At 43.0% G+C, this 227,048-nt stretch overlaps 3 protein-coding genes across 3 annotated transcripts; 1 reads left to right on the top strand and 2 right to left on the bottom strand.

Moving 5' to 3' along the window:
- Positions 1–65,855: 65,855 nt before the first annotated feature.
- On the bottom strand, positions 65,856–218,101 carry tgfbr3 (transforming growth factor, beta receptor III). Its single transcript, XM_080724877.1, has 17 exons — positions 218,033–218,101; positions 209,386–209,521; positions 178,998–179,185; positions 151,590–151,727; positions 129,608–129,800; positions 124,028–124,190; positions 121,398–121,545; positions 114,777–114,966; positions 112,085–112,389; positions 110,474–110,629; positions 97,223–97,369; positions 92,186–92,380; positions 83,801–84,094; positions 81,004–81,133; positions 73,468–73,521; positions 73,194–73,301; positions 65,856–66,363 (listed from the first exon to the last, which is right to left on the bottom strand). Exons 2-17 carry the CDS (start codon positions 209,444–209,446, stop codon positions 66,236–66,238), a joined length of 2,598 nt encoding a protein of 865 aa, XP_080581003.1. The 5' UTR covers positions 209,447–209,521; positions 218,033–218,101; the 3' UTR covers positions 65,856–66,235.
- LOC308284278 (uncharacterized protein) lies at positions 97,736–99,752 on the top strand. Its single transcript, XM_080724856.1, has 2 exons — positions 97,736–98,408; positions 98,931–99,752. Exons 1-2 carry the CDS (start codon positions 97,773–97,775, stop codon positions 99,744–99,746), a joined length of 1,452 nt encoding a protein of 483 aa, XP_080580982.1. The 5' UTR covers positions 97,736–97,772; the 3' UTR covers positions 99,747–99,752.
- Positions 101,828–104,578, bottom strand: LOC308284289 (putative nuclease HARBI1). The gene is made up of 2 exons (XM_080724867.1): positions 103,889–104,578; positions 101,828–102,868 (listed from the first exon to the last, which is right to left on the bottom strand). Exons 1-2 carry the CDS (start codon positions 104,217–104,219, stop codon positions 101,937–101,939), a joined length of 1,263 nt encoding a protein of 420 aa, XP_080580993.1. The 5' UTR covers positions 104,220–104,578; the 3' UTR covers positions 101,828–101,936.
- Positions 218,102–227,048: the final 8,947 nt, after the last annotated feature.

Raw genomic sequence — 227,048 nt, 5'->3', positions numbered from 1 at the left:
TGTCAAATGAGAGTTAGCGGGAGAATCGCTGTGTGCTGTTGTGCAAGACAACACGTTGTATGGAGGGCCCTTTTTCTGTTTCTGATTTAATTTTGTTTTGTCTTTCATCACTTGAGGTAACACTCTCATTGCACCTCTTCTTTAGGTTCATGTAGAAAAAAACTGTAAGGTGATAATGACATGAAACCATATGATTGTGTACTGTCCCGACAAACAACAAACCTTTCCACTTTATATTTAACAAGCAGCTGGGTCTGACTCACCCATAGGGGTGGGCGATATGGAAAAATACAATATCACGATATTTTCCCAAGCTGTATCACGATACACGATTTTATCACAATTCTTTTTCACGTTGGTTTTGATGGTTATTTTTCCAAGTTACTTGACAAAAACTAGACTGTCTGGGTTCCTTTTGGGAGGTCTAAATTGAACTTTACAAGTATGTAACTCTGACAGTATACAAATGAAACCAAATGGACCCGCATACGGGTCCATTTGGTTTCATTTGTATACTGTCAGAGTTAAGTGGAGACCTTGACATTTTAAAGTTTGAGAACTACTGATTTAGGTTTCAGGTTTAAATTGAATTCTGCAATGAATCTCTGTATTAACGATTCAACAGGATTTTTTTACAAGGCTCCCTCAATTGTATCACGATACATACGATATCTCTGAAAAGGCATATCGTGGAGACATTGTATCGTCTCCACGATAAATATCACCATATCGCCCACCCCTACTCACCCATTTCATTATATGAAACTTTTTTCTTGACATAACAGTATAAAACAGTTCCTGGGCACACAGTGGCGGAGCTTGCCTTTCCAGCATACACTGTGGTCACTTGTGTGAATGCATGAGTGACATCGCCTGCCGAAGCTACATTTGTATCTTGTCGTGCTGAATGTGTGCAACGTGTGTTATGTAACGCACAAGGTAATGATTTTCTGGTTTGTAGACCATGTCAGTGGTCGTGGTTGTTGGTCTCCTCCATCTCAGCTCACTATGAAAACTAATGCCCATGACACTTGACAGCCAAGTGGGGTCAACCACACACACTTATTCTATTATTGGTTGAGGCCCTGTCAAAGTTCACCGAAGTTGGACTGCTTTGGTGGAATCCGGAAGAGGTTTTATTAGCCCCTTCGTTCACATACAGTGGAAATGAATGGGAGGCAAATATTTAATCAACACATGCCTTTTAGGGGCCCTTGCAAGCTAGTGAAATTATACAGTATACCCACCCATCATATAAATAATATTATACAGTATTAGACTGGTGCCCTTTCGGTTCCAGCCTACTTGGGTACTATGCAATTCAGGAACGACGCAATGCAATTACTTGATGTAGTCGTTGTGCATGACATGTTGGAGTCTCAGGCTTAACTCATATTTCCTCATACACATTTTGTCACTAACATTCGCGCCAAAGGGTCGGATTATCCATTGAGGGACGCCTGTGCCCAAATAATAAACACATAGGCACAGCGGCACAGATGTGGCGTGAAGCTCAGCCAATCATTTAAGCCGACGGGTTGGGTTGGTCAATCAGGGATGTTGGCACCCATACCCATCCCATCGGGGCGACGCAAAATATTCTATGATTCTTCAAAGGTCAGTTAAAAACTGGCAGTCAATGTGTTAAAAGGGTGGCATTTGTTCTTCAACTGCGAATGTGCGTGCAAAGTTTTACCACAATCAGTTCATGATTAGCAGCATTTTGTTCAAAAAGGGTCACATGTCAATCTTTAGCCAACCGGGATTGGAATATGACAAATCAAACAGATCTGTCTTGATCACATGACTACAATGTAGTCATGTGGTCTATATTATAGATAACTAGCCCTTACCCGTTCAAAGATATGAGCTCTGAAATGATGTGCAGTGTGTGGGTTATGGGGTGTGCACTGTGCACACAGTATATGAGGGATGGAAAGTAACTTTAACTGGTGCTTACATGATAATATGTAGGAGCGTCAATGTAAGAAATACCCGTTTCGTTTAATGGCTACAGAGATACTGTGTACCGATCTGCATGATTTTTGGACAACATCTGTAACAGGGCCAGTCACCCCCCCCCCCCCTCCCCCGCCCCCCCGTGCGCGCGCACGCGCGCACACACACACACACACACACACACACACACACACACACACACACACACACACACACGCACACACACACACACACAGATGGTTAAACATGTTGCCTCATGCTAGATGCAGAATAGATAAGCCTCATGCTAGATGCAGAATAGATAGTAGATACACCATAAAAATGCTAATATACAGCAAACGATTTGTGAAAGTGACAAACGGGCTTCACAGTTATGTTAGGTGTGTTCATATGCTAATGGTGATGCGATTTCAGATCAATTGCTCCAACCACTGAGGAGAAACGCTGTTTCAGACAGACAGATTTTTGGAAAAATGCTAATATACAGCAAACGATTTGTGAAAGTGACAATCGGGCTTCACAGTTATGTTAGGTGTGTTCATATGCTAATGGTGATGCGATTTCAGATCAATTGCTCCAGCCACTGAGGAGAAACGCTGTTTCAGACAGACAGATTTTTGGAAAATTATATGTTTGATGTTAATGTGTAATGTTAAATCTGAAAGAGTGATATCAAAAAATGTGTTTTACATAAGTTGGGGACTGGTGGTGCTATAAAAGGCAGATCAACGGTTTTTCCTTGGCCTCTAGGAAGTGTGCATACAAAGTTTCACGCAGATCGGTGCGGTTATACTGTAGGTAAAAACACAAATCGAACTGTTATAGCACCACCATGAGGCTGATTTGAAAAATGTCGAGTGGCATTTCTTTCTCTGCCAAGTGGGAATGTGCATGCAAGATTTCACGGAGTGTGTCGTTCATGATTTGAGGCATTTTGTTCAAAACAGAGCACTCCTGCAAACTTTGAAAGTCAATCTTAGCAAATAAGGATGGAATATGACAAATCTGAAATACCTGTTTCGTTTAATGACTATAGAGACACTGTGTACCGATTTGTGTGATGTTTGGACAAAATCTGTAGGAGTACAGTCAAAATATTTCTTTAGCTAAAGAAAACGGCCTCCTGGTGGTACTATAACAGGCCGATCTGAAAGATTCGGGGCAGAGGTTCTGCTCGGGCATCCAGGGAGTGTGTGTGCACAGTTTCGCTGCGAACGGCGCCGGAGATTAGCTGTTCCCAGACGGATCGACACACAGACAGACAGACGGACGGACGGACGGACGGACGGATGATGCAAAACATAGTCTTGGCACTCTAAAAACTATTATGCAATAGGAAAATAGAGATAATACATTCTGTGTTTAGTTGAAATTTCATTTTGGGATTTTTATCTCCATAGTAATATCATGGAGGCAGAGGCCAGTACTTTCATGGAGATAAACAGGCTGTTTTTCTATCAGCTCTTTATGGTAAATAATGTTATCAGCATGGTGAGAGGAGAGGGTCATGAGCTTGTGATCGCGGAGAGTGCAGAGTGTTAAGTCTGCGCACTGCCTGCATAATGCACTGCCTCTAAAACATTTTAAAGAACACATTATTGATGGAAAATAGTGGCAAATTGTTCATAACAATAAAAGAAAATACAGTGTGTTATTATTTTTAAAATACTATTGGGGATTTTGTTTGTTGTTCATTGGTGCCTGGCACCCTCAAGTTCAACACCCAATGACGCTCACACAACTGTCTTTAACTTTGAATTTAGAGATCCTTAGGATTGACTGGAAGATAACACAACATCCACACTGCATGGTTGTTAGCAAAACATATTGTAATATATTTTTGAGCGGTGCTCCTGGAAGGAGCTAAGCTCCAACATCTGGCTTTGTCCGGTTTCCAAAAAGTCTCCTGTCCCCCAAAAATGTCCGTGCCCCAAAAAGCGTGAAGCATGGCTTACATCTGGCCTAGCTAGATATGGCCTAGATCTTGGCACAAACAGCTCAAAATGAACTCATAAATAGCACCACTCACTTCACACCGGGTGATATTTTTTTAAATTGTGTGTGATCTAAGTTAATCCACCCACCTTAAGGACAGAGTGATTGATACACTGGTGGATCCTAATACTCTGTTTCACCATAGACATAAAAACAAAGTTCTAGGTGTACTTATAAAGCACGTTGTTAGATATTGCACACATACAGATCGCTGCGCTGTAAAATATGGGAGGGGATGAGCAGAGTGAGGGTGGTGCCAAGGTCAGTTTTTTCAACCAATCTGTGGGTTTCTCAGAGAGCGGAGCTTAAACCGAAAGAAATATTTTTCTGGGTATGAAATCACCTACAAGAGAGTAATTGGGCATTGTTATGTTTACAGGTATTGAGGTAAAAACCATGGTTCAAAAGAGCAGCGTAACAATAACACAGACAGGCTGAAGTCAACCGTCTACTTTACACTGAATCTTAGTGCAAAGGTCAGGCATTATATAAGAACGAGGGCTTGTTGCTGTGGGCTTAGAAGGCTGCCTAATGTCTAAGCTAATTCCGTCTTCCTACTGGACTGTCGACCCAGGCTGGCAGCACAGTGGAGGGAGGCTGCTGGAGACCAACAGGGACCAGTCAGCCAGACAGACCACTTCAACTGCTGGAGTCTGTCTATATGGATCAGCAGCCATCTATATACAGTACGCTCTCCCACACAACCCTCACCTTCACTGAAGAAATGTCGGAACAGGGCAGAGGAGGTTGGGGGGGTGCGGCCCCTCAAGTACTGCACTACACACAACTTCCTGGCTAATGGGATCTATTGATTTATTTGGCACAATGTGAGTTTATGAAGCTGCCTCTCTAGTGTGAGAGTATCAAAGCGTGGCTCAAAACAAACATGGTGAGATGCAGTTTGACACTTCAGTAATCCCAAGGTGAGTGTGGTCTCTCACCGCCACGATAAGGAAACGGTGATGTTTAGGTGTCCCTTCTTGCAGTGTTTTAAAACCAGATTAAATACATTGTATAAAAGTATAAATTAGCCATTCGCAAAGTATAAATTAGCCAGTATACCACACAAGGCCAGACAACCCAAAGTAGCAGACAGAGTTTCCTGAACAGTGGGTCGGGACCAATTTTTATGGGTCGTGAGATAATATAATTTTTTCCTAGTTTCCTACATTTAAAAAATATATATACCGTATATATTATTTGAAAAGATTCTTTTCATTTTAAACACATTCTTTTAAATAGAAACCCCCATCCATTGTATGGGGACCTGTCCATGGTCCTGAATATGTTTGTTCTTACCAGATAATCAGTAAAAATTGCCGATCTGCAAGCTCACAACGCGACGTGAAGCGTCGTACCATGCAGTTATCGATGTGACCTCCCCGTCTATCTCACTGCATGAACAACGAACAGCGTAAGAACATTTTAGAAGCAAGGCCAACGGTTTCAGAAAGCACTCAAGATTTTCTCCAGCTTGCACAGGAGAAAATAAAGAGGGTTTCACACAGTGTCTTTGGATGGATTACATCGTCTTTTATCCCCCTGAATTCTTGTCAACCAAAGGTCATTTCCATAATAATGGCCTCCATTCTCCCTAATGGGATTTTGGGCTGTGATTATGTATGCCAGTGTCTTGAGCAGACACTATCAGCCCTGTCATCCTGAATTGTGCAAATATAATTACACAAAGCCTTTGATAACTAAACAATGTAATTTACCGCTAGAATAACAAGATATGCTGGATTTATTTGACTCAAATGATATAATAAAGGGACTTCCATGAATCCCTTTTGCAAATCCGGCAGCGGAAATTGCCAGAGCAAAGTTTAATCACAAATTGCTGCAAAAGTATAATTTGCAACAATAACTAGGCCTACATTGTATTATTAAGTGATCAAACAATATAATGTCTTGTTTGCAAATATTTGGGGAAATAGCTTTCTTGAATTGCCTGGTCAACACGTATGCCTGATTTAAAGCTTGGTTACGCGTGGTGTCACGCATTGAAAATCTACAAGCTCACAGCACTTTTCACCTTGACAGTTGTAGATCTGCTGACACTGGCGTGCAACTAAGTATAAATGAGGCCTTAAAGGGACAGTTCACCCCCAAAAATACTTTTTTTCTATTGATTACTCACCCCACGGAGACTTGAATTCAGGGATTTTAGTTTTAGTTTGTTATTGTCGCATCCCTAAGCCAATAATTTGATGACCATCATGATGCAAGTCTCCTCAAATTATTGGATTAGGAATGCGGCAAAAACTATTGGGGGTGAACTATGCCTTGAAGTATACTGTAATTAAGAGTTGGCAAAATCACTAGGCTTGGGTTAAACTGGTCAAAGTTGAGCCAAAGTCTCCGAGTCAGACTGGATTTCACTTGACAATGCAACGCATCCTGTCCAAACCATTTGGCCAAGACTCTTCGCCAGCTAGGGGTTAAAATGTGAAAACACACTTTGTTCCCAACCCAACCCTCCCACCACTACAAACTACTCCTCTTCTACATGGGGGAATAAATGAAATGGCTGTGATGGTGGATTTACTGATGGGGGGGAAAAAGTGAGAACATTGGGAGTGATAAAAGGGGACAGGGAGCAAGTGACAGTCGGGTTAAGAAAGAAAGAAGTCATGTTCAGTAGCAGGTAGCAACATCAAACAGCGAGTTCACAGGAAAACCCATGCAACCTTGTCTTGGTGGGGGATTGTCTGTTGTGCGGAGTAGATTATCTGTTCGAGCTTGCTGACACGGCCTCATTTGCTGCCCGTAGAGTTAGAGGGGGGATTAAACGATATAAACTTTGAAGCTTTAAAACAATACCTTTCAAAATTAAACGGATTAAGGGAGGGACGTCTGATGGGGATTTCCCAAGGCTTTGTTAGTTTTAAACTACTCCTTTTTCTTCTTCTTTTTTCAAGAAGGGAAAGATAAGAAGAAAAAAACAGTGAAGAGAGAGAGAGATTTCTCAGGCATGTGACCATTTTAATGAGGCTGCTCTCACATTGAGGAGGGCAGTGGGCACAGGAGGGCTGCAGAGCAGATGGCTCTCATCAGCATCATATCTGCTCTGTTTAGATACACGCGTTCTCGTCTACCCAAAAGGAAAACAAGCCAAACCGTCGCCAGAAGCATCTATCCACTTGCCTAGCCGTGCCGGGCCTGTTGAAATGGCACATTTCCATGTATTTGCCCCCCCTCATAACAATATGCATGAGTTGAGCAATTGATATACATAACCTCTAATCTGTTACAAGTATGCAGAGAAGATGCAGCTCTGGCGGTGCCAGGGTATTTTTATTTATGGGTAGTTAGGGTGTTGACTTTTATTAAATGTTATTATTACCATACAGCTTGTATATATATACAGCGTAAGCGAGATGGGAGATGCCGCTATGATTAGGCATGCCTGGATGAATACCTAATAGTTGCGATGGAACGGTAAAAAATGTAATAAAACGTATCGAACTTTGTTGCTGCCGTGTTTGCTGCAGACATGTGACCAATCAGATGAAAGGGCGTGGGTGACAAGCTCCTCTCCAAATTGAGAACCGGGTTCTACGGAGCTAAGAAGACATCAATGAGCTTTGGAGAGGTGGCATAGCGTCGCAGAGCTGATCGCGATGTAAATCTCTCATTACCTTTCTTTAAAAGATAATACGAGGCTCAGTCACAGTCAGAGACGCGAGGTAACAAGGCCCTCACACTCACTATAACCATGATGTAGGCGACCAAAGACCAACTGATTCCTCAATAGTCCCACGCGTGGGTTCCTATTATTAGAGCAGGGTAGACTTGAGTAAACTGGAGCCGGGTTTTCTGTGTCATTCGAGGCCTTTGGCTGAGTTTTTGGAGAGCTGCAGCTGACCAACACTAGCAGCGTTGTGACTTCACAGAGTCAAGGATTCGTCACTATAGTTGATATGCAGGGCAAGGTGATCCTGTTGTAAGTGAATACCGGTATGTTACTGTACAAGCTGTCTGAATTGAAGCAGGCTGATAAAAACAATGTGGAAGCTGACAAAACCCCATTTATCTAAGCATGGATTATCAGAACAACTGGACAGCTTGAGTATGGTAGCCTTGACAGCAAAGGGAATCCCTCTTGTCATTTTCCCAAGGTCCAAACACACACACGCACACACATGCATGCACTCGCACACAATACACACGGCCATGGATGCACACGCGCGCGCACACACTGGGGAGAAAGTGTAGGAGAAAGACTTGTAAGATGATTATTCAGTGCTGCTTGTCAATCGCACCTCTTCAACCTGGATCAATGACTTGTCTTGCACCAGAGCCCTGTAACCAACGCCAGTCATTAATGTGAAGTCCCAGTCTATCAGCTCCAGCCCCCAAATAAATCAAAGGGTCGGCCACAGAAGAAAAGGGGCTAATATTTCCTCAATAACCCCAGAGTAGACTCCATGGAGGGATGCAAATTGCCTCCCAGGAGACCCCGGGGGATGTGAAGGAGAGACGTGCTGGGAGGCAACGGGAAGCTAATGAGTATAATGGTAAATGTATACAAGGAGAAGGAGAAAGCCCTCTCCTATTCATACCAATTAATACAATCTTATCAATGGAGGTGTAGCGGGGAGAGTGTGCTGTCTAACCCTTGCCACTGATCACAGGGCCAGGGGCGTCACACCAAATTCTGGGCCCTGGGTACAAGGATTCACTGCGGGCCCCCCATGAATGTTAACTATTGAAAAATAGCAGATATACAAGCTCACAGCGCGGCACCGAGTGCCGCGCTGCGAGCTTGTATATCTGCTATTTTTGAAAAATCGTGAAAATGTGCCGCGCTGCGAGCTTGTATATCTGCTATTTTTGAAAAATCGTGAAAATGTGTGCAAGCCAAGTAACCTATGTCAAGGACCCCCAAGATGATATGTATTTGGCCACGGACCCCGATCTCAAAATATTTAGTTCCAGGGACACCCAGAAGCAAAATTTTAGTTGGAAATGTTCGCTTAAAAAATACATATATTCAAAAATTTTCACACATTTTCACAACTTTTCAAAAATAGCAGATCTACAAGCTCGCAGCGCGGCACTCGGTGCCGCGCTGTGAGCTTGTATATCTGCTATTTTTCAATAGACAAAGTTATAAGGGCCCCTCCACCTTGGGCCCCAGTAACTCAGTCCCACTTTCCTACCCCTTGTGACGCCCCTGCACAGGGCCCTCCTCCCTCCCCATTTGCACCTTGTGAGTGCCTGTATTATTCAACGCAGGCTGGGCTGTGGTCATTAGCCCTGTGGGAGGCTGGGCCGGGCCTGAGGGAGTTAAGGAGATTTTTAAAAACCACTCGCTGCCCCACATCAAAACAAATCGGCCCAAATGAAAGCGTAAAGGGATCCCCCGTTGTTCTAAAACCTTGTTTTTTTCTTTTCTCGGGGTGCTGCTGATGTAACGGTGCAACTACACATAGAACCTACAATCAAGTACTCCACTAATCTTCTGTTCATGATTTATTCAAGTTGTCAATCGCATTTCATCTAAAAGATAAAAGGATTACTGGGTATTATCATGCTGTGATACAATATCATAACACAAAGCAAAGTTGTACTCGCATTATATATGCATATAATGTTTGGTCAATTATTCCATTAACTCTCCTACTGCCAGATTATTTATTTATTTATTGGGTCTGGTGCCATCAAAAAGCGGCTTACCTTTGCGACGTTATAGTAGATAGACAGACATTTATTTATTTTTTTATTTTTTTATTATGCAATAGTGCACTTTGGTCTGCCAGGCAGCAGAGGGCGGCGTCATGCGAGAATGAATGTGAATTTGCCTGTTATGTGTTGCCGTACATTCAGACCAGTCACTGGCCACAGAGCCTTACAGCCAGAGGAAATCAACAAGGAAGTGAATTGGTCTCCGTTGATGTTAACGCATAATGGATTTTTTACACCATCACCGCGGAAAATGTGTTTACAGTACACGGCGGCGCGACCCCTCATCAGCTTCAACAAGGTAAACGAACGAACGAACGAACGCGAACGAGCGCCGTATTGGCGCAGAGGTCTCTTGAGAATTGGGGCGAACAGGAACGTCCAAAGCAGTATAAGAGTTAATACGTTTATGTAAATAGATAGTACAGAATAATTGTGTTTTAAAAGATTGGAACGTAATTAGTTATTTGATCTATTTGTTCTTTCACATGTTTTATATCATTAGCAGATGTGATTGTTTTTTGTTTAGTTTTTCCCCCATGTTGGATTTTTCTAAGCGCCGCTGGTTCAAAGGGAGCAGTAATGTACAACAAACACATCATTTCAAGGCCTCGGAAACCTTGGACCATTCTGGGAAAACCAGTCCCAAATCTGAACAAACACACACATGCACGCACGCACACACACACACACACACACACACACACACACACACACACACACACACGCACACACGCACACACGCACACACGCACACACGCACACACACACACTCAACTTGAGGGAGATGTTTTGTTTTCTTGGAATTCTTCTCTACCTTCATTTTCCAGTTCCTTGATTCACCAACAGATGGCGCCTGCAGCCACCATGGAAACACCTGTCAACAAGTACAAGATACATTTCATGACGTAAGTAGCCATGACAGACAGGCATCCATCATAAATCCATATCATCACTTGCAATCGGAGATAGAGAGAGAGCTATTTTCTTTTGTTTAAGTTTTAATATTTTCGACTGTGGAAGTGGAAGACTACAGAAAACTACAGGAAAACAGAACAGCACAGTAGTATAATCACTTGAACCCTGGGGTATACCAGTCCCCTTCCTTTTTGACCCACTACACTAAATATCTAAAACATATCTAAGATAACCGAAGCTCACAAGTTGTGAGTTTGTAAATCCGCTGATTTTGCAAATGTTTGCCGCCAGCATATTAGGGACGCTAGGGTTCATGTTGTTAAGGAAGCGTTCAAACAGCCTCAAAGGCCAGACAACTGCTTCGGAGGCATTATAATGTGAAAGAATGGCCCTGATCTATCATTCTGAAGGTCATTCATCAGAGAGGAGAAATATGCCTGACTGGAGGCCGACTGGAGGTGGATCTGCCTCCCAGAGAGAGCTGAAATGAAGGTTAACTCTCAAATACCGGGAACGCGCCCGAGTCGCGTTAGATTTTAACCACTTTAACCATTATTTTATGCTTTAACTTTAGAAAAATAGCAGATATACAAGCTCACAGCGCGGCACCGAGTGCCGCGCTGCGAGCTTGTAGATCTGCTATTTTTGAAAAATCGTGAAAATGTGTGCAAGTCTATGAATATCTTTGACCCGATCTTTGACCCGACTTCTAAATCCTTCCTCTAAATCAGTGGTTCTCAAACTTTTTCATGTCAAGGACCCCCAAAATTACAGGTATTTAGCCACGGACCCCCATCTCAAAATATGTTGTTCCAGGGACCCCCCAGAAGCAAATATTTGATTTACAAATGTTCGCTTTTAAATAGATATATTCAAAGACTTGCAAAGAAAAATCATGATTTTTAAAAAATAGCAGATCTACAAGCTCGCAGCGCGGCACTCGGTGCCGCGCTGTGAGCTTGTATATCTGCTATTTTTCAGTAGTTAAAGCAGTCAATAATCGTAGGCCTAAATGGGTTAATCACTATGTAACTTCCTATGTGTGTAATCCCGTACTCCAGTCGTCGTTCAGCACATCTCTAAAAGCTCAACATCAGCATAATTGCAGCTAACCTGTGCCCCGTGTGCTCAAACCTCTAAAATATCACATCCAGCTCTGAGAATAAATGGATGGTTTAATGAGGGAAGTGCTGACCACAACCTCAAACAGGCATCATGGAAAGGTTTAGCTGTCTCAGAGCTATTATGCGGCAGAGCCTCACACTAATCCAAGCCCTTCAAGACTGGCGGCGGTTTGAACTTGAGGAGTGTTTTGGCCAAACACCACAGTATGTGAAAATAAATAAACACAGTTCTGACGTTCAAAATAAAGCAAGATCTGTGTGGAATCTAGAGTGACAAACCTCTGGTTTTACCCTGTAAATCAATAAGAGACACCGGATGGAGATCTAACAGATTACCTTTCAGCGAAAGAATAAATTGCGAATAACATTCTCGAATCAATCTACATGTATATCAGTATTATAATTTTTTTGCTCCTGCAAAAGTATTGTTTTAGCTCTGGTTGAGATCAAACTGAATTGAACTAGAAAACAAGCTTTGAACTGCAAGAAGACTAAATAATAATAATTTAAATCATAATTGATTTTGATAGCAAAATGTGCATGAAACTGATGATAGTGCAATATGTATCAATAGACAAATCACAGGTCATGTCATGCTATTTGAAATATATGTATGGTAGTTTGCTTTGTGATGTTTTGATGATACGGTATGAAGAGATTTCTATCATGCTCTGAGCAGGGGATTGAAAACACCAACAATGCACACTAAACGGTTTAAAAGCATGTCTCACCAGTCTTCCATTTGCAGTATTACTATCATTATCATCATCATTACCTGCTATTACCATGTGTGTTAACATCGGTCACAGTAGGCTTTAAACAGATCCTTTGAGTGAAGAATTAACAGTATCAGTGATCATATTCTGCCCCTTAGTGGAGGAAGCGGTCTATAGCCAGGCTAAAGGGGGATAACAGCCAGGCTTGATCAGTAGTGATTGAACAGTAGGCTGGCCATCCCAGCCTTCTGCAGCATGTAGCTTAGCACTTGAATCCAGCCTTTGATGGGCAACAGCAATCTCACCTTGCTGGCCCCTGTTGAAGACTTTAGTACCTGAATGCCTGGCTCTCCCTTAAATCAAATTCCTTCTCAGGATTTCAGAGGAATTTGCTCCCAAGGCTCGCTTAAAGGGAATGCCGCTTGATACCGGCGTCTTGGTCAGACACAGAAAAGAAAGAAAAAAGATAGGCCTACAGCTTAATGCAGAGCTCTGTCACAGAGGAAGGCAACTAATGGTTGAATAGCTTGTGTTTAGCCTGGAGATGCTCAGCAGGTGGCTAGCTAGTAGCTACCACCAATGTTTGGAAACAACACACACAAATGGTCATTGATCTTTCGAGGTTGTAGAGTTATGGGCGGCAGACTCTAATGGGAATTGTGCTGCTGTCCCTATTTTGGCCATGACATTATAGGCAAATATTTAAAAAAGAATTAGCTCACAACTAGATGCAATGAGAAGCGCTGTGAGTTTTAAGTCTAATACATTAAGCACTATATACTTTGTCATACGATGAATAGCAAAAATGGCCTAAGCCAGCATACTGTACAAGCGACATTTTCCACAAAAACTAACAAAGAATATGACTGTGAATGCGACCTTGTGTCAGGTATCCTGCTTCGCACACGCACACACAAAATATATATAATCAGGGTTTCGACATCAAGCTTGTCACTCCCTACGACCCAGCAAGCGTGGGAGTATAGTGGCACTGACACATGTAACTGACATCTGAGATTTAATTTGACTGGTAATCACACCCAGCTACAGTACCAGAGTGCTTCACACCTTGGAGCTACAGTTTCAGGTGTTAAAACAGTATAGACATACAGCTGTGCCTCCAAATCATAACACCTCTTCAGAGACGCTCGGCATTTGTGATTTATGCCCTGGCTGCTGCTACTATGACTGCAATGTTAATATTACAGTACAGTGCACGTAAACTCCCTCCTTTTAAATTATGACACGATCCTTCAACTTCAGCTTAAATAATGAACAAGTCAAATACAGTACTATACTGCATCCCAATAATAATAATGAAATGCAACGTATCACTGTTGTGTAAACAGCAAAATCCTGTGTTAATTAATGCTCAGGATATTTTCTGTGAAGCACTGATGGAAACTATATTCCTAATGACAATATACTGTATAGTAGCCTATGTCAGTATGAGTTTAATTTGACATCTATAGAATGATTGGTTTCAAAGGCACAGCCTAAATAAGTTAGCGTGTCAAAACAAGTTGATGTTGATGCTGGAACAACGTTACCTCACTACATGTAACTTTGAAACCTTTTCTGTAATGATGTTTAAATAGCATGAATGCCCTTTGTATCTTGTGTTGTTAATAATGTCAAAATGTGGTTGTTATCATTACAGTATGACGATTCTTATCACTTTGCAACCAGCCAAGAGTAAAGAAGGAATATCATCAGCAAAAGGCATCACATTGCGGATTGTAGAAACACACCTGCACGCACACGCACGCACGCACGCACGCACGCACGCACGCACACACGCACACACACACACACACACACATAAATAAATGCAGTTTGCCATGGTATTTGGGGGTTATGACTTAGTGATCAAACAACGCAAAGTAGGTACATCTAACCTCTCTAGTTCTCTCGCTCTTTTTGGTGATGTCCTTGCAACTAAAAAGCTTTTTTTTGTGAAATAGCTCTCCTCACTGTATTGGCATTTACTCTCTATAGACAAACAGCATAGTTGAAGTTCATGAACAGTTAATCTTTACAACAGGAATCCATATAAAGTTCCAACCCTTTTCTGACTGTCATGGTCAACAACTATTGCAAAAGTATAACTTAGAAACACATTCAGATCAAACCAGTTCATGTATACCAGTTCAGAATGGCAATATAAGCAATATCAAAACAGATTATTTAAGGTAGTCATCGTTAGGATAGGTTATGAGCTCAAAGGATAAAGGAATATGCGTGAACAGGTAGAGTGAAACAGATTGGACAACGGTTTAAACAGCCACCCCGTCAATGCCTTTCTGTGGAAAGCTGCTGCCCTTATTTCTGGGCCACTGATATATTCCTGCAGGCCTCAATGTTCTTGGTGGATCCACCTGATTACTAAAATATCTCATCTCTGCAGCTGTTCCTCAGCTGAGTTGCTAATTCAGGCCAATGTACTCCCATTTAAGTAGTCCCTGGCTCCCTGACGCCTTCATTTATAGCTGTGTAAGCAGCCAGCCCGGCCGCTGGAGAACACATGACTGTTTGCTATGCTGAGCATTCAGGGACTACAGGCATCTTGGTTAAAATATTTGACCTTGCCAAGTGACACATAATCAATTTGTTGATAACGTGCCTCAACCACCTCATTTATTTAGTCTCTCTCGCTCTCTCGTGCACGCACACTCACACACTCATACACACACACACACACACACACACACTCTCTCTCTCTCGTGCACGCGCGCGCACACACACACACACACACACACACACACACACGCACACGCACACGCACACTGATGCTGCAGAAGCTACATTCGGCTACAGCTGTAAAGACTTCTTCCCACAGCTTATCGTGATGCGAGTTGATCCTTTGATATATGCACTTATACGTCATAAAGCAGTGCAGTAAATTATGCACACCGATACTTTAATTTTTACAAGGACCCTAGTCACACATGGCCGCAACGAACAACCATAGTAAAACTATTTGACAACAGACACGAGGCAAGCATGAAGGGGTCACTTTCCAACAGTGACTTATCAATGTTCCATTTCCAATGTTTTGGTAATGTCCTCAGTTGATTATATATCCAAAGTCTATGGCGTAGGGTCAATGTAAAAGACAGAATAAGGCCAAACAGCCTACCTCACCTAGAAGAGGTGACACTGGAATGGAGACAGGTGCTTTATGCTGACATAGTTTAAGCTCATTCATCTCCCAGTGTCAATGATAAACACAAACAGCACCTCGTGTAGTGGACTGTTTCGGAAATGTATTGCCGTTTAGTTTCATTTTTCATTTCAGGCATTTTAGCTGACACTCTTATTCAGAACGATTATACAAAGCAAAATCTGGAGTGCCATCTTAACTCTGGACTGGTACTCTTAATAGGGTCTATTTTTACACTCTCTCTCATTCAAACTGACACTCCAGATTGTCCTGTGTACTGTGTGAACAGGTAGATGTTCTGGGTCTTACCAAAGGACATCTCAACATACTGGGGGTCTCAAAGCTTGAGCATGGATCCCACTTGAGTGTAAATCCCTAACTTCCATTAAAAATGGTCTGAAAAGTCACTTACAGGCGGCTGCTACTCGAAACTTGTAATAGACAAAGCCTATACTTACCTCCCCTTTTCCACTGTAAATATCTTTTATTTCCTTTCTTTTTTCTTTTATCTGTTTTACTGTTTTTTCTGTTTTAAAGTCTTTCTTGGATCTCCTTTTAGTTAACCTTGCACCCTATGCCTTGTACCAGTGAACTGTATTTTCATGAAACTGTACCTTTTCCTATGCAAACTTCTAATATAAAGTCTTCAATCAATTAATCAATCAATCAATCAAACTGTGCGTATTAAATAATGACTGAAGTGCTGACTACACTTAGACTACCTCTACCTCCTGCCATTCAACAAACATGCTGCTCTGCAAGCTATACGGTGACCAATCTTGTCTTGATAAAAGATCAGTTTGTAATTTAACTCTGTAATTTGTGCCGGTCACACTGCATGAACTGTCATATTTAACACAAAAGAAATGACTGACATTTCAAACTAATATTTTTCTTCACCTGCCTCACATACAGTCTGTACGTGAAGCAGACCCAGCAAGAAAAGCTTACGTACAGTATGTCTTTATGTTTTCTTCTTGATTCTCTCAATTATTTAATAATTTTACAAATGTGAAAGCTATTTAAAGGGCTGTTAATTAAGGCTGTCCCTGTCTAAGTAGTTACTTTCCAGGGTACCATGTGGTCATATGTTGTAAGCATTGACATGATTGGCTACTTACTAGTTATTGTTACTAGTTACTAGTTAACTAGTTAACTTTGAGAACCGGCACATCTTGTCAGTACGTACGTATCTCTGCAATGCCTCAATCCTGTTGACAATTGTGACATCCCGTGACGTCACGTGACATCACCTCAAAGATCACCTAGATCCCCATATATGGAGCTGACCTCTACATCTGATTCCCAGATGATGCCCTGTTAGGGCAATCACACTAATACTGTTGACACGCACAACGCATGTCTGGGGATTCACAGCACACGGTTGGTTCTACAGACAGGGATCTCCATATAAAGGGATTGTATGTATGATGTGCGTCATAGGACTTTCACATAACGAGTAACCGAGTAAGCATGTCTTGGGTCTCACAGCACACGGTTGGTTCTACAGACAGGGATCTCCATATAAAGGGATTGTATGTATGATGTGCGTCATAGGACTTTCACATAACGAGTAACCGAGTAAGCATGTCTTGGGTCTCACAGCACACGGTTGGTTCTACAGACATCAGGGATCTCCATATAAAGGGATTGTATGTATGATGTGCGTCATAGGACTTTCACATAACTAGTAACCGAGTAAGCATGTCTTGGGTCTCACAGCACACGGTTGGTTCTACAGACATCAGGGATCTCCATATAAAGGGATTGTATGTATGATGTGCGTCATAGGACTTTCACATAACGAGTAACCGAGTAAGCATGTCTTGGGTCTCACAGCACACGGTTGGTTCTACAGACAGGGATCTCCATATAAAGGAATTGTATGTATGATGTGCGTCATAGGACTTTCACATAAGGAGTAACCGAGTAAGCATGTCTTGGGTCTCACAGCACACGGTTGGTTCTACAGACATCAGGGATCTCCATATAAAGGGATTGTATGTATGATGTGCGTCATAGGACTTTCACATAACTAGTAACCGAGTAAGCATGTCTTGGGTCTCACAGCACACGGTTGGTTCTACAGACAGGGATCTCCATATAAAGGAATTGTATGTATGATGTGCGTCATAGGACTTTCACATAAGGAGTAACCGAGTAAGCATGTCTTGGGTCTCACAGCACACGGTTGGTTCTACAGACAGTAAGCATGTCTTGGGTCTCACAGCACACGGTTGGTTCTACAGACAGTAAGCATGTCTTGGGTCTCACAGCACACGGTTGGTTCTACAGACAGTAAGCATGTCTTGGGTCTCACAGCACACGGTTGGTTCTACAGACAGTAAGCATGTCTTGGGTCTCACAGCACACGGTTGGTTCTACAGACAGTAAGCATGTCTTGGGTCTCACAGCACACGGTTGGTTCTACAGACAGTAAGCATGTCTTGGGTCTCACAGCACACGGTTGGTTCTACAGACAGTAAGCATGTCTTAGGTCTCACAGCACACGGTTGGTTCTACAGACAGTAAGCATGTCTTAGGTCTCACAGCACACGGTTGGTTCTACAGACAGTAAGCATGTCTTAGGTCTCACAGCACACGGTTGGTTCTACAGACAGTAAGCATGTCTTAGGTCTCACAGCACACGGTTGGTTCTACAGACAGTAAGCATGTCTTGGGTCTCACAGCACACGGTTGTTTCTACAGACTCCAACTTTTGCACACAGATTTGATAGTGTTGTATGTTCTTAACTGCTTCCGCTGCCGTTACTGTACTTCCACAATGTGTTGTATGAAACAAAATGTTTTTTGTAGAACCGCCGATCCAACCAATATGCCCGTATCTCCAAATACATGGATCTCTATATGGGTATCAGGGATCTCCATATATGGGTAACTGGTCCGATATCAAACATATAATTTTCCAAATGTCTGTCTGTCTGTCTGTCTGAGTGTCTGTCTGTCTGAGTGAGTGTCTGTCACAGCGTTTCTCCTCAGTGGCTGGATCACCATTAGCATATGAACACACCTAACATAACTGTGAAGCCTGTTTGTCACTTTCACAAATCATATGCTGTATATTAGCATTTTTATTGTGTATCTATATCTATTCTGCATCTAGCTTGAGGCATATCTATTCTGCATCTAGCATGAGGCAACATGTTTAACCAGCTCTGTGTGTGTGTGTGTGTGTGTGTGTGTGTGTGTGTGTGTGTGTGTGTGTGTGTGTGTGTGTGTGTGTGTGTGTGTGTGTGCAGGCGGGTGGGCGGGCGGGCAGGGGGGGGGGGGGGGGTCGGTTATTTCTTACATTGATGCTCCTACATATTATCATGCAAGCACCAGTTAAAGTTACTTTCCATCCCTCATATACTGTGTGCACAGTGCACATCCCATAACCCACACACTGCACATCATTTCGGAGCTCATATCTTTGAACGGGTAAGGGCTAGTATATATTAATAATGAATTCCGTCCTGTGCGACCTCGCCCTCTGTGCGACCTCGCCCTGGTGGTCTACTATCAAGACAATATTTTGTTATAAGTGAAGAAAACATGGTCTAACCACCACCAATCACCAGTCACCACTAAGCACTTTTTATCACAAATTATAAGCTCTTTTTTTATACTGTCATAATAACCAAGTAAGTCAGTGGGCCCTCCAACTGCATTAAAAAATGTGGCCCTGGCCCCTTAAGCAATGTTGTGCTCAGTCTCTCTTAGAGCACTCTTATAAACATGTCTCATCTGGTGCTTTTGATAAAGTACACACAGGAAAGCAACAACACATGTACACACCACACACTTTGTGTAGCCTATGCCCTTTTTGTCAACCTTCCCTCTGTATCAATTATCAAAGCTGGTGGTCAAATTGTCATTGAATGTTTCAAAATTGGACTGACTTTAACTTAAATCTAAACTGTTAAATGAATGAACGAATAAATAAATTAGTAAATGTTGTTATAGCCTATATTTGTTTTACTTGCAAAAGTATAGGGAAGCAGGAAGCTTCTGGATAGTAAAGTTAGCCTACTGTATCGTTGAACACTGTGCCATTTTAATATGAATGGAGTTCTTGAAACTCCTTATCCATCATTCATGGTGGTCTGGTGTAAATTACACTTTTATTAAACAGCAACCACAACATGTGAATCCCCTTCTCTTATATAGGGTAGCCAGTTTCCTCAAAAATATTGTAGGCTAATAAGCATAAACCATCCTGCCCCCTCTTCGCCCCTTCCCCTCCCAATCACCCCACTCGTGTCTGTCTGGTGTAATAATAGTTGTATTACATGGGTTATCTCTGCCACAGTGCCACTGGGAGTTAGATAAACTGCATATCGGCATGCAACAATCTGCGAGGGGGAAACAAACCGCAGCTTCTGTGTGCAAAAATATGAATATAGCCTAACCAACTGCGGAAACACCCGGAATACAACAACTTTACAAAAACGTTTATGCATGCTCAGGTGAAACGCAGCGGAAGGATCGACAGCTGCAAAAAAAGGTTATATGCTATGCACCATTAGCGACAGATTAGTAGACTATATCTATATGGTCAAAGCAATAGGTGTAACAGAGGATTAAGATTAACGCATCCTTATGACTGTGTCGCCCTCCAAAATAAAAGCCGATCTACAAGCTCACAGCGCGTCTCATCGCGTCGCGCTGTGAGCTTGTAGATCGGCTTTTTTCGGCGAGCGACACAGTCGTACGACTGCCGTGTTAAAGACGAGCAAAGGTCTACTGCTACCGGCACTCACATCCCACCTGGCGACACACCGACCGTAACACTGCGCATAATGTAGGTATAATAACAGCAGCCATCGACAACCTACCTTTCGAAAGCCGTCACGTCATTTGCCACTGCGTGACAAGTTTGTCAGTGCACTTGAAATTGTTTTCTGATCGTCCACCGGTCCATTAGGTTGTCGCCATTTTGCTTAAAATTATTACGCAGGTTAAACTATGATCCAGGGGAAAGAGGGATGTTCACACCACAGTTGAGGTGGTGAAAAGTGTGCACGTCAGCTTTAATAGCACACCGACCGACCCTGCATGCTTATATCAATGTTAGTTTATAGGCTGCACAGTTTCTGCAGGGGATCAGAGGTGTGAATACCAAAATAGACCTGTATAGTATAAAAAAAAACATCCATTCATTTGTGACAATGTCATAAACGTCAAATGTCCCCTACAGAAAATATGGATGATCCCGTTTATTGCTATCATTTATTTAGAGAGGTTGAAGGTTTTTTCTTCCTTGGATCAGGAGGAAACTTATGTCTGCAGTAGGGTAGAGGTGATGCTCTTGTGAACACGCACGCGCGCGCGTACACACACACACACACACACACACACACACACACACACACACACACACACACACACACACACACACACGCGGCCTTAAGGTGATAAGATTATGTTCATTATCATCATTATGATTCATGGCATGTTGCAATTATTACATGGTCTACATGGTCTTAAAATGGGTATATGATTGTGCTGGTGAAGCCTAGCTGAACACAAAATGATTAAAATGTGCCCAATGGGCCTGTACGTATAAACTGAATTTCAAAACTGACCTGTATAAAAGTTTTAGTGGTGAAAATATGATACTATATTGTATTTTTTATGCTTCATTGCTCTCATACAAGTAAAGCAGTGAGCTTTAACCCTCATTGAAATTGTATAAAGAAGATAACACATTGAAGATGTATTATTGATGCTTGAGCTGTTGAGCATGATTATAATGCCCAGCAATACCCTGAACCTCATTTGTTTTTATGAGATGTTTCCACAGGAAAAAAAACTGCTCAAGATTTCTAACCTCACTCGTGTTGGGGGCGCCCGCTGGCCTGGTGGTCAAGGCGCGTACCACATACTAGGTTATGATGGCTGCTGGCGTCACCGGTTCGATTCCCGATCCGGACGACCTTTGCCACGTCATTCCCCATCTCTCTCCCAATTTCCTGTCAGTCTACTGTCCTATCAATTAAAGGCATAAAAGGCCCAAAAACAAATCTTAAAAAAAAAAAAAAAACACACTCGTGTTTATTGACAAGTTGGTCCTAAGATGGAAACAGCATCAGCAATGGCCGATTTTATGTGATCATTGAACTCTGATCTATGTATCGACTGATCTATTCAAACAGTATGTTCAACTTTACTTCTTATGTTGTGGCTAATGCTAATATTTGTCTTTTTATTTATGTCTCCCAGATTTATTTCGTTGATTCATTCTGCTGCAGAGTTGACCATTCTTAATTCCACAATGCGACTCTAGTATCATTGGGCAGCATCTACAGTAGGATATCTGGCTTTTGATATGCTTATGAACAGGGGCGTCACAAGGGGTAATTAATTATGTTATACTTAAGCTATTGAAAAATAGCAGATATACAAGCTCACAGCGCGGCACCGAGTGCCGCGCTGCGAGCTTGTAGATCTGCTATTTTTGAAAAGTCGTGAAAATGTGTGCAAATCTTTGAATATATGTATTTTTTAAGCGAACATTTGTAACTCACATTTTGCTTCTGGGGGGGTCCCTGGAACTCAATATTGATGAGATGGGGTTCCGGACCGTGGCCAAATACATACCATTTTGGGGGTCCTTCACATGAAAAGGTTTGAGCTCCACTGACATAGAAACATAGGTTTTTCACACAAAAAAACTCAGAAGGATTTGAAATATTCAAAGACTTTCATGATTTTTCAAAAAATAGCAGATCTACAAGCTCGCAGCGCGGCACTCGGTGCCGCGCTGTGAGCTTGTATATCTGCTATTTTTCAATAGTTAAAGCACAGGGGCCCCCCGCAGTGAATCCTTGTACCCGGGGCCCAGAATTTGGTGCGACGCCCCTGCTTATGAACATAGGCCTATTCCAGGGTGTCCCAAAGTGGGTGTCGTCTGCCGTGGCACCCTAGGGTGCCGTGGTGATGCCAGTCCAGGGGTGCCTCAGAATAATTAGATAACATTTTGGATTAATCAATATCACTTCACTATGCACTGCTGTGCTTGGTGAGTTCGTTATTCTTCCATCTACAGCTAACTCTCTTCACCAAAAATAGCAGATCTACAAGCTCACAATGCGTCACGACTTGTAGATCGGCTAATTTTGGTGAACCTCCTCTCAGGATAGGGATGCTGGTGTTCAAGTGGTTATAATAATAATAATCTTTATTGTCCCGAAAGGGAAATTTGTCTTCACAGTCTGTTCAAACAAGAAACAACACATAGCCAAAAAGACAACACAACATATTACATAGACAAGTCATCAGTACCCCACTGTACACAGAAAAGACCCTCTTAGCGACGGGGCGATTGTTTAGCAGATTGTTAAGTGCAGCAATGGCTGAGGGGACAAAACTTTGTGCCACGCCAAGGTTCTGTATTTTTGCCCAGATGGCATTAGGTCAAAGTGGCGATTGCAGAGGATGTTCAGTGTCACTTGTTATTGAGAGTGCTAAGCGTGTAATGGCCTTATCGTTCATATCAGTTAGTATAGTATAAGTTAAGTATAAAGTTATTTTCAGTAATTTCTGACGGAAACAGATATTTCTCCGTTACATAGCCTAGGCCCTAACGTATCTCAGGTGTGAAAGATGTGCATACGTTGCATAATATGATGTAAGATTCTAAAAATGAACAGTAATGAACAGTGTAATTCAGGGGTGCCGTGGAGGAAAAGGTTATTTACAGGGGTGCCCTGAGTCAAAAAGGTTTGAAAAGCCTTGGCCTATTCAATAGAGCAGGGGTCTTCAACAGGGGGTCCGGGACCCCTTGGGGGTCCTCAGAGTTACTACAGGGGGTCCTCCAAATCTTTGTGTGATAGCTTTTTTTCTCCTTTTCTATATTAACCACTTGAAACCTAGCGTCCATATTCTGAGAACTTTAGCCAAAAATAGCCGATCTACAAACTTGTAGCTTGTAGATCGGCTATTTTCGGCAAAGAGGTTTCGTGTAGAAGAAAAAAGAGCAGACCAAGTACAGAGTGATAGGTCAAGTTTATTAAGTATTGACGGTTCAAGACAAGTGGTTAAATATCTGAAAACACATTGACATGAATCCAAAACACACTGATGACTGTGCTGTCAAACGATGAAACTATATGGTATCTATGGGTTGTGGGGGTCCCTGCTTCATCTCTCTCTCGACTAAGGGGTCCTTGGCCTGGAAACGTTGAAGACCCCTGCAATAGAGGATGGCTTCAGAGTATACAGTAGTTAAAATGTGGCTAAGAGGTTCTTCTCATGGCCATTTTCAGTATACACTGTTTAAAAAGACATGAATCAACATGAAACATGCTCTACTCATGGTTAGATAATCATCATGTGCTACACACACAATGTTGTATAGCACTGTATTTTCCAAACCACTTATTATTCCAAAAAGACACAACTGAATTTAAATGATTTTATGAGAAACACATGTACAGTATGGTGTCCAGGGTGCAAGCAGAGCAATGGGTTTTACATTCCAAATCTTATGAAACATTAATTAGATGAAAACAAATAAGCAACAAAAAAATCTTTCAGTGTACATTGCTCCAGTGACTGCTATTATCAACAAGAAACAGGCTGCAGACAACCAAAATCTCTGCAAATCTAGTCTTTTGAATATTTATAGAATGGGCAAAACATGATTTATTTATTATCGATAAATTATTAAATGTGTGGAATGCAGATCATTAATGATTAATGGTCATGTATTGAGAAACCTTAAGACATAAATATTTGTGCATAAATATTTATTGACTCCGTGCCACTTTAGATCAACTTTGGGGCTCTTGTCCTTGTTCAAAAGTGATATGTTACTATCAAAACCATTTTCCAGTCGGTTATTTGTGCTTCCCTAACTATGATCTGTGCTTGTCATTGTGCTACACAGACACTGAGATGGGGGGGAAAGCACAAAGCATTTCCCAAAGAGTGTCTTCTTGTCTTTCTGTTTGAGATATAGGGATTGACACAAGCCCTCTGTTTTCAGAGCATGAAGTAATTCTTTTAATGGCCTGCCAGCCGTGCATTCCAAAGTTTGATTTCGCCCTGCAAAATGAGAGCACAAAAATCGCTAACAATTTATTATGCTGTTTGTGTGCCTCACTCCACTATAGTTATCATCTGCAATTTATTTCCTACCTTGGGGTACTATGAGCCATTTTTCTCCATTTTTCAGTGGCTGACTTTTTTTTTTTTCTTGATCCTGCCTGTGCTGCTGACTAAACTCCTGCCTGCAGCCATGGTGTTGGAACATCAGAAGAAAACGACATCATTATACTGAACCTAGTTAACAAAGCCAGACGGGGAACCCGTTTAACCCATTTAGAACGGGGTACACATTTTGTGTTCCATTATTTTATGCTTTAACCAGTGAAAAATAGCAGATATACAAGCTCACAGCGCGGCACCGAGTGCCGCGCTGCGAGCTTGTAGATCTGCTATTTTTGAAAAATCGTGAAAATTAGAATTTTGACCCGATTCTATAAGTGTCTTTTGAATCCTTCTAAGATTTTTGGAAAAAACCCTATGTTTCTATGTCAGCAATCTGGCCAGCCATCGTCAAAGAAAAGGTCCTTTTCACTTCAACTGGAGCTCAGTTAGTCTGTTCTTGAGAGACTACTATGTCAGTGGTTCTCTAACTTTTTCATGTCAAGGACCCCCAAACTGATATTTATTTGGCCCACGGACCCCCATCTCAAAATATTTAGTTCCAGGGACCACCCAGAAGCAAAATTTGAGTTACAAACGTTCACTTTGAAAATACATATATTCAAAGATTTGCACACATTTTCACGACTTTTTCAAAAAATAGCAGATCTACAAGCTCGCAGCGCGGCACTCGGTGCCGCGCTGTGAGCTTGTATATCTGCTATTTTTCACCGGTTAAAGCGTTCAATAATTCTAGGCCTAAATGGGTTTTAAATGATAGGGGGCACAAGACACCAAGACAGAGTATATAAGACTACAGAGATCACCAACACACCGGAGGAGGCTGAACTGTAACATGTTGTGGTAGGGCGACGCCGTGTTTTGGAGCCTCTTCACCAGCAGTGCTGGGGCATTAATGGACAAATGAAAGCTGTTTTCCGACCTCAGCCTTGGCTTGAATTCAAGGTCACCACCTGACAGGTGCTCCTCTAGTCCAAAATGTGGAAAGAGGGTGGTCAATAGAACCCAAACTATCAGAGCCTATACTTCATCCCTTTATACTTTATACCTTCTTTATTAAAACAGACCCTCATATATACAGCGTTTACAGCAATTAACAATATTTGTATCATTCTGTAAGGCTAGGTAATTCTCAGACGATTAACCAATAATGTACAAAAGCCAATAAGACAATGATAAGACCAAGAGGAATAAAATGACCAAATATAACAAGAATGAGGTAGTTGAAAATTAGCTAAACAGTTAATCAGTTGTGATGCCAGAGGGTCAATCAGCATTCGTCCTTAGATCCGAGATTTGGATTATAGGACAAGTCTTTAAAATAATCAGAAATGTTAAAAAGAATACAAAACTTTCAGATAATCTGTATTAGTGTCACAATTCTGGGGCAAACAATCAGCAAAAAAAACACTGATCTCTCTCAATTGGGAGCTTGCAGGCTGGCTATTTGTTGGTGTTGAGGGAATAAAAGAGTCTGCGTAGTGCATAGTATACAGACCCCTGGGGGACTCTGGTCAGCTATGTAGGGTTTAAGTGGTTAATGGTCGATGTGGTCAAGTAAAGAATTTGACCCATATTTGAGATGTCCCTCACCCCCTCTAGTCCTGCAGTGGGACAAATGACCACAAGGTGGCACAGGGAACCCTGGCCAGCAGTACCCCTTTCAAGTTGAAATGAGACTCATTAAGCACCATTACATCAATGCTCACAAATTGTATTTTGATATGCAAAACGATTTTTAAATGCATATTATATGCTGTTTTAATCCTTAATATCAGTAAATATGGCATATTAGAGGCTTTAATATTCTTAGTAGATTAATAGGCACATCGTGGCCTGTGTGCCTACGCAGGGGTTCAGCGTTATCAAATATTAATTTTTCTAAACTTGCTCTTTTAAGAAGACTTCTTTGATGTTGATGTAATTTTTCGTAGCCTAAGCAGATCTCTCAGAGTGGTATCTGCTGGAAAGCAGTGGGTGCATGATTCATTGATGAGCCATGTGGTGGTGGATGGAGAATCACTTTCTAATGCTTCTGCAAGTTCTTCAACAGCTCTCAGTTATGGAGGAGACTTGGTTCACAGAACTTCACACTGCACCTATTCTGGTTCAAAGATCACAGTAGAACAAAAAGGATGTACACATTATGTTCACCTAAACGAGGTTATGCAGTAGCCTACATCAACTGAAAAAATAAAATAAAAACATCATCAACAATTACTCAGGATAAGAAGGCGTTTTGTTTCAGAAACAAAAGACAAAAGCTTTTTTTTTTTTTTTTTTTACAATTTTTTTTTAGTATAATTTGTTTACAGTTGAAAGTAACTGTCACTCAAAAAGTTCACGGGGGAGAAATTGAGAAAGAACACTGCTTTGATAGCAGCCATAACCGTATACCTTTGACGTATGTCGGGGAGAAGAATTAGACAGGCAATTATGGCAAAAACTAAAAAGTTTAAGGTTATCACACCAATTAAATTATTCATCTCTGACAACGTTGGCCCTTGGAGTTTGGTAATTGATCTCCCTGTAAACAAGTTAAAGCAAGCGAGATTGAAATAAATTGCAAAGACAGTGTCATCTTTGAGTGTTCAAGTGCGTTCTCTTTCATGTTGCCTAACTTGGGGTTGGGTGGGGGGGGGGGGGGGGTGCTGAATGTTGCTAATCAAGAAATGGAAGACCTTGGGCGACTAGCACACAGGCTGATTAGTTTTGTACACTGGAGAGGAGCGGAGCTTTGGAGTCCACTGCCATATTTGTTTTCTCTCTTCACTACATATCTGTGGAAGAGAAATAAACAGAATACTTTAACCCATTTAGGCCTAAAATTTGTGAATGCTTTAACTATTAAAAAATAGCAGATCTACAAGCTCACAGCGCGGCACCGAGTGCCGCGCTGCGAGCTTGTAGTTCTGCTATTTTTTGAAAAAGTTGTGAAAATGTGTGCAAATCTTTGAATATTATTGTATTTTCAAAGCGAACGTTTGTAACTCAAATTTTGCTTCTGGGTGGTCCCTGGAACTAAATATTTTGAGATGGGGGTCCGTGGCCAAATAAATATCAGTTTAGGGGTCCTTGACATGAAAAGGTTAGAGAACCACTGACATAGTAGTCTCTCAAGAACAGAGTAACTGAGCTCCAGTTAAGTGAAAAGGACCTTTTCTTTGACGATGGCTGGCCAGATTGCTGACATAGAAACATAGGTTTTTCAAAAAAACCTTTGAAGGTTTCAAAAGACACTTACAGAATCGGGTCAAAATTCAAATTTTCAAAAAATAGCAGATCTACAGGCACTCGGTGCCGCGCTGTGAGCTTGTATAGGCCTATCTGCTATTTTTTTATATTTAAAGCATAAATATTGCGTTATATTGTGTTCAGGCCTAAATACTTTAAACTTCACCAATGCGTTTGTTCTCTTCAAAGGAGAAAGCGATCTTATGATTCTGTGTTTCAGACCCTCTGTCAGATGCTGTATTCTATATTCTCATTATTTCAATAAGCCCATTTTGCCTCCTGTGAATGGTCTATAAAGAGAATTGTGGATGACCCTGACTCTGTTTTTAATTTAATGATTTTGCACATCAAGATGCTGGTGGGTAGCGGCGAGGCTATTGTGGGACCCTCAGTCTGTCTTATTATTAAGACCAATGCCCTTTGGACATGTTAACGTCTGGGAGTCAGTAACTGCACAAAGTCATATTTCTCTTTAGTTCTTAAGTTCTATAGGGCAGCTTCGGTTATTCTTGCAAAGTTTTTCACTAATGGATAATTGATTGACAGTCTGGGTGCTTTTTGTGGCCACATTGTTGTAACTGTTGCACTTATGCGCTCTTACCGCTTTCAGTCTATTGAGAAACAATTGGTTATGAGTGCGAGGGCCCACAGCCATGGGCTGAATCACGCAATGGGACTGTTTTAATGATTCCCCTGTCAGGAAAGTTAGACACACATATTGAACCGAGTCTCCCTCCACTCTGATCTCACACTGCCAACTGCACAGTTATGCTGGGGGTACTTTTGTTTACTGTTATCTCTTTTTCTTTTAAGGTCTCAGTTGGGACGATATACTGGGAACCAATTGGCCAGCCCTTATCAGTTTCAATGTCACAGAGTAATAGACAGTGGTGTAAAGTAACTAACTACATTTACTTAAGAACTGTACGTAGGCACAATCTTGAGGTATTTGTACTTTACTTGAGTATTTCCAATTTCCAATACTTTGACTTCTACTCCACTAGGCCTACATCTCGGATCCAAATATTGTACTTTTATTCCACTAGAATTATTTGGAGACTTTATAGTTACTAGTTACTTTGTAGATCTGGATTATTATTACAAAACATACATTACCCACTTCAGCCCTATATTAATTTTTGCCATTTTTAAATAGCCCATCTACAAGCTAATGCGTCTCGGTGCGATTTACACAAATTACACATTTGAAAACTTGAAATGGGACATTCTGCATAATGAGTATAGCCTAGTTTCTACTTTTGGTATAGTCTACTTTAAGTAGGCCTACATCTTGATGCCAATACTTTTGTATTTGTACATTTTGAATTCTGGACTTTTACTTGTAACAGAGTATTTCTACATTGCAACATTGATACTTACTACTACTTAGGTAAAACATTTGAATACGTTTTCCACCACTAGTATAGCTAAATTTGTGCTGAAAGCTTTATGTAGGAGTTTTGTCCTGGCAACCTGTCCCAAAATAAGGTTCAAATCCTTTTAGATAATATCTAGCATCTTACAGTAGTCTAGTCCTGCAACAACCTGACCATGTACATAATAAATAGGCTACACCAATAATAGCCTATTATTCATGCTAAAAATACCCTCCCATAGGCCTTGGCCTATACTGTTCTTCTTCCAGCATTCCACATTGACACTTTACACTTGACTTTGACTTATTAGTTGCAAGTACACGAAATTGCACACAGTGAATACCGGTAAATCAGATTCGGACTGTGACTCACGTGTTTTGCGTCAGTGTAAGATAATGTTATTTTCTTTCTTTTGCTCTGTGCCCAGCCCCCTGGCCCCCTCAGCATCTCCAACACTTTGGCGTGGTTGATGGAGACGGTGAGCCAAGCAGCTTTCCTGTACAAGCAGCTGCTATAGTAAAATGTGCTAAAATACTCTAGGACTGCACTATATCAGCGTGGAATGCAGACTTTGGCTGATGGACGTAGTCTGTACTTCCCCCGCACACTCACACCAGTCATGTCTGACTGTGTTTGAGCAGTTCATTCAAGTTCACGTGCGTCATGATGCTCACTACGCTGCACCATTTGCCTCCTGAGCTTGGAGAGCGAGAGAGAGAGAGAGAGAGAGAGAGAGAGAGAGAGAGAGAGAGAGAGAGAGAGAGAGAGAGTGAGAGAGAGAGAGAGAGAGAGAGAGAGAGAGAGAGAGAGAGATAGAGATAGAGATAGAGATAGAGATAGAGATAGAGAGAGAGAGAGAGAGAGAGCTTACTCCACTGTAATCTGTATCCTTCTGAGATCAAAGGATGCCCTAGGAAACAGGAAATAAGCATCTTTATCCAAGTTTCGTCTAGTCCCGACCTTTAGAGAAGGAAAAGTTTGCCTTTGACTGGGGGTTTAAGGTCTTTATGGTTATTATGATATAAATGGACTGGCAGCCAACAAGAACACAGTTATTAATGAACTGAATTTTTAGGCTAGTGATGATGTGATTCACTGGGCTGGCCAAGAAATATTTAAGGTGATAATTATCATATAATTTACCTATTAATCACAGTAATCCTCAATCATATTCCATCATATTCAAGTGAAGTCACTCCAAATTTAGAGCATTGGTTGATTTGGTTCCCAAACCCAAAAGAGAGACTATAGACGTTTGCCCGGGACCCAAACTTGTGAAAACAGCAGATCTACAAGCTCACAACGCGACGCTTCGCGCCACGTTGTGAGCTTGTAGATCGGCTATTTTCACTATACTTCTTTGTTTCATGGCATTTCTTAGCTTTTTCTTTGATTTCTTCATGAATTTACTGAAAAAAAATCTTTAATTTTGTTTTTAATTAACTCTTTTACTGCCACAGAATTGAACAAAAAGCTCCATCCACTGCCAGAATTGTCGCTCATCTTTGAAGGCTACTGAGAAATTTGGTTTCGACTATAAAGACAACAATTATATGGCAACGTAGAATAGAATGTCTACTTTGCAACAGAAAAAGATTTCGAGCTTTTATCTTGTTCTGTTCATTAGCTAGAAGCTGCAGAATGTGGCCTAAAAACAGCTCTTTGAGAACATAAAGCTGAGAAAAATGCATTTTTGTGAAGAATACATTTTCAGGCAGAAATCTCTCTTTAGCCTTTTATTGTTGGCTTCAGTAACATCACACCTATGATCAGTGGTTGTTTACAAACAAATTCAAAAAAATAAAAACAAGAAAAAGTGTCCTTTTTACACACTTTTAGTGTGTAAGAGAAGTAAGAGCAGTAGTAAGAGCAGTGCAGAACATTGACACAGTGACATGAGCTTCAGCCTGAATCCTGCTTCAGCTTTCAGGGTTCTCTTTATCTCACTGTGACACTACATGTCTACAGAGTGTATATGTGTGTGTGCGTGCGTGCGTGCGTGCGTGCGTGCGTGTGTGTCATTCAGCCTGCACAGGGCCTGGGGCTCCATTCTGTTTCACTCCAGCCAGGCTCCTCCGGAAGGGCTCCACCGGGTCTGCTGAACTCGTACACGAGCCCATGGTCGATCTGTAAATTATACAAATACATAATTACTATAAAATACATGAAAAATAGTACACCTTCAAGCTCACAACGCGTCACAGCAGAATGCGTGACGCCCTCTCTCTCACACACACACACACACACACACACACACACACACACACACACACATCCTTGTGTGACTCGTTACACGAGCCCATGGTCGATCTGTAAATTATACAAATACATAATTACTATAAAATACATGAAAAATAGTACACCTTCAAGCTCACAACGCGTCACAGCAGAATGCGTGGAGGTTGGGGGCCTACTATTTTCATCAAAAGGCCGTTTTAGAAATGTCAACCCCTGCCTCTCTAACATTCTATGCACTTCTGCTTACCACACAAATATATATATATATATATATATATATATAGTAATTATGTAAAAACAGCATTCATGGTCTGGAGAGGGCACTTTTTACAGATGGATAAAAGGGCAGGGGCTCAAGCCCCCTTTGATGTCTATGTGAGCATGTGCATGGTGCTAAGTCTGATTTACAGAAAAAAGTTTGTTTTTTCTTTACCTATCCTTGTCCTTGGACGACCACGATGTGGAAATGAAGAAGTAGGCTCATCATCATCGTCGACTCATCATCTAAAATCATAGCCAGGAAAATATCAAATAGTTTATATCTAAACAAATCAATTTACAATTTTGACATTTAGCAAATGACTTACAATAAGTTCATATATAACATAAAATGCAGTTATAGTAAATAGTTACCATGCATTTACTGTCACAGTGAAATTCCCTTTATACCCTGTATACCTATATAAAATGTCACAATGCAACATAGCTCTGTTTACACAAAGCTGTACTCCCTCCAACTATGTTCCCCATTTTCAACAGTTTTTATTTGTAACACTTGCTTTGGCAATGTAAACGTATGTTTTCTCATGCCAATAAAGCTCCTTTGAATTGAACTGAAAAGCTACATCATCAGCTACTGATGATGATGATGATGATGACGATAAAAAGAAACCTCTCCCTCTCTCTCACACACACACGCATCGTACGCACGCACACACAAACTAAGCCAATAAATCCTAAATTCCCATCAAATAATCTTAGTAGGCTGTGCAGTGCACGTACACTACACGCGGTACGTGCACGCGCGTGATAGGAACTCCACGTGTGTCCTGAGTAGCGACAAAAACAAACAAAGCACGTGGATCCTAACTGCTTGGATCAAGTTACTGATCCGGTCCGGATACGGAAACATTTCTTGCATGTATGTGTACGTGTAAATAGCCGGATGCAGTAGGCGGGCTCTAGACCGGATCCCAATGTCGGAGTGGCAACACGTCGCAATGGAAAACCGTTACCCACTGACCATCCCCCCATCCCAGGCTTCCAGTTCCACACGGATGCTCTGTTATCACACAGTATACAACTATATACAGTATACAACTATACAATACATACATGCACTGGATTGGAAGTCTTACTTTGGACAGTAGAATCGCGGCCTCTGTTCTCCGAGGGGTCTCTACGCGGAAGCCATTCTTCATTGGCCAAATCGCCCAGTTTGTCCGTCTTTTCGCGGCGGTACATGGGTCTCTGCTGCTGCGGCGATGTGAGCCCCCGGGCGGGGGGATCCATCCTACACGGGGGTGGTCGAGCTCCGTCGGGATCGGTTTCCACAATATCACGAGGCTCTTGATCCATTTTTGGACCCCGGTTCTTCGCGACTGGCACCATCTTAGTCTGGGATCGCTTCCAATTTCGGGCTTTTGATCCGGTCGGGAGCGGATGACGTCCTACGTTCTTCAATCTTTTTATCTTCAATAACAATGGCTACAGTGATCTTTTTCTCTTCTTCATCATCATTATCATCATCATCATCGTCATCATCACGACCACCACCACCATGGGCGCTGGTCCTGGGTCACCAACACGGGTAGGTTGTGTAATCCTAATTCTAACAAAGTTTATTTCTATCGGTCAGGGGGGGTTGGGTCGCACTTCGGCGGAATGATACCAGCAAGTTGAGGCTGAGTTGGCCTAATACATCTCAATATTCTAGTACTGCTAAATACTACTACCTACTACAATTACTATACTACTAATACTATAAAACTGATTTCCGACAAAATGATCGCTTTTACCAACGTTTCTCTCTCTCTTTCTCTACTAACAGCCCGATGCATAAAACAATATAGTCCCTCAATGCTGCTAGCAGCTAGCAGTGGCGTCAGTTCAGAACAAGCTAAGGTATGGCAACATGACTGGTGTCTGGTGAAGACACCAGTCATGTTGCCATACCTTAGCAACAGGCACGATGAAAAGTACATTTTTATTATTTCCCCCTGTCAAGGTATGGCAGCTGCATACCCCTGCCATACCCAATTGACGCCCCTGGCAGCTAGTCGCTCTGGGCAGGCGGAGCCAGGACAGTCTGTTTACTTTTTTTTTTATGAAAGGTTTCCGGCTGTCCTCAAAATGACACAGACGACCAATTATGCATTCAAAAGTTGCGCAAGGACGACTTTTATCATAATCCATAAAAAACATCAAACGAACGAACGGGCGTATTGGCACAGACGTCCCTGGAGGATTGGGGCGAACAGGAACGTTCAAAGCAGTATAAGAGTTAATGATAAAAAAAATAAATGCTTTTTTGGACATTGGCCGGGACCGTTAGTCCAGCCCCCAGCCCCTTGGGTTTCTGACAATGTGGCCCCCTGAACAATTTAGTTGAATACCCCTGATATACATTTTCTCAAATAGTTGATTTATATATTTCTTTCAGTTGACTTGAGCTGATTTCTGCACAGTATTTCTAAAAGGGTGAAAGATTACATTTCCAAGCGATTGCCATCTGAAGTCATTCATCTGATCTATTATAATCAAATTGTTTCAAAGGAAATACAGATTTCTGAGGCATGTATTTCAGCAAATAACATACTTTACATGGGTGTCATTCTGGCGAATCCAATAATGTTTTGTTTCCACAAGAGGGCGCTGCAGATGAACAAATCTGGCATTCAGTCCTCACTGAGCAGTGTCCAACCCAGTCCAAGTATTTGTCTGGATGTGGTTAAATGAGTCATGAATACAGGGGAACTCTGTAGTCTTAATAGTAATTTGTGAAATCATGTTTTATTGCTTTTGCTGATGTGAAGTAATTTATAATATATGCTGCAATTTCATCTCTCTTTGGACGTGCATTTGTGTGTGTGTGTGTGTGTGTGTGTGTGTGTGTGTGTGTGTGTGTGTGTGTGTGTGTGTGTGTGTGTGTGTGTGTGTGTGTGTGTGTGTGTGTGTGTGTGTGTGTGTGTGTGTGTGTGTGTGTGTGTGTGAGATGGAATATGGGTGCTATGGAATGAAGCTCTAGGTCGATCATAAGAGAAACAAAGCGGTATCCATGGAGGTATGTGTTATTATCTCCTCTCACCTTCACTGACAGTGCTGCAAATGAGCTCACAGCTACGGGTGCCACTGACACACCCCATGACCCCCCCCCCCCCCCCACACACACACACACACACCCTCTCACTTCACACTTCTACCTATGTCTCCCTCTCTCTGTACCCTTTTATCTCTTATACACAGCAAAATCCTGAGTATTGATTTTACTCTCGGGTCCCACAAGGTTGAATTTTTACTAGAGCCCCCGATCAATGCCAGATTTTTGGGGTCTGACGCTGATCCCTATTTTGAAGAGTCCTCCTAGACCAACGATTACCAATGTATTTTAGTCTATTTATCCACTGCTATGTTTGTGTCATGACATGCCCAAAATAGGGGCGCCAGGTTGAAAGTAGTCAAACATCAGGACACATTGCCGCAGCTGGGTAGGTCGCAGATTAGTATGTGAACGGTCACAGCTTGTCCGTATGTATCTCTGTCATGCCTGACACCGTGGTTCTATGGGTTTGTCTGATATCATGCTCTGTCACTGTGATGTCAGAGGAACCACTCTTAACAGAATGGGTTTGCCGCTCTGACATGCACGCTCTGGCTTTACTGTGATGTCACACTAACAGAATCCCTTTCATGCCCATATATGGAGTTCCCTGATGTCATCAATATTAAGCCCATATCAACAGGACTTCATATGGGAATGCCCATATATGGAGGCCATATCGGCCACATACCGCACAAACAGAATCCATATATGGCCAAGACAGATGGCCAAGACAGCTGGCCAAGACAGCCCATATCTATGTGGCTGGTTCTACAGACAGGGATCTCCATGTATGGGCATAAAAGGGTATGATGTTAGATATCATAGACGTCATAGGACTTTCACATAACGAATAACTGAGTAAGCATGTTTGGGCTCTCACAGCATATCTCCATATACAGTACATGGATCTCCATATATGGGTACCAGGGGTCTCCATATAAGGGTAACTGGTCCGATATACATCACTGGCAGGTGGCCAAGAATTGGCGCGGCAAGGTCACATGTCGCCCGCCCTGAGGCGTCTTACTAGTATGTGTGTGTATATATATATATATATATATATATATATATATATATATATATATATATAGTAAATGATATAGCCTATTAGTTATTGCCGATACTGATGATGTATAGTAAAAACTAGACCAGGTCAACCTGGTTGTGCCAGACCCCCTGTCTGTCATCATCATTTATGACATCATGCCTTTTGTAGGCATGTCATCATCATGTCATCATCATATATACCCTTTATATAGAAAAGGGACAGACCGACATTTGCTTATGTAGGCCTACCCATTTCATGGGTCTGGCAAATATCATATTATATAACTTTTTTTTACTACATCATAATGGTTAATATAACAGCCAAACCAATCTGTGGGCAGGGCTCTTTCTTTCACAGTGTTTTCTGTATAGGCCTATACAAACGCAGAAAGTCTGAAACGCACTTGGAATTGGGGTTTGTGGTGGTTGTAGTGGACAGGCCAGGGGTTCACTTCTATAAGGTTTTTCTGACCAACATCTCGTCTCAGTTACATGTTACTCATCACCTCATAGGGGTGGGGTGGGGGGGAGGGTTCGGTCCTCCTCTGGGACATTAACCCAACTACCCCCCCCCCCCCCCCCCCTCATCCCATTGAGCTTTGGCTCTGAGGCTGAGCTTTCGCCCCTCCCTATACCCAGGGGCGTCACAAGGGGGGGGGGGGGGGGGGGGGGGGAGTGGGACTGAGTTACTAGGGCCCAAGGTGGAGGGGCCTTAATTATTTTACACTTTAGCTATTGAAAAATAGCAGATATACAAGCTCACAGCGCAGCACTCGGTGCCACGCTGGGAGCTTGTATATCTGCTATTTTTGAAAAGTTGTGAGAATGGGTGCAAATCTTGTGTTTTTTTTTAAGCGAACATTTGTAACTCAAATTTTGCTTCTGGGGTTCCCTGGAACTAAATATTTTGAGATCGGGGTCCGTGGTCAGATACATGTAATTTTGGGGGTCCTTCACATGAAAACCACTGCCACTGACAGAAACAGAAGAATAGAAGGATATAGAAGGATTTGAAATATTCAAAGACTTTTCACACATTTTCAAAAATAGCAGATCTTCAAGCTCGCAGCACGGCACCGAATGCCACGCTGTGAGATAGTATCTGATATTTTTCAATAGTTAAAGTACCCAGGGCCCAGAATTGTGCGACACCCCTGCCTATACCCACAGATATTAAACACAGTGAGCTCAGCCTAATGTTGCGCAACCCCCGGCGTTGACGCCCGTCCAACAAAAACCTCTTTTGCCTGTGCAGTGTGTGACCGCGGCCCTCCGCCGTGCCAACGTACACATCTCCGGCTGCAGCAGAAACTCTACCGTGCCATCTGAAATCCTGATGAGTAAAGGCCGAGCCAGAGTGAGCTCTGGCCCGTGCTGCACAGTTCCCTTTTTGTTAGAGAGAGACTGTGTATGATCAATGGTACAGAGCTAATGCTTGCATGCTGACTTGGTAGTATCAGCAAATGAGCCTCTGCATCATTTTACAAAGCTGCTGAGTTCGATTGAGGTCTCAACAAGCTTTGTCAGTCCTATTCCTGGTCTGGTACTAGCCAGCACCAATGACAACAGCTTTTCAAGACCCTTTGCATAAGTGTCAATATTTTCCAACAAATCACTTGAAAATGTGCAATTTCGAACTATCAACTATCTATATCCATACATTTGTTTTAGGGATAATAGTTGCTCCAGGCTGATGCATTATAGGCTAACCACTAAACAAGAATCATAGGAACACTGAGAAATGCCTAAATGGAATAAGTCAATATGGGTTGTATATTGTTGTTTCAGTATAGGTTCTCAAACATTTTCATGTCAAGGGCCCCCAAATTGATATGTAGGCTATTAGGCTGCGCACCCCCGAGAAGATTACTGTTATTTTAGAATAAATTGAAGAATTCTAATAACAATATTGACCTACTTGCTCACAGGAAAAATTCGGTTTCCCTCAGCTCAACACAGCTAATACTGTAGCTCATCATCAATGTGTCCATGGCAAAGACTTGTCCTTGTCTGTGGCACATTTTTTAATGTCTGTTTTACACACCATTATATTTGTCTTATTTTGATCATAAGACCCAATTACTGAATGTCAAGTCTTTTGTCAAGAGATCTAGTACATTGGGAGTCCACTAGTGGTTCTCACTCTTTGTATTTTCAAGAATCCCCATAATTCTGAGAGTGTAGAAATGGAACCAAATGGACACGATGGGTCCATTTGGTTCCATGTGTATACTCTCAGAAACGTTACAGACCTGTTATGGTCATTCAGGGTTAGTTCATTGTGTTGGTAAAACTGTCTGGTAAAACTTTGACAAAAATGTCCACCACAATGTCCAACATGGCGATGACCCCTGGTTCGGTGTCTTGCTCAAAAGACACTGAACCACCCTACCCTCAGTAAAACTATGCCTGCCAGGGAGCCAATCAGACACAGGTAAGGCGGGTCTATCCCATAACTGGCAAGCAGATCGGTGCTGCTCACTCTCAGACCATTTCCCATGGATATTCCACCATTAATGACCATTATACAATTATAATTATAAAAATTAAATAAATTAATCGGCCAAACTACTTCGTACGACCCAACGTGCCACATCAGAAAAAGAAAAACGACACACATATTATTTGTAGCTGCCCCTTGGATTGTGAAAGCTGGATAGAGGGAATGCGTGTGACATCATCATCATACCCGGAAGTTATGCCGGAACGCTTACTGAGTGGCAAAAAACGACTTTCTGGCCTTGACAGCCCATACATCCAAACAGAAGGCCTGTCTGATTGCATTAAGCTATACGTTAAAACGACAATAAACTCACATTGCCACTGATTTTGTCACTCGATTTGCCATTCACTTCAGGTGTTTTTTATTTTGTCTTCTCACATAGATGATTCAAGCAAACACATATAGTCCAGTAAAAATAAAGCTGAGGTTGGAAAAAATTGTGTTATTTAGTTTTTCAACTGATTCTGACAGGAAATTAGGTCTACTAGCCAGGATAAAAAATCTACCATAATCTGCTCACTGCAAATACCCACAGTGGCCAAATCAAGTTGGGCTCCCATCGACTTGCTATACAGGAGGAAAATAGCAAAATACCCAGAAAAGAATCTGCTTTAAGTAGGATGTGAGGGGTCTAACTAGGGGTTTGTCATGATGCTGAATCCATTGCAAGCATTTGTTTTGCACAAAAAACATTCATTGGCCCCAGAAAACGCCCACAAAACTGATGAAAAGTGATGACTCATCACTTTTCATCACTAAACCATCATTTTCTGGGGCCATTTTTAGCCCAAGGAATGTTTTTTGTGCAAAACAAATGCTTGCAATGGATTCAGCATCATGACAAACCCCTAGTTAGACCCCTCACATCCTACTTAAAGCAGATTTTTTTCTGGGTATTTTCCTCCTGTATAGAAAGTCGATGGGAGCCCAACTTGATTTGGCCACTGTGGGTATTTGCAGTGAGCAGATTATGGTAGATTTTTTATCCTGGCTAGTAGACCTAATTTCCTGTCAGAATCAGTTGAGAAACTAAATAACACAATTTTTTCCAACCTGAGTGGATTTTTTTCCTAGAATTACTAGACTAATAGGCAACTGGCAGGCACTGTGGACAACAAACCATTTCAATAAAGCTGCATCAACATTACTTTCAAACTGCTTCTAATATAACATTGAACCAATGAGTATAAATGTACAGACTTTTCATACCTTTGCCATGTTGCCTTCAAACACATGCTGTGCTACCACCTGTCATGTCTCCCTTTAGCTTTGCATTGTTGTGTCCTGACTCCTGAGTGAAGCTAGCGGTGGTCAGTTATACAGAACAGGAAGTTCTCAAATAAAACAGGAAATACCAAAATGAAGTAAACCAAATATCAAAATAAAGTAAACCAAATAATCAAAGAAAATCCAAGAACAAAATAACTTCAAATTAAAGCAGGTTAAAAGAGGTTAAAAGAAACAAGTGTCACCAACACTTACATTATTAGACTTGACTTACGTAATTGAATGTTTCCTAGCTTCCACACACTGAGAACACAGCGCTGTGCACGTGCACGTCTCCGCAGCGCACACCCTCTGGCCTCTGCCAAGGAGTTTCTCACAGGGGATTTGATTGATTGATTGAAGGCTTTATTAGAAGTTTGCATAGGAAAATGTACAGATTCATGACGGTACAGTTCACTGGTACAAGGTCTACTAAAAGGAGATCCATGAAAAGACTAAGCTTATTTCAACAGGAAACCATTTAAGTATCTCATATAACATTGAATGACAGACAAATAGAACACAGTACTATGCAGTAGATATGTAAAGAAAAAGGGGAAAAAAAAGAAAAGAAAACAGTAAATCTAAACAAACAGCCTCTTCTACAGGCCAATACTTTACTTTACTTTATTTATTTATTTATTTGGACAGGACAGTACCAGTTAATGGACACATTGACATTGACATGTTGCATAATAAATACAAGCATACAACAATCTCAGTGTAAACCAGCCGGAGCTAGCTTAGAGCTAAATTTCATGCGTTGTCCTCACATAAAACAAGAAACAAAACAAGACTAACAATAACAAGAACAGAACAGTACAGGGCGAACAAAACACAACAAGAACAAGGTGCTTGGCGCAACAGAGTGCCTAGTGCGACAAAGTGCTTAGTGCCAGAAGTAAGCTAAAAATCACACCTTGTGAACTGAGTGGTGGTCAAATAAAAATAGTCGTGTGTGTCTACAGTGTGTGTGTGTGTGTGTGTGTGTGTGTGTGTGTGTGTGTGTGTGTGTGTGTGTGTGTGTGTGTGTGTGAGAGAGAGAGAGTGTTGAGTCTGCCTGCTCAATAGCGCCCCTCCTTTAACGTGTGTGGTCAGGAGAGGTATGACAGGCGACAGACATACATACAGACACGGCATTGTGAAACCTGATTACAGGAGTGGCGGTGAGACCACCACTCAAAAACCATATAGGAGAAACTAGCCTGGCAGAGTAATTCGTACCGGCAATGGACCCTATTCACGCCCCGCCCACTCAGCAAAACTTCTCAGCAACTTCCTGGTGCTGACGTCGAGCTTTGAAGGGGAAACTAACACAGAAATCGCTGGACTTAAAGCCAACAAATCATTATTTCGAACGGTAAAGTAAATTATAATGCTTTGTGCCTTTTACTATATTGTGTTCTTGATCGCGCTAGCCGTATTTTATACTTTACTATTCGGAAATTGCATTAAATTTGTGAGTTCTGTGTTAACTCTATAGATGCCTTAATGGTCCACGTCACATTGATATAAACCAGTATGCGCACGCCGGTCGGCACCAAATGAACCCCACCGTTCATAGGATGCAATGGATGGCACTCGTGTTTAAAAATGCATTCCATCAAACTTTCAGATGCCGTTTTTCTCCCAGTGTGGAGGAAGAATGCTTAGGATTTTTACTGTAAATTCTCACTCTTGAAATATATAATCCTTAGTTTCTGTTGATTGTGAACAATAATAGCGATTCAAAACAGTTGTCCTTCAAACCCCACCTCTATTCACCGTCATCAGAACAGAGGGAGCGCTCCTCATGATCACCCACCCGATCCACTGGATCACCAGAGCGTCTACTGCTCGCCCAGCTGCAGTCCATGAAGCCTAATTATGCTCCGTCCTGCGACGGTGTCACGCGCAGAGCCGCAGACCTCCAAGCTCAGAAGGGTTGCATTGGTGACGCGATGTGAGTTTGTATATCAGCTACTCTTGACGCGGAATACCGTTGCGCAATGAAGTATATATGTCTCGATAAGGGCGCACCCATGGGAGCACCTCACTAGGACACAAGAGGAGGTTGAATAACCAGTGCTCCCCAAAACAACAGGTTTGGGGATCTGTTGGGAATTGATTACATGATACAGTCAGCTGTGCATTCAGTCTCAATGTTTGTAAACAAATAATTGGTCTATAGGCTTTTAGCAGGGTTTACCCTTCAAAACGTCACTTCAGCACCAGGAAGTTGCTGAGTGGGCGGGGCGTGAATAGGGCTAATTCATTTCGTTGTGCGATGGTGGTGTCGCGCGTCGAAAACAGCCGACTGATGAGCTTGTAATGTAAGGTCTGCTATTTTCGCCGCTCGACACCGGCATGTGATGCAGCATAAATCGGGCTTTTCCTCTATGTACACAACGTCGTTTCATATCCGTCGCAGACCGTCTGGAACTCTGGATCACCCTGACCATATAAGCTTTTCTTTTTCTCTTTTCTCCTTTACTTTCTCTCTTTGCCATAGGCCTATTATTAATAGCAGGACTCTGCTGTGCAGCATCTGTGACTGTCTCCTTATTTCCCCGTCATATATTTCTCTCCCTTTCCGTCTCCTCCTTCTCCTCGGCTCACTGGGCTTACACCCAGGGGCGTCACACCAAATTCTGGGCCCCGGGTACAAGGATTCACTGCGGGGCCCCTGTGCTTTAACTATTGAAAAATAGCAGATATACAAGCTCACAGCGCGGCGCTTGTAGATCTGCTATTTTTTAAAAATCATGAAAGTCTTTGAATATTTCAAATCCTTCTGAGTTTTTTTTTTTTTTTTAAAAACCTATGTTTCTATGTCAGTGGAGCTCAAACCTTTTCATGTGAAGGACCCCCAAAATGGTATGTACAGTATTTGGCCACGGAACCCCATCTCAAAATATTGAGTTCCAGGGACCCCCCCAGAAGCAAAATGTGAGTTACAAATGTTCGCTTAAAAAATACATATATATTCAAAGATTTGCACACATTTTCACGACTTTTCAAAAATAGCAGATCTACAAGCTCGCAGCGCGGCACTCGGTGCCACGCTGTGAGCTTGTATATCTGCTATTTTTCAATAGCTTAAGTATAACATAATTAAGGCCCCTCCACCACCTTGGGCCCTAGTAACTCAGTCCCACTTTCCTACCCCTTGTGACGCCCCTGCTTACACCAGGCGGCCTTCTCTCAGTCCTCAGGAGGTCACACATGTTTTAGTTGCACTGTGGTGGAGAGAGCAGGTGGATCTGCAGCCAGCAGCAGTAGCAGGTAGGCTACAATAATGGAGATCCCAGAACCTCAGCAGGTCTGGAAAATGGCACGTACTGGAACCATTTCACTAGATAGAATAGAATGTGTCCTGCATTTCACATTCCAGACCTGAACTTACTGTAAATCACATTCACATTTAGTGAGGACGTAAACAGCTATAAAGTTGGCTACTCTACTGTATATGCCCTTATTTAATTTACAACAACTCATGGAACTCTTTAAGTGATTTACACTCTTAATAGATCATTTCCTGTTTGTTGGAGTAAAGGTGGAGTAGGCTATAGGCTACCGATGGTTTTCTTATGGGAAACATAAGACCGTTGATGTAATTTCCTTCACTTAACACCCTTTAATTCACACGTATCCAAAGGTCAAGTTGTAGCCTTACTTGTGCTTTCTCCAAACATCTGAACAACATGCATTAGCCTACAGTATTTGACTGCATGTGTGCATTGGAGGGCCACGCAACTGACGCGAGTCAGTAACGATGCAAGTTAGGATGCATGCATGCCACACAAGATTATGTGATACCCGTTGTCAGAGTATCCATTGTACCCATCTGTCTGTCTGTCTGTCTGTCAGAGGTAACAGTTCCAGCAGCAGAAAATCCCAGACTTCCCTTTCCCTGGCCACATTAGCTACTTCTTACCGGCGGATCCTGAGGCGTTCCAAAGCCAGCATTGAGATATAATCCCCCCATCTGGGCCTTGGTCTGCCATGTGGTCTCTTTCAAGCTGAGCATGTGCCGAAAAACTGCCCAAGCCTAGTTCCACAGGTTACAATAAGGGGTTTCTCTCTGGGCAATGGCATTGCTTGCTGGCTACTACAGTACATCACACCAGGTTTGATAACGCACGCTACCCTGTGTGAAAGAAGAAAAAAAACATCACACAAATTCATAACAGGCTGGGAAAATGGTCTCTCAGAGAATTAACTGCCTAATTGTCAGTTGTGGCTAATCTAAATGGCCCCAAATCTGCTTTATAAAAGCGAGGCGAAGCTTTGTGTGCGCACAGCAGTTTTGATGACAACAGTGCCTGAATTTTAATGACAGCCCACGTGATTGCGTTATTACCCCTGGGAATGAGGATTTGGTGTAGCACCATCTGCCACACTGGCTCTACTGGTGCCATTAACCATGTGTTTTGCAGTGCAGAGGGTCCCTCTCCACTGCAGTTTTCACACAAGAGGCTGCATTAGCAGATATACAAGCTTACAGCGCGGCACCGAGTGCCGCGCTGCGAGCTTGTAGATCTGCTATTTTTGAAAAGTTGTGAAAATGTGTGAAAATCTTTGAATATATGTATTTTTTAAGCGAACATGTCTAACTCAAGTTTTGCTTCTGGGGGTCCCTGGAACTAAATATTTTGAGATCGGGGTCCGTGGCCAAATACATATCATCTTGGGGGTCCTTGACATAGGTTTCTTGCACACATTTTCACGATTTTTCAAAAATAGCAGATATACAAGCTCATAGAGCGGCACTCGGTGCCACGCTGTGAGCTTGTATATCTGCTATTTTTCAATAGTTAACATTCATGGGGGCCCCGCAGTGAATCCTTGTACCCAGGGCCCAGAATTTGGTGTGACGCCCCTGATCACACGCTCAAATCAGTGGTGTCAGGGCTATAGGGCCAGGGCTCATTTTTTGGTTCAGACCCTTGGGTGATATATGGCAGTTTGCCAGAGTGCTGTGCCAACCCCTGTTACCAGTCAAAGAAGAATTTAGCATTAGATCTCAACTTAAACATAATAGATTAAATCTCCTTTTCTTTTCTTTTTTTCAAACCACAGGTCGCCCTGCGCAGATAAAATCTTTCCACTGTTTTACGTTTTCTAAGCTCCCCACCATCCAGGTATGCACATCACACAGAGAGCTGGCTCCAAGAGAATTATCTACAAAAATCACTGCTCATTCAGCAACTTGTGTGTTTTTCGAGGTCTTTTGGGTGGGTTATTTTGACTGAGCAGTTTGCTGTTCATTATCTTAAAGAGATTACTGGAATGCAGCATGCACACAACCATACCATACAATGCCTTCATTAAGTATCATACAGCTTTATTGAGGCAAATAAGTTCGCCACAAAATACATCTTACACATGGCCCACTCGCTGGCCTGCCTTGGGTCGGGAGTGCAAAACTTTATATTGGAATTAAAGCTGCAATCTATAAGATTTATGTCCTTTCTGGGATTCAAACCCAGGTGTCCTACAACAGAGTCTACATTTCTGCCCAGGCACATGTACACATAGATCAAAGGGGGCTTGAGCCCCTGCCCTTTTAAATGTCTGTAAAAAGTTCCCTCTCCAGACCATGAATGCAGTTTTTACTATGGTGAAAGAGATGCAAATGCCCTCTTTCCATGCCAAGGCAGCAGTCAAGAGAATTGCCTTGTCCAAACTCTCCTGAACTTGAATGCAGCATCGTATGTTGAAAGAATTGCCTTCACTGTGTATAAATCCTTGCTGTACACCCACATCTCCAGTATTGACTTGATTATGCTCAGTTCAGTGTGGTATCAAGCACCGAAAATAGCCGACCTATTTTCGCTTTTTTCACCAAAAGGCCCTTTTAGAAATTTCAGCCCCTGCCCCCTGCCTGTCTAACATTCTCTGCATGTGCCTGTTTCTGCCAGTGACCTACAATAAGATGTAACACACAGGCAATACCACTTGTCAACCAGCAACCACTTGTGTCCCTAGACTCCCTACAGTACCTGATCACAGAAGGGTAGAAGGGTGCAGATGTACAGATTGGTCAAAATAACATTTTATTCACACAAAAGTTCAGGATTGCGGCATTAATGTTTGTAGTGTGTACATATACACATTTTGTCGGCACCAGAGCTCTTTGCAACAAAACCTCCTCACCGTAACGTAACATTCTCTTTCAGAGCCTGAAAACAACGTTTGAACGTGTGATGTAAGCAGCCTAAGCCCTTTCATAATCAAAAGAGAAGACGGTGGTCCTCTGGTGAAAGGGAAGGCGGTCGCAGGGAGTCTGAACATGGGGGATGCGGGGACTGGGGAGGGAGCCTTGTTGAATGTTTGATACCGCCCATGAAAGAGAGTTTGCACTGCAACGGAGGGTAACTGACCACCAACGCCTTGGACTGGGCAGCGAGGGCTGCAGATGAAGCGAAAGGGTGGGGTGGACTGGCATCCTGAAGGGCATTGTGGCCGATCTCACAGGACCCCTGCTGCCCCTTCCTCTGGGAGTGGGAGAGCCGAGGCGCTTTCCACTCAAAGTGTGCTGTCCAGCATGTCCCTGGTGACAGGGATCACAGCACAACTGGAGCCATAGTTCTCTGTTTGCTTCTCCCCTTTCTGCCTCAAAGGGCTGCTTTGAATCCAACAGTGAATATTTTATGTTAGTGGTGTGAAGGCTGTACAGCATCACTGAATGCAGGCCATGCCTTCAAATTCACTGAGCGTTTTGGCTTGTAACTTCATCTGCCAATTTGGTGGTTGGTTTGTTGCTGAGAAATCTCTCATGCAGTACAACATATTATTATATACACAATTACAACTCAAATACACAGATTTGGGGTACAGCTGTTAAGAATTACAACTAATTCCAGATTTTGTTGCTCAATTTAACGGTTTCCATATGGATTTATCATGGCATAGGCCCTATGCCAGTTCATGTTTAACAATACATATAGAATTACCCTATGCCATATTGTAATTCCATCTGTAGTTTTGAACATGAACTTGCCCCCAAGCTAGAAAACAAAGAATCAAATGATATTCTGTACAGCAATACCAAGATGGAGAAGTGTCATTGACCAATGACTTGACGCAACCTGTGGTGCGTGTTAGAGAAGCAATGTTTATTTAAGCTTTAAAGGACCATACTAGCTTTTTTGGGTTGCTTCTTGACATGTGGGTCCTTACTTTGATTAGGATTCCATTCCACTTCAACTCCAATATCAAAAATAAAATTTTCATTTTGGTGTTTCCACTTCGATTTTTTAATTGTGCCATGATTTACATTTGCATGGGTCTGGGTCGAGTAGCGTGAGCATGGGGGAAAGGCAGCCAGTAGCCTATGGCAGTTTAAAGAAGCTATAGTCAACTTTTTCTTGAAAAACAGCTAAAAGCTAAAATAAAAATAATGTTTCAAAAATATTTTATTAAAGATTAAGCTTTCATATATGTGTTTCTATTCAAAAATGACCACAAAAAGCGTAAAATAATCATTTTGGCCAGTGTCAAACCGACTTTGTTTATATCCCTTATGAATCCATATAAAAGAATAGAAGAGGGATATAAACAAAGTCAGAACTTTAAACTGAGCTATCATTTCACTCAATATTAAATTGTTAATGTATAATTTTTTAACCACGTTCTTTGTAATCCTTCCAAACTCTTTTGCTCATTGAAACTGTCAACGTAATCAACTTTGTATCTTTTTAGCATACAACTGGAGCACTGTCTGGGGACGGGTGCAGCTGTGGAAGGCATTAGCAGATCAAACCGATCACTTGTCTATTCTGGAAGCACAAGCTGCTACCCTGCAAGGTCATAATGCAGCAGCACTCAGCATCACATCCCCGTCTGATTTATACATGCCAGGGGCGTCACACCAAATTCTGGGCCCTGGGTACAAGGATTCACTGCGGCCGGGCCCCCCATGAATGTTAACTGTTGAAAAATAGCAGATATACAAGCTCACAGCGCGGCACCGAGTGCCGCGCTGCAAGCTTGTAGATCTGCTATTTTTGAAAAATTGTGAAAAATGTGTGCAAGAAACCTATGTTTCTATGTCAGTGATACTCAAACTTTTTTTTCATGTGAAGGACCCCCAAAATGATATGAATTTGGCCACGGACCCCCATCTCAAAATATTTTGTTCCAGGGAGGGACCACCCCCCGGAAGCAAAATTTGAGTTACAAATGTTCGCTTAAAAAATATACATATTCAAAGATTTGCACACATTTTCACATTTTCATTAGCTAAAGTTACTAGGGCCCCTCCACCACCTTGGGCCCCAGTAACTCAGTCCCACTTTCCTACCCCTTGAGACGCCCCTGATACCAGCGCAGAGGTGTTAGTGGGCCAATAAATTCTCCCCTTATTGGAAATGCTGAACAAATGCAACACATGTGTTTGCTTAATAAATCGAATACCTCGTGTAATACGACGATGCGCAACATCTGTCGGGGGCGACTCTCGGGGGCATGGAAAAACGCGTGGCATTTTCACGGATTTCTATCCTCTAATCCCATTATAATGTGACATTTCCCTCTCCAGGGAAATGTTTGGTTTTTAGATTTCGTTTTTTTACTTCGTGAAATGTGACGGGGCACGTTAATGCTGAAATCCGTAACTTTCATAATCAATTTTCAAATAATTTTGGGGGGTCCCCAGATGATTAACTTAATGTGCAACACTGTTTTCTCACTCAACAGTAAACAAACCAACATAACGTTCAAGTGTATAGAGGGTATCTACACATTTCTAAAGAGACAATTTAAGGACTTTTTAATACCTCTAAAATGACAAATTAAACATTGGCCAAATTGTCAAATATCAGAGGCTGAAATTGTGGAAATAGCCGATCTACATGCTCATGTAGATCTGCTAGTTTCACAATAGAACCGTGTTATACAAAATGTAATGCCGCAGCTCTTGGTGCTCGTCAGGGTGGGGGGGGGTCCCCAGTTAAAATATGATTATTTTGGGGGTCACGGACTGAAAAGGTTGAGAAGTTGAGAACCACTGCTATACCCAACCAACAGGATCAAAATGACTCAATAGAAAAGTAGAAATACCATCCACACCACAGGTTGTGTTAAATATATTGCATTAACATGCTCTACCATACAGAGTGGTTAAAATAACGGATTGTAGCTTCAACTCTAAATGTGACGATCATGTCACACTTATTACAGAGGCCACTTTTCATGTTGTGAAAGTCTCCGCAGCTGGTCTGTGCTAGAGGACAAAACCCCAGAAATGTTGACCAAAAAAAGAAAAGTGAAAACCCAAGACAGTGACAGTTACATAAACACAAGTCCCTTCGAATAAATTGTTTGGGGTCCTAACCCTGAGTGTTTTTACTCCATTGACCATATAGGGAGTCTACTCTGTTAGAGACTCTAACAGCAGAGTGCAGCTCGAGCAGCGAGGCCTAGTGGGAGGACTGTTTAGACCAGAGTAATCAGGCCAACGAGACTTTTATAATCATCAGACAGTCTTTTTTTTTCTAAGACGTTAGCATGCCTGATGCCCCTGCACTTCCATGACAGTTTCCAGAATAACAGGAGCAGATGTCTCAGAGCTAAAAGGTGCTCCATCTCCAGGCTCTGCCGAGCCCCTGACGCTGTAGTAACCTGGGGGCCCCCTCATCGCCAGGGCTGTTTATGTAATCCTACCGTGGTCGTCTGCAGGACATTATTGATCTTCAGCAGAGCCTAAAAGAGCGAGTCGAAAAGCCCCCGCTGTCAGACTGTATAAACCGGTGGATTCCTAACGAGGCTTGCTTCGAGTCGCGCAATCTCGCAGCAGGAATCGTCGTACCCATGTCAAAAGACACACAAAATGGGGCCGGTGATGGGTAGAAAACCCAAAGAGGGAGAGACAGGGTGGAAGAGGCAGAGAGAGAGAGAGAGAGAGAGGGGCAGTGGTGGAAAAAGTACTAAAATGTTTTCCTTAAAGGGGTACTGTCACCTAAAGGGGTACTGTCACTTTAAAAAGTCATTTTAAAATATTAGTTAATATTTTTATGATGTCATTGTGGGAATGCGCAATTATAAGCCAATCAAATTAATTGAGTGTACTGAGACTACTTACTCTACTGGTCAGCTGTTGTTGGGGGGCGAGGGGCAGATTACACTGTGACATGAGTTTCAGACTATTTCAGACCGTTTTTGGAGAGACCATGTGACCTACTGTATCATACTATTATAATTTCGGGGCGTGTCAGCGGACCTTTAAGTAAAAGTATCAATACTAGGGTGCCCGCTGGCCTACTGGTACCTACTGGTAGCATGGATGCCTGCCAGTGTCGCCAGTTCGATTCCCGATCCGATTCCCGATCCGGACGACCTTTGCCGCATGTCACTCCCCGTCTCTCCCCCCATTTCCTGTCAATCTACTGTCCTATCAATAAAGGCATAAAAGCCCAAAAACAAATCTTAAAAAAAAAGTATCAATACTAATATAGAAATTCTCTGTTACAGTTAAAGTTAAGTTAAAGTCCAGAATTCTAAATGTACTTGAGTAAAAGTACAAAAATAGTGGCATCAAAATGTACTTAAAGTACTAAAAGTAGAAAGCACTCGTTATGCAGAATGTCCCATTTCAAGTTTTACACATACCTCAAAATTGTACAGTACTGTGCTTAAGTAAATGTACTTTTGTTACGTTACTTTTTTTACACACCTCTGGAGAACCAGATAGAGAGAGAGAGAGAGAGAGAGAGAGAGAGAGAGAGAGAGAGAGGGGGGGAGGAAAGAGGAGAGGGGGAGGAAGGAGAATGAGACACAAACAGTGGCCAGGTCTGACCTAACCATGACTGGGCTATGCATGGAGGAAGAGTCTGTTATGAAGATTGAGAGAGAGAGAGGAGCAGAGGACTCCTCGGGGAGGTTTTATGGTAGCGTGTCTGTGGAATTCTACTGGATGCAGCCAACTAGATCCACTTAAAGGGATACCTGGACAGTCTACGTTTGTTATTTCTCAACACCAGGCCAGGTATTATTAGGAGGGGGGAAAAAAGGCTCCACATTTTGTCCTGAAGGTATGGTAAAACAGCTAATAGCGTTACCAATCTCCCTTGACAAGCAACAGGGCTGCCAAAATAGCAACTGGTGGTTAACAAAAAGTACAAAGGACAACTGTTAGAATAATATTTCCCCATATTGGTGGTATCATTATAGTGATGTCATTTTGGGTGCCCCTGGATTGCCCCATTTATCCCCTCTCGCTGCCCAGGCCCACCACCATTGTATTGAATCCGGCCCTGCTGCGTCAATGCACGCGTCATGACGTCACTTGGTCACATGAGCGCAGACAGGATGTTGTTGTGTAACTTTCTGTATGGACCTGTGTTGATCATAACTGTTCATTGCCGATCAAAATTTTGACATTTTGCCGCACCCCGCCACAGTTTTAGCCATAAAAACAAACATCAGAGATAAAGGGCGTTAAAGATGGGGAAATGCATTGGAGTATATGGAGAAAAACGGCCACGCAATGCTCTCAGCGTCGACTCGAAGCGACTAGTGGCTAATGGGCTACATCCATGCGTAGCCCCAACCTAACGGTGAGATTTAAAGTTAATACTGTAAATACAGTAAACACGTCAACGCGTTGTGGGCCTCCAGAGACATCAAAGAGATTGGCGTGTAGACACCTCGTGGGCATCCCATGAGTTAAGATTAAACCTAAAGCCAAAAATAGGCGATTTACCAGCTCACAACTGTTAAAAATAAATCATTTGAATAATAATAATACAAGCTCATAACTAAAACAGGCCTAACTCCAACTCCAACCCCTCAACTTAACCTCTAATCCTAACACTTAACTCGAACCTAAACCCTTTCCTAATTGTAAGCCTAACCATAAAACAACCATTTGTCTTGTGAGAACCAGACACGCACGCACGCACGCGCACACACACACACACACACACACACACACACACACACACACACACACACACACACACACACACACACACACACACACACACACACACACACACGCAGGCAGGCACGGATGCACACAAACACACAAGTTCAAATTTAAAATGTAGAGGCATCTTTTGAATCCTATTTCTCATTAGACTGAGACAAATCTCTTAAGTCTTAAGTCATGTCATCAACATGGATCTAACCCATTTGTCCCATTTCCCATATTCACTCCTGATTGGCTAAGATTGCCTTCTAAAGTTTGTGTATGTGACGTGACGGTCGATTATCTCCCGATTAGGGAGTCTTACTGGTATACAGGTATTTGCATTATCTACTTGTGCACATTGGTTCATGAAAAACAATATAAAACTAGACATACTGTTCCTACAAAACAGTGTGGGCTCGCTCGTGACTATATTCTGCAGTGTGCTTACTGTCACGTGAAGCTCAACCAATACTCCAGCTAACACCAGTCCCAGATGTTTTTCCGCACCTCAATTGCACCTCAATTGCACCTCATTGGCTAAGGGCCCTGCCTTTGTACTGTCGTGGCGGTGGCGGTACTTGATAAATAAATAATGAAGATAACATTGTGTCTCGACTTTCAGGCGAGCCGACAACTAGAAATCCTGTTCCTACGAAACATTGTGGGCTCGCTCGTAACGACTATATTCTGCGGTGCAGTGCTAACTGTCATGTGAAGCTCAACCAATAGCCTACTCCAGCTAACACCACTCCCAGATGTTTTTCCGCCAATTTCCAATTGCACCTCATTGGCTAAGTGCCCTGCCTTTATACTGTCGGGCGGAACTTGATAGATAAATAAATAAATAATGAAGATAACATAGTGTTCTCGACTTTCAGGCGAGCCCACAACAACAATAATGCACTCACAGCAAGACCATAACAAGACAACTAAACCAGAATCATTCCAGTGTTATTTTGTGGCACTGGCCACAAAGCCAGAATAACATCAATCCACACGACTTGTACGTGCACGCGGTCCACATGCACAACAATGTGCATCGGAGCATTCCGTTTTCTACTCATAAAAATGCTCTCACCACCACTACAGGCTCTGGTCTCCCAGTCTGAAAGTGATTTCCATTTCCATGCCCTATTTTCACATTGTGTTTAACTAGAGGTCTGATCCATTCACCTTTCAGCACTGCCCGGGGCCACCAGCATCATTTTAAGCATTCTAAGCACACCCTGCACATCTGTTTTCTGGATGACAGCTTTCACTGATCAGCTGGGGCTTCCACTGGACCAATCGGAGGAGAGGTGCATTACGTTCTGTGATTATTGTGTTGAGGGCAGACATCTGGTTGTATTTAGGGCCTGGTACCGCGGACCCCGGTTATTTGGTTTGGTTTGCTGGTGCAGATTTTGAGCTCTTGAGGCCTTGCAGGGCAGAGCTGGATCCTGGATGGAAAAACAAATCGTAATGAAGTCTGGCCTTCCCATACAGCAGGGAACTTCTGGCAGGAGCTGACAGCAAGGAGAGTTGTGTTTACTACCCTCTGCCATACCACAGGAACATCACATTGACTTCCCTAGCAACTTAACCAGTCAGATTAAATCAGTTCAATGATCTATGGTTGATTAGGAGAGGCAGCTCACCTAAGGGGTTTCTTTTTTATATTTATTATCGTCACATTATGGATGTGATTTCTGTTTTGATGTAAGCCTATTTGGGCGTTTTTTTTTTTTTTTTTTTTTTCGAAGTCCAAGGTCATAATTATATTTCCACTCAGGGGCGTTGGGGTGGCTCAAGGATAAGGTTCCTGCCCGCTATACCGCAAAGACCGAGGTTTGATTTCTCCGCGGTGCTTCCAGCTTGGCGGGGCGCTCCAACGAACACAGTTGGCTGCGTTTGCGGGGTGCGAAGCCAATGATCTCTGACGCTGCGCTAGCAACTCCTACAGGTTGGTCGGGGAGCTTGTTAAATAGGGAGCGGAACTGGGAGGCATAGCGTGTTCCTTTACATGTGTTGGGCACTCCTGGTGAAATTCGGAGGAGACGTGGTTGTCTCAGACAAAATAAAGTTCCCCTCTCTTGGATAAATAGCATACTAGCATACAGTGAAAGTTTTAAGATGTAAAAATGTACCCATATGGGTCTCAGCTGTGTATTGCTTTAATAAATGTAATGCTTCTTCTGTGGCTTTGTGGTAGAGATGCGTCTGTTCAAACCCTTCATTTTCTAACACTCAGCTGTTCTACTGCCGGTCGCAATAAAGAAAAAAATCACACCCGTGTGAACTGAGCGGTGGAGTCTGTGCGTGTGTGTGTGTGTGTGTGTGTGTGTGTGTGTGTGTGTGTGTGTGTGTGTGTGTGTGTGTGCGTGCGTGCGTGTGTGTGAGTGTGAGTGTGCCTTGCCTGTTCTGGCCTGGCCTGAACAACAGCGCCCCTCCCTTAACATGTGTGGTCAGAAAAGGTACTACACCACAGGCTTGATGCTACATACAGACCCACCCACCCACATACATACATACATACATACATACATACATACATACATACAAACAAACATACATATCTACACACACGGCCACGCTATGGAGACGGTGTGACCACCGCTCAAAAATATGAAGGGGAGTGGACTGTCGAGGCTCCTTTAAAAGGAGACAGAAAGATGAAGTGTGTGCTCAACAGCTGGCTTTCTGTCCAGTGAGCATTCAAGAAGACAATGTAAAGTCTTGTGTATTGTCCACATCATGAATGTCATCTGCTTAAAAGATATTATGCTTGTTTTGGTGCAAAGCCAAATGAGCATGGCAAAGTTCAGTCTATTGAAAATAAACAGCAGTTGGCTCGCTCTCCTGCCCGCCCATAATCTGTTCCTGCTTTTACTTTACTCAGAATGGTTAAGCCGTCATTGCAGCTCAAATCCATTGCCGGCATCAGCATTTTCCACACATTTAGCCGCCTCTGTGAACAAATCTATGTAATGAATCTAATAATGATTTTCGAAGCAGGACCGCGGCCCTAATTGAACTCTGGCTTCTCTTGAGGAAGTTCAGTGGTTAAAGTTGTGCTCTGCCACATTCATCTTGGCGCCAGAAATCCTCTGTTTGATAAGCAGATTTATAAACAGCTCCCTCAGATAAGGCAACTTATAAATCAAACCATAATACAGAGACGTAGTTGGCGGCAGGAGAGAATAAATGTTATTATTTACTTACCAATCAAATGTGTGTGTGTGTGTGTGTGTGTGTGTGTGTGTGTGTGTGTGTGTGTGTGTGTGTGTGTGTGTGTGTGTGTGTGTGTGTGTGTGTGTGTGTGTGAGTGTGTGTAAAATGCATGTGTTTTTGTCTGAGTACTGTATAACAGACATGCCTACACTGTGAATGACTATGATGTATTATGGTGACAGAAAGAGAGAGAGAGAGAGAGAGAGAGAGAGAGAGAGAGAGAGAGGAGAGAGAGGAGAGAGAGAGCTAAGAGAGAGAGAGAGAGAGAGAGAGAGAGAGAGAGAGACGAACTGGCCATTAGTTGTGGAATAGGCTTGTGGTGGTTGAGCTTTGTCATTGTCAGCAGTGGCTATAGATTTTTCTTCTCTTATTGGAAACTCTAGCGTTTTTAAGTATGAGGGTCTCAAATCTCTGAAATAATACACAGTCAGAACCCAAGCGCCACAATCAAAACAAAGTTTGCAATTCAGCAAAAACGAAGCTGGTTTTATGGATTCTGGCCAGGATGAAGTGAACCTTTTTTTCACCCCTTTTTTGGCGTAATAGCCAGGTGGTACAGTATATGAGGCTAAACCTATGCTTATACTCAGTATGCTAACCAGACAAGAAGTTGTATCTAGCTTGATGTGTTCATTTCGCTGAAGCACAAGCTTGAGAAACATCTCAAGAAAGGGAGTGTGTGGCTGATGTGCTTTTTAAACAAGTATATGACGTTAGCCCTAACAGACTAACTGACTTAATGTGTTTGGATTGAATCATCTCCCATTTCCCCAGTTAAAATCCTTACAATCACATTTAAATGATTATAGTGTTTTAATGACCTTTAAGACATTTCATTGCAAAACAGTCATCCCTTTGATGAAACCAAGGGGGAGTTTAATTATTTGACTGACAGGTTACCACTTCCTTTAGTACATTTACTTAATTAAGTACTGTACAATTTTTAGGTAATTGAGTATTTCCAATTTCCAGTACTTTTACTTCTACTCTACTACATCTACTGTAGATCTGACCACATGTCTGACGCTTAGATGAGCTATATTCCCAATATTTAAAGATATTTAAAGTATAACATTGGGCTTAAGTGGTTAATGACTGACTTGGACAAGATGTCGGAGAGCCTGTGCAACATATCGTGGGTAGGGAAGGGACGATATGAAAATGTCATATATCACGATTATTGTGACAAAATAAATCGCGATTTACGATCACGATAATCAAAACCCATTATCCTGGGGTGGAATATTTGCCAAAAGATAGCCGATCTACAAGCTCACAACGCGTTGTGTTGCGACGCGTTGTGAGCTTGTAGATCTGCTATCTTTTGGCAAAGACATTTGATAGAGAGTGAAAAAAAGACTGTATCAAGTACGTATATATTATAAGTACCTTTTACCAATCATAGGGGGTTTAAGTGGTACCAGATATGCAGCTCGGCAAATAAAAGCTGAATTGTTCCCAGTGCATGACAGAGGACGATATCACGACGATAAATGTAATCTCTGCGATACGATTATAGTGAGTGTTTTTTATCACCATAAACGATAATATTGCGTATCGTCCCATCCCTAATCGTGGAAGGCTCACGCACTTATTGTGAAATGCTATGTGTAAACAAGTGGTGTGCACTGTGCAGCTGCTCTCTTAACAGGATCCAGGATTTAAGTTTAACCTTGAAGGCGCAACCCCCAAACCCAGGATCAGATACCGAACGAAGTATCTAATAAAGTTGTTCTTCTTTTCTATGACCCTTGTCTGAAGATTTTGTGACCCGGTTATGGGTACTGTCCAGCTGGCTGAGAACCCCTGGTGGAAACTGTTACATGCTGTATATGTCTAAAACAGCACGCCAGAATCTGAAACAGCTTCTTCAAAGGCGAGTGTGTTTGGGTCCAACCCATGGTAGGATCATGTGCTGTTAGGACCAGATTGCCCTGGTGAGGGGTGAGGGGGTGTGGGGGGGGGGGGGGGGGGGGGGGGTAAGAGGGCATGAAATAGGAAGAGGGGCACTGAGGGATTGATTGATTGATTGGAGACTTTATTAGAAGTTTGCATAGGAAAAAAGGTACATTTTCATGACAGTACAGTTCACTGGTACAAGCCAAGGTCAAATAAAAATTCACCCAAGAAAGCCAATCGCTTGTTTCAGTTGAGATCCTTTTCCCCCCCTTTTCTTTTTTTTTTAAATCTTTATCACACGATTTTGTAACCCATTTAGCTGTACACCCGGGCTCTGCTCTCCCTTTGCCAACCTGGGAAGGGCCCCGAACTGAGCTCATGCTTCCTTCAGTGCACGAGGAGTGAGCAGGCCGCTTCTTATCACCTGACGGGGGGAGCTTCCCCGGTTGGACGTTGCGCGTGGAAGGAACACGTTATTCCAACCAGTTCCATTCCCTTCCATCAGGCATCAGGCTGGCCAGGGGGAGGCAGTATAGAGACCATGATTACTGCATGTTTTTGTGAGGGTATCTAACCTAGGAGACACGGGGAGAACATGCAAACTCCACACTGGAAGTCCCTTTCACCAACTCCACCTAGGGTGTGGGCGCTGATGACGCGGAGGAGAGAACACAGCAGGACCTTCTACCTGTGAGGCGACAGCGCTACCGATCAGTAAAAGATCTCTCAATTGAGATCCTTTTTTTAAAAACTCATATAGGCTAACATTGAATGACAGACAGATAGAACACAATAATATGGCTGATTAGGTGTACAGCCACTTCAACTGCCCTTATCCCCTTGTGTAAACCAACAAGAAGTTTCAAACATCTCACTTAATTAGCTTAATTGCATTAAAGAATAGTGTTTAGGATAGCCGAGGTCTGTTCCAAATGAGACAAGCTGTCCCGGTACTGTCAGTGTTGTCTTGTCAGCCAAGACAACCTGAGGCTTTTTCCCCCCTGTTCTCTTGTTGAGACGTTGTTCATTTCTTGTCCTGCAGTAATGTCTGGGACACAGGCAATCTGTGGCTGGATGGATTATCTTCACATAACAAAAAAAAACAAAAAGAAAACAAAGCAATTTTGTCCCCGACTGCCAGGAAAGTGAACTGGCGATGAAACCAGATCGCATCAAACAATCTACAATGATCTCACCGTACGGCCGTCGACCTGAGGAGGCGTTTTGACTGAAGGCCCACAGAGGTGTACAAGCATTCAATAAATGAGTCATCTTTTGGACAAGAGCCTCGCACTCTCGCAGTGTGAAAGACTGATCTGTACTGATCTGGCTGGAGCGCAGTGCGGCTGAGGCAGATGCACGCGTGACATCATAGAGGCCAGATACATGCCACTGCCCTTCAGGGGTCAGAGGCAGGGACGTGCTGGCCATTGGGAAAAGCGGGACAATTCCCGAACGGCCGGTTCATTCCCGGCCGGTCCAGGCCGGCCATTAGGAAAAAAATACAAATAAAATGTCGGCCTTTGTTCCATGTTGGGGGCTGGGCGGCCAACAAAGTAAATCGTCACTGTCGGGCAGAAACCTCGTATCTCCAAGTTTCAAATTTATACATTTTTTTCGCAAAGCAAAGCCCTGCTTCATCATACAAGGCCGTTGCACAAAAGTAGTGAAAACAGCAGATCTACAAGCACACAACGCCTCGCGGTGCGAGGCGTTGTGTGCTTGTAGATCGGCTGTTTTCACTAGTTTAAATCATTTTTTTAAATGATAAATACAAAACAAACGGTGTTGGACATACCGGTACAAGGTTTCCACCCGACAACGACAAAATATAACTTATGTAATTGGCCCACTGGCTTGTCACTTGTCATGATCTGAAATGGCAAATCTTTGAGTAGCAGCAGCGCTATAGAGAGAGATCTCTCTCTATAGCGTGCAATGAGGGCCTCTACAACTCTTTTTCCCGGGCTGAATCAGGGGCCCAGCACGTCCCTGGTCAGAGGGACTTGGGCCGTGGCGGACAAGCTGACCCGAAAACGTGAGTTGGCGTGATGAGAGTGCACCCCTCCGTTTGGCCCTTGGTACCCGGCCTGGCGGCCTGTCTCTCACACTGCATGACATCATGCTGCGCGTGTTGTTGACCTTATAGGTGACTCCCGGGACTGGGAGCTCTAATCAAAAACAAAGATGGAACAACTCCCAACAGGGGAGGGAGAAGTTAGGAATGTGTAGTACACTCACTCACACTCTTATACACACCCACACACACTTACACCCATACACACACATCTAAGTGTGCTGCCCAGGAGTGTATGTGATTGCACACGTCTAGGCAGCCTCCCCAGCATCCCCTGCCAGAGGTGCACATGGTCTGCATCATGTAATGACCTCACCAATGAAAGGAGTCATGACTTCATTACAGCAGGGCCAGACTTAACACATCATTATTACAGCTCATTGTTCTAAAACAAACCCCACTCCGAAAATATCTGCACGGCCCACGGTATGATTCATCATCATCAACCATGTCATGGCATATCACCGTTGCTTCTTGCCAGATAGCCTCGTATTTCACCCTCTCAACGTGATGGAGACGAACCGTAATAGAACTTGACACAAACAAAACAAGCCTAGATCAAAACCCTGTATAAGTCTGGATCACAATGCAAATAAGTTAATATCTTTAACTTCAAAGTATTTGTTGCAGTGTATGACCTGTTATGTACAGTATGTGTGTGTGTGTGTGTGTGTGTGTGTGTGTGTGTGTGTGTGTGTGCATGCGTGCGTGCGTGCGTGCGTGTGATTGCCTAGTTTGCTGTTAGGCCAACCGAGACTGGACTACATCCCATAGTCTGCAGTAATGATTGCTCTGTGATTTGGTTGTTCCTTGTTATGCCAATCGACCAACAATAGTCAGACAGACAGACAGACAGACAGTCAGACAGTTTACGTGTACAATGTCATGTGATCTATGGGTCCCGTCCACCAAAAGGAAAGCACACACAGGCCAACAAGAATCTTAATTATGAGAATTTATTGGACATAAAAGATATACAAATGTCATGCGTATTTACAGCATTATGAAAAGTTTCACAAAATCAAATGAATCAGTCAATGGCCGACACATTTACATCGCCCAGTGGGCATGTCATAGAAAAGGTCTAAGTCTTCATTGTCTAATTGGAGTTTATAAAATGAAATGCAAACACGCATTAATGCAACCATTAAAAAAAATAAAAACATAAACTGTAGGGGTTCAGCTCATGTCACCGCGTTCTAATTCATAATGATCCGAACTGGCATAGAAACTAACATAAACCTCTCTCTATTTCAAACATTCATACATATAAACATAAGTCCCCAGATGTGAGCACGCACACACGCATACACACGCATACACACGCACACACACACACACACACACACACACACACACACACACACACACACACACACACACACACACACACACACACACACACACACACACACACACACACACACACACACACACACACACACACACACACACACACAGTACACATTCACAGAAAAATGAGGTAGTCAAAATGGTAACAAAACAAATAAAAGTACAATCAATGACTGTGACGGTTCTTTTACTGGGCACATGGATTTGAGCTCTAAATACAGCTGTTTTCAGTTCACGCCAACCTCCTATATGCACTATAATGACAGGGGCCCCCCAAAAGGATCAACAGGATCAGTAACTATACTGTACTATACTGTACAATCCTGAGAGTCAGTTTACCTCAGAGAGTGAAACAAATGTAAGCCAAATTTGGTTACATCTGTTGGATTTACAAATTGATTAACAACACTGGAGATTTTACTGTTCCCTTTGCATGAAACTGCATCATTACACCATGCAAGCAACAAATCCTAATGATAGCTTAAAATGCTTATTGACCGGTACGGTTGTGATTTATGTATTTAAAAGGAAATCCTACAACTCATCTAAGACGCCTTTCAACATATGCACACCAATTATCGTGAAATGCATTTGACGGTTTCAAATAAACGAGTATCCCTCAAATGTTCTCATACGAAGGGATCGAAGCCATGAAGTAACGCGGAGCTCAGCCCCGTACACAGCATGACTGGATAAAGGGGTCCGGGGGATGTAGATTATTTTACCACAGTCGATAAGAGAAGCCACTAAACTATAGGAATGTCAAGAAAAACCCCTAACCCACACAGTAACCACTGATTATAAGTTACGGCATCCTTCCATACTGCAAGATACTGAATGTTCCACGAAGCCGTTTTCCATCATCAATGTTTGCTCTACTGTACATGTTGTTATTATGAGAAAATGCACAATAATGCAACTTGAACCTTTTCCCAGGATTACCGTATACATGTGGGTCTGGTTAAACAAAAAAAAAATGAAAAAATGGGGTGGGGGTCGGGGGTTGAATTCAATCAACCAGAGAAGAACGTGGGGTATCACCCATAGTACAGGGCTACATTAGAACACAGCACAAAATGAGATTTATAATATTACATCAACAACAGACCTTTGCAGAAAAATAAAACTAAACAGGTTGTGTGTAGACCATTCTTCATTGTTCACGAGTACTTACATACATAGCTTATTATTTAGACAAACTTGGTGAATATTAAAAAAGAAAGACTGTGTTGTTTTCTCCCTTTAGATAATTATTAAAACATTATTTGTGTTAACCATACAAGCCTCAAGTCAATTATACTGAAGAGTCATTGTGGTGTAATCAATGACAGCAATGGTTTGGTGTCTCAGATTCTTACATGATACACCGTGATGGATCATGGTTTCTGAATTAAATTTGCCAATTAATATTGCAACATTATGACACGGTACAGCTCCTCTTACTGTAGCTTATCATTCATAATGTTAAATATTAATTCAAGATCATGGAATCAAAAGTATTAATTTAGCATTGCTACAGTATACCATCCAATTCCGTATTTCACTTCATAGTGTATGAGAATATTTTAGTAAGCACATTGTCTAAACAAGGTTGAAGTCCAATGCAACAACTTCATGCATGCATGCAGACTGCTGAATTGCGTAACATAATAAAACATGAAATGGCAAATAATATCAAATAAAAACCTTATTCATTGTTTCCCATTTACATTAGAAAAGCAACATAAACTAGTATTTGTTTTGTTGTAAAGCATTTACATACGACACGCTCATGTTTCATTACACATTAATTAATGATCAGACAACATTTATGACAGCTTAAATAAAGGTTTCACTAACTTTCAAAACAATGACACCCATACAGGTGTTTTCAGTTAGACTGGATGGTTACACCGCTTCTCTGGACTGTTAAGCCTCGAACAGAGTCGGTCCGCGGTGGAGTGCGGTGTAGTCTTTTTGAGCGTTAACGTTGTAGTTTTATGACTCAAAAAGACTACACCGCACTACACCGCGGTGGATAGCCTTCCACCACGGACCCGACTCTGATCGAGGCTTTATCCTTCTTATTAGCCCATAGGTGTTTTTGACATCCTAACATTATCAGCGTAGGTACGGTAGCTCTACCCAACTTATGGACGGGTACACGTTAAAGTGTATTACAGTACATGTACACTATGTAGTACAGTCATTTTTGAAAAAAATACATATTTTTTCTGAATTCTTTCTATGAAAAGCCAAAGGTGTAAGCTATCAAATAGTTTGGGAATTTTGTTTCTAGCTGAGTTGTCCAGTAAAACAGTTGGTAATTTTCAAATTGGACTTAGGCCTAAATGGGTTAAACCTGACTAGAGAAGTAATCAGCAAACACCTGTATTAGGGTTCAGGCCATTAAAGGAAAAGTGGAAGGCAGAATACTTTTTTTATTATTTAACTGGAGCATATCTGATTATTCTCCTGGAGAATATCTGATATTCTAAATGGAAGGGCTCCACCATCCTCCATTTAGAATAGCAGGTATTCTGCATGGATGAGAGTAATGAAACCATTGCTTACTTGTCATTGATGAATGTGTCATGAAATGATTCATGAGCATTTCATTTTTCTTTTTTAATAATGACATGTTACTCATGAGCACATCCAAAATTCACAGTACTTACGCAAATAGACAATACATTTCTCTTGGTAAATATATTCCAAAATATAATTTTATACACAAATATAGATTTATAATCTGTTCCCTCTCCATGAAACTTCTATACAGGTTTACATAAAATAAAATAAAAACTTTGAGATAATATACATTCTTTTTTTTTTTCCTGTTTCACTCCTGACCATGGCTACAAAGCAAAATTGGTACAAAAAGAAAATGGACCCCAATCACTCCCTTCTCTCCATTACCAAATAAACCCAAAAGGGCCCCAATTTGTGTCCCACTAATCTCCTAAGAATACTTACTCATTCAAGGAAGGCACAATGATAAACATTCATGTTATTCTGTGACGGTGGGGTTATCCAAATGACCTATGAAGCATTGGCAAAGTGGATGAAAAATATATTTTCCATGACAATGGGTAGGCTACAGCTTATTCATTTAAGACAGCACACTGTTGGCGCCCAACAGACAATTAAAACTGAATATCACACTACACATCTGTCAAGCTTTGGAATGGCTTTACAATGCAATAAATGTTCCATAATGTTGCACACACCTGTACAAATTAGAACACTCTACTTTTTGATATGGACTGGAATCAGAATATAACTGGCAGGATTAGTGGCATAGGACCCAGAAAAGCAAATGTATGATTTAACAGCTAATTCATACCGTAGTTCACTCTCTAAGGTTATTATTGCTATTCAGGCATTGTTTGTTCTTGATTAAAACTCTGGCACATGTGTTGTGTTGCCAAGTCGGTATGCACGAAACTACTGCATATGCATGAGTCCTGTCCAAAAGTTTAAAAAAATAAAAAATAAAAGAAATATGAATATGAAAGGAAACTTTGCACATACTCTGACTTATAACATTTTACATTATTTACAGTATTCACAAAAAATATATATATGTATATCTTTACAGCTGTTCATCTTATAAAAAGGGAAGCTATATGCAAGTTGAGACTTAGACCTTAGCTTAGACCTGATAAATGCATTACTATACCTACATGTATGTACAGGAGCTACAGCATTCACTGGCATAATGTATTCTTGACCAGCTTTAGAAATGTGTTATCGAGGGAAGAATAATCGCCAAATTGTATTGTATCTGTATAATGTAGCTCAGTCATCGTCAGCTTTTTCACATTTTTCTTTCACATTTTGTTTGGCATTTACTTGCTATCTTTACATTCAACATTATCTACTGCTATGCGTCCCTCGTCCCTTCAAACGGGTTCAAAACACAGTTGAAGACTTCCCTCCCTTACTGCGCTGTTCTCCGACTGCTAATAGTGGTTGTGTTAAGCTTTATTTTTACTCCATTCCGTGACAGTGTCACCACCATCACTCTATGGAGTAGAGCCTGACTGATACTGTATATCAGCTTGCCCGATATATTGGCCATTATTTGACTTTTTTGATGACATCTGTGTCAGCAATTATACAACCAATGTGTCACAATTTTAACCATTTTGAAGCTGGTGTCCCTATTTTGAGCATCGTCATTAAAGGTATACGTTTTTCATACATTTAAAAATATTTAGCAGATCTACAAGCTCACAACTCGTTTCAGTGTGACAGGTTGTGAGCTTGTCGATGGGCTATTACTTACTTTTTTGGAATAGGGCTTAAAGGAGTAGTTCACCCCCAAAATGACTTTTTTTCTATTGATTAGTCACGCCATGGAGACTAGAGTTCAAAAATGTGACAAAAATGCGATAACAATAAATTTACCCCCATTCGTTCCGGATGGGGACCCGTTTCGAAATGGGTCCCCATCCGGAATAAATGGGGGTAAATTTACTCTAATGAAATATTTGTCTTAGGAATGTGACAAAAACCAAAAAAATATTATTGAACTCTACTCTCCATGGCATGAGTAATCAATAGAAAAAAAGTCATTTTGGGGGTGAACTACTCCTTTAAGAGGTTAAATAAAATAAAATGACCTTTTTTCTTTTTTTTACAAAATGTCAGTCAATAGTGTACATCAGTAATTGGTGGGTCTAGGACACTCCAAAATCGGTATCGGCTTCAGACCCAGAAATGCGGCATGGGGTCGGGCTCTACGGCGAAGTATAAACTAGGCTTTAATCCTCCGGTGCTCTGGGATCATGTATCACATAATGTAGTCGTGTGCAGGGGCGTCACACCAAATTCTGGGCCCTGGGTACAAGGATTCACTGTGGGCCCCCCATGAATGTTAACCATTGAAAAATAGCAGATATACAAGCTCACAGCGCGGCACCGAGTGCCGCGCTGCGAGCTTGTAGATCTGCTATTTTTGAAAAAAATGTGAAAATGTGTGCAAGAAACCTATGTTTCTATGTCAGTGGTGCTCAAACCTTTTCATTTCAAGGACGCCCAAGATGATAGGTATTTGGCCACGGACCCCCATCTCCAAATATTTCTTTCCATGGACCCCCCAGAAGCAAAATTTGAGTTACAAATGTCCGCTTAAAAAATACATATATTCCATTTACACACATTTTCACTACTCTTTCAAAAATAGCAGATCTACAAGCTCGCAGCGCGGCACTCGGTGTATATCTGCTATTTTTCAATAGCTAAAGTTACTAGGGCCCCTCCACCTTGGGCCCTGGTAACTCAGTCCCACTTTCCTCCCCCTTGTGACGCCCCTGGTCGTGTGTGTTATGAGCAGTGCTTGTAAGCACGGCATCGGACAGCCAACCCCAGCTCATTTGTGAATACTGACATTCTTGCAGCGAAACAGTTTTTTTTCCCTTGCTATTGGCGTACACTTGCTTTTCATTTACAGCCCAGACCAAACCATTTAAGGTAAAAAAAAAAAACTTTTCTCTTGTGGACGAAGGACGGAAGAAAAGAAAGAAAAAAAAAAAAAAGAAGCAGCATTTGGATTAGAAATGAAAAGAACAGGAAAGAAAGAACTGCCCGGTAATAAACTCACATTTGTTTTTTTATAGTTTTAGTTGCTGCCTGCCCGGGTGTGGTGGTTGCCACTCATGGACCTCACATCTGTTTCGTCGAGCCGTCAACCGAGTGATACCAGCACAGCACTTTTATAACGTCCAAAACAAACTGGTGAGGTGGCACAAAGGGAATTTACTCGCAGACTAACGCCTAATCTATGCTCCGTCGGACAATGGTGTCGCGCGCCACAAATCGCAGACTCCTAAGGCTCACAATGCGTCGCGCCCCTTGAGAGCTTGGAAATCGGGCTACTTCCGACACGCGACACCATTGTACGACAAATCATAAATCAGGTTTAAAGGTGATTTGACTTTTTTTTTTGTTCTTCTTCCATGTTGTGGCAAAAGCATCCCCCCAGAACAATCCCTTTCATCCAAGGAAACGAGTATCAACAAACTGGTCCCTGTGACCCATGCGGCCTCTCCTGTGCCCCGGCAGGGGTTAGCGTCCCGCTGCGCTGCCCTGGGCTACGCCGTGCTGCTGCTGGAACAGGGAGTGCTCTGTGTGCTGCCGATGCTGTGGGCCGCGCTGCTGTTCTCCGAGGCCGGCGGCGGGGGCTTCTGGACCTGCTGCTGCTGTCTGCCTGCGGCATCACCTGGGCATCAGGACAGGGCGGAAAGAGGAAGGTAGACACAAATAGATTATACAATACAGCAGAAGTGGGAAGGAAGCAACTTCTTTTTTTTTTCGCTCTTAGGGATGGGACGATAAGCGATTATTATTATCGTTTATCGTGATAAAAAGCACTCACGATAATCGTATCGTGGAGATTTAATTTATCGTGATATCATCCTCCGTCATGCACTGGGATCAATTTAGCTTTTATTTGCCCGAGCTGCATAACCGGTACCACTTAAACCCTCTATTGGTAAAAGGTACTTATAATATACAGTACGTACTTGATACAGTCTTTTTTTCACTCTATCAAATGTCTTTGCCAAGAAAGAAATAGCCGATCTATGTAGATCTGCTATTTTTTGGCAAATGTTCCGCCCCAGGATAGTGGATTTAGATTATCGCGATAATATCGTAAATCGTGATTTCTTTTGTCACAATAATCGTGATATGACATTTTCATATCGTCCCATCCCTACTCGCTCTCTCCCCTCTGGATCACTGTAGCCTAGTGCAGTGGTTCTCAACCTTTTCAGGCCGCGACCCCCAAAATAAACATATTTGAACCGGGGACCCCTCACCCTGCACAAGCACTTGGCATTGTAGGAGTTTTGGCATTACATTTAGTTTGACTCGATGTATTCATTGTGAAAATAGCCGATCTACATATCGTTGTGTATTATTTCTTGATAATGACCGCTCCACTCTATAACAGACCGCTGTCTAATCAAAGAATAGCAGAATAACTGTTGACGCATAATCAACAGTCCCATCTTTTTTTTCTCTATCTTTTACTCCATCATACAATGGTTGTTTTGCTCCTATGATTTCTTTAGAGGGCATAAAACAGTCACTTCAAAGCCAAAGAGCAAGTGATTAAATTCTCTCTGACAGCATATATTTTATATTATCATTATACAGTTTTGTGTGTCTGGATGTAATTACCCTTATATAGGGGAATAAACACAAGACTTGGCCCCCTGGCCACTGACTTGTTTATTGTTCTATGTTTAAATTTTGCATTCCAGTTTGTGGATTCCTACTGTAGGGTCCAAATCTGAAGGTTAGGAGGCAAATAAAAAGAAATGCGCCCATTTATTTGGAAAAAGTTTTCTGACTGAGGATGCTTGAAAAAAAGCCAAGCCTGTGTTTAATTCATGCATTTGGCACAGTGATTGTGGTACTAAATGTCAGTGCGTCCATTGCTTGTTTGCTAGTTGTGTCCCTATTAGTGGGAGATAGCTTACAGAAAACTATGGAGGGAGATCTTTCTCTGTCAACCACCAGTGATTGAGTTCAGGGACATGCTGGGTCCCTGATTCAGCCTGGGAAAAAGAGTTGGAGAGGCCCTCATTGTGCGCTATAGAGAGATTTGTGACAAAGTGACAAGACAGTGGGCCAATTACATGAGTTATATTTCGTTGTTGTCGGGTGGAAACCTTGTATGTCCAAAACCGTTTGTTTTGTATTTACCATTTTAAAAATGATTTAAACTAGTGCAAACAGTCGATCTACAAGCACACAACGCCTCGCACCGCGAGGCGTTGTGTGCTTGTAGATCTGCTGTTTTCACTACTTTTGTGCGACGGCCTTGTATGATGAAGCAGGGCTTTGCTTTGCGAAAAAAATGTACAAATTTGAAACTTGGAGATACAAGGTTTCTGCCCGACAGTGACGATTTACTTTGTTGGCCGCCCAGCCCCCAAAATGGAACGAAGGCCGACATTTTATTTGTATTTTTTTTCCCCTAATGGCCGGCCTGGACCGGCCGGGAATGAACCAGCCGTTCGGGAATTGTCCCGCTTTTCCCAATGGCCAGCACGTCCCTGATTGAGTTACAGCAACTTTATTGAAGTTATGCCTAATTCTTGCTCATCACAGATCCAACATGCTGTGAGATTAAACAATAGATCGTCAATGTTTGGTGTGTGGCACTGTGATATTGCAAAGTATAAATGGGGATTTAGTTTGTGCTAAGTTAGTGGGGTGCCTGTAGCCTAAATTATGTGCACCCGTGTGCTTGAGTCTCTGTGCACTGTATGAACACATGCAAGCACACAGTTGGATCCACAGGCTTTTCTTGCATCGTGCGCCCTCTTCCAGGCCCCATAGCTCTCTCTCTGTTCATGTTTACCAGAGCAACGCTGCCAAAGAGGCTCTGGCTAAAGAAAAAAAAGAACCCAGTCCATCTATGCTCAGAATTCTGGGCTTTCGAAAAACAACAGGACTCGGTCTCACTTTGCCTCTGTGTCAATTCCCTATTTGTGAAAATAATAATAATAATGATAATAATGCATTTTATTTATAACGCACTTTACATTCAAAAAGAATCTCAAAGTGCTACAGTACAGGGTTAAAATCAAGGCAAAAAACAGCAAAAGGCAGACAATCAAATTCAAATACGGGTCAGGACTAAAACTAAAACAACAACACAGGGCAAGGACAATAAAAGGACAAGGCCCAGAAAAGATTAAGAGAACGCTTTCTGAAAAAGGTAGGTTTTTAGTCCGTTTTTAAAAAACGTCAGTGGACTGTGGTGCTCTCAAATGTTCGGGGAGGGCGTTCCACAGACTTGGGGCTGTAAAACTGAAGGCCCGCGGTCTCCCATGGTGCGGAGGTTGGTGAAAACACAAATACACCACGTCTCTGGACAAAGTTATTATTGTCTCGCTAGATGGGGGAGATTATTGTCCCACCACAGTATTATATTCTGTCTGGAAATTCACATCCACGGGCTACGATGAGTTTGTGTCACCTCGGGTGTCCTTAACGTCTGAGAAAGTGACCATTGGATCGCAGCACCTCGTGCAGAGCTGCATCCATCCACATTCCAAAGCATTACCAAATCCACAAAAGTAATAGTTATGGACGACTGGATATGTACCAAAAACACCTCTGGCAACACGTCCATTCCTTTAATCGATTTATTTTAGATTTTTCTTGGTGTTTTAGCTTCGAACTAAAAAAAATAAACAATTCCAGTGTATGTGTGTAGCGGTGGTACCAGAACGGTGGTATGTGTGGGCTATACTGAGCCAAGATAACAAAAACCTCTGTGTTTTCAGAAGTTATTGGATCTTTCAGTTTACCTTGTAAGGAGTTAATGTAGCGCGGATCCTAAAAGTCCAACACAAACACCGAGTATAGCCCCAATGTGTGTTTCAATAACAACAGGAAAAAACCTGGCCTTTTTAAAGGAGTTCAGAGGGCAAGAACATCCAACATTGTCCTCAGGCCCCTGTGGGGATAAATGTAGCTCTGTTTTGGTTTCAACACTCCTCGCACTAGTTAAAAATACACGTTGGGCTCAGGGGTGTCACACCAAATTCTGGGCCCTGGGTACAAGGATTCACTGTGGGCCCCCCGTGAATGGGAACGCATTATTAGATATACAAGCTCACAGCGCGGCACCGAGTGCCGCGCTGCGAGCTTGTAGATCTGCTATTTTTGAAAAGTCGTGAAAATTTGTATTTTGTATTTTTGACACGATTCTATAAATGTCTTCTAAATCCTTCTAAGGTTTCTTTTTTGTTTTTTGCGGTGCTCAAACCTTTTCATGTGAAGGACCCCCAAAATTATATGTATTTGGCCACAGACCCCCATCTCAAAATATTTAGTTCCAGGGACCCCCCAGAAGCAAAATTTCAGTTTAGTTTTACGCTTAAAAAATACATGTATTCAAAGATTTGCACACATTTTCACATCTTTTCAAAACCCCCCCCCCCCCCCCCAGTGTGACGCCCCTGCTGGGCTGGTATTTTCGGTGGTTGTTTTCCAGAATTGATATTCCTGGGGTTAATGTGGAGCACCATATAAGGCAATTCCAGTCAAAGCAGCAGAAACAAGCTCTTGATACATCAGCTCTGGTGGTCAAAACAACATGATCAGCATCAATATATGTCTCAAATATCGCTACCCCATGCCGGAGAGGGCTGGGGCTACTACCTCCATCCCTAGATTCCCTACACCTGTTTCCCTACAGAGGTTCAACTTTTGACCTTAAAAAAGAAAAGAAGAAAAAAAAAAAGAAAAGGGGGAAAAGGCCAGTCAAAAGCTAGGCTTGAGTTTCTTTATTGGTCTCTCTAGGAAACTCATAAAAATCAAATAAAGTGGCTTTCTAAAGAGGTGCCAACGCAAACATTGTGATAAAGATAAGGCGACTCACATCTGTCAGTAGATCTCTCCTTTGCTCGCCTTTGGAGAAAGGAAAACTTTCAATGGACAAATTAGGCAAAATCCAACTGACTTTAACTGAATGTGGCATAGCTTTCTTTTAAGGTTTCACTTCCATCCCTAATGATTGCTGCTCATGCAGACCAACGACAGCACTGAGATCACAAGGCAGGACTATTCTGTTGTTATCACACATCTCTGAGCTCCTCACCTACAGCAAGGGTAGCTCTGAGGGACTCTGATCAATGAGGTATACTGTATACAAGTGGTCCTCAACCTTTTCGGGCCGGGACCCCCAAAATAATCATATTTGAACCGGGGACCCCCATCCTGACGAGCACTAAGAGTTGAGGCATTAGATTTTTTATGTCACGGTTCTATTGTGAAAATAGCAGATCTACATGCTCACGTTGCGAGGCATTGTGAGCATGTAGATCGTCTATTTTCACAATTTCTGCCTCTAATGATTGACAATTTGGCCAATGTTTAATTTGTCATTTTAGAGGTATTAAAAGTCCTTAAATTGTCACTTTAGAAATGTGCAGATACCCTCTATATACTTAAACTTTATGTTGGTCTTGTTTACTGTTGAGGGAGAAAACAATGTTGCACATTAAGTTAATCATCTGGGGACCCCCCCAAAATAATTTGTATACAGTAGGGTTCAAGTGGTTGTTGTCTGCTCCTCACATAGAGCGAGTGGTAACAGTGGTAACACTTAATCACTTAAAGGGGAAGACCACCCATTTTCAATATTGAACTATGTCATTAATATACCTTAGAGGAGTTGTGTGGAAATAGAAAAAAAAAGTTCCCCCCCTTCTGTGTTGCCTAGAACTGGAGCATTGATTTGGGGGTTCGTATTGTAAAGTACAACTTGATGACATCACACCGTTGTACTTTACAATAGAAACCCCAAAATCAATCCTCCAGTTCTAGGCAACACAGAAGGGGGGGAACTTTTTTTCTATTTCCACACAACTCCTCTAAGTTATATTAATGACATAGTTCAATATTGGAAAAAAGGGAATATCCGCACTCTCTGGAGTAGTTTCTTGTAGATTTATTAAATCATTAATTCACAGCATCTCACCGAATAGACGGACCGGTTTCGGCCGTGTGGCCTTCCTCAGCGTCTCAAAACAGTTCAATATTGAAAATGGGTGGTCTTCCCCTTTAAAGCCTGCAGTATAATACTTACCTAGTTGAACAGAGTATATGCCACTACACCAGCGGCCTCTACTAGGCCCCCTCCTCTGTTTTTACTCTAAACTAAATATCTTTGCTGAAAATAGCTTTTTCGATTTGCTATTTTTGCGGAATGCTGGGCCCCAGAATAGGGACGCCAGGGTTCACGTGGTTAAACACATAGACACCATTGTTTAACCCATTCAGAACGGGTACACATTTTGTGTATCATTATTTTATGCTTTAACTATTGAAAAATAGCAGATATACACTGCGAGCTTGTAGATCTGCTATTTTTGAAAAATCATGAAAATTAGAATTTTGACCCGATTCTATAAGTGTCTTTTGAATCCTTCTAAGAATTTTTTGAAAAACCTGTGTTTCTATGTCAGCAATCTGGCCAGCCATCGTCAAAGAAAAGGTCCTTTTCAGTTAACTGGAGCTCAGTTAGTCTGTTCTTGAGAGACTACTATGTCAGTGGTTCTCAAACCTTTTCATGTCAAGGACCCCCAAAATGATATTTATTTGGTCACGGACCCGCATCTCAAAATATTTAGTTCCAGGGACCACCCAGAAGCAACATTTGTGTTACAAACGTTCGCTTTGAAAATACATATATTCAAAGATTTGCACACATTTTCACGACTTTTTTTCAAAAATAGCAGATCTACAAGCTCGCAGCGCGGCACTCGGTGCCGCGCTGTGAGCTTGGATATCTGCTATTTTTCACTGGTTAAAGCAGTCAATAAGTCTAGGCCTAAATGGGTTAAACCTCTCTGAATCTCTTCTGTGGAACTTCCTGGCCCAGCTTGTGAGAGATGATGTCTACAGAGAAGGAGATGTCAGAGCAAACGGAGAGGTGGGTCAAAGGCACGGCAGATCAGCGGGGTTGGGGGAACAGGGCAGCTCTGTGCGCTGCTCTGCACACAGTGGGCTGCCCGGGACCCCACTTCCTCCCTGGGGGTCAGCCGGGGTCGGGAGCGCGGGGACGCTGGGGAAGGTCTTGGCATCTCATGGACAGATTGTGTGTCTCTTCCTGTGAGCGCCCCACTAAAAAAACCCAACAGAGGAGGAGGAGGGGGGAGGGGAATTCCAAGCGACCTATCTGGCCATTGTTGTTGAGAATGTCCCCCCCCCCCCCCGATTGCCCTGCGGCCCCCCGAAAACCTCTCAAAGGCAGGAAAGAGAAGAGGTGACTCTCGGTGACGAGGCCAGGATATATTTACAGTAGAGAAGTCAATTATGTTATTGTTAAGCAGCCTGTCAGTGAGTGGAGGGATGTTTGGCATCGGCGATGGTGGGGTGGTGGTGGGTAGGCTTGGGGGTTTTTCTGGCACAGAGACGCGGACATTCCTAGACTTCTTATCTTTTCATTAGCGTGGCGTGGGGCTGATGATGAGGGCCACTGGGTGGGCAGGTGAAGGCACCGCAGGGCGCAGAGCGACCTACCTGTGTGTGAGTAGATGAACCACAGGGCTCCGGTCAACAGGGCCCCGATCACGAAGGCGGCGAAGGCGATTCCCACCACCGTCGGAGTGTCCAGGACGTATAGGATGGCTGCGGGACAGAGGCACACACCGTTCATACTTGGTGGAAAAGTTGAACATGAAATGTAGCAAAACAGAAATACAATAAATTGCTCAAAAGTTAATTTAAAGAGTGTTCATTAAAAAAAAAGAGTGTTTAATGAGTAGTATGAAATCACGATGATCCTTTAACTTACTTTCACTGGGAGGATTATTGGGCAGGTTTCTGGGCGTTGTGCGTGTAGTCGGAGCTGCAAAATAAACGAAACAGTTCCATTTTTACATGTGTTGACAATTCAACGACACGCAGCGTATTGCATGAACTTTAACATGTTTAATACAACACGGCAGATATTCAAGAGTGAACCCTGACAACCCCCAGTCAAAGAGGATAAGCCAGGTTGCCGATATTGCACTGTGTTGATAAGCAATTCTCTATGGAATGTGATACAGAAACCTGAACCAGCATAAAGAGCAACTCCTGTGTGAGCCCACAGTGGCCTCCTCCAGGATGAACCCATTGACTCCATCAAGGCACTGCCCTGCCCATTTATCTGAAGCCTCCTGGACGGCTTTCAAAAGTGAAATTAGCCCCAATTATGTCTCAGCAAACAATACAAAGGCGCTTGTGTGGGGGGCGAACTCAAGAGCAAGCCTGGTACAGGTCCAAGATCCCCGGCACAATGGCTGCTATTCTCGGAAGGAACACCTTTTGGATTTTCATTCTGCGTGGCAGATGATGACAGCTATAGGCCATCACAACAGCAGAGGTTTATTTCAGAAGGGTATGTGACTGGATGACATTCTCCCTGCAATGCCCAAACCCCTCAAGTGTTATCTGTCTCGCTTTAGATTGTGATGTTGAGAAAGCAAAGGGACAGGCCCTTAACGCTTCCGGGCACCGAGTACCACAGTTCTGATCCGAGGAGGGATGGATAATGCACCCAGCCGTGTTCCGAAAAGCACTGGAAATTCGATTTTATTAGGTTTGACTTAATGTTTTAATTTTCTTTTTCACATTTTAAATTGATAGTTTGCTTTGTTTATTATGTACTGGGAAAGTTCTATAATGCAAGGGCTTGAAACAATTCATTGTACATAAAATACCCTGGATCATTCTATAGGTACATATAAGCTTTGTCTTTGACAACGCCTAAAGAGCTGTTTTGATTCAGCATGAAAAAACGTGTCTCTGCCGGAGGCTAGGTCTAATGTAGTCAAATGAAATGGAATATTGAACAATAATGGAAACTCGAGAGTTATAAATATATTTGAATGAATCACAGTCTGACCGTGGCATCTCGCTCATGACCTTTTATCCACTTCTCTGCCAAAATGGCGCGAGAGCCTCAGGTCAACAAAATGCTTTATGCAAGACAAGTACTCCGTTCAGCTGTTCATGATTTGAACCGAGCCAAGCACTGCTATAGGAGTATAGTCTGAACTCCAGACCTATGTTCTCAGCTGTAAGCGCTTTCCAGAGTTGGAACAGTTGTGATATCTGCAAGGAACGTCATTTGTTTATCCAAGCAGCGATGGAAGAACACTCCGTTGTAATGCTGTGTTTCTGTTCAACTCTGACCCTCTCCTCATGGTGTGCAGAAACCACTGACGGAGCCTCTGGGAGACCCTTGACATCGGGGGTCTGCACTCGTACAACATGCCGCAGTTGATGTGGTTGCACAACATCCAGGCTGACAGTTCAAAGTGTTTGGTAATGACCGCAAACAGCTCCGTTCCCTACGGCTGCATCAAAGGAAAGGTACAGTATGCTTATCATACAGTTTGTGCAGCAGTCGTGCCTTGTCACACAGTATTCTTAACATCGTTCAATATGCCACTGTCCTTTCAGCACTGACATTTGACACTGCATTTCTGGCATGTAGCTGACATACAGGGGACGTGTTACAACCTGGTGGTTTTCTTCCTTGTAGCTGTAGCTGGCTGAAGTTTGTACTTGTCCATTTTAAAGCAACAGGAGTTTATAAGGGCCAGATCCCCAGTAGCCTATTGCCGATTCGAAATAATCAATCCTTTGGCTTCACCTCATTGTTTTGTGTGTTTACGCTGCTAGCGTTTTGTTCATGTGGACATGTTGCTGCATAGACCGCAGAACTTGCACTACAGACATTACGCTTTGGGTGCTCGGGTGACACAGAGGTAAAAGTTCCACCACTACGAAGACTAGGGATTCAAACTCTCCATGTTGCCTATGGCTTGGCCAGGCACGCCAAGGATTTCTTTCCCCTCCCATATCCGAGGGTGGGAAGCCAGGAGAGGGGGGGGGGTCTCTGTCACTGCACTAGCGAGTCCTATACTGCAGGGGTTTTCAAAGTGGGTGACGGGGCACCCTGGGGTGCCGTCACGTGACGGCAGTCCAGGGGTGCCGCGAGATAATTTGATAATATTTGGAATTTATTTGGACACTTGAAAAAATATTTAGTATCATTTTAAACTTGAAGTACAAAGTTATTTTCAGTCAGTTCTAAGCAAAATGGCTATTGTCGCAACGTTTTCCTCGCAACATAATCACTAAAATATCGTCACTGTCGGGCAGAAACCTTGTATTTCCAAGTTACAGGACCGTCGCACAAAAACTAGTGAAAACAGCAGATCTACAAGCACACAACGCCGAGGCGTTTAGTACATATTTTAGATGATAAATACAAAACCAACGGTTTCCACCTGACAACGACGATACGCTATAAATATAAGGAGCTGGGAGTGGAAATTATAATGTAGGGGTGCCTCGGATTTAAAAACAATATTTATGGGGTGCCCTGAGACAAAAAGGTTTGGGAACCTCTGCTATACTGCATGCTGGTCAATGTGCCTGTTCAGTTGGGGGGCTGAGCTGGGAAGAACAGTATGTTCCTCCTCCACATGCGTTAGATCCTCCTGGTGAAAGCCCTCAATGTCAGGCTGAAAGAGGCAACATGTATCAAAGGGGAGGAGGGGACACAGGCTCATCTGCACCCTCCCCAACAAACCAACCTGTAGAGGTCAGCAGTGACAAGGGTCCAAGGGGAAGTGAAAGTTGTCAGAACTAAATTGGGAGAAGACAGGGGGGGTATTAAACCCATTTAGGCCTAGAATTATTGAATGCTTTAACCAGTGAAAAATAGCAGATATACAAGCTCACAGCGAGCTTGTAGATCTGCTATTTTTGAAAAAGTTGTGAAAATGTTGTGTGCAAATCTTTGAATATATGTATTTTCAAAGCGAACGTTTGTAACTCAAATTTTGCTCCTGGGGGGTCCCTGGAACTAAATATTTTGAGAAAGGGGTTTGTGGCCAAATAAATATCATTTTGGGGGTCCTTCACATGAAAAGGTTTGAGAACCACTGACATAGCAGTCTCTCAAGAACAGACTAACTGAGCTCCATTTAAGTGAAAAGGTCCTTTTCTTTGACGATGGCTGTCCAGATTGCTGACATAGAAACATAGATTTTTCAAAAAGAAACATAGAAGGATTCAAAAGACACTTATAGAATCGGGTCAAAATTCTAATTTTCACGATTTATAAAAAAAATAGCAGATCTACAAGCTCGCAGCGCGGCACTCGGTGCCGCGCTGTGAGCTTGTATATCTGCTATTTTTCAATAGTTAAAGCATAAAATAATAATACACAATAATGTGTACCCGTTCTAAATGGGTTAAAAAAATATGTTTCATATTTCCATATTTTATCCTATCCAGTGAGTACAGCTGTGTCATGTGTCAAATCAAATTCTCCGCAAAATCCCGGGTGTCAATTTAACTTGAGTCAAACTGACAGTGAAAGTGAAATCGGTGCAGTGCATCCCTTCACATATCTGTATAAATCTGTTGTTTTTCGACTCAAACCTTGTTTACGACCTCAATAAAACATTTCTTGTTTACTGAAAGGAAACAAATCCTGGCACTGGAGTAACGATCCGGTGCACCCTGATGATACGACTGGACCTTTCCTTGTAGTTCAGAGTTCTGCGAGTCAAAAAAAAAAAGAAAAAGTGGGAGGACATTTATTGATGTTTGTGAGGCAGTAAATCTACGTTTGATGGCGAGGCTTTGAGGCTGTTATGTTTTTCCATGCACCAAGTTGGCCACAAGTGGCCCCCTTCTTTGATTTGTAGATCAAGCTGAACTCGTTGGGACGCCGTCCAGCGGAGCGGAGCTGTGGCCCTTGAAAAGGCAGCTTGTTTTCTTTGGCATGGGCAGCACGCACACACATGCGCGCGCGCGCACACATACACACACACACACACACACACACACTCTCTCTCCATTTGCCGGTGCCAGGTTCGGACTGGCTCAGCTCACTGTAGTTTTGGCACGCCTGAAAAAACTCACTCGGGCAATTACCGCACATTTCAGCGTCTCCGACCCGAGGCTGTTGGCCCTCGTATTATTCGTGATGGCTCAGGTGGTTAGAGTTCTAGGAAATACACTGTATATATCCCTCAGTGAATTTTGTCTACACATCTACGGCGAAAGCCAGCAAGTCGTGAGGTCTTCTGTCCGCCCCGCCTATAATTAACCGTAGCAAAAACCCACCCACTCCTACTTGGCCCCGGTTTCGGTTCGTTTGTAGAACAATCGCAGCCCAGTGATTAACCCATTTAGAACGGGTACACATTTTGTGTATCATTATTTTATGCTTTAACTATTGAAAAATAGCAGATATACAAGCTCACAGCGCGGCACCGAGTGCCGCGCTGCGAGCTTGTAGATCTGCTATTTTTGAATAATCGTGACAATTTGAATTTTGACCCGATCCTATAAGTGTCTTTTGAATCCTTCTAAGACCTTTTGAAAAACCCTATGTTTCTATGTCAGCAATCTGGCCAGCCATCGTCAAAGAAAAGGTCCTTTTCACTTAACTGGAGCTCAGTTAGTCTGTTCTTGAGAGACTACTATGTCAGTGGTGCTCAAACCTTTTCATGTGAAGGATCCCCAAAATGATATGTATTTGTCCACGGACCCCCATTTCAAAATATCTAGTTCCAGGGACCACCCAGAAGCAAAATTTGAGTTACAAACGTTCGCTTTGAGAATACATATATTCAAAGATTTGCACACATTTTCACGACTTTTTTAAAAATAGCAGATCTACAAGCTCGCAGCGAGGCACTCGGTGCCGCGCTGTGAGCTTGTATATCTGCTATTTTTCAATAGTTAAAGCAGTCAATAATCCTAGGCCTAAATGGGTTAAGAAACGGCGTGATTTACGTCCAACTTGCGAGCGGATAAAGCTGAGTCAGACGGACCACAGTGGTGTTTTTTCTTGACAGGGTAAACGCAGAGCCGCTCCGAGGGGATGCTGACTCGAAAACCCCTGGCAGCTGAACCGCCTAAAAAAAGGGGGTTCTCATGATATCACCCTACTACGCCTTTAGTTTGGTTGGTAATTAGCAAAACGTGGTGGCGGTTGATTCACCCTGGGCCTCCCTCAGCGCCGGCCCCGCCCTTGCTCCGCTGGCGCTCCGTCCCTGCCCTCCGAACCCACGGAGACTCCGCGATAGGCAGGGTGAGCGTTGTGAGCGACCTAATGGAGCAATGAGGGGCCTCGGCACGCTGGCTGCGCTCCCAAAGCCAAGGAGACCACTCCTCCTCCTCCTCCTCCTCTCACTAGCGGGAAGAGGAGGCCACAGTCAAGGTTCTAAGTGAAAACAACTGGAGCTCCAGTTGCTGGGGTGGGCGACTCCCCCTTCTTTCCATCGCTCCGTCAGCGCTGTAGCAGAACTACCCTTTACTCCAGTAAACCACATGATCACACACGCACGCACGCACGCACACGCACACACACACACACACACACACACACACACACACACACACACACACACACACACACACACGCATGCATACACAACACACCAATGCAAAAGCATACCGTAGCGTACAAACTCACTCACAAAGGCAGCCAAATGTGAATATATTGCATCCACATACAGTGTGTTTGCTTGAACGCGCACGCACGCACGCACGCACGCACGCACGCACGCACACATACACACACACAGCTAATGATGTCCAGATGTGGGGATGTGATGTGTGATGCTCTGTGGCTGTGGAATGGTGGGCTGTAATCTCCAAGCGCTACAATGAGGTTTCTCTGGGTCCTTATTCTGCCACCAGGACCAGACCAGCTCCTCACTTAATCAGCTTCCCTGACACACTTTAAACGCACCCCGCACACGGAAACGAGAGCTGAAGTCCATGACGCGCAGTTCCGATAAACAGGGAAACCGCAGATGTGACTCTTGCCCTGAGGTTGTGCAACAATATTGATGACTGCGCTAGTCCAGACTGAGCCAAATGGCATGGGGTGTCGCACCAAATTCTGGGCCCTGGGTACTTTAACTATTGAAAAATAGCAGATATACAAGCTCACAGCTTGTAGGTCTGCTATTTTTGAAAAATCTTGAAAATCTATCTAATCTATTTCAAATCCTTCTAAGGTTTAAAAAAAAAAAAAAACATGGTTGTCAGTGGTGCTCAAACCTTTTCATGAGAAGGACCCCCAAAATGATATGTATTTGGCCACAGACCCCCATCTCAAAATATTTAGTTCCAGGGACCCCACAGAAGTGAAAATTAGATTTACAAATGTCAGCTTAAAAAATACATATATTCAAAGATTTGCACACATTTTCAGGACTTTTCAAAAATAGCAGATCTACAAGCTCGCAGCGCGGCACTCTGTGCCGCGCTGTGAGCTTGTATATCTGCTATTTTTCAATAGCTAAAGTATAAAATCCACCTTGGGCCCTAGTAACTCAGTCCCACTTTCCCCCCCCTTGTGACACCCCTGCAAATGGCAGAAACAGATTGACTCTTAAACAGGCCGTGTAGAACTTTGCTAGAACCTTGGGTTGTATGGCTAGACTGGGCATAATCTAAGTCCACATAATTGTCAATCTTTTTTATCTTTTCCCTCTGTTCTAGCATAAACGATAAACCAGGAGTAGCAATTCCATTCACTTTTAGCAAATAAACAAATGCAAACACATTTTTAGACATGTGTATAAGACATACAACATTTTTGTTGTGCTCAAGAACTTCTATCAAGGGTTAATACAGCCATTTCGATTACCCAGAATCACATACCATATATTACATAATATTATATATAAAATGTTGTTACATATATTATCAGGTCGCAGTTACTATCAAAACCTCCACCGCCTGTCTGTCCGTCAGTCAGTCAGTCTGTCACATCATGTCACACTTTTGCCCTACTCATATCTCCGCCATCGTTGCCCCTATCCATGTGAAATTTTCCACACACACTCCTTGCCAGCCAAACCACAACCTCTACCCCTCTTTTCTCAAATGCCCCTCTTCTAGCGCCACCATGAGGCCGGTTCTTGCAAACACATTTACAGGCACAGCTGCGACAATTTGTGCCCTAAAATCACGCAAATCGGTACACGGTATGTCTACACTCATGTCTTCAACATGGATCTGTCCCATATAGCGCCACCTTCAGGCCGATTTTTTTTCGAACACATTTTTGTACACTGCTCCTACACATTTTGCCCCAAAATCACGCTGCAACCTGACGGTCGCTTATCTCCCGATTAGGGAGTCTTACTGGTAATATTTGACTGTGTATCATATTATACTGTTAGGCTATACCAAAGTTCAAAGAAGAATGAATTCATTAAATAAAAAGGAACTGTGACATTGTATCGCCACTAAACCTAAACATAAAAGAACATTAGTAATCTTATGTAATGTTGCTAACCTGGTGGTTCCTTTTGCTCCTCCCCGTCAGGCACTACAACCAGAGGCTTGGTGGACGTCTTGGTGTTCATCATCATGGCCAGGACGGTGTCCAGGTTGACCGAGTCACACGCCTCGTTGGACTGGATGCACTGTGCCGGGTATGAGAGCAACAGAACAATAAGTACAACTCTTTTACTGGATGCACTGTGCAGGGTATGAGAGCAACAAAACAATCAGTACAACTCTTTTACTGGATGCACTGTGCGGGGTATAAGAGCAACAAAACAATCAGTACAACTATTTTACTGGATGCACTGTGCAGGGTATAAGAGCAACAAAACAATCAGTACAACTCTTTTACTGGATGCACTGTGCGGGGTATAAGAGCAACAAAACAATCAGTACAACTATTTTACTGGATGCACTGTGCCGGGTATAAGAGCAATAAAACAATCAGTACAACTCTTTTACTGGATGCACTGTGCCGGGTATAAGAGCAACAAAACAATCAGTACAACTCTTTTACTGGATGCACTGTGCAGAGTATGAGAGCAACAAAACAATCAGTACAACTCTTTTACTGGATGCACTGTGCAGGGTATAAGAGCAATAAAACAATCAGTACAACTCTTTTACTGGATGCACTGTGCAGGGTATAAGAGCAATAAAACAATCAGTACAACTCTTTTACTGGATGCACTGTGCCGGGTATAAGAGCAATAAAACAATCAGTACAACTCTTTTACTGGATGCACTGTGCCGGGTATAAGAGCAACAAAACAATCAGTACAACTCTTTTACTGGATGCACTGTGCAGAGTATGAGAGCAACAAAACAATCAGTACAACTCTTTTACTGGATGCACTGTGCCGGGTATAAGAGCAACAAAACAATCAGTACAACTCTTTTACTGGATGCACTGTGCAGAGTATGAGAGCAACAAAACAATCAGTACAACTCTTTTACTGGATGCACTGTGCGGGGTATAAGAGCAACAGAACAATCAGTACAACTCTTTTACTGGATGCACTGTGCGGGGTATAAGAGCAACAGAACAATCAGTACAACTCTTTTACTGGATGCACTGTGCAGAGTATGAGAGCAACAGAACAATCAGTATCAACTCTTTTACTGGATGCACTGTGAGGGTATGAGAGCAACAGAACAATCAGTATCAACTCTTTTACTGGATGCACTGTGAGGGTATACGAGCAACAGAACAATCAGTATCAACTCTTTTACTGGATGCACTGTGAGGGTATACGAGCAACAGAACAATCAGTACAACTCTTTTACTGGATGCACTGTGCAGGGTATGAGAGCAACAGAACAATCAGTATCAACTCTTTTACTGGATGCACTGTGAGGGTATGAGAGCAATAAAACAATCAGTACAACTCTTTTACTGGATGCACTGTGCAGGGTATGAGAGCAACAGAACAATCAGTACAACTCTTTTACTGGATGCACTGTGCAGGGTATAAGAGCAACAGAACAATCCGTACAACTCTTTTACTGGATGCACTGTGCAGGGTATGAGAGCAATAAAACAATCAGTACAACTCTTTTACTGGATGCACTGTGCAGGGTATAAGAGCAGCAAAACAATCATCACTGTCAGTTTTCACTGTTTTTGTGCGACAGTCTGGTGTGATGAAGCAGGGCTTTACTTTACGAAAAAACGTACAAATGTGAAACTGAGAAATGAAATGAAAAAACGCACAGGGCCAAAAAGCCCTGTGACCTCGCACGACCTGAGGGAAGGAGTCGTCTTTCATCCCCATGACCACAGGTATAATTGTGAGGAAGTCATACACACTCCAAACTCATAAACCCCATCCTGACCTTGATCATAATCAGAATGTAAATATTAGCCACACGGCCACGAGTCAGCCCAAGGCCCCTGTCACTACCCTGACAGGATTCTTTTTTTTTCTCTTCCCTTTTCCCAAAATGCCCTTGGGAGCCGAAATGGGTCAAATGAGCAAAGGGGCGGCGGCGGGGGAGGGGGATTTGCTTTGCAAGAGGTTTGCGAAAAGTACAGTAAATTAGTGGAGACAGATCGCGGACACAGTAACAGGAAAGTGGCACTTAAGATGGATGCTTATTTTGTTCTAACAGGTGGCTACTTGGCAAAGCTTAACGTCGATTTATGTTTCCTGCCTAGCCATGGGTAGAGACCTGAAACTGAATGGTTCAGGTCAGCCAGAGCCAGCGCTGCAAACTGAAAAACACAGCGTCCTGAGTGCTTGGTCTTTTCAAACAAACGCAGTTACAGCACGGAGCATATACTCAACACACAGTTCAGCTTTACATAAAAGTACTATCTATCTATCTATCTATCTATCTATCTATCTATCTATCTATCTATCTATCTAATCCAGTGTTTCTCAACCTTTTTTCTACATGGGCACACTTTTCATGTCCCAAGGATCCATGGGCACACCAACATAATATGGGGGTGTAAATATCGTCACTGTCGGGAAGAAACCTTATATCTCCAAGTTTCAAATTTGTAAGTTTCCTCGCAAAGTAAAGCCCTGCTTCATCATACAAGGCTGTCGCACAAAAGTAGTGAAAACAGCAGATCTACAAGCACACAACGCCTCGCACCAGATCGGCTGTTTTCACTAGTTTAAATCATTTTTTAAATGATAAATACTGGCTTTCAAGCAGTTTCAAGGAGCACACTTTGATCCTTCTCAGGGGCACACCAAAGGTCCCAGGCAGGCACAGTGGTTGGGAAACACTGATCTAATCATTCCACACACCAGCAGACAACAAATCTGTATATGTATTTGAACAGGTTTGCGTACCACTGGCAGCGCTCGGTTGGACTGCTGTCTCTTGGAGCACAGAGACATCTCGCAGTGCAGGAAGAGGAGGGATTCGTTGAACTTTGAGTCGAAGTTGAAGCTGAACCTCTTCCTATCCGTCTGCGTGTGGAGGATATGAAAGTCTCTCTGAGGGTAGTACTTGACAGAGTCGTCCCGGGGGCAGATGTTCTCGATGAGGGTGTAGTCCGAGGCCGTGTTGGGGTCGGAATTGGGGGAGATGAAGCAGGACTGGATCACAAAGCCCAGCTCTGCGTCTGCTTTAGTGGCTAAGATCTGAGAGACCATGCAGCAAATCAGAGGGAGAAAAAAAAAACATTTAGTCTTCAAATACACGAGTAACAGCTGTGATTTTTCTTGGTAAGCTTTTCTTTGTAAGCAGTTAGAAAGATGACTTATGACTGGAGTCATTTCTGGTTGATAAAGGTGGGGGTAGCTATGACTTTCAGCTGTGTTGAAGCTAAGGGGAGCAATTTATCAAGAACTTGCACTATTTTGATTGGCTATAAGTACTGTACACTGTGTACTGTTACTAAATTATGATCTGAGAAAATACTAACCAATACTAATTGCCTCACTATAAAGATACATTTAAGTTTAACTTATTTACTGTCAGACGCAAATTATGCAATATGACGTTTTTTTTCTTCCAAAGCCCACAAGATGGTAATCCCTATTTACAGCAAGCCTTTAGGCAACATTTGTTAAACAAAAAATCACACTCGTGTGAACTGAGCGGTGGTGTGTGTGTGTGTGTGTGTGTGTGTGTGTGTGTGTGTGTGTGTGTGTGTGTGTGTGTGTGCCCCCTGTGTGTGTGTGTGTGTGTGTGTGTGTGTGTGTGTGTGTGTGGCCCCTGTGTGTGTTTGTGTGTGAGTGTGCCTGGCCTATGCCTGGCCTATCCTGAACAACAGCGCCCCTCCCTTAACATGTGTGGTCAGAAAAGGTTACTGCAGGGCCAGGCTACATACCCGGAGACAGACAGACATACAGACAGACAAACAGACAAACAGACAGACAGACAGACCCACACACACGGCCACGTATAGGAGCGTTGTGACCACCGCTCAAAAATAGCTGATCTACACGCCCATAGTGGTTGTGGATCTATGATTTTAGCCATTTGTTGTACGACAAAAATATATAAGGGGTTAAGGTAATGGGAGAGTATGTGGCTGCTAATGTACAAGATTAGCCTACAATTGGGGTTGGTAGAAAAAACATACAGATCATTTTTCAACTTGTCTAACTTTGTTTTATGGTTCAGACGCCTGCAGGTTAAAACAAACACAATCAGGGGGCTCATTCATTATCTCAGCTGCACAAGCAGTGCATATTGTCATGGTCGGGTGAAAACCTTGTATGTCCCAAACCGTTTGTTTTGCATTTATCATTTTAAAAATGATTTAAACTAGTGAAAACAGCCGATCTACAAGCACACAACGCCTCGCGGTGTGCTTGTAGATCTGCTGTTTTCACTACTTTTGTCCGACGGCCTTGTATGATGAAGCAGGGCTTTACTTTGCGAAAGAACGTACACATTTGAAACTTGGAGCTACAAGGTTTCCACCCGACAACGACGAGGAAGGTGTTGTGATTTAGTGATTGGTATTCATTTCATGTGATTTACGATGTATGTGTGAAAACAAATTGCTTCTTTTGAGATCATTAACCACATGAGCCCCTTGCCTCTACTATTGTGGGCCTGTCAAATAGGCGAACATGAATGAAAACAGACGATCTGCAAGCTTGTAAATCGTCTATTTTCTGCAAAGAGTTTTGGTGAAGAGGGGAAAGGGTGTGGGTCAAGTACTGTATAGATCCCTGGGGACCCAGGTCAATAATCATATGGGGTTTAAGTGGTTAAAGGTGATACACCATGCATTTAAAAAGTATTTATGTCATATTGTTTATGTCCCAAAAACGTTTTTCAAAAGGTTTGAGGCTAAATTACCACTCCTGAATAGAGAGCCTCTATCATTTTTGAATGGCTCTCAAAGTGAAATTTCATGGTGTATCACCTTTAAAGATTTCAACATACCTAGTACCTACCTAACTATCAAACTGTCTGTTGAGGGGAATACACCAAAGTGAAAAACACCATGATGACGACACTCAATCAGTCAAAAGTACAATGACATCCAACATTCACAAATCATCAAGCTGTACTGTAATTCAGTTCCAGTTCCACCAGAAACCTGACGTTTTCTGCCCACATACATCACAAGGCATTTCCCTGAGTTTGTGTTATTCTTCCCCCCCCCCCCCCTTTTTTGTGTGCTTTTTTCCCCTTCTAAATGTAGCCAATAGGTTTTTTTCCCTACAAACTTTGGCATTATGCCAATTCCCATGTCCCCCCTACACTTATGTGTTACTATTACTGCTGCTGTTGATCCCCACTGGCTCACCTGACAGTGAGGTGCCCCCACCGGGAGGACATAGTGTGGGTACTGGAGAAACACACTGCTCCTCACAGTTCAGCAGGGGCGTCACAAGGGGTAGGAAAGTGGGACTTTTAGAGGGGCCCTAATAACTTTATCTATTAAAAAATAGCAGATATACAAGCTCACAGCGCGGCACCGAGTGCCGAGCTGCAAGCTTGTAGATCTGCTATTTTTGAAAAGTTGTGAAAATGTGTGAAATTCTTTGAATATACCGGTATGTATTTTTTAAGCGAACATTTCTAACTCAAATTTTGCTTCTGGGGGTCCCTGGAACGAAATATTTTGAGATCGGGGTCCGTGGCCAAATACATATCATCTTGGGGGTCCTTGACATAGGTTTCTTGCACACATTTTCCTGATTTTTCAAAAATAGCAGATATACAAGCTCGCAGCGCGGCACTCGGTGCCGCGCTGTGAGCTTGTATATCTGCTATTTTTGAATAGTTAACATTTATGGGGGGCCCGCAGTGAATCCTTGTACCCAGGGCCCAGAATTTGGTGTGACGCCCCTGCAGTTCAGTACTGCGACCGCGGTTTTCCAGGTAAACCTAAGCGCAACGGAGGGGTCGCGGGAGTGTGGGGAACACACCACTGACTATTGCCGATGATGGAAAGGTTATATAGCTTCATGTATTGAGAGGCACTCTTGCCGATTTCGTAAGAGACTCGTCGCCAATTGCAAGATATTCAAAAGTTATTTGGGGCCATGATTATGATAACCCTACTTCTTCCCACTACTAGACTAATAAGGATGTATATTGTCTGTGTTATTGTTTACAACCACAATTATTCACGTGTGGCAAGATCGCGGTTCTAGTTTTACAAGTAGGTTAGCGTAGGCTTAGAAGCCTTTTCAGAAGTTAATTGAATGTTTTCCATTTAATGATTTCCTTTATCGTTATCTTGCGCTAATGCACACAACTATTTTTTAGGTTTTAAGGTCTTATTTTAGTTGTTTCTCATAAGCTTGCGACCCTCCTTGCCCATCGGCCCCCTCCGTTGCGCTTAGGTTCACCGGGAAAACCGTGGTCGCTTCGATACCCCCCCTCACAGTTTCCGGCCCCAGCCCATAGGTAGGGTGTCACGATATGACATTTTACATGACGATTAATTGTCACTCAAATAATTGCGATTAACGATTTAATTGTGTTTTTGACGTTGATAATTACATTTCTGTTCGGCTTTTAGGCTTTCAAGTTGCATAAATATGCAATATGCATAACCTAAATATGCAAAAAAATTACTGACATATTTGACAACTTTCTACTTAAAATATAACATTAGTAGTGGAAATAGCCGATCTACAAGCTCACAACGCGTCGCGATGCGACGCGTTGTGAGCTTGTAGATCTGCTATTTCCACTATTTCTGAAAATGTTTGTAAATGTATGAACATTTTTCAACATTCACGATTATGACGATTATGACAAAATATGTGCGATTATATGAAATAATTGCGATTAGACGATTATGTAATAATTGTGACAGCCCCACCCATAGGAACGCTTGGTTCAGTGACAAAGACTGCTCTCCGCCGTGGCTTCCCTCCCGTGAACATGGCCGATCAGCTGTGATGCGTAACTCCAGCTTTTCAGAAGCTGGCATACCTATTTCCTGTTCCAGTTCATTTTTCTCAAATATTCATTTGATTGGTCCACCTTCTGAAAACCTGGGGTTTGAGTTGATATTTTATTCCACAAAACCAGAGATAACTCTCACTAACATACGTGTGTTTTCTGACAATGGCATGCCTGATTTGTTAACGTTAACTCACCCATTCACACACACATTCAGCTCCAAACAGCCCAGAACAAACTAATTAGGGTTGTGCTTGGTCTACCACCTCAGACCCACCTTACCGTTCATCACCACGAAAGCGTGGGGTGGCTCAAAGTAGCTGACAGAGTACAGCATCTTGCAATGGGCCTGGTGTACAAGATTCACTACACCTCCAAGATACCGGTACCCATGTACCTGACAAACTACTTCTTAAAGGTCAAGGATGTTCACGATCACAACACCAGAGGCAGCTCCACTAATCATCATCAACGTAGATTTAACACTAAACAAGGCTCTAACTCGTTCTCCTGCTATACCATCAACATGTGGAACGCCCTTCCACAAGCCTTAAAGGAGAGCAAATCCCTAGCCTCCTTCAAAATTGGCATGAAAAGTCACCTTCAGACAGCTGCTACCCGTGACTTGTAAATAGACTAAGCCCCCATGCTCCCCCCCTTTTCTTTTTCTTTTTAATTTCTGCCTTTGTATTTGATATTATGCTTTTGAAACTGATATTATCCTAGATAAAGTACTATGTTCTATCCGTCTGTCTTTCAATGTTATATGAGATACTTAAAGTGTGGTTCCTGTGGAAATAAGCCTCAGCTTTCTAGGATCTCCTTTTAGTTGACCTTGTACCATTGATTTGTACTGTCATGAAACTGTACTTTTTTCTATTGCAAACTTCTAATAAATTCTTCAATCAATCAATCAAAAACCCCAATGGCTGAAGAAACCCTGCAAGGCACCAACCTGCTCACCAGGAGCACTGAGGGGTTCAGGGTCTTGCTCAAGGACATTTCGACCTGAGACACTGCCGCCCCCGGTAGAACAACATTGACATATTTGGCACGACGTACAGTTAAACATCCGAGGCACACTGCACTGCATGCATCAAAGGCCAGCTATAAGCTAACACATCGTAGATTGTGAGCACAAAAGCACAACAGCAACATCCAGCAGCACACCTTGTGGCCCTGGCCTCAATAGGCAGCTCTCAGCCTGGTGTGAGAGGTCTAAAGGTGGCAGGGAAAGGTTAGGCCAGAAGCCTCATACACAGAAAGCTCTTTGTAACGTGCTGGCTCTATGTCCACACTGTCAGTGAAGCATCTCCTTCTCATAGCATCATAAATCATCACTTCAAAGGGCCTCTTCGTATGGGTCTTTACCGTCGATACCAGAAAACCTCCATAATTATTGTTTCACAAGAGACGTTCCACCAGGCTAGACAGTCAGAATACCAAGACACACTGAAGGGGGGCTGCACAGTAAAATGAGCGTGAGCGTAAATGGAAGTCTGACAGTGTCAAAATGGATGCGTTCTGGTCCATTTTGTACAATGGATGTGAGGGGTGAACGTGAGTGCAAGCTCTCTATCCTAAACCAGACCAAATACAAATTGACCTCATGGACGCCACACTAGGAGATCAAAGAAAGTTAAGAGTTGAAATCTCAGACAAAGAGTACACAGTCAGGGTTTTTTCCTTGTTGTTTTTTGATAATAACTTTTGTCCCATGACAGTGTTGATCATCCAAAGGAAAGAGACCAAAGCACGTACGCACAGACAATGGACTTGCAGGACCACATGATCCTATTTAATTTGTGGAATACACCGGATGGTAAAGTGTTCTTAACTCATTTGTAGCCAATCCCGAGAATACTCGTGAAAAATACTCGAGTATCATATGGTGCCGATCCCGAGTATACTCGTGAAAAGTACTCTATTACTGTAACGGCGGTTCTCCTACCCTGTAGCTGCGCGGAAGGTCCTGGCACAATCGCCCTCGCCGATTCATCATCATCACGGATCCACGTGCACAAAATAGTAATCCCATAACATGGAGGCAGACGGGGAATCTCATCTTTAATGTCCATTATCTCCAAACAACACTTTCAAAGGGGAGGATGGCAGTAGATTCTCGCTAATAAAACACATGTTGAAAAGCAACGATCCGCCATTACACAACGGCATGTTGACGACGAGCGATTCCGGTGAATGACGTGATGACGTCAAACCGGAAGTGTTTACGCAATCGACTTCTGGCCTTCAAAATAAGAGACTGGCCGCTTATGGAGAAAGCGAGAGGCACGCTGGACATTTTAATCCGTTAATTTCAGGAGCACAAAATGAGTTAACACTTCCGATGCCAATTACGTCCAGGAAGGTGTGTTAGATGGTTACCATGGTAACCATGTAAATAGGTACTGCGGCAGTGGCTGGAGAGCGGAAAAAACCTCATATCCCATGATGCAACTCGGCCCGCCATCATCAGGAAGCTTGTAATATATCCATAGGCTCCCATTCGTTGCTGCTGCAAAGAAACTGCTTTATCTCGGAATCTATTTCCAATAACGCTTCGATCGCAGAGAAACACTTTTTTCACGGCGACACTGGGCCGCGACGCTCGGCCGCGGTTAGAATTCTTTATTTCCGTATGAAAGTAAACTCTACATCCGGATTTAGTGAATTTCCACAACATGGACACGATTGTGGCTTTCAGGGGCTCTTCAAAATAAAGCGCAAGTGAATGGCAGCATTCTGTAGCCAAATCATTACAAAAATACTGGCATCCCAAGTGTTAACACATTTAGGCCTAGGATTATTGACTGCTTTAACCATGTGCCGCGCTGCGAGCTTGTAGATCTGCTATTTTTGAAAAATCATGATTTTTCTTTGCAAGTCTTTGAATATATCTATTTAAAAGCAAACATTTGTAACTCAGGGTTACAAATGCTTCTGGGGGGTCCCTGGAACAACATATTTTGAGATGAGGGTCCGTGGCTAAATACCTGTAATTTTGGGGGTCCTTGAAATGAAAAAGTTTGAGAACCACTGATTTAGAGGAAGGATTTAGAAGTCGGGTCAAAGATCGGGTCAAAGATATTCAAAGACTTGCACTCGTTTTCACGACTTTTCAAAAATAGCAGATCTACAAGCTCGCAGCGCGGCACTCGGTGCCGCGCTGTGAGCTTGTTGCGACCGTTAGGGAGCAGTTTACTACCAAAACCTCCACCGGCCGTCCGTCCGTCCGTCCGTCACACGTCACACGTCACACCTTTGTTTGTGTATGGTGTGATGTCATATATCTTCAGTATGACATCACACCACATGTGTACACAAACCTTTGTGTACGTTGCTGTGGCAACAGTCTGTTGTTGCTGGTCTGTTAGTGTACGTTAGCAACCACCTTAGCAACCATGGTTTTACCCTAGCAACCAACTGTTTACCCTAGCAACCAACTGTTTACCATAGCAACCATGTTTTTTTACCCTAGCAACCAACTGGGCATAAAAGGGATTCTGTTAGGGATCTCCATATATGGGCATAAAAGGGATTCTGTTAGGGATCTCCATATATGGGCATGAAAGGGATTCTGTTAGGGATCTCCATATATGGGCATAAAAGGGATTCTGTTAGGGATCTCCATATATGGGCATAAAAGGGATTCTGTTAGCTGTTAGTGATCTCCATATATGGGCATAAAAGGGATGCTGTTAGGGATCTCCATATATGGGCATGAAAGGGATTCTGTTAGGGATCTCCATATATGGGCATGAAAGGGATTCTGTTAGGGATCTCCATATATGGACATAAAAGGGATTGTATCCCAGATGATGCCCTGTTAGGAGATCCACACTAACAGAATCCATATATGGTCCTACCGACAGCTGCTATAAGCCAACCCTGGCGATAAGGTCTGAGTCGAAGAAATGCTTCTTTCCTGGCAAGAATTGCCCCTTTATACTGTAGGGCTCGTTTGTGTATTGTATGACATCACGCCACATCATCGGCTGAGGACTGTGTGATGTCATCATATCTCCATATATGGAGACATAAGTTGCTCATGCCCAAATATGGGCTGGTGAGGTCAGACTTAGTGTGATGCGTAGGTTATCTCCATATATGGAGATTCAACTTCAATGAGTAACCATGGCAAACTGTCAACTGCCCGTATGTCTTGATAATTGGTAAAACAAACTTTTGGCCTATTTGTGGAGATAAGCGACCAACGATTAGGGAGTCTTACTGGTATATCTGCTATTTTTCTAAAGTTAAGGCATAAAATAACGGTTAAAGTGGTTAAAATCTAACGCGACTCGGGCGCGTTCCAGGTATTTGAGTGTTAATGACATCACACAGCGTACCTCGACAAACACTGGTTTATTTTCCGACACGGTGTGGAAGGCCTGAGGCGCCGGGTATCGGAAGAGGTTGGTGTGGTACAGCTCCATGCTGAACGTCACGTTGTCGCCCGGCTCCTTGGCTCCTCCAGGTCCTCCCGGCACAATCTTAGGAAGGAATTCGGGGGGATCTTGGTCCTTTTGGTACGTGCAGTTGAACTGGAACCAAGCACACAAACCAATGCAAACATCAAGTTACATAACGTCGTTGTCGGGTGGAAACCTCATATCTCCAAGTTTCAAATTTGTATGTTTTCACAAAGTAAAGCCCTGCTTCATATCATACAAGGCCGTCGCACAAAAGTAGTGAAAACAGCAGATCTACAAGCACACAACGCCTCGCGGTGCGAGGCGTTGTGTGCTTGTAGATCGGCTGTTTTCACTAGTTTAAATCATTTTTAAAATGATTGATGCAAAACGAATGGTTTTGGACATAAAAGGTTTTCATCCGACAACAACGATAAGGTGTAAGACTGAGTGAGAGTCTTACATCACATAAGACTGAGTGAGAGTCTTACATCACATAAGACTGAGTGAGAGTCTTACATCACATAAGACTGAGTGAGAGTCTTACATCACATAAGACTGAGTGAGATGGCTCAGAAAGCATCATAAGCCCCTTTTCGACTGCAGCTTTAGCACCACACCACACCACACTACACTACACCACACCGCACCACATAAAAATATCTACATTTTCCATTACACAAATCGGTAAGAAACAAATTGACCCTATTAACTGTGATTATAATAATACAATATAAATTTGGATTACAACTATCCTAAATTATAATACACTATAATGGATTATAACTGTGATTATAACACACTATAAAGTATTAATGACGTATTACTATGATAATTATAATACACTATAATAGATTATAATAGTGGTTATAACACAATAGAATCTATTATCATGTATTACAACTATATCCTGGTGGTCTAAATGATTGGATTGGATACTTTGTAGTACCACGTTTAGTACCACTTTCACACCACTCTACCCAGGTCCTTGTAGTGGAAAACCTGGCACAAGTGGGCGGTGTGGTGTGATGTGGAGTGGTGTGGTGTTGGGCCAGTGGAAAAGGGGCTATAGAGAGCATTACAAGCTGCTGTGTGATAAAATCTGGAGAATACGATAAAAGTGGTGGGGGAGGGTGTTCTGTACAGTATATATGTGTGTGTGTATGTGTGGTGGGTGGGGGGGGGGGGGCGGGAGAGAAACGGTAGAAAATGGGGAGACACAGAACGTGGAAAACATTAAAGGCCGGGTCAAGTTCAGTTAGAGAGACAGACATCACTGCAGGAGAGCGCAGGCATAGATATATATAAAGGCTAGATAGCTCACGCCCGCTGTTGGCCAATGGGGACTGACGACGCTACAGGTCGGCCATCTTGGGACAGGACCGATCGCCCAGTTTAACATTAATTTCTATAGTGTATGTACTATTTAAATGACCAGAGCTTGCTCAATTTTCAACCTATTTTGAAACGGATTGGTTTGTTATAAACCTAAGAAACGTAGCTACGTTACTGTATACTTAGAATAATTATAACCATGGATTTCCATATGAAATAACATTAAGTATATAGGTAAAGTAAAGCAATTAGCTATACACACTATTTATATTGTAAATATAACATGTAATAGTTCCATTATTAGTAATATTTATATTATTTAATACATTATGTATTAAATGTATCAATGTATTTATTTAATATAAAAAACTGTCTCATTTGGCTTATATTTATTTCATATAAAATAGTCTTTTGATTGATTGAAGAATTTATTAGAAGTTTGCAATAGAAAAAAGTACAGTTTCATGACAGTACAAATCACTGGTACAAGGTCAACTAAAAGGAGATCCTAGAAAGCCGAGGCTTATTTCCACAGGAACCACACTTTAAGTATCTCATATAACATTGAAAGACAGACGGATAGAACATAGTACTTTATCTAGGATCATATCAGTTTCAAAACTCATGTTGCCATTCTGTAAAATATGAGATTAGAGATGGGGCTTCAAGGTTATTTTATTAAGGACATAACAAAAACAAATAAACCTCTTTTTTAACTAAAATAATACATTTTATTTCAGCACTGCAACTGCAAGTCATTTCCCAATCAGTAACATGACCAATCCTCCCCTCCCTCTGAAATCAGACCACTAACAGCTAGACGAGTACATACATAATATATACCAACTATAGTCATAACAGCAATAATCATGATATATAATAATCTTTTTTTTTTTGCTAAACCCCATGCTGCACAGGTAGCTTTTGGTGGCCCTTGATATTGAAGTAGGATACATGCAGTACACCTGTTTGAAGGTTCAATGGACCAATATTGTACTGAACAGCTCAACAATGATCAATGAGGTTGGGGGTTAGACTGGAACTGTTGGGGGCTGTTGAGAGGCTGTTGAGAGGGCGGTGGCGTGGCAGTGTAGAGAGACAGACAGGATTTACCATCATCAAGTATACCTGTAGCATTAACTGAATAGCAAAATCACAGTGGGTTCCTTTTCTCAGATGGCATTCAGTGCACTACTCATGGGCTCATACGTTCTTGCTTGGAGTCAACTTTAAATGTAAAGCCTAAAAAGGAGGTAAACCAGACTCAAATACATTCATTGGGGGAAAAATTACCCATTATTTAACATCTGCATTACTTACAAGAAGACTACACAATTATAGAATGTAGAAGAATGTTTTATTTGATCATTGTTTGCCTGTTATCTCTCCTATGGTACCAGATCAATACAGCATGGAATTGTGGATGAAATGTTTCCATATATATATATATATATATATATATATATATATATATATATATATATATATATATATATATACATACATACATACATACATACATACATACATATATATATATATACATACATACATACATACATACATACATACATACATATATATATATATATACAGTATAAACCACTGAGGAACATTGGCTCGAAGCCAAAATTAGGCTTCCGTATGTGCACACAGAGTTTGAGCGAATGGCCTTTAAAAAGGACCGTTTTGGGTAGTAATTTTAGCAATATGGTGCAGCCTCAGCTTAAAAAACAGGGACATAACTAACTTCATCAGTGTATGGTGGTGACTGTCAATGCCTGAGCAAAAACACATCCTCTGAACCTATCCTCCTATCCTATGGGCTGTTTTCATCTGGATTCTGCAGATGCCTGGCGAACGACCCACTCTGCTGCCTTCACCGTGCCTTCAGAACAAATGGTATCACCAGACCTCAATTGCTTTTCAGGGTCAGCAGGTGGTAGCTCTTGTCCTTACAGGCAGATTCAGCATCGGTCACAAGGCTGGCCCGGCAGACATCACAGGACAGCTTCTTCAAAGAGCGTCGCACAACAAATCCTGAAATTAGCAGTAGGCCGATTATTATAATATTATTAATATTATTATTACTACAATAAATTTACCCCCATTGATTCCGGAAGGGGACCCAAATGCATTCGTCCCCATCCGGAATCAATGGAGGTAAATTTACTATAATCATTTTTTTGTGAAGAATGTGACAAACACAAAAAGAAATTATTGAACTCAAGTCTCCATGGTGTGAATAATCTATATAAAAAAGTCGTTTTGGGGGTGAACTACTCCTTTAAGGGTAAGGATGTATGTAGGCCTATGTACACACTATGTATGTATGTATGCATTAGCCTATGCAAACTTTGAGAATAAGACAACCACAATAAAAGAGTTAAAAAGTGTGTAAACAGGTAGAAATATTTCTAAAAGCCAGGGTCAACAACACTCTTGCAATGTTATTATCTCACAGCCCTGTTCCTGTGAAGCAGAACTTGTATTGTACATAATGATTATCCTAATTATAATATAATATTGTCATATTTGTGGCAGGTGATCCCACAGGTTCCATTTGGATAGGCCTACTCCTTTCATTGGAGCAGCCATAGGCATTAGGCAGCAAAACAATCAGGCATCTTCACAACAGACTTAAGTTCACATACAGTAGCCTAGGCCTATTTCTGTAAACAGAAAGCCAGCAATTCCCTGTATCAATGTATCTAAATGTAAGATATTTTTAACAAACCACACCGCTTGGAAATCATGTAATTCTGCCTCTCCCACCATTGTAACTTTGCTGTCAACTTTGTAATAAGATATAGGTCTAGCTCACACTCACAGCCTCTTTCTTGTCTCTTAGCCTGCAGCTAAAAAATACAACAATATCCACACAAAGAAATGTAATTTAGACAAAAGATTAGTTGTCATGAAATCGTTATTGGTCTCAGGAAAACCTGATAATATTTGAAAATCTCGATTGTTGTTGTCTTGATGAACTTGTGCAAGCAGCCATGTCACTTAACTATGCTGCATGCTCTTTTTTCGAAATGAAAAGCTTCAATTTCAACATGTCAACCAGCCTGAGCTCATAGCCACGCTAATAATGTTTGTAATAATCCAAACCGTTAGTAAATCGGTCAAGATTTCAGAGAGTAAAGAGTATTTAAGTGTGCAGATCACTCACCTTACAGGCACAATACAACGGCAGGACGCGGGGGATGGTCCTGTCCTAAGATGGCCGCCAGTGAACGACGCCGCCGACTCCGCCTTGCGCCATCTAGCCTTCTTATATATATCTATGAGCGCAGGGGCCAGATGAGTCTTTTACTAGCACCAAGGGACTCTGGGAAATGGAGTTTCATGACATGATTTATGCGAAGGCGGAGACGATCGGTGGTCTTGACTTCTCAACTCTATACGGTCTTGGAAAGCCTCCGCTCTCACTGCAGAGAAATAGCAGGGGCGTCACACCAAATTCTGGGCCCTGGGTACAAGGATTCACTGCGGGCCCCCCATGAATGTTAGCTATTGAAAAATAGCAGATATACAAGCTTGTAGATCTGCTATTTTTGGAAAAATCGTGAAAATGTGCGCAAATGTGCGAAAATGTACGCCCCTGAGAAAACAGAGCCAGAAGAGACGACTCACCACGATGGAGGACAGGTGCTCCGTGGGCTCCACGAAGGCCTTTTCCAGCTCCTCCGTGTCCCTGGGGAAGACCACGTCTCCAGATTCCAGGTCCTCGTAGTCTGGCCCTCCACTCCCGTCCTTGGGCTCAGTGTGGCTGATCAGGATCTGTGGGGGGGGGGACCATGATTCAAAACATATCGGCTGCGTTCATAAGAGACGAGAGATTTAGGCCCCGGCTATACGGAGCTGGATGGTTGATATCCAGATAGATTGTTGATATCCAGATAGAAAACTATCTAGGTCCACACGGAGCTGGATATCTAGGTCTAAAATATGAGTCCCCAGACCTCCACTAGAGGGAGGCATGGAGGGAGGTCTATAATTATAGGCTCCAACAAGCATGCCAGGCCAGTAGGTGGCGCCGTGGTGGTAAGGGATAAGTAATACCCAGAGTGCTCTACCATAGAAGAATAGGCTCAGCATCTCAGCATGCGCAGTACTAAGCCGGAAGCCCGGCAGTGAATCAAAAACAAAAACAAACAGCTACTGAAAACACGTGAGTGAAGTCATGGAGAGCAAGAAGAAAAAAGATAAAAGTGAAAAAAGTGATAAAATTTTTATATGGACCGACGATGAGGTTGAGTTGCTGCTTAATATCGCCGTACAATACAAGGCCATGAGAGCACAAGAGAGTGTTGACTGGGATTCGTGTTACACAAAATATAACGACATCACAGAAGAGTTTCGGGAACAGTATCCTGATCCAGAGGAAGCTAAAAAGGTTGGGAAAGACTTTCCTCATTCACAGGACATGTTGACCAAGTCAATAATGGCGATCAAGTCAATAATATCGACCAAGCTCAAGAACATCAGATCAAAGTACCGCGAAGCCGTTGACAACGGGCGCCGAAGTGGACACGGTAGAGTGGTGATGCTGTACTACGAGCTCTGTGCGCTGCTTTGGGGTGGCTCTCCAGCTACATGTTCAATATCTTCTGGCATCGAGTCTTCAGACATTGACGTGGACCAGACCGACGGATCATCTGCCAGCGAGGGTCCTCCTGATACAGGACACGTTACGGATGGCACGTCTATTGATGGAGATGGGTCTACTGCTGGCACGTCTAGTGATGGAAATGGGTCTGCTGCAGACACTCCAGGAGTGTCTGCCTCGACCGTGAAGGACCGAAGGAACCTACTTCAAGTATGTTTGTGGTCCTAATACCGAATTACTATAATGATTTACTCTACTTTACTATTGTATGTAAAGTATATCTGATTAGAACATGCTGAAACATTTCGACAATACGGTCTAATATTTCTACAATTGCTAAAAGAAAAAAAAAAGTATATCCAGTCATTTTGGCGCATAAACAAGAATTTGAAGGTTAAAGTTAAGTCTGATAATGATGTACTGTGAATGTTCACATCATGTATACTTTACATTACTTAAGATCATTTTTAAAATATATATTTTTTAACATTTTGGACAAAATAGGCAATTTCGCATCAAGGTGCCCAGATGTCACTAGTGCCCACCTATCCTTTATTGGTTGATTAAAACATATATATTCTAAAATATGGAATACAATATGCTATTGCATTTTGCTCTTTGTTGGTTGTTTTTACAGACATAGGATATACAGTTATAGACTATTACAGTTCTATCTGCTTGTTTTGAAATTTATTTTCCATGTAACTAAAGTATTTTATTCTTCTATTCAAGGACAAACTTAAGGGCTACAGATACGACAAACTCAAGAGAAGGGTTCCATTGGAGAACGCTGCCCAAGAAGACCTAGAGGTGAAGAGGAGCATGCTGAAACTCATGGAAAAAGCAGAAACACAAAACACAGAGAATCTCAACAAAATAACCTCCAACATTGCACAGCTCACATCCGCAATCACTGGTGGAATTCATCTTTTGACCCAAATGATGCCCCTGCCTACTCAGCATCCATATTACGCACAACCTCAAAGTGGCACTTACATGCACATGCATAACCCTTACCCTCCATACCTACATAACCCATCACACATCTCACCTCCACAGCCAAATAACACACCACAACATCCCGATCCGTTCATTTTCACCCCACCATCCCATAACCCATCACGATCACACAACATGTCACCTCCACAGCCAAACACACCACAACATCCTGATCCGTTCATTTTCAACACACCATCACGATCACACAGCGTGTCACCTCCTCAGTCAAACACACCACAACATCCTGATCCGTTCATTTTCAACACACCATCACGATCACACAGCGTGTCACCTCCTCAGTCAAACACACCACAACATCCTGATCCGTTCATTTTCAACACACCATCACGATCACACAGCGTGTCACCTCCTCAGTCAAACACACCACAACATCCTGATCCGTTCATTTCCAACACACCATCCCCTAACCCATCACGATCACACAGCGTGTCACCTCCTCAGCCAAATAGCACCCAACATCCTACTCCGTTTTCCTACAGGCAGGCTCTGTTCCAAGATGACCAGAATGACCAATTTGAAAATTTGTAAAAATAACAGTTTCCGTTACATTTCAGTTTTTTGTTGCAGCCTAATGTTTTTGTTAAGCCTTCATTTTAGGCCATTTGTTATTTTAGATAATATTGCTCTGGAGGCATACTTTGTAATGGTTTTGGCATATTTGTTGCACATAATACCACATTGATTGTATAGTGTATACATATCCTATGTGGATGTTTACAGTTCTTTGGAATAAAACTTCAGTTGCACTTGCGTTTAGTTGCACTTGCGTTGAACAAAGACTGCATTGAATATAGTGTTAAAGTAAAATGTACTGTTTACATAGCCTATCCCATGTGGATGGAGAGTGAGACTGTTATAAGTCATTTTGCACTAAATGCCTGTTTAGTTTTGTTGCATTGCTATTACCACAACAGTTGACAGTCTGTACACACGAATAAAAAAAGGGTTTTCAATGCCAAATTTACTTTATTTTGTTTCAATCACAAATAAGTTGCCTTGGAAAAACTGTTCAGAGAAGTTACAAGGAAAAATGTATATTATAGTGTAGCATTACAATACTTTCACATCTGTGTGAAAACATCAGAAAAGAAAAAACGGACATGTATCATAACATTCAGCACAACACTTGTAATGTACAGTAGGAGCTGAGGCATTCCATTTTGTTTGATTCGGCTCGCAACCCCCAAAATAATCATATTTTAACCAGGGACCCCCCCACCGTGATGAACACTAAGAGTTGAGGCATTACATATTTTATACCACCGTTTCTATTGTGAAAATAGCAGATCTGCATGCTCACAACGTCTCGTGTTGCGAGGCGTTGTGAGCATGTAGATCGGCTATTTTCACAACTTCTGCCTCTAATTTTAGACAATTTTAATTTGTCATTTTAGAGGGATTAAAAAGTCCTTAAATTGTTACTTAAGAAATGTGCAGATACCCTCTATACACTTAAATTTTATGTTGGTTTGTTTACTGTTGAGTGAGAAAACATTCTTGCAATGCACACATTAGTGTGCATTAAGTAGTAATAGTAAAAGTAGTAATATTAAGTAGTAAGTAGTAATAGTAAGTAGTAATAATAAGTAAGTAGTAATAGTAAAAAATAGTAGGACCTCACACCCTGATAAACACTTGTAAAGTACAGTAGGAGCTGAGGCATTCCATTTTGTTTGATTCGGCTCCTCAGAAGAAGGCGTTGTGAGCATGTAGATCGGCTATTTTCACAACTTCTGCCTCTAATTTTAGACAATTTTAATTTGTCATTTTAGAGGGATTAAAAAGTCCTTAAATTGTTACTTAAGAAATGTGCAGATACCCTCTATACACTTAAATTTTATGTTGGTTTGTTTACTGTTGAGTGAGAAAACATTCTTGCAATGCACACATTAGTGTGCATTAAGTAGTAATAGTAAAAGTAGTAATATTAAGTAGTAAGTAGTAATAGTAAGTAGTAATAATAAGTAAGTAGTAATAGTAAAAAATAGTAGGACCTCACACCCTGATAAACACTTGTAAAGTACAGTAGGAGCTGAGGCATTCCATTTTGTTTGATTCGGCTCCTCAGAAGAAGGCGTTGTGAGCATGTAGATCGGCTATTTTCACAACTTCTGCCTCTAATTTTAGACAATTTTAATTTGTCATTTTAGAGGGATTAAAAAGTCCTTAAATTGTTACTTAAGAAATGTGCAGATACCCTCTATACACTTAAATTTTATGTTGGTTTGTTTACTGTTGAGTGAGAAAACATTCTTGCAATGCACACATTAGTGTGCATTAAGTAGTAATAGTAAAAGTAGTAATATTAAGTAGTAAGTAGTAGTAAGTAGTAATAGTAAGTAGTAATAATAAGTAAGTAGTAATAGTAAAAAATAGTGGGACCTCACACCCTGATAAACACTTGTAAAGTACAGTAGGAGCTGAGGCATTCCTTTTTGTTTGATTCGGCTCCTCAGAAGAAGTAGTAAAGAAGTAGTAATAGTAAAAAATAAAATAAAAAAAAAGGCTGTTCCTACAGCCTTCAGTGGTTCTCAAACCTTTTCATGTAAAGGACCCCCAAAATTATTATAATTTGGCCATAATCCATCTGAAATAAGTTTGTTGCCAGGGGCCAGTTGCCATCCCAGAAGAGATGTGTTGTGCTTACAAAGTAAATAATAACATTTATATTGAAAAAATGAAATGAAAAAAAATAAAAATAAAAAAAAAATAAAGGTTTTAAGGATCAAGGTATTTTGTCAAGACCCTCCTGACCCTCTTTCCCTCAGCCTCATTGCAGTCTGTTCTGTACTGGTTGTTCTGCATGGGAGGCTGGAATGCACTGTCAGATTCGCGAGCTAACGTCACACTGTGGTCATCAATGGTCTCCTTGCAGACCTCACAATAGTTATGGAGAACAAAACAAGCATAGATGACGTAAGGGAGGTCATTCAGGTTGATGTCCAGTTTCTTCTGAAGCGCTCCAAACCTGGCCTTCAATCGCCCAAAAGCACATTCAATGACCATTCGTCCGCTGCAAAGACACATGCCAAAGTACTGTTGTTGAGGGTTGCACCCACCGCTGGCATATTCCTTCATGAGGAAAGGCATTAATGGGTAGGCCGGGTCCCCAAGTAGGAATATAGGGATGGGGTCTTCCTCCTCCACAATCCTCTTTTTCAGGGCAGGGATGCGACCAGTCTTGAAATAATAATTTAATTTTGAATTCGCAAACACACGAGCATCGTGAACGCTCCCAGGCCATTTGACAACCACATCCATAAACTGGAAATTATAATTACACGTGCCTTGTACGTTGAGGGTGTATCTCCCTTTTCTGTTGATATATTCCACAGAGTTTTCCATGGGCTGTCTGATCTCGATGTGTGTGCCATCAACTGCTCCCAAGCACTGTGGTATACCATGGGCATGTTGAAACTGGCTAACAAGTTCTTCAGCTTCAGGTTCTGTGAAGGGCAGCCTGATGTACTGGGGGCCTAGATGGACAGTTATGGCTGTACAGACCTCCCTCACGATGTTGGAGACGCACTGTTTCGACAAGCCAAAGGAGTTTGCCGTCTTCCGCTGCCTCCCTTGGTCACTCAGGTAGTACAAGGTACAGGCCACCTTCTTCAACACGTCCACTGGAGCTCTCATCACCGTTGTTTCCCCTTCAAATCAAAATCAAATCACATTTATTTATAAAACACATTTTAAAAACAAACAAAGTGCTATACAGCAGGGGTCATCAATATTTCCATACACACGTGTGCATGTATGACACTATGGCATATTAGGAATCCCATGCATCACCTTTTCTTGTTTATTTTTATTCTATTTTGCTAGTTGCTAGTTTTTTGCACTATTAGGTTGTGTTAGTTTTTTAGTATTGACTGTTATGGTCACTTTGATTTGGGCACTGTATTATTTTGATAGTTTATGCTTTAAGACACTATGTATATACTATATATATTATTCGTTCCCTTTCCTGTTGTACCTTGCTCTTACTGTACTTACTGTACTCTGTTCTTGTTGTTTTCTTTTTCATACTTCTCTGTAACTTTGTAAATAACATTATACTGCTGTGCTGCCTCTGAGCAACACATTTTCCCCCTTGGGATAATAAAGGTATCTATCTATAACTAGTGGTTCTCAAATGTTTTATTTGCAAAGACCCCCATAACTCTTGAGAGTGTACAAATAGGTTCCATTTGTACCCCCATAACTCTATGGAACCAAACGGACCCTCCAAATGGATTTGGTTCCATTTGTACCCCCATAACTTTATCCATAGTTATGGGGGTACAAATGGAACCAAATAGACCCCTAGTTATGGGGGTACAAATACCCATTTGTACACGCAAGAGTTATGGGGGTCCATTTGGTTTCATTTGTACCCCCATAACTCTGAGAGTCACTCTGAGACAGTTATGGGGGTATAAATGGAACAAAATTTACCCTTTTTGGTTGCATTTGTACACTCTCAGAGTGATATATACCTGTTATGGTCATTCAGTACTAGCTATTTATGAGTTTCATTTGTCCGTGGCAAATATGGCATTGAGACAACAAATATCCACTGCAAGCTAGCATGGGGAAGACCCATATACAGACTTTATCAGCTAAAGAAATACAAACAATAGTGAAAACATACAGAGACATAGGCCTACTGTGTGTAAGGCATAGCCTACCTTCGATGTAAGGACGGAGACACTCTGCCAAAGCAACGAGTGATGGTTTCGACATGCGGAAGTTTTCCTTCCACTCCTCCTCAACCACTAACCCTGCCACGAAATTGTCCCACCAGAGGCTGGTTCGACCAGGTCTGACCCAAAACTGCCGCCGCTTGCGGGCTTTGAACCGCGGACGCTGTGGACCGGTGTTCAGCAATATGGTGCGCATCATACGCCTTCTCGTCCCATTGAAGTGGTGGAGTTGGTGCAGCAGTGCCATGTTAATTTGGAGCACTCCCAAAAGTCCCAGAAGGGAAAGGAAAAAAGTAAAAAGCTTGGAAGGCGTCATGTTTGTTGTGATGATGATGATGATGAGTCGGCGGCGACTCTGCGTTGTTGTGACGTTCTGCCTGATGATGGTTGGAAATAAGCCAAGTGCTTTTCTAGGATCTCCTTAGTTGACCTTGTACCAGTGAACTGTACCGTCATGAAACTGTACCTTTTTCCTATGCAAACTTCTAATAAACTCTTCAAAACGCGAGGTTATTTGTTTTGAAGTTGTTGCTGCTGTTGTTGGCGCATGCTCACTGACAAGAGCTTCTTTTTTGAGGACGGTTGGCACCCATCTTTTTGGTGCATTGCTGCCATCTTCTGTTCTGGAAGAACACTACAGCGAATGCCAAAAGAATCAATGGGCATGCGCGAAGATTACGGTGATGTCATTGTCTTCAGAACTATCCGCCTATCTTGACTACACGGATCCAGTGAAGCGGATAGTTTTCAGTGTCTCCACTTATTTATCCGGATTGAAAACTATCCAGATTCACTGCCAAACTATCCAGCTTCGTGTGGCTACATGCCCCAACAGCACAAAAAAGTGTCTAGATATCAACAATCCAGCAACAATCCAGCTCCGTGTAGCCGGGGCCTTAGTGACAGAGGTTTTTGAGCTGATGTTTTTTTTTTCTCCTTCTGCTGCAGTTCTGGAAGTTCCTGTGGAACTATACTAAATGGTAGAGGAAGTTGTGATTGGAATGATTGGAAGTTGTGTGCATAAACCTGCACAACACATTTGACCACATTCGGTCTGATGGGGGCGCTACAATTAAAAGCATCCATTTACCGAGCCAAGAAGCACAAAAGCATGTCTGACTAGGTTTTCACTCAGTGTTAACGCACTGAGTGCTACCAAAAAAAATGTATGAAAAATGTATACGATCATTTTCCATCTCAAAACCTCAGAGTGGACATTCCCATTTTTGTCTCTCCTCTATGCGTTCAGCTGATAGAACTGATTGGAATACCTAATTGTTGGCGCAAATAATTTTCTTTAAATCTTTTGTAACATCAATACCTGTACATTCAGTACCCTGAAAGTTGCATTCAAATTGACCACCACTACAAATGCAAAAGTAAGAAAGAAAAGTGGGTGTGGCATAATATTTAATCGGGCGATAAATTAAACGTTGGTTGCCCAATTATTACAAAACTCACAGAATATGTTTCATAACACTGCTGAACCATGTGTGGAAAAAAAAATATTTTGAAATCGCCCAATCAGTTCCAAACGCTTCTGGACATAAATCAGACAGTTTGTCCAAAGATCACCTACAGTAACTAGGTGAATACTGGATATGTTGAAATCTCTATCTGATGACAGGGTTAGTCCCCAACATGATTTGAAATCAAAAAGTAGGGGGTGACAGCGTTGCTGAAAAAAGGGTGCGGCCTGGCAGATTTCTCTGTAAATGAAGCAGCGTCTGTCAAAAAAACATACCGGTAGTTAGTATAGTTAGTAAAGATAAGCATTAGCCAGCACTTATCTTTAGTACAGCACAGAATCTGTCAGTGGTTTACAGGGACGTGCTGGGCCCCTGATTCAGCCCGGGAAAAAGAGTTGGAGAAGCCCTCATTGCGCGCTATAGAGAGAGAGATCTCTTTATAGCGATGCTGCTACTCAAAGATTTGCCATTTCAGATCATGACAAGTGACAAGCCAGTGGGCCAATTACATGAGTTATATTTCGTCGTTGTCGGGTGGAAACCTTGTATGTCCAAAACCGTTTGTTTTGTATTTATCATTTTAAAAATGATTTGTGCAAGGCGTTGTGTGCTTATAGATCTGCTGTTTTCACTACTTTTGTGCAACGGCCTTGTATGATGAAGCAGGGCTTTGCTTTGCGAAAAAATGTACAAATTTGAAACTTGGAGATACAAGGTTTCTGCCCGACAGTGACGATTTACTTTGTTGGTCGCCTAGCCCCCAAAATGGAACGAAGGCCGACATTTTTTTTAATTTTTTTTCCTAATGGCCGACCTGGACCGGCCGGGAATGAACTGGCCGTTCGGGAGTTGTCCCGCTTTTCCCAATGGCCAGCACGTCCCTGGTGGTTTACCCCTCGTAGCTTTGAACTTCTAACTGTCGATGCTGTCTTGAGCCCCCAAAGTCGCCGCTTTGCAGCTACATCCTTTTTTGGTTTTGTTTTGGTCCACAGTCCCCATTGTGAGTGGTATTGCTCAACTCAGGGTGTTCAGGATTCATAGAATCCAGATATGTGAATCTATGAGGGAATGCCAAACCATTCTGCAACAGGAGGTCTGGAATTACATTTTGGGGATGTCCTTTGATTTTGACAAACACGAAACATGTTCGACATCTCTCCACGGAAAAGAAATATGTTCTGAGTTTCATTCAATTAACATAGAGGCTGAAACACAGCCAAAAGGCCATGCACATCCGAGGCCGAATAGGCTGGGTGCTGGACTAATTGCGACCGAAGGTCGCAGTTTACCATGAGAAATGTCACAGCTCGTCTCTGTGTGTGTACACATTTTTACAGTCTATGGGTTGGTTCCCTTGACACATCTCTGTGACATCACAGGTGATATCACAGGTGACATCACCTATGTAAAAGTCCATATATGGGTATTCCCCAGAATCCCTTTTATGCCCATATATGAAGATCCCTGATGTCATCGATATATACTGTATCACTGGCCAGATGGCCAAGACATGGCCCATATCTGTGTGGCTGGTTCAGATAGGGATCAATATTAGGCCATATCTAACAGGACTGCCCATATATGGAGGAGGACAGCCCATATCTGTGCAGCTGGTTCAGACAGGGATCTCCATGTATGGGCATAAATGGGATGTACAGTACATGGATCTCCATGTATGTATAACTGATCCGATATACATCACTGGCCAGATGGCCAAGCATTGGCGCGACCTCGCCCTTTAGGGTGAGGTTGCATGTCGCCCTGAGGTGTCTTACCAGTAAATAGTATACGAATAAGAAACGAGTCCTCACGCCGATTTGCTGCTCACAATGAGTATGTTTTACTTGGTTTCAACGTTTCAAGCCACACGGCTCTTCCTCAGACCTTTCTCATTCAATTCTGCAGTGCTTCCAGAGCAGGGGCGTCAATTGGGTATGGCAGGGGTATGCAGCTGCCATACCCTGGGCCAGAGCCCTGCACGGGTCCAATTTTGACAACCCGCGCCCGCCCGTCCCGTCATTAATCAGATCCGTGGACCGCCCGCTACCCGTCATTATTAAAAAATCAAAACCAGACCCGCCCCGCCCGTCAAAAAATGGACCCGTCGCCCGCCCCGTTACCCGTGATTACATGCATTAAAGTAAATAGCCTACAGCCGTGCATGCGTTCTTTCAATGGCATCGCACTCCATTTTCACTCCAAAGTTGATCCCCCTGCAAGCCGTCGGAAAATGCTGTTATTAAGCCTATTATTAATAGGTCTATTATTATTTGGATAAAGTAGAACAACCTTTAAAACCAATCATACTAATTTAAAATTGTATCATGATCTGACACTGTCGCAACAGCTTGTTGCTGCTGCTGCTTTCTGCCTCCGCTGCTTTGTGCAGTTGTATTTGTCATACGACGGTGTCGCGCATTGAAAATATCAGAGCTACAAGCTCACAACATGTCGGAACTTGCAGCTTTGTGAGCTTGCATGTCTGCTATGCTCGACACGCACCGTCATACGGCGAAGCACATATCCATCTTTTCACAGCTGAAGGGAACGCCACTCGCTGTCTGTCTGTCTTGGTTCTCTCATGATAAACAGCCCGAGGTAATCTAAACCAAACCGGACCCATGATGTGACGATAATAAAGGAACTCCTAATAGTCGTGGAATCACGTGGATATTATACAATCATGGACCTTTCAACTACATCGCGCGCTAGGCAAGCAGATCACTCGCGGCCACTTTATTAAGTTGTGTGTCGGTGACTCGGTGTTCTCCTCACTGTGAGTGTGTGCGCTCCAGCCGGCTGCCGCCGCTCCATGTGTGTGACTTCACTTGACGTTTAGGTGGAAACAGTGCTGTATGCATGCATGCCATGGTTCTGTCGTCCTGCTGCTCACTGCATGTGTGCGCTCTTGTGACGTTGTTTTAGGCAGAAACAGTTGTCTGATTTTCACAGTAAAATGTCACCCGCCCGTGTTTAGTCGCGCACCGCCCGTCCCCGTACCCGCAAATTTATAGTTGAATATATTCCGCCCGTACCCGCCCGTCAAACACAGGTACCCGTTGGGTACCCACGGATACCCCGCCCGTTGCAGGGCTCTGCCCTGGGCCCAGGGGAGAAAATAAAAGTTACTTTTAAATATAAATCCATGAATGTCTCTTTGTTAAATTACAGTAAAATAAAGTGCAAATTTTAACAAAATGGTCACTTTAACAAGGTATTATAATTATATTCTCCACACCTGTATTCTCCCCATATTGACAAAATGGTATATTCCCAGGTTCCGCAGGTCAGCTGCACAGGTGCAATGCATTATTGTTAATTGTGGCACGTTTACTAACATATCAAGTTTAGCTGCACTTGAACAACCATTCCAGGCTGCCATATCCAGCCCAAGAAACCTTAGAAACCTGTGTAAAAATCTGTCAAAACTAGTTTTTTTCAGACATTGTGAAAATATAGCCGATCTACATGCTCACAACGCCTCGCGCTGCGAGGCGTTGTGAGCATGTAGATCTGCTATTTTCACAATAGAACCGTGTTATGCAAAATGTAATGCCTCTTTTCCATGAGGACTCCCATCTTTGCCATACCCTAGCTTTTGCTGAACTGACGCCACTGTTCCAGAGCCAGATTAGAGGGTGTATTTTTCTGAAAATGTGGGTTTAATGAGGTGAGAGCACAGCCACGGCGACGTTGATTAAGTTCCGCCTGTGGTCCTGATGTTAGCTGACCCGCAAATGGTACCCCTACTTAATTAAAATCACAGGACGGGACAAACAGCGGCCAAAAGGGGGACGATAGCCTTTTGACAAGCGCTGACCTAGAAAATGAAACGCAAGTTGTTTTCACCAGAGGTCCTAGGGGTTATCACTGCATCCAAGTGCTCACACAAAAGACAGCCTTGGACTCGCGCCCAGGGTTTTTACACTGTGTGGGACCCAGAAAGTGTTGTTCTCACTTCCCCTCGCAAAGAAATATTTCAAAATGTCCCGGAGGAAGCGATTTATCTCTGCTTGTTAAGAGGAAACGAGATGCAGGCTTTCCCTATTAATGATCATCATTCTGGGGATGTGAGATGCGATGTGTGTCCAGTCCACCACGACCTTTTAACATGATAGCCATTCATTTAATAAGATGAGGGGGGGAAATAAATGATCTCTGTTTACATTGTAAATACTTATAGCACACACAGCAAAATACAGCTGCAATTGTTTTAAGTTGTAAAGTGTTATTGTCATGGCTAGGGTTGGGTATCGTCTGCGATACTTTTAATGGTATCGATTGCATGACGTCGATACTATCGGGTATCGGTTCACGTAAAAACGAACGATACCTTGTTTCGATACTCTGGACCCCTGGCCGGTCGCATCTGTAACAGTTGGGCTACTGAGAGTTTAATGACTGCTTTAGTAGGCTACACTTGTTACTTGTCTATACTCTCCGCTACGCCACACTGTGTGATCATCATCATCACCTCTGCTCTACAAAATAAAAAGTATCGAAAATGGTATCGAAAAGGGTATCGTATCGATTCCCAAGTATCGAAAAAGGTATCGTATCGATTCAAAGGTGAACGATACCCATCCCTAGTCATGGCCATGGGTGGTCACAGGTATAGAGGGTATGCACATGACATCATCCTCATAGCCGGAAGTTATGCAGGAACACCAACTGAGTGGCAAAAAAACTACTTTCTGGCGTTGACAGTCCAAACATCCAAACAGAAAAGGCCTATCTGATTGCATTAAACCAGTGGTTCTCAAAGTGGATTCCAGGGACACTGTGGGTTCCTTTATGGGGGTCTAAATTGACCCAAACAAGTCTGTAACTCTAACAGCATACAAAGGGAACCAAATGGACCCTAATGGGTCCATTTGGTTCCATTTGTATACTGTCAGAGTTAATGAGAGACCTTGAAATGTAAAGGTTTGAGAAACACTGCATTAAACAATGTTAAAACAACGTCAAATTCACTTTTCCAATCACTTTTCCAATCGATCTGCCACTCGATTCACCATTCACTTTATGCATTTGCATACCCTCTATTGTGATCATGATTACAGAGGCTTGATCAAGGTGTCATTGCCAGTTATGTACTCACCGAGTTGATGTAAAGGACCTTGGAGCTGGTCTGCATGGGGTAGACAGTGGTCTGGCAGCCGCTTAGAGGGGTCTCCAACGTATAGTGTGTGGAATTAACTGTCGCTTTGCATTCTGGGTCTTGGAGAGTGAGGTTGGCATGGGCAAACCCATTGGCCTGGTGACATATGAAACAACATAAGAATTGGACATGGATGAATATGAATTTATTGACCAGTCTCCAGAGTTGTAAAGAATAAATGTTACATTGCAACATTTTATCCATTCAATCTCATGTTCCCAGGAATAAATAAACCGCACAAGGTGGCCTGGCTGCAACGCTAGCTACTCCTCATTACACTCTAAGGGAGTTTTCCACACACTGTGATGTGGGCCGTGTTTTCTCTCTGTTCAGGCGCCCAGCATTGGGCAGTGGGCACCACCAACACCCACTTCAATGCCAACCAAGTCTTTAAAAGGGAGACTGGCACGGAAAAATACAGCCACTCAACAATGGGAGTATTTCTCCCGTTTTTTTTTTTTTTTGTTGGACTTCATTTTAAAAGGCTCCGTTATCGCCCTCATCAAACCTAGCTAATTGTTTATGAGCTCGTGAAAACTTCACTGACGGCTTTCATGTTTCTAACTGGGGGCAGGCGTGTCCTCCGCTCACCTCCAGCTTGGCCTGTCACAATTATTACATAATCGTCTAATTCAGTGGTTCTCAAATTTGAAGGTCTCCCTTTAACTTTGACAGTGTACAAATGGAACCAAATTATTTGGTTCCATTTGTACACAGTTACAGACTTGTAAGGGTCAATTTAGACCCCCATAACGGAACCTAGAGAGTCCCTGAAATCCACTTTGAGAACCACTGGTCTAATTGCAATTATTTCAGATAACCCAATTATTTCCGATAATCGCAATTATTTTGCATAATCGTCATAATCGTTTCCAAGTTGAACAATGTGGAAAAATAGCAGAAATAGCAGATCTACAAGCTTAAGCTTGTAGATCAGCTATTTCCACTATTTGGTGATCTATTATTTGTATAATATTTTAATAATATATAATATCAATGTATTAAATATGTCAGTAATCTGCCCTGTGCAGTTTGTGATCATGGAGCCTAAACGGCAAACAGAAATTACGTTTGTATTCACATGTTCCAGTCTTCGATGCCCAAAAAACTATTATTTGAGTGATAATAATTGTTACAGGGTTCCCACACATCTTTACCAATTAATTTCCAAAACTTTTCCAAAACTTTCCCAGAATATTTAACCCGATTTCCAGGACTATATAACAATAATTCAGCTCAATAACGAGTGAAAATAGCCGATCTACATGCTCACAACGCCTATGTAGATCTGCTATTTTCACAATTTCTGCCTCTAATATTTGACAATTTGGCCAATGTTTAATTTGTCATTTCAGAGTTATTAACAAAATCAATAACCAAAGACAATGCATAGCTATTTTTTTCCAGGACCTTCCAGGACCCTTGATCAGTTCCAAAACTTTTCCAGTACTGGAAAAATATTTTTTCAAATTTCAAAATATTTCCAGGAATGTCATGACAGTGGGAACCCTGTTGTTATGAATAATGTCATAACGGCGACAGCCCCCCTACCTCCAGGCTCTCTCTGTCGATGCTGACCACCATCCTGGTCTCCTCGCACTGGACGGCCAGGCCCACGCTCAGCACGCCCTGCTGCTCCTCGGGCTCCGCGCCCTCCCAGGGCCGGTAGTCGTCCAGGGAGGGCAGCGACAGGTAGGGCAGGCCCTGGGCCACGTGGGGGGGGAAGGGGAAGGGCAGGCTGGAGCGCGGAGGAGGGGGAGCGGCGGAGTCCCGCGCACCACCTGGGAGGAGGGGGCCGGAGTTGCGCAGGATGGAGAGTTCTGGGGGGAACATGCTCTCCAGGGGATCCACCACATCTGGAAGTCACACACAGAGAGCACGGTTAACACCTCACCAGGCCCCCGTGCTTTAAAACCCATTCAGAACGGGGTACACATTATAGTGTATCATTATTTTACGCTTTAGCTATTGAAAAATAGCAGATACACAAGCTGGCAGCGCGCGCTGCGAGCTTGTAGATCTGCTATTTTTGAAAAATCGTGACAATTAGAATTTTGACCCGTGTCTTTTGAATCCCTCTAAGATTTTTTGAAAAATCTATGTTTCTATGTCAGCAATCTGGCCAGCCATCGTCAAAGAAAAGGTCCTTTTCACTTCAACTGGAGCTCAGTTAGTCTGTTCTTGAGAGACTACTATGTCTGTGGTTCTCAAACCTTTTTCACGTGAAGGACCCACAAAATGATATTTATTTGGCCACGGACCCCCATCTCAAAATATCTAGTTCCAGGGACCACCCCCCAGAAGCAAAATTTGAGTTACAAACGTTCACTTTTGAAAATACATATATTCAAAGATTTGCACACATTTTTTCACGACTTTTTTTCAAAAATAGCAGATCTACAAGCTCGCAGCTTGTATATCTGCTATTTTTCACTGGTTAAAGCATTCAATATTTCTGGGCCTAAATGGGATAACAGGCTCAGTAACGGCACTGGGCTGCGGGCCGTAAAATAAACCTTAGCTGTTTCACGCTGCCCTGTTTGGCAAGACCGTGAAATGTCTAATTACTTTTAGTCGCTGATGGTCATTTATTATGGCAGCTACTATAACTGCTGTGTTTATTTCTTGTGTGCCAGTTTCCTCCAGCTGTAGGGCATAAAAACAACTCAGGACATGTCAAGGTCAAGGACCTCTAAATGAATATGTATTTGGCTGTGGTGGACCCCCTTATGAAAAGGTTTTGTACCAGGGACCCCCCCCCCCCCCCCCATAATAGATGATTTCTGTTGTTAAGGTTTTTCAAAGTTATTCAAATTTTTTAATTTTTTTTAAGATGTTTCTAAAACAACAGTTCTACAAGCTCACAACATGTTGCATTGCAGCGTTTTGTGTGCATGTACTGTTGAACGGCCTTAGCATAAAAATAGGGCTAAAGTAGTTCAATTGATTTTGATGCTACAGTATATCTATAATGCACAAACGCATCTCTGCGTATCTGCATATCGTTGTTGTCGGGCGAAAACCTTGTATGTCCAAAACCGTTCGTTTTGCATTTATCATTAAAAAATTATTCAAAATAGTGAAAACAGCCGATCTACAAGCACACAACGTTGTGTGCTTGTAGATCTGCTGTTTTCACTACTTTTGTGCGACGGCCTTGTATGATGAAGCAGGGCTTTACTTTGCAAAATAACGTACAAACGTGAAACTTGGAGATACGAGGTTTCCACCCGACAACAACGATATCATTAACTGTTTTAGCTGAGCAGGTTGCTGTGTTTGAGAATGGGCAGAGCACACTAGGGCATTCACGAATAGTGATTTTTAGTATTCTAATTATTCAACCTCAAAGTATTCCAATAGTCGAATATTCGAGAGGCGAACATTGTGAAAACAGCCGATCTACATGCTCACAACGCCTCGCGTTGCGAGGCGTTGTGAGCATGTAGATCTGCTATTTTCACAATATTTATCTGCGGAACAGAGTCACATTAAACGTAATGCCTACAATTCCAAGTGCTTGTCAGGGTGGGGGTCCCCAGTTCAAATATGTTTATTTTGGGGTTCACGGCCTAAAAAGGTTTGAGAAGCCCTGGTATAGAGCATTAACAAATTCATCCACCAGGGGCATTGACAACTCATTCTTATGACTAACTATCTTCCCAAGCTCTATCTTATATATACATTCCTTTAAGAGCCACGCCCACACTCCACACAACGGACATGAAGCCTCCACACAACGGACATGAAGCCTCCACACAACGGACATGTTTGAAGCCTGATTCGCCCCCCGTCGCCACTGGGGGGCACTGTTCACTAATATATGAGACAGCAATGTGCTCTCTGGGCAGCCTGTGATGCTGATAAAAAATTATAAAAAATGAATTCATGTAATCAGCTTTCTGCACACCTTCTTCAAGATGGCTGCCAAAATGGCCGCCATCCACATGCTGTAATTGTTTGTGTGTGTTAATCTAAAAATGCATTTTTGAAAACATTTTAATCTGACTTAAAACCTAAACCCTTATGTTGATCAAATATAGAGCAGTCCTGCCTGAGCGCCCGGAGGGCGCGAATTTCTAGTAAACTATATATTTTTTTTTTAAAAAGAAGAAAAAAGCGAATATTCTACTTCGGTGAACAACGTCGAATAGTGACTTTGATATTCGAATAGTCGAATATTCGAATATTTGGTGAATGCCCTAGAGCACACAGGCCGTTCTAAAAGGCTAGCAGGGCTCACCTGGTTCCCTCAGTCGGAGGCTGAAGTGGTTGGCGACGGGGGTGCCGGTGTAGGAGGTGACGGGGCCGAAGCCGTGGTCTTCAGCCCACTTGATCAGGGCCTGTGACCCCGAGGGCAGCGGCTGCTTGGAGGACTTAGATACTTCCATCAGCTTCTCCGTGCTGGGGCTGAGGCTTATGGTATCAGAGGTCTAAGACAAACAAACAACACGGTAAACCCAGGTTCTTTGAACATGTGAATGAACCCTCACATAAACTATGTGAGCTCTCTTTGCCAAAAGTTCTCAATGAACCTCATTTTCCAGTGAAATCCCGAGTCTTCGTTTAACCCTTAGTGGGTTTTTTGGGTGCATCTCTCCACTCCGACATGTCTCCTTTCCGACATGTCTCCATTCCGAAACTAACCCTATCTCTAACCCTAACCCTAAACCGAACCCCCATGGGAGTGTCGCCACTCCGACAATAAGAAGTCAATTTCGGAGTGGCAACATGTCGGAATGGAGAGAGCCTCCCGGGTTTTTTAAGAGGGCAAATTTTTGTTGGAAGTCTTATAGGTGTGACATATGTCAATTTATCTTTCAAAGATCGTTTGATTCTTTCTAAGCTTTGCGGGGTATAATAGAACAACTTGGAATCGCTCCAAACGCAACAAATCATAGGACTCTGTGGGTCTAATCTGGCACAGTCGTTGTTTATCATAACAAAAGGGAGAGTGTACTGTACGTCTGTGGCTTGATGTTATTTCATCTGTTTTGAAATGATGATTTGCCTGGCAGCGGATAAAAAACGCTGCGGCCTACAGTTTGTCTAACGATACCCAGATTAGCACAGAAATATGAAAAGAAGAAAGAAAATGGTGTGAAGAGGCCAGAATTTGTACATTTTTCATCTACCGACACTCTAATGATAAAGTTAATATCAAAAGTCTGGCAACTGCCCATATGAACAATGTATGTACACTAGGGCATTCACGAATAGTGATTTTTAGTATTCGAATTATTCTATCTCAAAGTATTCGAATAGTCGAATATTCGACAGGACTGGCCAAACTGTCAAATATTAAGTAAGCAAGAGGCGAACATTGTGAAACTAGCCGATCTACATGCTCACAACTGCTATTTTCACAATATTTATCCGCAGAACCGAGCCCATTAAATGTAATACCTACAATTCCAAGTGCTTGTCAGGGTGGGGGTCCCCAGTTCAAATATGTTTATTTTGGGGGTCACGGCCTAAAAAGGTCTGAAAACCCCTGGTATAGAGCATTAACAAATTCATCCACCAGGGGCATTGACAACTCATTCTTATGACTTCCTATCTCGCCAAGCTTTATAAACTATATATTTTTTAAAGAGAAAACAATAATATTCGAATATTCGAATATTTGGTGAATGCCCTAATGCACAAAGTAGTTATTTTTTTAGTTCAACCACATTGGCCATGCAATACATTTCTGCTGAGGTTTCATTTCATTGTGTCTTGTTATATATTGTCTTGCCCCCAAAAAACACAGCTGTCAGCATCCAAGAACCTGCCATGATGACCGCAAGCCACAATGAAAGTGGGTTCATGTTTTCCATGTTCATGATTTTCTTTTTTTTACAGGCGGATGTAGAAAATGCAGGGATAGTGTTTTCTGCTGGTGTTTCAGTCCGAGTGTATCAAAGGGTGCGTTCGGAAATGCGCACCGGGTGTGTGCTCAGTGTAGTGAGTGCCTAAACCTAACCCTAATCCTAACCCTAACCTCAGTAAAACTATGCCTAACCCTAACCCTAACCCTAACCCCAGTAAAACTATGCCTAAAACTAACCCTAACCCCTAACCCTAACCAGAACCGGTGTGCATTTCCGAACACACCCTTTGATACACACAGACTGAAACACCAGCAGAAAACCTGGGGGGTTCTTGTAAGTCAGTGTTGATTTCGTCGACTAGAACTCTGACCAAAAATCTTTGTCGACTGCGTTTTTTTCACTGACGAAAACTAAATAAAAACTAAGCTGTGATGACTAAAACTAAGACTAACAAATATATTGACAATTTCGTCAACAAAATAAAAACTAGACTAAAACGTTAGGGAGGGACTAGTGGAGAGGAGAGTCATTTTATGTTTGGTTGCTCTCAGGTGTTGCGTGCTGAAAATAGCCGATCTACAAGCTCACAAGCTTGTAGATCTGCTATTTTCACCACACAACCAAGTGTAAAATCGGTCATTACGATGCCATCAAGGCCTGCCAAAATACATTTCAGTTGACTAAATCAACTGTAGATTTAGTCGCCTAAAATCTTATATTAGTTGACTAAAATTAGACTAAAACTAAAACTTTTCAGGTGACTAAATTATGACTACAACTAAATGACATTTTATTCAAAAGACTATGATTAAAACTAAATCAAAATTTGCTGTCAAAAACAACATTGTTGTAAGTACACGGAGTGTGAGTACGAGGCAAAGAGCGTGTCAATGCCTGATCGATGGCATGACTGCAAATGTGACACATTTCTTCAGAATTCCTCATGAATTCCCCCCCATTCCTCCTCTCTGCCAGTAATCTAATCCCTTCTCACAGTCATTTCCCACAGCATCTCCCTGGAACCCCCCCCCCCCCCCCCCCCATCTTCCTACAGTAGCAAGACTTTGACTTTATGAGGCTATCATATCACATACATAGTTCACATTCTCCTTAATGCTGACACTGTATTTTCCCACCAATATTAGCATGCTTAGAACAGGGGTTCCCAAACTTTTTTGTCTCAGGGCACCACATAAATATTTTTTTAAATCCGAGGCACCCCTACATTATAATTTTCACTCCCAGCACCTTATATCCATAGCATATCGTCGTTGTCGGGTGGAAACCTTGTATGTCAACCGTTCGTTTTGTATTTATCATCTATAAAATGTACTATCTATACTATAATTTTGCGAATGTCTGTCTGTCTGTCTGTCTCAGCGTTTCTCCTCAGTGGCTGGAGCAATTGATCTGAAATCGCATCACAATTAGCATATGAACACACCTGACATAACTGTGAAGCCCGTTTGTCACTTTCACAAATCGTATGCTGTATATTTGCATTTTTATGGTGTATCTACTATCTATTCTGCATCTAGCTTGAGGCTAATCTATTCTGCATCTAGCATGAGGCAACATGTTTAACCTGCTCTCTCTCTGTGTGTGTGTGTGTGTGTGTGTGTGTGTGTGTGTGTGTGTGTGTGTGTGTGTGTGTGTGTGTGTGTGTGTGTGTGTGTGTGTGCAGGCAGGCGGGTGTGTGCGCAGGCGGGTGGGCGGGTGGGCGGGCGGGCTGGGGGAGGGGGGGGGAGCCATTAAACGAAACGGGTATTTCTTACATTGATGCTCCTACATATTATCATGCAAGCACCAGTTAAAGTTACTTTCCATCCCTCATATACTGTATGCACAGTGCACATCCCATAACCCACACACTGCACATCATTTTGGAGCTCATATCTTTGAACGGGTAAGGGCTAGTACTAGTGAAAACAGCAGATCTACAAGCACACATGTGTGCTTGTAGATCGGCTGTTTTCACTAGTTTTGTGCGACAGAGGTTTCTGCCTGACAGTGATGATATTTTTGTGATTATGTTGCGAGGAAAACGTTGAGATAATAGCCATTTTGGTTAGAACTGACTGAAAATAACTTTGTACTTCAAGTTTAAAATGATGCTAAATATTTTTTCAAGTGTCCAAATAAATTCCAAATATTATCAAATGATCTCGCGGCCCTGTCACCCACTTTGAAAACCCCTGGCTTAGAAGAAAGAAAGAAAGAAAGAAAGAAAGAAAGACAGACAGACAGACAGACAGACAGACAGACAGACAGAAAGACAGACAGAAAGAAAGAAATGCTCACAGTTCATCATGTTGGACATAAAACTATAAAAGTAACGAACCATAGAATTACATTATCGTTATTTCATTACAGCATTTCATTTATGGAGCTACGCTCGGCCATTGATTGAATGGAACGCCCATCTACTGTAGAGGCATGTTCATTCCTTTGCACTGTTCAGTACTGTATGTTCCATATAGGCCTGCGTGGCTCCGTGCCACGTTGGTACAGCCTGCTTGATTTAAAGCAGTGACAGGGCAGCTGTATAAACAGACTGCGCCTGGCAGAAGTGCAGCGTCATGGCTGGCAGCCACCAGGCAGGAGTATCAGTGTTACACTCTTCGTACAGAACCCAGAGACCTTAGCGCACCTCAACGGAGGTCAGCAAAGGACCCGTGGAGCCGTGCTGTGTATTCATAATAACAGGCGATGGATGTGCCAGGCCGCCTCGCAGTAAAAAGCCGCATGTCACCGGACTCATGCTAAGGGGTCATTGGGGTTGGGGGTAATGTCAAATATTGGCGAGTCAGATATTGGTTTCTTTCAGTGTTCTTTCCTTCTTTTTCCCCCCCTTTTTTTAATGCACACATTCTTCTACACTACAGTCAGCCAGCAGTTAACCCATTTAGGCCTAGAATTATTGGATGTTTTAACTATTGAAAAATAGCAGATATGCAAGCTCACACGAAAAATCGTGAAAATGTGTGCACATTTTTCAATATATATTTTTCAAAAGAGACTTTTGTAACTCAAATCTCTGCTTCTGGGGGGTCCCTGGAACAACATATTTTGAGATGGGAGTCTGCGCCCAAATTAATGTAATTTTGGGGGTCCTTGACATGAAAAGGTTTTAGTACCACTGATTTAGAGGAAGGATTTAGAAGTCGGGACAAAGATCGGGTCAAAGATATTCAAAGACTTGGACACGTTTTCACAATTTTTCAAAAATAGCAGATCTACAAGCTCGCAGCGCGGCACTCGGTGCCACGCTGTGAGCTTGTATATCTGCTATTTTTCAACAGTTAAAGAATAAAATAATGGTTAAAGTGGTTCAAATCTAACGCGACTCGGGCGCGTTCCCGGTATTTGAGTGTTAACATACCAACACTGGAGCAAATGTGGTCATTGGACATGTGCCAGTTATCCCCCAACTACCTAACACACAAAACCAAAAATACGCGGAGTAGGCCTCCCGCATTTTGGCCGCCTCGCTTTCTGCAGCATGTTAGGTGCGAAATAAACATGCAGGCAGCGATTGTTTTCCGTCCAGTTATGGGCGTACCGTACAGGGCTCTGGGTGATGATTATATTGCGGTCCTCGGCGGATGAGTGTGTTGTATACCGCGACGAGGGCCAAAGCACTCATGTCTGGTTGAAACCTTAGAAAGATGATGCCTGCAGCGAGCTGTGCTCATAACTCACGCAATGATTGATGGCAAACAGGTCGGGCGGCGTGCACAATACAAATACTGTAGTGGGGATCGGCCTGACGAAAATGCCTCCACCCAGGGGCGTCACAAGGGGTAGGAAAGTGGGACTGAGTTACTAGGGCCCAAGGTGGTGGAGGGGCCTTAATTATTTTATACTTTAGCTATTGAAAAATAGCAGATATACAAGCTCACAGCGCGGCCGCGCTGCGAGCTTGTAGATCTGCTATTTTTGAAAAGTCGTGAAAATGTGTGCAAATCTTTGAATATATGTATTTGTTAAGCGAACATTTGTAACTAAAATCTTGCTTCTGGGGGGGGGGGTCCCTGGAACTCAATATTTTGAGATGGGGTTCCGTGGCCAAATACATACCATTTTGGGGGTCCTTCACATGAAAAGGTTTGAGCTCCACTGACATATAGAAACATAGGTTTTTCAAAAAAACCTCAGAAGGATTTGAAATATTCATAGATTTTCATGATTTTTCAAAAAAAAAAAAATTCAATAGTTAAAGCACAGGGGCCCCGCAGTGAATCCTTGTACCCGGGGCCCAGAATTTGGTGTGACGCCCCTGCCCTGCCTCCACCCTCGCCCCCGCGGATCATTCGATACGTCGACAATCTCTCTGGAGCCGTCGGGATGAGATTTCACGGCTCATCCCTGCAGCGGGTACCAGGTGCCAATTCTACACGCCTTCCTATTGTGACAAGTTTATTGGTCAGCGGTGCACGGCGGTGATATTTCTGTCTGTCTGTCCTGCTGGTACGGGCATGTACCTACCGCTCGTACATGTCAGCCGGTGTGTGTGAAGTGGCACAAATGACATCTCCGCAGAGCACGTGTGTTACAAATAAAACATGCAAACAAAAAACAGACACACGTAGGGCTGTCACGATTATGACATTTTACATGACGATTAATTGTCACTCAAATAATTGGCGATTAACGATTTCATTGTGTTTTTGTCGTTGATGATTACATTTCTGTTTGGCTTTTAGGCTTTGAAGTTGTACATGGTAGATATGACACATAATCAAAATATACAAAGAAATTACTGACATATTTGACAACTTACTACTTAAAAAATAACTTTGATAGTGGAAATAGCCGATCTACAAGCTCACAACGCGTCGCGATGCGACGCGTTGTGAGCTTGTAGATCTGCTATTTCCACTACTTTTTTGACTTTTTTTTTTAATATATGAAAATTTTTCAACATGGAAACGATTATGACGATTATGAAAAATAATCACGATTATGTCAAATAATTGCGATTAGACGATTATGTAATAATTGTGACAGCCCCAGACACACGTACATGCGATTCGGGGGGGACTCACCACCACGTCCAGTTTGCCGATGACGCTGTGGGCCTTGATGACCCAGTTGACGGACTTGTCGCATTTGAGGAGCAGCACGACGTTGCGGTGCAGCGGGATGTGGGCCTCCATGGGCTTTATGTCCACGATCACGTCCACCTGGAAGGCGCTGCTCGGACACAACGCCAGGGAGAGGAGAGGGCGTGAGCTTTGATGGACCGCTTGGACAAAGAACGTTTGGACGGCCTGAGGCGCTCGGTATTAGGGCATTCACCGAATGTTCGAATATTCGAATATCGAAGTCACTATTCGACGTTGTTCACCGAAGTCGAATATTCGCTTTTTTTTTTTTTTGTCAATGCCCCTGGTGGATGAATTTGTTAATGCTCTATACCAGGGGTTCTCCAACCTTTTTAGGCCGTGACACCCAAAATAAACATATTTGAACTGGGGACTCCCATCCTGACAAGCACTTGGAATTGTAGGTATTACATTTAATGTGACTCGGTTCCACAGATAAATATTGTGAAAATAGCAGATCTACATGCTCACAACGCCTCGCGACGCGAGGCGTTGTGAGCATGTAGATCGGCTATTTTCACAATGTACGCCTCTTGCTTACTTAATATTTGACAGTTTGGACAGTCCTGTCGAATATTCGACTATTCGAATACTTTGAGGTCGAATAATTCGAATACTAAAAATCACTATTCGTGAATGCCCTACTGAGTATTAACATGTCTACTGTGTCTGGCCAACTGATTAAGAAAACTGGACGCCATCCCAGAGAGTAAAAAGAAAAGAAAAAAAGTGACATGTGCAGTACAGACCTCAGCATTAGGGCGAAATACATCATGGCTGCTACATCCTCTGATTTGTGGAATCTTTGCTAATATACAACTGTAATCGCTCCTCTGGGGGAGTGAGAGAAGATTATCTGGCAGCCCTGAGATACTGACTTAGGGTCTGAGATACTGCTCTCAAAAGAACTAGCATTAAGTCAATAATAAACCCCCCTTACATGCGTATCCAAAACAAACTCTCAGAAGAGATCAACAAGAGCATCTCGACCTCATCACAGTGTGAAACGTGTGTATCAAAACAACATCCCGCTTCCAGCAGTGGAAGCTTGTGATTGGCTGAACCGGAGGTAGGGAGCGATCCGTTGTGTTCGCCTGGACCGCGCGGAGGTTGCCGAGAGCTCACTCGTGTATAGGTTATAGGTAATATAATAGGCCTACATGCGATGTTTCATAACATATAACGCAATAAATAATCATAACACATTATAAACATTCTATATTTATAAGGTCAAGTATTCTACTTAATAATTGGCACTTACAAGAACCATTATCATAGTTATAAAATAGACCTACATTTACAGTAGTTTAGGCATTTTGGTTTGATAAGGTTGTGGGCAGAACAATTTGTCCTTGTTATTTGACTATTTTTACTTTAATTATAATTAAAGACACTTCATAGAGAATTAGTGATTATAATAAATAGCATATGTAACGATTGTTGTTACAGCTAGATCAGATTGTGTTCATAATATAACGCCGGCGCGCCTCCGTCATCTCCACCGAAAACAAGCGCTCCGCCCTTGTTCCATTGTAGGAAACCGGGATGTTGTTTTGACACACGCGTGTGAAACACACGATTGAAGTCCACTTCTCTTATTGGAAGTGGTGTAAAGTAACTAAGTACATTTACTTAAGTACTGTAGTTAAGTACAGTTTTGAGGTATTTGTACTTTACTTGAGTATTTCCAATTTCCAATACTTTTTCTTCTACTCCACTACATCTTGGATCCAAATATTGTACTTTTACTCCACTACAATTATTTGAAAACTTTAGTTACTAGTTACTTTGCAGACATAAATCATTATATTATTAAACAACATACATTAATGCACTTTAGCCCTATTCTATACCGTGGCTATTTGAAAATAGCCGATCTACAAGCTCACAACGCGTCGCGATGCGACGCGTTGTGAGCTTGTAGATCTGCTATTTTCAAACATTTTGTACTTTTACTTATAGTACTTTAAGTACATTTTGATGCCAATACTTTCATACTTTTACTCAAGTACATTTTGAATTCCGGACTTTTACTTGTAACGGAGTACATCTACAGTACAGTATTGATACTTTTACTTAAAGAGGTGGTGCCATAGTTTTGTACTTTTTCTGTTTTTCATGTGTCTAGGAGGTTGAAAGTACTTCATTAGACCCCCTGGTGTGGTTTTTATAAGCAATTATGTATTCTCTTGGTATTTGTTTGTTTTCTCTTGGAGGCTGCCACCTTGTGGTCAAAAGTGTCAGTTAAAAAACATACATACTAAGTATGTCACAGTATCAACTCCTCCCCTATTTACCATTCACCCAACACTGTGGGGAGTGGCTAACTTCAGCTGGGTCACCACCCACCATGACATCCATGCATACTTAATGAACTGGGGGTGTGGCCACATGAAAACCCAATTTTAACTCTTGCTTTATACTTTTTTGGAAAAAAATCTTCCTCCTAGTATAATCATAATACCTGATAATCATGTTTTAGAGGGGGGAAAAATCATGGCACAACCTCTTTAAGTACAAAATGTGAGTACCACCACTGCTTATTGGTTCAGTTTGTCTGGCGCTCTCACCTGCTGGAGTTTGGTGCTTGCAGCTCAATGATGTGGACCTCTTGGTCCTGATCTGGGCCTGACAGGACGCACCCCTTGGACGGCTGGGCCTCCACGTAGCCACCCAGGTAGTTCAGGGACAGGAACTTGTTGTCAATCTTGCAAGTGTCAGAGAAGACTGGATCTAAAAAATTTAAAAATTTAAACGTGGAGATGAAAATTTAGTTTTAGTTTTAGTCATAGTCTTTTGAATAAAATTGCATTTAGTTTTAGTCATAATTTAGTCACCTGAAAAGTTTTAGTTATAGTCTAATTTTAGTCGACTAAATATATGATTTTAGGTGACTACATCTACAGTTGTATTTTGGCAGGCCATGATGGCATCGTAAATGACTGATTTTACACTTGATTGCGTGCTGAAAATAGCCGATCTACAAGCTCACAACACGTCGACGCGTTGTGAGCTTGTAGATCTGCTATTTTCAGCACGCAACACCTGAGAGCACCCAAACATAAAATTACTCTCTTCAGCACTAGTGACTAGTCCCTCCCTAACGTTTTAGTCTAGTTTTTATTTTGTTGACGAAATTGTCAATATATTTAGTCTTAGTTTTAGTCATCACCCGACAGCTTAGTTTTTATTTAGTTTTCGTCAGTGAAAAAAAAACGCAGTCGACAAACATTTTTCGTCATAGTTTTAGTCAACAAAATCAACACTGTGATGGACACAGTGCATAACTGCATATTAGGACTTGCTGGTAAAAAATCATGTGTAGCTGCCATTCATTTATATTCCGCCTCACACAAGACGGTAAAACATTCAGATCCGTTTTATACGGGGAAACTAACGTCATTATTTTGTCGGAACACTTTTGGACAACAACATCCATAAACATGTCTCGTCAATCCTTCCAGTACGTCCCCACCCCCCCAAACTCTTAAAAAAATGCTGCCCGGTTGGTGTATTTGTGCAAATATCCCAGAACCTGCCAGTGTAGTTTGTCTGCTCCTCCAGAACATGAAAAACTAAGCGCCCTTTTTCTCCTCTACTCTTTGAGCAAACACAAGACAGATGCTTCCTTATTTGGCAAACAAGACTCTTGGACACAGAGCCGTTTGGGAGAGTATAAACTAAAAAGTTGGCACCTTCCCCTCCGGAACCATCATGGCACTTTAAAGAGGCCGGGAGAGAGGCTGAGCATGGGCCTGGTTAGGAAGCAGAGAGCGGAAATCTGTCTGTCCTTAAGAAACACCGATCGGCGAGGAAGGAGGAGAAGGGTACTGGAAATCTGCAGCGCTCCTCGTCCTCGCTCCTCGCTACGAGGTAAACATGGCACGCTGGTCCTCTGCCAAACCACGGGGCCTTAATAACAGAGTCCCAAACGCTCAGAGGCAAAGCAAAACCACACGCTCTCCATGGCGACGAGGAGACGTCCGACCGCTAATATACCTGGCGGTGGTGTGTGTGTGTGTGTGTGTGTGTGTGTGTGCGTGTGTGTGTGTGTGTGTGTGTGTGTGTGTGTGTGTGTGTGTGTGTGTGTGTGTGTGTGTGTGTGTGTGTGTGTGTGTGTGTGTGTGCGGAGCGACCATTTGGCCACATGCATGCTCCTGCATTCGCAGGGTTTCCGAGCGGTGAAAGACGCTCGTTAAGGACGAGGTGTCCCGTCGGCGTGCTGGCGCGTTATGAGGTGGGGCGTGCGGCCTGCTCACTTTATGAAGGAGCACTAGTAGGGAGGGAGGCATGGTGCGTCCCGGGCTAACATATGTGAGTATCAATCATAGCACTCCCTGGAGAACCCTCCCCCCGGTGCTTCTTCCTCCTTCACTTCAAACGCCCTCCCTCCCTCCCTCCCTCCCTCCCGCCTCCCCACCGCTTATAGCAGAGTTTGGAGAGGATCCGTCTGTCTGGTTCGGCTCACCTCTGACAGTTTGTTTCCACTAGCTGCAGTTATCAAGGAACAGTTCACATTTGCTAAACGCATTTATGCCTTCCACGGGCGGCATGCCTCAAAGTGTTTATTATTTTTTTCCTTTTCCTTTTTCTACGTTCATTATTCAGTAGGGTGTAATGCCAGTCTTGTGGCAAACCGCGGATAAGAGTTAGTTTAGAAGTTGAACTGTTTAGACGCTATATATACGTTGCTGACCGGTGTAACCCAGGGTTCTTGGCCTACTGCTCCTCTTTTCCCCCTACTCTAAATCTCTTCGCTGAAGATAGACGATCTACAAGCTCACAACGTGTCGCATTGCAATGCGCTGCAAGCGTATAAATCTGCTATTTTTGTGGAATGGTTGCCGGTAGTGTTCATGTGGTTAATATGGCCCTTAATAGGACCATATCAGCCTTTTAAAAATATGGGTATTTCTTATTTGTATAAGATCTCATTCCCCAAAACCTTTTATTAAATAGTTTTCTTTTTCTTCAGATCTTGTGATATATCACCCTAATCATAAATGTTGTATCAGAGATGCCTTTTGATGCAGTGTAGTAAGTATTATGTCATTTTGAGTTGTTAGAGATATAAAAACCGTATCAATGTAAGAATGACAAAGGCTGGGATTGCCTTTATGCCTCTTAAGTTTTAGGGGGTTAGACAACATTATGAAAAAATATGTGTGTCCAGTTTCCTGGTGATTTGTGTACTAATACATATCTGTAACAACAAATTACTTTTTTTTTGTGTTATTAGTGAGGGCAACCAGACTATAGTAGTTGTCTGACTTTATTCCTTCCATCTTTCCATCTTTCCAGATAAACTTTATTTTGCCGCGCTACTCCTCCCACACGCACTTGGGCCATACGTCAAATCGACTGGAGAAATTAATGTATTCTCTTGGTATTTGTTTGTTTTCTCTTGGAGACTGCCACCTTGTGGTCAAAAGTGTCAGTTAAAAAACACAGATACTAAGTATGTCATAGTATCAACTAGGGATGGGCCGAAAGCAAAATTCTTGGCCGAAACCGAATACCGAATACTGGAAACATTCCACCGAATACCGAATACCGAATAGCCGAATAATACATGTATATAATTTATTTTGTATAATAAATGTTTGTACCATTGCTGTACCTTTGTTGTAAAGCTACCTGATTATGGCAAACCCTAACTTAAATAATAATCACCATATGGTTCCATAAAACATTTATTTCTCACTTTTGAATGCACACATAACAAAATAAAATATTTTCTCTTTGCAATGTTAGCATAAAACAAAGTCAAAATAGTGCAACTATTTCTGTAGTATCCTACAGAGATAAAAGTGCATCAGAACAAGGTGCTTAAAACTGCAGAATGATCTAGGCCTACAACAAAATATTATTGTAAACACAAGGGCTGTAACAGCCAGGCCTTCAACAACAAATGCACATACTGTATGTTGCAAAATGATCTAGGGCCCAGGGGTCCTCAAATACAAATCTTGAAGGTCCAGAAATATTTTTTTGAAACAGGTCCAGGTCCGAAAAAAAGGCGAAGGCGAAATAAGGCGGATACATTTATACAGTATGTACTGTATGTATGTATGTTTATTATAATCATTAGAATTGTTTATTTTAATTATTATTATTATTATTTGGAACTTTGGAAATCTCAGTTGGAACTGTTACCCCTGCTACCTGATGCTGGATAAGCGGTTGAAGATGGATGGATGGATGAATGGATAATTATTTATGCATGTAGAGTAGGCTACATTATTGTGTAGCAATAAAACACTGGCTTATAGTTTAATTATTGGAAACTAAAGAGCATAAATGCAATATTAGGCTTGTCGTTCAGAATGGAAAATAAAGTGGAACTTAGCGTGAGGGGGAGAGGATTACTTGACATTCAGTTAGTTGACACACGTACTGCACAAGCCAGACTGACTGTGCTGATTGACTATGTCAAATGACCAGTCAAATCAGGGTCAACGAGTCATAGTTATTAACCTAACACAGCCTAGGATAGCTGGCAATAATATGCGACGACACATCACATTGTTAAAGACGCATGATCACGCATCGCGAGTTTCACGACCATTTCTCGTCTAATGCAAGCAGTTGGAGCCTTAATTACATCGTGGATATTAATGTGTTGCTGTTGTCCTCTCCAATTGAACAGCCAAAGGTAGAAGATCTCTAAGTTATTAATCCAGTGGGAGCAATGGTTTCCAAGAGGTTTTAGCAACTTTTTTAAGGCAGCGAGCGGCATGAGTGTGTGGAGAGGAGAGGAGAGGGGGGGGAGCAGCATGGAGAGCAGACTGCGTCGGAGACTCTCGGAGGGAAGGAAAACCTTTGATCTGCAAGCCCACAGCACGTTGCACCCGCGACGCTTTGTGGGCTTGCAAATTGGCGTAGGGGTGTGTCTTGTGAGCCTGTGTATGTGTTTGAGCGAATGAGCACAATCAGCACATACACACCCACGCACACACAAACACACATCACACACAGTCAGTCCGATCGTCAGATACAACTGTGCGGAGATTTCTCAGAAATGTGCCGCGGTCCGGACATGGACTGCGGTCCGCCTATTGAGGACCCCTGACCCTGTCCTTCACACTATTCGGTGCTCAACTATTCGGTTTTAAAAGCTATCCAGCCGAAAACCGAAAATGCATTTTTAGCCATTTTCGGCCGAAAGTTTTCGGTGCCGAATATTCGGCCTCATCCCTAGTATCAACTCCTCCCCTATTTACCATTCACCCAACACTGTGGGGTGTGGCTATATCAGCTGGGTCACCACCCACCATGCCATCCATGCATACTTAATGAACTGGGGGTGTGGCCACATAAAAACACAATTCTAACTGTTTCTGTATACTTTTTTGGAAAAAATCTTCCTCCTAGTATAATCATAATACCTGATAATCATGTTTTATAGGGGTCAAAGGACGCTCACAATTTGCAGTTCATTTTCAACTTGGGCTCACTTTCAAAGACAAACAAAACATAACAAGTCAGGATCTGATTCCACATTTAGTGGAACTAATACACTGCTGAAGCCATCATGGGACACTGAGATTGAATTACCACAGGTAGTTTCAAAATTAGGGTTTAGTGAAAAGAAAACGTGTCGAGAGAGAAACTCTCTCAGGCACGTGCACACAATGACATCAAAGGGGGCTTGAGCCCCTCCCTGCCCCTTTACCCATCAGTAAAAAGTGCCCTTGCCAGACCATGAAAAACTATCGAAAATAGCTGACCTCCAAGGAGGTCTGCTATTTTCAATATTTTCACCAAGAAGCCCTTTTTAGAAATGTCAGCCCCTGCCTCTCTAATATTCTCTGCACGTCCCTGACTATCAGACAAATAAACTTGAAAGGAAACGTGCGTTTTTTTGGACAAGAAACATTTCAGAGGGCGGTATAAACCTCTGGACAGGCAGCGAATGAGAAGCGAGAAATTCAACCTCGATATCGAAAAAGCTACCAGGTAAAAAAAAGGAGTCGGTGCCGCGCTGTGAGCTTGTATATCTGCTATTTTCAATAGCTAAAGTTACTAGGGCCCCTCCACCTTGGGCCCCGGTAACTCAGTCCCACTTTCCTACCCCTTGTGACGCCCCTGTCTCCGGCCCGGAGTTACGGTATACGTTTGGGAATTCTGGCCCAGACAGAAGAACACACCTTCTCCCACTTTGATGTAGATGTCTTGCGTTGTCCTGAGTTCAGAGAAGGAGGTGACCGCGCTGTACTTCCTCTGGGCCCAGTTGAGGAGGTGCTCGTTGCCGTGGGGGAGCGCCGGCGCCTCCTTGTGGACCTGGCAGGTGAGGGAGAAGTTGTTCCCCGGCTGAAAGTGCACCTCCGAGCCCTCGGATACCTTTGAGGAAAAGAGACAAACGCAACGTTGTGTTAAAAGGAAAGAAGTTTTCAAGAGAGTCTGTGTCTGTGGTGGTGTGGTGACGTAGCACAGTTGTGTAGAACGTGCTGTGAATGCTGGGAGATATACCGGTACACTATATGGCATTAGAAGGATATATCTTACATACAGTATACAGATCTAAAAGATGTAATATTGTGTAAAAAAGCATTGCAGATGCTATATACCGGTAGCATCCCAAAATGGACTGCATAAACTTCAAGCAACTCTGACTTCAGAACGTTGACATTTCTGTATTATAAATCTGTGTCTTCAGTGGTCTTGTGTAATATTGTAATATTTTGAAATATGCACTTTTGATATTCATGAGCTGTATACCATAAAAAAAATCAAACCTCGGTTCGAAGTGAAGCAGTGAACTTTTATTCTATGTGTTCTAGAGTTATGAACTCTGTGATCTATACATCTATACAGTTATGGACTCTGTGATCTATTCATTCTTTATATATTCTGAATTCTACATTCTTTATATATTCTGAATGAATATATAAAGAATGGAGGGCCGAATTATCATGTGAAGCTTGACCAATCCTCAAAGTATCCATTCATCAGACCGGGAGGGACACCGCACACATATTCTGGACGTACAGCCGACGTCAGCAAGGGGGAGAAGACAACAGCCAGCCCCATGGCCTCCCCTAAGTAACAAGACATCTTGTGAAATACAATGTTGTCAACCAATCATCAAGGACGATGATACACGAAAGAAAGAAAGAAAGGACAAATAAAACCTGTTCATTCTGAACTGAAATGGCCATATATGGACATGGGACACACACATTTTGCTTTTTGAAAAAGCCTATTCATTCTGTACTGATATTCTGGACGTACGGGACAGAAAAAAACCTGTTCATTCTGGATAGACTGGAGTGACCATATATAGACATGAGGTGACATACATTTTGTTTTTGAAAAAGCCTGTTCATTCTGGACTGAGATGACCATATTATGAACATGAAACACACATTTTGTTTTTGAAAAAACCTGTTCATTCTGGACTGAAATGACCATATATGGGCGTGGGACACACAAAGCCACTCATTGGAAGCGGTTTTCACCGCTTCAAAAATCTAAAATGTAACAAAAAAAGGTTTGGAATAATTCACTGCATGTGCAATATGTATCTAGAATACAGTATATGAAAGTTTCAAGAAATATATGAAAGTTTCAGGAAAATGTACTTTTACACAATATTCCATTTTTATATTTTAGATGGATCTGTATATGTGAGTATTATCAGTATATCATTTAGGTAAGAAGGAGCATTTTCCTTCAATGGCAGATCACTTATCACTGTTTAATAGAACGCAGCAGTGCGCACAGTGCACCCAACAGGTACAATCTGAATTAAAATCTTCAGAAACTCAAGGAGATACTCCGTAGTAAGACTATCACTGTAGCGTTTAGCTTTTTAGCTCCGAGTTGCCCTGTCAGAGTGAATTACTGGGGTGAGAAATGGGAGAGACACTGAGTGAGCAGCGGAGGGTCGACTTCACAGTAAAAACACAGACGATTTATGGTATTTCTCTATTTGACTTATAGTACGACTTTTCAAGACTTCCCACTTTACAATGACTTCTTTGTGGATAAAGATATGCTGCACGTAAAAACCCAAGTCCGTATTGATACGCTCTTCCACATTTTACGGGGGAAGAGAAATCTGAGACGCTTAAAAAAAAAACTAAACAAAGGCCAACCTCCAGGCAGGCTGAATAAAGCAGCAGACCTTTCCAAAATTAAACCCACCATCTAAACGTTGCCAAAAGACATCCTTTACACCACACCCACACCCCAACCGTTATTTCAAGGCTTCTGCAAATACACTGTGTTATTTTCACACATGTTCCTCTGTCACAATAAGGTGTCTGGTTTCTATTGTTTACGCGGCGTGGTACAATATGTGATTGTGCGTCATCACCGATGTGCCTTTTTTTCTTTTTAGTTTTCTTTTTTTTTAATGGCCACCAAGACAAAAACAAGAAACAAAAACTGACGGACAAACTGGCACGTGAACACACACGCACGCACGCACGCACGCACGCACACACGCACACACACACACACACACACACACACACACACACACACACACTTGTACTTTTACTCCACTACATTTATTTGAAAGCTTTAGTTACTAGTATATACATTCTAATATTATAAAACATACATAAGCCACTTTAGCCTTATTTTATATACCATGGCTATTTGAAAATAGCCGATCTAAGATTTTTGGTACTTTAAGTACATTTTGATGCCGATACTTTTGTACTTTTACTCAAGTACATTTTGAATTCCAGACTTTTACTTGTAACGGAGTGTTTCTACATTGCAGTATTGATACTTTTACTTAAGTAAAATACGTGAGTACTTTTTCCACCACTGCGCACACGCACGCACGCACGCACGCACACATGCACACACGCACACACGCACACACGCACACACACACACACACACAAACACAGTGAGTAACACGTGCAGCGTATGCACACGCTCATTCAATACACATGCGTGCTGTTGTACGCTGAGCCCTTGGTATCCACGGAGGCAGCTCGTGTTGAGTGGATCCAGACTCTCAGCGTCTGCCAGAAGACAATAACTTGCACATATTGGATCTTGTGCTTTTATAGCCTTGCTGTCAGGCAGAAACCTCGTATCTCCATTATTATTTCAACTCTTTATGTATTTTTGTGTACTTTGTCATACTACTGTGAGGTGTCACATAAAAGTAGCAAAAAATAGCCGATCTACAAGCTCACAACACGTCGCGATAAACATTCACGATAAGCATTAATGAGATCTTTTGACGAAACAATAACTACATAGGGTTCCATACTATAGCAGGCACGTGCACACATAGACATCAAAGGGGGCTTGAGCCCCTGCCCCTTTATCCGTCTGTAAAAAGTGCCCTCTCTAAACCAAGATTAAGTCCCGAAAATAGCCTGACGCGTTGTGAGCTTGGAGGTCTGCTATTTTACAATATTCTCACCAAGAGGCCCTTTTAGAAATGTCAGCCCCTGCCTCTCTCTCTAACATTCTCTGCACGTCCCTGTCCCATAGGGATCCATAGGGATTTCCGTTTCCTGAAAGCTCACACAGTTTTGGACATACAAGTTTTCCACCCAAAAGCAGTTTGAATGCTTTAACCAGTGAAAAAAAGCAGATATACAAGCTCACAGCGCGGCACCGAGTGCCGCGCTGCGAGCTTGTAGATCTGCTATTTTTGAAAAAGTCGTGAAAATTTGTGCAAATCTTTGACTATATGTATTTTCAAAGCGAACATTTTTCAGTTTCCTGAAAACTCACAGTTTTGGACATACGAGTTTTCCCACCCAACAGCAGTTTGTGCTGCTCCATAGTAACAGGGTCAGTGAATGCCAGCCAGCGTGATATTATTACTGGGCACCGTCTTACGGTCTTTCACCATAGCAACGCCATCAAAGCACAACATCCAGCCGTGAAATGTAGTGACGGTTAGAAAACAAACAAAACACGAATAACACGATTTAAAAAATATATATCGTCGTTGTCGGGTGAAAACCTTGTATGTCCAAAACCGTTCGTTTTGCATTTATCATTTTAAAAATGATTTAAACTAGTGAAAACAGCCGATCTACAAGCACACAACGCCTCGCACCGCGAGGCGTTGTGTGCTTGTAGATCTGCTCTTTTCACTACTTTTGTGCGACGGCCTTGTGTGATGAAGCAGGGCTTTACTTTGCGAAAGAACGGACACATTTGAAACTTGGGAGATACGAGGTTTCCACCCGACAACGGCGATATAGAAAAACAGTGAGGGATAAGGTCTTCGGGCCTATTTACCTCAATCAACCAGCTCACAATGCAACGCGATGCGACATAATATCACATTTCTTGAGAACTTTGAAAAATCTTCCGATATTTTGGGACATTTCGGGATATTTTCTTCACATTCTCGCCCATAATAATAACACGCACCATACAGGGATGCCATGGGTTGAAAGTGGTTAAAACGTGTGGAAAGGCAATGAATGAATGAAGTGCTGATTTGTCTTTTGGCCGGGGGCGTACAGGGCGACAGAGAGCGGGGACCACCCCTTTGGCTCTTAATGGAGCTCAACCCATATGCTTCATTTCAGAGAGATAAACATTCACATGTGCTGCTAAAACCTCTGCCGTACGACTAAATGAGTGCACGTCGTCCGCGGTCTAGACAGTCCACCTCATTATACCGCCGTGTTTGTTTTGCTCATTCCCAAGGTGTCCTCTCTGGGCCATGCGTGACGGCTCGGCCGCAACGGGCGCTGGCAGGCCCAATTAAAACATTAACGCCTTAAGAACGGGAACGCATTGTTTTACGCGATGGTTTGTGCTTTAACTATTATCGAAAAGAGCAGATCTACAAGCTCGCGGCGCGGCACCGAGTGGTGCGCTGCGAGCTTGGAGATCTGCTATTCTTGGAAAAATCGTGAAAATTCTTTGTGAAAGTCTTTTAATATTTTGACCCTGGTCCAAGATCCTAGGATTCTATAAGTGTCTTCTAAATCCTTCAAATGTTTTTTTTTGTTTTGTATATACGTCAGTGGTGCTCACACTTTTTCATGTCAAGGACCCCCAAAATGATACGTATTTGGCCACGGACCCCCATATCAAAATATTCCGTTCCAGGGACCTCCAGAAGCAAAATTTGAGTTACAAATCTTCGCTTTAAAAAATAAATACATTCAAAGATTTGCACACATTTTCACTACTTTTCAAGAATAGCAGGTATTCAAGCTCACAGCACAGCCCTCTGTGCCGCGCTGTGTGCTTGTAAATCAGCTATTATTCAATAGTTAAAGTAGCATAAAATAATTCCTGGTCTAAAATGGGTTAAAATCCTAACATTCAACTGGCAGGGAGGGCTGCACCCCATGCATAAAAGGTGAAGCCCCCGAACGGTCTTATTCATTCAGCGATGACACTGTTTGCCAAGAAGCTGTCCCCAAGTTGTGATGGCGCGATAATAAAAGTGGATCCCTATGGGGTGTTTAGATTTCTTTCTTTTTTTTTATTATTATTATTTCAGATCACTGCCTGCTCTGTGTACAACATCTGTCTGACCTCTGGATGCTGTGCGCGCCGGCGCCGTTCCTGGCATTGTCACCAGAGGCAGTAAATTGCGAGGCCTGCAGAGAGGCCCGCCGCTCTATCGAAGAACTCGGGTCCAGATCGGTTTTATTTTTAGCGAGGTTCACTATACGGCGAGGAGGGAAGAGCATTGTGGATGCACACGTGTGGGATTATTTTATGCTTTAGCTATTGAAAGATAGCTGATATACAACCTAGCTGATATAGCAGATCTACAAGCCAAGAGCTTGTAGATCTGCAATTTTTTTGCAAATCGTTTAATATATCTTTTTTAAAGTGAACATTTGTACAGTAACACAAATATTTGCTTCTGGGGGGTCCCTGATACATAATATTTCAAGATGGGGGTCGGCAGCCAAATACATATAATTCTAGGGGTCCTCGACATGAAAAAGTTTGAGAACAACTCACGTAGAAACATGCGTTTTTCAGAACCTTAAAAGGATTTAGAAGACACTGGTAAAAATATTCAAAGACTTGCACAAATGTTCAAGATTTTTCTAAAATAGCAGACCTACAAGCTCGCAGCGCGGCACTCAGTGCCAGGCGTCCTGGTGGTGCCATAATAGGCCAATGTAAAAAGGGTGGCATGTGTTCTTCACCAATCTTAGACCTTTCATGGCGCCACCATGAGGCATTTTGTAGTGTAAGGTGCACTACAAGTGTAAGGTGCTTGCACAATTTCATTACAATTGCACACGGTGTTTGATTTGAGGCATTTTGTTTGAAACGGATCAATCCTGCAAAGTTTGGAGGCCAATCTTAGCCAATCAGGATGGAATATTTAATATGGGACAGATCTGTCTTGATCATATGACTGTAGAGATACTGTGTACTGATTTGTGTTCATTTTGGGTAAAATCTGAAGGAGTAATATCCAAAAATGTGTCTTACATAAGTCTGCATCCTGGTGGCGCTATAAAAGGCTGATGTGAAAAATGCAAGAAAGGGTTTTTCCTTGGCCTATAGGGAGTGTGCTTACAAAGTTTGAAACTGATCGGTGGAGTTGTAGGTAAAACCACGAATCGGCCCGTTATAGCGCCACCATGAGGCTGATTTCAAAAAGTTGGCCTTATGGGAACGTGTGTGTGCGATTTCATGATAATTGCACTCTGCGTTTGTGATTTGAGGCATTTTGTCCAAAATGGACCAATCTTACAAACTTTGAAAGCCAATCTCAGCCAATCAGGATGGAATATGGACAATCAGACAGATCCGTGTTGATCACATGACTGTAGAGATACTGTCTACCGATTTACGTGATTTTTGGACAAAATCTGTAGGAGTAGTGTACAGAAATGTGTTTTGCAAACATCGGCCTCATGGTGGCGCTAGAACAGGGCCATTTGAAAAATGTGGGGCAGAGGTTCTAAATTGCCATCCAGGGAGTGTTCGTGCTCATTTTAGCAGCGACCGGGTGAACGGCACCGGAGATTAGGTGGTAACAAACTCGGAGGACGGACGGACGGACGGACGGACGGACGGACGGACGCACGCACGGACAGACGGATGCACGGACGGACAGGGGCGAAAACATACTCTCCCCCTGCCTTCGGATGGTGGAGACAATAATAATGCGTAAAAAGTCCTAATGGGTCAAAATAATGGAGAAGAGGTGTTACAGTAGATAGGTGGCACGCGTGTTGGCGCGCCTCGCCGTGTTGGCGCACCTCGCCGTGTTGGCGCGCCTCGCCGTGGCGAGCGCAGGGCAGTGCGGTGGAGCCCCCCCCCCCCCCCCCCCCGGAGGAGCAGCCCAGGGAAAGGGGCCGGGGTTTCTTTCACTATAGCCTTGCCAAGTTCAGCAGAGTTTATCAATTTAATTGCGGGAATACGACTGTAATTAGTCTCAAGGAATTAGAGGGGGAAAGCCTGAAAGCCAAATTAGCTCCAGGCCTTCCAGAGCTCTGGAAACCTCAGGAATTTAAAACGGGGAAGCAAGGGACCCACTCTCCACGCGCACGCACACGCACGCATTCACGCGCGCACACTCTCTTTCTCTCTCTCTCTCTCTCTCTCTCTCTCTCTGCATGTTGATAGAGGGGAAGGGATGTGAAATTCTCAAATAAACAAAGAGTTATTTGTGTCATATAGTCTTTGGGTAATAGCTATCCGCAGTGATAAATAGCCAATAGCTTCAGAATTTTGCAGGAAAACATAAGCAGCCAATAAAGACTTTGTAGAGCCTTGCTTTTAAGTAATAGCATTTCAAAGCCAGCATTGGCCGTATAAGCAGCAAAGGGTCTCATTGCTGATCTTCCAGTAGTGGGGTTTAACCATTTAAACCCTTGCATCCCTATTCTGGGCATTTCATAAGAGGATAAAAATGGTTGAATACATACTGTACTCAGATGTACTGTACAAGCTCACAATGCAAGGCACTTTAAGTTTGTAGTTTATTTTCGACAAAGCCATTTGGTGTACAGGGAAATAATGACAGGGCCAAGTATAGACCCCTGGGGGACCACGGTCAATGGTATATAAAGCAGGGGTCTTCAATGTTTTCAGGCCAAGGACCCCTTAGTTGAGAGAGAGATGAAGCAGGGACCCCCACAACCTTTTCATACATTCCATATACTGTAGTTTCATCGTTTGACAGCACAATCATCAGTGTATTTTGGATTTATGTCAATTTGTGTTTTCAGATATTTAACTACTTGAGCCATCATTACCTAATAAACTTGACCTTTTACTCTTAGTCTGCTCTTTTTCCCCTCTACACCAAACGTCTTTGCCGAAAATAGCCGATCTACAAGCTCACAAGGCCTCGCAGCGCGAGGCGTTGTGAGCTTGTAGATCTGCTAGTTTTGGCTACAGTTCTCAGAATATGGACACTAGGGTTCAAGTTGTTAATATAAAAAGGATATGACGATTTGGAGGACCCCCTGTTGTAACTTGGAGGACCCCCTAGGTGTTGAAGACCCCTGATATAAAGTATAAAGTAGTATATAGGGTTTAAGTGGTTAGTGGTTAATGGTATATAAAGTATAAAGTAGTATATAGGGTTTAAGTGGTTAAATGAAGCCTTATCAAGAGCGGTTCAAAGTCTCTGTCCAATACACGGTTTTAACTTTCCAACTGTAGCCGTCCGAACTCCGAACACCCCTAGCCGGTCCCTCAACAAACAGAAATCTGACACCAAGTTGGACGTTCTGAAGGGCCCTATCTGTCCGGCTCCATAAATCAAGTGTTGTTTATCGGTGTCCTGGTATCAGGCAGCTCTGGACAGACAGATTATCCCTGGGCTGGTTTCATAATAATGCTCTCTTGCCCCACCAGCGCTAGCTTGGATCGGAGGCTTCCTGTCTGTGTGCAGGGGCGTCACACCAAATTCTGGGCCCTGGGTACAAGGATTCACTGCGGGCCCCCCATGAATGTTAACTATTGAAAAATAGCAGATATACAAGCTCACAGCGCGGCACCGAGTGCCGCGCTGCGAGCTTGTAGATCTGCTATTTTATGTGTGCAAGAACCTTATGTTTCTATGTCAGTGGTGCTCAAACGTTTTCATGTGAAGGACCCCCAAGATGATATGTATTTGGCCACAGCTAGACCCCCATCTCAAACTATTTAGTTCCAGGGACCCCTCCCCGGAAGCAAAATTTGAGTTACAAATGTTCGCAGCCGCAGCACGGCACTCGGTGCCGAGCTGTGAGCTTGTATATCTGCTATTTTTCAATAGCTAAAGTTACTATAGGGCCCCTCCACCTTGGGCCCTGGTAACTCAGTCCCACTTTCCTACCCCTTGTGACGCCCCTGTCTGTGTGGACCGAGGTCCACGTAGAGGTGAGAGGAATGGCGCTCGGCCAAGCAAAGCACTAACCTCATCACACCAAAAACACAACACCTCTGCAGCTTAGCGGCTCATCAGGTTACCTGTCAAATAACAAGTCTGAGTATTCTTCTTCAGTGCAGATTGCGGGATTTTGAACATTGGAGCTGTTAATCTGGCTGGTTTGGGTCAAGTTGTGAATCGCATCGACATTCAAATGAAAGGAACTTGAAATACGTCCAAATTTGCATGCTAGCGTTTGCGTAACTTTTTTCCACTTAAAGGAGGGAGATCAGACCCCCAATTCACCCTTTGTCAGGGTTCTGATTGGTCCCTGACTGACCAACCAGCAGGCTCTATCTGCCTTGTCCCGCCCTAGTTCCGCCTTTTTTGTGTTGAATTTGCTAAAACATCATTTTTGGAGAAATAAAAACATTTAAAAACATGCCCAGTCACTATACTGCACCTGAGAGGCTCCTTTTTTACTGAAACCAAGTTTAAAATGAGAATTGAACACACAGAATAACAATAAGAAGCAACTGAATTAAAATGGTAGTGGATGTAGAGAAAGGACTTTTGTCCCACCAAGACACAGCAACCAATGGGTGCGAAGATGGGCGGGACAACGGGCAGGACTTGACAAAGGGTGAATTACTGTAGCAACAGCAATGTTCCATTAGGATTCAAAATCATGCACCCATGTTGAATAAATTCATCCACTGAGGTTTATCTCTTGATCAAAAACACAATCGTCTGCATTTTGTTTGACGCGCCATTTGCTGATCTGCAGATGCCGCCGGTTATCTCTGTTCTATGTGTTCGTTGAAGGTTTACTGTACACAGCGCGGTCCAAAAGAGATAATTTCCTGGTCTTTCAGCCAAATGCGCGTTGTGCAATACGAGCCGCGTGGAAAACAGACAGCGTGCCAAATGTCTTCCATCAATTATCGCGAAGCTGCAATCCTCCAATGCCTTCTTCTCACTAACTAGCAACACTCAGGGGCCTGGGAAATCACCAAGGCTGTTTGGAAACGAGGAGGTGTTACAAACAGAGCGCAGAGAGAGAGAGAGAGAGAGAGAGAGAGAGAGAGAGAGAGAGAGAGCTAGGGCCTCCTAGATAAGAAAAATGAGCACACGTCGATACATCTCTGGTGATATGAACGTGATAAATGCTTTTGTGGCTGATTTGATCCCTTTCCTTGGATGAGAGGTAATCGGGCGGCTGCTGCCTGCGTGGCTGCAGACGTGCGGGTTGTGTTCCTGTTGAACTGTGGCAGGATCTGTTGTGGAGAAAACAATCCCATCTGTCCCAGCGCCACTCTGGAGCGTTCCCTTCGCCCGCTCCCGTCTCCAACTAAAAAACCAACGCCGGCTACCCATGGTTTCAATTAACCCATTTAGGCCTAGCATTATTGAATGCTTTAACTATTGAAAAATAGCAGATATACAAGCTCACAGCGCGGCACCGAGTGCCGCGCTGCGAGCTTGTAGATCTGCTATTTTTGAGAAATCAAGATTTTCTTTTGCAAGTCTTTGAATATATATATTTTAAAAGCGAACATTTGTAACTCAAATATTTGCTTCTGGGTGGTCCCTGGAACAACATATTTTGAGCTGAGAGTCTGTGGCCAAATACTTTTAATTTTGGGGGTCCTTGACATGGAAAAGTTTGAGAACCACTGATTAACAGGAAGGATTTAGAAGTCGGGTCAAAGATCGGGTCAAAGATATTCAAAGACTTACACACATTTTCAAGATTTTTCAAAAATAGCAGATCTACAAGCTTGCAGCACGGCACCCGGTGCCGCGCTGTGAGCTTGTATATCTGCTATTTTTGAGCGGTGGTAGACCGCTCCATAGCATGGCCGTGTGTGTATCCGTGTATCCGTGTATCCGTGTATGTATGTGTGTATGTAGCCTGAACTACCACTCAGTGACCAGAGAGGGTGCTCTTGAGTCTAGTCTGAGCATCAACTGCAATATTCTCTCTCTCTCTCTCTCACACACACACACACACGCACACACACACACACGCACGCACGCACACACACACACACACACACACACACACACACACACAACCACCGCTCAGTTCACACGGGTGTGATTTTTCAATAGTTAAAGCATAAAATAATGGTTAAAGTGGTTAAAATCTAACGTGACTCGGGCACGTTCCCGGTATTTGAGAGTTAACAATCACAGCGAGGTGGTCGCGGCACGCTGTGTGTTTCTGTGCATGAGTGCGTGTGAGCGTGCGTGTGTGTGTGAGTGCATGCGTGCGTGCCCTCGTGTGTGTGTGTGTGTGCGTGTGTGTGTGTGTGGGGGTATGCATATTTGTGGGAATAACTGGGATCAGAGGGGGGCCACAAATCACCACCACAAATCTTTAACTAATAATAAAAGGAAAAAGAAAGACTTGGCCAACAATGAAAAGGGGCAACAGATGGCAGCGAATATCTGCAATGTTACTTCATCAAAAGTCATGTAATGTCAGTAATGTGTTCCAGATCGATCTCTCTAAACAAAATGTGTAAGATGTGTGTAAGATCACACGCCATGACTATGATTCTGCGTAAAGCCCACAGCTTTGAGACGCACGGATCACTTTCAATTTCAACTGTCTCTTTGGGAGAAATATTCAATTCGGGTTCGTTTCCATTTCCATTGTCCATCCTCCCCAGGGAGGTGCAGATCGAGGCAGGGGCTGAAATTTCTAAAAGGGCAATTTTGGTGAAAACATCGAAAATAGCAGACCTCCAAGCTCAATGCGCTGCGACGCATTGTGATGCCACACTGAACTAAGCATAATCAAGTCAATACTGGAGATTTCTAGCCTAGTTCCAGACCCTGAATCGCTAGCCACACCCCTTTAATTTTTTTGTTTCGGCGATTCAGGTCTAGAATCGCTCTCATTGAAGAGGCCTGCCTCGGTTGAAAATCCGATCGGCGAATCAGCGTCGTGAATCAGCGTCTTGTGATCAGCGTGGGTGGGGGTTTTCCAGAACTCATGTGTGTTTCCAAGTACACCAGCGCCGCCGCCGTACCGTACAGCGCATCGCGGTAAAATGCGGTAAATTGCGGTAAAATGCGATTGTATCGATCTCGCTATGAAACACCAGTAGCAGGCATGTCATGTTGTGTTTGATTACTTGTTCGTAGTGCTCCTATTCTGACTGTTTCTTTGGTTAGCAAGTAGCAGTAGCAAGCAACAGGCTAGCCACTAGCCAGCCAGGCACACATAACAACACTATGTCATGTGTTGGTCGGTGAACCAATCGCTGAAGACTGCCTCTTTTTGGCAACGCCCATCCATGCAATCGCCCTGGGGGGAAGCGAGTTCAGACTGAATAATGAAGTGAAACGAAATGTCAATTCAGGCTGAGTGTCAGGCTAGGAGATTTCTACACAAAGAATGCAATTCTTTCAACATAAGCTGCAGCGTTCCGAGTTCAGGAGAGTTTGGACAAGGCAATTCTCTTGAATGCTGCCTTCAGGTATGGCATATGGAAAGAGGGCATTTGCATCTCTTTCACCATAGTAAAAACTGCATTCATGGTCTGGACTCTGGAGAGGGCAGTTTTTACACAGGCAGATAAAAGGGCAGGGGCTCAAGCCCCCTTTGATGTCTATGTGTGCACATGCCTGATCCACTTTGCCATTGCCGGGTCCAGTGTTAGTTCCATGCCTAACCTGATTGACAGGGCAGCGCGACAGAAAGTGTGTTTTACAACAAGACGTCTGGATTCTGGCATTTTAAAAAGGCAAGTAGAAGTAGAGGGGTCCGGTGGCCAACAGCAACACAGCACTCCCAGGCTTTTCCAGCCCCCCCCCCCCCCCCCCCCCCCCCACGGCCCCCACCATCCATCTGTGTCCACGGAGAGCCCTGTTGTGTTGGGACGCGGAAACTAGGACTGGCAGGCTACAATTAGCCTCAGGAAACAGCCAGAGTGAGGGAGGTCTGGTTCTGTTCTGGAGCATTTAGAACCTATACTATACTCAGGGGTGTCGCATGAAATTCTGGGCCCCATGGGTACAAGGATTCACTGCGGGGGCCCCCATGAATGTTCTTCATCATTGGGGGAGGGGGTTTAACCCATTTGGACTGGGAACGCATTATTACGTGTTTTTTTTTAGTTTTGAGTTACAAATGTTCGCTTAAAAAATACATATATTCAAAGATTTGCACACATTTTCACCACTTTTCAAAAACAGCAGATCTACAAGCTCGCAGTGCGGCACTCGGTGCCGCGCTGTGAGCTTGTATATCTGCTTCAATAGCTAAAGTATAAAATAATTAAGGCCCCTCCACCTTGGGCCCTAGTAACTCAGTCCCACTTCCCCCTCCCCCCTTGTGACGCCCCTGAACCCACTAACCATTCCTATTGACTCAGGCACTCACTATTCTGTCTCGGCTCTTACCTGCACCGAGCCCAAGCCCGCGGGACTCGGTGCCGCCCCGTCACTTAATCGCTGCCATTCCGGCACGCGGGTCCTCTTCATGTGTTACCGCTTAAGTATTCTCGGTCGTTTTTTGGGGACTGCCTGGCTGTCACACTCCGGTTGTCACCGCAGCCCCTTTAAAGTGGAGCGAAGACAGACAGAAGGAAAGGAAGGCTGACACTGACGGGGCCCATCTTGTCTCCCAGAAGGGAGAGAGAGTTTTAGTGGCGCGGCAGCAGCACGTCGAGGAGGTTTAACCCCCGCGGAGAAAACCTGAGACGCGGGGGCAGCTCCAGGGGGATTCACCCAGGGTTATGACTCTCTGCAGTCGAGCCTTTTAACTTTAATTTGACTTTTGAAAAGTTAAATGAACACTCTAGGTTGCAGCGCTGCGCGGTGGATAGGATGTCTTTCTATACGTTAGCGGAGAGGGCTCAGGGCCTGTCACTCAGAAAGCCAAACACTTACCCCCCTCCCCTCCCCCCCCCCCACCAGGAGGGACCGCCATGTGGATTAGCTTTATCTCTCCCTGCTTAAACAAAGAGCAGTGTCAGAGGGAGACGAATGGCTCGCCAGCAAATGAAACACATTGCACAGAATCTGAAAATACTCCCAAGAAATCGCCAGAAAACACGAACACATCTTTTAAAAAAGAGAACACGTATACATCATTATTCCGCAAAAAGCCTGCGAGATTACGGCCGAAGCACCAAGTGAAGTTGTCACGTAGGAGGAAGGGAGGTTCCCTGGCCTCCTCCTCCTCCTCGGCTCTGGGAAAGGTGGCAGAGGGTCCCGTGTCATATCCCATGTCTAACGTCATTAGACACACAGCAACAGTTCGGGGCCGGGGGGGCTAGCAGGCCTTCACGGGTGTCAGCTGTGTTCTGTCTGCCACCACTGACAAGGAGAGACATTTACTATGATGCTGACCCGCTGGTCCCCTCAGAGAGAGAGAGAGAGAGAGAGAGAGAGAGAGAGAGAGAGAGAGGCCCGCTGTGCTATAGCTCCACACTGCTACAGCTTTAAAGAACACTATAGCGGGCTGTGTGCACATTTGTCTGCATGAAATATAGCCTATAGCCCTTTGCCCCTGACAGGAGAACATTTCCATTTAGTTCAGGAAATAACGCAATTAAAATGGGTGTTTTTTTTTTGGTTGTTTTTTTTTGGGTGCAGTTTAGGCCTTGCAGGAGTAATCGTCTGAGATGGATTGGGGACAAGCTGAAAGCTGGGATTCCACTTCCATTGCTATAATTGTTTCTCGCCGCTCAAGGCAACCAAGAGAGTATGTGACCATTTCATCATATGACAGCTTCTACCACTTTTTGTGGTCACATGTTCAGATACTGGATTCTGATTTGCTTAAAACAGTGGTAAATCAGTCAACAACCTTGAGTTGGCTCATGGACCACGCCCACTGTTGTGTTGCAGTTGTAACATTTCCAAGATCACTGTGTTTTCTTTCATTTATATGGTAGAAGTGGTAAAAAAGCAATTTACCATTCGAGGGTTGTGGGTTGTTGGCTTCGCCTCGTGCCACAACCCTGAAACAGTGGTAAACAACCCACTCCCTCTCATGGTAAATGGCTTACACAGTCTACTCTACAATTACAACATGTTTTTATTGTTTGGATCCGCCAAACAATATTGTTGACCGTTATTGTAGTATAACCTTTATACTGTAGGTACACGCACAAGAAAATCATTAATACCTTATTTAGTGCCTCTTATTTGAAGGCTTGAATTGCACAGAGCGCCAGCATTTTGTCTCATAGGCAGCCGCTATTATTTTGAAGGGCAGGAAGTTAATTGCGCTCATTTTTGGTCACTTTCCTTTTTTTTTTTACTTTGACCTGGATCTAGTCCCGGAGAAGTGTGTTGACATGAGGGTGTCATGGCAGCCACCATACGATTGCAGATTTAGCTCGAAACATACCAGCCTTGCAGGGATCAAAATGTATTTTTTTGACTAAATGAAGACTAAAGATTGCAAGATCAATGGATTTCTATGGAGCAGCTTCACTTCGCGTGCACGCCAACGTGTGTTGTAAACAAATCACAGACTTTACCGACTCACAATGGATAGCTGGGACCGCAAGGTAAGGCTAATCATCAACTTTACTGTATTTAGCTCAAAGTGCTTTTAAGATAAATACATTTTAAGACTACGGTTAATCTTCAAACTCTGTGCCCCTCTCACCAAAAGGTTTTCCAGAGCCAAGGGAAAAAAAGCAAACCTAGTAAACCTGACCTTTGCTGACCTTTTCGACATTGCCACGCTACTCCACCCCCTCCCTTCCCATTTTAGTTTTGTTGGTGATGCGAGGAGGAGGATACGCCCTGGTGGATTTGCACAGCTGCCCGGGCAACCAGCAGGTTTTGGGTGTGCAGCCAGTAATGACCCTCTACAAAAGTCTACAACCAGTGAAAAATAGCAGATATACAAGCTCACAGCGCGGCACCGAGTGCCGCGCTGCGAGCTTGTAGATCTGCTATTTTTGAAAAAGTCGTGAAAATGTGTGCAAATCTTTGAATACATGTATTTTCAAAGCGTACGTTTGTAACTCCAATTTTGCTTCTGGGTGGTCTCTGGAACTAAATATTTTGAGATGGGGGTCCGTGGCCAAATAAAGATCATTTTGGGGGTCCTTCACATGAAAAGGTTTGATGTGTTTAAGCTAGATGCAGAATAGACCCAGTCTGTGGCCTTAAGCTAGATGCAGAATAGACCCAGTCTGTGGCCTTAAGCTAGATGCAGAATAGACCCAGTCTGTGACCTTAAGCTAGATGCAGAATAGACCCAGTCTGTGGCCTTAAGCTAGATGCAGAATAGACCCAGTCTGTGGCCTTAAGCTAGATGCAGAATAGACCCAGTCTGTGGCCTTAAGCTAGATGCAGAATAGACCCAGTCTGTGACCTTAAGCTAGATGCAGAATAGACCCAGTCTGTGGCCTTAAGCTAGATGCAGAATAGACCCAGTCTGTGACCATAAGCTAGATGCAGAATAGACCCAGTCTGTGACCTTAAGCTAGATGCAGAATAGACCCAGTCTGTGACCTTAAGCTAGATGCAGAATAGACCCAGTCTGTGGCCTTAAGCTAGATGCAGAATAGACCCAGTCTGTGGCCTTAAGCTAGATGCAGAATAGACCCAGTCTGTGGCCTTAAGCTAGATGCAGAATAGACCCAGTCTGTGGCCTTAAGCTAGATGCAGAATAGACCCAGTCTGTGGCCTTAAGCTAGATGCAGAATAGACCCAGTCTGTGGCCTTAAGCTAGATGCAGAATAGACCCAGTCTGTGGCCTTAAGCTAGATGCAGAATAGACCCAGTCTGTGACCTTAAGCTAGATGCAGAATAGACCCAGTCTGTGACCTTAAGCTAGATGCAGAATAGACCCAGTCTGTGGCCTTAAGCTAGATGCAGAATAGACCCAGTCTGTGGGTCATAGAAACACAGAAACACCCTCATAGAAACACAGTTTTTTTTTTTATCTTAGAAGGATTCAAAAGACACTTATAGAATCGGGTCAAAATTCTAATTTTCACGATTTTTCCAAAAATAGCAGATCTACAAGCTTGCAGCGCGGCACCTAAAGCATATAATAATAATGTGTACCCGTTCTAAATGGGTTAAGTACAATTGAGGTATTTTTACTTTACCTGAGTGTTTCCAATTCTCTGTACTTTTACCTCTACTCCACTACAGCTCAGGGGCAAATATTGTACTTTTACTCTACACAAAGCTGCTGAAAGAGGAATGAGCCCTCCACAGGGGTGTCTACCGCACCAAATTCGGGGCCCTTTGGGTACAAGGATTCACTGCGGGGGCCCCCATGAATGTTCTTCATAGGGGGAGGGGGTTTAACCCCATTTAGACTGCATGGGAACACATTATTATTACGCATTATTTTGTGCTTTAACTGTTGTTGAAAAATTGTGAAGTCTTTCCTTCTAAGGTTTTTTTTGAAAAACCTATGTTTCTATGTCAGTGGTGCTCAAATTTTTTCATGTCAAGGACCCCCAAAATGATATTTATTTGGCCACGGACCCCCATCTCAAAATATTTAGTCCCAGGGACCCCCTAGAAGCAAAAAACAAATACATATAATTATTCAAAGATTTTCACGACTTTTCAAAAATAGCAGATCTACAAGCTCGCAGCGCGGCTGCGAGCTTGTATATCTGCTATTTTTCAATAGCTAAAGTATAAAATAGTTGAGGCCCCCTCCACCTTGGGCCCTAGTAACTCAGTCCCACTCCCCCCCCCCCCCCCCCCCCCCCCCCCTTGTGACGCCCCTGTCCCTCCATGATGAGGACGGTCACATTTCAGGCTGACCCTCAGACAGACACCAAGGCCAGCAGACTACGAGTGATATGAACGTCTCCCACCTGTAGTAAACGTCACACGGTGGAACCCGCAGAGAGGGCTGAGTTCCACATTAGGCTCTTATTGTGTTTCAAGTGACCTGTGGTTCTTCTACAGTAGCAGGCACGCGCACACATAGACATCAAAGGGGGCTCGAGCCCCTGCCCTTTTATCTGTCTGTAAAAACTGAAAATGTTTACTATGGTGAAAGAAATGCAAATGCCCTCTTTCCATGCCATACCTGAAGGCAGCGTTCAATAGAATTGCCTTGTCAAAACTCTCCTGAACTTGAATGCAGCATCTTATGTTGAAAGAATTGCCCTCTCTCTGTGTAGAAATCCATGCCATTACGCCACATCTCCAGTATTGACTTGGTTATGCTTCGTTCAGTGTGGTTTCACACACCGAAAATAGCCGACCTCCAACCTCACAACGCGTCGCAGTGAGCTTGGAGGTCTGCTATTTTCGGTGCTTCCACCAAAAGGCCCTTTTAGGAAATTCCAGCCCCTGCCTCTCTAGCATTCTCTGCAGGTCCCTGTACGGTAGTACAGTGGGGTTTATGTGTAATTGTCCGTGCATGCGGGGACCTTCATGGGCCCAGGATGAGCTTTATGTGTGTGAGAGAGAGGCATAGATTTCGGTATATGCGTTCATCTCTGCGTCTCGCTGGCTTTCATGGTAGGATGTTTTGCGATGTGAGGAGTAAACACTGATGGAAGTAATTTAAACCTCATCCCACACATGCTGCATTCTTGCAGAATGCCACGGCGTTAACATACATTTTCAAATTGATTCCTCCTGCTAACCCCCCCCCAGATACGTGAAGGTCCAGAGAGAATACAAGGCAAGATAAAAAAAGTTTAGAGCTAAAAAGTCTCTCATACCAGCATGGTTTAGGTTAAGCCATGGCGGAGAGGCCTAGTGTCTCATTTTCCTGTGATTCCCTCCTGGGATACACATGGCTTAGACGTACGAGTACTGAAGTGGTCCATTTTCAATTTTTCATTAAGTTTCACAGCAAGGCGGTCCCCATACTAAATACGGCTGGCTCTCCAGGGGGCCCCGGCTCTCACAACTCCCAGAAAAGCCTTCACCAAAAGCTGCCTCCGTCCCGTGGTCACAACAAGAGTCTGGGAAAGCTACAGAGTAATATCCCGAGAGTTAATTTAACTCTTAAAAGTGTAAAGGGGAGCACACACTGGACGCGGGCGGCTCCGCAGCGTTGCGTCGCGCTACCGACGCACGTGAAGTGCCGCGCAGTAACCCCAACTGGATGCGGCGCGCTGCCACACAGCACATCCATTTCCCCTGGTGGGGAGAACCATGGGAGAACATGTTCACCGCACGGCAACGCTGGAAAAATAGAACAGCGGCGTATCGGCGCGGCAGACGAGGCGGCAGACCCGCGGCTGCGCGCGCCCCACGCCGCCGGTGTGAGTTAGTTCATTGAAAATAACGGGGCCGTATTTTTTGACGCGCCGCTTCCGCGCCGCCTCTGCGCCGCCTCCGCGTCCAGTGTGTGTTCCTCTTAAGAAATTGACCTGTATTCGGGCAGGGAGGAGGTTGACCTTGTTCGGATTATAGTCAGAGCACTAAGTCTAACCTTAAAGAGGTGGTGCCATAGTTGTGTACTTTTTCTGTTTTGTATGTGTCTATGGAGGTAAAATGACTCTAATAGACCCCCAGGTGTGGTTATAATGTGCCGATTTGTCTTCCCTGTGTATTTGTGGTTTCTTCCTGAAAGCTGAAAGCCTCTGAGTCAAAAGGTCGAAAAACACAGATTAAATGACATCATAAACTCAGACCCTCCCCTTTTAACATTCACCCAACACTGTGGGAGTGGTTAACCTCAGCTGGGTCACCACCCACCTGGCAACCAGGCATACTTAATTAACTGGTGGGTGTGGCCACATAAAAAAACAAATTTTAACACTTTCTGTACACTTTTTTTGAAAAAAAATCTTCCTCCTAGTATAATCATAATACCTAATCATCATGTTTTAGGGGGGAAAAAATCACGGCACTGCATCTTTAAATCTGCAACTGTAACACTGAATAGTTCTCCAGTCTGAAATGTACAGGTGAAATGGTGAAGCTTCACTAGAACCTTGGATAAGAGAGGTTCTATCTTTTATATATATAAATAATATCTCAGAGTTGACTAACGTTGAGGATTTTGTAGATTGGGGGCCCCAGAGATAACAATCATATCAAATGGGGGCCATTAATTGTCCTAATGCGTGTCAAACAGGGGGGTTGTTTAAAATAAAATTAAAAAACGTTGGGATTCATTGTCTGCTATAAGCTACTGTACCTCGCCTCAATCCCCTCCTCCTTCCCCTCCCTTTCTGTGAGTTTTTTCCCCCCTTTCCGTGACAGGAGGAAACGCCCTGGCAGATTTGCACAGCTGCCCGGCCGTCAACATGATTGTTTAGAAGATGCAGGGAGGCTGGCGGGAAACGGCCCGGCACCGTATAACAGAGGCACTGCACACAGGGGCGTCACACCAAATTCTGGGCCCGGGGTACAAGGATTCACTGCGGGCCCCCCATGAATGTTAACTATTGAAAAATAGCAGATATAAGCTCACAGCCCGGCACCGAGTGCCGCGCTGCGAGCTTGTAGATCTGCTATTTTTGAAAAATCGTGAAAATGTGTGCCAAGAAACCCATGTTTCCATGTCAGTGATGCTCAAACTTTTTCATGTGAAGGACCCCCCCCCCCATCTCAAAATATTTAGTTCCAGGGACCCCCCCAGAAGCAAAATTTGAGTTATTTTCACGACTTTTCAAAAATAGCAGATCTACAAGCTCGCAGCGCGGCACTCGGTGCCGCGCTGTGAGCTTGTATATCTGCTATTTTTCAATAGCTAAAGTTACTATAGGGCCCCTCCACCTTGGGCCCTGGTAACTCAGTCCCACTTTCCTACCCCTTGTGACGCCTCTGACTGCACAACAATAAGGTTGTTAATAAGGAGAGCGCTGCCAACAAAGCTGATCTCATTACACGCTTGATCTTCTTGGATAGATACATTTCACACACAACACACATACAGTACACACACACTTCTTTCTTTTTGAGCGGTGGTAAACCGCTCCATAGAGTGGCTGTGCGTGTGTCTGTAGCCACTTTTCCTCAGAGTTTTGCCATAGCAAATGTGCGTGTAGCCATATTACATCACCAATTACATCCTAGACCTATATCCTAGTCTTTTTCCTCAGCGTTTTTGCCATAGCAATGTGTGTGTGTGTGTGTGTGTGTGTGTGTAGCCTGTATTACATCACCAATTACCAATTGAAGACGTTATGCAACACGACCACCGCTCACTTCACATTGGGTGTGATTTTTTTTCTTTTAAACCCTAGCCCTAAAAATCTAAAATGGCTGAACAACAAGCACACAACTGGTCGCACTGCGACGCACTTTGCGCTTGTAGATCAGCTATTTTCGGTGACCAGCTAACTCCAACCCTGACCCTTAAACCAAACCTCTAAAATGCTTAATCCTAACCCTAATCCCAATTTGAATCTTTTACTAATTGTAAGCAAATCTTTTTTAAACCCATTAAAAATCATACTATCAGGTATCAAATCACACGTCACATATTTCTAGGAAATTACCTAAACATCTTGCAACAATGTTTAAATCTGGTTCAACAGTCAGCATGAGAGAGTGACGTGTTTGTTTACAGTTTATAGTTTACTGCTAAAGGAAGGAGAAAGCTTAACATCTGCTGAGTATTAAAAGTCCGCATCCACAGCTAAACACGGATGCACGTTAGGCACTAGAATAAAGAAATTAACGTCTCGCCACAATGCACATGGGCAACTGCGGTCGTTGTGTACAGACAGTGCGCATGCGGTCCTGATCAAACTCTTTTGGAGCGTGGAAAGGCTTCCTCCGCAAATTAACGGCCCCATAAAATACCTTCCTCGGGAGAAGTAGGCCACTTAAATGGAGATATGGTTTGGGCTGTGGAAGGAGTAAATCCGCTACGTGAGAGCGAAAGATTTGGACGGTCTTAGGGACCGCTGGGGACTCACATGAAAGGTGTGTTTGATGCCCAGGGCAAGCTTCTCCGTCTTGATCTCCCAGATCAGCGGCTGAGGGGAGTTGAGCACGAAGGCCAGGGGTTTCTGGTGGAGCAGGAGCGACTGGATGGGCTTCAGATGGAGCTCCACCTACCAAGGAGAACATACAGTACATTACACACACATGAACAATAAGCACACGTACAGTATACCGTAGTACAGTACCGTCCTGGTGCCAGGAATATCATAGTTAATCACTTAAAGGTGATACACCATGCATTTAAAAAGTATTTATGTCATATTGTTTATGTCCCAAAAACGTTTTTCAAAAGGTTTGAGGCTAAATTACCACTCCTTTTTCTTTCTTCAAAAACGGCCGATGATGACATCACAATCGGCAGCAAATCTGGATAGCCTGTTTTGAGAACCCGTGGGATACTTTTAACCTTCGCCTTCTCAAAACCAGAAAAAGACACAACGGTCAGAAATGGGACTTTGTGAGGATAGAAGGTGCTAGTGGGACCCCAAAAAAAGGTTTTAAAATAGGAAAAGTGAAATTTCATGGTGTATCACCTTTAAACCAGTGTTTCTCAAGCTTTCAAATTTCAAGGTCTCCCCTTAACTCTGACAGTGTAAATGGAACCAAATGAACCCGTTAGGGTTCATTTGGTTCCATTTGTACACTGTCAGAGTTACAGACTTGTGTGGGTCCCTAAAGGAACCCACAGAGTCCCTGGAATCCTCTTTGAGAAACACTGACTTAAACCTCAATACTTTGTACAAGGAATTGCAAAGATAGCTGATGTACAAGCACACAAAGCGTCGCATCATGGCGCCTTGTGAGCTATTGAATTATTATTTATGTTTTTGTTGTTTTTTTCTTTTTGAGAGTGAGAGTGTTTGAACATTTTTTTAATGTTTTTTGAACTTTTATGTAGTTTTCACCTGTAACGACATACCCCAAAATAGTGATGCCAAGCTTAATGTGATTAAACGCTATCAGCAAATCCAAGGCACAAAGACCGGCGCGAAGCCACAGAGAGTGCCCACACTAATAACCATCGAGCAAAGCACATGAAATCATCCCTCCTACCCCCCACCCTCCCGCTGCCTCATAGCGAGAATATCAAAGCTTCAATTTGCTTTGTGTTCTCTCTCAATACTCTCAAAACATTAGGGGATACACGGTTAGTGCTCAAGCGTAATTAGGGCAATCTCATGTTACAGAATGTAGTTCTTTATCAGGCTTTTTTGTTGTTTATGCATTCACTTTGCTGATAAACTCACAAAGACAGCACGCTGTGTTTCTCCCTAAAAGGCAACTTTGCGTGGCTCTGATATGACATTTCAGCAGTATCTGAACTCACGCACACTGGGGTCTTTGTTAGCTAAGAGAACAAAGTATAAAGTGGCCGGGGTCTTTCTGTTACAAACCCCCGCAGCGTGCAGCTCTCTCTGACTGTCATTAAAATTGATTTTCACAGTCCATTAGTGACATGGGGAAAACAAACCAACTCTTTGGGGACTGCATTGCAGTCGTTCTAAGCTTTTCTCCAGGGCTGACCCTGTCTGGACCTACAATACCATGGCAGATCAAATCTGGCTGGGTAATTTAAGGTTAGAGAAAGACGACGCATATCTCAAGCTATGTTGAGATTCAGCACGCCATCGTCGACTTAACACATACAGTACACGTAACATTACATTTCGAATTATAGCTATCAATTATTTGGCTTAAAGGACAACTTTGTTTTTTGGAGCGGTGAAAGCGCTCCCAATAGACAGGTATGTCCGTGGGTGGCTATGTCTCTGGGTGGCTATGTCTGTAGCCTGGCAATACCTTGAGTGGCCACACAAGTTAAAGGAGGGGCGCTGTTGTGCAGGCACACATACACACACACACACACACACACACACACACACACACACACACACACACACACATGCAGCAACACTCAACCCCCCCCCCCCCCCACACACACACACACACACACGCACGCACGCACGCACACACACACACACACACACACACACACGCGCACGCAGCAACACTCACCCCCCCCCCACACACACAACATCATGACACCCCCCCCCCCACCCACACTCACGCAGCAACACTCACCCCCCCCCCCCCCACACACACACAACAGCATGACACACACACACCCCCCCACCCACACTCACTACACAAACGCACACACACACACACACGCGCACGCGCACGCACCAACACTAACCCCCCCCCCCCCCACACACACACACACACACACACACAACAGCATGACACATTAAAAAGCTAGCAACATCACTGCATTATAGATCTAGGACAGAATTCATAGATTTAGAACACATAGAATCAAAAACATAGACCTGGAACTGCTCAAATTCACCGCTCCACTTCGAACCAAGGTTTGATTATTTTTACAACAAGGGTTCATATTTTAGATTGTAATTAGAGAAACGAAAAAGTGTGTGTTAAAATGTTTTCATTTGCTTCGTTCTACTGTTTTATCGCGTTTACCGTGCTAAAATGGGGCATGCGTACGCATGGGGGCATGCGTACAAGTGGCTAAATATGTCTTTTTAGACACAATAAGCCAGCAGTCTCTTTACTGCTATTTACAGTAACACTTCTAGCCCCCATAAGTCACATCCAACCATGAAAGGTTGCGTTGTATCTTGGGAATGGGCTTAATCTGTGTAAAATGACATATTTAGCCACTTGTACGCATGCCCCCAACCACTGAAATAAGAATCTCTAAAACAATAGAAAGAAGTAAATGAAATCAATTTGACACTCATCTTTTATATTCTTTAATTACAATCTAAAATATGAACCCTTGTTGTAAAAAACTAAAGTTGTCCTTTAAAGGAGTAGTTCACCCCCAAAATGACTTTTTTTCTATTGATTAGTCACGCAATAGAGACTAGAGTTCAATAATATTTTTAGTTTTTTGTCGCATTCCTAAGACAAAAATGTGATAACAATAAATGTACCCTCATTCGTTCTGGATGGTGACCCGTTTCGAAACGGGTCGCCATCCAGGAATCAATGGGGGTAAATTTACTCGAATCAAATTTTTGTCTTAGGAATGTGGCAAAAACCAAAATATATTATTGAACTCTACTCTCCATGGCATGAGTAATCAATAGGAAAAAAAAGTCATTTTGGGGGTGAACTACTCCTTTAATTGTGTAATAATCAGGGAGGGACAAGTATGAATGTGTGCCAGTAATGTTTCTTCTGTCTATCGAATAAATCAATACAACCAAGTGAACTTTAAAACTATTATGTAAACATTTCTAACATGACTATCTACAAATAATACTCTTATCATAATAATATAATACGATTTTCTTTGTATTGCTGGATAGCACGTTCAGGTAACTTATATCGTTTACCATCATTTTGTACAAATTTCACCACCATTTTATAATACGAGTTAATTACATGAAATTAAAAAATAATCATTAGTTGCAACTCCACATTAGACATAACTTTAATTTCTACTCTCATTTTTTTTCAAAGGCTTACCTAGGGATGATTACTGGCATTACGGGTACCAACAGTAAGCATAAAGTGGTGATACACCATGAAAATTCACTTTTCCTATTTTAAAACCTTTTTTTGGGGTCCCACTAGCACCTTCTATCCTCACAAAGTCCCATTTCAGACCGTTGTGTCTTTCTCTGGTTTTGGGAAGGTGGAGGTTAAAAGCATCCCACGGGTTCTCAAAACAGGCTGTCCAGATTTGCTGCCGTTTGTGACGTCATAAACGGCCGTTTTTGAAGAAATATATATATATATTCTTTTTTTCAAAAAAAACTTTTTTTTTCAAAAATATTTTTTTTCTTTAAAAAAAAAACATTTTTTTTTTCAAAAAGATTTTTTTGGGGGGATGGCGCAGTTCAGGCCAAAGGTGGTACTGCAGCTGAAAATGCTCTGAGAGCCATTCAAAAATGAGAGGCTCTCTATTCAGGAGTGGTAATTTAGCCTCAAACCTTTTGAAAAACGTTTTTGGGACATAAACAATATGACATAAATACTTTTTAAATGCATGGTGTATCACCTTTAAACATGACTACGTTTTGATGGATACTGATGAAAGGTACTGTACATGGGTCTGGTTCTTTGATCTTTACCCTTCCACCCCTCCGTTCTCTCTGCCTGTATTCCCAGGCTAATCATATATTAGGGCCTTTCCTGTGTATCAGTACAGTAAGTGGTAAATTCTTGTAAATCTCTAACTCAAAACACAAGGGCCCCTGTCATAGTCACGCTACCGCTAGTCAAGTACCGTAAGAGCCCCTAACTCAATCAGTCATGGAGTGTGAATTATCTTTCTCTACTGTACGATACACACAAGTTAGCGCGTTATATTACATTTGCTGATCAAATAAATTAGCTGTTATCACATTCACAAACATCTCAATTATGATATATGAGAAAGCAGATACAGTGGCAAAATTGCAGTCCTGCGTGCTGAAAAGTTAAATAATATCGCTTAATAAGTAAGAGCCGTGAAAGATTGCAGAGAAAACTTTGTAGAAATACATTTTGGTCAGGGACCCCGGACAGGACATTATCAAGATGCTGATCCTTATCTTAAAATAAAGAAACCCGTCACTGTTTTCTGAGTATACTGCTGTAAAAAGATCTCCTCTAATGTTCTAAATCAGTCGCTATTAACCACGGTTGTAAACAGAGGTATTCAGACGGGAACAAATGTAAACTATTTACTATTACTGTAACAGCTGGTTGGTTATGGGTACTGAACCAGACTAAATACTACTGGGAATACATTTGTTCTGCTTTCAACCCTCCCACATTTCTTTCATCTACAACTTTGTTTTTCATATCGTCGTTGTCGGGTGGAAACCTTGTATGTCCAAAACCGTTTGTTTTGTATTTATCATTTTAAAAATGATTTAAACTAGTGAAAACAGCCGATCTACAAGCACACAACGCCTCGGGGGTGCGAGGCGTCACTCCTTTGGTGCGACGGCCTTGTATGATGAAGCAGGGCTTTGCTTTGCGAAAAAATTAACAAAGTTGAAACTTGGAGATACAAGGTTTCTGCCCGGCAGTGACGATATATATATACGCTCGGCTGAGCAAGATATCTCTCTCTTCGCTCTCTCTCTCACTCTCACTCTCACTCTCTCTCTCTCTCTCTCACTCTCTCTCACTCTCTCACTCTCTGTCTCTGTCTCTGTCTCTGTCTCTGTCTCTCTCACACTCTCACTCTCACTCTCACTCTCAGTCTCAGTCTCAGTCTCTCTCTCTCCTCTCTCTCTCTCTCTCTCTCTCTCTCTCTCTCTCTCTCTCTCTCTCTCTCTCTCTCTCTCTCTCTCTCTCTCTCTTCTCTCTCTCTGTCTATCTCTCTCTCTCTCTCTCTCTCTCCCTCTCTCTCTCTCTCCCCCTCTGTACACATAATGATTCACCATGCCAACAACGGCAGACTGTTGAATCCACCACACTCGCCACCACCACAGTGCCGTGCTCTGCCCAGGAGAGTGACATATTTATCTACTGTCTGTGACACGCTATTGGCACTCGAAAGACTCGCCCTCTCACACTCTCAATGAGGACCTGAGAACCAGAGAGGGACATACTGTAGACCCAGAGAATGAGCATATACAGTATATACATACGTCAAAGCCTAATAAGTGAAGTCTCCCACAGATCTGTAGCCCCGTAGAGAAAAACAAACTCGAATGAGAGTATTTAGCAATTGCTGTCCATAAAAATGTTGCAGTAATCCTGCAAAGAAAAGAAAAAATCAAACCTCGGTTCGAAGTGAAGCGGTGAACTTTTATTCTATGTATTCTAGAGTTATGAACATACAGGACAGATAAAACCTGTTCATTCTGAACTGAAATGGGCCATATATGGACATGGGACACACATTTTGCTTTTTGAAAAAGCCTATTCATTCTGGACTGATATGCTAGACGTACGGGAGAGAAAAAACCTGTTCATGTCTGGACTGGAGTGACCATATATGGTCATGAGGTGACATACATTTTGTTTTTGAAAAAGCCTGTTCATTCTGGACTGAGATGACCATATATGGACATGAAACACACATTTTGTTTTTGAAAAAACCTGTTCATTCTGGACTGAAATGACCATATATGGGCGTGGGACACACAAAGCCACTCATTGGAAGCGGTTTTCACCGCTTCAAAAAAAGACCCTGGGAGAGAAGCAAATGGAAGAAATGACTGAACACTTATCTATGAGGCAAACTGGCCTGGCTCTCCATACACATAGACAGTAGGGATGGGATGATATGAACATTTCACCATTATTGTGACAAAGAAATACGCGATTTACGATATTATCGCGATAATCAAAATCCATTATCCTGGGGCGGAACATTTGCCAAAAAAATAGCAGATCTACTAGCTCACAACGCGTCGTGTTGCAACGCATTGTGAGCTTGTAGATCAGCAATTTTTTGGTATGTATATTATAAGTACCTTTTACCAATTGTAGAGGGTTTAAGTGGTACCGGATATGCAGCTCGGCAAATAATAGGTGAATTGATCCCAGTGCATGATGGAGGACGATATCACGATAAATTAAATCTTCACGATACGATTATCGTGAGAGTTTTTTATCACGATAAATGATAATATCGCTTATCGTCCCATCCCTAATAGACAGATCAAGCAGTCTCACTGCTCTCTCTCTCTCTCTCTCTCTCTTTTGTCACCCTGTCCTCTTTTCCCTCCACCTCCCTCCTCTACTCTGGCCTCTTTCTCAAACACGTTTCGTTTTTTTTCTTGTTTGGTTCTTCGCGCTGGCCTTCGCGCTGGCCTCCCCCCGCGGTTCAGACACTGGAAAAAGCGGTGCTGCGTCGGTCGGTCCTCTGAGGATAACAACAACCCAGATATAATCATACCTGGTAATGGGTGGCCTGGCTCTGAGCTGAGGCCCTGGCTTTGTCAAGAACGTAGAGGGAGGCAGTAACAGATGGAGAGAGAGAGAGAGAGAGAGAGAAAGCAAGAGAGTTGTAAAAGTAACGGAATTTCAGAACCAGACAGAAACTATTCCAAGAGACGTGAGTCACCTGATGGCTCCGGTTGTAAACAGACTTTGTGCAGAGACAGAATGCAACGACGCTGAAAGTGAATAAAAACCACATTAGGTTGATTAATGCTTCGGTAAGTAAATGATGAGAGAACCGATCTATCGGGTGTGTTTGTCACTAGCCGGTCTCAGGACACACTCACTCCCGCGAGGCTGGCAAGTAACTACACATGCCATCATGGGTTTGGGCAGGGCGTTGCCATGGTGACACCGCAGCGGGGCGGAGGAGTGGTGTCTATGGTAACAGAACATGACCACACGGCCTGGGGTGTTTAAACAAAAAAAAAAAAACGAACTAACATCAGGGCCCCACCGTAACGCCGCGGGATCAAAGCGTCCCGTTTCACACGGATCAGGTGGCGTGGAGCGGACCCCTGGTTGCAGCCACCTAAGTTCGGGGGGTCCCGCAGAGAGGGGAAGCCGAGCTTGATTGATTATCCGGAGGCTGGTACAGCGATTTAGGCATGAGAGAAGGGGTGTCCATTACAGTTACGGGCCACATTTTTGCCCAGTGGCCAGAGATGGAGGAGTTGTGGAGGCTTGTCTGCACCTATCACGTTACGGAAATAAAAACCCACACAGGGGACGACAGCTGGAGTATAGGCCTCTCTGAAAGCACAGCGTTACTTATCCACGTAAACAATGGGAAAGATGTATGATGAAGTAGAGCTTCGACGTATATACAACCAAACAACAAATGAATACCACATGGATGTGTAAGCCTTTTTTTCGTTTTCATTCGACAGGTTCCCAGTATAACAACAGATACCGTGCCCAGATATGGACATATAGATAGTGTTTGGCGGGGCAGACAGCAATTATGCCGGATGATCCCAAAGCATTTGGCCCGTGTCAAGCATCTGAACGCAATTTCATGACCTTTTTGGGGCCATGATAAATTACATATGGCCTCAAGTGGGCTTCAGAAACACAGGCCCGTCAGCACTGTAAAGTGATACCTTCATAACCGCACGGTGCCTGGGCCAATACGGCGTCCAGCAATAACTGGTCAGTGTTCCTCTCCGCAGTCTGAGCTTATCGTTGTTGTCGGGTGAAAACCTTGTATGTCCAAAACCGTTCGTTTTGCATTTGTCGTTTTAAAAATGATTTAAACTAGTGAAAACAGCCGATCTACAAGCACGCAACGCCTCGCGGTGCCAAAATTCGCAGACCTACAAGCTCACAACGAGGCACATCGCGACACGCTGCGAGTTTGTAGATCTGATCAATTTTCGGAAAGAGACACCATCCTACGACAAAGTCCAAATCAGGCTTGAGGGACTAGGTCTTGCAGGAAAAGGGAGTTTCCTTTATTGACAGAACTGATTAAGTGCCTGACTGTCCTTGGTGGCTCCGAGAAAATGCAAAACATCCTTTAATTAGTCACGAAGCGGGACTAATCTAGGAATACATTCTCTCTCCCAGCAAAACACAACACTAATCAACAGAGATTAGGGAGGACACGTCACTTTTCCATAACATGTAACAGTATACTGCAAATTCCTGATTGTTAATTCAACTTGCGGGTCCATTTTTTTGTACAGTCTCCGAGTTACATAACAGCAACACTCCAAACACTGTAACAGTGCAAAGTTAAGAGGAGTGGCAAAGACCTGAAGAGTCAAAGCTGGTCGAGGAGAGAAGCACATGCATGCCTGGACTAATCGTACCTCTCAGAACTCCAAGACTATCTGTTTTATAAGATAACGTGTGCGCGCGCGACGCGCGTGCGTGTGCGTGTGCGTGTGTGTGTGTGTGAGTGTGTGTGTGTGTGTGTGTGTGTGCGCTTGTCTGTCGATCTGCATCTTGGTTGTTTCTGGATCAGTGCTCGTAGGGAGGGCTGTGTGTGGAGGTAGACAGGAAGCCAGAGCGGCGGGGGAGAGCAATGGTGACATAGAACCTGTTGACTGCTCTTTATCTGCATCAACCCCCCGCTGATCTGGATGAGATGGGAACGCTACCTGGAGCCAGGGGTGTCACACCACATTCTGGGCCCTGGGTATCAGGATTCACTGTGGGCCCGGCCCCATGAATGGGAACGCATTATGCATTATTCTGTGCTTTAACCATTGAAAAATAGCGGATATACAAGCTCACAGCGCCGCGCTTGTAGCTGTGAGCTTGTAGCTGTGAGCTTGTTGCTGCGAGCTTGTAGATCTGCTATTTTTTGAAAAGTCGTGAAAATGTGTGCAGGTCTTTGAATATTTTTGACACGATTCTATAAATGTCTTCCAAATCCTTCTAAGGTTTAAAAAAATAAATAAATATATGTTTCTATGTCAGTGGTGCTCAAACCTTTTCATGTCAAGGACCCCCAAAATGAATGTATTTGGCCACGGACCCCCATCTCAAAATATTTAGTTCCAGGGACCCCCAGAAGCACATTTTCACATCTTTTCAAAAACAGCAGATCTACAAGCTCCACCTTGGGCCCTAGTAACTCAGTCCCACTTTCCCCCCCCAGTTTGACGCCCCTGCCTGGAGCCCCCCCCCCCCCCCCCCCCAAACTGCGATGGTAATCAGTCTGCCGACCCCGGCACTCCCGAAACGGCCCCGAAAGAACGTCAAGAGGAGGCAGACGAGGAGGCCTCGGGAGAGATAGCGATCTCGCTCCGATAGAGCAGAATGGCTCAGCAATGCGGCGCAGCATCAGGGAGGCTGCAGCGGCAGTCGCAGATCCCGCTGGCGATAGGCTTAAGTGGCTGGAGTCCTCTTTGCATCTCCCCGGCGTTATCACAGAGATGTTTTCATGCCGGCGTTGTGATGAGAACCCTTTAGGGGGAAAGCTATGACGTTCTGCACACATCAATGCCACATGATGAATAAGGCGCTAAGTAACCTTGAATGACATGGTGTCAGTCGTCGACTCGTCGAAGAAGTGGTTGACATTTGGTGACAATGTAAGGGAAGGGCATAGAAAGGGTTGAAAGTGCTACAGCCTGTCTTTTGTGTTCCATGTGTGACTCGTAATCAGGGTGTGTGTGTGTGTGTGTGTGTGTGCGTGCGTGCGTGCGTGCGTGCGTGCGTGCGTGCGTGCGTGCGTGCGTGCGTGCGTAGCTCTCACCAGCTGTTTGTGCCCGGTGAGCGGTACAGTCCACTCACTCTCACAGGAACAGCTATCTAAGAATTCCAGCTGATAAAACAATCATCTGCTCAGCCTCACACTGATTCAGCGCCAAGGGCCCGCGTTTGATGTTTGCCTTTGGTAAAACTGATTAGAGAGAGAGAGAGAGAGAGATGGCCTATTGGAAGCCCTGATGAGCGCACAGAGATCAGCCCACCACTATCGCCACTGTTACAAAACAACCGTTGTTATTTTAGCCCTGCTAGTGGTGGGTCTCTAAGGGAGCAATGTCCGTCCGTCCGTCCGTCCGTCCGTCCGTCCGTCCGTCCGTCCGTCCGTCCGTCCGTCCGTCCGTCCGTCCGTCCCTCAGTGCACAACTTTTCCTCAAACTACGAATATTTTTCTTCACCTCCTGTTCCTTATTCAGTACTACTAGCCCTTACCCGTTCAAAAATATGAGCTCCAAAATGATGTGCAGTGTGTGGGTTATGGGATGTGCACTGTGCATACAGTATATGAGGGATGGAAAGTAACTTTAACTGGTGCTTGCATGATAATATGTAGGAGCATCAATGTAAGAAATACCCGTTTCGTTTAATGGCGACGCCATTAAACGATGCGCCATTAAACGATGCGATTTCAGATCAATTGCTCCAGCCACTGAGGAGAAACGCTGTTTCAGACAGACAGACAGACAGACAGACACTCACTCACTCACTCACTCACTCACTCACTCACTCAGACATTCGCAAAATTATAGTATAGATTGTAAATGGGGTCAACCTCTTTCCCAGGTGGTTCGCCCAGGCGGACATGGTTTTGAGGTTATTACTTGCACCAGCAGAGCGTACAAGTACTGCGTTCGGCTGCGTATGTATGTCTGCCCGTGTTTAAGCCCGTAGCCCAATCAGGGACCAGCATTTCTGGCAACGTCATCATTAATTAACAGCCAATGAGGAACCAGCATTCCTGGTAATGCCAGTTGTAAGCGCACCTCATGGCGCGCTCTGCTGGCGCACAAGTATGCCATACTTGGCTTTGACTTTGATTAGTTGATTGGCAAACATTTGTACTAAGGCTTCAAAGGCAAGCAGATCAGATCCAGTGTTTGCTTGAGAGGCATGCAGGAGAGAGCAGTTTGATAGTTTAGTTTAGTTTAGTTTTCCTCTGGCATAGAATCATCATTTGTTTTATCATCAGTTGTCCTCTTCCAGCCAACATTGTGTTCATCCATGAACACAAAGGGCTAAGCCAAGGGGCAAAGGGCCTCTCTGGGCTGAGTGGACTAGGATAACCAGCAACATAGTATGCACTTATGTGTGGTCCATAGACAGCAGCAGCATAGGAAACATGACACGTCACGATTATTGTGACCTAAAAAAAGGATAGCGATTTACGATATTATCGCGATAATCAAAATATCCCCAACATGCATTATCCTGGGGCGGAACGTTTGCCAAATAATAGCAGATCTACACGTTCACAACGCATCGCAACACGCCACGTTTTGAGCTTGTAGATCGCCCATTTTTGGCAATGAGATTTGGTAGGGAGTGAAACAAATCAAGTACGTTATTGGCAGGTCCGTTTTACCACTAATAGAGGATTCACGTGGTATACCAGATATTAGGGATGGATGGGTATGGGTATTTTAATGGTATCGATCGCATGATGCCGATACTATCGAGTATCGGTTCACGTAAAAACGAACGATACCTCGTTTCGATACTCTTGAACGCACCCCTGGCCGGTTGGGCTACTGAGAGTTTAATGACTGCTTTAGTAGGCTACACTCGTTACTGTGGAAAATAGACGACAATAGCTATGTTTATTATTATGATGATTATCCTATGTCTATACTCTCTGCTCTTGACATGAAAATGTCTGAATAACTGGCTTAATAACCTATTTTGGTGTGTAAAATAGCCCATAGAAAAAGGCAAATAATAATTATAATAATAATAAATAAAAAGTATCGAAAATGGTATCGAAAAGGGTATCGTATCGATTCCCAGGTATCGAAAAAGGTATCGTATCGATTCAAAGGTGAACGATACCCATCCCTACCAGATATGCAGCTCGGCAAATAAAAAGTGAATTGAACCCAGTGCATGACGGAGGACAACTTCACAATGAATAAATCTCCACGATACGATTATCGTGATAAACGACGATAGTGATTATCGTCCCATCCCTACCATAACGTCCCTCTCTTTCCATGCACAAAGATGTGGTGGCAACATGTTAGAGAGGTATCAGAAGGCCAGACTTTGACAGGTCACGGAAGGAGCACATGGAAACATGCTGAAAAACTCGATACCCTCGTGTACCTCCAGAACAGGGTAGCACAACTGTGCACTTCAGATGAGGTCATTGTTTTGGTGGAGCATAAACGGCAAAGAAACACCAACACCTCAAGGTCAAGACTGCAAACTGTGGGGAAAAAAAGGGTGTTTTTGCCATGAAAACCCACAGGGGGCTTAGAGAGGCTGGGATGACAAACGAGCAGTGAGCGTAGTCTGTGAAATGATGTTGACTGTGGGCCCCTGAGTTGTCTACGCCAGTGGTTCTCAACCTTTTTTAGGTCACGACCCCCAAAATAATCATATTTGAACTGGGGACCCCCCAGAGTTGAGGCATTACATTTTGTATAACACGGTTCTATTGTGAAAATAGCAGATCTACATGCTTGCTCACAACGCCATAAAAGTTAAAATTAGTGCTGTCCAACGATTAAATATTTTAATCGCGATTAATCGCAAGATATACCTAGTTAATCGTGCGATTAATCGCACATAAGTCATACGTTTTTATCTGTTCACAATGTACCTTAGAGGGATATTTCTCAAGTCTTGTATACCCCTATTAACATGGGAGTGGAAAATGGCTTTATGCAAAATTATGTTAATCCTTTATTGGAAATCAATTAAAACCCCAAATAAATCATAATGGTACTGCATTAAACAGGTGGCAACAGATGGTATTAATAAAATAATTAAAATTCAATAAATTGTCACTTTAGAAATGTGCAGATCATTAAGCTGATCATTTGGGGACCTCCCAAAAATAATTGCTGTAATAATAATAATGTTGAAAACCACTGTCCTAAACCACGGTTAGGCCAAATGGCTAAAATAAATAAATATGCGATTAATTGCGATTAAAATAATTAATCGCGATTAACATAACGGTGAGTTAACTGCGATTAAATTAGTTAACTTGGACAGCCCTAGTTAAAATATATATTTTTTTGTGTTTGTCGCTTTCCTAAGACAATAATGTTACTATAGTAAATTTTCCCCCATTGATTCCGGATGGAGACCAAAATGCATTTGGAATCAATGGGGTACATTTATTGTAATCTAATTATTGCCTAAGGAATGCGACAAATACAAAAATATATTATTGAACTGAAGTTCTCTATGGCGTTAGTAAGCAATAGAAAAAAAGTCATTTTAGGGGTGAACTACTCATAAAAGAGTGTAAAAATAATTAGGCAACGTTCTGAGTTAAACATTGTCTTAACCACTTATGCTCTATGCACTTCTTTGCACAACAAATATCGAAAATAACATTTGCTGTCTGCTATTTAGGGAGACCTATTTAGGTAGATCTGACAAAATAGGGGTTCATATTTGAATCATTCAATTGTGATATTATCAAACTTAAATAGTTTGATAATATCAAGTCAAACTCTGCTTATCTGAAACCTGGGCTGGGGCAGAACGGCTGCTTTGTCAGCCCCATTCCAGAGGCTCGTGGACTCGCTACTCAGACATGCATGGGAAGGAGGACAAGCGTCCTGTTACATTTGATCTCTGTACTTTGAGCTGATGTACTCGCCACCGCTTGGTTGAGAGGGACGACTGTGAACAATGCTGTCTGCTTCAGATCCGAGGCGTCTGAAGTGTGTATTTTATGGACTGCGACACGGGCTAAGGGACAGTGGCACAGTCAGTGTTTTTGTCTATACGGGTGGTGTTGAGTGAGAAAGCAGGAGTAGGACGTAAAAATCAAAATTCTTCAGCCGTGAAGAAAACAGATAGTATTTCCATTAGGGCGGTGGAGGCAGACCGGGCCCTGGCTTTGATACAGCTGCAGTGTGCAGCTTTTATGTACAGTAGGAGGCCAGGATTCAAACTCAGGTCTCCTGTATAAGAGACCACTGCTCAACCACTGCAGATGTGTTAGTTATACAACAGGATTGCATTAATATAGACCAGGGGTCTTCAACAGGAGGTCCGGGACCCCCAAGGGGTCCTCAGAGTTACTACAGGGGGTCCTCCAAATCTTTGTGATAGAAACTTTTCTTTTCTCTCCTTTTTTATATTAAGCACTTGAACCCTAGCAGCATCCATATTCGGAGAACTTATGCCAAAAATAGCAGATCTACAAACTCACGTCTCACGTTGCGAGGTGCTGTGAACTTGTAGATCGGCTATTTTCAGCAAAAAGCTTTGGTGTAGAGGGGGAAAAGAGCAGACTAAGTACAGAGTTAAATGTATTTTTTTTTATTTTTTTTTATTTACGGTTCAAGTGGTTAAATATCTGAAAACACAAATCGACATGATTCCAAAATACACTGATTGTGCAAAAGATGAAACTAAAAAGCTTGAGAACCAGTGTGCTGTGTGTACTACTACCCCGCATGGATGTTTCCAACTTTTACTGAACGTCAACCATACTTTTACCATTATGTGTAGAAGAGCAAATATATATCATCATAAAAAATGATTTGCTATCATTAGCCCAGAGCAAGAGCTGCAAATGTGAGCCTATGACCATTAAGGCACTCTGCACAGTCACCACGAGGTGTCCTGTTGCACTTAATTAATCAACTTAGTCATGGACGTGGTTGGCTCGGCGCCAGGGTGCGCATTGTGCGGCGAGCGCAGCTGTGCATTTCTTTCTGTTATTGAAAGGATAACACTTCAGGCCCTCTGGTTGGGACGCACGCTAGTACGTAACGAGTTCACTCGGAGCAGACAGGAAACGATTCATTTCTTTCACTCCTTTGCTAGGAGATGTGGAGGAGCTGTGAGCATTTCACTGAGACTTTCACACGCGCATGTGGAAGGGCAGGGGCGTCACATAGGGGGGGAGAGAGCTGGGACTGAGTTACTAGGGCCCAAGGTGGAATGGGGGGGGCCTTCATTATTTCATACTTTAGCTATCAGTACCGCGCTGTAAGCTTGTATATCTGCTATTTTTGAAAAGTCGTGAAAATGTGTGCAAATCTTTGAATACATGTACTTTTTAAGCAAACATTTGTAACTCCAACAAAAAAAATTTCAAGGAAGTACTGCTAGATTCCAACAGTGTAGAAAGCAGACTTACAGAGAAAGCAACTCCAAGGCACTCCATCAATGGTGAAAAAATTGGAATTGGAATCTAGCAGTACTTCCTTGAAATATGTTTTGTTCATATATTCCTACCTGTATCACCAAAGAGCACCTGTCTCTGAGAGCCTATACTGATCCCTGCAGCACTTCTTTTTTTCTCTTTTTACATTTGTAACTCCAATTTTGCTTCTGGGGGGTCCCTGGAACTAAACATTTTGAGATGGGGGTCCGTGGCCAAATACATATCATTTTGGGCGTCCTTCACATGAAGATATTTGAGCACCACTGACATAGAAACATAGTAAAAAAAAAAAGGAAAAAAAAAAAAAACAGGCTCCGCGCACATTTTCACGATTTTTCGTAGATCTGCTTTTTGTAGCAGATCTACAAGCTGTGAGCTTGTAGATCTGCTATTTTTTCAATAGTTAAAACACAAAATGTGAGTGAATCCTTGTACCCAGGGCCCAGAATGTGGTGTGACGCCCCTGTGGAAGGGATGTGGAACAGAGGCAGCTGCAGGATGTGTGCGAGCACGTGTGTGTCTGCACACATATGCCTACACAGGCTGGAATCGTCCCTGTGTGAATTCACCGTACGTCTGCATGCGTGCAACGTGCACATGTAGATTTATTCCCCCTTCGCCTATAGCCAACACTCCCATCTCATCCCCCACTATGCACTTATCTGTTTGGGAAGATTCACCGCTTGCACACTGCACAGTTGAGGACAGCAAACGCCGTGTTCTCCACCGGCCCCCTCAACCAAAGGGCCCGATTTATATCGTCGTCGTCGGGCGGAAACCTTGTATGTACAAGACCGTTCGTTTTGTATTTATCATTTTAAAAATGAACTAAACTAGTGAAAATAGCAGATCTACAAGCACACAACGCCTCGCGCCGCGAGGCGTTGTGTGCTTGTAGATCTGCTGTTTTCACTACTTTTGTGCGACAGCCTCGTATGATGAAGCAGGGCTTTACTTGGTGAAAAAACGTACAAACTTGAAACTTGGAGATGCGAGGTTTCTGGCCGACAGCGACGATATGTTGTTGTATGATGGCGTCACAGGTCGGAAACACAGCAAATATGCAAGCTCACAACGAGTCGCGATGCCCCCACGTTGTGAACTTGTTGATCTTCTATTTTCACCATCGTACGACTACGTCGAGTATAAATTAATCAAAACAGCCGGCAGTCTGAGTTCAGCCCGGCCACGGCAAAGCCACAGGCCCCTCTTGTAATGTGGACCCAACCATTTAACTCTCAAATACCTGGAACGCGCCCGAGTCGCGTTAGATTTTAACCACTTTAACCGTTATTTTATGCTTTAACTGTTGAAAAATAGCAGATATACAAGCTCACAGCGCGGCACCGAGTGCCGCGCTGCGAGCTTGTAGATCTGTGTAAAAATGTGTGAAAGTCTTTGAATATCTTTGACCCGATCTTTGACCCGACTTCTAAATCCTTCCTCTAAATCATGCTGTTCTCAAACTTTTTCATTGTCAAGGACCCCCAAAATTACAGGTATTTGGCCACGGACCCCCATCTCAAAATATGTTGTCCCAGGGACCACCCAGAAGCAAATATTTGAGTTACAAATGTTCGCTTTTAAGTAGATATATTCAAAGACTTGCAAAAAAAAATCATGATTTTTCAAAAATAGCAGATCTACAAGCTCGCAGCGCGGCACTCGGTGCCACGCTGTGAGCTTGTATATCTGCTATTTTTCAATAGTTAAAGCATAAAATAATAATACACAAAATGTGTACCCGTTCTGAATGGGTTAAACAACCCAAACACACAGTCTGTTCTGTGGCCCAGACGAGCAGCCCCACTCCCCCCCCCCCCCCACCCGCCCCTACCGGGGAAAGGTTGAGGACGACTCAAAAAAAAAAAACACGGACATAATCACCGACTGACCATCCAACCTCTCTGCTGACTTAGAAAACAAGCGTCGGGAGGCACATTCCAAAGAAAACAGAGGAAAAGGGCATGCAGATTACTGGGAGTGAGATGAATTTGCACTGCCTCTGGAGCTGTGTTGACTGAAACGGGTTAAAACCTCCCCAATTAGCGAATTAAGTTGCCCCTCAGATTTTGTCACAATACAGGCGAAGCGAACGTTATTTTTAACTTTGTGATTTATCGAGAGGGAACGTTTAGGAAACATGGATTTGGCAATGCACCGAGCGGCAAGGCTTGAAGAATGAAGACAGATCTTCAGGAAGAGGAACCCTTAAAAGACGCACGTACGTCCGCTTTGGACATCCTGACACCAGCTATGCTGTTAACCCTGAGAGAGTCAAAACGGGTCCAGAGTTAAACCGAAACTGCGCAAAGATGGCCTCATGGACTCCAAAGAATGGAGTCTTAAGTGGTCCGAATACAAATTAGGAATAACTTATTTGTCGTCGTTGTCAGGTGAAAACCTTGTATGTCCAAAACCGTTAGTTTTGCATTTGATCAGTTTAAATATGATTTAAACTAGTGAAAACAGCCGATCTACAAGCACACAACGCCTCGCACCGCGAGGCGTTGTGTGCTTGTAGATCTGCTGTTTTCACTACTTTTGTGCGACGGCCTTGTATGACGAGGGCAGGGCTTTACTTTGCCAAAGAACGTACAAATTTGAAACTTGGGGATACGAGGTTTCCACCCGACAACGACGTTATGTTACTTTGCATAGCCTTACTTTGCAACCTCACTGTGTTGAGGGAATTACTAGCCAAAAACATGGATCTGAGATGGTTTCCAGCCAGGAATATAAACCCATACATGCAAGGGAGAAAATGTTTGCAGAATCCCTGAGATGGAGAGATCAGCCGAAGCTGTAATTATGTCTTGCGGGTTGTTTAATATGTAATGACAGAGCAACTTTCTAGTCGTTGCAGATCAGAGGCAGCTTGTGTCTGTGAGAGAACGTGTGAGAGAGTGAGTATGAGCTGCAATACCGCTGGGTGACCACCAGTGGCAGGCCTTTTTGGAGCGGTGAAACGCTCCCAATAGACAGGTATGTCCGTGGGTATGTGGGTGGCTGGCTGGGTGGCTGGCTGGGTGGCTGGCCCTGTCCGTAGCCTGGCAATACCTTGAGTGGCCACACACAACACACTAGTTAAAGGAGGGGCGCTGTTTTGTGCAGGCCAGGCACACTCACCACTCACTCACAGGCACAGTTTACAGTTTACAGTTTAGGCATTTCACTCACTCACTCACATAGGGTACAGCTGCTCAAATTCACCGCTCCACTTCGAACCGAGGTTTGATTTTTTTTTTATTGTAAGCCAATTAGATCAGTTTAAATTGAGTTATCAAAGCACATGTGTGACATTTGTGGATGTAAAAGAAAATACATGTCATGTGCTTGCCTATCATAAAAAAAAAGGAATTGTGTTTTTGGTAAATAATAATTTGGTAGATAACTTGTTATCAAAAGCAGCTAGAATGCTAGAATGGTATAGAAAAATGGTTTTAGCATGCTTGCAAATGGACCACTACACTGCATCAGTACAGTAATAATAATAATAATAATAATAATAATAATTGCTTTAACTGTTAAATTATCTTCATTTTGTATGGTGTGTCTCTGCAGCCGTCTATAAGAGGGTCTGTAGCCTGCAGTATATGAACGGGATGAAAGCCATCAAAGATTTGTTAAAGTAAGCAAGGACAACAACAACAACATAGGCAAAAGATAACTAATACAATAACGCTTAGATCACTCTATATGACTGCTAAGATTGGAAACAAGGAGCAAATGACAGCCTAAAACGATCACCTCAAAGAGCATGGGACACGTTGCTCTTTACCCGTAGTAAGACAGATTCCATACTGTCACACACAGCCCTAGATAACCCCATAACTTATGTTATGTTACACTAACATAAGATACTAAGATACATGGAGCAAATGATAGCCTAAGTTAAATTATACAATCGGCCCAAAGAGCACAGGCCTATGTTTAGCCTACAAGAAAGTAGAAATTACAGGAACGTTGACATCTTTCTTGTTTATTTTGCTTAAGTTAGGCGTATAGACTAATGATACATGAGCTCCAAGATGTTATGACTGATGTCTCCTCACAATGAACTGTACTGTATGTTTTAATGTTACTCCACAATGAACCAAATTGTTTTCAAATGTGTTACTAAACTAGCCTATATGACATTGACATTTGAAAATCAACTAGTGCTCCAAAGAATACATGTTTAGCTACCAAAAAAAGGCTGGTCATGCTTATTTCAAAGCTACTTACATGCAGGCCATAGCATAGGAGTGGAGACTGGAGACAAAAAAAGAGATTACAGATTTGAACAAGTTTATATTGTTAAGGCTTATTTGGAAAAGCATACGTTAGGACAGGGGTTTTCAAAGTGGGTGACGGGGCACCCTGGGGTGCCGTGACGGCAGTCCAGGGGTGCCGCGAGATCATTTGATAATATTTGGAATATATTTGGACACTTGAAAAACTATAAAAGTATGTTATTTTCAGTCCGTTCTAACCAAAATGGCCATTATCTCAACGTTTTCCTCGCAACATAATCATCATAATTCATCATACAAGACTGTCGCACAAAACTAGTGAAAACAGCCGATCTACAAGCACACAACGCCTCGCGATGGGAGGCGTTGTGTGCTTGTAGATCTTCTGTTTTCACTAGTTTAGTAGCCTACATTTTATAGATGATAAATACAAAACGAACGGTTTTGGACATACAAGGTTTCCACCCGACAACGACGATATGCTATAAATATAAGGTGCTGGAAGTGAAAATTAAAATTATAATGTAGGGGTGCCTCGGATTAAAACAATATTCATGGGGTGCCCTGAGACAAAAAAGTTTGGGAACCCCTGCGTTAGGAGGTGCTCATTAATAAAGCATCATAGAACAGAGTTTCACAGGGCTAGTAGATACTAGGACTCCTCCTGCTGTTCTCAGAGCAACCTTGTGTCACTGCAGATCAGAGGCAGCGTGTGTCCATGAGAACCAGGAGCAGACATGTGATACAGGCAACGTAGTGCATTTCAGTCAAAGGACAAGGACAAGTGAAACGGAAGGGGAAAAGGGGGCTGTTTGTGTCCAACAAGCATCTATGCATTCCAGGTGGGACGGTACATCAGACATAGGTACATCAGACATAGGGACATAGGGACATACGCACAAAGCCAGACGTAGGAGCGGTTAGCACCGCTCAAAACCCAGCGTGGACCAGAGTGCCTGATTAGATGTCCTTTAACACCGTTCAACCTGGTGTCCCTTTTGGGAATGTCATTATAGACTTTCGCGTATTTTCTAAAATGTTCAAAAATAGTGAAGATAACAGATCTAACAGTACAAGCTCATAACGCATCACATCACAACATGTCGGGAGCTTGTAGAGACGCTATGTTTGCAGATTGTCTGATCGGCTTGTATCTGCTATTTTCGTGAGATACCATCGTACAACGAAGTACAGAATATGGCGAAGTGGTGGTTATGTGGATCTTATCTAATCATAAACACCAGCCCACAGTCACAGGATGATCCTTGAATCAGGGCCAACTAATCTCTAACGGAGACCTTGCAGACAAGGCTATGGAGATGGATGGAGAACAGACATCAAGATGAATGCCTTCTCTTACTAACTCTCCACTGGACCAAGCAGGGGCGTCACAAGGGGTAGGAAAGTGGGACTGAGTTACCAGGGCCCAAGGTGGAGGAGGGGCCTTAATTATTTTATACTTTAGCTATTGAAAAATAGCAGATATACAAGCTCACAGCGCGGCACCGAGTGCCGCGCTGCGAGCTTGTAGATCTGCTATTTTTTGAAAAGTCGTGAAAATGTGTGCAAATCTTTGAATATATGTATTTTATAAAGTGAACATTTGTAACTCAAATTTTGCTTCTGGGGGGGTCCCTGGAACTAAATATTTTGAGATGGGGGTCCATGGCCAAATACATATCATTTTGGGGGTCCTTCACATGAAAAGGTTTGAGCTCCACTGACATCGAAACATAAGATTTTTCAAAAAACCTTAGAAGGATTTTGAAATATTCAAAGAGTTTCATGATTTTTCAAAAATAGCAGATCTACAAGCTCACAGCGCGGCACTCGGTGCCGCGCTGTGAGCTTGTATATCTGCTATTTTTCAATAGTTAACATTCATGGGGGGCCCGCAGTGAATCCTTGTACCCGGGGCCCAGAGTTTGGTGTGACGCCCCTGCACACAAGGCCAGGTGAAGCCATGTCTGTTTCACAGACCTTTTCGAGCATCTTTCAGCTGAACGTTTCCGTATGTTGTGTACATAGACGTAACGCTGTGAAATCATTGTGTTTCTGTTAACAAAAGAGCCACGCATCTTGGAAACAGACCAAACCCAAGCCCTGGGGGACTAATGTGATTAAAGGGCTCAAAGTAGAATGAACTCATGAAAAGTTGTTTAAAAAAATGACGAAGAGATCCTAGCCTGTTTTACCATCACACCCACGTCTGTTTCTCGCCACCATAATGTGCATTTCATGTTGAGCGAAGCAACAGGTGTGTGAATTTTGGTACAGTTGTGTTTTTACCGTTAGAACTGCCATGAGTTAGTTTAACAATAACGCTTATAGTTTGCTTTTTGCAGCTCAAGAATGTCTTATTACTATTTGAACAAAGTGTTATTTAGATTCATATTTAAAGTATTCATAAGGATGTTACTGTCTCCCTACACTTTGGCATTTAACTCGAATTTCATTCCATCCATTCCATCCATTGATTCATTGTCCAGCACATTCACTCTGTAAGAAGCCATGACGCAGAACAAAAATATGAAGCTTGGCCGACTAACACAACTTTTATCTAACAAAAACACAAAATACATTTAAATTCATAACCCAAACATCCATAACTATATTAAATGTCATGGGAGACGACGACACCAACCCCAGTCAGTCATGTCTGTTTGTTTTACCTCCCAGGACAGAATTAGATGACTAGTATTTTCGAAACATCATTTTGGTCTGTCATTACAAACAGAGGAATTAAGGTCTCCAGAGGGAAAATCATTCCAAAAATGTGAACACAGGCCCATGTCTCGTGTTTCATACTACTAGACGCCACCTCCAACAAGGTGAGATTACTACTTCAGTCAGTCTCTGTTATTATTTCGTTTCGGTTTCCAAACAGGATAGACCCTTGCTGCGCTTAAGACAAAGATCCTCTTCACCTTTTGATCTACCTTAACCAACCTCGCCGCGAATCTAAAAAAAGTAACCCACATAATTATTGTGTCAGAGATATCAAAGTGGACAAAATACCAGTGAGGCTTTGGTATGCGGCGAGGAGCACAATGTTATCTGTCGTCAGTTGTAGACAAAACTCAAGCTCGGGTTGGCTTTGGTGGAAATATCTTACGGAGAATCATAATCCACCTTGGTATAAGTATATTGTCGCTGTCGAGCAGAAACCTTGTATCTCCATATTTCATCTTTGGATGTTTTTTTTTTACATAAATACATATTTATTTCATTATTATTTGTCATAAAACAGTGTTGCACAAAAGTACCCTACAGAAAACAGCCGATCTACAAGCTCACAACACGTCACATCACAACACTTTGTGAGCTTGTATATCAGGGTATTTCCACTATTTCTGAAATATTCTGAACAACTTTTTCAAAGATTTCCATTAGGTTAAATACATTTCACCAACAATGGCATGCCCAAAAATAGGGACAACATGTTGAAGGTGATTAAGTCTGACTGTGGGTTTTATAAATATTCAACCAATTGGAACACAGGTTCGTTTTAGTAACGGTTTTGGACATACAAGGTTTCCACCCGACACAGCGACGATATCCGTAGCCATGCTGTGATGAAACGCAGCGAGAGCATTCCACTTGGCAGCACCACAGAGCAAGCAGAGCAGTGCAGCGCCTTCTGAGGAGCAGATGTTTTGAATTCAGAGTGGTGACAGGCATGGCACCTCTAGCCCATTTAGGCCTACAATTATTGAATGCTTTAACTATTGAAAAATAGCAGATATACAAGCTCACAGCGCGGCACCGAGTGCCGCGCTGCGAGCTTGTAGATCTGCTATTTTTGAAAAATCGTGAAAATGTGTGCAAATCTTTCAATATATATTTTTCAAAGCAGACTTTTGTAACTCAAATCTCTGCTTCTGGGGGGTCCCTGGAACAACATATTTTGAGATAAGGGTCTGCGGCCGAAAAAAATGAGATTTTGGGGGTCCTTGACATGAAGAAGTTTGAGAACAGCTGATTTAGAGGAAGGATTTAGAAGTCGGGTCAAAGATCGGGTCAAAGATATTCAAAGACTTGCACACGTTTTCACGATTTTTCAAAAATAGCAGATCTACAAGCTCGCAGCGCGGCACTCGGTGCGGCGCTGTGAGCTTGTATATCTGCTATTTTTCAACAGTTAAAACATAAACTAATGGTTAAAGTGGTTCAAATCTAACGCGACTCGGGCGCGTTCCAGGTATTTGAGAGCTAGGCCAAACCGTAGTGAATTTCTTTTCAGTGAAACGGTTGTTTTGATGTGTGCTCTGAACGTCTCATTCCCCTCATAGGGCAACTTGTTGGCAGGTTTTTATAGAGGCTCCAAAATAACATAATTGGACAGGGGTCTATCAATCAAACTGCCAACATTTGATTCCAATAACATCAGGGCCAATTCAGAGAGACAAATGAGCGTATATATGACTTCATTCACAACGGCAGCAATTCACGCTGCACTGGTGGTGGATGGAATGAGTTCTCTTGAGTCATTGACAAAAATCTGAATGATTTCAGTCAAATCAGGATCACATATATAATTCCTCTGCTCTTCTAACTAGAGCCCGACCGACGGCTGATTTTTGAGTCCGATGCTGATCCAGACTATGGAGAGTCATAGCCGAATACTGATGCTTCCTTCTATGCATGAGGAGTCCAAGCCGCTTCTTTTCAGCTGACAGTGGGAGTTTCTCCGGCTGGACATAGTGCGTGGAACTGGAAGGAACACGTTATTCCAACCAGTTCCTTTCCCCTCCGGCTCCATCAGGCGCTCAGGATTACTGCATGTTTTTTGTGGGGAGAGTGTTTTTGCAGGTGGTTCAGTCTGAGTGTATCAAAAAAGCAACTGGGTTAAGGCAGCAGAAGCTTGTGATTGGCTGCGTGGAGGTGACGAAAGTCTGGGGGACGGATATACACCTCCTAAACCTAACCTTAACCCTAACCTCAGTAAAACTAACGCTGGTGAATGCTAACCTGGTGAATGCTAACCTACAAATCAGGACACATCGGTTGCATAATTACAGATATCGATGTGGCCTATAAGGTCAAACAATGGCGTATGTAGTGGCCAGACTTATCTAGACACATTTAAAGTGTATTCTTCTGACACACAGCAACTAGACCATTGACCTGACACAGAGCTACACTCACTAGAGTTATTTACTGTGTGACGGATGCTGATGCAGCACACTGAATGTCACACTCACAGATGGGGTTTCTGTTCATTTGGCCTTGGCCATGTTTAAGCCTACATCAGCAGCAGAATTGCGTTGGCAAGTCTATACACGCGTTTCACACGCCCATGACTAAGAGGGGTTGGAAATTCAGGACCCTCTGAAAATCCAGACGCAGCACATTGAGCCAGGCTGCAGGCCTAGTGACTCATATTTGAACCTGTGCAAACAGTGGGGAGCCTTTGCCATTCGATATCGCCACAGAGCACCTTAAACCAGCGGGACAAGGGCTCTGACATCTAACATCAACATTCACAACGCTAGCAAAGGGACGTGCAACTGCACTGAAGAGTTTTGTTCTAAACAAATAAAAGTACTACTTGGATTCCTCCGTTGTAACGCCTGATCATTTCCAGGCTTATTCTTCTTTGGCCTTTTAGAAAGTCAAGTGCTGTGCGAGCGAGGTAAACCCAGCCTGTTTACGGTGCACACACAGATAGGACAGATTTATTTGACCGCATGTTGCAGAGCCTCCAATAACAATCTGATCTTCCACGGATGTTTACACTCTTTTGCTCCCTTGCTTTGGCCAGCCAGCCTTTCTTTAGCTTCCTCTCTGCGAGAGGGGGAAGGGGAAGGGATGGCAGCCATCAGGGCCACTGATTGCCATGAGGGCGAAAGAAGGCAGTGGGAAGACGTGGATTTCAATTTCACTTATTTCATCGTGGGCTGAATATATTGAGTGGCTCGACTGGATACGAGGCTTTGTCAACCCCCTCCCACACGTATTGTCCCTGTCCCTGCTGACCCCTACAGCTGGTCTGGGGAGGGTGTAGACCAGGGGTTTTCAAAGTGGGTGACGGGGCACCCTGGGGTGCCGCGACGGCAGTCCAGGGGTGCCGCAAGATCATTTGATAATATTTGGAATTTATTTGGACAAAAAAATGTAGTATCATTTTAAACTTAATTACTTTCAGTCAGTTATTTTCAGTCAGTTCTAACCAAAATGGCTATTATCTCAACGTTTTCCTCGCAATATAATAACTAAAATATCATCACTGTCGGGCAGAAACCTCGTATCACCAAGTTTCAAATATGTCCGTCTTTTGGTAAAGCAAAGCCCTGCTTCATCATACAAGACTGTCGCACAAAACTAGTAAAAACAGCCGATCTACAAGCACACAACGCCTCGCGATGCGAGGCGTTGTGCGCTTGTAGATCTGCTGTTTTTATAGATGACCATTTTATAGATGATGAATACAAAACGAACAGTTTTGGACATACATGGTTTCCACCCGACAACGACGATATGCTATAAATATAAGGTGCTTGGAGTGAAAATTATAATGTTGGGGTGCCTCGGATTAAAACAAATATTCATGGGGTGCCCTGAGACAAAAAAGTTTGGGAACCCCTGGTGTAGACAACCACGTCTCCTCAGATACACATGGAGTCGCCAAGCTACTTCTTTTTTCATCTGACAATGAGGAGTTTCACTGGGAAGGAACACAACTGGCTTTTGCGGCTTCCCACCAGCGAAAGCCAGTCGTGTTCATTGGAGCCCCCAGCCAAACCAGATTCAAACCCCAGTCTCCACGGTATGGTGGGCAGGGACTTGCCACTGTGCCACCCGAACGCCCCTTAAACTTTAAGTGGTTAGAGAGGTGTTTTGAAAAGGTTTGGGGAGGGTAATGCAGGAAATGCGTCAAAAGTACGTCACTGAAAAACGACCTCATGACACAAATCTATCACTTCAGCAGCTGAAGTTCAGTTATTATACAGTACAGGGGAGTAGAGGGTTCCTGGCTCTAACCTCATTATCATTTGGTTTTGTCCAAAAGACAAAAATGTGTTTCTGGACTATTGCCTTGGTGCTGTGATTCTCCCCCCCCCCCCTAAAACATGATCATCAGGTATTATGATTATACTTGGAGAAAGATTATTTTCAAAAAAAGTGTACAGAAAGTGTTACAATTATGTTTTTATGTGGCCACACCCACCTGTTCATTAAGAATACCATTAAGTACCCACCTGAAGTTAGCCACACCAGTAATGCTAACTCCATAGACACATACAAAACAGAAAACGTACAAAACGATGGCACCCACTATTTAAATTAAGCTATCCGCGTGTATATTTTTCCTACAAGATAGAACGACACCCAATGCTTTTGTTGCGTTACATGCAGTTCATTGAAGTATATCGTCGTTGTCGGGCGGAAACCTCGTATCTCCAAGTTTCAAATTTGCACGTTCTTTCGTAAAGTAAAGCCCTGCTTCATCATACAAGGCGGTCGCACAAAAGTAGTGAAAACAGCAGATCTACAAGCACACAACGCCTCGCACCGCGAGGCGTTGTGTGCTTGTAGATCGGCTGTTTTCACTAGTTTAAATCATTTTTAAAATGATAAATGCAAAACGAACCGTTTTGGACATACATGGTTTTCAGTCCGACAACGACCATATCTTATGCTTAATGGTGACTTACCTCTGGCAGGGAACCCTCCGGTCCCTCTGTGGCGTGGCCCCTCAGGTTGATGATGTGAACCTCCTGTGGGAGGCCAGTGGTGCCCCTACTGGCACAGCCTGACAGTGCAGTGAAGCTCTTCAGCATGGCCCGCACCGGGTGGCCCATGCCCACCGGGAGCAGCTCACATGGGCTGCGAGACACTGGCACTGTGGTAGGAAAAAAGAAGAAAAACAACAGGATTTTCATATCGGAGCAGCAGGAGCGGTTTTGCAGTCGCTAAATCGCACTGTGGTGGAAATGGGTTTCCTCAGACGGGTGGCTGGTATCTCCCTTAGAGATAGGGTGAGAAGTTCAGTCACCCGAGAGAGACTTGGAGTAGAACCGCTGCTCCTACACTTGGAAAGGAGTCAGCTTAGGTGGTTCGGGCATCTAGTACGGATGCCCCTCGAGCGCCTTCCTAGGAAGGTCCTCGATGCACGTCCCACTGGGAGGAGACCCCGTGGCAGACCAAAGACCAGATGGAGGGATTATATCTCCAAACTGGCTTGGGAACGCCTCTGTATACTCCCTGAGGGAGTGGAGGAAGTTGCTCAGGATAAGGAAATCTGGAGGTCTCAGTTGGAACTGTTACCCCCGCGACCCGATTCCGGATAAGCGGTTGAAGATGGATGGATGGATGGATGGAATTAATATTAACCTTTGTTAAGTGCACAGACGTGAATGTACAACACAAACGGCACAATGTCTCATTGTCATGGTTATGGTGATAATATATCAATATCAGGCCATGACAACACAGCTGCTTCCATCCTTGTTACATTAATGTAATTATGCCATATGGTTAGTACGTAATCCATTGCTTAATAATAGTCAGTGTTGCAACAGAAAAAAAGAGTTCCCCCTTTATTGGCTACACCAGTGGTTCTCAAACTTTTTTGGCTTCAGTCAGTACCCCCTTTTCCTGATTGCTGAACCCAAGTACCCCCTTTAATTGACAACAACATTTTGACTAGAAGATACTGACATCAAAAGTCGAGTTTTTATGTCAATATGTTGAAAATAAAAGTAAGTAGGCCGTTTTCTATTCAGTAACAGTAAAATTCTAACTTAATTTGTTTTAAAGCTATACAGAGCAGCACGTTCACATACATTTGTCAATGTTTTTTTAACAGTAAAATAAATGTTTCGATTTTCCATGTTCTTTCAAGTACCCCCTGTAGTACCTCTGCGTACCCCTAGAGGGACACGTAACCCCCATTTGAGAAACACTGGGCTACACTATGTGCTAAACATACTACAATTAAGAGAACCTACAGTTCGCCAATTATTCTATCCTCAGACACCCTTTTCTTGTCCTTAAATGGGCACATTTGACCTTCGCTAATCACTGAGGACCAGACTTCACACTTAGGTGCACTTGGTGTTGTACAGCCCATAATTAGCCATTAGCCATGGCCTTTGGGTAGTTGCCTTGGCGACGGGGTCAGAGCTGCGACACGAGACATTATCATGGAGGTCTATTTAATGACCTGATTCACACCGGCCACGTCTCTGCGTGTCACACAGGTCCACTCGTAGCGCACTCAGAAACAGTCAGGTGTGGATTATTAAAGAGGTATCATCACGCCACTGGACAAAGAAGGAGCATGACTCGTTATTAACACCCTCTCGAAAACGCTTTCCTAAAAAGGTCATGTGTAGGAGGTGTTCTCTTTCTTTCTTCCATTATCTATAGTGCTATATGTTCTGTTGGGTGTACTTTTATGACACTGGTTAGTTATGGAGATGTAAGGTTTTTTAGATGATACAGAAACTGTAGAGCTCATAATGCACATTTTTACATAGACCCACCACTAGGAGGAGACAGATTGGACCATAGAGTTATAATACCGTATTTTCCAGACTATAAGGCGCACCGGACTATAAGGCGCACTGTCAATGAATGGTCTATTTTCGAACTGTTTCATATATAAGGCGCACCGGACTATAAGGCGCACATAATAGACGCTACCGTTGCGTTATGCATCCAACAGATGGAGCTGTGCTAAAGGGAATGTCAATGTCAATGAATGATCCATACATAAGGCGCACTGGACTATAAGGCACACTGTAGTTTTTTGAGAAAATTAAAGGCTTTTAAGTGCGCCTTATAGTCCGGAAAATACGAGAGGGCACCAGATATCCCCGCCCGTCCACTTGCATTGAGTTGCTCCCCCAGCACATGAGGCGATTTCACCCCTTCTTGCAGGTTGTAAAACGTGACGTAGGGCGGCCTAAGCAACGCGCTTCATGGGCGCGCTGGGGCTCCAAGTTATTAACGAGCACTAGATGCGCGTTTCTGGCACCAGCTGCAGTACCTCAAAACGGCCACCATGTCCATTACGCTTCAGCCCTACCCCTGTGTTCTGGGGGCTTGGATTGGACAGAAGCAGGGGGAATTGCCTATTAGGCCCCAATAACACTTTTCCATCAACTACAGAATCAGATTTCTCTTTCCTTTAATGCGGTTGAAAAGGGATCCCATAAACAAACTCATGTTTACGCTGATAAAAACCTAAATTCACGCTGTTCTGCAGAGAAAAGAACTTTAACTGCAGCAACACCCACATTTGTACTTCAGATGACAGATGCACTGAGCTGTCTGAGCATGTCTCCCATTATAAATACTACTGTGGCATTTGGCTTGATGCTCATCTATTTTAAATCACATGTTGACAACTTTATTAAAAGAATTGTTATTTATATTAATATAGAACCAGAGTTTTTTATAGCTATTTATATTGATGGTTCTGAGAATGTACAGGCATGCTGCTTTCTCTGTACTTCAATCCTTTGATGCTGTTCATCGCCGAGGTGTATAACTGATGGTAGTACAGGTACTTTTCGTTTTTTTGTATAGAAACGTGGGATGGCCATATCCAGTTTACAGTTTAGGCATTTAGCAGACGCTTTTAAAGTGCGGGTGCCATGATTTATTCCCCCTCTAAAACATGATTATTAACTATTACGATTATACTAGGAGGAAGATTTTTTCCAAAAAAGTGTACAGAAAGAGTTAAAATGATGTTTTTATGTGGCCACACCCCCAGTTCATTAAGTATGCGTGGTTGTCATGGTGGGTGGTGACCCAGCTGAAGTTAGCCACACCCCAGTGTTGGGTGAATGGTAATTAGGGGAGGAGTTGATTGTGTGATGTAATAAGTATGGGTGTTTTTGAAACGGCACATCTGACCCAGCAGGTGGCATCCTCCAGCTAAAAACCCAAATAAAAAGAGAATGCATAATCGCTCATAACAACCACACCAGGGGGTCTAATGAAGTACTGTCAACCTCCTAGACACATGAAAACCAGAAAAAGTACAAAGCTATGGCACCACCTCTTTAACACCTTCTAAGCCTGGCCGTACTCCCTCGGACTTCCTACTGGGTCCCATCAGCCACACGTCTATTCCCGGACTTTTGATATAAATTATAATAATAAAAAAAAAAAACATCGGAAATTCTTCTCTGTGTCTTTTTGGAGCTATCTGAAACGGTTAATATGCTCTGACAGTCATTTTCTGGTGCTGGGTGTGATACTCATAATATCCAGCAGGCCACGCCGTTGACTCACATTCTGGATGGATGGCTGGCCAGGCGTGTCCTCATCCTCTCCCCAGTGTTGAAACTCAACAAGAAGCTCAAACAAGATGGCTGGTCTTTGTCTCTGTTCGTGGATCGCGGTTTCAATCACGTTCGGGCGCCGCTTCTCTATCGCTCCTTTCCCTGCTTCGCCGCACGTAAACGAATGGAATTGATCTCCCCTCCGCCTCGCCAAAGTAAGATCGCCGACCTCTGCAGGATGAATATGTACGCTGTGTCGAGCACTCCATTACGTGTTGTTATCATGTGGGCTTTGTTTTTTTAAAACATGTTTGTAAATAAATGGCTTATTTCTTCGGCGCTACCTCTGTTCAGAGGGTTCTGCCGCGGCTTGCAACGTGTTAATCCAAAGCAACTTAGAATAAGCAGATAAAACATCACAATAATAAACAAGATAATATGTCAGTACATCAACAGCAGTATAACAAATGCAAATGGATATCTATCTAGAAAAAACACAATATAATCAGCAAAGAAAAAAAATCTAAAATGACGGAGCATTGAGTGAGTCCATCGTCCTTCATTGGAGTGTGCAGTCCCATCCAGAGAAAAGCAGTTGGAAGTCTTCTGTTTCATACATGGTCTTGCCTACCAGCACCTCCACCCGTGAATGTGCATGAAAGCTGCCTTTCTGATAATCTGTGATAGTTCTGTGGGCATGTCTTTATTTGCCTATAATGACATGCCCAAAACAGGGGTGCCAGGTTGAAAGTAGTTAAAGAGGTGGTGCCATAGTTTTGTTCTTTTTCTGATTTTCATGTGTCTATGAGGTTGACAGTACTTCATTAGACCGCCTGGTGTAGATGTTATGAGCAATTATGTATTCCCTTTGTATTTTGGATTTCTTCCTGGAGGCTGACACCTTGTGGGTCAAAAGTGTCGATCCAAAAACAGTGATTAAATGACATCATATAATCATCCCCTCCCCTTTTACCATTCACCCAACACTGTGGGTGTGGCTAACTTCAGCTGGGTCTCCACCCACCTAAACAACCAGGCATACGTAATGAACTGGTGGGTGTGGCCACATAAAAACATAATTTTAACTCTTTCTGTACACTCTTTTGGAAAACATCCTACTCCTAGTAAAATCGTAATACCTGATAATCATGTTTTAGGGGGGGAAATAAATCATGGCACTGCATCTTTAACCCATTTAGAACGGGTACACATTTTGTGTTTCATTATTTTATGCTTTAACTATTGAAAAATCGTGAAAATTTGAATTTTGACCCGATTCTATAAGTGTCTTTTGAATCCTTCTAAGGTTTGTTGAAAACCCTATGTTTCTATGTCAGCAATCTGGCTGGCCATCGTCAAAGAAAAGGTCCTTTTCACTTAACTGGAGCTCAGTTAGTCTGTTCTTGAGAGACTACTATGTCAGTGGTTCTCAAACCTTTTCATGTGAAGGACCCCCAAAATGATATGTATTTGGCCACGGACCCCCATCTCAAAATATTTAGTTCCATGGACCACCCAGTAGCAAAATTTGAGTTACAAACGTTCGCTTTGAAAATACATATATTCAAAGATTTGCACACATTTTCACGACTTTTTCAAAAATAGCAGATCTACAAGCTTGCAGCGCGGCACTCGGTGCCGCGCTGTGAGCTTGTATATCTGCTATTTTTCACTGGTTAAAGCATTCAATAATTTCTAGGCCTAAATGGGTTAAAACTGAGAGGATTTACTGTGTAAGCTGCCTAAACTCTGTCAAGAGTTTTGTCTGCTGGCCTAGTAAAGCAGCGTCAGCCTAACCTGCAGCACATTGGGATACGTCTCGATCGCTCGATTCCAAACCCAGACCGTGACATCTTTATATGATGACAGTGAGGCACTTCACATCCGGGATCGGGGCCCCTGCACGTTATAGGACATTTCCGTTAACACCAACCACAAGCTTTATGGTTGGGCAACGACCTCTGCCGCAATCTGACATCTCGCTAGTGCGAGTGTAAACATTCCCCGTCCTTTACATCTCCGATTTTAGCCACTTGAGTGCATGCACGGATTCGCACACACATGAGAAAATACATATCTCACATGCAGGCAGGCAGGCAGGCAGCCACATACACTTGCACGGACAACACACTCAAACCACACACACAAACCACACACACACACACACACACACGTGGCCCTGAGGTTTGAAACAGGCCTTTTCCATTAGAACGTCATATCCCATGGGGACGCCTGTGGGCCAGGTTTTCCTGCAGGTCAGTCACCCCCCCGTTCACGCGTGTGCACACACACACACACACACACACAAGCACGCGCACGCACACACACACAAACACAAACATACACACACACACACACACACACATACAAACACAGACACACTCTACCCCACGGGCCTGCAGTGCCAGGCAAGAACCGCTCGTGTTTCTAACACAAGCACTCTACGCACGCAAAGGTTGCCAATAGCAATCAGAAGGGGAACATTTGGAAATAATTAGAGTCAAAGTGAAAGACAGGGAGATAACAACTTGAAATTCTCCCCCAACAGTCTCCAAAAACACTGGGGCCTTCCCTCAGCGGCAGGGGGTTGTGTGTGGGGGGGGGGGGGGGGGGGGGGAGGTTCTTCGCTCTGAACACATATAGCTATTGTTTCCCCTCCGTGGCTGTGCTGTAGGCCAGGGGTTTTCAAAGTGGGTGACGGCCGGGGCACCCTGGGGTGCCGCGACGGCAGTCCAGGGGTGCCGCGAGATAATTTGATAATATTTGGGATTTTTTGGGACACTTGAAAAAATATTTAGTATATTTTTAAACTTGAAGTACAAAGTTATTTTCAGTCAGTTCTAACCAAAATGGCTATTATCTCAACATAATCACTAAAATATCGTCACTGTCGGGCAGAAGCCTCGTATCTCCAAGTTTCAAATGTGTACGTCTTTTGGCACAAAACTAGTGAAAGCAGCTGATCTGCATCGCGAGGCGTTGTGTGCTTGTAGATCTGCTGTTTTCACTAGTTTAGTACATTTTATAGATGATAAATACAAAACGAACGGTTTTGGACATACAAGGTTTCCACCCGACAACGACGATATGCTATAAATATAAGGTGCTGGGAGTGAAAGTTATAATGTAGGGGTGCCTCGGATTAAAACAAATATTTATGGGGTGCCCTGAGACCAAAAGGTTTGGGAACCCCTGCTGTAGGCCTATGTTTGATCAGTGTAGGCAGATATACTGTACTGTACTGTACTGTACTGTACTGTACTGTACTGTACTGTGTACTGTACTGTACTGTACTGTACTGTACTGTACTGTATGGAACTGTACTGTACTGTGTACTGTACTGTACTGTACTGTACTGTACTGTGTACTGTACTGTGTACTGTACTGTACTGTACTGTATGGAACTGTACTGTACTGTACTGTACTGTACTGTACTGTACTGTACTGTACTGTACTGTACTGTGTACTGTACTGTGTAATGTACTGTACTGTACTGTATGGAACTGTACTGTACTGTACTGTACTGTACTGTACTGTACTGTACTGTACTGTATGGAACTGTACTGCACTGTACTGCACTGTACTGCACTGTACTGTACTGTACTGTACAGCACAACCCCCCCCCCCTCCTCACTGCACTAGGGATGGGACAATATGAAAATGTCACATCACGATTATTGTGACAAAAGAAATCGCGATTTACGATATTATCGCGATAATCAAAATCCATTATCCTGGGGTGGAACATTTGCCAAGAAATAGCATTTGATAGAGAGTGAAAAAAAGACTGTATTATTAAGTATGGGTACGTATATTCAAGTACCTTTTACCAATTATAGAGGGTTTAAATGGTACCGGATATGCAGATATGTATAGTGCATGACGGAGGACGATATCATGATAAATGAAATCTCCACGATAATCGTTTTTTTTATCACGACGATAAACGATAATATCGCGTATCATCCCATCCCTACACTGCCTTTTTTTTTTGTATTGCTCCTGTTCGTCTCCGAGGACAAGCCCCCCGAGTCGACTTTGACGAACGTCTTGACCTAGACTTTGTTGTTGGGGTCTCTCGGTGCGCGCGTGAATTCCTTTCCCCCCGTTCCTCCTCAGAGACCTGCTCTTTGAAGCTAGCTTGACGGGAGCCAACGCTAAAAAACATGTCAACGTTGGTCGGCCATGTCGAGAAGGAGGACAGAATTTAATGGCAAAAACTTGTTGCGGAGCGTCGGCGTTCCACTCACTGCCCACCCACCCTCTCCCTCTCTCTTCACTTTTCCTCCCCCAGGACTGAAGCCAGGGTCCCTCTCCAACCACATAGTCTAGTAAATCTAGGGAAAAAATACACTCAGGTTGGACAAAATTGTATTATTTAGTTTTTCAACTGATTCTGACAGGAAATTACGTCTACTAGCCAGGATAAACAATCTACCCTGATCTGCTCACTGCAAATACCCACAGTGACCAAATCAAGTTGGGCTCCCATCGACTTTCTATACAGGAGGAAAATACCCAGAAAGAAAATCTACTTTAAGTAGGATGTGAGGGGTCTAACTAGGGGTTTGACATGATGCTGAATCCATTGCAAGCATTTGTTTTGCACAAAAAACATTCCTTGGGCTAACAATGGCCCCAGAAAATGATGGTTTTAGTGATGAAAAGTGATGAGTCATCACTTTTCCACAGTTTTGTGGGGCGTTTTATGTGGCCAATGAATGTTTTTTGTGCAAAACAAATGCTTGCAATGGATTCAGCATCATGACAAACCCCTAGTTAGACCCCTCACATCCTACTTAAAGCAAAAGAAATTCTGGCTATTTTCCTCCTGTATAGAAAGTCGATGGGAGCCCAACTTGATTTGGCCACTGTGGGTATTTGCAGTGAGCAGATCATGGTTATTGGCTATTAGACCTAATTTCCTGTCAGAATTGAAAAAATAAATAATACAATTTTGTCCAACCTCTGCTTATATTTACTGGACTAACAGTCACTCCACCAATCACATCTGAGGGTACTCAATCCCCCACGCGTTGGAGTCGTGGAATAACAAACACCAAGGGGGACAAAGAGACACAAAGAAAATGATCTCAACTCTGGAAGACCGCCAAATGATTACGGTACTCATTGGGCAGCAATATGATGTCTTTATTTAACTGCTGTGAAACAAAGACAGACAGACAATAGAGGGCTATTGGAAAAATAAAACTGGCACCGATTCAGACAACAGAAGACGGAAACTTGGCATTGGATAAACATGCAACAGTGGAGCTTGACGTAATAGACAATGTCTCCGTGTGGCAATGATTTTCATTGTGCGTATCTCACTTTTCTTTTGTGTTTGATAATTTCATAATGATTATGATTGTTATTATTATACAGCAAGCCTACATGACTCACAACCATGTTTTTTTATGTATTTATTTTATTTCCAAGGTTACATACTGGTATATAGTACAGTATGCCCAAAATAGGTTTAGTGAAACTTTACTCGCACAAAATCTTTCATCATTTTTGAAACAACAAGAGACTCTTTTATCCTCTTTTTAAGACGAGACCAAACAAACTGTTAATCCCGTCACATCTGCTATCACCATCAGCCTACATAACCTCCAAGGAGAGAGTAGGAGAAGGAAAAAAAAAAGAGAGAAAAAAGAGACCTTGCATCTGCTGTCCTCGCCACAGCCTTCTCTCTTCTGTCACCTTGTCTTTCTGTCTGCCTGTCTCTCCTGCTTTCCTCACCCATACCTCTCTCTCTCTCTCTCTCTCAGGGGCGTCAATTGGGTATGGCAGGGGTATGCAGCTGCCATACCCCTGGGTCCAGGGGGGGAAATAAAAGTTACTTTTAAATATAAATCCATGAATGTCTCTTTGTCTATCTGTGCTGGTTATTGTGTTGTTAAATTACAGTAAAATAACTACAAAATGGTCACTTGACAAAATGGTATATTCCCAGGTTCTGCAGGTCAGCTGCACAGGTGCAATGCATTATTGTTAATTGTGGCACGTTTACTAACATGCCAAGTTTAACTGCATTTGAGCAACCATTCCAGGCTGCCATATCCAGCCCAAGAAACCGTAAACCGTAAAATAAATGTACTGTATCGTGCCTGTTGCTAAGGTATGGCAACATGACTGTTGCTTCGCGCACGTGCAAGACACCAGTCATGTTGCCATACCTTAGCTTTTTCTGAACTGACACCACTGCGCTCTCTCTCTCTCTCTCTCTCTCTCTCTCTCTCTCTCTCTCTCTCTCTCTCTCTCTCTCTCTCTCTCTCTCTCTCTCCTCTCTCTCTCTCTCTCTCTCTCTCTCTCTCTCCCTCCATCACTCTGCTTCCTCCTCCTGTCAGAGGTGGAGCACAGAGCTGGGCTGTCCAGCAGCTGCTGCGTGGTGCCTTTCGCCCGGCCGAACGAACGCCCACAGGAGAGGAATGAGAGACGCTGTTGTTCAGTCTGGGTGAAAAACAACCCCGTGGCCTGAGCCCATACCAGACGCTCTTGCAGGCCAGAGTACGGCAGGCAGGCACCCCCGAGAACTAACAGATGCGGCAATATCTTGATCGTAAATGCGATAGTTCCACCTGTAATAGTAATCTCTCCAATGAATTCAAAACCCCTCTTCTGGGCAGCCGGGAAGAATGCTTGGAATACAAGCTGCAATGTAATCTGGCTAGAAATACCATGGAAGAAATCGATAATGAAGTTGAATAATTTGCTAGATAAACTAAACTGAAGTTGTGGAATTGTCATTTTAGTCTTTACGGTATAGGGCAACACTTCTCAAGCAACCAAAGTGTACTGACACTGCAGGGTGAAATCTCGCTCTTTCGAACGACCGTCATTTCGACAAATGTAGTTGCTTGCAACGTAGGTTCAGGAGTGGAGACCCAGTGACCACCTCTGCTCATCCTTGCCACTTCCCTGTCACAATCACCTCATCACATACACCTGCCTCACTATCTCCTGGCCAATCCAGTCGCAATCACCACAGTATAAAAGCACCTGTGTTTGCCTCCCCTACCTGTTTGTATCTGCAAAAGTTGATCCCAAACGCCCTCCCTCCCTCCCCAAACACCTAATCATTTTACAATCCTTGCTTTCCTAAAGTCATTTTTTCTCTCCATCCTCCAGGAGCCCAAGGCATGGGAGTAATGGAGCCGAGGCCTGAGATAGCTCCCGGGCAGAGCATCCTTGCCGTCACTCCGGAGACGACCCCCACACTGCGTCTCACCATACCCCGGGCTCCTTCACCATCGCACCACACTCACATCAACATTCACTTTCACTTCAATCAATAAACATGTTCAACTTGAGCAGAGGTGTGGTTTCTTACTAGTGAAAGGAGCGTCGGGAGGGTTAGCGACTCACTCCACGGAGGTTAGGGTTAGGGTAAGGGTTAGGTTTGGGTGTCGAAAAGATGACACATAGAAACAGCGAAACGCTCCCCACTGCAGAGGAGGTGAACGAAAGGAGAGTTTAACTGCACACTCAAGATTGTGCAGCGTGACTAATTTTAAAGTGATGTTTAACTTTGCTAGAACCTTGGGTTGTAAAGTTACGTGTATATCATACAACTTCTTTGATAGTAATATGATGTCCCAGTCTAGGAACCTGCTTTGTCTGCATTCTAAATGTGTGATTTTGAGACGTGTTTCGCCATGAAATGAGTGAATGGAATTGCTACTTCTGGTTTTGTCGAGCACAGAAGCAACAAATAAAGATTTGGTCTTCTTATACAACCCTGGGTTCTACAAAAGTTCAGCTTTAACGTTGAACCCCCTGGGGCTGCCTTTTAGACTACTCAGATCAGGTTGGTTGAGGGGATTTAAAGTTCCCATGGGCCTGTGTCTTTCTGTCTCTTCTCTGGATCCTCTCAGCAATGAACTCCTTATAGCAGGCAGGGGTCTTCAACAGGGGGTCCGGGACCCCTAGGGGGTCCTCAGAGTTACTACAGGGGGGCCACCAAATCTTTGAGTGATACAAACTTTTTGTTCTCCTTTTTTATAATAAACACTTGAACCCTAGCGTCCATATTCTGAGAACTTTAGCCAAAAATATCAGATCTACAAGCTCACGCCTCGCGCTGCGAGGCGTTGTGAGCATGTAGATCGGCTATTTTCGGCAAAGAGGTTTGGTGTAGAGAGTGAAAAGTCAAACGTATTAAGTATTGACAGTTCAAGTGGTTAAATATCTGAATACACAAATTGACATGAATCCAAAATACACTGATGATTGTGCTGTCAGAAAATGAAACTATATGGAATCTCTGAGAAGGTTGTGGGGGTCCCTGCTTCATCTCTCTCTCTCAACTAAGGGGTCCTTGGCCTGAAAACGTTGAAGACCCCTCCCTTTTAGGCATGGAGAGCGGAGCAGGCCCAGAAGGGGTGCAGTGCCTAGGAAGTCCTTTTAGATACCCTTGTGTTTTTAATCCTTCTTTTTTCTTTTTTCATTGTTGAACATATGTGCTTCTAATCTGCCATGAGTTGTGTTCTTAAGTTACGGATTTAACAGTTTTTACCTTGCTAGTCCTGTTTTTTTTTTGTTTTTTTTTATCTTTTGTTGGCCGTGTTTTGCTTCTGCTTCGCTATTTTTATTTTATTTTATCAATGTAGCACTTTGAGATTTGTTCCAAATATAAAGTGCGTTATAAATAAAATGTATTATTATTATTATTAGTGCGGAGCGTGGGACAGAAAGTCCACCTGTGTGCCTGGCCAGACAGCGTGCTCTGGATCTGCCTGGACAGACTCAACATCAACATCCCATCATCCCCGCCACTGAGGCACAGCGCGCTGCAGGAGAGTCCAACGCCGTGAGAGGAGCAGAACCCCGTGAGCAGGGACGTGCTGGGCCCCTGATTCAGCCCGGGAAAAAGAGTTGGAGAGGCCCTCATTGCGTGCTGCTGCTAGATTTGCCATTTCAGATCATGACATGTGACAAGCCAGTGTACATGAGTTATATTTAGTAGTTGTCGGGTGGAAACCTTGTATGTCCAAAACCGTTTGTTTTGTATTTATCATTTTAAAAATGATTTAAACTAGTGAAAACAGCCGATCTACAAGCACACAACGCCTCGCACCACGAGGCGTTGTGTGCTTGTAGATCTGCTGTTTTCACTACTTTTGTGCAACAGCCTTACAGTATATGATGAAGCAGGGCTTTGCTTTGCGAAAAAAAATATAAATTTGAAACTTGGAGATACGAGGTTTCTGCCCGACAGTGACGATTTACTTTGTTGGCCGCCCAGCCCCCAAAATAGAACGAAGGCAGACATGTTATTTTATTTATTTCCTAATAGCCGGCCTGGACCGGCCGGGAATGAACCGGCCGTTCGGGAGTTGTCCCGCTTTTCCCAATGGCCAGCACGTCCCTGCCAGTCAGTATAAACACTGGCTCTGTCTCTGTGAAGAAGAGGCTATATACCTCCAACAGCAAAGACCACTTTTAGCATTATGGCGTTAACGATTCCTCATTAAGTTGAGAAGTATACTGTGTGTGTAAACTCCGCTATTGCCTGTCGTTCCAAATGTGTTAAAGCGAGCGCGAAGCGTAATTTAGTTTCTGCACTTAAATAGATGTCAGTCAAAAACCTCTAGAAGGGAACATGCGGTATATTAGCTTGCGCAAGTTCCCGAAAATAGGGCAGCGTGAGCAGCAAGCCACACGCACGGTCACAGCAAAATGAAAAGATGCCAGAGAAAATTAGAAAGAGGCGAGAGCCTGGACGTTTCAACACTATTGGCCAGGACAGGGACAGGATTGTCTGTCTTTAAGCATGAGCCAGTGGGCAGGAGGCATTTAATTGACTGTGTTGGAGGAATTAGGAATTAGGCCTGCACAATATCAGAGATGGATCTGAACAGATGGCCTATAATTGACAAACGTCACAGGTTAAAAACCACATGTGCCTGTGTGTTCACACAGTGCGGTTTTCAGAGGGAAAGTGAGAAATTAGTGGGAGGCACTCTGTCAGAAAATTACAGTCTGACCCATGTGAGTAACTCTCATTATTACTGCAGAGACTAGGGGGAAGGCATACAGTCAGAAAGTAAGACTTGACATTTGCCAAAACTGGTATCTGGAGCTTTTTCTGGAATTTTAGCCTGCAGTGTGCCGTAAAATGTTTTATCAAGCAGAAATCATTAGTGCAGTGGGAATCCCTCACTTAATTGCCCACAGCAGTTTGCATACATAGCCTACTCATCCTATTAGCTATTATAGCAGTAAGACTCCCTAATCGGGAGATAAGCGACTGCCAGGTCGCATACAAAAACTTTAGACGGCAATGGTAGCCAATCAGGGGGGAATATGGGAAATGGGACCAAAAATGTGTTTTGCAAGAATCGGCCTCATGGTGGCGCTAGAAGAGGGCCATGTGAGAAATGAGGGGTGGTTGTGGTTTGGCAGCCAAGGAGTGTGTGTGCAGAGTTTTGAATGGATAGGGGCAACGGTGGCAGAGATATGAGTATAGGGGGAAAGTGTGACGTGACGGACAGACTGACTGACAGACAGACAGACAGACAGCCGGTGGTCGGTGCCCTGGTGTCTAATGTATAGGGTGTCTATCTAATGTATAGCTATGTGTAGACGTTCTCGCACAACACATATCATAAACATGGCCATCTCGAGCGACAAACCTCAACGCTTTGTTTTGTCCAGCCTTACTATACTATCCACGAGTTTCCAACGCCCCATAGTGCATTGCGCAGACGTCTGTACCGAGCTTCCGGCGCCGATTTACAAGCCCACAACGGGTTGCATCTGCGACGCGACGTGAGCTTGTATGTCTGCTGTTAAACCCGGAAGTTTGGTCCCGATGGTCTCCAGTAAATGATCGGATATTTCAATGTGTCATTTATTGCAAAGAAACATACGCAATGGTGTGTGTGTGTGTGTGTGTGCCATGGTGTGTGTGTGTGGCTCACTCGGACTACGCCATTAACCTTTGGCTCTTTATCCAATTGAATTGAATTAACCGCTAAATAAAGGGTATTTATTAAATGTAGTATACTACATATACAGTATCTGTAACGGAGGTGATCCGAACCTCCCTACCCGGTTTCAAACCCCGGTCTGCCGCGTGAAAGTCCAATATCAATATCAATATATATCAATACCATTACTCCAAAGGGACATCCCTATGGAACGAGAGCAGATACTAGACTTTTGAGGCTTCAGGCTGGGGCTGCGACTCTCTCCGCCACACTCACCCCCCTTTGACCTCCTCCTACGGGGAAGCCCGGATCCGGGTCACGGCACCAATGTAACGGAGGTGATCCGAACCTCCCCACCCGGTTTCGAACCCGGGTCTCCCGCGTGAAAGTCCAATATCTTAACCATTACTCCAAAGGGACATGGAACTAGAGCAGATACTAGACTTTTGAGGCTTCAGGCTGGGGCCTGCGACTCTCTCCGCCACATATATATATTTGGGTTTTTTTTCTCACAGAATCAACAGTTTTATGGACATGGCTTGATTCTAGGCTAAAAAGTATTGATATCAATATTTTTGTCAATCTCTGTAGGACAAACTAAGAGCCGATAGAGATCTCCTTATATGGGCATATCAGTTGGATTACGGGTGTAGCAGCTGTGAGGGCCGCCCCGAACCTCTAGCTGTAAAACAACAGACATCATTGTCTTAAACCAGTCGTGTTTCTCCAAGATATTCATTTTGTCCCTTGTACCTGAATACCAGCGCATGCAGCTTCCTAGGAGCATTTATTATTCTCGCTCCGCTGATTTGGGGCAGTTATCACTGAACATACACAGGTTGATTCTAACGGCAACACTGGGATATGACATTACAAGATATGGCATTACTAGAAGCACATGTGAAATTTATTTTCTATCGAAGGCGATCCTGATTGCTTTTAATCGCTTACGAATATTCGGAAAAAATGCATGTGGGTTTGCTGAGCGAACTGATGGCTGAGCGAGTGGAAATACAGGAAGTGAACATAGTAAACCCAAATGTTATTTAAGGAGCATGAGACTGTATAAATACTGTGGATGCCAACCCACTTCTGACATATTTAAACACATTGAGGTGCAGTCAGTGATGTCACTCGACACTATTTATATTCGTCATCAGCTTCCTCCTACTGAAAATGCTACATTATATGGAATTTGTTGTTACGGGTCAAACAGTTGCTCATTATTCTACCCAGAGACGTATACTGTATAATGAACTGAGGTCAGAGAAAGTTTACTGTGTGCAGATGAGTCCCCTGCTCTTTTTCCTCGTCTCTCCTCTCAGACCACATGCTATTTCCAGGTCTGGCCTGGTTTCTAGGAATATCACAACCACAAGATCCTTCAGCTGTATAAACCAAACATCATAATGGTTCAAGGAATGGCCCAAGATGACCCAGAGGGCATTTGAATACGTCTCAAAGAATTAGTTGCTTTCCAGGCAGCCTCTCACAAACTGCCTATCTTACAGCAGGCCTACTGTATATTATACTGACGGCGACATTTGACAAAACAATTACCGACAGAAAGGTGAGGAAATAGAAGGAATTTTCTTTTGCTGCCCTTCAAGCCTGGCACGACGCCAAGGGTTTGGGTACAGGAAGTGATGTCAGCCCATGTGCCAGTTAGGAACAAATCTGATATTCCCACAAAGCCATTTCCCAAGATAAACAAACAGGCCCTTCCCCCAGTGTGTTTCTAGTTCCCAGCATCTTTCAGTGAAACAAAACAAAAATATGATTTCTTCAGATGGACACATTAGGTTATGAAGGTACTTCTAGAAAACTTCCAACTCTTATTTCACAAAACATAATGTGGCCTTGTTTATTGAAAACCACAGTATAGAGTTGCACGTAAGTTGCACGTGAGTCTGAATAAGCCCTGTTCAATTTTGCAGAGACATCATAAGGTGGGATTGATTACAGCAAAGGCAAGTAGGAGACAGGGGGATTCATAGGACTGTTGTCTGTGTCAATATGTCTGCTTTCCAAACGGAGGCATCCCAGTTCTCATATGAACCAGGGGATTAAATCAATCCTGCACTCTCCCGAGTTCTCCACTGCAGGGCAAGATTCCCATGGACCAAGGGCCACGCAAAAACACTTTCGGCAGCACAATATTCCGCCCGCTTGTGTTTTTCCAAGGGGCTTTGGACTAAAGAATCACCAGCCCTGCAGTGTTGTTACTGCTGTAACTCAGTCACCCTCAAGCCATGCATGGGCCACAAATACAGGAAGTGAATAAAGCCTTTCATTGGGATGGAGTGAGTTGAATCCATTGGACTGCCCTATGAAAAGGATTCATCGTGAAGCAATCTGGAGCAGTGAAATTGGAAAAGAGGAGGTTGTTGGAGTGGGATGAAGGGGGGGGGGGGGGGGGGGGGGGTAGCGGCCGGCTAGCTGCCCTGAACTCCATCATGGAAGTCATAAACTTTCCCATCAAAGCGTGAAATCCGAGGCCAAATGTCCCACAAACCTGTCTACAGCCAAGCATCACCCCAAATACTCCACAGTGACAAATTAATCCGCCAGTTAGTTGTTGGCTGGCACGAAATGGGAAAAGAAAAGCTAGCTTCAGGGACACTGGCTGAGACCTTGTCTAGTCGAGTTATAGGGAGCAAACGCGAGGAGGATGATTTTACACAAGCAAAGCTTTGTTCAGTTGCAGAGTACACTAACAGGTGCTCAAACAATAAATTACATTGCAGCAAACAATCAACCCATTGACTAGAGACTGAAATCATCACGTCAGGAGAGACCCATTTCTCAGAGTAGACTGAAGGTTGATGTATATTTAGTTGCACACCGGTGTGTCGCACAACCAAGTGTAAATAACACATTCGACTGCAGCTCCTGCAGCAGTGCTCTGATATCATTCAATAAAGATGGCTCAGATCTGAGAGAAGAGAGGTGTGGAAGTGATTCTTCTTGTGGTAAAGACAAGGAGTCTGGTTTCTGTTCAGCGGCTCTAAAACATCTCTGCAGTCAGCACCTGTTGGTGAAACATCTCGGGGCATGACCAATTATGAGCAGCCTATCAAGCGAGGGTGAACAGAGAACCAACCAGGGACGTGCTGGGCCCTTGATTCAGCCCGGGAAAAAGAGTTGGAGAGGCCCCTCATTGTGCGCTATAGAGAGAGATCTCTCTCTATAGCGCTGCTGCTGCTACTCAAAGATTTGCCATTTCTGACCATGACAAGTGACAAGCCAGTGGGCCAATTACATGAGTTATATTTCGTTGTCGGGTGGAAACCTTGTATGTCCGAAACCGTTTGTTTTGTATTTATCATTTTAAAAATGATTTAGTGAAAACAGCTGATCTACAAGCACACAACGCCTCGCACCGCGAGGCGTTGTGTGCTTGTAGATCTGCTGTTTTCACTACTTTTGTGCAACAGCCTTGTATGATGAAGCAGGGCTTTGCTTTGCGAAAAAATGTACAAAATGGAACGAAGGCCGACATTTTATTTTTAATTTTTTCCTAATGGCCGGCCGGGAATGAACCGGCCGTTCGGGAGTTGTCCCGCTTTTCCCAATGGCCAGCACGTCCGGTCCCTGCATGGGAGGTGGGTTCCAGTCTACCTCTAAGCGCAGACATAAATCAGTGAGGGTCTTTGAAGAGACGGTGGACATGGCCGCGTCCCCCAGGAACCCGGGAGCCAGTGTAAAATGAGACAGCTGGGAGACCTTGACCAGAACACGTATGCACATGACGACTGAAGATTTTTACAGCCTGTATTATCGCAGTATATTTCCCTACTGATGGGTGCTGACATGTGCTCTCTGCAGGTCTTGCGCTTATCAAAGGGCAAAAAGCTGTCAACGCGGACAGGAAGCAAGAATGTCCCATTCCTGCATCTAACAAGAGGGATAGGGGCTACGCAGCAACAAAAAACACAGTATTTTAGACTTCGCATATACAGTACATCAGGGATATAACATCCCATTTCAAAATGGCAGTAAATTGAAGCAAATTATGAATATTATGTGGGTGAAATATTGTTTAAGTTTACCTCTAATGTTGTTCCTTGCTGCATGACTAAAGCAGTGGTTCTCAACCTTTTCAGGCCACGACCCCCAAAATAATAATATTTTAACTGGGGACCCCCCCACCCTGATGAGACATTACATTTTGTGTATTTTGTGAAAATAGCCGATCTACATGCTCACAACGCCTCGCAACTTGACAATTTGACAATATGGCCAATGTTGAATTTTGTATTTTACAGGTATTAAAGGTATCATTTTAGAAATGTGCAGATACCCTCCATACACTTATACTGTGTGTCGGTTTGTTTACTGCTGAGTGAGTGTTTCACATTAAGCCAATCATCTGGGGGACCACTCAAAATAATTTGGGAGCCCCCCTGGGGGTCCTGACCCACAGGTTGAGAACCACTGGACTAAAGGGTCCCAAGATAGGCACCCGTCTTGCAAACAGCGGGTAGGTGTAATGTAGGCGGTGATGGCCAACATTGAAAAGAGGGTGCGATATTAGCTGACAGAACTACTAAATGTCCTCCTACCCCAATTCTCCATTCACTGGTCAGACCGGGAAGTAGAGGGCCTCTTAATGGCACTGAGAATGTTCTAATGAATGTACTGACACTTCAAGGGCATCTCATCCATCAACCACAGGACTGCAGCCTTTTATTCCAGCTTGGCAGGGTTTCGGGGAGCATGCAGCCCCTTAGCCTTGATTCATACCCAGTGGGGGATGTGGATGCCGAGTGCCACTTGTCCCGCCCTGATTCTTCTCAGCGTGGTTTCTTTTCTGAATGACCTGCCCTGCCAGCAGTCCTCATTGTTGTTCGTACTCTTCCCCTTTTTTCCGACGATGAAAAGCCAGGCTGGTTAATACATGACGTTCCCTCCCATGTCACTTGAAGCCTTGAATAGCACTTGTTCATTCAAGTTCATTCAAGCTGTCTGTGAATCCCCGGCAAATCTAAAGCCTGAATTCAACTTGGATGCACAACCCGCGTCGCGACGCGACACATCATACACATTCTTTCAACAGGATTTTTCGCCAAGCGACATGGCCGTATATTAACCCTTCTTGTGCCTATCCCGAACAAGTTCGGGATATTTTCAATCCAATACAATATTTTTTTTGCTATTTTACATACCCTGAGCTGCTTGTAGAGATGTGGGTGGTCCTGGGTCGTCCTACGAGTGATTCTAGATGGTCCGACGATTTATTCCATTGAAAATGGTTTAAAATAAAGTTTAGAGCCCCCCCAAAAAAACTCAATCTATACTGTCGGCGGCGCGACGTATTCCGGGGTGCCTATCCCGATCTAGTCCGGGATATTTAATAAAATGAATTAATTAATCGGAGGCCTCAACGAAGCCCCGGTCTAAATTTCCATCCATGGCCGGGGCCGAGACTCGGCCATCCACGGGCCGTAATCGGGCAACGCCGCCGCATCGCGCCGCCGCATCGCGCCGCCGAATCCAATACAAAGTCACATCTTTAGAGAGGATTTTCTCTGAATTGTGTTCCCAGACCAAAGACAAAGTTTTTTTGCGACTGAAATAGCTTTAGATCGGGCTTCTAAAAAATAAAGACGCTAATGGCTAAGTGTTAGCTAACTTCCTCCTCTCGCCATACATAACAGTGGCTGGAGTGAAATCCCAAGGCACTACGGGCAGTGTCGACGGAAGCTAGAGCGAAGGCCTATAGAGATATTTCTGGCACTCTAGCGGCACCTTGTGGCCCGGGGCACTCATTGGGTTAACTGAGCTCAATCCTCATTCACATGCTTTCTCTTAACTGGTCTGTTGAGCTGTCAATCGAAAATGTCAGCAGAAAGTGCAAAGATGACAGTTGTGCCGTGCGGCAAGTTTGGGCTATTGAATATTGCCTCTGATAGTACCATGTTACAATATCCCCCTTTTTTCTTGATTTTGACTCTTTTGTGTTTACTGCAGTGCAGAATGTAAACACCAGAATCGGGTTAAGAATGTGGTTCAAGTAGTTTCGCTCATGGAAGGACATCACACATCACCTTGCTCCAGCCTACTTAGTCTTAAGGACATAATACAGCTATATTTTACTCCATACCTTACCCCTTATCCCTAAACTTATTTTAAAATACTTCAAATAGCCTATCTACATCAACACGTTGTCAGCCTGTAGATCAGCTATTTGAAAAAAATACTAAAAATACAAATGTTTTTCAATTTTTTCAAAAATGGCAAAAAACGTTTATGGATAAGGCTTAAAGTGATCCCTGGCTAATACGACAAATATGCCTTAATACATTATATTTGTCCTCTATAACTACAATGTAAAATTAAAAACACCTTACATATTTTATTTCTCCTAGAAATAACAAATCTTTCACTCAATAGGGGAAATGCCTGTCACAAGTTGATGATGTCATAAATGTCATGTGTGATCTATCCCTATGGAATTTACGGCATGCATGTGCAAAAAACACATTTGAAATATTGATTTGATGCTCATATTAACCATAGGAAATATTAAGTTTGTTTTTATTTTCACATGCATGCCATAAATTCCATAGGGATAGATCACACATGATATTTATGACATCATCAACTTGCGACCCTGTTAAGTTAAAGATTAGCTATTTCTAGAAGAAATAAAATATTTAAGGTGTTTTTAATTTTACTTTGCAGTTATAGAGGACACTTATAATGTATTAAGGCATATTTGTCGTATTAGCCAGGGATCACTTTAAGGCATGGACGAAAATAGAGCCCCTAGAACATATAAGGTTGAGTAACAGGCTTCAGGGTCTATAAAACACTGTGAACTCCCACGAATTGGTAGTTGCACATCATGTCAACTGTTTGAGATGTTTTTCTATGTCCTACATCATGTTGCCACATGCCTAAAGGAGCATGAACCTCAACATGCTGGTAGGTGTCACAGTGGTATATATCAGTGTTTCTCAAACTTTCACATTTCAAGGTCTCCCCTTAAAGTTGTACCATGTAACTTTTTTTATAAAACAAATCTTAAAATTGTCCTAACTCTTAAATCGATAAAGTTTTAGAACACCCACTCCGTTATTTTCAGCTTCTGAAGCCTTCTCTTTATATGTTTTCTATGATCCTGACCGGGGTCCGGTTTTCGCGCAAAAATTACGTCATCATACACTATCGGCCAATCACAGCGAGGGTTATACACTGCCGGCCAATCACAGCGCATCTTGAAGTGGGGTCGCTAGCTATCACAATAGGGCGGCCATATTTGTAGGCGCCCGTGTGTCTATCTATACTCGGGTGAAACACTCCGTTTCTCCGGAATGTCTGAACGCACAGGAACCAGGGACCCCTCTAAAGATAGATCTCGGCGACGTGGAGGCAGACGCGGGGGTGACGCGGGGGTGTGAGGCCCGGTCCGCGGCGAAAAACGGCCGAAAGACGCGGACGCTACTGACCACTAGTTGAGCAACTTACACAGTATAGCTTTAACTCTGACAGTGTACAAATGGAACCAAATGAACCCGTTAGGACACCCCTCCCCCAAAAAGAAAAATCACATCAAATCTAATAACTAAAAGCTTTTTTTTTTTAGAACCAGCGGGTTGCCTTCAAGAGTGCGTGAAGAGCAAAACAATGTTGGGCCTTTGTGCCAATGTGCAAAGCCCAGTGTGCAGGAGCCACAGAGGTGACAGAGGGCAGGGCAGATGCAGTGATTTCACACACGCTCAATGGGAACGCATTCCACTGGGGCTCCGTGTCTTCGTGGAGAGGGGTGGGCAAAGAAGAACGACATGTCAAATGCCACTCTGCCTCATGTATCAACACATACAAAGGACCTGGGAGGGAGGGAGGGCCCCTTCTACTAGACAAGCTAATAAATAAAGAATGCAGGGGGAATAATGAGTTGGCTAGACCGCTCCGTAGACAATGCACAGGATGGTTTACGGACAGAACTGTAAAATGGAATACAACAGATGACCAATTTAAGGAAATACAGTATAATAGATAGTAGGGCAGCTAGGGCTACAGCTTATTAGTGGATATTCTAATGATTACGTACTTTTCGATTTATCAAATAATCTTAGTGTTTGTTTTTTTCATCAGAAAAACATTTTTTTTTAAATATATATAATCGATTAAATCAAGCTCGACTAACTGTTGCACCCCTAATAGATAGTGTCCCTAACATTGAGAGAGCCCCACATTTAGCAAGGGGGTGCTTCAAACTTGTGACTGATGTGCAGCTAAGATAAAGTACTGCTTTTCTCTGGTTTCAGTTTCAATCTCAGTTGTGTGCTGAAGCTTCAAAGGCAGACCGCCGCCAGCTCCTGCAACAGCACATTATTCTGTGAGGGGATATCCTGCTGGGGAATATGTCAGACAGTTCTGCTTATTCCCCCAACAGCACCTATGTACGGTTCAACAGACAGTTTTAAGGGACTTTCAAAAATATCCAAGACCGTTTTTTAAGGGACTTTCAAAAATATCTAAGACCGTTTTTTAATTTGGCCGATGCCTGAACGATTCCTGTTGGGAAGGCATGCCCCTCTGGTTATGCAATATACCCCTTGTACCCGTTGACAGAGTACCCATTGTTAGAGTCCTTTTTGCAGTACCCATTATCATAGTACTTGAAGGCCAGTCTGACATCAGTACTATGACGTTACACATTGATGACATCAGAGAACTCCATGTACAGCATTAGCCTGGCTCCAGCCAATAGACCCACCCACTCTCTGAGTGAACTGCATCTCTTGGTCTGGATGTGTCATATGACGCGTCTCTTGATACGGTATCTTGGCCTACCGACCAATGAAATCAATGCAATACGGAGGAGGGGTGCGTCTAACTTTTGAAAATCAACAGAAACAGTGGAGGGAGGGGTGGCTCACCAGCGTTCTTAATTGCCTCCTTTGATCTTCAGAAGAGCTGCAACTACAAGTGTCAATAGCTCGTTAGTGATTCTCTCTAATCAATGAAACATCAAAGACAATGACCTGTTTGGTGCATGTCATAGAGGGGAGGGGGAGGAGGGAATGTTTTGTGTGGAAAAGTCAAACACAACCCCTCCCACCAGATCTCTTGTGATTGGGAATTTCAAATTTTAAATCCCCTCCCCTTTTCAATCAAATAGAATGGAGACAACTTCAGACTCAAGCCCCAGCGTAGAGTCTCAAATCAGGCTAGTACAGCATGGGCATAAAAGGGACACAGAAAGACAGACAGACAGACAGACTCAGAGATACTTGGATTTTCCACCCGACTTCCTAAATGTGGGTTGTGTTGACATACTTGGATATTGGACATACTTGGATTTTCCAACCGACTTCCTAAGAGTCACAAGCCAGTGGGTTGTGACACTTGGTTGAACCCACCCTGTGATACTCAAACCATGTATGAAGTTTAACGGTCAGACAGTTCTCATTAAGTAAAGTGCAAAGCACACACAGATTCTGTGCATTTATAGATCGATTACAAAAAAGGCAATCAGCAATAATAGCAGACAGCTGATCTACACGCTCACAATGGACTGCGATGCATGCAAGTAGATCTGCTGTTATTGCTATTATTGTTCGCTCGTAGGACAAAGTGCTGTATATATACTGAACGACTTGAAGTGGTTAAACACAAGACGTTTTGACAAGAAGTTTGCATTGACTAAGAGTACATTTTCAAGTGTGTGTATGTGTGTGTGTGTGTGTGTGTGTGTGTGTGTGTGTGTGTGTGTGTGTGTGTGTGTGTGTGTGTGTGTGTGTGTGTGAGAGAGCGTACGTGCATGGCACGTGAGTGTGTGTGTGCGTGCATGTGTGTATATGCCTGCATGTGATGAGCTACTCAGGCAAAAGGTCTTATTTATTGCACCGAGGATGGCCTAGTGTCATTGGAAGCATGCCACTATTTTCCAAAGAAATGTTCCGACATGGGGACGCAGTCTTTCAGCACATCTTATCTGAGGGGGGATGGTGGGGGTGGAGGTGAGGCCCGGAGAGGATTTGGTCTGACGAAAGACACCACCTGGTAGCCTTCAGCTGGCGTCCTACGCTAAGACTGTTTTCACAGATAATACCATCACCAGGCAGGCTAAGAGCGACACACTCACAAGTTATCGCCTACTTCACTACTGTAGGTAACAGATGTTATGTGGTCAGGGGCGTCACAAGGGGTAGGAAAGTGGGACTGAGTTACCAGGGCCCAAGGTGGAGGGGCCCTAGTAACTTTAGCTATTGAAAAATAGCAGATATACAAGCTCACAGCGCGGCACCGAGTGCCGCGCTGCAAGCTTGTAGATCTGCTATTTTTGAAAAGTCGTGAAAATGTGCGCAAATCTTTGAATGTATGTATTTTTTAAGTGAACATTTGTAACTCAAATTTTGCTTCTGGGGGGTCCCTGGAACTAAATATTTTGAGATGGGGGGTCCTTCAAATGAAAAGGTTTGAGCATCACTGACATGAAAACATAGGTTTCTTGGCACACATTTTCACGATTAAAAAAAAAATAGCAGATCTACAAGCTCGCAGCGCGGCACTCGGTGCCGCGCTGTGAGCTTGTATATCTGCTATTTTTCAATAGTTAACATTCATGGGGGGGCCCGCAGTGAATACTTGTACCCAGGGCCCAAAATTTGGTGTGACGCCCCTGTATGTGGTTGTTCAAATCAGGATCAACTTGGAAAAACAAAAAAACTAGGCATCTCTATAGAACCTGACCGATGCCAGAGTTTGGGGTCTAATTGGGGCATTGTTTGATTTGCCATTTTTATCCCCCTCTGGTGGACACTGGAGTGGACATATTTGGAGTGACACATACACAGACAAACAGCCAGCTTCATTATTACAATAGCTTCGCAATCACGCTTCGCACGGCGCCACTATAAAGGGGTATTGCTTGCTGACTGCACAAGACAGACAGACAGACAGACAGACAGACACCGGTGTGAATTCATCACGAATCTCTCCAAACAGGATATCCAACTTCTTATCAGGGATAGTTGAACTCATTTATTGTGGTTCTCTATTTCTTCAATGAAGTCACACTCCACATTACTCTCTTACGCTAACCCCAGCTCCAGCAGTGTGCGTTTTTCTTTTTCTTTTTTCATAAGCCAGTGAAACACAATGGAAAATGCAGGATCACCCCAGCTGTCTCCCATTACGGTCTCTGGCTGAAATTATTTACACGGCTGCTTACTGGAACTGTGGAGCGAGAGGGAGAGGGAGGGGACATATGTATGTATATGTGCACTCTTATTGCAAGGCTGGGGAGGTACTATACGCGTACGTGTGATGTGACTTGTTTATCTACAGAGACCACAGGTCCCATGCTGTAGATCCATCCACTCCTCCTTTGTGTGAGTGAGTGAGTGAGTGAGTGAGTGAGTGAGTGAGTGAGTGAGCGAGCGAGTGAGCGAGTGAATATCTGTCTGTCTGTCTGTCTGTCTGTCTGTCTGTCTGTCTGTCTGTCTGTGTCAGAACGAGAAACTGGCTAAATTGACCAAAAGCCAAAACCTCACTTTTGCACACACTTTTAAGAGATCCCAAATCAAACCACAAACCAACATATAGATTGCCTTTCATTAACCTCAGACAATAAAACGGAGCAACCGCCGGCTCAATTATAAACCAACGCGGGGCATTGGGTTCCTCGCTCTCCTCCTCCTCCTCGCCGGGACTGTTGAGATAAAGGGCTCGCCATGGGGGAGGGCAGATCTGTAATTAGAGACACACGGGACTCCCGTTGCTATGTAAACATCTCTACCACTCTCCCTAGCAGCAGCGCGCCGCCTCTGTGCCGTGCCGCGCGGACTCCGCGCATGAATCACGCGGCAACATCTGGGTTTAACGCGCTGGGAGGACCTTGGCACGCTGTACGTGTGTGGAGTGTGTCTTTTTGGACCAGCCGACCCACTGCTACGTACGTTCGTCTCTCTCCTCCTCTCTCCTCTCGGGTTACAGCGGTTGCACAACAGGGTTTTTGGCAGTCGCCACTGCCTGAAAGGAAGGCCTGCGGATAGCAATGTAGAGTTTACAGTCCAAACCTTTCGCTCGACTGCGGGCGAAAGCATTAACGACTGCTCTTTTGGCACGTCGAGGCTTTCGGTGAGCAATATGCTGTACAGGGTTGTGGAGTTTTCCACTGAAGGTACATAAAAAAAAAAGGAAAAAAAGAGCGCTGTACAGGAAAGATAAGCATCTTTAAGCCAAATTTATACTTCATTTTACGACAGTGTCACTCGCCAAAAATAACTGAATTTCAAGAAAAATCGCGATGGCCCTGCATATGGTTAGACTTTGAAAAGGAGTGAGATCACTATCTATGTTTGCTGTGTCTGTGCATTTGGCTCTCCTGCTCCGATGACCGTAGAGAGATCCTCACCAATTGTGTTCTCCTTCATCGAGCCACAGCAGGATAATACAAATATAGAAATACGTGCATATGGCAGGAGGGGAAAGTGTCTCTGTGCTAAACGTGTGTGTGTGCGCGCGCGTGCGTGTGTGTGTGTGTGTGTGTGTGTGTGTGTGTGTGTGTGTGTGTGTGTGTGTGTGTGCGCAGCCGCGCACATGTGTATGTGTGTGTGTGTGTCAGCCTTCAGCAAACCACCAGCTCAGCGTTGTGCTTCCAGTACAACCAGCATCCTGTCAGAGCTGTTTTTGGCAAGTGCCTCAAATTAATATCTGGCACGGCTCCCTCAGAGGGCTTTATTTCATTGCGAAACCTGAAGTCTGCACAAAAAAAGAAAGAAAAATAAAATGGCCATAATATATCCTTCAGAAAACAGAGGATTTGGCAACGTGGGGAAAGGCATATTATGGAAAATGGCAATAGAGCCACACACAAAAAAAGCCCAAACACTAGTAAAAGGAGAGGAAAGCAGTAGAGCAGACACTTGGAACGGTGGATGTCAAGGTACTTCTTGTGCGACTTCTAAGAGTTATGGTGAGGCCTCGATCCTGGATCGCATTACGATGAGCAAAGGCTCATATCGCAGACAAATCTAAACATTACGTAAGAACTCTTGACAAGTTTAGAGGCAGATGTGGCTGTTTACGCAGATGCTGCAAAATGATGTGGCATAGACAACATAGAGCACAGAGACAGAGAGAGAGAGGTGAAAGATGCCAAGGTGATGCTGCGTGCCACTGCTGTGGTAACCAAGGAGGTTTGTAAACACCACATGTAAATGATATTTTCCAAGCTGAAGAATGTATCAGTGGATAACAACGTGACTGATTCTCTGAAATAATTGAACTCTGAGAGTGTATAAATGGTTATGGGTCCAATATTATACTATATTACTATACTATATTATACTCGGAAATACAGACCTGTAAGGGTCCAGTCAATCGGATTCATGGAATCCAGTGCATGGTTCCATTTCATATCCTAAATTAAAATTGCCTTGTGGGTGGACGGTAGCCTGGCGTTGCTCATAATAATTCCTAACTGCATATCAGACCCATATTCGCCAAGGGCCAATTTTCTTTTTGCCCAGGCAGATTGGTCTGGTTCCAGGCTAGGTGGACGGTGGACGTGAAATGCCCATATAAGGAGACTATTCATACGGTACATGCGGCCATGGACAGTTAAATAAACCTTGCTGGTGTCACTGATGATGTCCCGCTCTAACGCCGCTCAGTGATATTGTAAACTCATTGAGGTTTGATATGGAAACTATTCTGACACATGGAGCGATGCACAGTGTGGAAAGTCAGTCAATCAGCGGAACTTCAGAAAAATAGTTCTCCCTGCTGAGCCTGGAGTATTCCTTGCAAATCTTGGTGTGAAGCCATCATGATCCAGGGAATCCAGGGAAAAAACATTTTGATTGTATGACCTACAGTTCAAGAGTTATAGGCCAAAACATGAAACATCCTGTTATAGTGTCACCATGAGGCTGATTTGAAACATTTGGGGAGGTTCTTCCTTGGCCTGTGTGCATGTGCCAAGTTGCACACCAATCCGGCCAATACTGCAGGAGATTACCTGACTTAGTCTCTTAGGCGAAAACATAGTCTCCAGTGGTCAGCCGTCCGGCCTGGGGGAGACAACAATGCTGGCAAAGCTTTTTCCATAAGGAAAGGTTCAGTGGAAATGTTTGTGCAAAAGCTCATTGTGTTTGAGATCCAGGCATTGTGGGAGAAATGCAATTTGAACCAAAGTAGATGCTACCTATACACTGCTATTGTTTCTGTAATAGTGAGCAACAATTCTCTCTAGTGTGGTTTGAACCGCCAAAGAGAGAGTAGAAAAATAATCACTCGAGGCGGCGAACAAACTGGAGGCCTTGAGAAAACGCAAGCCCACCAAGATATGATAATACATTTTTAGCTCCTTTTTGTGTTTACACCACCATTGACTGCAGGGTTCACACGCCCTGTGTTCCAACACACCTTGCACACAGCGGCTATGCATTGTTTGACAGAGCCACTTGAAGTTGTATAAGTGCCTCAGATTAACAATGTTTAGTTTTTTCACTCCTGACAGAAGTTAATATTCACATAAATTAATTGATCGTTTCTAGGTCATAACAGTACACGCTTTAAACACTTTCAAACTGGCATCCATATTTTTTGGCATTTCATTTTAGCCAAACATTTTCAACAACACATTTATCATACGATGAAGTATATAATGTAGGTCTTAAGTGGTTAAAATAACAAAGATGGAGAGAAAGAAGATAGCAGGGGCGCTACTGGTATCCCTCAAACCACCGGTGCTCATGAAAGGGAATACAATGAGCAAAAGAGGACAGAATGTGCCAAGGAGGCGCAAAGATCCAGGTCCAGGCACTCAGGTGGATTCAGAAATAAAAGGCCTTTATTGTTTTAATTATTTATTTTAATGTTCTAGCCTGTTGCCCAAATAAAGGCAGTTTATTTCTGAATCCACCTGTCTGCCTGGACCTGGATTTGTGTGCCTCAGTCTGTGGCACATTCTGTCCTCTTTTGAACAAAGATGCAGGTTTGCAATGCACTGTGGGACGAGGTGGATGCCTGGAATAAATAAAGTTATCCATGAGAGCTGGCATGCTTTATGAATGTGATATACTGCAGACTCATATCAACCACAGGTTTTCTGCATGCATCTGTTTACTTGTTTGGTTTTCTTTCTTTTTTTTCTTTTTTTTTCATTTCTCTCTCCCAGATCGGTTTGTCCTGCCAATATCAATAAATGATTGGGTCTTTGCCGTTGTGTAAATATTCGACAACGCTGTGAGATTGAAACTGTCAGCACTTTCTTAATACAAATCCCCCCCCCCCCCCCCCCCCCCACAAACACGCACGCACGCACACACGCATGCACACACACAACCCTCCTCAATACTAGCTGTCTAGGGCAGAGAAAGGCATGCTGGGAGAGATACAGCGGAAAATCCCGTAGTGTGGGGAAATTTGCGATTGCCTGACAAAACAGGCAACCCTAGGAACACCACGATGGGGCCTGTAATGCAAAACTGACGTGGGAGTGTTGATGCCTTCATTGCCTTTTGAAGACGTGAGTGTGCTTATCTCAGTGAGGTAAGCATTTCACTCAGATTCATATCGTCACTGTCGGGTAGAAACCTTGTATCTCCAAGTTTCAAATGTGTATGTTCTTTTCGTAAAGTAAAGCCCTGCTTCATCATACAAGACTGTCATACAAAACTAGTTAAAATAGCAGATCTTCAAGCACACAACACCGAGGCGTTGTGGATAGGCTATTTTCACTATCTTAAATCATTTTTAAATCGATAAATACAAAACGAATGTTTTTTTGGACATACAAGGTTTCCAGCCGACAACGAACGATGTACAAACATGGCAACAAAACACATTTAAACGTGATGGAGCCACTCCATTCTCTGAGCTCAGACAGAAACAGAACTTACCTGCTGATGCTAGGCAACACATGGCAAGAAGCATCAAGGGACGTTTGCATGTTCCGGCCATCGTCTTTCTATCCTCCTCCTTGCTTTCACAATGACACCTTCGTATGAAGCAGGGGCAGCGGCCTCAACTCGCCGGCTGCAAAGAGAAGCACAACAAGGAAGATTCAGGGATGGCGGTTGCAGGGTTCGATTTGTAGCAAAAAAAAACTGAGTTGGGGAAATATTATGAACTACTTAAGCCTCTATGCTTGGTTGTACGACAAATTGTGAAAATGTGCAGTCTACAAGCTCGCAACATGTACGTTGTGGGTTTGTTTGACACATTTAAAAAATGTGCCCAAATAAGGACGCCAGGGTTATTTTTTATTACAACTTGATACATTTAAATTGTGATATTATCAACCATAAATATCAAACATATTACATTTCCAAAAGGTTCGTGTATATTTAATTCAGAAAACAAATGACCATAGGAGGATATTAAAAGCAGAGGCACGGATCCTCCCCCAGCAAACGGAACCCCTGGGTGGTACTGTTCTACTAGCATGACCAAACTGCAGGGACCTTGGGGCCTGTATAATAATATCTCCCGTGGCACTGATGAGGTGAGACAGGGGAGACAGCGGTTTGGAGAGCGGGGGATTAAAACCCATTTAGGCCTAGGATTATTGACTGCTTTAACTATTGAAAAATAGCAGATATACAAGCTCACAGCGCGGCACCGAGTGCCGCGCTGCGAGCTTGTAGATCTGCTATTTTTGAAAAATCGTGAAAATGTGTGCAGATTTTTCAATATATATTTTTCAAAGCAGACTTTTGTAACTCAAATCTCTGCTTCTGGGGGGTCCCTGGAACAACATATTTTGAGATAAGGGTCTGCGGCCGAAAAAATGTGATTTTGGGGGTCCTTGACATGAAAAAGTTTGAGAACAGCTGATTTAGAGGAATGATTTAGAAGTCGGGTCAAAGATCGCGTCAAAGATATTCAAAGACTTGCACACATTTTCACGATTTTTCAAAAATAGCACATCTACAAGCTCGCAGCGCGGCACTCGGTGCCGCGCTGTGAGCTTGTATCAGCTATTTGTATCTGCTATCAGCTTGTATCTGCTATTTTTCAACAGTTAACTTTTTAGCCGCCGTTGACAGTCCTCACCGTCATTGAAAGGGTTAATACCATGGCGCCGTTGACGGTGAGGACTGTGAATCTTACTGTATATACAGTAAAGATATGATTACTTACTGTACGTCGCTCCGGTCCCGCCCGCATCGGTAATGTCGGCGATTTGTTTACAACGCACGTTGGGCGTGCACGCGAAGTGAAGCTCCTCAATGTTAAGTCAATGGAGAGGCCCATAAAGAAACTTCATTTAAACAAAATAGCCATTTTGAGACATTTTGCAGCAGATCTAAATGTAAACAAGGCACAAGGCAGGGCGCAGCCATCTTTCCTCTTCTTGTCCCACACTGTCATGTGACTAGATGACGTAATCGTTGCCGTCAAGTGATAATCCAAAAAAACAAAAACAACCCCCTTCCAGCCCTTCAAAATAATAGCGGCGGCCTATGGAGGAAACTGCGTGGCGCCGAGGCACCAAGCAACCTTCAGATTAAGAGGCACTAGAAAGCATAAACGAATGGTTAAAGTGGTTCAAATCTAACGCGACTCGGGCGCGTTCCAGGTATTTGAGAGTTAAACTAGGAGGGCTAATTGGACGTCACGCAAGCTTCAAAGCACACCGCGTACAGCCTTGCCCACGGCCGGTCAGAGAGAGCATGGGACGGCGAGCTGGCTTTTTCAGGGTGCGAAACACTTGTTGAACCTGACACGGGTTATTTAACAGACTTTAATTAAGAATGTCAGGAAATACTGGGTCCTCCTCCGGTGGGGTTTTTGAGTAAAGCAGCTTAGTGCAACCGTGCTAAACGGCATGACCTCGGCTGAACTCTTATCCAGACTGGTCCACGCTGACCACCGTGTCAGGGGAGAAAAGATGCATTCTGAAAGTCTTTTGAAATAGAGGGTGCACTTTTTTTCCTCATTACCCACCCCAAAACTCCATGTTGAACAAGAGGGAATGGGGCAAAAAGATTGTTTAAACCAATTAAATCCACCATGGGTCTATATACTAGCCCCTCTACTTTTTTCCCTGCACGTGAAAACTCTTTGAATCATAATCATAATCAACTCTATTGTCATATAACAGAATTATATAGGTATAAAGAAGTGGGTGAAGGTTTTTGTGCAAGCTTCATTGTTTATGTTGTTTTCAGAAAGAGATAAGAAGAGAAGATTGGGGGGGGGGGGGGGGCAGGGAGAAAGATCTAACCGTAAAGAAAAACATGTCAAGGGAGATGCAAAGATGAAGATCAGAGATATCGACAGCATGAACCCAGCAAGGTACAGTATGTACAGTACATGAGGTTAGACATCTCTCCTCACTGGTCTCCCGGCATGTGCACTTAAACCTCTCCAACTGATCCAAAATGCCGCGGCACGACTGGTCTTCAACCAGCCTAAGTTCTCACATGTCTCTCCCCTTCTCCGCAGCCTCCACTGGCTCCCGGTTGCGGCCCGCACTGAATACAAAACACTGATGCTGACCTTCAAAGCAGCCAAAGGTATGGCTCCTCTGTACCTCCAAAACCTGATCAACCCCTACACCCCCACCCGTTCACTTAGATCAGCCAACACAGGGATGCTGACAGAACCCTCGCTAAAAACTCCAGGGCAAAAATCCACTCGTCCGAGACAGTTTGCCCTCCTGGCCCCCAAGTTGTGGAATAAACTCCCTGTCGCACTTAGAACAACGGACTCACTCGCTAGCTTTTGCCGTGGACTGAAGACTCACCTTTTCAGACTCCACCTAAACCCTTAGCACTACTGAAAAAATCAATGACCACACATGAAGCTAGTTTGGATTAAAAGCGTCTGCTAAATGCCTAAACTGTAAACTGACATAAGCTGCAAGGTGGTAACTTTGATAGGTTTCCAGAAAATAGCCAATCTACAGGCTCACAACGCATCCCAGCGTGACATGTTGTGGGCTTGTAGATTTGCTATTTCCGCCTGAATGTCCCCCCCCCCCCCCCCCAGAAAACTGAGGCTAGGGATTGTGTCGTTAAGTATCGAATTGACAATCATGATCCAATTAATGATCAAATCAACTTGAATTGTTTCAAATATAGTGTGAACTTTGAGGTGGTATTCATTGCTCCGGTTCTTGTCCACATTTGAAGCAAAGAATAGTTTCTAATGAGACCAGATTTGATTCATTTGATGCATTATTATTGAATTATATCTCAAACTGTTGGAAGTGCCTCCTAGAGGGGGGTGACTGAACTGCAGGAGGGTGCAAAGACAGTGAAGGAAAATGGGAGAAGAGACCAGAGATCAGGGACGTGCAGAGAATGTTAGAGAGGCAGGGGCTGTCATTTCTAAAAGGGCCTTTTGGTGAAAATAGCTCACAACGCGTCACGCTGCGACGTGTTGTGAGCTTGGAGGTCGGCTATTTTCGGTGTTTGACACCACACTGAACTAAGCATAATACGTCAACGTCAATACGTATAACGGCATTGACTTCTACAAAGAGAGGGCAATTCTTTCAACATAAGATGCTGCATTCAAGTTCAGGAGAGTTTGGACAAGGCAATTCTCTTGAATGTTGCCTTCAGGTATGGCATGGAAAGAGGGCATTTGCAATTCTTTCACCATATTAAAACTGCATTCATGGTCTGGAGAGGGCACTTTTTACAGATGTATAAAAGGGCAGGGGCTCAAGCCCCCTTTGATGTCTATGTGTGCACGTGCCTGCCACAGATACTCAATTTTCAAATGACAAGATGAAGACTCCAAGTCTACTTTTTCTGATAGAAAGGTCAATATGTAAGCCTATTACTGTAAGTTACACACATTTGAAGTTTTGACATGAGTCACATCATGACATCATCAAAGCTGTTCATTCCTGCAGTCACCACAGTAACCACAGTCAGGCTCAACCTTTTGTCAGAATACTGAGGATTTTTATGTTTCAAGTGGATGTTTTAGATGTTACCTTAAATAAAGTTTGTAGACATTTGGCAAAGAAATGCAGGAATCTTGCCCGGTCTTCTTCAGGCAATGCATGAGCAACCAAAATGTCTAACACTGGCAATAACCCGGCTTGGTCTGGGGACCGAGTACTGCCTGAGCTTCAGGCAGTACTACTTGTCCTACCCGCAGTGGTTGGACCAATTCCAACCACTGCAAAAAAATGAGATATTTATATTATTATATTAACAAACCGTACCATACAGATACAGACATTTTCAGTTTGCAGCTTTACAATCTAAATGAATAAATTAATTTAATTAATTAAAGTCATGAATCTAAATAGCCTAGCATAGGTCATTTTCTTTCATGAAGTGACTGCTGAGTGCTGACTACCGTAATAATTAACAGGACACAAATCTTCTATGCTCATCCTGAGCATGACTTGTTGGATTCACAGTTTTGTCTTTTACTGGTGCAGTGCCTGGCAGCTAGCATATCATGGGCTATGCCCATCATTACTGGAAATTACGAGGATTACACAAAATGAAAGCTAGAACTGTAATGCAACAAAACCACAAAACAACACAAAGTCTTTCAGAACACAGTAATTATAGATTTTGACAAGCATTAACATCACTATCATGTCGAACACAAAAACATTCTAAAATAGTGACGTGAGCTAGTGTTTTTCAAAGTCTCTAAACGGAAAGGTGGGTGGCAAAATCTTTGAAGTTGGTCCCTCATTTCCCTGCATTATGCATGCTACTAGTCTGTATGTAAAACTACACCACGTAAAATAAAAACTACAGTACAAGTAACCGGTGGTGCTACTGTACATTATACAAGACGAATTGCTCATGCTTATCAGTTAACATGCACGCTGACTTGCTGAGTTAAGACTGCTGTGACAAGCGTATGAGCACAGAGCGAGTGGGAGGAACAGATGGAGCCCTATGCAGACCTGACTCGTTTGAGGTGAACCGTAGAGGGCGCATGGGAAGTAAGATGCACAAAGCACTAAGGTGCATCACTCTGTGGCGCAAGCAGCTGCACAGGACAAAAGAGTCTTTCACTCTCTGGCAGCTGCAGGGGCCTGGGAAGTCATTTTGGAGGATCACGACAAATATTACACTTCCAGTTAGTCAAGGAGAGCCAATGCCCTTCGTTTGATTTGTGCCCCTACCCTTCCCCTCCTCCTCCACCAACACCACCCCCGCCATCCCACACCATACACCCCGCCTCCACCCCAGGTCCAAATGGAGGTAAACTGAGTTGAGCTCTGCTGCTGTGAGCCAAAGGCCACATCAAAGGAAAGTTCAGATCTGTACCCAAACTACAAAGTGCAATCTCACCCATTTGTAACACCACAGATTGGAAACCAACCTTCAGTTATAAGGCAGAGGACAGAACTGATATAAATGCACATCATGATGATAACCTACATACTGTAGATTTTCCAGTTTCCACTAACTGTTGCAACGGCAACATGACCTGGAGACCAAGGTCTCATGACCCGGTTCTGGTCTTGATTATATGGGTTTCCACCCAAAAGGATGCCCCGTGCCGGTTCTGTTGCTTTAACAGTCGAATCACCTGATGTGACTTGTCCTCAACCTTAAGCGCCTAAGCAGAGACACTATTTAGCTTGAAAAGTGATCTGGAAAATACATCAAAACATGCAGACCCCGAACCCTCGAAAGTAGGCTACTCCACACCACAAAGTCTGTTCAACTCAATGCAGTCGTCTGGTAGACATGTGGTCACTGGTCACTTTAAAGTGAAACTAAGGCCTTGATTACAATAGGCTATCAAATGTTCATATCCTAGATAAGCGGACTTGGACCCAGTGGCATATTGTTGTCATCACAAAGTCCTGAGTAATACTTAATTTATGCTCCGTCGTATGACGGTGTCACGCGTTGAAAATAGCTGATCTACAAGCTCATAACTTGTTGCTTGCAGCCACGAGTTGTGCGATTGCTTGACAATTTGCAGCACTCATACGATGACATTTGGCTTTGAGAGGCAACTGAACACACAAGCATGGGAAGTGTTTCTCCCTATAATGTCTATCTTTGCTGAACTCTTAGCATGTACATCTAGGCTACTACTTAAAACCGGGTGCTCCCACAAACGCACAACCTGCACACAACCCTCAAATACACAGACATTGGGCCAGGAGTGTGTGTGTTACTCGTATGAGTCAAAGCAAATTAAGCAGACTACTGTACTGTACAGTATGTAGTTTACAGCTACAGCAATACCTTTATCCTTCAAACTGCACAGAGCTGAGCGGCCGGTCACAAGCACCCAGTGACAGAACACACAGACTTGATGCATGTCATGATTCATTGTTTCAGGCAAAGCCTCAACTTGTGTGACTTTCCTGACTTAACGATGAGTCAGTGATTGAACCCATCTAAACATGTTTAAGAACTTATACATAACACGTCTGCGCCAGTCATTGGCTTAAAGTTTTTATGACACTTACCTCAAGAAGCACACGTTCCCTGTTCCTGCACTGGCCTGCCACTATAGCCGACTCTGCTGTATCCCCCCTACTATCCACTAGGGCTTGGAAATATATCAATATTACATCTGTATGATGATATCATCTAGGTCTAGGATGTTGGATATCTTAATATGGTTTAAACACTTAAGCGCTACTCTATACTTTCAAAGCTTTTCGTAATAGCAAAAATGGCGAATCTACAAGTTCACATCACGTTGTGCACATATGTGCCCATCCCATGGATACATCCTGAACTCTATACATTCATGCACTCACCAGTAAGTAACACACTATATGACTTAATACATCTCATGGACCACAATGGAAACAAGCTGTAAGCTTTTCTGTTGTTATTTTGATTATGGTGGATCAAATGTATGTTACTGTGACATACCGTATGTTTATTTCATGATCAATAAAAATATTAATCAATCATGAATTGCATCAATATCAAGGTATTTAGTCATAAATATCATGATATTATTTGGGTTAGGCTTGATATCCCCACTGTGTAGCCTAGTGAAGAGGAATAAAAAGATTAGCTGCTATAGTACCTCGCTTGCCCCTCAATTGTACTCCAAGTTTCAATTAAAGGTTATGATGATAATGATGATGATGATGATGATGGCAAAAGGGAATAGAGTCAGAACATAAACTCACGTCTGCTTGTTCTGAATTCCCAAAGCATCACAATTTTATGTTTTTATTCAGGTATAGTTATGTGGAATGAAAAAACGTGGTATTATTTACCTTGATATTTTATGATTTATGCAGATCAATTATGTGTTGGATAGCCTACCTAATCCACTACAAGTTCCACACTCGTAACAGCTAACATAATGGCCAATTTGAAATACTAGCTTTGAGGAATAAGTCCTGGAAAAAACTGGCAAATACATTTTGGATACTTGACAAGAACAAGAGGAAAATCAAATATTCTGGTGTGTTCACATTAAGGGACAATCCAGAATTATAACTGAATAGAATGATGTTTGTAGGTTGTTGGAAAATAGAAAATAATGGTTTGGTTGGTTTCAAAATGATAACTGACATTATTTCCACTTCCAGATAAAAATGACTATTGAGATTTAAAAAATAGACAGTTTTGCTAGTGATAACTGTTTGTTCAACACTTTCCATGAACATTTTACATGTAATCAATTTACTTCATGATAATGGCTCAAATCTTACAATTAACTTATATGGCAATACATTCCTAATAATTTCTAAACAAAAGGTGGGTACAGTAACAGTACAGAGATTGGGGGTTATCAGCCCAGCCCCAGAGCCCACTACAAAAAAGGCCCAGCTGATTAATAATAACATAGATATCTGTCCGAGCTTTATGCCGATATGTCTTGGATTTTGAGAGGAGGTCGTCACGTCACCATTCACTGTAGTAACCCAGTGCCAGTGAATGGTGAATTATTCATTAATTACTAATTGCCTCATGGTCATTCAGCTATAGCTTATCATTTTCATACGGAGCGCAACAGTATCCCGTATTGGTCTGAATAAATATAATCTTTATAGTGTATGTGTAATTTTATCATGAAACTCCGAAGCATTCCAACACAGGCGATATGTCTTTATAAATGTGATCTGTGATCGGAGACTGTCAGAATGAAGTGAAGAAATGGTTGCTCAGTCACAGAAGCATGGACAGTCAACAACAAGGGAGGACGATCACGCACAGGCTCGCACTTTTCTATCCGCTAGAATTCCCAATGCAAATCAAATATGATGAGCACTAACGGTGCTGGTAAATAACCTTAAACAAGCCGATGACGCATGGACATCCACTCAAGTCAACTAGAAAACGTTCATAATATAACGATGTCACAACAGATTCCAGACCACTGGATGTGAAATGATCTGAACATGGAACTCCACAAGTTTCTAGGATCTAAACTAGACAGATGTTGAGCTCAAATTCAACTCCCTTTCACAAAGCGATCGCTAAGACACAGTATAATATACGACATTCATAAGCAACAAGTATGTCTTCTTGTGAGACGCAGGTATTCATTAAAAAGAGATAAGAAAAAAAAAGAAAAAACTAACTATGCATATTTCATGATTTACTTGAAGATCTGACGTACCATGCAAATGATCTTCAGAAAAACACGGTTCAAGTTGCAGTCGCTCTTGGTCGGATGCGAAAGTTTTTGTACAATCGTAGGATATCGTTCCTCTCTGTCGGTAAGGAAATCACAGCATTCCGTTGTTGTAAAAAACAGCCGTGGACGGAGATGCTGTTTAACAAACATCTGAATAAACAGTCCTCAGCCTCAAAACTTTTAAACACTTATCTCCTTTCTGGCTGTGTGTGTACTTCATTTGGGGGTGGGGCTTGAGGGAGGAGGCAGTGGTCGGGGGGACGCCTGCAGCACAGCACTAGAGTTCATAGCCCTGAATACAGGACTCTCATATACATGAGAGTCCTGGTGCCGCCTCAACATGAGGTAGTGGGCAATCGAGCCCTTAACGGTTTGAGCTAGGAACGTCAGATTTCAAAAATAAAGTGCTTACCTAAGCCAACTTTGATAACAATTTGACGCCGCACAACGTTCATTACACGCCGCTACCGGATTGTTGAATAAAAAGCATTTTTGTCCGAAATTATTTTGCTTAACATAGGACGTCCGCCTCTAGTGGACAGTCGCGTCATCTCCGGTTGATCATTGTAGTGAACGGAGATGATGCGATGACGCGACTGTCCACTAGAGGCGGACGTCCTATGTTAAGCAAAATAATTTCGGACAAAAATGCGTTTTATTCAACAACCGGGGAGCGGCGTGTAATGAACGTTGTGCGGCGTCAAATCGTTAGCAAAGTTGGCTTGGGTAAGCAGTTTATTTTTGAAATCTGACGTTCCTAGCTCAAACCGTTAAGGGCTCGATTGCCCACTACTCCTCATGTTGAGGCGGCACCAGGACTCTCATGTATATGAGAGTCCTGTATTCAGGGCTATAGAGTTCATAGGCCAGTGGTTCTCAAACTTTTTCATGCCAAGGACCCCCAACTTGACCTTAGCCCGCTCCGCGGACTACCATTTGAAAATATATAGCCAGGGACCCCAATAACAGAAAATGTTTACAGCTCTAGCGGTAATTCCCAACAATTTTATTTTCAAGGACCCTCACTTTGACATGCTATGGACCCCATTTAATGGCATTTCTGTCTCTGAGTCTCAGTCTCAGACCCCAATTTATATTGTAAAATCAATGTTAATTTGACTCGGAGAGCAAATTTGTACACTCTCTGAGTTACATACACAGAAAGGTTAATTTGATTCCTAACTATCATTTAGCTGGAGTTGATGATATCTTCTGCATGTAGTGTTCTATCTGTCTGTCATTCAATGTTGAGTTAAAAAAGGACCTCAATTGAAACCATCCATAGGCTTTTTTTGTGCGTATCATTTTAGTTGACCTTGTACCAGTGAACTGTCATGAAACTACCTTTTCCTATATGCAAACTTCTAAGTTCTAATAAAGTCTTCAATAAATCAATCAACCTCCTGGAACCCCCTGGGGGTCCCCGGACCCCGCTTTGAGAACCAATGTCATAGGCTATACTTCATAGACATAAGGAGCCATCATCTCACTACACTGACTGGCCCCACTGGAGCTTAGTGGCCCTCTGATAAGTAAACTGGGTGTTATTGTTTTTTTTTTTAATTATTGTATTACAAGGGGAAGAATTGTATTGTATTGGAATTCAAATCATGTAGGCTATGCATTGGAAAACGGTTCACACAAAGCCACAACAAAGAAGTGTATCCTTTCAGTATAGATTGTCCCTCAGTGGTCATTAAATTAATTTAATTAATTCAGGGCGTCTAGTCGGGGACCAGTCTGCTCGGGAACAATGTAAATAGGGAATGAATGCCCCGCCCCTTTAATGCAAACCCCATTATACCTGTTGTTATAGGACCCGTTTTGACCATTGCATCCATTTTATGCCCATATATGCAATCTATGTATCTGCCTGACAGACAGCCGAACGTCTAGTCGGGGACCGGCCTACTCGGGAACGATGTCTGTTTGCCTGTGTCCATTTATGCCCATATGTGGATGTATCTGCTGTCTGTCCGCGTCCATTTTATGTCCATAATTATGGAGATCTCTGTATCTGTCTGTGTCCCTTTTATGCCCGTGTATGTGCTGGTTCCGGAAAATCCTGATGTCAGACATCAGCTCCGCATACAGAGATTCCAAACCATTCGCGCTGTTTCCGGAAAACCGCATATCGGGTCGGGGAACGCGTGTGCCGAATTTGATGCCAGTGGGACGAACGGTCCCATTAAACCCGTTGTCATAGGACCCGTTTTGACCATCTGTTTGTGTCCATTTATGCCCATATATGGAGATATCTTCTGTATCTGTCTTTCTGCATCCATTTTATGACCATATATGGAGATCTCTGTATCTGTCTGTCTGTGTCCCTTTTATGCCAGTATATGGAGATCTCTGTAATCTGTATCTGTCTGTCTGTGTCCCTTTATGCCCATTATGGAGATCTCTGTATCTCTCTGTGCCTCTGACTGTGTTGCAGACACAGTGCCGGTTCCGGAAAACCCTAATGTCAGACATCAGCTCTGCATACGGAGATTCTGAACCTTTCGCGCCGGTTCCGGAAAACCGCGTTATCGGGTCGGGTCGAGGCCTAGCTAAGAACGTAGGCAAAGTCTGAGCTATCTGCGTGCGAAAGTTGGAGTCTGTAGAACCAACCATGTGCTGTGAGGCCTCTTAAATGCGATTCGGCCAATTCGGCCTCGACTTCAATTAGTAGTCAGGATGTAGGCTATAGTAAGGCTACTCATGTATTACTCTAGCAGGGGTCTTCAACGTTTTCTGGCCAAGGACCCCTTAGTCGAGAGAGAGATGAAGCAGGGACCCCCACAACCCATAGATACCATATAGTTTCATCCTTTGACAGCACAACCATCAGTGCATTTTGGATTCCTGTCAATGTGTTTTCAGATATTTAACCACTTGAATCGTCAATACTTAATAAACTTGACCAATCACTCTGTATTTGTCTGCTCTTTTCCCCCTCTACACCAAACCTCTTTGCCGAAAATAACCGATCTAACTGTGAGGCGTTGTGAGCTTGTAGCTCTGCTATTGGCTAAAGTTCTCAGAATATGGACCCTAGGGTTCAAGTGGTTAATATGGAAAAGGAGAAAAAAAAACTTCTATCACACAAATATTTGGAGGACCCCTTGTAGTAACTCTGAGGACCCCCTAGGGGTCCCAGATTCCCTGTTGAAGACCCCTGCTCTATTTTGCCTGCCTAGCTAGCAGGCCTAACCCTGCCTCTTCCTCTGACCTGGCGGTCCTGTGGTTAGTGGTTGCAAAACAACCCTGGCCGCTTCTCAACCCCCTCACCAGACCCCCGGGTTCACACACATTAATCAGAAAAGAAAGCAAAACTATGCTGTAATACGTATACGTATATAACATAATTATTTTAAATAATATAATAAAATGAAGAACAAGATCATATTTTCATAGTCATAATTATGTAACTGGATACCCTCTAAACCTGCTTCCAACTATTTAATTTAGCTATATTGCTCATTTTCTAACATTGTTTTTTATTGTTGAAGTAACTAACATGCCATGCAATTGATGCAAATGTAGAGCTACTATTAGGCCTATACCATTTCCTGACTCAGGCTGACTGATGTCGATATTATACATTTGGCATTAAAATGTCTGCCTATTCTGGCATACAGGCATGCAACTGTCAAAGTGTTCCAGAACAAGACGTTAACCCATGTATTGGAAAAGGTTCAGACAAATCTGCCATGATTTCTGAACATGCTGGTTCCAGCCAAGGTAAAGATATTATTACTATAAGGCCCCTCATACATTTGAGGAGTATATATTTTGGAATGTAGCAACATTCCAAAAATGTATCTATTTTATTTTCCAAACATAACATTCGTGACACTGAGAAGATCCTGTTTGGATTAAAGCATGATCCCTTCCTTATTACAAAACTTTATTATTAGTTAATCTAATCTAACTATAAATTTGTGAAATCTACGTCTGGTGTGTGTGCGTGTTGTGTGCCATGTGTGTCTGTGCTGATGTCGTCCAATGGGAAAACCCTTGGGAAAACACACAGTGACGTCATCCAATGGGAAAATCCTTGAAAAAACATGTCATCAATCGGGTGATGACGTCATCATCACTTTAAAAGCCAATGAGGGACCAGCATTCTTGGTGACATCACCATCAATAAGTGTTGCCTGATATGAACGTAAGGGTATAATTAATGTCTTATTAATATTGAGGCATACAGTATATAAGGGCCATGAGAGGGGCTGTCTATGTCAGTAGCATAGCATATGACAGATGGGCATAGATGGGGCATAAACGGGGATGTGTCCGATAAGCTTGAGGATTGGTGGATTAATGAGCTTCACATGACACTTTGGCCAGACTATAAGTGGGCCAATTTTTGGTCTGGTTTCACTTACTATAAAACGGGCGAAGCGGGTGCAAACCTCTAGTATGCAGTAATGGGAATAAGAGTGATAAAAACTGATACTGAGCTCTCTGAAGCTTTATTTCTCCCAGTACAATGAGAAGGTGCTCAGGTGAAATAACAATAGCAAGGATCTCTTCGACTTGGAAAGCCTCAATCCGGAGGTTTTTTCTTTTACTTGGACAGAGGGCAAAACTATAGTATGTATCAATGTCCCTGACATACTCTGACAAAGCAGGGGATACATGAAGAAATAACTTATATAGCTTAGTTTTTGTGTAATGAAGTTTATGTATTATTTGTATTATATGCCTGCACACATACACAAGTTATTTTATTAGAATTATATTAATTTGTTGAAGGTTTTATGTGGGACAGGATAATTGATAACAATTTGCTCAAGTATTATCAAATGCAGAAAGACGTGACCTTTGGAGCTTTCACTAAATTCACTGAATTCCATTTTTGATGATTAATATCGGGATTTAAGGATTATGTTATTCTATATCTGTGTTCCCATCACATTGTTATAAATCAGCACCAACAGTGAACAGATGCAAAGATTTGTGCATGTTGTTCTGGTTTGTTATAATACAGTAGCATGCATGCAGCTTGGCAGCATACCCTCCTGAACAAACAGTACACTGCCTGGCTGTGATATCAGTCTGCCACCGGGAGGCAGATGCTGCATGACTTGGTACAACATGAACGTCAGCTCCCTGATTTGCCACTAATGAGGTGGCACCAGTGACAAGAGGGTAGGAAACTTTTGTTTTGGAATGCATGATGCCTTCACAAAAAAAATATGCCAGAGTGCTGCGTTTGAGAGCTGACAAGGGAAATGCTCAAAGGGATCAAATTATTTTACATCTCATACATATGCATGACTCGGAGAAAGTCATGCACTGTGTTTATTTACTCTGTGTGAGGGCTGAGAATACAACAGAGATGAAGGGTGCTAGAAAGTGTAACCGTGCATGAAATGTACATACAGTCTGAAGCATGCTCACATTCCACTGATGTGGTACGAGCAATGGTTGGGTTCTTGTTGACCCAGTTGATTGTGGCATCTGTCTTAGCCTATAATGTTCTGTCAGAGCTATAATGTTGTGCTGAGTGCAATTGCCACCAAGTGTTACTGCGTGATAATAAAGAATAATGTTACCATTTGATTGTATTATAATATACTGTATATTATATTACCTTTAGACCAAAGATCCTACAGGCAGTGAAGCTGTTCAGTTTAGATGTTTTTCCAAGTAAAGGCACATTGCTATACAACAACATGTTAATATCAGTTTACAGTTTATGCATTTAGCAGACATGTTAATATGTTGTTAACTGTAGCCTATCCAATTCTTGTACCCGACATGCAGACATGTTAATATGTTGTTAACAATTCTTGTTCCCGCTGCTGATTTCTTTTGACTGAGATGGTTAATTGGTCCCTTACCACTGACTTAACTTAATGCTCTGTATATGTATTGATTTTCCAACTGGTTGATTTATTATTTAAATATACCTATCACCCATAACAAAAAAGTAGATTATGTAATTAGGATGTTACAGTTGATAAATAGTGTTAAAGGCTAATACCACCTATAGGCTCTAAGCCTGACAGTGAGTCGTGGGTTCGATCCCTGCATGAGCTGCCTTTAGTTGCTTGTCATTCCCTGGTTCTCTTTTCCTGTTTCCTGTCACACTTCACTATACTACGGTATCCAAATAAAGGCATAAAAGCCCCCATGCTAGATTGAAATGCTGTTCAACAATGATTAAATATACTATTACTGGAAGGTGCTATGAATATTGTTTTCAAATTGATATATTCCCAATGTATTGAAACATGATGGCTAAGTAATATATTTGTCTGATTCCCTCCATGTACAATTCTGAACAAATAATTGTAATACAAACTCTAAATCAAATAATTAATCAAGCACTGTAAATACACTGGTCATCACACAATTGGACCATGATAATCAATAGTGAAATGTCAATTTAACTGCAGTTCTTTGGACAAGCAAAACAAAAAAAAAACTAAAAATGCATCGACAGGTCTGGCTCTTTTCCTTGAACCCAAACAAAACTGTTCAGCACTTTCTTTTTTTTTCTCCTTCTGGCTGAGATTTCTGCAGGAATATGTAATCATGTACAGTATGTGAAAGTTGAGAGGTGAAGGCTTGCATATATGGCAACCACAGTTGAAACACGCTGGCTTTGTTTTCAGTGTGAGTTATTGTTAATGTCTTCGTTTTTATTACAAAAACAGTTCAATGCCAGTTTTGCATGTACTTATGTCAGACAAATTCATAGTTTCAGTTATGGCAGGTTCCACATTTTCAGGAAAGCCTTTTTTTCTTTATAAAGTTCTTTGAGCACAGTCAGCACACGTTTACATACAAGTCAAATTATTTGTGTTGTATATCTTTGAGAGCAATGCCATGAATTTAGTTGCTTCTTGTAATCTTTCATCCAGAATGATTGGCAGAAAATGTCCATTGTAGTAAAAGCTGCAGTCACGAAAGCCAAACAAGGGGTGTTACCCTTCATTGTTTGTTCCTGAATGTGTAAGAACTGAAAGAACAGCATCCATATTGTTACCAACAGACAATTTAATCATGATTATTGTAAAACATGAGCAGCATGCACTTGTCAAAAGGATTTCACTGAACTATAGAACTGCATTGTTTTACAAAGACCAACAATTTTCAATATTAGGCCTAACTAAATAAAAAGGTAGCAGATACTGATACAATTTCTATATCAAAGGATAATGACCTAAGTCTTTTATCATAAATGTAGTATTTATTTTCTTTATTTGTTTACTTGTGCAAAATGTTCTAATAAGGTACGATATAACCAGAAACATATCTTAGCCTTTCCCAACAGAAAGGGTATTACACAATTGCTGGAATTACTTTAAATGACGCCTCAACAATGAATAAATCATGTAACTTCACACAGCTGTGGGAAATCCCTTCCTTTGACCATATTCCAGCAAACTGGGCATGTCCATACAAAAAACTATTTGTATTGGTTGGGGACTGTAGTTTTTATGCTTATGCAAGCTGCAGATATGAGTTTGGCTTCTAAATACTTTATTCCCACAACAACAGACTTATCAGATGGTCACGATGGAGAATGCTTTGCTTTCTTAGAACTTCATAAAAAGGGACCGCAAGGAAAGGCATGGGGCATGGTTGGCCCCATGCATGGTTGGCCCCATGCCTTTGTTTTCCAGTTGGCTCTAACACTTGTGTGTTGTATTGAAGTGCCTATCATACGCATACCTTTTTTCGCAGTGATTTACAACCTCCTCAGTTCAGTTTAGTTCGTTTTATTTTTCAGCACTTTTGGACAGTTACAAGTACAAGTACAATACAAGTGCATATCTGTTATCAGTGCATCTGAACATAGCACAGTATCAAAAGATAATACTAAATACATAACATAAATAAATAAAAGTTCAAGGCACAGAGTCCATTTGACATGATAAAGTGTCCAAGGTGCCAAAAAAAGGGACTAGGGGGAAGCATAATGCTTATCGAGCCCTACCCCTGGCTCCTCACCCACACCCTTGGTGGTGGTGTATTTGTGTGTGTGTGTGTGTGTGTGTGTGTGTGTGCGCGCGTGCGCACATGCATGCTTGCGCGTGCATGTGCTTGCGCGTGCATGTGCTTGCGCGCGTGTACGTACGTGCGTACGTACGCGTGTGTGCGTGCGTGTGCTGTGTACTGCTCAAGCAAATGTATATCTGTTATTTCACCAAGGATAGCCTAGTGTCATTTTATAATTCAATGTTTCATTCAAATAACATTATTCTATTTTATAATTCATGTTAAGGATGTCTACAGTGCCCTGACCAAGGGCTTAGATCTGGAGTTGATCCCCAGACACTGCTCAGTAGCTGCCCTCTGCTCCCAATAGTAGTCAATAGGTTACATAGGACACATTTCCACAGGTTGATCAATAAAGCATACATTTTAAAGAGATAAGATAAGAGATAAGATTTGTATTGCAACTGTATGGAATATACAACAAAAATGTGTTTAGTGCATCCATTTACTAACCTATATTCAATCCATCTAAAGGTTGGTCGTCCTTTAGATAAATTACAAAGCCACAATATATCACTACTATTCCCTATATTCGTATGTATTTATCCTGGCTTTATTTATCCAAGATTGTCGGTTCGATTTGATTTACCTGTCTACAAGAAACTATCTAATTTACCGCTGTTGATTCACTGTATATATTTACCCAATACCTACTGGTATTCAACACTTTGACTGTGTAATTGTTATGAGCTCACACACCATGCAAATCCTGGGAGGTCCAAATGCAGAGGGCCTGACAAGACCATACATTTCTTGGTAGTGGCAACTTGTTTCTAATCCCTGTACTGTACTGTACTGTACTGTACTGTACTGTACTGTACTGTACCTATCTGTATCTGTCCTGTATACTGCTGTGCTGCTATGACAACTGAATTCCCCATAAAGGATCAATAAATATCTGCCTGTCTGCCTGTCCGTCCAACCATTTATACATACATTACATACTGTGTACATATACTTTTAAATAAACTGAATGAAACTCAGATGACATGAA

The sequence above is a fragment of the Nannobrachium achirus genome (assembly GCF_963921795.1).
Source record: "Nannobrachium achirus genome assembly, chromosome: 1".
In the NCBI taxonomy this organism is placed as follows: domain Eukaryota; kingdom Metazoa; phylum Chordata; class Actinopteri; order Myctophiformes; family Myctophidae; genus Nannobrachium; species Nannobrachium achirus.
Note: the sequence above shows the minus strand (reverse complement) of the source record. Positions and strands in the feature narration are given on the sequence as shown.

Excerpts from the sequence above, each read along its gene's own strand:
- LOC308284278 (XM_080724856.1), top strand. The coding sequence starts at position 97,773 with ATGGAGAGCAAGAAGAAAAAAGATAAAAGTGAAAAAAGTGATAAAATT. Across the intron at positions 98,409-98,930 it reads ACCGAAGGAACCTACTTCAA|GACAAACTTAAGGGCTACAG; the intron begins GTATGTTTGTGG and ends CTTCTATTCAAG.
- LOC308284289 (XM_080724867.1), bottom strand. The coding sequence starts at position 104,219 with ATGACGCCTTCCAAGCTTTTTACTTTTTTCCTTTCCCTTCTGGGACTT. Across the intron at positions 102,869-103,888 it reads TCTCCGTCCTTACATCGAAG|GGGAAACAACGGTGATGAGA; the intron begins GTAGGCTATGCC and ends TTTGATTTGAAG.
- tgfbr3 (XM_080724877.1), bottom strand. The coding sequence starts at position 209,446 with ATGGCCGGAACATGCAAACGTCCCTTGATGCTTCTTGCCATGTGTTGC. Across the intron at positions 179,186-209,385 it reads GTGTTGCCTAGCATCAGCAG|TGCCAGTGTCTCGCAGCCCA; the intron begins GTAAGTTCTGTT and ends TTCCTACCACAG. Across the intron at positions 112,390-114,776 it reads CCTCCGACTGAGGGAACCAG|ATGTGGTGGATCCCCTGGAG; the intron begins GTGAGCCCTGCT and ends TGTGACTTCCAG.